Source organism: Pseudopipra pipra, chromosome Z, assembly GCF_036250125.1.
Source record: "Pseudopipra pipra isolate bDixPip1 chromosome Z, bDixPip1.hap1, whole genome shotgun sequence".
NCBI lineage: Eukaryota > Metazoa > Chordata > Aves > Passeriformes > Pipridae > Pseudopipra > Pseudopipra pipra.
The window spans coordinates 13,304,972-13,553,763 of NC_087581.1; the positions used below are offsets into that span (position 1 = coordinate 13,304,972).

Below are 248,792 nucleotides of genomic sequence, written 5' to 3' on the forward strand. Positions count from 1 at the left end.
GAGTTTCATGTCTTTCTCTTGGGGCACTGGAACTGTATGCAGCACTGCAGGTGGGGTCTCAACAGAGCAAAGCAGAGAGGCAGAATCACCCCTTGACCTGCTGACCACAGTCCTTCTGATGCAGCCCAGGATTTTGTTGGCTTTCTGGTCTGTGAACACAGACTGCTGTTGACTTTTACCTCTAAGTTTTTCTCCGCAGGGCTGCTTTAAATCACCTCTCCTCCCAACCTGCAGGTGTGTCTGGAATTGCAGAGAACTCTGTATCCTGCTTGTAAAATGACTATGGGTAACTATAGTCTCCTTTTTGAATTTTCTTTATTTGTCTTTCTTTGAGAAAATAAGAAGCATAAGTTAGAAAGATGGATAGTGAAGACTTACTGCCCCCAGGTGTCTGTGTGAGGATTCATTTGATTAGGAAGCAGCAGCATCCCTTAATGAAACACCTTTCTTTTTCCAGCCAAGGAAACAAATGCTACATTTCCATATGAGGTGTCCAAAGACTTTCATTTGGTTTAGGAGGTACAGTATCACTGCAAGAGTTAGAAATAATCAAGATCATGTCTCAAGCACTGACCAAGTACCTAAGCTGAATTTTCTCAAGAAATATTTTGTTTCTGTTTTAATTGGGAAGGGGAAAACTTCATACATATAGCATGCATATATTAGCACACAGCTAATATATTTGAACAAATTAAATTAGATCTTACCCAGTTTACTGAGGGAACAAAACTAGGAGTTACTCTCTCTTAGGTGATAGAAAGGCTGCACAAAAGGAGGAAAAAACTCCTGACGGTTTCCTGGAAAACCCCAGCACCTGGGGAGACATTCCCAGAAACTGGTAAAAGGATTAAAATGAAGAAAGGAGTAATATGGAGATAACATGACCTTTTTTCCCCCAAACATCCTGGCTGCTGGAAACTCAGGAAGTGGACCCTTAGGCTTATTTCATCTGTCTATCACCCCCAAATTAGTTTATTGACTATAGCCACTCAAACTGCCTAAAGAAAAAGGTCTAAAAAGAGATTGGATGTAAGCAAAAATGGGGGAGAAGTTCCATGAAGTCTGCAGAGGTAACTGACGAGATACCTTTTCTCCCTCCACCTTCTTGGGACACTGTGGGGTGAGTGATCGCTTTGTATTTATATATATATATACTAATTTTACTTTTGCTTCATAGTATTTTTAAGTTTTTGCTCAAAATTTGTGAGTGGTTTTGCTTTAGAGTTTCTGCTTAAGTTTTGTGGTATTAATATTCTGTGTAAGTTGTTCTGCTTTAGTGAAGTTTTTGCTTTACTTATTCTTTGTAAGTTGTTTTACTTCTGCGTAAGTTACTTTTGCTTTAGCATGTGTGCCTATGCTTTGCTTTATTATTATTACTACGTAGTTTAAGTGTGTTTTTGCAGTTAGACCCTATTCCAGACACAATGAACCCCTTAAATTTTCACAAATTTTTATTAATAAACATGTTATTTCATGAACTGTTAGAGTGAGCCCATTTTTAGGTGCTGACAGTTTTGTCAGTCATGAAATAATTCATAGGAGAAACCTGCTGAGGGGTTTTTCTATCACTGTTAAGTGTAGTGAATCTTTCACTGTTAAGTGAAGGGTCTCATTAGGTGAGACGCTAAAGACTGTTTTGGACATTAAAAAGCTTTGCTCTCCTGGGGAGGACACCGATAGACAAAAAAATAAATTAATACGGGTAGGACAGAAAATTCTTCTTTTCTGCCCCTTTTCACATGGCACTCTCGGAGGAGAAAAAGGGTGAAACATGAAAACAGCAATGAAAGAAGCATGGTTTACATCCCTAGAAGCACCATAACACCAAAACAAACAACAGCAACAAAAAAACCCCAACGACAAACACAAAAAAACCCCACCAAAACCAAATCAAAAAAAACAAACACAAAAATGAAAAAGAAGGTATTCCCATTTGATTCTCTAGAGGCTAGAGGAATAATGTTCTTTAATCTGCCTATCCACTGACTTAATTCTCTGAACACGACACTTCACATATTTCCTATGAGACACACAGGTCACTAAGCAGGGAAATACTACTGCGTGACTGAAGCAGATAGGCTTCCATTGGGACCTTTTACTCATTGGAAAGCTCATAAAAAGTTAGACTGTAATGGCAGCTTCCCTTCAATACCTTAAGGCTCTTTCCCTTTCGTCTTCCTCTGTGTGGTCTCTTGCAAGTCAGTAAGGTAAAATACCTTTGCTTACTCGCATGCTCAAACATTGCTTGAATATTCATGCCCAACTTTGTTCCCATCAGGATCCCCAGGTACTTTTCTGCAAAGCTGCTTTCCAACTGTTAGGCCCCTTACAAGTGCCTGGAGTTGTTCCCCCTCGGTTGTAGGACTTTGCACTGCATTTTGATGAATTTCTTGAGGTTTCTGTCAGTGCATTTCTCCAGCCTGTCAAGGTCCTTCTGGATGGCACCACAATGCTCTGTTGTATCCTCCACTTCTCCCGGTTTTGTATCATCAGCAGCCTTGCTGAAGGTACCCTCTGTTCCTTCATCCAAGTTATTGATGAAGATATTGAGCAGTATCAGATTCAGTGTGGACCCCTGAGGTACACTTCTAGTTACTGGCTTCCAACTAATCTTCATAACCCTCATCAAAATCCTCTGGGCTTATCTTATCCATTCAGGCAGTGTTCAGTACACCTTGCTGTCTGCGTACCTAGCCCATACTTCAGCAGCCTCTATGGTAGGATTTTACAGGAGATAGTGTTAAAAACCTTGATGAAGCCTAGGTAGTCAGGTGAGAAACATCCACCACTCTCCACATTTCTGTCAAGTCAAGGCATTTCATCATAGGTTATCAGGTTGAGAAAGTATGACTTCTTCTTTGTGAATTCATGCTGACGAGTCCTAATCAGCTTCTTGTTCTTCATTGCCTGGAATGGTTCTTCCATCACTTTCCAAAGTGTTCCCAGGAGTTATTTAAGTAAACATAATCCAAAGAGTGATTGGATGTAGATACAAAACTTGCATACAATAGTTAATTAAACTACCATAATTTAAAGGTGGGGAAGTTGTGCTGAAAACAAAAACACCTAGTCCTTAAGCAGGAGTCACAAGTGCTGTCAAACTTCTTTGTAAAGTAAAACCTCAATTGTTTCTGTCTAGCAACTTTGCTTTACTAAAATAATCACAGGCCCAAATGGGCTTGCTTCTAAGGATTCCAGCATTGCTTAAAATAGCACATGTGCTGGTTATGCCCAAGAGCAGTCATTGGGATCATGGTTTGTCAAAGACTGTAGGTGCTGACCATCTGGATGATGGTAGGGAATCACAGATGAACCATCCTTGGATGGCCTCTCATGTGTTAGTGATCGTTTCTGTGGATGAAAGGCAGTGAAGGGATCTTCTGACAGCGTATCAGCTGGCCTTTGCCTGTGCCCACTCCCCAGTGGGCTCTCCACTTTGGTTGCTTTTACAGTCCATGAGTTCTGTGGTATAGAAGTTTAATTGTGGAATGATAATAGGGATAAGTGACAGCTCTTTACGTGATGTATTACAGACACTGGAAATATCGTAACATGCTTGCAAAAAGATTTGTGATCTCTCACAAATTCTTGTTACTCTGCTCTCTGTATATTACACAGAAGAAACTGCATTGGAAGAATAAGACAGTCACCCACTCCTTGTTTTTCCTCTACATATCTGTCTGTATAGCATATAACTTCAGGATATTGGTACTTCTATGCATGCACTGAGAATTAATATCACAATATTTAATAAATTAGATTGAGTGATTTACCCTCCATATCTTTCCAACAGAAACTTTGGAAAATGCCCAGTGCACAGTGCATGCTTGGGTTTTTTGTCCTCTGTACAGACATAATGAATTTTTACATTTTGTACACGTCTTTTACATTTTCATGAGTAAATCAGCATAGTTTTGCTGACTGAATTAGAGATCTGCTGGTGATTTGTGTGTGCGTGTGTGTCTGTGTGTGTGCACTCACGTGTGATGTTTCTGTTGCTTGTACATGCAATAGTTAAAATTTATTCTTGGGATTTCGGCAATTGGTTTGAGAGGTTAAGCAATCTTGAAATCAGAATTACATAATCAATTGATTTTTTAGTGAAACGTTTAGAAGACAACCTTGTCTCCAGCAAAATGGCTGAATGGATTAGTAAAATCTTATTCTCGTGACACAGAACAACATAGATAGAGAGATTTAAATATATATCAGTTTGTCCTATGTATCAGAGCCTTATTAGTTATAAAAAGGGAGTTAGAAATGTAACAGATAAATGTACCTGTAAAAGAATTTGTGCACTTGTGAAATACGTGATTTTAACTTGTTAATTTTCTTGTTTAACACAATTATGTCTGCAATAAATGCTCCTCTTACCACGTTTGCCTCCAGTACTAATTGCTTGTTAAAATATGTAACATCTTTTTAGCATAGTTTTGGGCGATCTTTTTATTCACTTCAAACAAATTTAAAAATGTCTGTGTGGGAAGATGGCTAGGGTTAAAAATTAGAGAAGACTAAAAATTAGAGGGTAAAATGCAGCTCCACTTCCCTGAATGGAACGTGGTCGACGTACCCCACAAAGGTTACCTATTGTTGCCGTGGAATTTTGGTGCTGAAAAAATCTCCAGAGCAGTTAATTAGGGGTGAGATAAGAAAGGGTTTATTTTGCCAAGGCTAAGATGTTACAAGACGCGCCGGCGTGCCTGAGATGTTACATTTTATAATACCATCCATCCAATCCCAGATGTGTCCACCCTGTGGCCTTTACTCTGGTCCACCCCGGGTCCACCCCCTTAGAAATGGGTCTGGGGGTTTTGGGACCCCGTGTTCATCCCACCTTCCTCTTCATCAGAGCACAAAGGGTACATAGTTACCTAATTCTTGACCGTATTCTGTGGTTTAGGCCCTGATATGCTGTTCTGCCAACAATCTAGGCCTTGCCTTGACAAAAGACTAAACATTTCTGCTGTGTTCAGGGGTATGAGTGATAGAATGGGGTAAGAGGGTTAAGGAATGTGTAAACAAGGGTGCTAGAGAGAAAGGGAAAGGGACAAGGGACAAAGGAGGGAAGGTTGCTGCTTTTAAAATCTACCTATAAAACTTATGAGGCTTACCAATAAAAGGAAAATAAAAAAACATTAGGGGCTTAAGGCATCATATACAACAATAAGAACCTGCTACATAGGATGGAATGGAGGATGAAGTGGAGTAGAGATGCCACAGTTCCCCTCCATAGAAATCTCTGAAGGGAGGGGAACGTGGTGGCTCCCCTGCATAGCACCTGTCTACCTGTCAACCAAGGGAGACAGCTGAGCAACAACTATGTTGAAATCCCTCTCCTCAGATGCCAAGATACAACCACCACCACTGGGCATGCAAAGCGAAGAGAGAAAATTTTACATCAACAGAGATAAAAGTACCTAGGACTGAAGTCACTCAAGCTCCACCTAAACATAAAGAGATAGTATAAAAGTCAGTGGAGAATAGGGGGAAGATTGAGGAAGACTCCACCAAAACTGCTGGGATCTGTCAATGGACTGAACCTGCCTTCCCTGCCTGTAGAGATGCCTATTGGGTAAGAACCATATTTTATGCATGCTAAATATCGCTATAGGATCAGAGCTTGCTGTATAGTACAGTAGATTTCTTTAAACGCACTTTCGCAGTCAGATACTATCACCAACAACCTTTGAACCTTATTAACCTGTCACAATTTGTATCAATAAAGAGTGTTGTTCTGTAAACTGTTAGAGTGAGTCCTTTACAGGTGCAGCAGTTGCTAGTGGCGGATAACACACTGGGCAGATCTGTTGAGGGGCCTCCATGCTGTTGGCATTTTTTCATGGTAAGATTATAAGCATCTTTGCAAGGACATTTAACCATCAGTAATCTTCCTCCAAGATTTCTTACCTCATAATCTTATACTTCCCAATAAAAGAGTACATAATAGGAAAGGCCTATTAAAATATATAGTTCTGCAGAACTACCACACATGTTCATAGTACATTCCATCTGCTTCTCAGAAAACAATACAAAAAGTATGACTCAGTTTCTATAATTCATCAGCTTTTAAATAGATCTTTGATTTGATGTAGTTTGCTTCTGGTTTTTAGCTTGAGTCACACAGTAGTTCTAAAAGAGAGACAGAAAGAATATAAATGCCTAAACAATTTTTTTGTCCTAGTTGCAGAACTATAAGGAGGGATAAACTGAAGGCTTGCCAGTTTTTTGTTGTTTTTGCAAAGAGCTTTAAAATATTTTCTCCCCCATAAAATGTATTATTCTAGCCTTCATACTAAAATGAGTTAAAAGAAAATTTGAACAAAAAAAGATGAAAAAGAAGACTAAAGGATTATGTTTACAATCTTCATTATATACCTTCTCTACTAACTTTCAATGAGTGTAAGAACTGTGTGGTCACCTAATGACTCAGTAGGCATATATAAATTAATATCTTCTAGGGAGGTAGGATCTCCCTTCTGTTGAGATAAACTTGGTAAGAGACAATGTATACCTTAGACAAAACACAGTCTTCAGCTTATTATTATTTCAACTTTATTAATGGTTTTGCCTACCATTCTCATGAATGAGCAAGAAAATTATGATGTGTTAGGCCCGACATTTGTTGTTCTTGATAAGGTTATCAGTACTTCATGCCTGCCTTTTTTCAGCATATTTTAGTTTAGAAAAGCAAGAGAAAAACAGTCAAAATTAATCACTATTTAGTAAAATCATATGAGTCCTTCAAAATTATTTGAGGCCCCAAAAAGCCCATAATCCTGTAACACAGGCTATCGAAAGGTATTTCTTTCTCAAAAGATATATCTATTTGAAAGAGTCAGACAGACAAATAACCAGAGAAGATAAAAGTATAGCTTTCTGTCTTAGCATCTTCTTTTTACTTTGACAAAGCAATAAATCCTAAAAAATACCAAGAAAAGCAAAGGAGAAAGAGAATGAAGACTGGGTAGCAATTCCCCAGGGTATACTCCCAGTGTTCACAGCTAGAGGTCCGTCTGTTTCAGATATAGTATCTTGATATATTTTTCTTGGCCAAATATTTGTTCAGTTGTTACAGATCCTGCATAAGCTTTTAACATCTGCAGTATCTATAATCAATAAATTTGAAAGCTCAACTGCAATTGCCTACAGTGACCCTAATTTTGATACTGGAAGAGACTATGAATAGTTGTTCTATATTTGCCTTCTTCATGCCAGTCATAATTTAAGTTTCACTTACAGGTCTCCAGCAAATCCTACTACCAGTCACTACTGGATTGAGGAACCATAGTGTAAATACTTTCTACTGTTAGAAATCCAGAATGGGTATACCAGGAACAGCTAAGTAGCCTAAAACTCTCCAGCCAATGGAGAGCATATGGTGGATTTTTGAATTCATGAGAGAGAGTGAATGAGTACATTTTATTTTCCAATGTACATGCTAGAAAACATTAAGCTATTACAGAGTGTCCAAAGAAGGGCAACAAAGATGGTGAAGGGCCTTGAGGGGAAGCTGTATGAGGAGTCACTGAGGTCACTTGGTCTGTTCAGCCTGGAGAGGAGACTGAGGGGAGACCTCATTGCAGTCACAACTTTCTCCTGAGGGGAAGAGGAGGGGCAGGCACTGATCTCTTCTCTGTGGTGACCAGTAACAGAATCCGAGGGAATGGCCTGGAGTTGTGTCAGGGGAGGTTTAGATTGAGTATTAGAAATAGGGTTCTTCACCCAGAGGGTGGTTGGGCACTGGAACAGGCTCCCCAGGGAAGTGGTCACAGCACCAAGGCTGACAGAGTTCAAGAAGCATTTGGATGATGTTCTCAGGCACATGGTTTGAGTCCTGGGGACAGTCCTATTGAGGGCTAAGAGTTGGACTCGATGATCCTTGTGAGTCCCTTCCAACTCAGCATATTACGTAATTCTGTGATTCTGTGATTGATTTGTAGAAAGGCTGAAAACAAACCAAAGGAGACAGTCTTTTGCATAATGTTCAGTTAAACTATAGGACTTTACCAACCATGAGCTGCTATGGCTAAAGTGTGTGTGGATTCAAGAAGTTTATGACCAAAGCAATGGGAAGAAAACCTCCTGCAAGCTATTAGTACACAGACATTGCTGTCAGTAAGTCCTAGACCTGCATGTTTTTGAAGGTTACAAGACCATTTGGAAGAACTACTGCATGCTCATTCTATTCTAATTTTCTTCCTTAGGTGTCCACTACAGCCAGGTATTAGAGTACGTCTAGTGGGTTAGATGGATCTGTGCAGACCTCGGGATTAGCACTCTTGTGATTTTAGTTTGTCATTTTAGTTTCTCTGTCTTTACTTTATGTAAGCTATTGCCAAAATGAAGAAAACATAAAAACTGAGGTTAGCATCATAGTCTTTTATCAGGGACATCTTGGATGATGATTGCCTTCTAAAGGTTGCAGAATTTTTTTTGACTGTTGACCCATAAAGTGGACATACTCCTCTAGCTGATGCAGGAGCTGCCAGCACAATTAATTTGAGGTCTCTTAACTGAAAAATCCCTTTAGCAACATGTGCTTCTCTCTCTGCCAGGTCACTTGCCTGTGAAGCGTAGATGCTGACAGTGATGTCTTTGAAAAAAAACTGCCCTTTGGAATTACTGCAGCAAACATTGCAACTTTTATCATGAGAATTTTCCACTCTAGAACATCTCATCTGGCAAATACAGCTCAAATACAGCTTGCCATTAGACATTATTTCTTTCAAGGTTTTAAAAGTAATGGGGTGCACTTTAATTTCTCTGTAAGGCTAGCAAGAACTAGAATATGTACAAATCCAAATACAGATGCTGGTTTCCCAATATACAGAAAAATACCTTTTCTTCCTATGCAACTAATTGTATTATTTATTAGGTTTTGTTAGATATTTATGTAAATTTGAGTATTTTTTTCAGCTTTATCCACCCACAAAATTATTTGCCTAATATTTTCAAATCCAGCTCTATTGTTCAGATAGAAAATTATATTTGTAAAATGCTGTGAAGCTGTCAAGTAGAATTTTATGTTATTATGTCTTCTTAAAACTGCAGTGTGTATGGTGATTCCTTCACCAGGTATTAAATATAACTCAGGAGGATAACATCGGTAAGCATTGTAAGCATTGGTAAGCAGGTCCAGAGAAGAGCAACAAGGCTGGTGAAGGGACTGGAGCATAAGTCCTATGGGGAGAGGCTGAGGGAGCTGGGGTTGTTTAGCCTGGAGAAGAGGAGGCTCAGAGGTGACCTCATCACCGTCTATAACTACGTGAAGGGAAGTTCTAGCCAGGTGGGGGTTGGTCTCTTCTCTCAGGCACTCAGCAATAGGACAAGGGGGCACGGGCTTAAGCTGCGCCAGGGGAGATTTAAGTTGGATATCAGGAGAAAATTCTTTACAGAGAGAGTAATCAGGCATTGGAATGGGCTGCCCAGAGAGGTGGTGGATTCACCATCCCTGGAGATTTTTAAACGCAGATTGGACGTGGCACTGAGTGCCATGATCTAGTAAATGGACTGGATTTGGACCAAGGGTTGGACTTGATGATCTCGGAGGTCTTTTCCAACCCAATCGATTCTATGATTCTATGATTCTATGATTGTTTCATTGTCCATTTTAAATTAGATATCTGATCCTGTAACTAATGAAAGCTTATTTACATACAGACTATTAAAATCTTTGACTTACCTCTTGTAGGTATTTATGCTAGAACAATTTAAAAGAATGTTTTTCCCCACTTCTATTAAGCTATTCTGCTAGAAGCTATTGCCTCTGAGAAGTCCGTAATTTCAAAAGTCTTCTTTCAGAAATGATTTATTTTTTCTTTTCATTCTATTAATCTCACTAATGAGAAGAGGAAGCACTGGGTGACTATCACAACTGAGAACCAGTTTGAGTGTAGCTGAGCTGACCTCCTAACCAGCTCCTGTTTGAAGGGTGCCAAACCCTCCATGTGGGCTGATCCTCATTCCCCTGTTTTATATCAACTGATTCCCTAATGCAGTAATCTCCAAACACTGTTTTAGTCACACACTCCATCATTAAAAAAGGTTTTGAGCGCACATACCTATATATGTATATTTATTTTTAGTAAGTTATATACATTTACTGCTGTACTATTATGTACAGTATACAGCATACACAAAAATAGAGATTAAAATGGGTGAGATTAAGGTAAATTTTCAGATGAATTTTTGAAATCTCTTTTATTAACAGTACAAAAAATATTTTCCTCCCAAAGCTGGAAATCAGGACTTTCCTCGCACTTTGGAGACCAGTATCCTTCTGAGTCCGTTCATAGACAGACACTTTAGAAAACAAACCCTGCAAAAGAAACTGATTGATTATTTTTTGCTGTATGACCTCTCTGAACAGGTTTTCTAAGAGCTCACAGAAGCCCCAGTGGGTCAGGAAGTGTCACATCCGAAACAGGGAGGTATAACCATTCCATTTGCAGCAGCTAGGTCATCAGAGCAGAACATCAGCCTGTACCCTGCCTAACTGCAGGAATTATCTCAGCCCAGAGTCTCAGGCTTCCTTCCATGCTTTTCTCATTTGCAACCTAGCTGAGTTCACCCTTCCCAAAACAAATTTAACTCCCCAAGTATGGCACCCTATGTTACGATATTACAGCCTAAGTCCTTGAACCTTGTAAGAAGTCTGTACTGCAGATTTTCAGGCACTCTGAAAACTGGGATTCACACTGACAATAATATAGTATATCTTTATGTTCTGAGCTCCCTAAGAAATAAAGATGTATATTACAAACAAACTTTAAAAGCATAAAATTAACTTTTTCTGTCAAGGTAAAGGTTAATAACATCATTACTCATTGTAGGACTAGAGTATAGGCAGGCTCCTTTGAGTCGTTTCTATCATCTTTATTTTCATCTTCCTGCAGAGAAGCAGACAGCTCTATATATCATCATTCAAGCCAAAGCTCCTCTTTTCCTTCTCCCTGTACTTTTATGAGCTTTGTACCCAGCCCCAGCTACAGTGGTCAGGGACAGAGACATTATAAGCAGATAACCAGGACATGGCTTCTCCTCACAGTTGCACTTCTGTTGTGTCTCAGCGTATCTTCACTGGACAACAGCACTTGCAGGTGTCACTGCTTCTGCTGCCTTTACAAAGGTGCAATCAGCTTAGACCTACAGGAGGGCTTATTACCCATGGCATTAGATGTTGCAATGTCTCCTTTTTTTTATTACATGTCTCAAAGAAATTTACAGTAAAGTTTATCATGGTGAGTTAGAAACTACCTCCACCTCCATGGGGCACGTTAAAATTTCTACTGGGAAATACCAAAGACAGTGGTACCTGGAACATTGCTGCTGCCATATTCAAAATACATAACTGCAAGAACTTGTCAGTAAGATGAACTCAGACATCCATATAAACTAAATTAATCTGTTTAATTTGGACAGAAGCAATTAAAGAAGGAAAAAAGAACCTCTGCCTTTGTGAACTAACACTTTCCACAGTCTAATTCTGCTTCCTTACCTATAATAAGACGTATCTATTCTTACTGCCCTATCTACACTGAAATGAAATAAGGTTTCCCACGGAGATAAAACTCCATTTTTCACAGATTGGAAAAGGTAATGGTGAAATGGGAGTACAAACAGCTTGAACACAAACAACTTGATCTGGGTACTTAGAAATACTCTATCTGAACCCTTTTTAATTAAATTAATCTGTCAGCTGATCTTGCTTCTTCAATTCTGCAGTCAGAAAATAATGTCTTGTTCTGATATTTCAACTTCCTGTCACAGTTCATCCTTTTCAAATTCATCTGGACTGAGAAAGCTATCAATCCTGTGGCATAATCCATGTACACTACTCCTTGAAGCTGACAGTGATACCTGAAATGAATCTCACGCATATTAATACTGTAATGTTATTAAACCTTTTGAACAGATAATGTGATACCTGTCAGAACACTAAGGAAGAGAATAAAAGACATCAGGACTTATAAGCGAGAGTGGCGCAAATGACAGAATGATGGTGAAAGTCCTTTAATCATTGTTCAGTTTCTGTTTCTTGATTGACAAACAACAGTACAACAAAAAAAAAGCGCCCTCATGCCTGTGAGTAACTTCAGCTTCTTTTCAATAAATTATTACCAGTTTGATATTTCCCTCCTTAATTGCTGATGCATCATATAAAATATTAATTACTGTTCCTGCATATTAGGCTGGACAGCTGGGAGTCCCTGTAAGATTCAGTACTGCTGTAAGATTTGGGTCATTTTGAAAAGGGGTCTCTGGGGATGTGTAGAAGTCTTTCTGAACTGCTGGTAAATTGGAGAAGACAGCAGAAATTAGAATTATTTCAGTGGTTAGGTCAGCAGAGAGAGGTGGCTTGCAAGGCTGCACACTAATGTCTGTGCTGCCTTCAGGTCTGACAGCTAAACCAGCAAACCAGAAAGGACTGTTTTCTGTGAGCTGCTGGGGGATGAAACAGCTTTGCAAGGTCACAGTCTGTGCACACTGTGTTCCTCATTAACCTCCGCCTGGCCTAATCATCAGTGAAAAACAAAATCCTCGTGTAGACGTATGATAAAAGGCAGCAATATCTGGTTGTATTTGGGAGAGCATCAGGAGCTGAGAGAGCTTACTCTATGAAAAATGTATTTAGCTAAGTAAGACTTGGCAGAGCAAACCTGGGCTTTAGGGGAGTTAATGGAAACAAAACATGAACATACTGCATATCTTAGAATAAAGTATGGTCCTACAATATTAAATTTATAATATTAATTTCTTTTCTAAAAAAGAAATATATCATATGTATTTTAACTTGCTTTCTTAATTTTCCACTGTTCATCAGTGCTAGCTACAAAGACTTTAGATTCTTTGCCAGAAGAGAGTATCCTTTAGCCAGGATTCTCATCCTACACCAATTCAAATGTGTATTCAAAAAAAAGCACTTGTGTCTTCCTTTTTCAGAAATTTAGGCTTAGTGTTAAAGTTCTTCAGATAGGAAAGGAATTTTGTTTCTCTCAAGGAACTGAGAAGAAAGTACATAAAGCAAACTTTAAAAAAATCCATAAATGTTTTAAAATTAGATACATTGTATAGTAAATAAAAGCTCAATAAAGCTAAAACAATTAAGATTTATTCCAAATAATAACACAGGCTTAGTCAAGACAGTAGAAAATGTATATTGTTCACACGATATAGATCAACGTAATGATTATTTCAAATACTGCATTTGTAGACAACAAACCAGAAAATTCATATAGTTCACATGATATATATTGGTATAATGATGCTACACTAGTTGTCAGCAAATTAAGCCAGGAGCTGCACACACAGTAACATGCCCCATTTTCCAATGAATTCACAGACAGCTGCAAAGCGGCCACATTTTGGCAGCCCCTTGGAGCTGCCATCTTTCTCGGAAAGGAAGAAGCTCCTGAGAGCTTCTCAGGAGTGTTTGGGTGTTTGGCTTTCTCATTTTACAGCCTCCCTGGTGTGATTATGTGGGGTCAAAATACCTTTTGATTATGCTGATGGTTTTTTTTTTTATTTGGCCTATTGTGTCTTAAAAGATAGATACCCTAAACTAAGTTTGAGGTATTATGTGATTCTCTCCAGAAGAATAATGAGAATTTGTTTTTTAAGATACTGCATAAGAGCAATGCTTTCCTTTTATTTTTTCCACACTTTAAAAGGTTTCCATAAAGGGTTCTCTAAGATAGATAGTGAATCACTAGAGCTCTCTGATATTCTTTTAATATAAGCATGAACTAGAGAAAGAATTTGCCACTCTCTTTATCACATTGGAAAGGATCAAACATACTCAGTGAACTTTACTGTTGTTCCTAAATTAAAATATAGGGAGTCATTTTGTTGTTATGTATCATAACAAGTGATACATACCAAGTACTGATTTTTCTTCATATATAGGCTACATATTTCTGCTTTTCTAGAATGATTATGCTTGCCTAATGCTTTGTTAGGTTTGCTTTGTGGCGGTCTGAAAAAAAAAGCTAAACACGATTCCAGCATGGGGTAAAACTGGAATAGTTTATTGAACACGAGAATACAATTCTGAGGGCCTTGGCAGCTGGACATGTTAATGAAGGGGGCAACCTATGTTAATTAGGGAGTTACACAAGTTTTTACTGCAATCTCCAAATAGTTAATTTTTCTTCAAATATGATTACATGGGGGGTGGAGGGATTACAGGGGTTTAGACATGGTTTTAACAATTATCTCAAAAAGTCCTTTCTTAATTCTGCTTGGAGCCAGGTTTAAATCTCAGAGTTGTACATCAACAGGTCATAGGACAAAGGTCCAAATTTCTTCAGATCACCAGATGTTAGTCAGCTCTTGTTTTCCAAGGCTTATGATTCAAATTTACCAAGCTTCCTTTTGCTGAGAGTAGGTTTTTGGCCCGTTCAACTCTGGCTTTTTTATTTTCTAACTGAAAAAGAAAAGCTTGGGAAAAACTTTGATTCATCATTCGCTGAACACAAAAGAGTAAACAAGGAGCACATAACAAAATACAAAGAAAAACAAAAATTCCAAAAAATGCTACAATAAGTATTTTCTTAAACCCTGCACCAATGTTAAAGGCATCTAACCAATCAAACAAATTACTAATTTCGCTTTCATTATTTTCCTTTAGCTGATTTGCTAAAGCTTTCAACTCTTGTGAATATATTCTGAATGGTCACTCAAATTCATGCAACACAACCCTTCGAAATCTTTGCAGCCATGACCATGAGCTAGTAACAGAAAATCTATGTCTGCTCTATTTTGTAGGGTAGCTTGTCTCACAGAACTAATGTCTGTAAGCAAGTCTTCCAGGGCGGAACTGGTGGCATTAGCTTCTTTTGCTAGCCAACATCCCACCTTGTCAAGCGCACCTAACGCGTGACCAGCTCCTACGCCTGGAATTAAAAAACTTCCAAAAAACCTCTGTGCATGGTTCCAAAATTCGATTTCAGAATCACAGTCTGCCTTAAACCCATGTGTATTAAAATCTTGCTTGTTAAAGGAGTGTTTAAGGCATTTACTGAGTGAAGGGCTCTTAGAAGGCAAGGGGGTTTTTACTGGATTAAACAAAGCAAGTTTACCCAAAGTACATGGTCATCCTTCAGCTTTGCTGGGAACGCCTTTCCATACTCTTTCTCCACAAATTAGAAATAAGTCATCAGGAAGTCCAACTGGAAAAGGTTTTGATTTGATGTTTACTGCATTAAGGTGGTGCTTACACCAAAAACTTTCATTGTGGTATGCACTTGTGGGAGACACATCTAAAATCACTGGATCATGTGTGTGTGGATTTTCAGGGTGAAAATAGAAGTACCAGGGGGCCAGTTAAGCTGCCCATGACATCTAATTCTTGAGGCTCTAAATTTGTAAGATAATTCTGATATGGCCCTTTGGGCTGGTCATGGTCTGTGCTATATTTTTCGAAGCAATCATCTATTGGCACATTATGAGTTTCTGGGTGTGCACACAGGGGGTAATGCTTTCTCACAAAAGTGGTCCATTCTCCACTGGAGAGGAGAATTCCTACCAGATAGGTCTGAAATGGGTTTGTCGGGGTAGCAACTGACAGGCACAGTGTGTCAGTTCCAGTGGCTTTTGCTAAGGTAGTCCAAACATTTTTTCTGCTGGAGGTTAGCCATTTAGGTGGGACTGGAGCAGGAGGTGGCATTCTCACAGGCATTCTGGTGGTCATGAGGATGATGCAAGAGATGGCTGTATAAAACGCAAGGGGATCCATCTCGGTCCAGGATCTGTTAAAACACAACTATACCCTTTTCCCCATGTTATCAAAGGACAAGGACCTTGCCACTGGCCTGAAAATGGATCTTTAAACATTACTTGAATTTTCAGGCATGTGTGCAGGTATAAAATGTTGCAGTACTGGGGTAGAATTTTCCATCATTCTGTTTAAAAAATTAAGTACATACAAAGCTTTGTTTAAGCAATCTTGGGGAGCTAACCCTGTACTCCCCCTTTTTTGTTTCTTTAACATGTCTTTAAGAGTGCGGTGAGCTTGTTCTATTATTGCTTGGGGAGTGAGGAATATTATTGCTGTTGGGGAGTGAGGAATTCCTGTTATATATTCAATTCCCCATAATGCAAAGAAATCTTTGGTCTGTTTTGACACATAAGAAGGTGCATTGTCCATTTTCACTTGTTTTGGCACACCCATATGTGCAAATGCTGTTAAAAAATGTTTCTGGACATTTTGACTTTTCTCACCAGAGTGCACTGTGGCTGTCATAAATCCTGAAAACGTGTCAATAGAAACATGAACGTATTTTAATTTACCGAATGATGGTACCTGCGTAACATCCATTTGCCAGAGGTGGAGAGACTCTAAACCTCTGGGATTTACTCCTGAGGTCAAGGGTATGATCATCTGGCAATCTGGGCAAGAAGCTATAATCACTCAGGCTTGTTCCATTGTGAGATCAAATTGTTTTTTCAGAGCCTTGGCATTTTGGTGAAAAAAGTCATGTGATAGTGTGATGGTCTGAGACCCTCAAAAATCCAATTTTCAAGTCCGAGCCCCCCTCCCACAATTTGTTGCAGTGTGAGAGGTTTTTCCAGACATAACACAAGACTCAGTATGAGGGGAAGGGAATTATATTACAATTGTTACACAAATAAATACTATAATACATTATATACACACCCCTAACTATCTCTCCTATGGTAAAGCAATATTTACATTAGATCAAGTCCCTCCTTTCCCTCCAATAAAAGTTCAGAGGGGAAGAAGGAAAGATCCTTTCCACTTTCAGGGCAGCAGTGTCTCTCCTCTTCAAAGCAGCAGTCATAGCTGGAGTTGTTGTAGCTGGAATCTCTCTCTCTCTCTCTCCATTACACACAAGGGGATCTCCTCTCACCCCTCTCACCCGTCCTCTCACCCCTCTCACCCCTCTCAGCTCCAACCGAAGGCCTTGCCTGTGGACTGCCAGCAGGGACAAAACTCGCTTTACCACGGTCATATCACAGAATGCAAGACATCCTGTGAAAGTCCCTTCCTCGAGGCGTCGAGTTCCCTCGAGTCAGAATGTTTAGGGCAGCTCTCAGTTCAGTCTTTGCCCCAAGCATTCTACCAGAGCTCCTTTGCTCTGTCTCAGCTTGCCAGCATGGCAGCAGCAGCAGAGGGGGGATGACAAGGCCACTTCCCCCGCATTCCGTCCTGGTCCAGCTCTCAGGACATCTCTGAGCTCTCAGCTCCTCTCTCCGGTGCTGCTGCATTTCAGGACTCCCTTCAAATGGAAGTCCACCCCCTCCATTTAAGAGAGGTCTCCAAGGGTTTTTGGGAAAGTAATTCAGTCTTACCCCAAAAACAGTCTCTGCTGAGTTTTCTCTGCTCTGTTGCCAGCTCTCCCTCCTGCAGGTCATCTCTGCATCTCCCAGCCTGGCTATGTGCTATCTCGCTGCTTGCTATCTCTTTTGGCTCTCAGCCACAGTTCTCTGTTCAGTGCGGCTCCATTGCTGCTTTCAGTGTCTTCTGCTGCTGCTCATAGTGGAGAAACTCCCCCAGCCTTTGATGACGGCACCCGGTCCAGTTATAACACTACACCAGGTCTCCCATAGTCTCGGCCAGGGGCTGGGGGCCTTGGCCCCCAGCGGGGCTCGCTGGCCCCTCTCTCCTTGTGGCTCAGACCATGGCTACTTCTCCTCCAACTACGTCATCCTCCTTTTCCGGTCTGGTGTGATATGTTTTAATTTTGCAGGGGTGCTGATTGGGTCAACACCAAGAAACACCACCCCCCTGGAGTTAACCACTTTCTAACTCCAGGGGAAAAAAACTCTTTTAACCCAGGACACTTAGCTTGTTCAAAATGCTGAGAGACTATTACTGGTCCAGCTAACAGGTCAGCATGTTGTTTCCCCTCTGCTATGGGGCCTGGCAAGGAGGTGTGAGACCATATATGCATAATGAAGAATGGGGACTCCCTGTTATGAACAACATACATGAGCTGTTTAAACAAAGAAAACAAAGTTTCATTAGTAATGTCTTTCAAGTATGAGTACTCCACTCACTGCACAATTCCCACAACATACTGGGAGTCTGAAACTACATTTAAAGCTCCTGTAAACAAAGAGAGTGCCCAAACAACTGCAGACAACTCGACAATTTGTGGTGAACCCTGAATTTTATGACTGTCTTGTTGCCACTGGCCATCCTTTTGCCAAACTATTACAGCGTTACCTGTTTTCCCTGAACCATCTGTAAAAATGGTTTGGGCATCTTGAAGTGGAACTGGAGACCAATGAGTTCTCATCTTCAAGGGAATTTGGTTAAGCCTCTGTAAAAAAGCACAAGCTGGCAAATGGATATTTAATTGACCATGATAATCAATTAAAGCAATTTGAAAATCAAAACAGAGTGTCTGCAATTGTTCTAAATGCTCTGTGGTTAAAGGCAAGTACACTGTTTCGGGATCGGTGCCCGTGAGTTCCCAGCATCTAACACAACCCTTACAACATAGCTTAGAAATTATTTCTGGCAGTGTGGTAACTGTCTTTGAAAACTGGTGAGATAGAAAAACCCATCCTCATAAACAAAATGCAGTGTTGTTCTGGTACAGCTGACCTATTTGCCCATTGGGCTGTCGGGGTCCTTTTATGATGACAAGTGTCACAGGTTCGTTTTGAAGGCGTCGATGTCCCTGTTGTGAATTTAATTTCTGTTCCATGATGCGCAGAGCTGCGCTGGCTTCTGGAGTCAGCTGCCGTGGTGATGTCAGGTCTGGATCTCCCTTCAATAAGTCAATCTGTACCTTTGAGTCAAGAAGAATTACGGTCATTGCAGCTGCTAAATCAACTCCGGTGCTGTCTGAGGTATGGGGGTTGAGAAAGGAGACGGGTACCAGGTGCCAAGGTTGGCTGCAGGAACTTTTTCTGTCATCACGCTGTTCCCTTGAGCGCTGCGCTGGAAGTTTCCCGACACTCCTTTCCCATTTCCTCTTGACAGCAGCAGGTAGCCTTCCTTGGTGAACCTAGAGTGACAATCTCTTGCAAAACGTGAGCCCCTTCTGCAGCAGCGACAGACAGGTGGTTGGTCTGCCTGCCTTTTTGCTGGGCAATACTTTCTGATGTGACCGGTTTACCCACAACAAAAACAGCACTCTTGCGGGGCAAGGGACTCTCGCTTCAGCTAGGGAAGAAAATGTGTGAGCCTGCGTCCCCACATTGTTGCAAGCTTGCAACATTTCTGCTAGTGTGGGGTTCCGCGTAGCCCCTAGTATCTTCTGGCACTATGCATTTGCCTGTTCCAGAGCAAGTTTCTGAAACAGGGCATCCTGTGCAACTTTGTTATCGATCTGTTTGTTAATCGCGTCTCTGAGCCTGTCTGCAACAGGCAACTTCAAGGCTATCCTAAGTCCAAGTTGCAACTGGAAGCAGCTCTCTCTGTCTCTCCATGGAATGCAGATGGATTAGGGTAAATACATGGCTAAGCTGGGAGGCTGAGTGAAGTGCCCAATGTTAGGAATGAAAACATCAGGTCTCAGAATCGACTGCTGCTGCTGTCCTTCTCTAATATCCTGCTCCCTTCTCAGTGACATTCCTACCTTTGGACTCACGCTTCCCTATCATCCGTTAGCTGTCAGAAGCAACACTATCTCTTGTAGTTTAAAACAAAACAAAACAATTCAGAAACACAAGTAACCTAATTCTTTGTACAGAAAGCAGTCCTGTGTCCTGTGATGTGCATGATGCCAAATGCTTGCAGAAAGAAAACTGACTACTAAAATGGGTGTAGACATTTAGGATTCTCAGATAGAAAACAGTAACATCCCTTAAAAGTATCAAGAATGAGAATGATTAGCACACTTGCAGTGTGAGTGCTGTTTTGCCCTTGCTGCCGGGAGGCCCAGTTGTGTGCCTCAGGTTGATGGCTGTAACTCTGGTGCTCAGGGCATCCCCGCGCTCAGGGCATCCTGGTGGTTAGGGCATCCAAAAGGGCTGCTGCTCTCCAGTCGCTGAGCTCCAGTCCGCAGGGCTCCCCGGACAGGCACCGGTTCGTCCCTGACCTGCAAACCACGGTGAGAAAGTGACACCTTCTGGTCAAAGGAAAGACTTGCACAACCCACAAACATTCCTGTAGCTTGGTAGTGCAGGGCTGGCGAGAGATCATTATTGTCTCTCCTGCACTCTCTGTTTGCTTTTAAATATTGATAGCTAATTGCTTTCTACCGATATTATTGAACCTCCTAATGCAGGGAATCATAATGCTCTACTGCTGGTTTTTGGCCACTGATGTTTTAGAATTGGGCTGAACTAAATAAATAAATTCCTGAAAAAGCGAAAAACACCTTTTTCCCCCGACTATCTTTTAAGCCTAATGAATATTCACTTTAAAGCTAATGAATATTCATTACATGAGGGAACAGAGAGAATAAAGATCTCTAGAGATGCATGGTAATGGTATCATCGTTTCTTTGTCCTAATACTACGAGGTAGGCACAGAAGTGCTCAGTGTGATACAGACTGAACTTCTCATGCAGTGTGGAGTTCCATAGATTGTGACACAGGTGCCAAACTCGAGCACACAATTTCTCTCACAGTCTGAAAATGAATGCACGGGTTAGGCTTCTGAGTGTCTGGCATTCCAGGATTACCTAGTTAATGTAAACTTTATATTTTTCTTTCTACCAACTGAATTTGCTAGAAATTTTTAGAAAGCCACTGTAAGATATCCTTGCTGAAATGTTACTTATCATCAGTGTAGGCATTGATGAATAGAATGGGTGGTGAGACCACAGGGAACTGAGTGCCACAGGTTTTGTTGGTTGACTCAGCTCTGTCAGTTCTGTACTTCTAGATCAACTGAGAGTTTATGAACTGCTATAATGGAAAAATACTACTCTCTTAAATATAACCTGGCACTTAATAACTCAGTCAAATGTCTTTAGAATACCTGACCTAATGTGGTAATAGAAAGAGGGAAATGATATAAATTCTCTTACTCCTCTCTTTTGGAAGAACTCCAAACTTCTATCTCCCTCTGCTATTACTCTTTCTTTTCTATATGCTGACTTTTAGATGGCTATGGTACATTAAAAAAAAAAAAAAGAGAAGGATTTGGTATTACATGGAGCTTCACTCTTTCTCTTATTGCAATAACTTGTCCACCAAGTGGTCTTGTCTGCACGTGCTACATCTGCTCAGGATGTGACCATTTATTGGTAGCACTTAGCTGTAGTCTGTCATATTTTTGTCCAGACTGGTCCTTTTGTACAACAAATTCCAAGTGGCAGTGGTACCCTGTCCTCTTCCAAAGGCCTGCCTGCCTGGTAACTGTCCTGTGCTGGGGGAACCAGATGCTCACAAACATTCAAAACAACTGCCAAAAGAGGGACCAAATATACACTTGCTGCTGTGCACTTTAATTAATCTCATCTGAACTCTTCTGGCATAGAGAGCAATCAGCAAGGATGTGTTACTTAACACAGCAGAAACAACATAATATGTACTAACAAAATGTCATTGTGCCTTTATGGTCACAGAAGACAGCAACCTCATGAAATGGCCCTAGATCTTTCTTGAAATTATAAATACAAGGAATTTTCATCCAGAAAGTTATAGATCTAAGTAAAAACAGCTGGGTAATCAAGCAAATGAGCAGTGTGGGTCTAAAATAAAATATGAGGGTATGGACAAAAAAAAAAAAAAAGAGGGATTTTGTTTCTTTAAGACACCAGGCTTAACTTTACTCTTACTTTATGGTTAAATTTATTGAAATTATTTCTAAGTACAGTATTATCAATTCACACTACTTATAACTACTGTCCTCATTATCTGATATACATCAAAGATAAAGAGGCTATTTCCATTTGCTTAAACAATACAGTAAAACAGCTCAGCAAGCAGAGAATATAAAATCAGAATGTAAAATACGGCAAGTGTGAAAAAAACATTAGGCTTAGTAATCTTTCACTAGAAAAATAGATTTTGCTGTCAAGTTTCAGAGTAAACTTTTAACAACACATTGCACAAGAGAAAAAATTAACTACAGTGAACAAATTTTTTCCTTTAAGGCACTTTTACATAAATTTTAATGTCAATTTGAAAATAATTCAGCAAGTCAGTTGACAGAAATATTACACTAGTAATAAAAAAGAACAGAAATCTTTCTTTGGTTAAATGTAAGGCTGAATACAAAAATAAATCAGATGAAGTTTTTGTATTGAAGAAAATACTTTTGGCTATGAAAGAACAAACAACTACAGAAGTAAACTCAGTCACCAACAGTAAATTTTGACAAATCAAGACTTTCAGTAACAAACTCTAAAGTTCAGAACTTGGGTTATTCGTTCATAAAGAATTATAAATGAATGTTCTGGTATAATGAAGTAACAAGACTAACTGCTTTAAACTACTGGAGAAACACTTGCTAAGCATACAACTTATAATGCTCTTACAAAGACATCTCATTTGGCTTTGTGTTTTCACACATCCAAGTGCTCAGCAATGGCAGATTGCTTTCACTTACTGCACAGAACTTCCTACACAAATACTGAGAGGCACAGCTGAAAAAAGTTTTCTTACAGATTTGCACTTGGTCTTTCTTGTATGTGTATAATTGCAGGTAATCTCAGCTACTGCAGTCTGTCCCTCAGAAGCCCTATTTAGTGCTCCTATGCAGCTCCTTTCCGTGTCCCTACACCATTCTCAACCACTTTCTTCCTCACTATTTTCACTTTCCTATTTTTGGGGAGCTTCATACTAGAACTGAATCATGATGTGGCTAACTGTGGTCAGACGACATGTGCTGGGTAGCTCCACACTTAAGAGACCACTCAAACTCCCCTACTGAATACACCCATCAGTTTAATCTTCCTTGCTCAACAGTCACCACTGAAAAGTTCTGAGGCAGAATTTAAAGGCAGAATATAACCCTCACTTGCTTTGGCTGAAAAAAGAGGCATATGGATGAAGATTTTAGTAGCAACATCAATTATGATGGTGTTTCCCCTCTGTCTGCCAGGACTGCATGTGTCAAATGACCTACAGCTGATCAATTATGCTGACCTACTGCACAGTAATTCTTAGGTCTCCATACTAAAGAAATATTCATACACTTCTATCTGAACCCACAGTTTGAAAACTGCTGTAATATTTGTCCATCTTCAGTAGGAACTTGGTCTTGCAGCTGCTTGGGTCTACTTTGGATCTAAGGACAAGAAGAATTTGCAGTGAAGCAGTTTGAACCACTAGGAAACAGACCTTCAGGATTCTGTTGCAGACTTCAACCTTATCCTCTTAAGAAATGGGTAAGGCTTTTGTTGTTATGAAAAGCTGTAAGATATCTCCTCTTGCAAAAAAAGATGGATTTGATCTTGGAAGGCAAGATCTGCCAAACAAATGTAATAGCTACTCAGTCTATCCACCTAAGTCAATTATTAATGTTTGTTATTAAAAGTAATTCAATGGATCCTTATACTTAGCTCTAACTGCTTTTGAAGGAAATATCTTCAAAATTGTTTTGGCCCTCATTTGGTATCATTTGGCTTGAAGGAAGTAAAAAAAGAAAATCACCGCCTAGAGCTTTGGTTTTTTTTAAGCTGCCAAATTTTTGCTCCATTGAAGGTTATGTCTAAAAAATTCAACAGATCATAAAAAGAATGTTTTTAACATATACCATACACATTTCTCTAAAGATAAATTTCAAGACTTCCAGAGCTCCCTGAGATTTCGGGACCAAAACCAGTAGGGCTTATGCCTTTGAATTTCACCATTAATTATGCCAATTATTTAATATTTCTCAACTAGTATTATTTATTTTCCTCTGTAAGACAGCCCAAGAAAGTTTAAACCTAGGCAAACATACATGGAACGAAACCGCTCACCAAGATGAAAAAAAAATTACCTGCAAACCTAAAAATAAACACCAAACCCCTTGCAGACACGGCAAGCCGAACATGCTAGAGGCAGGTCAAGACAGAACTACTGGTTCAGTAGCCAATTTGACCAAACTTGTATCAGTCCTGATAGATCTATGACATGCTGCTTCTAAAATCCATGCTTAACCCCGGTTCTCCCTGCCTTATTTGCTAATACCAAAAACCCATCTATTCATGTGACTTCCCTATGTTAACCAGGACTTCATACCAGAATTTCAAGATCAGGTAGGAATGTTAAGTGAGGGCAGAAAGATGTTGTTACTATTTTTGATTGAGAGATGGGCTTTTTTCTAGACAGCCTCATTTGAGCCTCATTTTCAATTGCAAAATATCTTAGTGCTGTTTTATTCAGAATCTAATTCTTGGATCTGTAAGATTAATTTTTTTATTGCTGAACTTCCTATAAGAAACAACTTTCTACAAACCTAAAACGTGTCAAACAATATACAGAAGTAAACCTTTTAAAGCAGGAAACATTTACTTGCTGCAACAAAAATGCTTTTATATCAATAACAAATTCATATAAAAACTGTAAATGCATTCTTGTTTTTATAGTGCATAGAAACTCCATGGCAAAATACAATAAACACAGTATCTAAGCAAGGAAAATCTTTACCGGTGTTCATGTCTTACAATCACCTAATGCTTATATACTTCTCACTGTTGTTTATTTCAACTTTAACTTGTAGTTCTTAAAGCTGGAAAATGAAATATGAAAAGCAAAATCACATAGATCAGACTGGATTTTGTCTCCCATCTGTAACAAAACAGTCAGTGCCAGGCTTTTTTTCAAATGTGTGAAACAAAAAAAAGGAAGGTAATTAAATCTATTTTATCTCTTCATTGTGTTCCTTTATGTTCAAAGAAAAATGACCAGTACAAAGAAATGCTATTTAGATGGTTTTTTCCTTTTACTTTGAGAGTCTGCAAATGCTGCCTGTTTTTTCCTTATGTTTTCACTGGGAAATTTTCCTGAAGGCTTTACTTTTCCTCCCTCAAAATTCAAGTTTTACTTATTTTTCTTCTGGATTAACAAGCAAAAGCGACTAAAGCAGCAAACTGTTTTCCTATTAGCTGAATACTTTTCAATTGCTGGATGCATAATGTATTATGGCAACTCACTCTTCTAAAGCAATATCATAAGTCATTAACAGTAGTGGTAAAATTTTTGTGTAAGAGAACTAGTGGTATTCATGTTGCTTTATTCTACTATTCTGAAAATTTTAGCGGCTCAAGACCCTTCCTGTGCTTTGCAAGGAGTTTAAAGAACAACAGTTTGCTGAAAAAAGCAGAAGTACCAACTAGACAGGATGTATAATCAGAACCATATAAGTATATTCATGAAAATTCAGTGTTCTGTATAAACTATAATCACAATAATCTGCAGCCCCAGACAGTGCAAGCATAAGGAATTATTGCAGTTATAGTCTGAAAAGGTACTGTATCCCAGTTACTTCTTTCATCTACTCAAATATCTGATCTGTACAGTATTTAAGAGTGTAGCCTATTACGAAGTACAGTATAGCAGCATTCAGAACGAGGCTAAGAATGAAGACATCTTACTGTTCAGAGCAAATTGCAACTGTTAATGTTTCATTTAAACCACGATAAAGATATCCCTATCACCATTTCTTTGGTAAAAATGGCTGTGTCACATTTACTTCATCAGCTAGTAAAAGGCATTTTCTTTTGTGGAAACACATTTTTAGTCTTACATGTCCAGCTTTATAAAACACACTCTTATATTAACCATTCATTCAGTGAATGCAAGGTTAGTTCCAGTTTAAGACATAAAATCAAACAGATCAGTCATAAACTAACAGAAAATCTAATCACAAAAAACACCTTCTAGTAGTAAAAAGACAAACGTTACAGACAGCAAAAGTCTAAATGCAATACAGCAGATTATCATCTCTAAAAAATGAGCAGTTTCACAGCATCTTTTTTCTCATGAACATAGAGGACTTTACTTAGAAACACAGTGAATGTTTAAAATGCATAGCTGCATACATCTTCTGTAGCTTTGTAACAATTTCCACTTCTGTTGGCTTAAGTCTCCTGTAATAAAAAAGAATAAACACATCACATTATAATAGGAATTCTACTATTTTCTGCTTAGTATTTTCCCATATTTATTTGAAAATAAACTTCATTCTGCTCCTCTCCCCACCCCACCAGTGAGGAGGCTGGGGTGGATAAAAGGAGTTGGGACACAGCCAGAGTAGCTGACTCCAGCTGACCACAGGGATATTCCATCTCATATGGCATCATTTTCAGCATATAAAGCTGGGGGAGGAAGAAGGGCACATTCAGAGTGATGGTATTTGTCCTCCCAATTAACTCAAGTAGCTATTATGCATGGTGGAGCATGATGGAGCCCTGCTTACCCAGAGATAGCTGAACACCTGCCTGCTATTGGGAAATAGTGAATGAATCCTTTGTTCTGCTTGTGTGTGCAGCTTCTGCTTTCCCTATTAAGCTGTCTATATTACACAGCCCACGCAGTCACTCACGTTCACTCATCTGATTCTCTCCCCCATCCCATCAGAGAGCAAAAGTGGCTGCATGAGGCAGAGTTGCCAGCTGGGGCTAAACCTGAACACTTAGGGAACATAAGTCAGAGGAATCAAAAGTGAAATACCATGCAGGAAACCTAGGAGACAATATAATCTTGGAATGTAATTTTCTGGTTTCCTGATTCATTACTCTTTTTACATGAGCTTTACCTGACATTTCTCTTTCTGTTCTTTAAAACAAAGGGTATGGGAACAACCTTTATTCAGGTAGATGGCTTGCGATGAGGATAAACAGTATCAGCACTGATTGTGATTTTGTGAATGCAAAGTCATTCACAACTGTCATCTACAGATGAGAGTTTGAGGTGCCAGATGCAGAGGGGAAATAGAGTGTGTAGGATTGGTCCTCAACTGACAGACCATCCTTTGACAAGCATTTCCAGCTGGCATAAGTAAAAGCAGCCTATAATCAGACTGTAAACAGGGTAGAGAATCAGGAAGTTCATTACATGGCTTTCACAGGGCTACATACCCTCTGCTTCCTTATTCTACCACTAATCCTTTTGAGTCACCATCTATTAAGCTCTTTTTTCCTAGACTGCTCTAACCCTTGTTTCATCTCTCCAGTACTGTCACAAATTCCCTGCTTGCTATCACATTTGGATCCTTCCTCCATAAACTCACTCAACATCCAAAATACAGTCTGAAAGAGCAGGATTTTGAATACAGTAGCAATTCTTATGCATCTCAGCACCTATCCTGGGCATTCACAGGACTGTTTCACGATCACGAGCCAAGCAGTTAAGCTAGTTAACCTAGGTCCCATTTTAAAAACTGGATGGGTTAACAGAACTATTAAATCACAATGACAACAGAATAGAGTTAAAAGGATTTGGACTTGCTTTCTTGCTTGACTGTATGTTGTTTCACCCAAACAATGGTTCAACTACTATATTGCTACCACATAAAAAACAGATTGGGTTGGCACAGTGGACTTCTTTGTCCTAGTATTAGGCTGCTCAACAGAAAAGTAAACTCTGGTCTCTGTTTCAACTCTTACCTTTTCAGGAACTGGATTAAATTCTTCTGTGGCTAGCACTACTGCCTTCACCTGATTTACTAGAAGAAAAAGAGGTTGAATTCCAAAACTCAACTTTAAGTGTAAGATACCACAATTATTCCAGTCCCACAACCCAACCAGAATACATCTCAAATGTGTTAGATTTTCTCTTTTGGCATATGAAGAAAAAAAGAAGAAATTAAGCAACTAAAATAGTGACTCTTGAAGTCCTTCAATCAAGTAGTAAAGACTCAACTCAGTCGCTCCCAAAAATCCCAGAAAACTCTGGGCAAAAGTTAGAACAGTAATAGCACTCCCAAATGACTCCTGCACTATCACTTCATTCAATATAAAGAATTTTTACTCAAAATGAATACTCAAACAATATACAAGCAGTAAATACATAGCTCAATATTCTCAGAACATGGAATGAAACCAACATATGATTACTCCTTCCAGAGTAATTTCACCTAGTATATGGTGTGGATCACAATCTAAGACTTGAGTTAAAAATTCTCTTGCTAAAAAAATTTTGTGAATCACTAGGCTCCCACCTAAATATATAGTTGGATGTGACATTAAAATTATAGCCTCATCAACCAAGTTCAGGTGTATTAGTCATCCCACACATAACAGAAATGTTCCTCTGGAACCATTTTCCCTGGTACACAAATCTATATTCTAAACAGCCAATAGTTGAAGTAACATTCAGTTCTTGAAATCAGAGAAGAACAGAGTTAAATAAATATTCCTCATATGTTTTTGTCTAAGATAGAATTCCACAATAAAGATTAAGCAGAACCGCATCCCACAAGCATAAAAACATTATTTTAGTGCACTAGTCTATATTACAATCCTAGTTTAATACAGTTTCAGAGGGTTTACAAGAAGAAGGGCTGTGCATAAGGACAATCATTCAATTTTCAAACCAAACATGTCCCCAAACACTGAGCCAAGTAATAGCATACTGTATTCCCAGGACATACTGCCACTTTGTACTATAATTGAGTTAGAGCTTTAGATATGTTCAGATAAGGGCAAAAGCACCAAAACATATTTTCAGCTTGTGCCAGCAAAAGGAATGAGAAAGTGAAACAAAGGTCGCTGCAGACAAAAATTCAAGGAGGGAGGGAAAGACAGCTGCTCAGAAGAAAAAAAGGAGATAAACACAGGAGAGAAGCAACTGCAGGGAGAAAATCCAGAATAGACTGAACAGACCTAAAAAGAGGAACTGTTAGGAGACTCTCCTCTTGTTTTATGGTGTAACCAGGCCAGATGAGGCAACTGGGCTTCAGAAGATGGGCAGAAAGTACAGCATGTTTTAGCAAGCAAGCCTATAGGCATGCATCATCCTAAGGATGGGGGAGTCAGCATGGGAGCACAGACCCTCAAGCAGCAGAACAGCAGCCCAAGTGCCTACACCTGCTCCTTTGTTTCCAGCAGTGCAGATGGTCCTGTGCCCAGAGAGCCCAAGTTATCGGTCCCCCTGAGCAGTTGGACTTAACCACCAAAACAGCCAACAAGGGCAGCTCCCAGCACCCCAGCAACTACAAGCTTTCCTAGGGGAGTCAGGGCTTCGACCAAGTGAAAGTGAGAGAAATGTATGTTAGTATGGACAAATATACATTTTAAAAAAATTCTAAGCCTCTTCTGGAAAGTTACCACCCAAAAGTTATTTCCTTACAAGTTAAAGTCATAACGAGGACACATGGTGCTCTCAATAAAAAAAAAAGAAAAAGAGAAATAGTTTAATCTCAAAATCAAGTGCCAGGTAGAAAATAGAGCTCTGCTCTCTTTGGAACTAAGAAGTCTTGAGGAAAATAATAAACTGTACCTCCACATTCATCATCATCCCTTACCAACTAGTCAACAACAAGGTAAAACTCTCTTCATCAATAATACACGAAAGAAAAAATATTTAACTCCAGTATAGAAATTCTTTACTTACAGTTTCTCAGTTTGGTCACATGCCTTTCCACCTTCAGCAGAAGAGATAAAAAAAGGATTAAAATCTCAATTTAATAAACAATAGAAAAATTCTGATTTTGTGTATTGTTTACTCGTTTTTTAATGAAAACAAAACCTTGTTTTTTCATTTTCCTACTTTTCTTAGATTTGTAATTCAAATTATCTTGTTACTCTAGTCAAATGAAATTACCTCCAAATTTTTCAAAAAGCTTCTTTTGATAAAGTTTTATTGATCTGATTTTAATACAAAACATGTTATATACATAGATTTATACATTTCTGTATTATAAAATACTGATACATGCATGTATTCATTAAAACACATATATACAAAGACTTTACATATATACAATTTCTCTTTCATCTTGCACATCTAGTTCTGTTCACCCCTAGTTTGCCTTAGGTTCAGCAACCGGTTTTACTGTATTCTGGTTTAATGCCTTTTTCCTTCTTACTCCATTTCTCTAAACAGATTTCTCCCTTCAAAGCTCTTATGAGTTGCTTCCATTCCTAAGTGTTCCCCAAAAAAGTACAGCCTCTAAATTCCCTTGTATTCCAAGGAAAAAAAATCAGCACTAAATCAAACCCTTTATGGGAAAATGTTGCTTACTGAATGCAGTTTGCATTTGATTCAGGACTCATGGAAGAGATTTAAATATCTAAAATAATGTGGTGTTCTAGAAGAAAGTATTTTATCAGAAAGAAATTATGTAAAATTCACATTAAACTTCCTATATGAAGTGCTGTGGGGGTCATACCTCTGATTGCACTTTCAATGGAAAGCTAGAAATCGTTAAAAAAAACCCAAACAACTTACCTGTACATTTTCCTTTCCTTTTCGAATACAACTCATAAAGGATAATGGTAGTTACCAAAATAATTACTTCAGCCACAATTGCTATGAAGGGTTTGAGAGGTGCCATGAGGGACAGAACTTTAAGTTCCATCTTCCCTTCACTTTCCCCTAATTCGAAAACAGCTTCACACCAATATACACCAGCATCTTCCTTGGTGAGCTTGAGTATCCTCAGACGGGTTACATTGGCAGACAGTCTAGAAATTAGGTACTTGTCTGTCCACAAAGATTCATTAATCATAACCTGAAAATAAAAAGACATTACAAGTCTTATTAATGTAACAAGTGCTTAATCAAATTGTATCACTGACAAATAGTTCTATAAAGAGATGTAAAATGGGTGAGGAACGAGTGGCATTTGTGACACGATTACTCCACCTCCAAGGGAAGGATTTATCTTAGGTGGCCACCCTGGTTCCCTTTAGATTCAAAGGAAATATGAACTTTCAGTGGGTTAGTTGTCTGACCTTTTTTATTTCAGGTCAGCTAAAAAGGTACCTTTGGCGCTATTGACTCTCTGATGACAAAGGTATCCTCAGGTGCCAGGATCTAATGCACAGCTTTCACCACAGCACAAAGCATAAACTTTCATGGGCACTGAAATGTGAACACTGGGAAATATCCTGACAGTCTTACAAGTCAGTGCTACTCTCCAGCAGTATAATGAAAATAAATCTATTTAAATCCTCTCAAGAGCCCTCAGAAAAGGGCTAGAACACAGTGGCTATACTTCCCAGAGAGATCATAGGCCAGGAAACAGATTACTTGTCCCTGAAGGAGAAAAAGAAGGAACATATTCGTGTTCTCCCTCAGTCCTACAAGATCTTACAAGTCTTTGACAGTGTGTCCCACTATAAGATTTTTTTGTATCAAGTGGCAAGATTTGAGGAATATAGCCAGCATAAATACAGCAAAACCAACTCTCTCAAGACTCACCTTATCTGTTTTACTCTTACATGGTCTACAGGAGTATGGCAGGGACTTTTTGGAAAAGAAACAACATACAAACCAGAAAAAAAAAATCCACATCCCAGTAACAATGATTACTTCTAAATATCACATATATTTTTTCCACATACAGAGTTAACTTTAAAGTTAATGGAAATGCAATTTGTAAAGCCTCCAATCAAGAGCCATCATACTTTACGAATTGTCTGTACTTTGCCACACTGTTTTCCTTGGCCAACAGATGGAGACCTTACCGGCTTACTTCCTCTCATCATATACCAGGTCCAAGTCATGGGAGTAGAGTCACTTTTACAAACCATTACAGCTGTATCTTTTTCATAAGTGATTATAGGTTTTTCTCTTGCTTCAATTTTCGGTACTAAGAACAAGAAGGAAAAGTTCACCAAGTGAGAGATACAGGTTTGAATTAGTGTTACAAAAAGAATATACTCGGGTATGTATTTACAGTAGTCTATTCACTTCTCTTTCACTTAAACACAGATGATTCTATCATTCATGACATGATATAAATGAGGAGTCATTGCATGCTGATATTTCATACATAGAATTTGTAAAGAAGACTATCAGAACCCTTTTCTCAGTTGCTGTACAATCTTAAAAGTTCCCATTAATACCAAACACTAAGTGATAATCAGACTGTGATTTCTACCCTTGCCCATTTCCTCTTTCCCTTCCTTGATATCTGTAAGCTATATGCTTCAGTTTTAGTACACTAGAAATAAACAGAATTTTCCTGCGGTTTCACTCAATCTGCAGAAACTGATAGAAGTCTATTCCAGCCACAGTGCGACTACATAATGGTATCTGGCAAGCTGTGCATGCAGAGAACTTTTCCAAAATTAAGACAAAACTGCAAATTGTAGATCTGTAGTTCCAAATATTTACTGAGCTGAAGCAATGACTTTTGGATGCACAACAATAAATAGGATTTTTGGTCTTATCTTGCTAAGGACAGAATACAGCCAACAAGAAACAAGACATCAGTTTAACTTCAGAGCTACTTGCCCAAGCCACTTTAACTGCAGGTATCCCACAAGCTTTCAAAAGCCCAGAAAGGCTGTTGAATGTATTGAGGCTATCCAACAGATACTGTTAGAGTTTAGCAATTACATCACGCTAGAGTATGTATTTCCCCTTCCCCCTCCTTTCCCTCCCTATTAGGATGTTCACCAACATGTTTTCCTCAGATCCAATTATTTTAAATTTTTCTTAAAGTTTCACTGCTCTACTTTGTACGTACAGATCCAGTACATACTTAAAATTATACTGATTACACTAAACAGGCCAAGTACTTGCTTGCAGCAAATATGATGAACTTGATACAAACTAAGATTGTTCTTGTTCCCCCCCTTCTTGACTAGCCAAGTACAAACTACTTTTCCCAAAAAAGTTGACTTCTCATGTGTATTCAAACTTCAGAGCTTCCAATCCAGAAACATAAAACCAATTTGTTGATAAGAACAACTGCTTTCAGCCTCATTTGCTGCACCATACATCAATCCAGCCTCATTACTAATGAAGTCTTCTCACTCCATGTGCATGTATTATCATTCAACACTACCCTTAGAAGTACTGGTGGAGTATGTTCACTGCTGTGAGTAAAAGGGATGACCTCACTAATAACTGCTGCCACCTCTGAAATTTAGAGAAGACAAAAGGAGGTTGGGGTAAACAAAAAAAGGAACAAGAGGAAACAAACAAAAACCACATATACTACCCAGCACAACAAGCTTATGTGATAGTCAAAAAGATTCAGCCATGCTGATCAGTGGCAAAGCACAGCTATAGGTATTACCAGCAATACATGTGAACACATTAGCCACGATTAAGGATATGAATATCCACCATGAGTTCTGGGATCTGGCTCTGTAACAGCTGTTAATTTCTGAATGTGCAGAAAGAAATAATCTACTCTGTCCCAGGCATTTTTCCAAGCAGATCATACCAGATTTGGTGACAAAACACTTCTGCTGCACTGACAAAAATCAACTGTTGAAGAGACAGACAGCTGTTAGTTAGCACCAGCATTTACACCAGTGAGATTTCCATACTATTTTAAAGACCAGAGCTATTTCATAGTGCATGTTCCTCAACAGCTGCTTAAGGATCCCCAAACAAAGGGCAAACACAAATTAATCTATTCTACCCTTTTATAAGGTTGCAACACTTCTCAACACTAAAATACCCATGAATGTTCTCTGTGTTTAATAATTTCAACTTCCTTTAAATATCTCATTGTCTGCAGACATGAGTAAAAACCTAACGCCACAAAACCTGCAGAGTTACACCAGGCCAGGAAGCAGGGGGAAAGGAGAGGAGAGGTAACACATCCAATCATGCCAAACTGCCTAGTGGAAGAGCTATAGCACTTAGTTACAGCAGTGATGACTTTAGCCACTGAGCTTATACCAACACATTACTCATCTTTCAGTTTCAGAACTGTTCTTCCTGCATTATTGACTGGAAGATTGAAGGACTTCTCTTTCCCATTTCCTTCACTCTTGCACAATCATAGAAAGTGTCAAGCCAGTACTTTTTATGGCATCAGAAGTGGTGGCATTCAACCATTGTGAAGCAATTCTCCCATCTTCTTATAATAAATCAACCAGTCTTATGCACTGTTCTGGAAAAGACAACTTCCCTATTGAGCCATTGCTGCCCTTACTGAACTAAATATTGTATACTTTAAAAAAAAAAAGGTCTCCTTGGACTTTTTTCAATTGAAACAGACATAGTTAGCTACTCAACTACTCAACCACACCTTACCCACATACTGACAGGAAAAATACATAATCATTTTCAGACATTAAAAGGCTTGAATAAACTACAATTTTGTCTTCATTCAGTATTGCAAGCTAGTCTCCACTGGCGGAAGGTCTGAAAGCAGGTGTCAACACTAAAGATTTGAACACACATGAGGTTTGCTCAAGTCATATTACCAGATATCCCACTGAACAAAGGCAGCTTGCAGCACTAAGAATCAGTAAGCCCTGCTAGTTATTTCATCTGAGGTTAGGATATTGATTGATGAGCTGGGGTTTCTCAGAGCCTGTACTCAGGGAAAAATCTCTCAGGTACGAGCCTGTATATCCCTCACAAATTAACTGCTTCCCTTGCTCTTTCCAAAATTTGGGTAGTGGGAATAGAGAAGGGAATAACTCTCTCGTGAGAGTTATTCACCATAACAGCAGCGTGTACTAGTTTCATTTCCACATATCTTCCATTCACCTACTACTGTCAGGGATAACATTATTGGAGAAGAGAACACAAACAGAAGAAAGGGCACACATACTGCCCAATGAAGCACCTAATTGTTCGTGTGAGTGCTATTCTTAGAGAGAATAAAACATGCACTAAAACAGTAATTTAGTGTTTAAGAAATACAACTGAAATTTTAAAAAAAATCTGCCTCTATTCTACCAATCTTTGCTTCATATTTAACACCAAATCTCAGACCAAATTTTCAAGTTACTGGCTCTGCTTTTGGAAGAATTTATCTGAGACACCATCCTTTATTCCCATCCCCCAGAAAGTGAAGAGTATTCATTCAGGCTCTATGGATGGAGAGGGAAAGGGTGATCAGTTACTCATTAAGGGAAAAAAAACCAGACCTCTATGTTCTTTTGGTTGTTAGAAAATTTTTTTAAAAAGGTTTTTAGCTTTTGTCTTCCTTCCATGCTACAGAAGTGACTTTGAAAGTAATTCTCACTTAGCTTGACATTATTAGTCATTACTTATCAAATTAAGTTCCAATTTCCATACTATCTAGAAGCCATATTAATACAAGTTTGTAGTGGTCAGGTGAAACAAAAATTTAAAAATCAATACAAATTAATTAAATACAATTACCATGTAAATTAAACGTAGCACTGATTTCTTCGTCGCCTTTCAGAATACAGCTGTAACTTCCCATCTTACTGCTATCCACTACCACCAATCTTAAAAAAGAAAAAGAAACACCCATTTGCTTTTTGCATGTATTTTCTTTTGTCTTACAACTATGAGTGACTGCTAATTGACATTCTAAAGAAAACAGTAAGGATTAGTAGCAGAGAATATACATCACTGAAGCACTCGGATTCAGGTTTAGTGCAGTGCAGAAACAGCACGACATTTTTAAGAAAACAGAAGACCACAAGAACATAAATATTATTTTCACTCTTCATGGTCATAGAAGGCCAAAACATCTTTAAGCAGTATGATCTATATGTTACCAAATCAGAAACAAGTTCACCATGTCAACTATCTAGCATATCCTATGTAGGACTTTAGGAAGAACAAACCATGGAAGTAATCTACTCTGAAACCAGTCAGTTCAACACAAAAAAGGAGCTCTGAAGAGCTTCCAGCATCTTCTCCACTGGCAAACTATAGGTTTCACTGGCAATTTGAACAAGGCCTGCATGGCTGTGCTTGTGTATATGTATATCAGATAAGTGACAATCACACTGTCATATTTTCTATCACAGAAATTTTATAAAAGTATTATTGCTGTTAAGAAACCTAAGCTATACAGAAATGAACTGGAGACCACCTGGTTAAAAATGTGTAAATGATCTAATTTTAAAGAACAACAGCAAATTGTATTAATTGTAGAAAGGTTTCTATAACATTTGAGTTTCTGTAGAGGTTTGAAAGAGTTAAGAAAACCTTCAAACCATCTTTAGTGTAAAGCTGATTTCTTCTCTGTTTTGCTAATTATGAAGGAAAAGAAACTAGCCACTGATGCTTTCCAGACTTCTGCAAAGCAGCAAGGAGGTGGAAAAGCCAAATGTCAAAAGAGAAACTGCTAAAATACCTCAATCTCAGACTGATATTACTACTTTACTTACTGAACAGAACTACTCAACCTCAAAGAACTGTGTCCTTATTTATGTTCTTTTCTTGCATTATGTTCTTTTTCTTGTTTTTTTTTTTTTCCCCAGCACTAGAGGAAGAACTACCTGCACCCCTTCTCCTTTTCTGTAGCTTCAATATGATGATTAATCTTTGCATTTGGCTCTTTTCCAATATATACATGACTAGTACTGGGCAGTGTATATACACGTGATAACATTTTAGAGCCCGCAAGTCACACTGTCAAGAATGCTACTTACTTGATGCTCCAGCTGTTCTCAGTTTTACTGGTGTGACTGATTGTTTCATTCCCCCTTTTCCAAGTCATTTGAGGACTTTTAAAATGAAAATTCGGATCTAATTTGCATGAAAGTTCAACTGTACTTGCATTGGCCAAACTGATATTTGTTTCCAGCAAAGTACCAGGAGGACCTAGAAGAAGTTTAAAAATTTTTTACTGAAAAAACAGATTTCTTCATGCTTGGGGAAGAAGAGATTGGAAGATTGTGTTTGCATATGCAGGATTACATACTCATACTTTACAGGGTAAAAAAAAAAAACCCGCAATGTACCTCAGTAATGTTCTTAAGCCCTGTTACGATACACAAGCATTACAAAAATAACACACTCCATTTTGTAGGTAAAATTCCTAGTTTACCTACCAAGGGGTCTATTATAGAAACACAGATACTCATTTCACTGAAAGCAAGGTAGATTCATGCGTTTACATTATTTAATCCAAACAAAAAATATTAAGTACATAGTAAGTATATAGAAAGTGATATTAATGTCAAGAAGAGTAAGCTATAAATATCTATAACTCTCTGGATTTTAGACAGTTGCAGATTTTTATGCTATTGAGATCACAGCCATATCCTAATTCTAGGGAAGCTGTTGATAAAGTCCACATCCCTAACATTGCTGGATCACAGTTGGATCCGGTCTTTCACACTACATATACTCCAGCTGAAATCAAATCATCTTCAAACCAATCTATGGCTGCCTTTGCCTTCCTGACAAGTCAGTAGAATTACAATGTGAAAATATTCCAATACAGTAAAAAAGCATGATAGGTTTTTGCTTCTAACAAGGTTTACACATATCCAAAAAGTAGGCTTTAGACAGCAAGTATCTTCTGACCCATAGAAACAGCCTTCTATAAGAAAACATGTTAAACATTGTACCTGTTAGCAATGACATTTTATTCCATAATTGGCCTTTTCTTTCATGTCTTCTAGATACAACTGTGGTTAGTCCATCTGAATTGTTCATGAAAATTTATTCCAAGCATCACCCCAATCCTAGACAAGCCCTACAGTACTTGATAGTCTAAAAGAGTGCAGTTGTATTTCACAGCTTGCATTCTTTCCAAGAGAAAAGGAAGCTTTAAAATACAGCTCACTGTCTTAGTAACGCAAGTCATACCTAGTCAACAGCAAGGCCTGGTTGAAGTAGAAGCACCAGATACTTCCCAGTACAGAATATAAGTGAACTTGAGTGGGTCTGGCAGAGAAATTTACAACCTGAAGGACAGCATGTCCAGAACTTCAAGTCCCAGTCAAAATATTTCAGATCTGCTGAACTGGAAATAAACTTAGAAATGCAACACCTCAGCCTTTCATAGCACAGCAAAGTCAGTTATTGAAACATTTATTAGAGTGATTACACAATAAATGAGTCAAGCATAACTCTGCTTGTTGAGGTTGTTTATGATGAAATTTTACAAATGGAACTGGTTTCACAGCAGAAAAAGTCTTACAGTCAGATTACACTGGCTAAAATAGAATCTGTACCTTTTGAGATTATTTTAAAGTTAAAGCCACCCTTTAAATGAATAGAACAAGGAAATGCTATGATATTGAAGATTAACCACTAGCAAGACTGACATCTGGGGCAACCCTGTACCAAGAGTGCACGTACCATAACAGGAAACAGCCACTACCTTAAGTTTCCTGCCAGAAGAAAATACAGCATAAATGCTGCACAATTATATCCTTAAAATATCATGTCAGTACTTTGCAAACCTTTGAGAGATTCCAGTTTTCCCAGCTGCCCAAAAAATTAATTAGAAAATATTATTTGGCAACTGGAAACTTCACATCTTCTTTAGGAATGGGTTTAATATTACCTTTTCCCCATGCTTTAACTCCTGCAACGCTGCTAAGCTAACACCTGTACCCTAGCTTACATGGTCTCTCCAAGTGGATTCACTAGTGCAAAAGAACTGTTACTTCAATTGATTTGGAGGAAGAGATAGGTATGAATTGTTTTTACTTGCAGTTTTAATAATGAATGTAATTCTCTACTGCAAAACAGCTGTTAGAACACAATAGTCAATGGTAGCATAAACTTATTTTTATTTTTTTACTGAGCTCATCACATGCTCACTCTGAGCATCTTCACTCCTTCTACAGTTCTTATGAAAGGTTATCTGTAAGCACAGGCATTGGATATAAAATAACGGAAGACAAAAAATAACACACTCACCAGGTAGGAGTATCTCAAACTGCAGAAAAGAGCCATCAGACTGGTGCTCCTTGCTTGGCTTCTTGAGATTTTGTGTGGTAAGATCTGGACCTAACAAGGTTTGGGGCAAAGCAAATTAATATATTATTCTACATAAGTAATCACACAGCAGTATGTCGATAAGGTAGTGCAACCATTACTTATAGCAATCTTGGGGGGGGGAAATAATAACCTTGCCAAATGCTGACTACTACAGAGATCCTATTATATACCTTGTGTGTTAACAGTCAGAATCTTAAAGCAGCAGTGTTGTGGGGTTGCTCTTATAGCAATTATGCTATGCTAGAAGATGGTTTCCAGCTTTTATTTAATGCTCTAATTGTGAATATCAATACTCTAGAAACGTCATCACTGTTCCACAGCCTGATTCAAGAAGTCACTTATATATTCCTAGAACCATACAGGACTACATCCATGTTCAAACAGTTCCTGAAAAAGCAGTAAGCTATAGAAAAATAAAGAAACAGAGGGACAAAACACTGCCATTCCCAAAGCCACTACAATTTTATCATACAGCCAGAAAGTCTAGGCAAGAACATCACTAGAATATGTGATCCACTAGAACATAGAGATCCTCACTGCTCCACAAAACTTCTATTGTCCTGTCCAGGAAATGCACTTCCACACAAGAAGAATATCAATATCAACCATCATGTGCCAGATTAAAAACTACTCCTTTTGTGAGGAAAACCTACACTCAAAAGGTTTACTATGTTCTTCAAAATCCCTTTTCAGAAAGACTATGGATCACATACTCTGCAGAGAGTATGTGATCCTTTATAAAGCCCTACAAAGCTTAGCTTGATACAGCAACTGTAAGCACAAACAGTCTGTTCCCATCACTTGTTCACACACTCAGTGCATTTCAAGAACAGAAAAAAGCAAATTAATAAACTACAGCTCTAAGAGTTGTAGACCAACTACAATAATCTTCTTTTAATTTAGTGATGACACAAAGGAAACAGATCCCCACACCTACCCCTACTAGACACACTAAATGTTTTAAGCCACATCTTACATGCTGGAAAATAATTTCTCAGATATTTCATAATGCATTGCAGAAATACATGAATAGTAATTACTGCCTAATCATACAGCATTGTAAGAGAAAATTATTCTAGATTTTGTAGAAGGAAAGGGGCTTCATAATCTCTCCTGTCCATGGATAGAAAAGATGTCTACTCATAACTGAGAAAATAAGAGGAATTGGACTGCAGCTTAGTCTTCTTGCTGAGAGAAGCACTGGGTGGCAGAGTTGATCACTGTGCAGTAGAAATAGTACCTCTGAAAGCCTAGATCTCAGCGTAATTACTCCTTCTCCTTTCCTGAATAAAATAATGAACCTTCACGTAAAGTTCTTAAACATGTGCCTCTCAGCTCAACACTGAAGGCAGTTCCTGCTAGTAGTTTGCATCTAAAGGCCTAAACAGAGGTACCACATGCCTTTCAAGTTGTTGGCCAGTTTCAGAAGGCATCATGTCAGCTCATAGCACAAGGAACGCTCTACAATAGGCAATCAACCTTTTGCCTGGCTTGTTCCACCTGTGTTTTCATACCTTCCATCAAGGTTCAACCAGTTTAAGCAAAAATAAAGCTATAAAATACTAAGGTGGTTGGTATGGACAAACAGGGCATGTTGTTGAGAGCAGACTGTTTGTTGTGAACTTCAACTGGCAGCCCAAAATGACTTTTTAAGCAAAGGAAAGCTGTCCCTAGCACTAGTCACTAAGTCCTCTTGCTCTAGACAAGAACACAAGCAAACCTTGGTCTCTGCCCAATGGAGAAACAAACTAGTAAAGTGTTTACCCACGAATTAACATGTAAAGGCTAAAAGAGTTCTGGCAAACCTTAGCCTGTCTGTGTGCACAAACACTCTGACAATATGCCAAGGCTGTCATGGATTACCTGAGTTTCTGTCAGTCTACTACATGCATCACCTGGTTTGTTATTACAATCCCTCATGATGACATATTCAGAAGGCACCACTGCCAGTTCATATAGTAGCTGTTACCCATCCACAAAAAACCAGACAACCTTTAAAATGTCTTGCACTCCAATAGGATTTTCATACTGACCTTTCATCCTCAATTCACATATCAAATAAAAATAGCCAGGTGAGGTCATATTATATGAAATACTTCTGTATCTTAGCTCCTATGTCTATTTGTGTTTATGTATGTAGAAAGTTACTGAATCTATTAGCTATTGCACTCGTAGATCTCACAAAGCTAAAAAGCTCTGAAGATGAACAGCAGATAAATAGCATTATCTCCAACAAAAAAAACCTGCAAAGGGAGCAACTTGTCATAACTTGATTGAGTTCATGTACAAATATCACTTGCTATTTTTGATTTGCACTAATCAACATGAGTTTTGGTACACTGCTGAAATCCTCCTTCTCTGATCTTTACGGAGAAATAAGAGGCAGAATCAACAATCATTTGTTTCTTCTCCTGCCTGGAACTTATTCTCTGCTCCCTGTCAAAACCACAGTTAAGGCCCAGCAAATAAAAGCAGAAGGAACAATAGATGTTTTTGACACAGCTGTAATTAATAAAATAGATGGATGAAGGCAGCAGGCACAGTGATGCAAGGGCATTATTGCACCTTTCCCTAATACAAGACCATAAGGAGTCCTCACATGAAAAATTATCAGATCTAAGTGGTAGAACACTCCTGCAATGGTACTACTTCAGGCATTGTCCAACCTCCAGGGTCATTGCCTGCTTTAATGGCATATATGCATAAGGGCAACAGGTCACACAGCTAGCAGCTGGATAGCTTTTTCCAGTACTACAGATGCTTATAACACTTAATCTCTTAAAGCAATGGCTTTAAAAGGCCTACATGGTATATCTACTCTTGTTTCTTCTGAAAAGTGACAATTTTTTATTTTAAAAGACTTGAGTATGAAACATGGTACAAAATAAATAAGTATCACTAAGAAAAAGTACTATAAGTTTAGGTGTACTGAAATAAAACAATTACCAGATGATTCATTAAGTCCAAGTTGCATCTTAGTCAAGGAGTTGGCCTGAGACTGACTGGCATCTTGTGTTGTCATAACTGGATCTAAAAAAAAGTTTAAAGAAATTTAATTCGAGTTAGAAGCTAGTTCATGGGAAGGATTCAACCAGAAGCTTTTCACCTCAGCATTCCTTTTCAATTTCTTCCCAAGTTCTGAGCATATACATAGAAAAATGCACAAGGACTGTTTTTCAGTAGTTCTTTAGCTCACTTTAGTAAGAAAATATTGAAGAACAGAGGCAGTATCAATTTGATCTCTAATTTCTGTATACAGCTCTTTTACTGTAGTTAGTCTACAGTCAAGCAAAGCCATTCTTCAGAATATTACAGTAGACTTTATAAACTGTACTCCTGAATTTTTCCTGGGCTTAGACAACCACTGACTCTAGCTGACTACTTTTAACACGGATTAGCAGAATTGCTAATAGAATAAGGACTTCATTACAACCTTAAAAGTCTAGCGTGATCCAATGAAGAAACCTTATTTCCTCCTATTAGCACCTTGGTAAGCAAAACAAAAGACACCAGTGTCAAACACAAACTTCAACATATAATACTAATGATGATTTCCATTTTCCTTAACACCACTACAAATCTGATCCTCCATCTATAACAGGTTTCTTTCCAACAGCCAGGTAAGACTTTAGGATTTTGCTTTATGCTCTTGACTGGAGAAAGAACAGCAGGGGAAGAAGATGACTTCCTTACTTTAAGTCTTTGTTTCACACTTCTACTAAGAATTCAAGGTGTGTAGATGTTTTAGAAGAACGGAAATGTTTGATCCTTCCTTTCTGTTTCCACATTTGGGTGGCAGAGCTAGTTAGCACAAAATGAACACTATCTTCACATGCTAAGGTATTGCAGGACATATTCTACCACCACAGCACTCAGAGTAAGGGATTCTGCCTGTAGGCACAGAGGGCAAAAAGAGCACGTTTTAGAGTTGCAGTTAAAGTCTTGGGGGCATGGGGGTGATAAGCTCTTTTAGGTATCCAAGACAGCAACAAACACACATAGATGAAAAGTGAAAACCTACATCATACTCTTAAGTTCATTCAAACTTTTGAGAACTGCATGCTTTCAGCAAAGGTGAAGTCAGCACTCTGCCATTTCCTACAAATGAATGACACTACTAATGCTCCTACCCCATTTCAGCACTACAGGGACAGACAACCCACAGACGCTCCCACTGGCACTTTCAGCACACAGTTACTCAAGACTACATCAGTCATGCCTGGCTTGCACCATCTGCTCTCTCAGTCTGCACATCATACTTCAACCAGTTTGGATCAAGAGTAAAACAAAGTAATCAAAGGATATGATCTAAAAAATTAACCGTTACGGGTTCTCAACATCAGTTTGTTTAATTTGCATAGTTTTTCATAGTTGTCCACTGGTCTCACAGCTAACTCTTCCCTACCAGTCCCTCCCCTAAGAAAATAATTTAAGAAATCTGCTCTGAACATCTGCTGGCTTATGACCCAGCCAGTAAGTCTTACTCTCCGCTTTACAGAGGTGCTGAGAGCAGGAAGGGCTATTATTTTTCTGATATTCATAGTTAAGTTGGAAGAAAGCTCCACGGATTTTTATACCTGAAGCATCTTGAGGCATTCCAAGTATGTCGTGGATCACCTGCACAGTAATTAAAATCCCCAAAGATTATAAATTTAGAAGGTGCAAATGCCAAGACGTACACCAGCTCTATTATGTCTCTGCAATGAAGGCAGATCATCTGCAACATGGTCTGCATATTAACATTATTCTCATCTTGGCTTTCCTCCTTGATTCATGTACTAAGTGCAACCAGCCAAGTAGTGCTATTTCTTGTCACCACTGCTCTCACGTCTTCAGTCTTATCTGTCCATATGTCAAACTACACAGAACAGAGACAACATTCTCCTCTCATATACACCTGCTGAATAGCATCAGAGATCAAGGTTAGGCACCATTGCAAGATTAGTGTCATCCAGCCAGGCAATGATGTAAGCAAGTCAAGTAACTTCTCAAACTATTGAGTCATAGCTGCATGCCTTAGCTTTTAACTGACTTGCATTAGATTTAATCGATAGTGTGGTAGCTTGCAGAGCTCTTGTTCCAAGAGTATGATGTCATTAATTTATTTTTCCACCTTATGTCTGCTCCATACTGCAGCCAATATTCGGGGGATAAACTGTGGATGTACCATGCTCATCATCATCATCAGAGCAATGTCAGACTTAAAAATCTATTTGCTCTCTTTCAGTCAGAAAGGTGCTGAACAAGGAAAGGCTGAAATACGATTTAGTTTAATTTAATATCATTAAGGTTTGTTATCAATCATATACTCTGTGTAAGTACACAAGCACTCAGAAGCACCCCAAACCACTCACCAGAACCTCCTAATACCCCTGAGACACCAGAGAACCAATATGAAGGACTTCCAAATGCCCTGATAAACACCCCTCCCTCAGGGCAAACCAGAAAAATTCAACCTGTAAACAAAGTCTGTAAGAAGTGAGGTTTGTTCTCATTGTCCTTGATTTCTTCAGGAGCAGAAGCCGAGAGATGAGATGTGGTGGGATTGCTTTTCCTAAATCAGTCAACTACATAAGGCAACCACAATGGTAACCAAACAAAGAAGCAAGTTCTGAACAACTGTGCTGTGATGTGTTAAAAATAACCCGTAGCTCAACACAGAATAAAAGCAATGGCTTAAATTTTTCCAAAACAATTATCTAAGTTAAACAACTATACATCTATAAAAACATTTAATGCAAGTCTAAAAAAACCAGCCCTACTCTCTATAGATAAAAGGAACTAAACCTGCTACTTTAGTTCTAATAAAACCAGACCCAATATCCATCACCTTGGGAAGATGGTAGATTTGGAAATTTTGGAAACAAAACCAGGGCTTTGTTGTTTAATTTGTTTGGCTTTTTTTTTTTTTATTTTCATAAGAGCACATCGTTTCACCAAGTTTTATACATAAACTTCGAATTGCTTCAGCTACTATCAGGTTATAGTTTTTTGGCAGCAACAGACATCAGAAAAAACCACCTCATGGCAAGTTAGCCACATGGTGACTTACACGTTCCTATAAATACCAGGCAATTTACAGTCACAAAACTTCTCAATGAAGTAAGCTGTCAGAAAGGCCTTCAAGTTTTGCATGTGTACAGAAGCACACGTACATATTTCACAGACTGTTTGAGACCTACAAAGCAGATTTTCCCCTGCACATATAAATATGTACTTTAAACAAGCCTTAAGAACTGCAAAGTATGTTTCCTTTCACATTATGTGAGACCACTACAAAGTTTATGAAAGCTACCATCACACGGGAAACAGTACTGCTCCTCTCAGTATTAAGGAGGCAAGCACAAACATATAACTATTTATATATCACACACTGAAGATGTAGCTGAACTACCGATGGTTAATTCAAGTCACAGCCATGGTGTTCACACACACATCATGACAGAACTCCCGGCCTTGGCAAGACCTGTTCTAGAAAGCTCATCTTGCACAGCAAACATCAGCTATTTGGTAGTTCCTCCTGATATCATTCCATTCTACTCTGCAGTGGCTCCCAAAGCAGGGAATAACAGCAGAAATCCACTGATTTAAGAAATAAACTCGTATTTCCTGAGAATTGCCTGGCCCCATGCTAAACTGCTGAAAACCACTACAAGAAGAACAGGGCCTGGAAGGCTCAAGCCCCTCATCCTTCATGGATTTTAAATGCCACTTTTAAAACCTCAGCGTTAAATCCCAAGGAGCATTCCTCCCAACCTGCTAGGCATACTGATATTTTAGCACTGTAATCTACCAATTCGTTCTTGTTTGTTTGTTTGTTTGTTTTTCCCCCCAGGATTTAAATGTTTTTCTCAGTAAGGATAGGGCAGCAATAAAACACTATGCCTCAGTCTCCCAGTCCTGCACCTGTGAGCTAGCAAACCCTCCCGTTTCTGACAAGAGACAGTAGAGAGGCTACAGGACCGCACAAAGCAGATGGACCGCCGCCAGCTACCCCCGATGCCGGGGGACAGCGGGGAGGGGATTGATTCCCCGCTGCCCTAAAACAGCCCCGAGCGCTGGGGGAGGCAGGGGCGCCGGGGAGGGTCGGGGCCGCTGAGGAGAAGAAGCGGCTCAGCCATTTCCACAGGCACGGCCGAACAGCAGCCGCCCGGCTGGGCCAGCGTCGCGCTCCCCCGGGAGCCGGGGGGATGCTGCCGGCCAGGGAAGACCTTTGCTCCCGGGCGGTGTCCCGGCCCCCTCGCACCAGCCTGCCCGACACTAAGGGCGGAGGGGACCCGGCCCGCGGCACAAGGGAGCTTTTACCTTTACCTGCGGGGCTCCCGCCCGAGAAACTGATGCAGAGCAGCAACAGCAGCGGCGGCAGCAGCCGCCCCAGGCGCCTCCCGGCGAAGGTGGCAGGCATGGTGCCCCCGCCGCGCTTCCCAGGCTCGGCCGGGCTCGGCCCCGCACCCCTGGGCTGTGCCGGCTCAGGAAGCCTCGAGCGCACCGGAGCGGCTCTGCGGCAGAGCCGGTTGGGGCCGCAGCGACAGGGGGCAAAAACTGAAGCAAAGCGGCCCCAAATCCACCTGTGCAAGAAAAACGACAGGCAAAAGAAACGGCCGGCCAGCACCGGTTACACGGCCGATCCCCTCAGCAGAAGGACCTGCCCCGCGCTGCGCTCGCCGCCCTTTATGTGGCGGAGGAAGGGCGGGGGCGCGCACCGGTGCCTAATTGGAGCGGGGCCCTGCGCCTGAGCCTCCTGGGAGACCCCCCGGGGTCAGCGGGAGGCTTACGGGGCAGGTAGGGCGGCTGGGGCAGGTCTTATTTTTGTCCCCAAGGGCCGCGGCTGCGGGACCACCGTGGGTGGAGCGGTGCTCGGGGGCAGCCGGCGCTGGCACGGCTTGGCCGGAGAAGGTTGCCTGGGGCAGAGCCAGCTTGTCTCTCCCTTTGGCTGGTGATCTTCTGGACAGCCCCGCTTCGAGGGTCAGTGGCTCCAGGGCAGCTGGGTTATACTGTATGGGAGTTGTGGCTTTTTCACATCTGTCTTTCTGAATCCCTCAGCTTGTAGAACAGTGCCCAGGGAGCGGCATTTCTAGCAAAAGCTTCTGAGGTCTTTGATTATGGCTTGGTGGAATTGCTTACTCTCTTTTATTCTGTATTTATATGTAGTTACATGGTAAACCCACTCATGTATATGTGTATACATGCATTTCTGATTGTTCCTTGGTAAATAACTGAATTCTGATTGTGCAATGTGAAATCTGGTAAAGTGGCATTCTCCAAAAGAGAAATTTTGGGATAATTACTGCTTCTTCCTTCTTGTCAAGAATAGGGTTACTTCAGTAATGCAAAGGTTGAACCGCGTAGAAGCTTTATATCAATGATGCAAAAAGGTCACTGCAAATAAGCCTTTACATCATCTTAGCTCTGATGTTGGCAGAGCTATAGGAGTTTATGTAGAACAAATGCCCCATGCGTTGATTTTCCAGGATTATACGTGTTCATGCTGCGTTCCATATTCTTCAATACCAGTACAATGTCTTTCAGAATAAAATTTTCATTCATAAAAACTCCCAGTTTATACAACTAACAGCAAAAGACAGGAACAGGATTGCTTTGGTAAGCCATTGCTGTATGTTACAGGAGGACTCAAGATGCAATGTGCTGTAAGGAGAGATTGAACCTCCAGCATTTTGTTAATCTTCCAGCCTGCTAAAATTGCACAGAACAACAGGATTCAGAGAAAGAATCCAATTCAGATAATTTTTTTAGGAATGGTAGATATCTTCAGCTTTTAATGGGAAAAAAGGTGGCTGGCACTTGAAAGCTGTTTTATTTGAACCAGTTAGGTCTGAAGAGATTTATCTCAGGGAGGGGGAAGAAGAGGGAAAGGGAAGGGGAGGAGGAGGGGAGAGAGAGGAGGAGGGAGGGAGAGGGAGAGGAGAAATTGTCAACTGCCTTTAGATAGGAAGGGACTGATTTTTAGTTCCTGTTAGCTCTCCCTGAAATGGGTGGGAAGAAAACCTTAGATTTACCTGATTTAGCAGTTTGGTGTGCAGCACCTCTTAGTGAGAGAGTTTTTGTTCACCTAGAATCCACATGGACTGGTTAGTGGGTGGCAAGTCTGTATAGAAATTTATTACTAAACACTGCCAGCTGACGTGAATGGAGCTGCTAGGGCAGACCAGTCTAGTACTTTAGCTGTAGTTTTATCAGTTCTTGCTCAGTGGAAACTGTAGAGGTTCTGATGGAGACAATTTGTTTTTAATGATTTGATGTCATGTCTTGTATAGGGCTGGCTTTTATCCTTCTTACTGAGTTATCTTTGGTGAGCAATCTGAAGATAGGATGAATACCTCCGCAGGATAACATCTCAACTCTTCAGGGCTTCTTATCTTTTAATAGTATATCCCACACTTAATGCTGAATTGGAGGGAAACAATTATTAAACTACTCCCAAGGAAGGTATTTTTTTCTATACTCATAGTACAAGATACAGAAGCCACAACGCAATGGAAGGGAGAAAGGCAAAGAGGAAGCAGAATTTAGAGGAACCGGTCAAGCAAACCAAGCAGCCCTTTAAGGGTTTCAGTGCTCCAGAGTTTGCCATACCATAATAATGTGCTAGTATTAGATTATTCCCGAAGTAGTCTGGATGGATTTGGTAGATCATTAAAAGTGAGAGATTTCAGAAATTATAAAGTTAGTGATAATAATGGTAAAGTAGAATACTGGGGATATTAAAAAAAAAATAGCTGTCATATTTTTTTCCATTTGGAAACAGGAAATTTTCAGAAAAAGTATTTCTATTTAGATTGTACATACTAAGACTAATCTGCTTCACTTATTAACACCCAGCATATTTTCATCTTCTCTCTTGAGCTAATTCTTTTCTCTCGCTTCCATAGAGAAACTTTGACTTATTCTCACAAGGTAATTACTTGGTAGTTGTGACAGTTGTTTTGGAACAAGGACTCACATATTGAACCATACTCTGGCTTATAAGAAAACTTATGTTTAATAAAACCTCTGATACTGGGAAATTGCTGGTTTATTCAGATAGAAGGTCTTTGCCGAAATTTTTCATAACAAAACAAAAGTAAATGAAACTCTGAAAGTTGATGTGATATGCAGAAGAAAAATCTGGATGGTAATTTGTACTTTTACAGCTCCTTTACACTAACAACAAATTTTTGTGTTCTCAAAGCTTAATCCTTAGTATTCATTTATTTTTGTTAATAACTGAAACAATAAAATAACCAAAGGACATACGCGATCTAGCAGTTTCCTTGTCTGGAGGTTTACTTTTTATAAAAGCCACTCAAATTCTGAAAAGGGAATTAAATGTATGTGAGAAGAACTGAGAAAAAGAAGCAAAGAGTCAAAAGAGCCTGAAAACCTTTTGAGGTGGAAGTTTAGATACATTTCATGGATGGGGTTTAACAACTTTCAATATCTGAAGCTGAATCATCAAGACTTGCTAGATTCTAGGTAGATTTTTCCAACATTAAAGGACTTTAATGAGGAGACTTTTTTTATGGGTATGAAATTTTTAATTGTAAAAGCAGGAAAACAAATAGTGGTAAATAGGAGTCACAATTTAGAATTACTTCAGAAATAAGTCTTGCAAGGTGTCCAGGAGGTAAGTTTGCAAGGCCAGGAGATAACATGTTACTAATCTGTGGACCACTATCAAAAAGATATGCCACAAGAGATGTTATGCAACACCTCCATGTGTTCCCCATTCTGCAGTAACAGATTATAATAAAATTTAAAAAACCAATGCAGAATGCATATGTTTCTGAAAGCCAAGGAACTATGCTAAATGCCTGTACAAGACTACAAACCAGAATTTTATTTTCTTCTCCAAACATTTTTTTTTTGCTTGTTCTTAAAGGATTTAACTAAGTGGACCTCTCGACTGGATTTAAAACTACAGGCCAGATTATGCAATCCTCATACTCTTCAATTAGTTACTCTGCACTGAGTCTGCATCCTGCTGAGTGGCTGTAAATCCAAGTATCTCCTGCTACCTTCTCAAAGGCACTTTGCAAGATTAAGCATATAATCTCTATTGAGAATTCTGGCATTTATCAAATGTTTAATGTTGTATACGAAACAAAAACTGGGGCTATAATGCTTTAGGAAGATATATTTTGAAGATCTTAGGTTGCTGCCAGTATGAGCTTGTTGATATTGATCATATAAAATCATAAACTGTTACTGTGCAGGTTTGCAGATTATGCAGTATGACTCTGCTCAGAAAAGGCTTTGTTCACATGGCAAACACAACATCATATATAAGGAACTGGCATCCAAAAATTCAGCCAAGCAAGATTTTTTGGACAGAGTTCTTTCTGCCACTGGCTCCCGCTTTCTGATGTCTGAACAAAAATGACATTTTGAAAATGGAAAATATAATGTAAAAAACCAGTCTTTTGTGAAAAATACAATTTACATTGAAACCTTATGTACAGACAACTAAAAAATTGTCTACAATCTGTTAAGTGTTAAAATAAAGTTCATAATAAGAATGCGTACCATCTCATCACAAGGTTTGCTTTGCAAGCTGTTGCTTCAAAATATGCAGAAGGTATTTTAAATGTCTCAAACAGGACCAGACTTCGAGGGAGGCAGTATCTTTCATTACAATAAGGTAGCTGCAGGCTCTGATTTGAATACAATTTGAAAACAATTATTCTAAATCTGAATACAATTTGAGAACAATTGCTCTAATTGTCATTATGCTGAGGGCATGCAGTCTTACCTACTGCTTTAATATCAACAAAAAGATCACCTTTGATAAGTCTGTCTTTTTTATGAATTCTTCATTTTCCTTTCAAACTTTTGAAAATAGCTTCTGTGGCAACAATAAAAAAATCATAAGAACCCTTTTATACAGTGAACTATATAAGATGGCATACTCCATTCTGCTGCAGTACCTGCTCAATGATCAGCAATGAGCAGGAGCACTAAGTTGTCTGGTGAACCAGCCTTGCTTATGTCATTGGAATTGGGCTTCTTGGAGTAATTCATGTGTAAATGCTTTTCTGCATTTTTTGTGGGTATGGTGGCAGAGTGTAGACTTTGTTTTATCCAAATTACCTTTTTTTATGGGTTTCCTGGGCTGTGGGGTTTTGTAGGTTTGGATTTTTGTTTGGTTGGTTGGTTTTTGGGGTTCCACTCCCCCCCCCCATAGTTGACAGAAACATAGTTTCTCCAAAAATTTTTTTCTTTAATTTGGAAATATGAAATATGTTAGTAATTTTGAAGATAAGACCTGAAGATAAGGCAGCATAAAATAAGTAACAAGTAAAGTGGCCTAAGCCTTATTGATTATACTCCTGGTGGAGAGAGGTCATTCAAGTTAAACACCACTCCATTTGTTTATGAGGCAGCTTCAGTAAACTTTAGAAACTCTGACAGCATCCTTTTACTTTCATCACTGTTTTTCCTTTATGTATTATTTTTGAAAGAAAAAAATGGGGTTCAATGAAAGAAAGGGGAGAAAGCTATGTAACTAAAAGCATTATTTGTAATTCCAAAATCGTGAGATTTTAAACAATTTTTATTAATCTTTTGCTATTTAATTGTTTTCTCTCTTAAATGAAAGCTAAGAGGTTCTTTTTCTGATGACAGGACTTCTGCCACCAGTGAGGGAGCAGAAATATGAAGAAAAAGGATTGCAAAAGCCATGAGACAATCTTCAGCACTTTTACTGACTGCAGAGTCATCAGCCGAAACTGCACAACTGAAGTGTGAAGAGCTTTGATCACATTAAAACTTTGCAGAACACAGGTAAAATATGTTCCTGTCCTCATTAGTGCAGAGGCAGAGACCTCACTCCATGTGCATTTGGAGTACCTAACAGTAGAAATTTTGAATGAACGTGAGTATTCACTCCAAAAATTTAACAATCCATATACATGTTGGAAGAACCACACCATCTAAGACAGCACAACCAAATGTATCCTGGAATCTTCATACGACAGGAATATATCCATGTTTATTGTACCATACTGTTCCTATAGAGAAGAGAAAATTCCTGAAGAAATTTTCTGAAGAGAAAATTCAATTTCAAGGTTTACCAAAGTGATAATTCAAATGCAATGTTTATGTAACAGATATAGAACTATTTAAATACTCTCTGAAATGATGCATACTCAGAACTGAATGGCTTACTACTTTAATTTAAAAAAGGATGTTGGTCCAGAGAGAGGTGATCTTAGATATTTGTCTTCATGTGTGAAGGAAAACACTCTTTTAACACAAAACAGTCTGCAAACATTTTTAGTTCTCTGCGTATGGAAGAGCTGTTTTCCAGTCTGCAAATATTTTGTTTGGAGAAGTGGAAACATCAGGCAGCAAACAGAGTTCAGACAAAGGAAGGAAAGCTATCAGAACTCTAATAAAGGAAATTACTTGTCTGCTACAATAAGGATGATTATAAGGAGTTAGGCTTTGCATATAAAAAATTTGTGGAATACTTATTTGTAAAAAACTGTTTGCCCTCGTTTGCTTTTTCAGGCTGAATATGCATCATAATCGTACAGTTTCTCTGATGCCTAAAGCAATATACATGCTTTACTTCTGCATGGGAATAATTTTCATTCAGAGCTGCAAACTACTTCATTAGAAGTATCCAATGGGATCTGTGAGACAGAAGCTGTTGGGCTGTGGGACAGTCATCTCATGTATCATTTTAGTCCTATTAAAACATAAATTTTATTTGACACTAGTAGTAATACAGTTAAAATGGCTTTTTCAGCTGAGCTTATGTCACACCAGAAGAGTTCAAAGATGAACTTCTGATTGTGACTTTTTAACAGCAGATTTGCTCTGCAATGCGTTTCCATTATATTACAACTTGGACAATATTTCCAGAGACAAAACACTTACATATATTTTTAAGTTAAAGTAGCCTAAAATGTATTAGTGTGTAGAATGTGAGTTTCACAGTGAAAAAGAACAGTCATAACTAGTTTTTAATTTTAGGTCTGATTCAGCAATTGTTAATATATTTCCAAATACTTCTGTGCTCAGTAAGCTGTGGGAGGATTATGCAAAGATAACGTATCCTAATTAAGTTTTACCTTGCAATACAACAATTAATAAAAAAATTATTCATGAAGAGAAGAATGTGCACAATCAGTAGTGAAAGATCTGTAGATGTAATGTAAAATTTTTTTAACAATAACTGAGATCAACTTATCCTGGCTCTTCTACGAAACTTATTTCAGGTTTTGTAAACCTCACAAATGCCAGGAAAAAAAATAAAGCATCTTTTTGTTCTTCATTGTTCAGCTTCCCCTGTAGCATGTTTTACGTTCTTCTGGTTGTGAGAGTTACTGGAACCATCTGCAAAATATACTGTAGAATTTCAATTTCTAGTGTAAGAATTAGTTTGTTGTAATTATTGGATCTTTATTAATTCAGCCACAAATTAGAATTAGTACTGCTAAGACAGTTTTTTTAGAAGAAAAAAAATAATTTTGTTTGGTTTTTAAATAACTCAGATAAGAAGAATAATAAATCTGACAGTGGTAAGACTTAAGAAAACATACTGCTAAGGGTTGCATAATTATTTAATGGAAAATTAGGTGTCAGATAAAAATGCAAAACAGTCTACTGTGAGAATGTTGGGTCATTCTTATTAAGTTTACTTATATTCCTCAGACTAGACACAGTCATAGTGTTTGCAACAAGTCTGTCACAGGGAAATGGGATCTCTCCATGTGGACCCTGTTCCCATGCTTGACAACATTTAATGTGTTTGTCCTTACATCAGCCCTGTGGGTAGTGTTAAGTCCAGTGAGACACATCTCAGCTCACCTGAGATAACCCAGGAAAAGGTTTACAGTTGACTGTTCTTCTCCAACTTTTTCTGCCCTGTGCCAGATTCTTTTTGATTCTCAGAATAAAGCTGAGCAGTTAGAAAAGGCTACTTGGGGTGCACTGAAGAAATCAGAGGCATTCCCTGCTGACCTTTATTACTCTTTCTTTCAAGAGAGAGTAAGCCATGCCCTTTGTACAGACAGCATGTTTGGGCTTGGCTTGGGAAGAATTTGAGTTGCAGTCTCTAGCACACAGTGCAGATTGCAGGTAAGTGTGGGAGACTGCAGACAGCTGTGTGAACACAGTCATTTTGATGCAAACAAATGTTTGAGCCTTTTACACATTGGCATTATGTTGGAAATTAGATTCCAAGTATGAGCGACCTAAAAAACTGCTGTTCAACACTTTCATTATTCTCCAGGACTTCTGCAAGGTTTTTGATTGTTTTTAAATCTCCAGGGCTTAATAAACAGATTTCCTGAACCTACAGCTAGTTTATCAACTGGAAAACCACTTTTTTTTAAGCTGAAGCTTCTTACAGATGTGTCTTTTCTAGGTTTACAGATAAATGCTGTCCAGCTTTGCTGTAAAAGTGGTGTGCTCACTCCTACATTTGAACTGTCCTGGAATTTTCAATCTGGAAATAAAATTTCAAGTACAGTTTCTTATTGCTACGTACTTCTTTTAAACATACTTGAAGGTTTCGTGAAATTATTTCAAGCTGCTTATAAAGTTATAAAAACAAAACTTATTAATTCTAAATTGCATCGAGGCTTTTTCTTCTCTCAGCTTCACAATTAAAATGCATCAAGCCAGGGGCAGTGCATGTGTTAATTACATTTTTTAAAGTAATCATTAAATAGTTTTTACTTCACACAGAGACCATGAATTCCATGCAGTAAGTTAATTGAACTTAGTAGTAGGAAAATAAGAGAATAAATCTATGTTGCAGAAGGCACTGTTAGAAATCTCTGACTAGAGTGGTTAGAAAATACATGATTTTCTTTTCACACACTTTTGTTAGTCACTGTTTTATTTAATCTTGATAAGGGGTTTTGGACTAGATGTCCTTTTACAGGTCTCTTACAACTCAACCCATTCTATGATTCTGTGTGGGCACTGACAAGACTTCTGTGTCATCTAATACATCCCAGTGTATCAGTACAGCATAATTCATCACTATTTGTGTAGCTTCTCTGCAGCTTCATCCTTGAGCAGTGAAAGAGAAAACAGTCCTTAGGCAGTTCTCATGACAGTGCACTAATTTTTCCAGCTGTTGTGTGCTGCAGAAGTTTCTCTGCCCACTGAAACTCCACGAATTGCATCTTTCATTCCTAGTAGGAAAAAAATTGCCCATTCATTACCCATGAAAACCGTTGTGCTATTTAACAGACCTTTAAAGCATGCTCTGTGATGTCTCGTAGAAGCAGTATCGGTGTTATTCCTGGAGAAACACAGAACATTGCAAGGAAAGTGCATCTCTAGATGGGATTGTAACAAGGAATATAATATGGTCCATACAACACTTAATTTTATCTCACTAACAGACTGAGTGATGACTTGTGCAGGTTTTGACTGGGATAAAGTTAATTTTCTTCAAAGCAGCCTGTGTTTCGTATTTGCTGAAAACTGTGTTGATAATACAGGGATGTTATAGTTACTGCTGAGCAGCTTTTACACAATGTTAAGGCCTTTTCCGCACCTCACCCCACCCAACCAGTGAGGAGGCTGGGAGTTGCACAAGAAGGGAGGGGACACAGGCAGGACAGCTGACTGCAACTGACCACAGGGATATTCCATCCGTATGGCATCATGCTGAGCATCTAAGCTGGGGAAGAAGGAGGAATGGGGAGTGATGGCATTTGTCTAACCAAGTAAACATTATGCACGATGGAGCCCTCCTGTCCTAGGGATGGCTGAAGACCTGCTTGCCAATGGAAAGTGGTGAATAAAACCTTGTTTTGCTTTGCTTGTATGTGTGGCTTTTGCTTTCCCTATTAAACTGTCTTTACCTTGAGCCATGAGTTTTCTCACTTCTGCTCCTCTGATTCACTCCCCGCTTCTGCTGTGGGGGGGAATGAGTGAGCTGAGTTCCTGGCTGGGGTTAGACAATGACATGACCTTTCAATTACCTTATTTCACAATTTTTTTTTTCATGTACTTTTGGTGCATTTTTATTATCTATATTTTCCTAAAACATATACTACCTAACATTGTGCAACACGCAAGAAATCCAGACTTGGAGATTTTCAGAAGAGAAGTTTTTCAAAAGAGATAGGATCTTGTAATGACAACTTGAAGTCAACTGAAGCTGGAAGCATCACACTTTGCAATTCTTTTTCTGCCAAGTATGCAGCTTATCTGATTCACAGTATGACTGTCCACATTTAGCCCTAAACAGTCATTCTCTGTAGTTCAAAAAAATTAAACTTCTGGTCTTTTAAAAAAAGGAAGCAAAGTACAAAAGTGAGGTCTCTCACAAAAGGACTGAATTTCTCTGGGAACTGAGCAAGCATTTTTCCAGAAGATTTCTACTGAGAACAGCAGGGCTATCAAGTAGCTCTTTTATGTCTCTTATTCAGATAAAACCTTTGTGCAGTGTTTTCTACTTTTTCACTCTTACAACAGAAGCTAGAGAATGTTTATCAACTGCACATTTGTTTCTTGCTCTCTTGGTGTTACCTGTCTGCAATATCTTTTGCTGTTTTTTATGTATGTGCATATGAATATTAACTGAATGCAAAAATACATGCATCAGTTGTAGTTCTTATTGGAAAAAATGAGATAGGATATGTGAACATCATCTCCCTAATGCTAAGTGTATACAGTGGATTTTTTTTCTTTATCTCTATTCTTCCTTCATAGACCTAGAGGGGAAAATGCTATCTGTAGAATACTATCAGAATATGGACTACAGGCACAAAAAAAATGGCTTATTGAAAACATACACTGTTTTTCACAGTTATCTCTGAGATAGCAATTTTACTGTCAGTAGACGCTGATCAGAAAGCAGGCAGGAATGTGCTTGGGATCATAGCAATCAAACAGTGGTGTGTGATTGCTTGCCCTATCAGCAATGGTCAAATTTTGCCCAAAGTCCTTGGACTTCTGGCATGGATGAGCTTTGACTTGAGTGCAGGTTTGGGTCTGTATCTGGAAGACAGTGTAGACATATCCAAACCAGCCATGTTTATATAAAACCTGGCTAGCAATCAGTATGCAAATAAAGCTTAAATCAAAACAAAAATCCTTTCTCCAATGCATAGTTAACTTTTTGAATGATAATGACAAGATTACTGGTATAATTTCATAGATAACAGTAATCTTCCCTGGAGCACAACGCTGCAGAAAAGAAAACCTGGTACTATTTTAAACACAGATGAGAATCTGATGTCACTTCTCTATTACAATAAATAACTTCCTTGTACTGATGTCACTTCTCTATTACAATAAATAACTTCCTTTTTGTGTGTAGTTTTCAACCAGTTCTAGAATCCTAGTATGCTTTGTTATTGCATTGGACACTCACACTTTTACTCCCCAGATTCTTTCATTTTAAAACCATCTTTCTTCAAAAACAGCCCACGCTTGTTCTTCTGAGTTTACTATTTCTTCTTTTATGTAGGACATATCTAAAAGTATTCCATTTTTTTTAAATGTGCTAACATTACCCATATACAATGCACTCCATATACTGCAATAAAATTTTGGCATAAAAAGCTTAGAATGCAACACAACTTTATAATACATTATATAAAGCACTGAATACTTTCATGAAGGTAACAGCATTCACTCATTGCTGAGACAAGATAGTTTTGACTGCTGACCTCTAAGACAAAAGGAGAGGTCGTCATTCTCTGGAGACACCTAAACAACTGTGTGGTCTTAATGCAAAAAATTTCATTGATCCTTGCTGGAAGATACTGCATGTTTGGTTGTTTTGAGAGATCTTGGTTTTTTGAGTGTAGGTGACTAGAGCCAGGTAAGATTGTTTGTTGTTAATCATATATTTAGTAATATGTCATAGTCATAACATCAGAGTTCCTAGTAATTGAATTTTACTGACAGTATTGAACCACAGAATTATAAAATGGTTTGGGTTGGAAGGACCTTAGAGAGTACCTAGTTTCAACCCTGCCATTGACAGAGACACCTTGCTCTAGACCAAAGCTCCATCCAACCTGGCCTTGAACACTTCCAGGGATGGGGAATCCTCAACTTCTCTGGGCAACCTGTGCCAGTGCCTCACCCCTCCCCCCCCAGTAAACGATTTCTTCCTAATATCTAATCTAAACCTGCCCTCTTTCAGTTTGAAGAAAGTCCCCCTTGTCCAGTCACTGTATGTTCTTACTGTATGTTCTTGGGAAAAGTCCCTCTCCAACTCTCTTAGAAGACCCCTTCAGGTACTGGAAGACCATACTGAGGTCTCCCCGGAGCCTTCCCTTATCCAGGCTGAACAACCCCAACTCTCAGCCTGACTTTACAGGAGAGGTACTCCAGCCCTCTGATAACCTTGGTGGCTTTCCTCTAGTCTCACTCCAACAGGTCTTCATCCTTCCTGTGCTATAAGTCCAAGTGGGGACTCAAGGGCAGAACAGAGGGGCAGAATCACCTCCTGGCCATACTGCTCTTGGTGCAGACCAGGTTGGTTTTCTGGGCTGTGAGTGCACATTTCCTCTTGGTAGCAAGGTGCAAAATGATGAATACCATTTGTATGATTAGATCAAGAAGTGTGAATGTTTTAATATGGTCTGCATGATTTTTCCTGTTATTTCTGATTATGGTTACATTTACTCAGCTTTTGAAACCATAATTCATCTCTTATGCCTATTATAATGGTAGGTTGGGTGGTGACAGAGTGGGATCCATTTAAAACACTTAGAAATCTGAGGGGATACTGAATACTGAATGTTGGCAAAGAGTTGCAATCAACACAAAATGAGAAGACAGCCTTAGAAACAATGCCTTGGTTCTTCCTTGTGAACACTAAAGTGCATTATTTCAAACACTTGAATGCCACAATTAACTCTGGCATATCTGCCTGAATGCTACCAAGGCTGTTCCTGTAATCTGGTAATTACCAAAGCAAAATCTTAGTTATCAAATTTTAGTTTATAATTCCAGAGTTCTAGTGATGGTGATAAATACATGGTGAAAAATTGCAGCACAGCTTTTGAAAGCTTTCATTTTTTTTAAGGACAAAAAAAAATGCAAAAGTGTGGGAGAGATGTTTAAAGGTTGTTTGGCAGAATATCTTAAATATCTTAAAGTTCATGTTGTAGACCGCATCTAATAAAAAGGATCCAGTGCAAAAGCTAGGGGAAAAAGTGGTTGTTGTGTGTCTCCGTGTTTCTTGGTGTGCCTATTATTTTTTTTCCTTGCTGTGTCAACCAAAACCTACATGAATTAAATATTTTCCACATTTCCCTTCATGGTGAGAAAAGCTGGGCCTTGAGTAAGTCTTATTCCTTAAAATAAGACTCATGTCCTTTTTTTCCTGTCTTGCTTACACTAAGTTCTCTCTGTTTACAATCCACCTGTTGTTCTAGATTTTTTTCTCAATTGTTTCTTTTTTTGAAACAAGGAATTTATGTACTCGTGCACATAAAAATCTCCTCATCTATCATTATACTGAATTTTGAACAGCCTATTCAGTACTAGAGTCAGCAGTTTGCATATGTTTTTATGCCTGTAGGCTGTCATCATTTGTATCTTCTTAGGTCTCACATTCTCCCTCTCAATAAGGGATTGTCTTTTCTCTATCCCTCAGTCTTGTCCGAATACTATTCAGAGCTTTATCTTTATAATAAACTCCTTTCTGTTCCAGGTTCAAGAATGAAGACAGTGCTTTTATTTTTGTTCCTGTTTGACTTGGTGAATTTTTTTTGTTGCTTCAATAGCTATGCTTGTACAGACACTTCAGAATATTACTTAAGGAAGAAGGTAAAGCAAACCTGCCTTTGTCTCCCTAGTATGGTACTTGAAGTACGTAACCACATACTGCACACTCACTCTCAAGAGCTATTGATACTAACATTACAACTAAATTGCACTTTCTCCATTTACAGTTAGAGCAGATACAGAGTTCTGTCCTAGGGATTGACCCTGACCTAAGTTGGTTGATAAATGAGAAGCTGTGAAATGACATCCTCTCAATGTCCAAAGTGGGATAAAATCCCAAAGTGGGATGGCACTGAGATGGTACTTTTTCTTGCACCATTTCAGGCTCAAGCCCCATCCCTGTCTCTCCACCCCCGCTGCAATAGCTTTTACATTTTTTACAGCATAATTAAAGATTAATTGAACCAAAGAGGCAGACGGAAAAAGGGCATGTGGCCACGCAGTTGGAGCACTCACTGGGGAGTGACTGGAAATAGTTTAATCCCATTTATGTACCTTGTTCAGTAACTGTTCTTGAAACAGTATCAGGAATCCAATTTTTTGTTTCATTTCATATTTCAAATTTTACTTTTAGTGTGTAAGTCTTACTAATAGTAATCAAATTGTGTTTTTCTTGTAGTGATGGAAACATTTTTTAGCCCTTTCATGGGAAGCAGAAGAAGTCCCGTTAGCCAGGGCATGTGCCGAGCCCCAGCTGCAAGGTGTTTGTTGCACTCTGGGTAACTTCAGCACCTCTAAGTACCTCAATCATTACACAAGCATTTCATCTAATGATAGGTTAATTAATAACAGGCCTTGAAGCAAAGACCAGGAGAGGCCCTTGTGAAGTGAAATCCCTTTCATGTTACCACCAGCCCTGGATTGCAGTGAAGACACTGCAAGAGCAGTGGGAAGGCCTCACCTATGAGGTGAGAAAGGCAACTCTGGACATTCCCCTGGTGAGGGAATGCCTTGAAAGGGTACTTCAAGCAGCATCTCTGCCTCACAGGAGCATCCCGCCTGCTGATCTTTAACTCTGTTTCCTGGGACTTGCTGCAGGGCTATCCCCCAGCTGTCCTGCATGGAGCTAGTGTTAGGAGACTCAGGAAGGGAGCTGGTTATTAGCACTGCTAAAAGAACTACCCTGGAACACAGAGGCAGGTGTGTGGATTATAGTGTAATCTGCCTGGGGAGGAATGAATGCACGATGCACAGAGACCTTTTGAGTGATGCCTATCAAATACACAGCTCATGGCACTTCATGGCATTTGGGTGTCTGCAAGATAAGGTGCCAGCTAAATGGTGTTTTCAGGCTGAGTAGATAATTCCTCACTGAAAGACCTCTCTTTTCTCTGGATCTGGCCCAGGTTCGTACTAGCTGTGGTTTGATTGTTACCTACCTCCTAAGGGTTACATTTTCTCTAAAGGACTCACACAATAATCTATGCAAAAAAGTAATCTTCCATTGCGTCAAGACAGGCAAACTCTTTGTTATTGTCATTGTGAAACTCCTCAAAACTGAAGTACTTTTACATGGTTCAGTCTTTAAATATCCTCTTTTATTCTCATTCAAGAAAGTCTAGTTTTGATAACAGTCCAGGATTTTAGTATTTCATTTTAGCTAAAGAAAAAAAGTGTAAGGAGAAATATGGTAGTTTTTATTCCTTAATTTATGTCCTTTTTTTTCTGAAGTAGAGCAGTGAAATCTTGCTAACAACATATAATCAAAGTAAAATAATCTTTTCTGTAATTTTAGTTTTAGCAATTCTTGAAGTAAAAATACACCTCTGTATGAATTTGCTCAACCACTACTTTTAAGCCTCAGTAAGAACTGCTCAAGTTGTACAATAGTCAGCATTTTTGCTATATTTTTATGCATGCAATTTGTCATCAGTTTGTGCCTCTTTAAAGCTTAGCACTGATTTCTTAAAAAGTCTCTTTCAGTTGCAGTGCTCCTTTGTTCCTTTCAAAGATTATTTTTCCTTCCTGAGGCTCCTTGGTGGAAGACAGAAGAAAATATAGAGGCAGGAGTATTATAAACTGAAGCAGATGGCATTTTGGTTTTGGAGAATATAATGAAGCTTGCACACAATGTGAATTGTCCCATAACCGAGTGCATTTCTTGCACTGTGTTGAAAATCAACCAGACATTTCTAAGAGGAAGGATTTTCACATAATTTAAGAAGGTGTCAGTAAATAACATGGAAATAAACAGAATCATTCCAAAGTGGGAAAACTTGAAGAGGTCAATAAATTAGCTAATGCAAGGAGTTTGGCTGGCTGATGCTTTCTCATGTTTAAAATGTTTAAAAATCTCATGTAACTCAGAGACTGTTAGTAACTCCTGTTACTGAAAACATCAAGATAAAGAGAAGGATTGAATAGACTCATCCCCAATCAATTCCTTTGGGAACTGTCAATAGCATGATTAAATCAGATTTTACCAATACATCATGGTCATTTGGGGATTGAAGGTGAAATAAGCTTTGTCATGGCAAAAATTTAAATGTCTTTTCAGATCAAAAGGTAGTTTGAGTGTTTTTTTTTTAATGATCTCTAGCATAGTGTCAAGACTGTTCTATTTCACCAGAGAAAACTGGTTATAGTTCACTTTGGAGAAGAAATAAATGTGCTACTGTGATAGTAACTATTTACTTACCATAATTGACTGTATTTTTAGGGATGAACAGAATGGTATTATATCTTAGAATTCCTGGAACAGGCATCAGAGAATATTAATATAACTACAGAGGCAAAATTAGTGTCTTCAGTGTAAAACAATAAGCAAACAACATCTCCTTGCTTGTCGGGGTTTTTTTGTTTGTTTTGGTTTGGGGGTTTTTTAATGTTCTTACTAGTCTTTGAATTGTCTTATCTCTTGCAATCCTTCCCATTGTTTTTTGTCAACACATTCTTGGATTACTACTCTTTGCCATGAAGTATATTTAAAACCTATTAATTTTTTATTCATTGTTTAAGATTCTGTTCCTAAATTTTATGCAAAATATACCATCAACCTTATATAAAATACAGAAACAGTTGCCAGTCAGAAGAATTGCATGTGCAAGGGGGCAAAGTGTTTATATCTGATTATGCTGCCCTTCATCAATGTTAAGTAGAACACTTATTACAGCCCAGTGGATGAACAGTGGAGCACAGTCTGTATATACAGATGGCTGTTTATTAACCACAATAACATAAACCCTCCTACTTGATTTTGCTTAAACTACAAGGGGTCATATTTATGTTTCTAAAGATATCCAGGGGTGATTTTTCTTTTCCTCAATACAGAAAATAATACTGGGTAGTAGTGATCTAATTCAGAAAGAGGAAATCTCATCTATATGAGAAAGTAAAGTAGTTTTTGGAAGATATGTACATGAGCTGGAAGCTATACGGGCAGAAAGAAGGGAGTTATCACAGGTGCTTCCATAAATTGAGATATGTAATTTTTTTTTTGAAAGATAATATACTTTATCAAAGAAATGCTATTGAACTAGAACATCAAGGTTAAACTATGATGCTAACAGAAGAGAGTCAGACTCCATCTTCTTGTCCATACAGTGTCTGTAGGAGACTTTACTTCCTTAATCTCAAAGAACAGACTTTGACTGTAGCTGAAAAGGGTATTTGTAGGTTCTTTCTGCAACAATTCCTCCTGTTTATTTTCTACCAGCCTGGAAACTGTGCAATCGCATTGTCCATGCCCTTGTTTTACTGCATAATTCAGCTGTATGAACTTCATGCCTTTCAAAGAAAATCTGTCATTGCTTTTTGTTCTCCCTGCCCCATCCTCATTCCCAATATTGGAGGAAATCTCTGCACAGTGGAGTTTGTCTTCTGCAGGACTCCTTGCAGAACTCACAGCCTGGCAGACAACAGGAACAGTGAAGAGTGTAGGAAATGAAGGCAGCAGAAACAAGCAGTCTTTTTTTTTTCCAGCCCACAGCACAGAAAGAAGCTCTGGTTAGCTCATGACACTTGCAACTTGTCAGAAGGGGGAAATGGGTTTCAGAACATAGGCATGCACCTTAGTAGGACAGGCAGCTTGCCTCCAGCTATAGAGAGAGCAGCTGAGGGAGTGTACAGGAGCCTTATCTTCAGTTAGCTATCCCCAGCTGTGTGTTGCAGCAATTTTTGTTATGTAGTATTAGCTGTAGCAGCGATCAGCATGCTGTTGAGGAGACAAGGGGAATGTTTCTTGGAAGAAATGATCTAGAACTCCAGCTTCTTCTGTAAAAGCACAGTTGCTTAGAGAAAAAAACCCAACTATATGATGTGAGGCAACTTTTAAAACTAAGCCATCCACCTCTGCTGTGCACTTGGCTTATGTACCTAGCACACCTCCTTTCTTGTTCACCTGTTGTGTTGAACCCCCCCCATCATATTTCCCAAAGCTCTCAACTCCCTGCATCTCTTAGAAGACTCCAAGCAAAACAAAATTGCACCAATCAACCTGATGAGCAGTCCTAAAAATGAAAGAATCTGTGCAGCCAAAAAGGCAATTTTTAGCCTTCGAAACTAATGAGTACAGAAGGCCTTAGATGTCTAACTGAATAGTTCTGATTACATACAATTAAAGAGCAGTGGTATACACCTAGTACAGTTCCTTTCTCAGATGTCTGTTATTTGCTGTTACCACAGAGATATATCAAGTTGGGATTTAGCAAATCCCATCCAAATACTTTTTACATTTTGTACTATGAAGTTATGAAGATAAACTTATTTTCTGCTAGTTATTTCTGGATGTAAGTCAGACAGTAAGTACACAGAATAATTAAAGAAAGCTGCAAATGGCCACATAAAGAGCTTTATTCTTTGCACTCCCAGCATGAGATTTGATGCCAATACACTGTTTTTACAATTACAAAATATTTCAGAGTAATGTAGATAAATTGACTAAAAACTGAAACTGAATACTGCAACGGACAAAGAATGAATACAAGTATACAGGTCTCCACATTCACTTATTCCTGAAGAATTAGAAATGCTACATAACTTTCTTAAAATGTAATATGGCCATAGGACAATACATAATTTTAAAATGTGAAAGAATTTAATGGGCTATATGCTACTAAAGAAAATTAGTTTCTGAACTTGTGATCAAATGCTTGTATGGAGAGTAATTATGCCTCTTTTTTCCTGCAATATTTCTTCTGAAATATTTTCCTCACAAATGGTTTAGAAAAATTTATTGGATAGTATTGCCAGTCCTCCCTAGGAAGGAGGACAGAAGTGAGGGACAGTCTTAACAAAGACTGTTTCTATGCATCAGGCAGGCTCACGTAATCAAAAATGCTGGTGTCCATTTAGGTAAAATGGTGACATTTATTATTCCAGGCTGCAAGGAGGCTTGACTTGAAGCTCTGTGCCCTCATAAACTGGGAAATACAGATCTGTTCCCAGACTGTCTGAAATATGGAGAGTGATGTTTACATTATCATGCTGAGCATTCCTTCCTGGGTAGTTTTTGTCCTTACCCACTTGGCAGCCTCCCATCTCTGGATTTGAGCTATCCTGGTCACCTATGGGGTAAGGAAGTAACTGAGACTGACTCAAAGGAATCTCTACACAGTATGCACTGTATAGCAAAAGCACACCTTTATTCCAGCTGGGGGCCATGCTGGGGTTAAACCGCTACAAGCATTTCCAACAAGTGTCAAAACTCAAGAGGTTTTTATACACTGGAGTGAACAAGTTCCAAATTTTATCTGTCACATACATCCTCCGAGAGTCGGTACAAAGTTTGATTTGTAGCTGTCTTATCTAACTATACATTCTATACATACCTGTTCCCTATACCTATTATTATATATTTGTTACATAAAGCCTTATCATTTCAAGCAATTATACAACCACCCATCCCCCGGTCCTCTTGCAAAGTTATTGATCATTACTGTTACATGTTGAAGTGTTTTTCTTTCTGTGTTATCTTACCCCCTCAGATGTAAGGCTTACATGCCTTACATTCCCTTCCTGTGTTTATCTTTGGTCAGGTGGGCTTCTTGCAAGTGGTTATATTCTCTTCCTGTTTTATTATACTGATTCAGTGGGGTTGGCCTCCTCTTACAAGTGATTATATTTTGCAAAGTCACACTTCTGCTAAGTTTCAAAGGTTATGCTAACCTTATGCTAGGTACATAAGATTATGCTAACATAACCAAGTCAAGCTTTATTTTATTGTCTCTGTTTCAATACCATTGTATAATGTTAGATGGCCGCCTGCTTTCCAAAACTCCACTTTGTGATGAGTTATTTTATATCAAGTGTTTCTGCAGTATAGCTCAAGTGGCCTTTTTTAGGACTTCTGATGTGAAGTTACATACTCTGTACTTCAGTAGAAGGTTTATGTTTTAGACAATGATGTGTATGTTCTCACCTGTCCAAGGGGTAAGTAGACTAATTGACTGCAATCAGTGTATGCAAGGTAACATTTGGACTTGGGAAACTTCTCATAATTGCTACAACCCATCAGTGTGGTTTGCTGTGGTCCTCTCCCCTCCATTGAATCAGCATGTTGCTTAGTATTTACTTCTGCAATAAGCCACTTCAAGAGCTGATTTGTTGAGAATTGCTTTTTATGTATGCCTGCTTTTTGGTTTCATTCCCTGCACCAGCTCACTGTGGGTTTGCACAAGCTCAAAGGGTACTCTAGCAAAGGGGCTTAAAACACACAGGCAAAGATGGAAGATAAGTGGACTGCGGAAGCTTAAACTGAATCCATGAAATTTCATCATTATAGGGGAGGAAGAGGGGAGGAGAACAAAGGAACATGACGGTGTATAGTATGTTGCAGTGGCTGCTATTTACATTCACACATAAATTCATATTCAAAGTTTAGTCTGGGATGTTTTTTTAATTTTTCTTTTATCTCTTTACCCTCTCTTTATCTCTTTGATGCACTTGATGTTCTGGTTCAAGAAACATGGCCTAGAGAACACTAATGACTACGTCAATCAAAAAGTTCCTGAAAGTTAAGGATTTCCAAACTCCAGAGGTGCTCCAACTATGCCTCGTTTCCCTGGACATTCTTCTTACTTATTCCTTCCTAGGAGAATATCAGAGTGGTATATGAACAATTGCTTTTTTTATCTGGTAACACAAATGCCTTGTAAGGGAGATTTTGAATTTTTTATTCCGATTAAATGTGTGAATAGATTATCTTTTTCCCCAGCACAACATAATCTTCATTGAGTTACGTGGTTTGTACATTCAGTCCAGATATGGGAATATTGAACTGACTTCCTTCCTCTTCAGGAGATGGATTTTAGGCTTCTCAAAAGAGTGCCATAAATACCCAGCTTATCAGACAAGTGCTCTTGCTCTGTGGTTGTAAAGCTGATTCTTTGTCTAAACCAAAACATTGAGCAAGGGCCTGGGATCCTCTTGAGTAATTTCAAACAGTGGAGCTGAAGGTTCATTACTTCCAATCAAGGCAGGAACAAAACCAAACCAGGCTTCTGCCAAGTATTCTAGCAAGGAGCTGGGAGTTTTCTGGAGTGGGAGCCTCTGTTGAAGCTTCTATAAAATACTTCAGTAAATGTCAAGAGGCCGTGATATAAGACATCAACATAAGGTCTTCTCAGCCCTTGTAAGCTACAGAATAAAAGGATGTTTCTTAGCGCAGTTTTATGACTTCTTGTTTTTCCTCAAATGAGTGTCCCAAAGTGAAATTTTTTGTTTCAGGCTTAAAGATCAATTTTGTGTTAAATTGACCTGAAATTCTCTGTCTCCTATTTCAATCTCCAGAAGAGCTGACAAAAATAAGTTTAGCTTGATACAAACCAAATATGATTTTGCTTTTTTCTTTGATTCGACAGCAGAAGTTCCAGTTGAAAGGAACTCACAATGCTGAAGACCATTGCCCTGCCATTTTGATAAACATATATATCACTTCTTCATTATTTAAGCACCTTTCTGGGAACAACTATCAGGTATTGTATTGCTTGAAAACAGTTCACTCTAATATTTTCAGTAATTTATTTACAGTACATTTTGCGATTATGTTACATAATACTGTGTCTTTCTAGACCATGTAAACAGAAGAAAAAATTTCTAACTCACTGTAAATGCTTATACTTGCCACGGTCCAGTGGGTAGGAGAGTGGGACCGCGACACTGCATAAAGGAGTCTGACAAGGTAGAGGGCCGGAGTGCAATGGCCGTTTATTAAGGTAGAGCAGGGACTTATATAGGGTTTGGGTCAGGGAGGCTTGGTAACAGGAGAGGCCTATGGGATTGGCATCTCAGGGTACAACAGGACAGGGGAACACAGGAAAGGAGGAGGAATTTTGTGAGGAGCTGGGCATTAGGAACCCATGGGGATCCACCCCGCACTGCAGCACTCTTCGCCAATCAGTGCAGGGTGAGCAGGAGAGTGAGGGGGTGAACAACTTTTGGTGGGAAAACAACCCTGGGCAAGCCCAGGCAAGTCCGGGGCCATAGAAACAAATGGGATTAATACAACCAAGTGGGGAAAGTACATCAAACAGTGCTCAAAGCTAGATATAAACAAGCAAGTCCACAAGAATGGAGTTTCTTCAGGTGCTGTAAATGCCTCTCCACGCTTTGAAGCGTTCCCATTCAGATTTGGGCTCCTCAGCATATATTGGTACCAGAATAATTATGCCTGCATATTGACATCATCCAGTACAACAATCCTGCTGAATATTTTCTGAAACAAGCAAGTGTAAGGAGTAGGACTATAGACAAGGTGTTTTTTTGTAAATGTCTCCATGAAGATTTTTTCCTACTACCTACCCAGCTCTGCTCTTGTGACTGACTTTAGTGAAATGCTAAATCAGAGTGCAGTATTTTAGAAGTCTATCCCTCTATATTTCTCTTTTAGACTTCTCGTCAGTATGAAATATTGTGCCAAGAGCTACATCTGTGTAGTTTACAGAATTCAAATACTTATGTGCAAGACAAAAAATTAATTTAATAACAAAGAAAGAAAAAAAAGAGTTGATAGTATAGAAATGTCTGTAGCTGCATGAAAAAAATCACCAAGACAAGAAAACTAAGGCAAATCTCCTTAAGTAATATTTTATCACTGTTTAGCACACCAAACCTCATAGAGCATATCTATAAAACTGCAATAGTTTAAAGACAATGTTGAGCAATTTAATAATTGATTCAGGGGGATGGAAATGTATAAAGAAAAGTTTGCTGACATATTATCAACTGATTATTTTACAGGAAATTTCTTTTTACCCTTGAAATATTTTGAAAATTTATATGTTAGCCTTATGGTTTTCAAATTTTGAATAATAAAACAGGAAAACATCAAACATAAATGCTATATAAAAAAATAAAATAACTAAAGTTTACACCTAGAAATCATGAATAACAACCCAGTTTTGTGGCTCTTTTTCCATACTATTGCCACAGAGCAAAGTTAGTTGGATAATTTAGTCTGTTTACACAACTATATACTTTATGTTGTGAATATTAAAAGGAATTGGTCTCATACTATACAAGGTTTAGTAAAAACACACTGAAAGCTTTGTAAAACAACCTTATCAGTCACAAGACAGCTCATCTACATTTACAATATATTTAATTAGTGCTTATGGGTTTTAGATGGGACAAAATAAAGACAAAATTCAACCAAAACAAATGGCGCTCCAACAAAATTTGTAAAATGGGTTACTTCCCTGATGGCAACCTCAATCTCATTTCAGATAAAAAAACAAAGCAGAATTGAGGAAGCTGAGGAAAGCCAAAAAGGTCACATAGACTATCTGAAAAACACACTTAATCCAGAAATTTTTTTTTTTGCATGTTGTTCCTCAATACTTTTGTGGGTTTGTATTAATATGACATCCATCTGAGCTAAGACAGAGGAACTGCCTACAAGAGGATATCTTTATTTTACTCTTAGGATATAACCTGGGTCTTATTGCATGTTTTGTGTATCAGGAAAGTAATGGAGAAGGTAGATAGTATTGTGAATGCTCACCCCATGCACTGCTATAGGCATTGCTTCATTAGTGGTCCTACTACAGAATCACAGAATCACAGAATGGTTTGGGTTGGAAGAAACTCTAAAAATCATCTAGTTTCAATTCCCCCTGCCACAGGCAGTACATGTTTCACTAAACCAGGTTGCTCAGAGCCCCATCCAACCTGACCTTGAACACTTCCAGGGACAGTGCACCCACAACTTCTGTGGGCAACCTGTTCCAGTGCCTCATTACCCTCACAGTAAAGAGTTTCTTCCTAATATCTAATGTAAACCTACCCTCAGCTATTCCCCTTTGTCCTGTCACTACATGCTTTTGTAAATAGTCTCCCTCCACCTTTCTTGCAGGCTCCCTTCAGGTACTGGAAGGACCTGAAGGCTGAACCATCCCCATGTTCTCAGCCTTTTCTCACAGGGTAGGTGCTCCATCCCTCTGACCATCTTGGTGGCTTCCTCTGGACTTGCTCCAACAAGTCCATGTCCTTTGTGTGCTGGGGACCCCAGAGCTAGATGCAGTGCTCCAGGTGGGGTCTCATGAGAGTGGAACAGAGGGGCAGAATCACCTCCTTGACCCTTTGGCCACGCTGCTTTGGATGCAGGCCTAGGGCAGGATTGGCTTTCTGGGCTGTGAGCACACATTGCCAGGACATGTCCAGCTTCTCATCCACCAGTACCTCCAAGTACTTCATATCCCAACTTGCATCCTCACAAAGATATTGATGAATCTTTTCAACAAAGACAGCACATTATTTTGGATTCCTTTTCAAGAATATAATGTATTTATGGAGGCTTGCTTCTAGTATTTATTTTAATATATATGTACATATAAAAATATATAAATAATATTACTGGAATAGGCAAAGCTTCACTAGATTATCAGAAAATGCCCCTTTTTATATGCTACATACAAAGTTATGGTTTTTAAAAAGTATGAATATAGCATAAGATGTTAAAATTAATAATTTAATTTTAATTCATAACTTGTCTTGTTGACATCAGTGAGAGTACTCATACTGAAATCTTACATGTGATTTGCAAAAGCAATGTCTTCATTAATAATTGTTAATACCCATGGACATTATTTTTTTTAATAAGAAGCAAGAATACTGACATCTTGTGCTGGTTTAAAGGTAAACCAGCAGGGGAAATGAACTCAAAAGAGAGATTATAAATCAGAATAACAATTTAATAAAATAATACAATAAGTACGATTATACAGACAAACAATTGGTTTTAACTCACAAAACCCAAATGTATAACCCAGCACCCTGGGGCATGAACAGAGTGGTGTTCTTTGGGCCCCCTGAGTCCAAAGTAAGAGGAGAGGGGAAAACCTGTTGGTGAGAGTGCTGTTGCAGTCTGGTCAAGAGTGGTGATTGCAGTCTGGTTGAAAAGTGGTGGTTGCAGTCCAGTCGAGAGTGGTGATCTGCAGTCTTCCTCTGGATCCCACGAGTGGTTCCAAAAGTTCCAAGACTCCAAGATTATATATTCTCCAGTTCAGGTAGGAATGCTCAGTACTTCCCTCAGGGCAGGGAGTTCCACAAAAGAGTGTGAGGACAGGGAGGCACCCTCCTATCTCACAGGCCTCCTAACACTCAGTTTATAGCCTGAGGAGTCAGGCTGCTCTGGGCAGAAGGTGTAAATAGTCTATTGATACCAGTTTCTGGGAAATGGCATGGAAGGCTATAGAATACACAGTTTTGGGTTACACCCATCCAGTGATGAACTGGTCCCAGCTGTTCTAACTAGAACACATCTCCTTTAAAAAAAAGTCAATTACTTAAATATTTCCTCAAATATTAAAATTAAATATTAAAATTAAATATTAAATATTAAAAGACATCTGACTCCTTTTCTCCCAGTTATTTCTGAAATTGTTTGTTAATTCCTCTACTTTTTTCTCCCCTTTTTCCCTTTCCCTTGCCACCTTGTACATTTGCCTGGGAGAGATCTGGTTTTTTTGAATATTGCATACTTTCTTTTGAATTTGATAGATATGTTCTGGAGGGCTCTCAGGTTTTCTTTCATTGCCAGTTCTTCTGTTTCATCCATTTGCTATCTTGCAGACAACCAGGAGTCTCACAACTGCACATCTGAAGGTGATCATCTACTGAAAAGCTATCTGAAGTTAGCACATGGTTCTAAAAGGAAAGACATAGTTGGTATGTGGTAACCATGATTTTCTACAAAGTGCAGAAATGTATGGAAGAGAATGGATTTCTTTCTCCAAATTGTTCACTGGTTTGGATTTATTACTCCGCAGACTTTTGCCTAAGATTTTTTAATTGTTCCAGTCTGTTGGAACAATTAGCAGAGACTGAACATTTTTACTAGTTTAGATTATGGTGCTATTCATCTTAAGAGTGACTTCTGCATTCTGGACACTGTTGGCTCACGCTGGGCTTCAGAGTTACGATAACAGGGAAATCAGGGAATGGGTTGACTTGTGGCAATCATGAACATGGCTTGCAAACAAATTATCTGGATAACTACTAAAAGATATGAACACTGTACACATTTGGCTGTGTTTCATAGCAGCTACAGAAATAAGCAAATCCCCACACAGTGCACTCCCTTGTATGATTTTAATGTTAAATACAATGTCTTAGCTATTCTTTATAAAGGAAAAAATCCTACTCTGGCTCCTGACAGATTACACAACTGTTTTATCAGATGAGAAACAACCATGAAAGATGGCCTGTAAACAGTTAAAAAGATAAAACCCCTTTCTCAGCCATAGGGGCACTGGACAGGAGACTGTAGGAAAGTGACTAAGGAAGACATCCGTATGGAATCTGAAAGTTAGGCTGTTGTATACAAGCTAGGGATGCTTTTGGTAAGAGTTAGATGAGACAGTTGCATATGCTTATTAATTACTGTATATGTCACTTTCTTTTATTCTTAGTTCTTTAAGATTAAAGAGTATCTTGGTTTAAGACGACTGACTGAATATTGCATTAACTCGTGGTTCCAATCTTCTAAAGGGAACAAATGCAGGCACCCAAATCAGTTGCAGCAGCACAAAACTCTGCATATGCTAATCTTCCCTCTTTTTCAGGCTCTCATTTAGAGTTTGGTCAGAGATCAAAACAGTACCCCACAGACTGCAGTATAGATGTGACATGGTCTAATGATGGGATTAGTCCTCAGTTTCTAAGAATTATTTTTGCAAGATGCTGAATCTTCCCACCCTATCAATTTCAGCTAAACTGTGAGTACTTGACAATTCCTTTTAATTTGGGGTTACAAATTCTTAGTTAAGATCAAGCACGAGTTTGCTGCAATGAGGTTATTACAGCAGGAAAGCATTGGTACCTGGTAACAGATGGTGACATGGTGAATCATATTTACTAATGCAGAAAATTGACTAAGTGAATTATTTTTAGCAAGGGAAGTATTTTATAGTTTGAGTACTTTCTGTCATGATTATCTGTTATTAAGAAATTCCAATCTAGATGTAAGGAACAGAGTAGGGTTTTTTAGAGGGTTTTAAACCATGTATTTGCTCAGAAATTGAGAAATTTGCCGTGTAATAAGTTCAGCTGCGGTTAATGGCACCTCTAAACGTTATCTTCTAGGGCCAAGTGTGAACTAGGAGTAATGCTTACGTGCCATTGCAGGGCAAGAAATGCAGCTATGCCGAGAGCATAGCAAAGCCATCCAGGTTCCCTGCGCAGTGAATGAGAGCAGTAAAGCTCTTGGGAAGGTTATTTAAAATAGTTGTAAAGAGAGCACAGCCCATGGCCAAGTAAGGAATGGAGCTGAAATTCTGCCTCTCACCTAGGTTTACATGCTTATCTGCACCCCTGGAGACAGGTGTCTCAGCCTGATTGGGAAGGCATTGTTATGCTCAGGAAGGAGGGTGGATCTTCAGCACTGATCACTGCTTGGCCTTAGGGTGTAACTGATAACAGGCAGTTTTGGAGGCAGTAAGCTCAATTTACTGCCTGCCAAAGTCTATTATGCACTCACAGCTGTCTACTCTCTTATATGGATCTGAATCATGGGTCATCTACCGCCACCACCTGCGTCTCCTAGAACACTTCCATCAACGCTGTCTCTGCACAATCCTAAACATCCACTGGTCAGATTATGTGACCAATACATCTGTTCTAGAACAAGCAGCAGTCACAAGTATTGAGGCCATGTTACTGAGAACACAGCTGTGCTGGGCAGGGCACGTCTCCAGGATGAAGGACCACCGCCTCCCTAAGATCTTGCTTTATGGTGAACTTGCCACCGGCTGCCGCAAGAGAGGAGCCCCAAAGAGAAGATACAAGGAGTCCCTGAAACAACATCTCAGCCTTGGCCATATTGATCATCATAACTGGTCTACTCTGGCCTCCAATCGGGAGGCCTGGAGACACACCATCTGTAATGCTGTGGATGCTTTTGAGAACACATGCAGGATCACCCTTGAGGAGAAAAGACAATGCAGAAAGAATCGTGTCTTGCAGAACAGACCACCTAAGGAGTCTTTCTGCTGTGCCTTTTCCAACCGGACATGCCTATCACGTATTGGCCTTTTTAGCCACCAGCGTGCTTTTAACAAATGTGGGTAGAGACCTTCCCCAATCTTCGTTTGCGAAGCCTAACCATGATGATGTCAACTCCTAGAGCAGTATGCTGGCTACCGGGCTGCAGAGTAATCGAGAGTGAGGCCCCATTACTTGCCTTACTGAGCACTGCCACTGTGCAGCCAGAAATGCCCTTGATTTGTGGAAATAGCAAGGATGCAGGAAAGTGGCAACTCAATTCAGGAGCTGGCAGGAACTATACAGTTCCCCTTCTGGACTTCTTTGTGACTGACATCAGAAAGTTGTGGATACAATGGTTAGAAATATTCCTGCTTGCCTGTCTTAAAACTCCAGTTTCTGTAGAGAAAGTTCCATTTTAGCCCTACTAACTTGAGCTGCTTATGAAGTGAGACACCAAGAGTGAGGTGTAAGAGGGGAACTGGATGGGATACACAGAAGAGTTGAAAAGAGGGAATAATGAGATGCACTAGGAAAAAAAGTCTCAGTGGTGTAAGACTTAGTGAGGAAAAGAAAAAGGAGAAATAAGACAAACAAGCAGAGGCTGAAAGCTGAGATGATATTAGTGAAGGAGGAAAAACAAGTTAAAACCATCATTACAAAGCGTAATGCTAAGAGTTACAATGCACTGTGGTGTCATTTGTGACTGATTGCATGCTCTACTGAACATTGCTAGGAGCATTTATCATTCCAGCAGCCATAGTCTGAGTTACTGTGGGCCTCAGTGACATCTGGAAGGATGAGCACTCAGTCTTTAATGGAAAGTTAGAGATCACTTGTCACAGCAATCCACACATCAGTTGTGTAGCACCTGTACATGCTTATGTTTTGTTTGAAGTGAGTATTGCTGCTGTTTAATACATATAATTTTTTAATTAAAAAAATGCAGTTGCTTTTGAAATTTCAATACTGAATTGGAAAAAATAAGGGTTGGTCCTTTATCACTTCAATTATTCTTTCCCCCCCTCCATTGTTATTCAAGGAAAGAAATTATGTAATGTGAAGCCCCTAGGCTAGATGAGACGACTTAAAATAATTCAGTAATTTTTCAAAACTTCAGGAGGATTGGAGAGGTGATAGTTGAACCTATTGTTTCATTTGTAATCTAAGACATTACTTCTGTTTTAATTCCATGAAAATATTTAAAGTTTTTATGAAGAATTAAACAGTATTTTAAGTCATGTTATTAACTCCATTTTAACTGTCATTCTTTTTTTAAAAAACAAAGGATTTTTGTCAATGGAACAGTGCTGACTCACTCCAAAAATCGGTAAGGTTGTTTTACTCATAGTGAAATTCAGTCTGAAATCATGACAGGTTCACTATTAGTGTGTTTTAAGCCAAGTCAGAATCACAGACTTACAGTGATAACCCAAAGAAGTCAATGTGTCACTAAGGATTGGGGATACAAAGAGTGGCAATGACTACTTGGATGGACAACTGTAATGGCATAGACCACAGCTGACTTGGTATTTGTCTAAAACTCAGTCTTAAAGAAAACTAACCATAAACACAGAGTATTTACTTGACTATTGCATCAGAATATTAGAATGCAACTGCTAATAATAAATATCTAGTGAAAATTATATGAAAGATGTTTTTATGCCTTGTGTCACTTCTCTGTTAGTGGGAACATCTCTCACACCTTAGTGCCTGTGTTTTCAGACTAATCACAGAGTCACAGAATGGGGCAGGTTGGAAGGGACCATGGTGGGTCAGCTGGTCCATCCTCTGACAGCCTCCCTTCATATATTGATAGACATTGATGAGGTCCCCTCTCAGTCATCTTTCTTGACGCTGAACAGGCCCAGCTCTCTCAGCCTTTTCTTGTAAGAGAGATGCTCTAGTCCCTTAATCATCTTTGTTGCCCTCTGCTGGACCCACTTCAGGAGCTCCATGTCTCTCTTAAACTGGTAAGCCCAGAACTAGACACAGCACTCCAGATGTGGCCTCACTAGGGCTGAATGGAGAGGCAGGATCACCACCCTCGACCTGTTGGCACCCCAGGATACCACTGGCCTTCTTGGCCATAAGGACACACAGCTGGCTCATGGACAACTTACTTCAGAAATTACTGTGTCATTTTAAAGAAGCTTACTGGAAGGCTAGCATTGTGTTTTATGCCTTAAGACTGGAATTCTATTGATCTGCCTCCCAGAGCTCACTGTCTACAGACATCAGTGAGTTACATTGTACTGATGGCTGGCATAGTCCTGGACCTTGGACAAAAAGTAGAGGTTTACTTTGTTTTGTACTAGAGTGTCATCCGGGACATATAAAAGTGGAGACATGATTTTGTTACTGATTTGCAGTGCTGGTGGCCATTTTGAGGTTTAGAGTGTTTTGGATTATTTTCCTAACCTCTGCTCTTTTTAATGCTCTCCTGCAATAGAAATATTGGACAGATGCCATATAGCATTGCCCTAAGTTCTGTCAGTCATCACATGGTTAGGCTTCGTGAATGAAGATTTGGGAAAGGCTCTATCCACATTTGTTACAAGCATGCTGGTGCCTAATGAGGCCAATATGAGATAGACATGTCCGATTGCAAAAGGCACAGCAGAAAGACTCCTTAGGTGGTATATTCTGCAAGACACGATTCTTTCTGCGTTGTTTTTTCTCCTCAAGGGTGATCCTGTGTGCGTTCTCAAAGGCATCAGCAGCGTTATAGATGGCGTGTCTCCCGGTCTCCCGATTGGAGGCCAGAGTAGACCAGTTATGGTGATCAATATGGCCAAGGCTGAGATATTGTTTCAGGGAGTCCTTGTATCTTCTCTTTGGGGCTCCTCTCTTGCGGCAGCCGGTGGCAAGTTCACCATAGAGCAGGATCTTAGGGAGGCGGTGGTCCTTCATCCTTGAGACGTGCCCTGCCCAGCGCAGCTGTGTTCTCATCAACATGGCCTCAATACTTGTGACTGCTGCTTGTTCTAGAACAGATGTATTGGTCACATAATCTGACCAGTGGATGTTTAGGATTGTTCGGAGACAGCGTTGATGGAAGCGTTCTAGGAGACGCAGGTGGTGGTGGTAGATGACCCATGATTCAGATCCATATAAGAGAGTAGACAGCACAGTGGCTCTGTAAACACTGATCTTTGTACTTTTCTTCAGGTGTTTATTTCGCCAAACTTTTTTATGAAGCTTTCCAAAAGCACTATATGCCTTTGCTAACCTGTTGTCTATCTCTCCATCAATCTTACCATCCGAGGAGATGAGGCTGCCTAGGTAATTAAACTGCTGGACTGATTTGAGCTCTGATTTGCCAATGGTGATATGGGGATGATGGAAGACTTCTTGAGGTGCAGGTTGATAGAGAACTTCTGTCTTCTTTAAGCTGACTTCCAGCCCAAAAAGCTCAGCAGCCTCAGCAAAGCAGGATGTTAAACGCTGCAGAGCTGCTTCTGTGTGGGCCACAAGGGCAGCGTCATCAGCATAAAGCAGCTCCCAGACAAGATGGTTTAAGGTCTTGGTGTGGGCCTTCAGTCACCTTAGGTTGAATAGGCTTCCATCAGTACGATATTGAATGTAGATACCGTCCTGATCATCGAGGTCTGCCGTGGCCCTTTGGGGCATCATGCTGAAAAAGATTGTGAATAGGGCTGGAGTGAGAACGCAGCCTTGTTTCACACCATTCTTTATTAGAAAGGGTTCAGAAAGTGCATTGCCATATCTGACTTGGCCGTGCTGATCCTCATGAAGTGAGACGATCATTTTAAGGAACTTGAGGGGACATCCTAAATGTTCCAAAATCTGCCACAGACCTTTTCTGCTCACAGTATCGACAGCCTTGGTGAGGTCAACAAAGGTTACATAGAGACCTTTGTTCTGTTCCCTACACTTCTCTTGCAGTTGTCTGAGAACAAATACCATGTCTGTGGTACTTCTGTTGGCTCTGAAACCACACTGACTTTCAGGTAGAATTCCTTCTGCTATAGCGAGTATTTGTCTGTTCAAGAGTATTGTTGCCAGGATTTTACCAGCAATGGAAAGCAGAGTAATAACAGGGTAATTTGAGCTGTCTGATTTAATTCCTTTCTTCTTATACAAAGTGATGATGACTGCATCTCGAAGGTCTGATGGTAGTTCGCCCAGTTCCTAACAGTGCACCACAAACTCATGAAATTTAGCATGGAGTGCAAGGCCCCCATGTTTCCAGACTTCAGATGGAAATCTATCAACCCCAGCTGCCTTGCCGATTTTCACCTGTTGTATGGCCTTGAGGGTTTCTCCTAAAGTGGAGGCAGTATCCAATTCATACTTTACCGGTTGTTGTGTGATGGACTGAATTGCTGAGTCTTGGACTACACAGTTGGTACTGAAAAGAGTCTGAAAGTGTTCAGACCATCGATTCAGAATGGAGGTTTTATCTGTTAGAAGCGTTTGACCATCAGCGCTGAGTAGAGGGCTTTGGACTTGGTATGTAGACCCGTATGCTGTTTTCAGGGCCTCATAGAATCCTCTGTGATCACCCGTGTCTGCACATAATTGTGTTTTTTCAGCTAGATCAATCCACCGCTTGTTCTGGATGTCACAAAGTTTCTGTTGAAGCTTGCTGCATGCCAGACGAAATGGCAAATCTGCAAGTTTAGGTGTTTTTTTTTTTTTTCTTAAGACTTCTAGTATGTATTTATATGTCACAGGAACATGTTTAGAAAAATTTATATAGAACATAGTTTGGGACAGAACACAGTGTCCTGACGCTTACTGAAACATTTGTATCAGCTTTACTAATACATGGAAAGGGGGGTTATTTCTGGCATAAATTGAAAAAAATCTGCTTAGTCTAAAAGAGGCAGAATCCATCTATGAGCAGAAATTGGCTGACCTATGCATTTCCTCAATAACTTTCTCAGTCACTGTTCACACATTATTGAAACACATGCACTGTGTTGTTTCTCTCTCTTTAGATAGTTTTCTCCATTATATTTTGAGCTAATCTTCTCACATAAACTTTATAATCATGTATCTCTATGAATTTAATTTCTTTTTACCTTATTTACACCTCTGTAAATACTTTCAAGTTTCTACGAACACAAACATAAAAGTTATTTGTGTGTCTTTTTTACTTTTACTGGGATAATCAGTTCAGTACAATGTAATTGAGCTGAACTGAACTTGAGACAAAACTAGAAATTACATGAGCCAATTTTCAAGACTGAAAAGCCATGGGAAAGACATATACTGAGTTCCCTTGAGCCAAGACCATTACTTCCAAGACCAACTTTCTTATTGTTCATGAAATTACTTGTAAAACTCTTCAGGAAGTTTCTTCATGAGAATGTGTCTCTATCCCAGCCAAAACTGGCACATGGTGGTATAGTGTACATCCCCTGTAGAGGCATTACAGCATGCACACAGATGCCTTTGCAATAACACTTTGCAATAACACTTTGCAATAACCTGGATTGTTAATAACCAGCAGCTTGTCAATCTTTACAAATTTAGGGATCAACTCTATGGATTCACCTTGCTTTTCTAACACTTTATTTTCAGTATTTTAATAAACAGAACAACCTCAGGATATAACCTAGCTTTTCCTTGCTGAAATTGGCAATTCCTGCTGTAATTGTACTGCAGTCATCAAGTAAATCAAGGGCCAAAATGATTCCTAACAAACTAGGCATTTAAGAGCCACTTACAATAAATAACAATAAATAGAATAAATAACCAATCATATTTTCAGACCTCTTGTTCAATTCAGTTGATGCTGTGAAGCCAACTGTATTAACTTTCTCGAAGACAGTGTTTTTGCTTTGTGGATGACTTTTCAATTCACTGTTACCAAGCCAGTGAAAACAGTCTGAGGCTTAAAAAAACAGCCAAGAATTGTGCTAATTGACATGACACTGAGAAAAACCGTGTGGTCAGAATATGCTGTAAGCAGAATTGTCAGTATAACTATCCTGTAATAACCTCTCCCTTTCCCAATCCACATGGGATGGATAACGGAGACCTTTCTCTACAAGGTTCCGGACCAGAACCCCATGAGAATAAATCAAGTTCTGATTAAATCTTCTAACTATGATTAGGGGGAAGGCAGCAAACATGGCTGCTGATATTCTAGTGTGAATAGTTAGAAAAAAATCTCCAGAAAAGCATCACTTTTTAACCATCACTTGACAGAGTGATAGTGTCTTACCATATTATACTGTATATCAAATTACAGTGATGAGTTCTGTATCCTGCCTTGGAAGAATCTTGCTGAGTAGAATCATAGAACCGTAGAATGGTTTGGCTTGGAAGGGACCTCAAAGATCACCTAGTTCCAACACTCCTGCCATTGGTTCCACTACAACTTGCTCACATAAAACTGACATCTCCTGCTGCAAAGCAGTACCCAGGTGCTCCCTCTTAACAAAGCAGAAGGGAAAAAGTGTAAAATTTTACGGTAAAAAACTTGTTCCTAACCAGATGCAAGTTTTATCCGAGGACAGACTAGCATGAAATCAATCTTGTATAGTTTCCACACTGAAAACTCATCTAAAAATCTCTCTTCAAAGAGAAATTATTTTCTTAGAGGCAGAAGGTCATATCACATGATGGATTTTTTAAGTTCCCTTCCATTCTCTCCATCAGACATAATATCAAGACAGGAAAAATTATGGAATTTTTTAATCCTAACTTTCATAGCCAATTCCACTTAGGAACAACTAATAAAATAAAGTGTTTGTCTCCTGTGTTTGAAATCAAGAATACATGACTAATACACTAATACTTGCTTAATGAAAAAAAACACCCCCTAGAATGACTGAGCTCAAGAATGAATGGGAGCTGTTTAGAGCTGGGGGAATACATAAATAGTGAATTTGGTGAATGTTCTTTCAATGTTCTAATCAAATCTGTTTCTACTGCACTTAAACCTGCTTTTATTAATGATAAACATTGCACTACGATGAAAAAATCTCGGTTTGGTGGACTTGACGCTCCCTTCTGAATTATATTACGGTAATTCCGCTTTATGCACTAGCGCCCCAAGCCTGTAGCCTGGCACTGTACCGACCGCTCGAGCCCTCCGGTCTGAGAGACAGCTTTGCTGGACAGTGAGGGGAGAGGACAGCGATTAACACCGAGGTGGTCAGAGAGAGGCTCCAAACACGTTCATCCTCCCTTTGCTGTTTCCATGGGCACGCATCCCCGTGGACAGGTCGGAGGCGGATGCGGGCAGGCGACGGCACTCCTAAGAGTGGGCTGCCAGGCTGAGCTGCTGGGGCACGGCCGCGCACAGCCCTGCCCGCGGTCCCGGTCAGGGCTCCGTGGGACGGCATTCCCGTCGGAGGGAAAAAGGGCACGGGCTCCGCCGGCCGCAGCCGCCCTCCTCCCCCGCCCCGCCGCCGGCCTTGCGCAACACGGCGCTGCCCGCTTCCTCTTCGGTGCTGCCAGGGAGCCGCCCCGATCGCTCGCTGTCGGCATTTCCCCACCGCTCAGGAGGCGGCGGCAGACTGTGCCCGGGGCCCGGGCAGGGGGAGGCGAGCACCGGCCGGGGGGCCGGGGCCATCGCGCCCGCCGCCGCCTCCCGGGCCGCCCGCACGGCTCTGAGCATCCGCCTCTTCCTCCCCCCGCGCCGCCTCCGCCGGGGGAGCCGGCGGGGGCCGTACGTGCCGGGCCGGGAGCGAGGGGAGGGTCTGCGGCTTGCTGCAGCAGCAAGCGCCGGCCCCGCCGCGCCGCCGGGGACCCGGTGCGGTGCCGCCGCCGGCTCTCCGCCTGTGCGGCTGGTGGTCCTGCCGCTGCTGCTGCTGCGCGGCGATCGCCGCTGCCGGCGGGAGGGGCAGGGATGTGAGCGGCAGCGCGCGAGTCGGCGAGGCCCCCCCACCCTTTTTTTTTCTTTTTTTTTTTTTTTTTTTTCCCTCTTCTCGCTTCCAAAAAAAGACCAAACCAGCCAGCCAACCCCAAAAAACCCAGAGGGCGTGGGGGGGGTGGGGGGATCCCGTGTCGTCGCCGCCACCCTTCGCTGGATCCATTGTGAGGAAATTGCCATTCGCCGACAGCGGCGGCACATCTGGGCGGGCACATCTGGGCATAGAACACCGGCTCCCACCGCCTTCCACCTACGTCCTCTGAGTCGGCTTAACGGATCCCTCTGGGCCGCCGGGGAGGCTCCTGCTCGCCAGCCCCGGGGTCTTTCTTTCGGGCTGAACCTTACGAAAAAAACCTGGCAGCGCGGGGGGTGGGGTGGAAATAAAGGCTGCTATTTTTTTCCCTGGGATTTATTTCATGGGGATGTGTTCAAGACAAGAGAGGATTCAGAAGGATATTGACGTTGTGATCCAAAAGTGCAAGGCGGAGAAGGACTGCCTGTTTGCAGGTGAGTTTCTCCCCGGGCGCCAGCTTGGCGGCGCGGAAGCTCCCGGCGCCGCCGCCGCCTTGCCCGCCCCGCACCCCGCTCCCGCCGCGCCGTGCCCGTGCCCTTCGCCGCCGCTCGCGGCTGCGGGGTCCGCGCTCGGACCCCAACTCCCTCCCCTCCTTCCGAGGGCATGTGAGGGCAGATGAGAACAGCCGCCAGCCGGGAAAGGGGCGGGCGGGGTAGGGGCGGCATCCCGAGCCAGGGAGCGTGGCGGTGGCCACAGGCAGACCCGGCGGGTGTAGGAGGGGAGCCCGAGCTCCCGGCGCCTGGCGTAGCCCGCAGCCGAGCGCGGCGCAGAGGCTTTTCGCTGTTCTCTGAGCTCTGCCGCGCTCGGCGCCTGCCTCCACTCCCGGCCCCAGGGCCAGTGGCACAGCCCGCAGGGAACGGGCCCCTTCCCGTGCAAGCAGCCCCCGCCGCCCTCCTCCGGGGATCCGCGGTGCCCCGGCGGTGCTGGTGCGGGGCCGACCGGGATGGGCCGCCGCAGGAGCCCGGCTGTCGGCTGCCTGTTGCCGTGTGTGACAATGGAATTCCTCGCTGTTGCCATAGCACCGGGCACTTGTTGCGAGGGGCTGGGGGCGAGATGCTGCATTTCTTCTGGTTCACCCCTGCTCTCCCCAACCACCCCCGTGTCGGGAGCTGAATGCTGGTCCGTAAAACCTCAGCTACATCAGCCAAAATAAAGACAAGTTGTAATAAAGCAGCTCTTTGTCTTTCAGATTTCAGGTACTCAGACTCCACCTTTACCTTCACCTACATTGGAGGCTCCAAAAGGTACTTTATTTTGCAGTAATGACTAGCTTCATTTCCTTCAGACAGTGAAGTGCAAAGGTTTAATAACGTGTCAGGCTTTTTTATTTCCTTATCTTTTGCAAGGAGGATGATTAAATCATCTGCCTTGGTGCAAACGTAAACAGAGAAAGAAGCATGGAGAGAGGTGATCAGAAAGGTGATCTTAGTAGTTAGAGGCTTGTTCCTCTATGAAGCTTCACTGTCTTTTTATTTATTTTTTTAAAATTTGTGTGGACACACAGGATTTCTGCCACATGTAAACTTATCAGAAACATAGCAAAGGCATCAGCCTATGATGTAAAGTTAATTCATGTTAAAAACTAGGAAAGGTTGAGATTATCATAACAAGTAGGCCAAGTTTCATGTTAGCACCTTACTTTCTTGCATGAGAGCCATGTTTGGTCCCATGGCAGATGCAAGGCTGTCTGCAGTTGACCAAATTAAATTCTCGAGGGATTAAATGAAATGTCAGTCTAACTTAGAAGGCTAAAAAAATGTTTTATTAAATGTTAGTTGAAACACTATTTCTAAGTGCTTCCAAGCTCTTGGTTATAAATTAGATTGTGAATGCACACATTTTTAAAATATATTTTGGCATTTGTTGTGTTTGTCTATTTTCAAAAGGAAAGGAAAAATATGAAAAATCTTGAACACATCCTTTTCCTTTCCCTGATGGTTAGTTATCTTTTATTTAATAAGGTGTTAACAGTAAACGCTACATTGGTCTCTTTTAGTTGATGTTTTTTTTTAAGTAGACTTGTTAAGAAGTTTTTGGTTATTTTTTGGTTCTTTTTTTTTTTTATTTTTAATTCAGTTTGTCTTGTATCTTTGTCAGTTATTTTTCTTTCCCAGGGTACATCACATTAAAGTACTGTATTCTTTTTTATTTGCAAGTGAACTTGTCAGTGCAGGCAGCACTCCCACAGCTATTGGTGCAGCCCCTGGGCATTCTTTGGGATCTGGCTGTGTAGGACCAGGCTCCCAGATGGTCCCCAGGCTCCAGGATGGCTCAGAAAAATGTTTTCCCACCTCACTATCCCCCCTCTTCCTAGTAAAGGAAAGAACAACTTCTGTCATTTTCAGTTGAAAAGTTCACCCAATAGCTGAGAATTAATGTATGTTTAGGTTGCTTGTAGTATACGCTTGCTTTTAGCATTTTACTCCATGTTTTGTTTTGCTGTTGTTTTAAAAGACAATTTCAAAAGGATTATAGAGTAAAAACTGTCTAACAGAGATACTATTTATCCTAAAAGTAAAATGATTGAATTTGAAAGTTACTTTGGACTGTTCTCTAAACCAAATATCACAGCAAGAAACCAGGAAGTGAAACCTGTCTATTGTTCACGTTTTCTGAGCTGAATAAAGTAGAAAGCCTAAGGGCACAACTGATGGAGAACAAACTGGTTTATCAATGTTGAAACAAAGTGTTGTCACTTGTTCAATGAGAAACGGAAGAGTGCCTTCCATCCCACAGCCTTGAATTTTAATCAGGGGCAGCATATGCTTAGGAAAGTTTTGACTGGAAACCAGTCTCAGGACCTTGACAATTCAAACACAATTGAGAAAAAAATCATTATGCTTACAGAAATAGGTGAAAGTGTGTTGTTACTTAGAGCATACCCAAATTTGACTTTATTTTGCATATTTTAAGGACATTTAAAAAGCATCCTTTGAAATAAGAGCTTTGTGTTCTCTGCGTTCTTTGCTCATCTGTATTGTGATTTAGAAAGATGTTTTGCAATATTCTTGGTGTATGGTGGTGTACCGAGTGGCGGGTTTACAGCAGTAAGCTCTCTTTCGATGTACATAAAATGAAAACCCTAAACCTTGACTATTCAGTGCCAAACTTCAGCTTCTTACATCAAAGACCAGTTAATAGTTTCTTCTCAGAGAAGGTGCTGGTGGAGCAGCAGCTATACTGCACTGTATGCAGAATTCAGGCAGGTGTCCAGTAGAGGGTCGACAGCAGTGATTTGTACATAGTCACGTTTAGGAGAGCATGAGGTCATCCCAGGACCTTTATTTTGGCCTTTAAAGGCTGTGATTTTTTCCTTGCTGCCACTGCTGCAGCTGTGAGCTTCCTGAGTAGGAACATCATTTTTTGACTACTGCACTCAGGAATTGTCCCTAAATGACAAAACCTCTATTAGATCCTGGCCATGGACTCATGAGCCAACAGGCCTTGTCCAGGTACTTGAGATACTCATCCCAGTGACTTTGTTTTTCCAACCCTCGGCAACACAGGTGCTGGAGTAAAGGGCAAAGGGGTAGATGTTCACTGAGTGGATGTTCAAACGGAGGAGAGATTTAGAGAGTAGAAGTGGTGCATAAGGAAGATTATAGTACTTCAGTACTCATTAGCTATGCCTGACACACATTTTTCATGCTTTGTTTCCTTGAGATGTTTCTTAGATCAGTGTGTAATATGGCCTTGGTTTAGCTATAGTGGTTACATGGAAGAGCAGAAGCCCTTGAAAGAAGGCAGTGTGTTTGAAAAGCAGGATTCTTTGTAACCCTTATATAAGGGCAAGTGACAATACTAGCAAGTTAAACATCACTTGGGGTTTTCCTCAGTGTACTATAGTTGCCTCTAGTACCCATTAAGCCCATTTATCAGTGATCTAAATTTATAAACTCAGAACTAGGTTCTCAGTAAATCGGGGTAAGTCCATGGAAGTTAGTGTTGCCAGTATTATTTCAGTTATTATGAGGACCTAAAGTTTGTTTGTGTTTTTTTTCTTTTAACTGTTATCTGTGTGAGATTTTTCTACTCGGGACCAGCTTCTCAGACTTTATCTGATTTTTTCCCTGTTGCTTGGATTGATTGCACAGTCTCTTCCTGTACTAGTAGTATTGAAATGCTAGGCAGTACGTAACCACACTGCAGATCCATCCAGATAGATGGGCCTGATCCAGGGGACATTTATTATTGCTTCTGAGGAGTTATTTTGTAATCCCACAGCAAAGTAGTAGTAGTTCACTTAATTCTTTTAGACTGTATTTCACGTCACCTTTTTTTTAATTTATTTTAATGCATTTTGTTCGTACTTCCAAATTATTAGAACTGTTTGACACTGCAGAGATGTGACCTGGTTTGGGAAGGCTGTAGTTAGCAATTTATTAGTGAAAGTATGTTTTTGTGCATAATGTGGGCGCTAGATAGAGGGCAGATTGTTTACTAATCTAATAATGTTTAATTTCACTGTCAGAAAGCAGTAACTGGGTTGATTTCTTGTAAAGTGAGGTGTTCAGTCAGGTGCTGTGACTTTGCGAGATTTCTTCTTCTTTAACTATATCTGGCATAATTTCAAAAATGGCTAGATTTTTTTTATGCTTTTTAGTGCAGGTTCTAAAATTTGTATTAAATTGTGAACATATTGAGTTCTCCTTTTTAAAAGAATATCTGGTTTCCTTTTTCCATTTTTCTGCCCCTCTATGAAATACTGCTCCTCCAGAAACTGTGCAGACTGAACAGAACTGCTTATTTGCTTATCTGTCAAATAAAAATGCGTGGTGCCCTGAAGTTGTTTTCACTTTATATGCCATTGGACATGCTTTACATAGAAGCAGTGCTTGGTTGTCCAGAAAAAAAGATGTTTCCCCTTTTTCTTGTTTTTCTTACGCTCCACATCCCCCCCCCCCCCCTTATTTTTTTTCCCTGAGGCTCAACAAGGACATCATATGAGTCCGGAAATACCTCTTCATCAAATGCATTCTTAACTCTCATTGGCAATGAAGGACAATGGCAATAAGGCTGTGCATGAGAACAGATCTAAAACTGCAGCATATTGTTAATAAACTAAATAACACCTGAACACACAGATTAATTTTGTCCGTAAAATTTCCATCTCCTATTCACACAGTGGACTTCTGTTCTGCTTTCTGTACTTCAGCACAATGATTATACCAATGGGAGTTCTGAAGAAGCAAGGAAATTAGGTCTGAAGTATTTGTTTATTTTTGCTTAAAATAATGACTGGTTATTATTTTACACTTTGTTTGGCATTTTGTGTTTTATTCAGGAGGTCATTGTAGAGCAGAAATTCTCATGTAAACTGATGAATGAATTCCTACCACACTGTAGCAGTGAAATATTTCACAGATGGGGAGCTGTGCCACTGAAGGAGTGTCTAAATTGCTTATAACTTTCTATAGCTAGAGATGAAAACAACTATCTGAAGTTCTAGCACATTATGTCCACCAGATGTTTGAACCACTTGACAATAAATAGATACATATAACCTTTTTTTCCCTGTAGTGATTGCTCTCTTTCTGCTTACATGAATTTATAAAACTGCCTGCATGAAAGATTCTGTTTGGTGAATAATTTTGAAATTCTGGTGTAACTCTGATAATACTGAAGTCTTCACCACAAAAAGCTGTGAAGAAAAATGTTTTTTTTGGATAATTAATAGGTGTTTTAATCTTAAAATTTATGTTCAATTTATGTAAACTGTAGGAAAGAAGGAGAAAACTGAAAAACAGTTTTTAAACTGAAACATAAAATTGTGTCCATCAGAAATTATAAAAACACTTTTCTGACTTTTTTGTTTCTTTCATTTACAAAATCATCTAGTTTAAGACCAGCTTTTTTTATATTGGTTAGTTTTAACCCAGCTCCTCTATCAGGTTCATTGCATGGCAGTGTGCTTACTGGCTGGGAAGAGAAGGTTTGACTTAATGGTGGCTTACATAAGATGAAAGTGTCTGTGAAAGTATGACTTAAAAGATGAGAACATGTTTTTTTGGGATCCATTGCTCTAAATGGTTTTAGTTTAGATGAAATCAGTTTTATGCAGGGCCTAGGAAGGGCTGGTACAAGTACAGTTCATCTCCTGTTGCTGATGGCTGCATGTAACTTTGTGTTCCAAGTTATTAAAAAGGTGATTACATTCCTGAAATTTACTTCTATTACAGTAAGAAGGGGTGAAATCTAGATATGCAGCTTGTACCTAACTGTTTGCTTATTGCTATTTCTACATCATCTTTCAATTTTAACTTTCTTATCAAATATGGCTTAACATTTTTGCTGTTACTACATGATTTCTTACCATTTTCTACACTGTTTCCGTGAGAGAGAAGTCTGTGGTATGAGACAGGAGTCTAGTTTAGACATGGCAAGAATTGTGATTTTCATTTCTTCACTAAGGATTCTGTATATGAAGTAATGTTGAATACAGCCTTAGGTAATTTTAAAAAGCATTTTCGTGTTAGGTGTTACTTAGGTTTCAGTTTTAAAATCTGTGTTTAAGTCAAGCATTTTCCATTATATGACTTCCTGTTAATGTACCTATTCTAACTTCATATTACCTTCTAATATTGACCATGTGTAGTATGTACATGAAACTTATGTACATGTGTAGTATGTACATGAAACATGTATGGATATACATTCCTATAGATAGCTTTTCCATAGGTACTACCAGAAATTCAGTAGGTGTGATTTAACAAATTTTTCATCCTAAAAAGAGATGTAGTAGGACCCTATGGTGTCATTAAGTGTCATGTTGAAGGTAGTGAAAACCAAAATCACCACCATTGTACTCATGGTCTTATTGATAGTTTTGAGTCTGACAGCTCCTTCTTGCCTTGCTGTTAGAAAATCTATCTTGTCTGAAAATAGCCCAGTCCCTATCATCGCATCATGTAAAAATTGTGTATTTCAAGGAGAGGATAGTCTTGTGGAGATCTTGTACTGGTCTGGTGAAGCATATTGCTGTCCTCTGTCAGCTGCATACTGTACTGATACTAAGAACAGGACATTTAAATTGTGAACCTCTGCCTTTTAGAGTGAAAAATGTGGTTTTATGCACTTAAATGAATGGCTTAGTTTTAAGAAGTGCCGAACTCCCACACCACCTATCAGTCTTGGTGTTACTGTAGGTTGTTTAGCACTTTGTAAAAGCCTCACCATCTTTATGCAGGTGTTTTTGTCATGCAGATGTATGCACTGTTGTTTGAATGGTTCACCAGCATAGAGTTGGGAGGGGTTCTTGAATATCTTTACAGAAAACATTTACAGTAACTGCTACTTTCTCTACTTTCATCACATATTTTGACATATTAAGTACCTAAAAATAAACCTATAGGCTGTCATTGTTAAAGTGTTAATGTTTCAAATAAATTTGAAAGCAGAGCTCACACTGACAAAATTAATTTAGATAATTTTTCTCTATGTTGGGACTAATGCCATTTCTTGTTTTTCCTGTTAGTCTCTACTAATCTCCTATATTTTTCATTGCTCATAAATAAAGAGCGGAAGATACCTATTGGTATATTTTTTCCATGGATTACTTACTGTGCAGAATATGAACTCTCATTTGAATCAGAGTCTAATCACTCCAAGTCAAAATAGTTTCAGCACCAAAATAGTTTCAGCACCTAGACTGAAAGTAAATTTAAAATTGCTGGGAGAGATGGCTTAAAAAAAGAAAGGGATGAAATGTGAGTAAATCTAAAGAAAAACTCCAATATATAGTTCTGCCTTGGCATTAAATAAATTCCACGAAAGAGGACAACTCTTAAGAATTTATGCCCTCCTTGCTACAGGAAGGGTGAAGATTTTTACAGATATTTCATTGAATTTACCTCATCTGAGGCAAAGGAGCTCCTTTTACAAGGTAAAATAGTCTCATAAAGGTAAGCCTACTACCCTGTATAGCAGTAGGTAGAAAATCTCACTGAAAGAAGAGAGACTGAACAAGATACAGAAATAACATCTCCTTCGCCTGACAGCCTTCTGCATGCTCACACAAGATTGTATCCATCCTATTTCTATGGAAGGAAGAGCAAGAAAGAGCCTTGCCTGAGGACCAGGAGCAGTTGTTGCTTTTATGAGTCACTTCTCCTGGGAGGACCCATTATCTCCTGAGAGCTTTATGTCATTCCCCTGCTGCAAGGGCTAAACATGCTGTTGGCATTATGGAATCCTCTGGGAGTAAGTCATGGTCTTGCACATGCTCAGGGAAGGCAGCAGGCAGAAAAAAGTCTTGAGTTGGAGGTAAGCATCTTTCTCAAGCTTGCTTGAAGGTAGAGGACCTACATGAGCCTTATTTGTCTTCTGCTGTCTTAGAAGATGATGGCATATCCTGGCAATTAGGATGGAGCTGAATTACTTGTTCTGAGGGAAACTTCTGTAATGCTCAGTGGGAGCCTGTCTGGAGCCAGGAATGGAGGGCAAAGAGGAAGTTCAAAGAAACTAGCTAACCCTCCAGATGTTTCCTTCCAGCCTTGAGGCATTGATCAGAAATAAAAGGAGCAACACCTGCATAATGAAATGTACTGTTTGCCAAAACAGAGTGCAAAAATGGTCATATACCATTTGTAGAAATTAGTAGATAATTAAAGAATAAGTTACTCTCATGTTGGGTAGCATTGTGCATTTCATCTCACAGAGTTTGCCATTTTGAAATCTTGTTGCATTAAATGAATATACCATTTTATATTTAAGAATTTTTCATATTAAGAGCCAAGCTAGAAGGCAGGATTACTTTGCACTGTTAAACTGTCATGTTTCTACCCAGTAATGTGTAAGGTGTTTGTGACAGACAGCATTTGCTCACAAGTAGAAAAAAATAGCCTATGAGTTAGACATGATATTCCAGGTCATTAGCTTTTCTGGAAATCATAGAATTTGTATGTGTGTCTAATCAACTCATTATTGCTTATTCATTTTCCTTAATGAAAAAATCATTTTTGATTGGGAGTCCTCACCCTGGAATAATCACACATACAGCAAAATATGGAGGGGGGCTTCTGTCAGTCTGGGCTTGATAAAGGTGTTAAAACTAGGAAGCACTTCATTTTCTTAAAAGTACTTGCTGATAGTCAACTTCTTGATCTCATTTACAGCTGTGTAAGTCTGGAGTAGTTCTACTAATATGATGGGGCTAACTTTACTCCACAGCGATACTGTTGAACCTTTGATTTGGTGCTGACTACTCCTAGTGAGTGGCAGTCTGAGTGATTTTTTTCATCTGGGAAGGAGGGTTCTGAAGACCAGAGCATTGCTTTCTGTCATCTTTGCAGATGTATTGTCAATTTTGAGTACTTTTGTGGATGGTTGGAGAGCTGCACTCTATCCAAGGAAAAAAGATGGCTTTCATGCATTCTTACAAAGTTGCTAATATTGCTAAGGGCACAGATAGATGGCCAGTTGTCAAACTTGTGCTCCCTTTCTGTCTTTTTAGCCTTAGCATCTGAAAACCTGGTTGTCACAGAGTTCTATTTTAAAAATGTAATTTGCTGGGCCACATGAAAAGCCTCTTTACCTGTCACTCATTCAGAAGCAGCATGAAATCTGAAGCTAGTCCGAAAATGGTTTCAGATCTTTTCGTAGGTATAACCATTAGTTGAAATGGAAATGGTGATTTCTTCATGAGGACTATTTTGTGAAAAAACCTAAAAGGATCATATTGACTTTGTCTAGCTTTAAACTGGTGAAGTCTTGTCACTTCAGTATGTATTTGTGCAGAATACTGGAAACATAGGGGAAAAAAAGCTTTACAGTGTTTCAGACTGAAAAATGTGACCTTCAAGTATTAAAAACTTGTGGAAAACATGCTTTAGTACAGCAGTTATTGACACTATCAACAGCCTTCCCTTACAGACAGGGAATTATATGGAGTAGTTTACTGGTTTAATCTAGTCCTATGAATATTCCATGAACTCTTTCATGTGTTTGTAGCTCTGATAGAGTTACAGCTGAAAACTAAACGTACTAATTCTGTTCTTTTAAGGTGGTACAATGTTAAAGAACTGTTTTGCTGGAAGGACATTGAACCATCCAGTAGAACAAAGCTTGTTGGGCTTGGCATAAAATTTCAGATGTAGGATTTTGTTAGGCTCATATTGAAGAAGAACTAATGTTTTGTCAGTAGGTGACAAGAACAGTGAAATTGGATATTTAAGAGGCAACAAGAGGAACATAACCTCTGCAGGAATCTCCTTGGGCATACACTAGTTTTGTTAACTCAGGCCAACAGAACAAGTTTTAATAAGTTTATCATTGCCTCTAGAGTATAAAGAAAAGAGTCATAGTAATCAGTCCACCAGAGATGCAAGATCTTTTGCCTTTAGGAGACTGATGTACACAATGTCAGGTTTTTTTGAATGTCTGTATAACACTAAGAGTAGCATTGCCTTTAGTATGCAGTCCTGCTTCGTACATGTTCTCTGTGCCAGATTTAGCAGTTGATGGAATTTTTACAGCAAATTTTAGTGTTAGTTAAAGCTTTAAGCAGTATTGCATGGGTTAGCAGCTACCAGTTTGATTCTTGTTAAATTATTTTTAGTTTAGTTTAGTCTTAGTTTAGTTTATTGCTGCGTAATTTAAGGGCATTTATAATTCTGTGTTTTAGCTGTTATATTTTATTTGTTTATTTTGGTAATCTATTTTAAAATTGCAAGTTATGAGCAATTCTAGTGTTTCTTTGGTTTTATGTGTATGTAGTGAATTAGAAGAATCACATTCTCCCTGTGAACCACATTCCAAGGACAAGTGTAGGGAGACTCCAGGCTCTTTTTGTACCTGAATTTATATTTTACTTCTAAGCATTTACTTATTTTAGATTGTCCCTCTTGTAGTGAATAGTTGCTTACTATACTGTGTCTATGTTTAAATGTCAATGAATAGGTGTTAAAAAATACTACTTCAGTGAAGTGTATGCCTTTATTTAAGCCGAGAAGAAACACATTCATCCTGTAGTTCAGCTAAGAACTGACCTTTGCCAAAGACAGGAAAACACACAGAGGTATGGCAGGTAAATATCTTCTACAAGTAGCACTGTCTGACTTCAAGACAGGCATGGATATGTGGAAGATCCTGGCCTCCCAGTGTTCCACTAAGGATTAGGCATTTGCGGTCTATGAAGAGAACAGGAGTTGCAGTTAAATGAGTCAGGATAAAAATTATAGAAGCTGTTGGTTTTGCTTGTGAAGGACGTAAACCGATCACCATTTGGAGTCAAGAAAAGCTGTCTATGAAGACTCTACTTATTTTCTCTACTAGTAAGGCATAATAAGCCACTCAGCAGAGTGAGCGGCCTTTGACTGAAAGGCCACTGTGAATGCTGGCATGTCTTGTGTGACATGGCAATTTCTAAAGCATATTTCCAGCATATCTCAGTGTATATAACAGTTGCAGAACTTTTGACATAAATGCTGAGCAAAGCATCATAAACAGCTAATATTAATGACCATTTTGCCATTATTCTGGCTGCTTATAGCGTATTCTCATCTTTATTTTGTCCCAAGTTATTTCTCTGTTGTACTTTATGTGATCTAACATTATTACCATAGTCTTAGCTAATATAAATTGACAAATTGCCATGGAATTCAGTAAAGTCATGCCAACTTATAGCACTGCGGACTTGTCTATAATTACTTTCATCTTGTTAAGGAAGTTTAAATAGAGCAAAGCAAAATTTAAATGTTATCTTCCTTGACTTCTAGTAGAGCAGTTTAGTATATTTATGATTAGTTACATACCAAAGTGAAATTACACTTTTTTTTGTTGGCATTTTAAGTGACAAATGAGGACAAGTTTCTTGGAAGCTGATAAAGTCAGATAAAAATTATGTTCTTTGGGAATGGTTTGTATGAAGTGAGGGGAGGACCAAAGTGGTGCATAGATGCCTGAAGTGACAGAGGCTTGGGAAGTTACATAGCAAATGGGTGTTCTCAGCAGTTAGCACTTGAGTCTCAGGTTTGCATGTGATGCAGTGCTGTGGTCAAAGGCCAAGATACCGCCGAGGTCTCTTTTTTTGTTTTCAGTGCAAGATGAGCTTGGCAAAGTACTGACCAGCCTGTTTGTAAGGTAGATGGTCCCACAGGATACCTCTGGAACAAGGATGATCTTATCCTGAAGAAAATAGCACCTCTGCACTCCCCCTTGGGAGACAATGGTGACTTCAGTCTGCAGAAGTTAGAGAAAGGTTTCACAGTAACCCTGGCCTTGCCATTTTCATTTTGACTGTGCCACTGGGGAGCATAGGCTCCTTGTAGTTGTCTCTTATTTCTTCCCAACTTGTCATTGTCCACCCTCTTTCTTATGGCCTTTTGTTTTCCAGAGGTGGTCGGCATACTGATTTATTTCAACGAAAACTGCTGTTTGTTTGTTTCATACTGTTGAAGCAGACAGACATGAAACTGTTGGCATTACACAACTGTGCTACGCAGATTAACAACATGGAGCAGCTATAGACCATGTATGTCCCAGTTATCTTCAGTTTATGTATAGAACCTGAAATACCTGTTTTGGTTCTTTGGAAGCTTCACCACAATAACTACGGGTGCTCAGCCTGTTAATCAGAGTGATCACATGTTCATAGCTATTTATTATTCTGGTTTTGGTTTCTAATATGTGAGTGTCTAGGGGGAAAAAAAATCACTGCTAAAATAATTGCAGCTGCAGCCTGAGTTGTTTGCTGATTTAAAGTTTAAAACTTAAAATATTCTCTTTAAACTGGTGTGTTTTTGCAATTTCCGTTGTACCTAAGTAGGTCTGAACGGAGACGTTTAGAAATGGTATGTACTTCAGATCTTTAACTGTAGGTGCTGCAGAGCTGTAAGAGTGCATTTTAACTTGAACCAGTAAAAGCTGTATGCTCTTACGCATAATAGAAAACGTTTTAAATAAAACTGCAAAGCAGATAAAACCAATGTTGCTTTATACAGCTTCTCATTCTTCATGTTACAGGCTACTTTTTAAGAAGCAACCTCTATGGACCTTCGTGAGTTTCTCTCCAGTTACTGTTTTTTAGTTCTGTTCCCTGTAATAGAGGAAACCCGATATTTCCATCAGTGATGACATGCAGTTCATTAGGTGTGTGGTGGTGTTACTTGTCTGTCTGAACACCCAAGATGTGGGAATCATGACAATGGGGATCACTTTGGGGATCATGACAATGTTGTTTTCATGTGTTTGTTCAGTAATAGGACTGATTGGCGGTGACTTTTTGCTCTCTATAATGTTTGAGTTTTTCTTTGGTTGGCTTCTGCTTTGATTTGTAATGGTATAAGTGACAGAGAAATGACTTGTCCTGTTGCAAACGTGATAGTGGATTTTCACTGGTGTGAATTGGACACCTTTGTTATGTCTGTGGTTTTTCAAGGGTCAGGCTTGAAAAACAGGTTTGCCTGCTGTGCAGATCACCAGCCCTGTGGGCAGAGGATGAATGAAGTTTGCCCTCAGAACACAGGACCTGTAGTGCTAAGGAAATCTGTCGGGGTAGTGTACCAGTAAGAACAGCTGGGGGAGTGGGCCATGGACTGTGCCCTGCACAGCCATGTACATGGAGGGAATGTGAAGTTCTTGTGCGTATACCCATTCCACACCTCAGTGTGCCATGAAAGCCTGTGCTACTAAGTGGCTGCTCTCCTCCCGTATCAGGACAAGTGGGACTTGTGGCAGGCTGGCAGGTACTGTAACTCCAAAGGTCAGGCAGTTCAGTAGGAGTCAGGTCAGGTAAAATAATTAATTAACTGTGTCAATGAAATAATATAGGGGGTGGGGAGAACCTTTTGTTGCCAGCAAAAAGCTCATCAGGCAAATGCAAGGAATGCCGTAAGTTCATTATCTGTGAAATTTGGGAAAAAAAGGAGTTGAAGAAGGATTGCAGACCTTTCTTACTGCCTCTGCTTCCCAGAAGTCTTGAGTCCTTCAGTTTAAGCATAAAATATTTGCTCCTGAAGAGGAACTAAGCAGAGAATATCCCTTTGCTTTTGCTAATACCATGCAGTAATCTAGCGTGCACCCTTGTGCAGCATATGAGCCACTCCAGGCCATATCTCGTGTGTGCACACACCATTTTTGACAAGTGGTGTCAGCTTTCTCTTTAGCATTTGGTCCTTTCTCAGAGGATTTATAGATCTGAATACATCTGAGCTCTTCATAGTAAGTTTTTTTTTCTTTTCATTTTTCTCTCGTTCAAATCTGTGTGTGTTTTTTAAATGTACATGCAAATGAGTTTTGCCCTTCATTTTGTTTCATTTTCATTTGCCACAGTGGCCAGGAGGGTGGCAGAGGTTCTTAGGGGATTGTTAGTGTGTGACTGAAGGTGGAAGGTCCTTGTCACAGGAAGAGGTTCACTGTTTCCTTTTTGTTGCTGCTGCTGTTGCATGAAGGACTATAGAAGTGAGATCTGGAGGAAGTAGTGCAAGACAAGAGCATGGGTCGAGATTCAGCCTTGAATTACATCAGTGCAAAGTGGAAATCTGCCTATGTGTGGACAGGCATCTCTAATAAAGAGGTTGTGTTAAACAGCAAAGACAGAGTAAGATGTTATTTGTTGCTGTCTAGTTTCATCTGCAAATAAAATACATTAAAAGACAATAAGGACAATGAAAATACCTGTTTTCTCCTTATCTGTTTACCTCTGTATTTTCTCTCAGAGTTGTTTATCATTTATTTTTAATGGCAGTAAATAATTCTGGCAGGAGTTTGAAGCCAGTTGTGTTACATGTTATAGTAGTGTTATTTCCTTTGGCGATACAGTGCCAGGTTTTATTTTATTTTGTTTTGAAGGGATGAGTATGACCAATACCACACATTATTCTAACTAAATTAAAAAAAAATAATTTATGCATTTGACTGACATGCATTCAAGGCTCAGATAGTCGAGCTGCTCTGCCTCTGGTATTTTGAAGTTCCTTATTGGATGAAGTCCATGGCTCGACAGTGGCAGAACATTGATGGGACATTAGCTGCTACAGAGGGAGTGAGAATCCTTTACAGCTCTCACACTTCAGTGATTTCAATGTCTTATGATTGCAATATGCTCGTGATTAACTATGTGATATACTGTACTGAAAAATCCTTGGATGGTGAGGTGAAGGCTGAGTGGGCTGGTGTGATGTTGGAACTTTCCTAGCTAGATTATTTCAATTTTGAAGTGAATTGATCAGAACTACTGAGGGTTTTACTATTGTAACTATAAGTTTTAGGAGTTTATCACAGAAAGAGTTTAGTTTGCTGCTAATTGGTATGTAGACTGAAACAGAATGTATAAGATGTTTCTGCATTTAGCTTGTTCCTCTCCACCTCTTGACTGTGTAAACTGATGAGATGACATAAGCCTAACTAAAGAGAAAGCACAGTTTACGTTCTTTTATATGGTCATATTTTACCTTTATCATTCCATTTATTTCAGTTAAAGATTATTGGAGCAATAGAGGCAAATATTCAACTTTTGGCCAAATTTCATTTTGAAATAATTCTCTTCATAGTTCAAATTGCTTTGATGTGTTTTGGTGTTTCCATATCCATTGCTGCAGTCATCTGTATGAAGTTGAAGCAATGATACTCTTTTTATTTACACTCAAAGAAGTTAACCCAGTGTATCTACTTGGCCATCTCTTTAGCCAAAAACCCTCCTTATATTTATCTGTAATATATATTTACAGAGGCTCCAGATACTCAATGATTCCTTGGCTAATATTTTTTCATTAAGATTGACCGTGTCACATGGTGAATGCCATGTTCAATAGCGGTTTGAGTGATGAATAACTGATCAGAGGACTCTCTGTTAATCAAACTTGGGAGAGAGTTTCATCGGGATCCTCCAACATGTAACATGCCATATTTATGTTCTTGATACAAGCGTGTATTTGTGTTGGTGATGGGAGGCTGGATCACTGAACTTTCAGTTTGTGTTATTTCATAACCAGCTGCTTCACAGTTACTCTAGTAAAATGGCAAATGGGCCTGCAGAGGTGTCTTAAGAAACAGCAGGGTAAAAACATTCGTCTTTTAGAGTGAAATGTAAAAGAACTTCATTTTCCATTGAAAGTGAAGATGGATTAACATGCCAAGCAAGTGCCAGTGTACTAGTAAGAAGGCAGTGAGGCATTTGTGTCAAAGAAACTTACACTTGTTGGTCTTTTGAATAATTTTCCAAGTATCTGTAAAACTTATTAATGTCTTACTGCACCTGTCTCATAAGGTGTCTGGTTTCCTGTGAGCTGGAGGTGACAACATGAGGACCCAGTTCTTGGTGGGACTGTCAGGTTGCTGAGGAGAGGCTTTACAAAGGGAATAGCATGAGGTGCCCAATAGGAAAAGCTGCCAAGCTTGTGTCGGGACATGGACTTCCAGGGAATTTAGGTACTTGCCTCCTGTCTGGAGTCATGTAGCAGGTATTTATGAAGGCCCTTTTTGTTTCAAAATATGATGAAATGTTTTGTGGCAGTGGTTCCCTCCCTTTCCTTCAGTAGCGTATGAACCTGTTCTATTCCCATGGTAGAGGTGTCAGGGTCCTTGGCTGTGAGACTGCACATCACATCCAGGCGCACAATTAGGCTGCTCTGGCATGAAAGTAGAGCCTAAATGTTTCTTAAAACCTCTGCATTGTCAGGCCCTTTCTCGTTTATCATTTAGCTATGGAGGTTTCTAAAACTTGGTCTCACGACCCCTAAATCCTTTTGTAAGCCTGTGACTAATTGTGTAAGACTGCTTGGATGCTGGCAGCTTGAATGCACCCTTTGGAGCGGAAATGTAGCTGCTTGGTGGACATGGCTCATTAGGAATGGAGATGTCAAAAGACTTTTTAATGAGCATTCAGTGTTCTGTCTCCTGGGTCAACTGAAGATTCTGTTCCTGAAGTGAAACTCAACTGATGTCAGTTGACATAGGTTCATGTATTTTTCGATGGAATTTTGCTTTAAATCCATCTTTTAATACAAAGCAGTTGTAAGATTCTTGCCTCGTTTTGGTGATTGGAGTAAAATGACAGTTGCAGCTCCAGCATACTCTCTGTGTGAGATTCAGGAGCCACTGAATTGTGAAGGATACATCAAGCCTTTGACACTTAGGATATATTTAATCAGTAAAAAAAGACAACAGCTGATTCCCCCATACACACTGGTAGAGTCTGTCTGTTCTGATCCCCAAATAAGTGTATCTCATTCTTACAACTTAACCTCAGGCTGCCTTGGTGTCGCAACATGGTTCACAACCAGTTTCTGTTCTCATGTGTTCTCCTTCTCCCATGGTATGTTTTAAAAAGGTTGAAGATCATAGAGGAGAAGGTCTGGGTGAGATTATCTTTCATAGCTGGATATTACATTGATGAAATAATGTAGTCCAATCATGAGCTTACGTGAGCATCTGTACTGTATAAATGCATATACTTGCATTTAGATATTTGAAATCGTGTTTAAGTGATATTTAATGGCATGGGAAAAAGTCACATGCAGTTGCCTCAGTATGAACATCTGTGGGTCTCAATGATGAGAAATTATGTTAGGTCAGTTTTAAAGCAATATGATTATGCAAGTCTTGTTCTACTGTAGCTTTGGTCTGTCTTATGACTCAGTGAATGCTGTTGCCTCAATTCATTAGGAAGTCTACAAATGCAAAAGTTTGGTGACATCGGGGGTTGTCCCTTGCTTCACTGGAGTGCTTTGGGACATTTCAGGAATAATGCTCTTTCACTGCCCTGTGTCCAACTTCCATGTAATTTGGAAGGGGAAATGGAAAGACTGCTGTGAGAGCTTGAATCAGAGAAAAAAATGCCATCAATAAGAGCATTTGAGGAAAGATGCTATATGGAGGGGGAAAAAGTAACCCTCTTAAGAAGAAAAGGAAAGTAAGTGTTACCTTCTAAAGGAATGTAGCATTCAACACTGAAATAATTGAAATGGGCTAGGAGTAAAGGGAAAAATAATTAAATTTTGATGCTTTATGGAGAAGATAGACTACAGAACAATAAAATAGAGTAAAAATCAGAGCCATGTGTAAGTGTATATATATTCAGTGCTGCTCAGGTTTTATCAGTATGTATTATGGATAAAAGTCCATATGGACAGATACCTGAAGCATCATCTTTCTCTTGCTGTTCATCAAGTTCTTGATCTAAAGCATAAGGCCTTCAGGTCTTGCAAATATGTATATGTTTTTTTCATGTGTATAAAGAAGATAGTCTTTATTAGTCTCATTCTTAGAAATAATTGGCATTTTTTAGATTTTGCTTTTTAAAAAAAGAAAAGTCAAGATAGATAATCTGTTGGAGAAACTGCCCCTAAAACATTACAGTCTGATAAAATCGTAGAATATTTTTAATGGTGGCCATGGTCAGATTCTAAATTGTGTTTAAATTAATTTGTGTCCCTGTAACTTGTGAGTCTGCTTTGAATTGTAATAGCAATCACTTTATCTAACTCCTGGCTGTACTGGTGTTTTCATTTCAGGCAAACAAATTAAAATTGTGTTAATTATAGGAAAGCTTTTGGATGTATCTAGCCTAGGCTTCTTATTAAAATACTTTACTTTTTGGCTGCAGTCTGAAAACTAAGTGCTTGCATATTTCCATGCATAAAGTTGAGGCAGAGGTTTGTAACTGTTAGTTAGATTTTAAATATGGATTGTAATCCAGATTGACATAAAAGGGAATGACGAGATAAGGATTTTCAAGGTCTGCAGTGGTACTGTGGACTGTGGTAGGCAGTTACGAACAGGAGCCACAGTGAGGGACGGGTCTGTTGCTGGTCCTTTTATGTATATTTTAAAAGCAGCTGTCACAGTATTGCAAAGGTAAAACCTGAAACAAGACTGGTTGTTATTGAAAAGGTGTTATCCTTGATGGTTTTCAAAGCCCCTATTAAGCTGGATATGTACAGTCTTTCAGGGACCTGCACAAGTTAAAGTGGAGAAGAGAGATAAGAAGAGTGTATCTGGATGTATTTGAAGATTTACATAAATACTTAAAAGTTGGAGACATTCGTACTGCTACAAGAAGTTCCAAGTTCACGGTATGTACTGTTAGGAGCAGCCTCCTCATACTGTACCTGTTAGCACTGTCAGGCAGCTCAGTCCCACACTGCAGCACTACTTACTTGGTGGCCCCAGATGGTATCACTCGGGGTCACTTCGCGCTGTGCTCCCTCCCAGGCTCTTGCCCAACCCCAGGCTACGTGCATGCTTGATGCTGTGTAAGGATGGCACAACAATAATTAGAAGAGCCTTGTGTTATCAACCCTGGTTATCATAGAATCATAGAATGGTTTGGTTTGGAATGGACCTTAAAGATCATCTCATTCCAAGCCCACACCATGGTCAGGGACATCTTCCACTAGGCCAGGTTGCTCAAAGTCACATTCCAGCCTGGCCTCAAACACTTCTAGGGATGGGGCATCCACCGGTGCCTTACGACTCTCACAGGGAAGAATTTCTTCCTAATGTCTAATCTAAACCTACTGTTTTTTAGTTTGAAGCCATTCCCTCTTGTCATATCCCTATCTGCCCGTGTACAAAGTCGCTTTCACTTTTTTTTATAAGCTCCCTTCAGGTACTGGAAGGTTGCAATGAGGTCTCCCCAGAGCCATCTCTTCTCAAGGCTGAACAACTCCGACTCCCTCAGCCTGTACTCATAGGAGAGGTGCTCCGGTCCTGTGATGATCTTTGTGGCCTCTTCTGGACCCACTTCAGAAGGTCTACATCTCTCTTGTGCACCCAATCCTTCCACATCTTTCCGAGGAACATGAAGTCCTTTTGATATTTTGCCATCTCCTTGTTGCAGCTTCTTTCGAGCGTACATGGAAAAGTAGGACTGGTCTCTTCTGATCACATATCCAAAACACAACACCATACAAGCTATTGTGAATAAAATTAACTTGAGCCCAGCCAAAACCTGTACACTGCCATACATTCATACTGATTGTTCAAGAAATAACTAACACTAGGCTAAGAGGATTGGTGTCAGTCTGCAATGTTTTTCACCCTTCAGGAAGAAGAAAACAAGTTGCTAATTATTTCACAGCTCAGCAAGTCCCTTTCTGCCCTCACTAACGACATTTAAATTGTAAACAGTGTCTGTCGAAATCAATAAAGTCCGATGGAATTATAATGAAACAAAAATAAGAAACTTTCTCTCTTTTCATTTTATATGCTTCCCTTCACACATCTTAAACTGCAGATCATTTTGATCCTAGATTGTAACAATTTCTACCTATTTTTGCAAAAAATTCTAAAAATGTTTTAAAGTGCAATTGAAGCATGTTAAATATTTATATCTGTTCCTAGGATTGCTTGTATTTCTATACCTAATGTTTTGTATAGGTGTAGCCACTAAATCTCCATGAAACTAAACTCTTTTTTGAAGTGGAACACCAGGTGCACTTCTCTAAGTTCAGGGAAATCTCATCAGGACAACATTGTGCGTTTTATTCTTCAGAGGATTTATTCACCTGACCAAAAGCTATTTTCCTTTACTTATTCACTTTAAAATTAACCTTTGAGCACTTCTGCTGAACAGATCCAGGGGAAAATATGTCTGAGGGAGAATCTGATTTTATTCAGATCTTCTTTTTTACTTTAAGACTTCTGGTAGCAATGGGAACTCAGGGATATGTAGTAGACCTCAAAGAAAGATGATTGAGATTTTTATGCTGCCATGTATTTAATACATCAGTGCTGAGACAATTCAACATTGAAATATATGGTCCCATTAACTGTTTCTGTATCTTAAAGAGTGTCTGATGTGCAGCCTTACAGCAGTGACAGGCTGTGGATTAGAGACAGTCATCTGTGTACTCTGGAGGCAGCGTTGGGAATATCAGCCCCCTGGCTTCTATTCTTTGAAGAGTTTCCTCTTTTCTGCAAGAGGAATAAGATGAAATGGCTGCTACCAATGCCGTTTCTTAAAAGCATCTCTTCTGAAATGTTAAAAATCTGCTGCTGAAACTGTGGTGATTGAGGTCTGTAGGTACTAACATTTACAAGCAGGGCAGTAGCTTCGTGTTCCAGGTGTGCAGAAGGCTGTATCTGAAGGATGGGGTGTAATGGTCACTCTCCTAGTCTGCCCTTTGCTGGCTTGCAAAGAATCCCAGGTGTATAGTCTCTGTACCAAAGCTTAGACTCCTAACCTTCCTCCCATTTAAACCTAAGTGGGTAGTGTTATTAAAGTGGCCTCTGTCTCTCTATAGATAGATGTATATTACAATGTCTGTGGATATGTAACATCTGTAGATATTTGTCTGCTACTCCTAGGGAAGCTGAGGCTCTTCTGTACGAAGTAGCTCTTGATATTTAATGCTTCTCCTTTCATAAAAAGTGTTTCTACTGCTATACATTCAGCATAGAAGGCACTTTGTGTTGGAGATGTAGTTTTGGGTGTGTTAGAAATGGGTATTTTGACAGAAAAGGGTATTTTGTATCCTAAAGATGCTCAGAGTGTGAATTCAGCTGATCTTCCGTGAGGAATGAGATCTTCCCAAGTGATTATGTTGTCCCTGGCTTTCATATAGAGGTCTGCCTTGTCACTCGTGTGTTTTTGAAAAGCTCCATTGTCTCACCATTGACTGAGCAGTGTCTTACATGTCTCCCTAGATAGATCATGATCTGTCAGAGAACCTAAGCAGTTTTGGGCCGCGCACTTTAATTTAGTAGAGACTTGTTAGAAACAGGTCAGATGTACTAGCTACATCTCTTGACAGGTGGGAGTCCTCTTTCAAAACCAAAGTGGTTGGGTAGTCAGTGAGAAAAGGGTAAACCAGGACAGTGAGCTGGATGCAAAGGCACAACAAGGAAAGATGCAGGGCTGCTGTTACCTTTGTTCCGTCCTGTGCAGACAGTAGGAGATGAAGTTTGGGTTATATAATTGTAGCATCTGCATTTCTTTGTGTTTTGTAGAGGCTCTTTTTTTTTTTTTTTTTTCATTCCTGTGTTCCCTGAAAATAGCTGCTCTGTGTTACCTTTCCATGTGTGGGACCAGGTAGCCTACAGGTCATGGAGCTGCTGCTGATGCCTCAGAGTCTGCACTGCTCACTAGCATTTGTTTCCAGAGTTTCATCTCCAGGGAGGTTTTATGCTTTAACAAATAGCTGTAAAGTGAGAGGTAAAGGAAGCAAGTAAAAGGGTAGGTTCAACATGGATTTCTTGTCTCAGTTTTGCTTAATTTAGCCTGTATTATACACAGAGGCTGACTGGCTTTTCCTTTTGTGCTGTGAACAACCTGTGGCCTTGGGCAGGGACAGACTCTTCTGTGGTAATGTATAAAACAGCTTCCCAGAGCCTAGGCTGAGCCTCAGACTTGGATCTTGCTGGCCTGCTGGGAAAGCCCTACCTCTCAACCTGTCTTTGGCTTGGCACTTCTGATTGTGTGTCCTTCTCCTCAGTTCCCTAGAGATCTCAGAATACAGCATCGGAGCCTGGACTCCTTTTATGTTGTTATGCAAGTTATTTATTTCCAGTCTTAACACCTTTTTTCAGAAAAAACAGAAAAGCCATTTTGTGTTGAACTAACCGTACTCATTCCTTACTATCTCTTAATTAATGTGTTGGCTATTTTCTTCCCCTGAAAAATTGGTAATTGTCATTGCTCTGCTTTCAGTGGGAGGAGCACAGTTCAGTATGCTGTGAGAGTGAAAAACAGCTGTTAGACATAAAAATAGAGGCAGTTCATAAAGGCAAAACAGAATTCATATGTTTTATGTACACAGATTCACCCACATCACTACAGACAGCATTTTAAATTTTTGCTTGTGCCACCTCCTTCTTTCTGTGAAATTTTTGTCATGCTTTCAGTTGCACGTGCATTTTTAATGTGTAAAATGACAGGCTTAAGATGCCTAATGCAGATACTCTTTTTGCTCAGTCTTTCTCTCTTGCATGTACCTCTGCTGTCTTGTCCTTCTTTGGGTTTTTTATGCCTGGGTAGAGACTATAAACCAGGGGAGATGGTGCACCTAATACGGTGCAATTATTATTTCCTCTGTAGCTGCAATAACTGCCATCTTACACAGCAAACCCCACAGAATCACACAGGTCCTATGTCTGAAAGAAAGGCTGACACACTTGTTGGGAAGATGATGCCTCTGTGTTTTAGTTTGGGAAAGGAAACTATCACATTCAAGGCATGTATGGGTAAGACTGCATAGTGTGTTTCCAGAATTAGTCTGATGAGCATGTGAGATGCATAGTTGTTACACAGAGAGTTCAGAACAGAGATTTGGCAGAAAAATTAGTATGTTCTAAGCACCAAAGAGTTCCTTTTTTGTAATGTGTGGTATTCAACTGTGTTGGCAAAAATAAAAAAAAATGATTTCTTTTTTTTTGTGCCTCTCAGCTGTCCTGTTCTTAATGTTTGTGTGGTCACAGAACAAATTATCAGTGTGGTGAGTTTTGTTTGTTGCAGAAAATATTTTGTTCTCACAAAAGTAAGACTATACATGCCTGGAGGCCAGAAAATAATGTTGTAACTATCAACTCTTGTAGTATCTCAATTCCAGCAGTATTGCACAGGAGTAATTTCACTTCGTAGTAGTATTTTGAGATTAATTGGTTTATAGTGCTTTGTTGATACAAAACCAAGATGGTCAAAGCTTGTCATCATTATGATGTGTGAGGTTCACACAGCAAGGGCAGTTTCAGTTTCAGCACTAGACGATCTCTGCTTCTCCAGCTGAACTCTGTGTACTCACCTTCTGTGGCTAGCATGTAAGCTAGTTCATTTACTTGCCCAGCAAATCATTTTGTTTTCTTTTTTTCTTTCTTTTTTCCTTTTCTTGAGCAACATTTACATTTCTTTTTTCTTTGATCTACATATACAGTTGTTACTTTCAGTCTTTGTGGATATATACCTTAGGACTTGACATTTCAGGCCTTAGCTTTTCGATGACTTATAAGAAGAGAATTTCACAGGTCATGCTTGTGGCTGTGCAAGTTATTTTCTCAGGGGGTCTGACAATCCTGGATATGTGAAAGCTTTTCGTTACAGTTTTGAGACTAAATGGGGAAAACATTTCATAACCAAGAGGGTCTCTCATGTGTATAGCTTCCTAGATTGGAAAATGTAAGGCAGATCATGCAAACGCAAGGTTGAAATGAAGGAAATATTTAGAGATATGTGGGTGCAGAGACTGTACAGTTCTAGAGTTTGTAATCCAACCTAGGTGCAGACTGCTGCCCAAACGCAGCTCTTTAACTGCTCCCTGGTAAAGAGGAGTATGTAGCTATGTTAATATACCTTCCTTTCCACTAGGGTGTTGATTTGTTAGAGAACTGGTGATTATGGATACACAGTTGTTAGATGTAGCAAGGGAGAGATTAAATAGATTGTTGGTTCTTGCGAACAGGGAGAGCAATGAGAGGATGGGAGAGAAGGGGGTGTCTCTTGTTGGTGACAGCCCACTGTTTAGATCAAATTAACCACAGGGATCTAATATTTAGTCAACTCGAGATCTTTTAGTACCACTGTAACTCACTGTCCTTGCTTGCACATCTCCCTCTGTCAGTCAGAACATTTCTCCCTTGGTTTTAGCTTGTTTTGCTTCATCCCCTATATTCATGCATTTTTCATCCCAGACACTGTGATAGAGAAAGCCATGAGAGTCTTGCCTTGTTCCCCTGTGGTCTGGTTTGGATTTCATTAGGCATACACCTTCTGGTTCCTCTGATGCCCAAGAAGATGGGGTGCATGCTGTAACATTTGCTCCTTCAGACTCATGTTTTTATGCAGAGAGCACATTGAGACAATCTCTTGCTGTCTTGCTGCAGCGGCAGGAGCAGGCACATCCTTGCTGCACTCAAACCATTTAAGGATTCAGGAGCAGTTTTCCCACTAGGCTCTGGTTATAGCTGTCAGCGTGAGAATTAGCTATCAGAAAATTTTCTTAGCCCTAATACTAATCACTGTAGGGCAGCGCTGATGGCATTATGACTTCCAACTATTTGTGTTTGCTAGCGCAGGTAATTGTGATAACTAGGCAGCCACTCGAAGATAGAAGAACTGGGAAAGGAGTGGGTGTGTGTTGTTAGACGTGCTTTGGTGTTTGCCTGCCTATAATACTGCTGAGAATGAGATGGATTTTCTGAAGATAATGTAGAAATGGTGAGAGACCTGGCTGGAGCTTTGAATACAGGATTGGATAGATTCTGTAGCACTGAATCCAAGCTATACCTGGGAAACCTTCTGGTGGTAATCACTTGATAGATGTATAAATCTCAATACAGAAATTTTGAGAGACAGTTTCAGACACCTTCCTTTTGATTACTGGGCATTTTTCACGTTTCTGACCTAACTATAGGTAGCGAACCAGCATCTCTCCATCTTGTGCTTGCAAAAATATTTTCCTTTACATTAAATAGTTGTTTTTCCTTTTGGAATTTTGTCAGAGACAAGATACACTCATCACAGCTTTTGTTTTCATTTGGCCTTCCCAGTTGCGTCCCTCTACCTCATGGTTCAGTTTGGGAACAACTGTGAAGAGCCTAGTACATGACATCTTATTTCAGAATGAAAAATAGATTCTGATCTTTGTGCTTTAGATTATTGTGGTTTGTGTTTTGGATTATTGTGTTAGATAGGGCTTGTTAAATCAGTAGAAAATGTTTGTTAACTGCACCTTTGACAAGTGTATATGATTAAAAGGAAGAGACTTCTAAATTAGAGGTTTGTAACTGACGGCTGTAGCTTCTTGTTCATGCTTGTCATTTATTCTGCTCAGTTTGAAAGAATTCAGTTTTTTAAAAAGTGGCAGCAATTAATGTGGCATCTTAGAAGGGGGTGTTTGTGTTTTCTCTTGAACCATCCATTCTTAGTATAATGGTGTAAATGAAGGAATTCAATGTTCCCTAGTATTGTGCAACAGTCTCAGTTGTTGGACCTGACTGCTCCATTGTAGTGGCTGATTTATAATGCAGTTTGATATATTGTAGATTCACATATAGGAGAGGTGGAAGGAAGAGCCTGTGGAGTGAAGCAGTTTTTCTGTACTTTAATGCAAGCTTATGGTGCACTGTGTTCTGCTAGTAAAAATTGTACCTGGAAAAATCTATCCTGATGATTAAGGGGATGGCTGTCCCTTTATTTAAAAAATGAAAATGTTTGGCTAAAATTAAGCAAGTGCAAATATATAGGAATACTTTGTAATCCACATAGTTGGTTTTCTGACCTTGGCGGACAGTCTAAATACATAGCATGTAGACACAGCTCCAAAAAGGCTGTAGAAGTGCTTCCTTTTCTCACAAGGCTGAAAAATAAAAGCTGCATCTCCATCTTATTGGTGTGTATTTTGTAGTCACAGCTCTGTACTTGCAGCAGTGTACTACTATATGCTATGCGTGGTAAACCTATACTTGGATTTATGTTTACAGGTTAACAGCTTCTACTTTGCATAATAAAAGACTGGCATAAGCCCTAATGAGGTACTAGCTGCAGGCTGGGCCCTCAGCCAAGACTCATTTCACATGTGTATGTCTTTGTGCAAGGGCGTGCCTTCCTTTCTCAATGCACGTCTTCAGATTTAGTAAGGTTTCTCGATGTGACACAGATGTATTCTGTCTAACTTTAGCTACTTACCTAGAACTGATGCTCCAATGAATGGAATCAACTGAAAAGTATGTTATTTAGTATAACTCTCTAATTTTCTTGAATTAATATAACATGTTATTCTGTCTTGTATTTTCTGTCTCATTTTTTTGCCTTTTGGCTTTGGTAATTTGATTCTGTGATGTTTGATTATGTGAAGGATGAATGATCAAAATAATCTGTTTTTCTCCATGAATTCTCTTCTCAGCTGTTCTGTTTTCCTCAGGGAAAAAAATCATTTTCCCTTCTCTCTGCATTTTAGAGAAGGCAAGGAGTTACAAATCTCTCTTTTGTGTGAGCTTTTCAGATTCCTTTATTAAATCAATAGGTGCTTGTCTCTTTGAAATCCATTTCTAGACAGTTTATTGAAGTGGGACCATTTAGCCTGGCATGCCATATCACATGCTGCGGTGTTGTAGCTTTTGTTTCAGTTCTGCAGTGCTGTGTAATGAAGATAATTTAGCATTGCTGACATAGTATATACTTCTGTTTGAGTTGAGTCAATAATACATTTCCATGTGTAAAAAGATTCATTAAGAAAGGAATTTTAATAATGCATGGAGAAGGTAGGGTTCTGCTAATGAACTCACTCCAAATAACAAACCCAGTTATTTAGATAGGATCCATTTTAATGTGTTTGTAAGTAGGCAAAATGTAAAAGTTGTTTGGAACTCTAGGACAATGATATCAAATAGCCATAATAGCTTTGCTCTAGTATTATCATTTAGTTATCATGGGGAGAGTGGGATTTGGGGTTTGTGCTTTATTTCCTTACTTGACCAATATAGCTGTTGTGGCAAGTCTTAGGGGAACAATAAATATACCTTCTATATCCTTAGGTTGTGGTGAGTTTCTTCTGCTTGCACTAGCGTTATTATTTTTATTATTTGTTATCACTGGCACTTAAATGGGAGTTGTTAATTCTGTGTCCTAATATGAATGAGGAAAAGAGGGAGAACATTAATTTAATACAGAAATCTGTGTATTCTCTAGTGAGGCTCATGCATCTCATCCCCTGTAAGTGCTTTTGAGTAAAGACTCTATAGTACTTGTAAGTATAGCCCAGGGAGGATTTTAATTGTGAAGTGCAGTTTTCAGCCGAAGTTTGTTTTTCTCTTGCATGAAGAGGCAAAAAAGTCCCTGTTGAAAGTGAGAGTGAGATGAATTTTAGAAGGATTGAGTAAACTGTGAGGATGGAGCAGTACTAGGCCTCTCTAACAACTTGTGTCAATCCTGCTTTGCCATATCATTGTTTCTCAGTCATTGACGTTGACTGAAAACTCGAGGAGAGCTGGTCCTACTTGCATTGCAGTTTTTGTTGTACAGAAATATTCAGACAAAGCTGTTACACTTCTTTCACTGTTTAGTTTCCAGTGGTATTAGTTACTTGTGGTGAGGATTTATCAGTGGTAATCTGCAGGAGTTTGAAAAGATTGTCTTAGTGCCTCCTACCAGAGTACAGGATCACTGCTGAGTTTTATTGCTGTCACCTTTAGGTGACCTATCCTAGCAGGATGGAAAATAATTGGAAGGTCTAGATCAGTTATCTGTCCAATGTACGTAGGTGAATGTACACTGAAGTCAGAAAAGCCATGTCATATGCATTATGTATTTGCAAAGTCCTGTTATGACCATTCCCTCCCTGCTTACCTTCAGGATCTCACATCTAAATGCATGACTTTTAGTGCAGTTTTGCTGCATATTTGTGTGTTCCTATAGTAAGAGACCTTGATTGAATGAGATTGTAGCTTTGTTTGGGTAGGTAGTCTTGTAATATATACCTGTGCAAGGCGCAGGGAGCCCCATTCTTGCCTGAATTAATGTTGTAGAAGTAATTAATGTAAGCTGTTCATAATTAAAATCAGTTAAATTGATTTTTGATAGCAAATTGTCTAATTATAGAAGTTTGTAAACATCTCAGCTTAGATACTGGACTAATATTATTCCTTATCTTACTGTGTTGTTGGCAAGGAAATGGCAAAGCAAACGAACATCACTGTTCCGAGTGACCCCTGGACTGTTACTCCTATGCCCTTTCTGCTTGCTCTATCTGGCAGCTCAAGGCAGCTTAAATTTCTTATTTTAGCCCATTTTTTTGCACTTTATCTCCTGCTTCTGTATCTATTTTCTCTATAGAGTTCCTTTTATTATGCCCTTTGCAATGAAATGTGTGGTCGAGTCATTTTGTTATTTGGATCATGTGCATGAGAGCCTGCTACTGTGTTAAATATGGGATGCTTAGTCCACTCAGGCCACAGAGTACATCAGATTCCTCAACTACAATTTCCAGGGTTCACTAAGTCCACACAAAAATATTTCAGCTGGAAGATATTTACCATTTTGATTAAAAACTCATCTGCATGAAATGTTTCTCATGGAACTTTTTGGTTTAATGGAGACATGATTTTCAGTGGTTAAATAAATTATGGGGAATTTTTAAACCCATTCCATTTTGCATAATTAAGTATAGCCCTTTTAGAGCGCTATGCAGACCAAGAAAAAAGGAATGGATGCAAAGAGAAGGTGAAAAAATAAAATGCAGAAGAAAATTGGGAAGAAGGAGAGAATCTGATATGCAAATCAGGAAGAGAGACTTCTTAGAGGAGAGAGGGAATGGACAATTTGACAGTCTTGCCACATTAGAATGAAATGAAGTTTGTCTGAATATTAGTAAGTGATTAAAAGATCATAACAAAAGACAAATTTTAAAGCAATGTAATTTGAAGTACAGGAATCCTTACCAAAAGTGATTTTAATATTTCTTTCATAAATAAATTTATACTTCAATATTGTAAACGTAAACTATTAAAAAATGCTTTGGAAATCTTAGCTTTCCACAAAATCTGTAGACTTCTATTTTCATGGCCGACAGTAGTTTCCTAATGTCATTTGGTATTTGAAATTTAGATTTAGAAACTGTCAAATTAATGCCACCAGATTTTACTTTTATTGTAAAAATATAATAACTTACACATTTGTAAGTTAAAAATAGTCCTGAATTTATTGTCACCGTGGGGGTTTTTTTACAAGATAGGGAAGCAAGCTGGCACGGAATATGAATAGTACTTTTTCAGGCGGCTCAGTCCTGAGAATTAAATTGGTAGGGGATGTGAAAAGAGTGTTTTTCTCTCTGCTGGCTGAGAGTTACCTGGGCAGAACTCTACCAGAATTCTTTTCATCAAACCAAGTGTTGCACTTCGTCTGAACATCCTACTTTAGCTGGGGAGAGGTACGCTGATTTTTTTCTTTTAATCATAAAAATAATCTCCAAGACCCCTTCAGAATTGCGTGCCATGTTTGCCATTGGGTTTCTTCTATTATTATTCCAATGCTTTTTGTTTCGTTTCTTTTCCTCTTATTGATTAGTGTGAAATATATATCAGCAAAGATGTTTCTGCCAGACTTCTGACCTCACCATATCTAAATGAAGTGTCAAGGGTGAAACGTTTATCTCTCTGCAAAGGAAATAACAAGCTATCACTAACAGTACAGGTTTGTCATCACGATCAGTTTGAAATTGAGGGTAAGAGAAATAAACCTTTGTCCATCCTTTTTTGCGTTAGGGCATAGGGCATGAAAAAAACCCTCTGAGACAAGAATTTGCAGATCTTTCATACTCTGCCTGAGGGTTCTGTTCTGACCTGCACTTAAAAAAAATAAAGTTTAATACAATACCTTGAAAGAATGTTAAAACTTTAAGCCCCGTGTGGACAAATCTTGTGTTCTTCAGTGATAGATTGTTTTGGAAGTTCTCAGCTAAGGAGAGATTTGATATGCCTGCAAATATTTTAGATGAGTTATGACTACTCATGACTAGTATGAAATCTGAATCTGAATAAGACATTGTAGATGGACAGTGGTGCAGTGAAACCTGGGTTCTCTGAAGTTCTGCAGATCTTCCAAAACTAGTTGTCTTACATCTCTCGTTTAGCAGAGGATCTGTGTTTAGGTAGTATTTCTCTACTAGAGGCTCAGACAGATATGGACAGTGTGTGTTCCAGGTTTATAACTGCAGACTTACATGGTGAATGTATTCTATTTATTGTGGCTATGTCCCTAATCCTAGGAGATGTATTGAGGGTAATTTCTTTGTGAGATCAATATAGAATAGCAACTAATAGTAGATTTTCTTGGCTTAGCACCTGCATTTGTCAAGGTTTTAGAAATGAAAAGGTTTACCAAGAGAAATAACCCTCCATACATGACAGCTTTCAGTGCTTTGACTGTGTCAGCAGTTTCAAGATATTTGAGTTGGAAATGAAGTGAACAGAAAACCTTAGTGCCTCTTCTAATGTGCTGTTTTGTTGGAGTGCTCGTGCCTCTAGAGTTTCTTTGGTGGTTTTTGTTTGTTTTGGTTGTTGTTGTTCCTTCCTTATATCCCACACATATTAGTCAGACTATTTGGTGTCACCCACCTTTAGGTCTGCAGTCAGTCAGAAGTGCCCTTAAGGTCTGCGGTCGGTAAGAAGTGCCTGGGTTACTTTCATATTGGGAAATCTGGGAAATAAAGCTGTAGATATGTTTTGGTAATGACTTGAGAGATAAAGAGTATGAAAAGGCATCTTCAGATCTGTGCTCAGATCAGCAGCCTCTGGGTTGAGGAGTTTATACACACACTGATTATTCTGTCTGTATCTTTAGGGCTGCTCGCACAAGTGCTCTCTGAAAGCACCACTCTTTTGGGTATACCTGTGGTTGCTTGCGAACATTTTGGCCTCTGCCTGAAAGCACCTGTCCTCTCTTTGTATGAGCAAACCTTGATCCTTTTCCCTTATAAGTGTAAAATCAAAGTCAGTCTGCAAGACTGTACTATCTCAGAGATTTATGAACCATGTCAAATATTTGTTATTGGACAGGTTTAACTGAACACCTGTGTTTTCAATGTTTCTAACAAAGAATGGACTTGGTGCTATGTAATGTTTAAACCTGAATAAATAAATAAGTTTATCTAGTAAGGAGAGAGCACAGGAAGGAATTCCTGAGTTGTCACAGGCAACCTTATAAAGTAATGACTTTTGCAACACCGCAAAGCATTACAGAAAATTGTCTCAAAGTAAAAAGAGGCACTTGAGTTTAAATTAATATATATTCGTGTTTCACTTAAAATGAACATAAATGACTTCCCTCTTAAGCTAAGAACATCCAAAGGGTAGGAATAATCTGCGTTTGGATGGCCTTCTGTATGGCCAGACTAACTCTACCTCCTTCTGTGTCCAGAAATGTTTGTTCTTTTTAATGCTTGCTTTTTCTGTGGTGGCAAAGAACAAAGTGTACTGGCCTCCCCCTCACCCGGCCTTGTCCTCTCCCCTTTGAGTCAGGCAGGGAGGGACGCACGGATGAGGGTCGAACGGGTGCTCGGAGTGCAGGATGCAGTGTGGCTCTTCAGGTTCTGCTGGAGGGATACTGGAAACCGGAGGTGTATGGTAACAGTGTAGGACACTGGAGAGCAAGAGGTGCCCAGTACTTCTTACCACCTGATGAGAGCTTTCTGATTCCCCTTGAAATGAGCTCCCCCTAGACCCCAACCTTTCAAAAAACCTCCATTTTTCTGTCACCCATTTCAACTCACCAGTGTTTCATTACAGTTGCTCTAGGGTGAATGCTTTACCATTACTGGGAAAGACTCTGTGCCTATGCTGCTGAGAAACCATGAGTCAGCTTGCTCAAGGGAAGGAGGAGGATGTGAGGAAATCTCCTTTTATGATGAATCTTCCCACACTTCCTGCTGTTTCTGTTTTGGGCATACTAGTTCAGAAGCTGTGGGCTGTTTTCTGCCTGGCTCTCAGTGTGTGAAAATTGTTCTTTTCCTAAGAGGGATCACCTACTTGTCCTGATACCAAGCGTCAATATCCCACACCTTTTGCTGTCTAGAACAAAAGGGATAAACTTTCATCTCCACTCAAAACTGGTGTCATGGGGGGGATACTGGGACAGGAGAAAGCTTTGCTGAGCTCTGTAGAGTTTCAGAGTCCAGCAATGTTGCAGAGGTTTTCTGAGTCACTCCTTACTCTGAGAAGCTGCTGTTTAGTCTAATCCTGTGGGATAAATATATTCTCATTAAATTCATAGGAACTCTCATTCTAACTTAACTAAAGCGTGACTGGACTCACAACACTAAGAGCAAAGAATTTTTTGTAAATAACTTACCATCCATTTGAGTAGGTTGTGCAATAAAAAAGCCCCACATCTGTTTCTGTGTTTGGAAGGTCAGATTCTGAGGGTGACCATAACAGTGCGGAAATGATTTTAATATTAATATGACTGGATAAAACTGATGACAAAAAGATAACAATACTGTTCAGTTCACTTGCTGGAAACATCTTGCAAGTGCTTCAGTTCTGTTTCATGCTGGAGTTGAGAGCTGCTACAATAGTGACAGGAGGAGAAAAATAGACTTGCTTCGTCTCTGTTCTTCCACCCACAGACGTTCCTTAGTGTGGAAAATGAGTCATCAAGAAGAGATATTTTTACTTTGCAACAGACATTAGAGAAACGTTAATCTTCAGACAAACTGCATGCCAATTGATTTACCAGTCAAAAGGTCTGATCCTGCTTGCACAGATCTTATTTCCTTTGGAACTGCTGGGACATCACAGGAAGAGGTGACCGACACAAGCTCCCCAGAATTCACAGTCAGCTCAGATGTGGCTCCCACTTTGGCAGCTGTATGACATGGCTGACCTTAGGGCTATGCCAAGTTCCTGGGGAATTTGAGTCTTATTTGGAAGAAATTAGGGTAGATCCTCAGCAGAGATTGGTGGTTCTAGGCTCCTCTGCAAGCACTGCCTGCTGTGGCATCTGGGTCTGCCAGGTCAGGGCTTGCTTGCCAGCTCAACCTCAGCTCTGTTAGGTATGGCCAGGGACACTGGTTGCTTTTGGAGATGGAGACAGCTTTCAAGCAGTTTTTGAGAAGTGTCCTGTTGTAAAGTTAGCATGAACTGATCATGAGCTGGCCCTTGGTTTGAGAACATAGCCATGCAGGGGGAGGTCATTGGATGCAGAGGGAGGCTGCTCTTTACCATTTGAGAACTGGAGCAGTAACTTAATTTGTATCTTATTTCGAAGTATAAAGCTTCAGTATAATGAGTAATAAACATAGGCTTTTCATCTGTAATTTTCAAAGCATTTTGCAGAAGGGCAGGAGGGACCATAAGGCTCAAAGCCATGTAAAGGAGTTAATCAGTTGCCAGGTGCAAAGCTCAGACCTCCTCCTCATTTGTTTTCACTGACCCACACTTTTATCCCTCTCAGCTCTTCAAAGGCACTGATGGCTCAGATGTATGTAAAGCTACAAACCTGCAAGTGCAAACTACTATTTATCACCCCAGACTTGTTTTCTGGCAAGCCAATATGACTTTTGATTTAATATTTTTTTCTCCAGTAAAAGCATAGATAATTTTACAGTTTATAAGTTTATATGTCATTATTGCACCTTTTACTTCCTTTTACTTTTGTTAGTATTTACTCTCAGCTATCGAGTTTGCACACTTAGAAAGCTTTCTATATTCTATATTGGGTTTGCATGACCAGGCTTTGGTAGCGGGGAGGCTATTAGGGTTGGCTTCTGTGAGAAGTTGCCAGAAGCTTCCTTCATGTCTAATGAAGCCAGTGCCAGCTGTCTCCAAGATGGACATGCCACTGGCCAAACTTGGCCTATCAGAAATTATGATAACACCTCTGTGATGTTTAACAAGGGAAAGTAAAAGTACTGCATAGATGTAATTGCAGCCAGATAAGAGAGGAGTGAGAGGAACAACGATGCAAATACCCAGGTCAGTGAAGGAGGAGGAGGAGGTGCTGCAGGTTCCAGAGCAGAGATTCCCCTGCCTGGTGCAGACCATGGTGAAGTGAGGCAGCTGTGCCCCTGCAGCCCATGGAGGTCAGCAGGAGTGTAAAGATCCACCTGCAGCCTGTGGAGGAGACCCACCCCAGAGCAAGTGGATGCCTGAAAGAGGACTGTGAACCTGTGGGAAGCCCATACGGGAGCAGCTCCTGGCAGACCTGTGGAGAGAGGAGTCTGCACTGGAGCAGGTTTGCTGGTAGCACTTATGGCCCTGTGAGGGGCCCATGCTGAAGCAGCCTGTGCCTGAAGGACTTCACCCCATGTAAATAGACCCACGTTGGAACAGTTCTTGAAGAACTGCTGACCGTGGGATAGATGCATGTTGGAGAAGTTTGTGGAGAAGTGTCTCCCGTGGGAGGGACCAACCCCACGCTGTAGCAGGGGAAACACTCCTTTCACCGAGCAGCAGCAGCAGCAGCAGCAGCAGCATGTGATGAACTGACTGTAACTCCCATGCCCTGTCTCCCTGCGCTGCTGGGAGGGATGAAAAAGGAGGGAGGGGTTGGGGGGAAGGTGCTTTTAAAATTTGTCTTACTTCTAATTATCCTGCTCTGATTTTGATTAGTAATAAAATTCATTTAATTTCCCCAAGTTGAGTCTGTTTTGCCTGTGATGGTATTCAATGAGTTATCTCTCCCAGTCCTTATCTCAAGGACTCCTTAACTCATGAACCTTTTGTTTTATTTTCTCTCCCCTGTCCACTTGTGGAAGGGACTGATAGAGCGGCTTTTGTGGGTACCAGGCATGCAGCCAGGGCTAACGCACTATGATAACTGATCTTTGGAGGTTTGTGAGCTGTGAGGATTATAATTAGGATATCCTTAACCTTACTTTGGTGGGTATATAGTTCTTTCTTTATGGATATCACAGGAGGAGTTGATGCTTACTTGTGTAAATCCAGGACAAAGACTCTGTCTGCCAGTAGTTGCCAACTGTGGTAGCCTGCCACAGTTGAGGCAGGTGAGGCTGACACAGCTCCATGTCCCTAAGTCCAGCTGGTAGTGAGGTGGATCATGTATTCTCAGTAGGCATGATGTACATCTATATTTATAAATGCCCCACCCCGCCTCCTGTCCTGTTCACCAGCTAGTCCAGCTTGCTGTTCATGAGAGGCCAGCCCATACCTACCCAGTGCATGGCAAGAAAACAAGAGTCCTGTTGACACAGGACCAGCCTCTTTAATTCCCCTTTCCGTCTCTTTTCTCATGATTGTTGCCCTCCAGACCACCTTTGCCCACCTTTTGGCCTTCCCATTACAAGTCTTTAGCATATCCCGAGTGCTATTCCCAGGAACCTCATGAAGAACCTCATGAAGTGTCCCATGCCCTGGCAGTAACCTCTCAGTCTGCAAGAGGCTGCAGGAAACATCTCCCATTGACACTCTGTGTTGGGTGTCAGCCCCAGGAGCCCATAACTCCCAGGGTCAGCTGTAGCCTCCCTGGTGCTCCCTCGGACAGGCCAGGCTGTTGGTGTTTCTTTGCTGACTGGTGTCACTGTGTGACATGACTGGTGTCACTGTGGAGATGATCACTTGCCAGCAGCCGGAGTGAAGTGCCAAGTGCCCCCCTTTCCAGTACATCTGTTCAGTGCTTCCCACTACCAGCTTCAGGAGCCTGCTGCTGCCAGTGGCTTCAGCTGTAGACCTTGTTGTCATAGGTGTCCATGGTGTGTGAAAACTGTGAGATCTCCCTCAGCTGCTGAGTCGTACTGACTCATCAGGCTGTTTCCGGATGGCTTTATGTGTCTATTAATAAACCGGTGTGCATTACTTTCAGTTGTGCCTAGGCAGGGCTGAACTCCTTGAACCCTTGTGTCTGTTTATTTAAATTAAGTGTGATTTGAGTGCCAGCTAATCTGGGCAAATAATAATTTTTTCTCCCTTTTTTTTTTTTGTCTTCTGCAGTAGCTAGATCTCTTAATGGATCATAAGCATATGTTCACTTGCACGTCTCAAGTGAAACATCTTCTGAAACATCTCCTTACCTGATCCTCTATGGAGCTTTGTAACCACATAAAAGTAGTTTTTCCCTGTGGAAATGGATGTCAGGGCTCCCACTGAGTTTAGGAGCAGTGTAGTGTAATTGCTAGGCATTCCCAGTTCATGTCACTCTCCATTTCTTTTCAGTCCCACACATTCTTTGGGTTAAAGCATCTCCTTGCCCCTCTCTTCCTCTGCTCTCTTCTGTAGAAGAAGGACTGGCATGTTGTTTTCAGTTTTTGCTTAAGGAAAGGAGGTTCATTTATGCCTGTGGATTTGAAAGAAGAGGTGCAAAAAGACAAAACAACCTTTGCCTTAGAATTCTGTTCTTCTGAGGGCATAAGGTCACTGAGGAGACAGTGGCTTCTATCTGGGCTTTGTGGGTTAAAACCAATTGTTTGTCTGTATAATTGTACTTATTGTATTGTTTTATTAAATTGTTATTCTGACTTATAATCTCTCTTTTGAGTTGAGTTCATTTCCCCTGCTGGTTTACCTTTAAACCAGAACATTTTTGGCCGCCCAACATGGGGCAGAGAGAGAAGTCAGAATCACAAGTTCATTTTAAGCATTTGTCTATTTGGATACAGAAACTCCCTGATCACCATGTTGTTTGATGCATTCATGTGGATGTTGTATTTGAGCCTGTTCATATTTCCACAGATGGGGAACTATTTGCCTGTTTTGATGCTCTCTTTAAGACCAGGGAGAGGGATCCAAATTGCTTTATTAGTATACTATATTTATGTCATCATAACATCAGAAGCAATGAGTTTCATTGTAAATGTGTATTCAGTCTTGTTTGCCTGTCCTGGTTTGGGTTGAAACCTCTGGGGCCTCATTAAAAATCGCACCCAGCCCTTTGGGGGAACGGGGGGGATGGTTGTTTCCAGCCTCTCACCTCCTTCTTCCCCTTCAGACCTGCTACAACAGTCTTTGAAAATAATGAGTTCCCTTTTGATGTTAAAGACAGCATAATGTTATTGTTAGTGTTGCTTTGTTTGCTCTGTACTGTCTACATCATGTTTAGGGTCAGAACAGGGCCTTCTAGGGGGATTGTTTGGACGCCTGCCCTGGGAGTGGATAATGTTGAGTGGCACGGGAAGTGGGAGGACATCGGCCAGTATTTGGAGAAGTTTTCTCCTCCAATGATCTGGAAATTCACCCCTGAACAACTGCAGGATCCTGTTAGCATGATAAGACTGGTGAAGGAAAAATGCTCTGGCAGCTCCAGAGATGGCCAACTCACAGCAACCTGCTGGGCCCTGGCCACTGCCTACCACACTACTTGACATGGTACAGCACTGTCAGGGGGAGGAGAGAAGGAGCAAATCCACAGGCACCACATCCACCCAAACCACAGCTGAGTCAGAGGGAAAAAGAAATAAACCAACCGGCACCGTGTCCACACAAACCATCAAGGAGCCAGAAGAACAACCAAAACCAATAGCAGTCGCCCCTGTCCAGAAAAGGAAATCAAAGACTGAATCAGTTCTCATAGCAAATGATGACGAAGAGGCAGGACCTTCACATCCACTGGAGAAGACAGAGCCAGAAATAATCACTCGGTCCCTATCCCTGGGTGAGCTACGTGAGCTCCGGAGAGAGTTCACACGACAGGCAAATGAGTCCATTCTGACCTGGCTGCTCCGAATCTGGGATACCGCAGCTAATGATACAGTTCTAGACGGGAGTGAAGCAAGACAAGTGGGATCCCTGTCTCGAGATGTAGTCATTGATCAGGGGACTGGAAGGAGGCAAGAAATTCTCAACCTCTGGCGGTGACTGTTGTGCAGTGTGAGGGAGAGATACCTTTGCAAGGAGGACCTCCACGTACAGCAAGGACAGTGGAACACGATGGAACAAGGTATCCGGTGCTTAAGAGAATTAGCTGTATTGGAAATAATCTTCAGAGGACGAAAGATTCCCTAAAAGTCCAGATGTTGTATAGTGCACCTCTCAGATGTGGTTAAAGTTTGCACGACTCGGGTCAGAAATGTATTCCCGCTACTTAGCAACGCTGCAATGGAGGGAGGGAGAGGACAAGGTGGGTGCGTTGGTCAGTAAACTCAGGATTTATGAAGACACTGTCACCGCCCCATTACGAGCCCACATCTCATCTGTGGAAACCAAACTGGCTGAACATGTCCGAAGCCTGGAAGAGAAGATTGAGGAGGGACACCAGAAGCTAAGAGAAGAAATTAAGGAAGGGATCTTCCATATCTCGCCAGGACAAACAAGAGTCTCTGCTATCAGGAGCCAGCGTCCCCCAGCTAAGGAGAGAGGGTACACTCCATGTGGCAATCTATGGTTTTGCCTCCATGAGCACGGAGAAGATATGAGGAAGTGGGATGGGAAACCCACCTCTTCCTTAGCAGCCCGGGTACGCGAATTGAAAAGAGGAACAAGTACCACAAGGAACTCTTCAAGGATAAATGCTGCTCCAGTTTCTCGTGAGCAAGACTCCAGATGGTACAGGAATGATGATATGTCAGATCCTCTTGAAGGGACCTCCAGGTCATACTTACAAGAAGAGCACAATGAGTACCATGACCAGGACTAGGGGTGCCCTGCCTCTAGCCAGGTAGAGGAGAGGGACAATTGGGTCTATTGGACAGTGTGGATTCGGTGGCCTGGCACACCAGAGCCACAAAAATATAAGGCCTTAGTGGGCACCAGTGCACAATGTACTTTAATGCCATCAAGATATGTTGGGGCAGAATCCATCTCCATTTCTGGGGTAACAGGGGGATCCCAACAGCTGACTGTACTGGAAGCTGAAGTGAGCCTGACTGGGAAGGAATGGCACAGACACCCCATCGTGACTAGCCCAGAGGCCCTGTGCATCCTTGTCATAGATTACCTGAGGAGTGGGTATTTCAAAGACCCAAAAGGACTTTGTTGGGCTTTTGGCATAACTACTGTAGAGACAGAGGAAATTAGACAGTTGAACACCTTGCCTGGTCTCTCAGAGGACCCCTCTGCTGTGGGACTGCTGAAGGTTGAAGAACAATTGGTACCGATAACCACAGCAACAGTGCACCGTCAGCAATACCACACCGACCGAGACTCTGTGACCCCTATACATAAGATGATCCGTGACCTGGAGACCCAGGGGGTGGTCAGCAAGACTCACTCACCCTTTAATAGCCCTATATGGCCAGTGCGTAAGTCCAGTGGAGAGTGGAGGCTGACGGTGGATTACCATGGACTCAATGAAGTCACACCACCCCTGAGTGCTGCTGTCCCGGACATGCTGGAGCTCCAGTACGAGCTGGAGTCCAAGGCAGCCAAGTGGTATGCCACCATTGACATTGCCAATGCCTTTTTCTCCATGCCTTCGGCAGCGGAGTACAGGCCACAATTTGCTTGCACTTGGAGAGGTGTGCAGTACACCTGGAATTGACTGCCTCAGGGGTGGAAACACAGTCCCAGCATTTGCCATGGACTGATCCAGACTGCACTGGAAAAGGGCGAGGCTCCAGAACATCTACAGTACATTGATGACATCATTGTATGGGGGAACACAGCGGGCAAAGTCTTCGAGAAAGGAGAGAAGATAATCCAGATTCTCCTAAGAGATGGTTTTGACATTAAACGAAATAAGGTAAAGGGACCTGCTCAGGAAATTCAGTTCCTAGGAGTAAAGTGGCAAGATGGACGCCGCCTAATTCCAGCGGAGGTGATTAACAAAATAGCAGCCATGTCCGCACCAACCAGCAAGAAGGAAACACTAGGCGCTGTGGGCTTTTGGAGGATGCATATCCCCGAGTACAGTCAGATTGTAAGCCCTCTCTACCTTGTGACACGGAAGAAAAATGATTTCCAGTGGGGCCCTGAACAACAAGCCTTTGAACAAATTAAACAAGAGATTGCCCATGCAGTAGCCCTTGGGCCAATAAGGACAGGACAGGATGTGAAGAACGTGCTCTACACTGCAGCCAGGGAGAATGGCCTTTCCTGGAGCCTCTGGCAGAAGGTGCCTGGGGAGACCCGAGGATGACCGCTGGGATTCTGGAGCCGGGAATACAAGGGATCTGAAGCCAGCTATACATCAACTGAGAAAGAGATCCTGACTGCTTATGAAGGAGTTCGAGCTGCCTCAGAAGTGATCGACACCAAAGCGCAGCTCCTCTTGGCACCCCGACTACCAGTGCTGGGCTGGATGTTCAAGGGAAGAGTTCCTTTACACATCACGCCACCGATGCCACATGAAGTGATCAGATCGCTCTGATCACACAGCAAACCCGGACAGGGAATCCTAATCGCCCTGGGATTCTGGAAATTATCACCAATTGGCCCGAAGGTGAGAGTTTTGGACTATCCTCTGAAGAAGAAGAGGAGCAGGTGACATGGGCTGAGGAGGCCCCACCGTATGACAAGCTACCAAAAGATGAACAGCAATATGCTCTCTTCACAGATGGCTCCTGTCGCATTGTAGGGACAAACCGAAAATGGAAGGCAGCCATGTGGAGTCCCACATGACGAGTTGCAGAAGCGACTGAAAGACAAGGTGGGTCAAGTCAGGTTGCAGAGCTTAAACCGTTCAGTTGGCTTTGGATATAGCTGAACGAGAGAAGTGACCAAGACTCTATCTCTACACTGACTCATGGATGGTGGCCAATGCTCTGTGGGGGTGGCTAGAGCGATGGAGAAAGGCCAACTGGCAGCGCCAAGGGAAACCCATCTGGGCGGCGGAGATGTGGCAGGACATCGCTGGCCAGGTAGAGAAGCTGAGTATGAAGGTCCATCATGTAGATGCTCATGTACGCAAGAAACAGGCTAATGAGGAGCATCGTAACAACAAGCAGGCAGACCGAGCTGCCAGGATTAAAGTCTCTCAGGTAGATCTGGATTGGCAGCTCAAAGGAGAATTAGTTCTGGCTCGATGGGCCCATGATGCCTCCGGTCACCAGGGGAGAGATGCAACATACAGATGGGCTCATGACTGAGGGGTGGACTTAACCAAGGGCATTGTCTCACAGGTCATCTATGACTGTGAGACATGTACTGCCATCAAGCAGACCAAGCGGGTGAAACCTTTATGATATGGTGGACAATGGTCGAAATACAAGTATGGGGAAGCCTGGCAAGTTGACTACATCACGCTCCCCAAAACCCGCCAAGGCAAGCACTACGTGCTGACCATGGTAGAAGGAAGTACTGGATGGCTGGAGACATACCCCGTGCCTCGTGCCACTGCCCAGAATACCATCCTGGACCTTGAAAAACAAGTCCTGTGGCGACACGGCACCCTGGAGAGAATTGAGTCTAATATTGGGACCCATTTAAAGAATGGCCTCGTAGACACGTGGGCCAAAGAGCACGGCATTAAGTGGGTGTATCATATCCCCTACCATGCACCAGCTGCTGGAAAAGTTGAGCGGTGCAATGGACTGCTGAAAACCACCCTGAAGGCACTGTGTGGGGAGACTCTCAAACACTGGGAGCTGCATTTAGCAAAGGCCACCTGGTTGGTCAACACCTGAGGCTCCATCAGTCAAGCTGACCCTGCCCAATCCGAACCTTTGCATACTGTAGATGGAGATAAAGTCCCTGTGGTGCATATGAGAGGTATGTTAGGGGAAGACTGTTTGGATTAGTCCCACCTCAAGCAAAGGTAAACCCATCCAAGGGATTGTTTTTGCCCAAGGGCCGGGTTTCACTGGGTAATTCAAAAAGATGGGGAGACATGTTGTGTACCACAAGGGGACCTAATTTTGAGTGAGAATGGTCTGTAATGTTTCATTGTATATATATATTGATGTATATATTTTTAAAGGGATATAGTTTTTAAAGAGTGTTAATTTGGGCATGACATGGATGGCATAGAATAAGGGGTGGATAATGTCCTAGTTAGAACAACTGGGCCCAGTTCATCACTGACTCATGACGCTACAAACTAGGTGTTAAGAGGCCTGCGAGATTAGAAGGGTGTTTTTGTCCTCACGCCCATTGAGGAACCCTGCGCCCTGAAGGAAGTACTGAGCATTCCTGCCTGAACTGGAGGATATATAATCTTCGAGTCTTGGGACTTTTTTAACCACTCGTGGGATCCAGAGGGAGACTGCAGATCACCGCTCTCAACCAGACTGCAACCATCACTCTCGACTGGACTGCAGCCACCACTCTTGACCAGACTGCAACAGCACTCTCACCAACAGGTTTTTTCCCTCTCCTATTACTTTGGACTCAGGGGGGCCAAAGAACACCGCTCTGTTCATGCCCCAGGGTGCTAGGTTATATATCTGGGCTTTGTGGGTTAAAACCAATTGTTTGTCTGTATAATCATACTTACTGTATTATTTTATTAAATTGTTATTCTGACTTACAATCTCTCTTTTGAGTTGAGTTCATTTCCCCTGCTGGTTTACCTTTAAACCAGCACAATATAGTACATCAAATTAGATTAGCTTCATTTTACACTTACTCAGTAGCGGATCTAGTGTCCTACAGGATCTGCTTTTTATTTTTAAAACAAACCGAACAAATGAAACGTAGTTATTTCTCTGTAATTTAATTTCTTTCTAATTATAATTTTGGAAAGCAAGTGGTTTTGATGTCAGAAAGATGTAGTATGCATTACACTGATGTTCATTAGGTTAGAATGACCTGGCGAATTCACAGAAGGTGAGGGACCTCTTGTTTAAGAGATTGAATTTGAATTACTGTAATTTCTCATGAAAGCTAGGATTCATTAGAGAAGTATATCAAACAAGAGCAGTTTTCTTTCTCATATTTCACTGTGATCTGTATTGCAAAGAACATTTTCAAAAGAAACAGAAGAAAATCTATAAGCAGAGGATTTGTTTGTCAGCAAATTAAAGTAATTTAACTGTCTCTCTATGATTTTTTCTTCCAATTTTGCTTGTCAGTTTTCTGTAGCATAGCTGTATTTGCAAGCTCCATATTGGCCTTGTCACTGCTGTAAAGCTTTTGGCAATGATAGGATCGGTGGCTGTGCAACTGTGCTCATGCTCAGTAAAGTCTGCATTGTCCCAATTTTAAGAGGTATAGCTATACCTCTTATTCCTAGTGGGATTACCTCTTGTTCCTATGATCTCTTATACTACTTACAGACATAACATTAGTAAAATCCCAAGCTTTTAAAAAAATTGAACTGTTTACTGCTCATCTAATTCTCTTCGCAGACAGTTTAGCAAATGTGAGGTCAGTAAAATCCCCTTGCTCTGAGAACCAGTTGCAATTGGATGGTCAGCTGCTGTGACTATGTTTAGTGAAAGTTTGGTAAAAATGGATAGTCAGTTTACTTTCAAAAGTAAAGCTAAAAATCTTTATTTTATTAAAAATGCATAGCAATCACTTTTATGTGAGCCTTTTAACTTTGTTATGTAGGCAAATAGAAGTGGCAGGTTTTGCAGTTTGTGGAGGAGCAAAGCAGTGTTGGATTTTCGTTGCATAATGTACTCACTGTTGGATATACATAGCTAAATTAGGCAGGTAGTAGATGTAACATTTGATTATATATCTGGTGACTTGAGAAACTGTAGCAAAAATTCAGACAACCCTAAACCACCTTTTGGAATTGAAAATATCTGTATTTCGCAGGAGACAATCACTGTGAAAGACTCATATCCTGTAGATAACAATAGTTTTGCCATCATTGAAGAACTTGTTGTGAGAAAAGATGATTTCCATCTGGTACCTGTGATAGAATAGATCTCTAATTATCTATCACTGACTGACTGTGGAGCTGACAAAGTTTAGTGTCATTCCTGGATATTTGTCTCCCACCTAAAAAGCAGAATCATCCAGATTGGAAAAGACCTCCAAGATATCAGGCCCAACTACCAATACAGTGCTGCCAAGCCTACCACCAGACCACATCCCCAAGTGCCACATACATGTGTACTCTAAATTCCCCCCAAGAGATGGAGAACCAACCTCCCCACTGCCAACCCTAGGGCAGCCATGGATTTCCCACTAAGGCATTGTCCTGGAACTTTGATGGTGTTTCCACAAGGGCAGGGACCCAGAGAGAATGCAGTTGAGAACAAGAGCAGTAGGTATGTTCTATGTTAGTCCACCAGCTATAGAAGCTGGGAGGGGGGAAGGAAATGCTTATTTCTCTTCCCTTCCACTCAACTGAGTTTTGCATCTGAATAACAGGTAAGGTGAAGTAGTCAATGATAAGTTGTTGTGTGGTGTTGGATTTTTGGTTGTGAGTTGTTTGTTTGTTTTTTTTTTAAAGCTTGAATTATTTTTGCTTTCATTACTAACCCCATTGTCGTTAAATGTTGTAATTAAAGCTGTTTGATCTGATGGAGTCATTTAAGCTAAATTTAGTTTGGATTTTCCTTTGAGCACTGAGGATCCTATCTGGCAAAGTGCTAAGCATACTATGCTCCCACAACCTTCTCAGTAGGAGCTGAGAACACTGCATGCCCTAGAAGGTGACTGTCATCATAAGGCCAGGTAACACATACTCTAGCATAATTTAAAAATAGAATGAAGCTTTTCAAATGTGCTTTGATTAATACGTCATCAGCTTTTCTACAGTAATAACCTCTGTGGCTTAATATATCACTGTAAGTATTTTGTTAAACAGTAAAACCTTGCTATATTTTTCAGGCCCCTTGCTATATGTGTCCGAGTGCAAAAGGAGACTGCTATTTTTCCTTTTAATTTCACTAGTGCAAATGAGTGGTACAGCTTTACTGTTCCATTTCACCCCACGCAGTAATTTCAAATAGTTATCCCACTTCTCTTGAGCTTAATGACGCTATCAGATGATGGACGGTGAGTGACCTTTCAAAACAGAGGGAACTATAATCTCCCTGCAACCAAGCTCCTGGTTTTCTGTTCTAGAAGGAACAGCCTCCACAGTAACCCTGGAGCATCCGAGGAGGCTTTGAAAGAAATGGGGGTGTTGGCTGATCAAGGTGTACACATGACTCACATCACTACTGCTTCTGATGATAAACAGTTGTGTAAGTAGGTGAGCAGTTTAACCCATGTTTGCTTGTAAGTTTTCCAGGGGAATTCTTTTGAGATTAAAGTGCAGCGTACCCACCCACTTGGGGCAGTATTAGCTGAAAGTTTTCTTTTATGAACTCTCTTCCCTCAAGAAGAACTCAAAACCCCAAGCCTCAGACTTAAAAAATAATCCTCTCAAATGCACATATTTATGTTCTTCTGACTTTGCCTGCTTGTAACTACTTGCAGTTTGGTGTTGTGTATGTTTTGTGTATCCCAACATGCCTGAAATGACACTTTGGATTTTGGTAAAACTGGCCCAGATTTTAAGATGTAGATGTCTGAAACAGATTTTTTAATATCTGTAATTAGGTTTCTCTGTACAATAGCCTCAGTAAACAGGATGACAAGCATTTACAGCTGTGTTACTGCTTCCAGTGATGCTTTCCCTGGACTCTGAGCAGTGCTTCAAGTTATTGGAAGTGCATGTGATGTTGGTGAGACATCAAGAAGGGGTGGGTTATTCTTTGGTGTTTGATCCTTTTTTCTTTCATTCATGTAGGTTAGTTGGTTTTGTTCTCTTCGTGCCATCTAATTGTTCTTTACATTAAATTTTCATAGCTCTGTCTTTATGAAAGGCTCTAAGGAAGTCTTTAGGTTAAGAGCTCTGTATTGTGAAAGACTTACTTGTTTTAATCTCACATTAGTGTAAGTTTTCTGGCCACGTTTAATTCTCTTCATTTACTAGAAATGCTTAATAGTAGAATGCCTGGTTACAAAACTTAAGCCTTACAGGTTGTTTCCCATCTTCAGGATGATTTCCAAATTTTGGTGATCATTTCCAAATTTTGGTGATCATTGTGGTGGGTGGGCGTGCTAAACTGTACAATCAGAGCAAGGAGTAAGGAAAGGATGAAGGGAGCACATTGTGTCTGACATTTTTTAATTCCATATTTGCTGATGAAGAACCTGACAAAAGGATAAACCTTCACTTTTTTTTTCTGAATGAGAGTTTTGCCTATGGAATTTCATGGAGCCAAGATTTCATTCAGTGGTTTGAAAAGCATGTACCAATTTTGAGTACCGTAGCATGAGTCACATTTTAGTAGTTTCTTGGCGGTATTTACATGCTGACTTTATAAGAGGTGCTTAGGTAGTCAAATCACTTTTAAGATATATAAATTTTATTGAAATACACGACAAAATGAAAATTTTCATACCTTCTTGAGTACACTGCCTTATCTACAATGGTGGATATATACTGAAGGTATTTTCAAGGGAATATAAACAGTTTAGTTTTCTAACTGCCATTTCTGCACAATTATTGTTGCCTAATTATTTTTAAAATGTGGACTATAACCCCTTATTTTTCAAAACTGCCAATGGTTCCTGCTGATTTCTCTTGGAGATGTGGTGGTTCAGCACACATGAAAGGTAAATCAGTGTCTCTAAAGCTTTGTAGTTACTGATTGCTTTTTGAAAAAGTGTGCATTTATTCTTGCTGGGAGGCATATAGCAAGATTAGGAATAGAAGTAACTCTGCCTTTGCCAGAATACGCAGGCTTCCTAAGCCAGTGCTTCATCTGACATGTAATTAGTTTTCTGAAAAAAACAGGGATCTAATTAAGGCTGGTGGAGAGGTTTTTTAAGATCTTTACAAATTGAAATAGTATTTAAAATCTTTACTACGTGTTGGGGTAGGGTGCTAAAATCATCTGTTGTTATTTGTTCTATAATTTGCTTAGCAACCTGATTTTAATACAGATTAAATCAGATTGCTCAAACTACCGTGGTATTAATCTGCTCTCCATTGCTGGCAAAATCTTGGCAAGAATACTCTTGAAAAGACTAATACCCGCTATAGCAGAAGAAATTCTACCTGAAAGTCAGTGTGGTTTCAGAGCCAACAGAAGTACCACAGACATGGTATTTGTTCTCAGACAACTGCAAGAGAAGTGTAGGGAACAGAACAAAGGCCTTTATGTAACCTTTGTCGACCTCACCAAGGCTTTCGATACTGTGAGCAGAAAAGGTCTGTGGCAGATTTTGGAATGTTTAGGTTGTCCCCCCAAGTTCCTTAAAATGATCATCTCACTTCATGAGGATCAGCACAGCCAAGTCAGACATGGCAACACACTTTCTGAACCCTTTTTAATTAAGAATGGTGTGAAACAGGGTTGTCTTCTCGCTCCTACCCTATTCACAGTCTTTCAGCATGATGCTCCAAAGGGCCACAGCAGACCTCGATGATCAGGACGGTATCTACATTCGATATCGTACTGATGGAAGCCTATTCAACCTAAGGTGACTGAAGGCCCACACCAAGACCTTAAACCATCTTGTCTGGGAGCTGCTTTATGCTGATGATGCCGCCCTTGTTGCCCACACAGAAGCAGCTCTGCAGCGTTTAACATCCTGCTTTGCAGACGCTGCTGAGCTCTTTGGGCTGGAAGTCAGCTTAAAGAAGACAGAAGTTCTCTATCAATCTGCACCTCAGGAAATCCCCCATCATCCCCACATCACCATTGGCCAATTAGAACTCAAATCAGTCCAGCAGTTTAATTACCTAGGTAGCCTCATCTCCTCGGATGGTAAGATTGACGGAGAGATAGACAACAGGTTAGCAAAGGCATATAGTGCGTTTGGAAAACTCCACAAAAAAGTATGGCTGAATAAACACTTGAAGAAAAGTACCAAGATCAGTGTTTACAGAGCCATTGTGCTGTCTACTCTCTTGTATGGTTCCGAATCATGGGTCATCTACCACCACCACCACCTGCGACTCTTGGAACGCTTCCATCAACGCTGCCTCCACACAATCCTTAGCATCCACTGGTCAGATTATGTGACCAATACATCTGTTCTAGAACAAGCAGCAGTCACAAGTATTGAGGCCATGTTGATGAGAACACAGCTGCACTGGGCAGGGCACGTCTCAAGGATGAAGGACCACCGCCTCCCTAAGATCCTGCTTTATGGTGAACTTGCCACCAGCTGCCGCAAGAGAGGAGCCCTGAAAAGATACAAGGACTCCCTGAAACAACATCTCAGACTTGGCCATATTGATCACCATAACTGGTCTACTCTGGCCTCCAATCGGGAGGCCTGGAGACACACCATCTATAACGCTGCTGCCTTTGAGAACGCACGCAGGATCACTCTCGAGGAGAAAAGGCAACGCAGAAAGAATCGTGCCTTGCAGAATACACCATCTAAGGAGTCTTTCTGCTGTGCCTTTTGCAATCAGATATGTCTATCTCGTATTAGCCTCTTTAGCCACCAGCGTGTCTGTAACAAATGTGGATAGAGCCTTTCCCAAATCTTCGTTCACGAAGCCTAGCCATGATGATGATGAATTTACTTAGCATTTTCTGTATGAGCATCTGCCAGACGATCAGATATGGTTGTTTGGGTATAGTATAAAATAATATTCTGTGAACAGTCATTCATCTTAAAGCATTCTTTGGCTCAATAACAGCCCATGATTTATAAATTATTCTTTTTATATGAACTGTTACTAAATATTCCTAAATGCAAAAAAAAAAAAAAAAAAGTTCAGTATGCTTTCTATTGCATTTTGTCATGAGGATGAAACCAGATTATGTAATATTCAGAATTAGCTAAAATTCATGAGAACTTGGTGGAAGACCTGTTTCAGATCTTAGCCAATGCTGCCACTTCAAATGCATAAAAACCACTTGATCTGAAAATCCCTGCTGTCCCCTATTATTCTGCACACTATTGAAATCCAGTACAGGGGTGTGCTTTTAAATTTTTCTCCCTGAGTTACATTGAGAGTCATCAATGTAACTGCTCAGGAAGAGCAGTTATTGCCTTGAATTAAAAGGCGTGCAGGATATGGGTCAGTGGTAATCATAATCTAGCCATTTTCATAGATACTGGACTCCATATTAATGACTCTAAGAGGAGATTGTGTGTACATGTAAGCAGTAGATAAGTAATTGGCTGTAGGTATGCCAGTGGTCCTGAATTATATGAATGGATTATACTGGCATAAGTAAACTGTGTTGGGCAATTTCATAGATAACATCTATTAAAAATCTTGCCCTGTGGGATTTTGTTATGTTGAATGTGTGCACTTTTAGTTTTAGTTTAGAGTATTTCTAAAAGCACATATAAATCATGTATTTGGAAGTTATATATTGAATTAGCACTGATGTTAATGGAAGCTGTGAGTATGGAACTTGGAGAAAAAAATTAGTTTTAGTCCATATATACAGTATTTCAGATGTACCAAGAAGTATTGGGGGCTGACTTTGGGGGAAGGGGGAAAGTGAAAAATTTGAATTCTGTGACATATCTTGAAAAACGGAAGAGAAAGAGTATTTAAATTTTTTATCTTTTCCCTGTGCAGCAATGGCTGTTGCACACCAAAATACCAAAAAATTAATGAATGTGTGGAGTGATCAAATGTTATAGGTTATAAATTTAAGAGTGGAATTTTTCTTCCACTGCCCCCCCACTGTAGGAAGGGCGGAGTTTGAATGGAAAGGGGAAAGGGGTCAATTAGCTTTACAAAGGGTCTAGCTGGCCAGACCGCATTCCTAGCTGATGGCCCTTCAGAGACTGGGGGGAGAGGGGAGGAGTTTTGGGAGGGGGGAGCTGACTCTGCTTGGAGGGGAGAGGGGCAGACTGCTGAGTTCTCTCTCTTGAATGGAGACAGAGTCTGTGTGTGCGCATTTTTTGAGAAAAAGCCTGGAAGCTGGGCTTTTCTGGCTTCTCTTCCTGGTGAAGCCGGATCACTGGTCTCGGCTGGCTTCGCACACTGCCTTGTGACTCCAGCGGGAGCCTACTGTGTTTTCATCAGAGAGCTCTGTGCTCACTGAGGGAGAGAGGAGCCTTGAGACACCATCATCTGGGAACAACAGTGAGTTCTGTTGGGGGTGGACTGCTTTCCTTTCCCCCTTTCTTTTATTAGGGGAAGGGTCCCCCATTTTCTTTTTCGGCTTCTCCCGCAACCCAAGACCACCCCCCCAGACCCTCTTCCTGCGTGGTGACCGCCAGGGCCCGACAGCGCCTCCTGCAGGTCAACACAGAGAACTGCAGGCTCTACATCTCCAGCGATCCAACAGTGTCCCCCACCAACCGTGATTAGAACTGCGCTAGAAGACAGAGGAGTATTCAGACTTTTTTTTTGTTTGAAGAGAACTTCTGGGCACAGGACCATTCATTATTCAGTTTTTTTTATGTTCTGTTACTGTTCTTGCCAATATACATATATCTTTTAATAAAGGGTTGTTATTTTTTTTTTTTTCCACACTTCCTCAATTAAAGCCCCTTAATTTTTGAATTTACAATTGCTGAGAGAGAGGAGTTTGGTCTGTCTCATGACTTGTCCTCTTTAGCAAACATTCCATTCTCTTCAGACTGAGACATCAAAGAACAATGCCTAGGACTTTCCTCCTTTGCTGAGCACTCCATGCAAAGGAAAGGAGTTATTCTACTTGTTAGGGACATGGTGAAGTAAAACAGTGAATGTCTCCAGGTATTTATATGAGTTTTATACGAGATTTTGTTTTTGATGACTGTCAAGATTCTAAAATTCTATGCTAAAATGATCAGGTAAAATTTCCTATGACAAGACTCTCTCTTGTTGGGTCACTGTAATTGTTCATTTTGCAGTTTGCCTTGTGTCTCTGCCCTGGTCAAACAGTGGTGACTGCAAGAAAAGGAGGCTTTTATAGTTCTGGGTGAAAAGGTCAGATTCTCATATAACCTGATTGCAGGCAACCTGGTTTTGCACGAATAGGTATATTTGGATTTAACTCTTTCCAGAATGACACAGGACATGCTTTTTCACCCCCCCAAGTGTCCTTGATTTCCTAATTTTGTTTTTAGAAGTGCCCTCATGTTTGCTGGAGTGATGATTAATCCTGTCGACTTTGATGTATTTACTAGAAGTTGTCGTGTGTGTTTCATTGGAATCTTTGGAAAAGGGAAAGTGTTGAGCTGCAGTTTTCTCTGTCCCCTTTGTTTGAATGACATGCTAAATCCAGCAGGGCTTGATGAGTAACTGTAGTGGGTTTGCAGCTCAGATATAAAGAGACAAGAAGGAAACAACTTCCTTCATCTCTTCTGGGGCGGTTGCATGGGATAGATGGCTGTTTTCGGAGGAGAAAAACACCTTTTGTGGGGAAGTAACCTTTATTGTTAGTTTTCTCTGTGTGTATAGTGCTTATAGATTTTTTCTTCTCAATGTAAATATAAAACTGCCTTTCTTAGCAACCTCGGTTTTGCAAGTTTTTTTTTCTTTCCCTCCCCTTCCCTCCTCCTTCTCCCTCTATGGGGGTTGGGCGGAGTCTCAGTGGACAAAGTGCCAATAACAAAATCTGATGCTGAAACCCAGGAATGGTGCCTAGAAAGTTTGTTTATATAAATACTGCCTTGCTTATCATTTTATTTTGCTAACTTGGGACCATACTAATATAAAACATGGCCTTACACCCAGCTTTAGTATTTATACTTGTACTATTACTAACAGTCTTTCTGGAATGTGAAACTTACCCTTTGAAAGACCTCCAAGGGGACAGAAACAACTTTCTTTCCCTTTTTAATTTTGACATAGATGGCTTTGCAATGAAAGTACCGATGATCTTAACTAACCCTTACTTGAGCTGTCTGGCCATGGGACTGCTTATAACCAACACTAAGAGAACGTTATGGGATTGGGGACTGTAGTATTGTCTTTGATGCCTTGTTGCAGGACAAAACAACCTTCGAGTGAGAATTTCCTGGGATGTGCCTTACGGGGCCCAGTTCCTGGGTGGCAGGGAATGTGGATGAATTTAGGCAGGTTCTTAGGGTGTTTAACACCCCCCATTGCCTGGGACTTCACATCAGAACAAGTATTCAACCCTAACAAACTGACACATCATTTAATGGAAGGATGCCCTGCTTACCCTGATCAAAACCAGCAACTTCTTGGCCTGTACTGGGGCCTGGCCTGTGCTTATTGAGCTGCTGTTCAGTACTGTAAAAAGACTATGACTGAGACACGGACCGAAACTACAACATCTGAAGTCATTATTGGCCCTGTAGTGAAAAGGAAGACATGGGTAAGGAGATCTACAGGACCTACAGGCCTACCTCCATGATTAGTAAGGGAGGAAGAAGGAGAAGGATCTACCCTGCCCACGGCTCCAAGAGAAGAAGGGGAGGCAGGACAAACAGCCAGTGATTCACTAGAGGAAGCGGAAACGGTTCCACGTGAGAGAAGCAGAGAGGAAATCAGACAGGAAAGCAAAGTTACCCAGTCCCTGAGCCCATCAGAACTTCGGAACTTGCGGAGAGATTACAGCTGCCAGCCTGGTGAATGAATTCTTACCTGGTTGCTCCGCTGCTGGGATAACAGGGCTAGTAGTCACCTATTAGAGGGTCATGAAGCACAGCAACTAGGATCTATTGCCAGAGATCGTGAAATTGAAAAAGAAATTGGAAAGGAGAGAGGCATTTGCACTCTTTGGGTTCGACTCCTCTCAAGTGTGAGAGAAAGGTACCAGTTAAAGGTAAATCTAATGAGCTCCCCAGGAAAGTGGACTACTGCAGATGGAGGCATCCAGTACCTGCGGGAATTGGCAATGCTGGAAATCCTTTACAGTGGCACATATGATCCCCTCTTCAGCAATCCAGAGGATGTCCCTTGCATGCTGCCATGTGGAGAAAGGTAATTCAAAGTGCCCCTGCATCATATGTTAACTGCCTGGTAACAATATACCATCCAAAGATGGATGAACCAACTCTGGACACAATATCTGCCTGGATATGGAGTATAGAAGCCTCCTCACTCCCACGGGCCAACAAATTAGATTCCAGAGACAGCTCCAACACCTGCACTGAGGAGAGGCCTTACAAGTGCCCTGAATGTGAGAACTGCCACAGAGAGAGCCTGAGAGATCGGTCTCGGTCTCCTGTCCCTCTCAGAAGGGAAGGAAACCCCAGGAGTAGACAACATGGTGAACTGTGGTTTTTTCTGCGTGACCAAGGGGAAGACATGAAGAAGCGGGATGATGAACCTACCTGTAAACTTGAAGCCTGAGTACGAGAATTGAGAGGGAAGAAAGCTAGTAAGAAGGCTGTCCATGTAGTTGATGCAGAGGCCCCGGAAAGAACTCAGCGACCTTTGAGATGTAAAAAGACTGAGATCAACTCCTGTGATCCCAATGGGGAGACCTCTGATTGGGCAATGCAAAGGTCAGGCAGTGAATACTCTGACCAGGAAAAATAGAGGGGCCCTGCCTTCAGCCAGGAGAAGGAAAGGGACGATAGGGTTTACTGGACTGTGTGGATTCGATGGCCAGGCACATTGGATCCGCAGAGATACAGAGCTTTAGAAGACACTGGTGCACAGTGCACTTTGATGCTATCGAGGCATAAAAGCACAGAGCCCACTGGGATTTCTGGAGTAACTGAAGGAAGTCAAGAATTATCAGTGCTAGGGGCTGAAGTAAGTTTAATGGGGGATAAATTGGCGTTGATTATCTCAGGAGAGGATACTTCAAAGACCCAAAGGGGTATTGATGGGCTTTTAGTGTAGCCACAGTGGCTGCAGAGAAATTTAAACAATTATCTACCCTGCCTGGCCTCTCAGAAGATCCTTCCATTGTGGGATTGTTGCAAGTCAAGGATCAACAAGTACCCACAGCCACTACAACAGTACATAGACAACAATACCGAACAAACTGAGATTCTGTGATTCCCATCCATAAGCTGATCCAAGAGCTGGAGAGCCAAGGGGTGGTCAGCAAGACCCACTCACCCTTCAACAGCCCCGTCTGGCCTGTACATAAATCTGATGGAGTATGGAGACTGACTGTGGACTATCGTGGCTTGAGTGAAGTTATCCTGCTGTTGAGTGCCTCTGTGCCAGACATGTTGGAGCTCCAGTACGAGCTGGAGTCCAAGGCAGCAAAGTGGTATGCCACTGTCGATATTGCAAATGCATTCTTCTCCATCCCCTCAGCAGCAGAGTGCCGGTCACAGTTTGCTTTTACATGGAGGGGCACGCAGTACACCTGGAACTGACTGCCCCAGGGGTGGAAACACAGTCCCACCATCTGCCCTGGACTGATTCAGCCTACACTAGAGAAGGGTAAGGCTCCAGAACACATACAATATATTGATGATCTTATTGTATGGGGTGACATAGCAGAGGAAGTTTTTGAAAAAGGAAAGGAAATCATCCAAATTCTTCTCAAAGCCGGTTTTGCCATCAAAAACAGTAAGGTCAGGGGACCTGCCAAAGAGATTCAATTCCTAGAGGTGAAATGGCAAGATGGACGTTGTCAGATTCCAGCAGAAATCATCAGTAAGATCATAGGCTCCACTGACTAACAAGAAGGAAACACAAGCTTTCCTAAGGGCCATAGGTGTTTGGAGAATGCATATTCCTGAGTACAGCCAAATTGTGAGCCCTCTTTACTCAGTGACCCATAAGAAGAATGATTTCCAATGGGCTCCTGAACAACAGCAAGCCTTTAAACAGATTAAGCAGGAGATTGCACACGCCATGGCCCTTGGACCAGTCAGGACAGAACCAAACGTGAAAAATGTACTTTATTCTGCAGCCAGGGATAATGGTCCCTCCTGGAGCCTCTGGCAAAAGGTGCCTGGTGAGACCCAAGGCCGATCACTTGGTTTATGGAGCCAAAGCTACAGAGGATCTGAAGCCAACTACACTCCCATGGAGAAGGAAATCCTAGTGCCTTATGAAGGAATACAAGCAGCTTCAGAGGTGATTGGCACAGAAACACAGCTTCTCCTGGCACCCCGACTACCGATGCTGAGCTGAATGTTCAAGGGAAAAGTGCCTTCTACACATCATGCCACTGATGTTACATGGAGTAAGTGGGTTGCTTTGATTACGCAGCATGCCCAAATCGGAAACCCGAATCACCCTGGAATTCTAGAGATCATAATAAATTGGCCTGAAAGTGGAAACTTCAGTCTGGCAGATGAGGAAGAAGAAGAAAAAGTGGATCGGGCTGAGGAAGCTCCACCATACAATCAATTACCCAAAGGAGAAACACATTATGCCCTCTTTACTGATGGTTCTTACTGTATTGTAGGGAAGAACTGGAAGTGGAAAGCAGCTGTCTGAAGTCCCACCCGACAAGTGGCAGAAGCTACTGAAGGAGAAGGTGAATCGAGTCAACTCATGGAACTCAAAGCTGTTCAATTGGCCCTGGACACTGCTGAAAAAGAAGGATGGCCAAGGCTTTACGTCTTTACTGACTCATGGATGATAGCCAGTGCTCTGTGGGAGTGGCTGGATTGATGGAAGAAGACCCATCTGGGCTGCTGATCAAGACATTGCCGCTCGAGTTGAGAAGCTGGCTGTGAGAGTCCACTATATAGATGCCCATGCACCCAAAAATCAAGCTACTCAGGAACATCACAACAACAAACAAGCAGACTAAGCTCCACAAGTCAAGGTGTCACAGGTAGATCTGGACTGGCAGCACAAGGGAGAGTTGTTCCTAGCTCAGTGGGCCCATGATGCTTCAGGCCGTCAAGGCAGAGATGCCACATATAGATGGATGCAAGACCGAGGGGTGGATCTAACCATGGACACTATCTCCCAGGTTATCCATGATTGTGAGACATGCACTGCCATTAAACAAGCAAAGAGAGTGAAACCCCTGTGGTATGGTGGACGTTGGGACAAGTAGAGATATGGGGGGCTTGGCAGACTGACTATGTCACACTGCCACAGACTCACCAAGGTAAGCACTATGTGCTCACCATGGTGGAAGCAACCACTGGATGGCTAGAGACTTATCCAGTGCCTCACGCAACTGCCCAAAATACCATTCTGGGTCTTGAAAAGCAAGTGATATCCAACATACCACCCCAGAGCGAATTGAGTCAGACAATGGGACTCGTTTCAAAAACAGTTTAGTTACTACTTGAGCAAGGGAACATGGCCTTGAGTGAGTATATCACATCCCATATCATACACCAGCCACTGGAAAAGTTGAGTGGTGTAATGGACTGTTGAAAACTACTCTGAAGGCATTGGGTGAGGGGACTTTCAAGAATTGCCATCAGCACCTGGCAAAGGCTACATAACTGGTCAACACTAGAGGCTCCATCAGTCGAGCCGGCCCTGCCCAATCAGAGTGCCTTCACACTGTGGATGGAGACAAAGTCCCAGTAATTCACTTGAGAGATATGTTAGGTAAAGCAGTTTGGGTTAACCTTCCCTCGAGCAAAGGCAAACTCATTCATGGGATTGTCTTTGCACTTGGTGGATAATGAGAGAGGATGGAGAAACCCAGTGTATGCCTCGAGGAGTTTTAACCTTGGGAAAAAAACTAGTTCATATTCTGAGTTGTATGTTGCAGGAAATAAGTCGCCAGATGAGAAAGAATCGAACTAAGCTGATGCTGGTTCTCAGCAATAAGACAACTGTAGAAGACAAGACCTGTATAAGTGCAGGATATAGGCGAATATGGGATATGAGTGTGATGTAAAATGGTATGGAATAAGGGGTGGAGATTGTAGTGGGTTTGTAACCCTCCTTGGGAGGGAAATGAAACTAGGATAGGTCACTTGATGTATATTTTACCAATAAGCTATTCCATACCATGTTACATCAACTCAGATATAGACAAGAAGGAAACAACTTCCTTCTTCTCTTCTGTGATGGTTGAACAGGATAGACGGCTGTTTTCGGAGGAGGAAAACACCTTTTGTGGGGAAGTAGTCTTTATTGTTAGTTTTCCCTGTGTGTATAGTGCTTATAGTTTGGGTTTTTTTCTCTGTGTAAATATAAAACTGCCTTTCTTAGCAGCCTCGGTTTTGCAAGTTTTTTTCTTTCCGCCCTTCCCTCCTTCTCCCTCTGTGGGGGTTGGGCGGAGTCTCGGTGGACACCAGGCCTTCAGCTGAAGTGCCGATAACAGTAACATTCTCCATTTGATTCAGATGCACATTGGTTGCATGAGAGGACCAGTAGTTCAATTATTCTTAGTGACAAATGCAAACTATAGTAATTTTGATTCAGTGCTTCTGTACCCCTAGGTTATGTCAAGAAACGAAAGCAGTGCCATTTTTGACGCACTGACACTGCTCATCTCTCTTTGGAATAGTTCTAATCTGTCATCGGTGAATGTGCCTGGGACTTTTCGTATGTCATCACACACGCACATTCTCCAACCTCCAGAGGAAAAGATTACTCAGAGTCACTTGTTACTCTTTTTTGTGTAATTCCTGGTGCATAATGAAGACTTTTGATGTATAGTCAAAGGGGCATGTGCATATATTTCAATTCTTTGCAAATATCTGGCTCTAGAAGCAAAAAATAGCTGTGACTGATGCTGGGCCATCAGTTGTCAGATAACAAGGATTACAGAAACTCATTGAGCTAAGGTGTTTCAGACGGACATTTGAAACAGCCTGTATATCTAAAAAGAAATTCCTGAGATGCAGACATGCACATTCAAAGCATTTGAAAGGGTACTTGAAAAGCTGTTTAGAAATCCATTGGATTGTTTTAATCAAGAATCCAGAAAATAGTAAGCTATGATATGGTTCGCAATCCAGTAGAGTAGCAAGCTGCAGATATTTAAAATAAAAAAAGAAAATAGTGCTCACCAAAATTTGCACCCTTTGGAATACATATTGAAATTTTTAGGAAAGGATGAAGTACTTGTTTCCAGAAATAACAGACGTGTGATCTGGGGTCAGAACAAAATCTATAAGATAGGAAAATTCAGAATACTGCCTTAGTTCTGTCTATGTTTCTGAATATGAGCTTTGGTGGAGCATTTCCTCATCTGATATGTGCTGGGTGGGATGGAATCCTTCAAAAGCTCTGGAGTGGAAAAGCAAGATTATTTTTTCTGTAATGTAATTGTATTGTTTTTTTAAGAGCTGCATTGAAATGTAATGAAGTGTTTCATGGCACAGCAGTCGTATAAACTTAAGTGATGAAGTAGTTATTTCATTTCTTCATACAGTGTCAAAACCCCTAACATTTATCATTCACTCGGAGTTGTGGCAGTTGAACACCAAATGGAGAGTTTGATTTAAGTTTCTTTGTCCTGCCTATAAGTAACACAGGAGTAATTTTTGCTTATTTTTCAATTGCTGTTATTTTGTTTGTTCTGTTTTCAACATAGAATGAAATGGTTGTCTCCAGGCTGTGACTTTATATAAGACTAGTCTTTTGGTGGTGTCTGTTAAACAGAAGATATCTTTTTGCTATAGAAAATTACTGCTAATGACTGCTGAGTCTCTTCTGCTGTTATTTGCATGCATGCAATCTATATACAAAATGGAAGAAAGACTTGACAGTGAAGCCTTTTGAAGTGTGTTTAAATGTTAGTTTTGAATTGTAATTCTCTAATTTACATCATCTAATTCACATAAAGTCAATTAAAAAAAACAAGTGTTTTTTGTTTGTTTGTTTTTGTTAAGTAATCCAATTTTTTTGTGTAGATAGTGCACCTAGTTTTTCATCTGGCCAATGCCTAAATGCCTTCATTTCCTATAAATTCTAAAGGCCCTTGTTCAAAGGTCAGCTATTTCAGAAATGCAGTTTGAAAGTTTTGTTTGGGTGGAATCTCACAATATGCGTTCTGAAGATCATAATTTCCACCCTGTATTTGTGATGGGATTTATTGTCAAGCTATTAAATTTCAAACTGGATCTCAGAATAGTTAGTAGGAAAGATAGTGGCTTGTGTTCATGGTGGAATGCTTTTTTGGAAACAATTTTGTTTGAAGAAGAAGGCTGGTCAGGAGTAAAGCAATATGAATGGTCTGGTTTCAGGATCAAATGGTGATCTTATTGAAGTAGAAGAGGAGGCTAAAGGCTGTGGCAATAATAGGAATCCACTGAAGAATTTGAGAGCATTTCCAAAGATAAGAAAACAAAGGCTTGAAGATGGGAATGGAAACATTTTCTGTATAATTAGTGGACATTCGTGAAATGTTAATCTACTGTGGCATGTTATGTGTAGATACTGAAGATGAGTATGAATTTTAGGAGCTGATAGCTAGAAACTTGTAAAAGAATGCAATTTCAGTTGCATCTCCTCAACTGGACTTTATTCCTTTTCACTGCTTCACTAGAAGAGAATGAAAAGATAGTTTCTGTGTTGTATTGTACTTTCAGAAGTATTATGTAGGTCATTAAAAAGGCCCTTTAGTCCAAAGTCGTAACCAATATAATTTTATTTTTTGTATGAAAGTTTCAGTAATATTTTTTTCATCTCACCGTCTTGAATGGGTTAGATCTGAGATTTTGGAATATTGTAAACAAAAAATAACATCTTCTGAATTCTGTAGCTCCAGATGCATTAAGATTAAGGAAATCCTATTTACTCTTTTCTGGTATCCTGTTACGGATTGGTGTTAGACTAATGTAAGACTCCACATGACAAAAAATCTTATTTCCTTTCTTCAGCAAGTTTGCAAGCTTGCATTAGGACGTGGAGCTCTAGCTCTACTAGAGACAACTAATACTGGAATAGAAACTAGATCACAGTTTCCACACTTGATAAGGCAGTAAGTCAGTTGTTGCCGCGCAACAGAGCTGGTTGAATTGTCATAACTATTACATAGACATAAATCTTAGATTTGTGCCAGATGCTTCACGCTGTTCCTGCTGTGCAAAACAGCTGGAAATTCAGCTAAAAGGATTTCTTTCCTAGAGAGAAACTATATCTAAAATCCATAAAAGTTAAAAAATCCAAAAAAAGCTCTGAGGCATCAGTGGTATAGAGCTGAGATAACATAGAGTTGATGGGAAGCTACATCCACAAGCTACAGCATTACTGTTGTGGCTTTAGATGCATGTTTGATCCTAGGTCGTATCATGATAGGTAAAACTGCAGTTCAAAGCTCAGGAAGCAGTCTTCCAAATTGATGTAAGGAGGTGAAGCTGGTTCTTTTCCTTTTTATGAATGTGCTTTATCAAAGTATCTTTTGCTTTGCTGTCTTTTTCAGTTTTCACAGATATTTTTCTTTGCCCTAGAGATGCAATTTGGGAGTAACATTTTGTCTGGTAGTATAATCACTTTGGACTCTCCACTTCTTAACTAGCTTTCATAAATTATAGTAATGTCAAATGCAGGCAAATCTACTTTTTTCATATTCATTTGTGACAGATTAATGTGAAAAATAGCAATTACATGGTGCATCCCTATCTAGCTGGTGAATTATTTCTCCAGTGGAGATGAACCATTGGAGAATAATCTTTCTGAAGAAGGAACAGATATGGTTAAAACACATTGGAAAATGCTTACAGTGAGACCCCTGTGATTAGAAGTGTTTCTAAGCCAAGGCTGTGGATGTTAACATTATTTCAAGCAATAAGAAATTTACATTAAAAACACATAAGCAGTGAAACTTGACAGTTCCCACTAATTTCTCACATGGTGCTTTACTGTTTGTTAAATAAGAAAAATTTTACTAGGCCATTTCTGGTATGAAGCTTGTTCTGAGCTTGCGGGTTGAGCAACATATGTACTGCAGGATGTCTTCTGCAGTGGGTCTGGGTTGATAAAACAGGAATAGCACCGTCATTAAGGCTTTGTTTACACTCAAAAGTTTAGCTGTGTTCGTGTAGCTAAAGCAATATAACTGAACGAGCAATGGTGATGGTTAGAATGTGTTTATGGGAATAGAAATAGATTATAGTGCTATAAGCTGTATTTAATAACTGCAATAAGGTTGTACAGAGGAACTGCATTGCCAGAGGGGAAAAACCACATCTCTCACTGGAACAATCATGTTGTACTTCTATGTGAGGGCCAGGCCTAAATTAATTCCAGTTGCATTTCTGAGTACTTAAATGAGAAAACTGCTTCAGTAAAGGCTTTCTCTGGATTTGAGAGGATTTAACACTGAGAGGTGTTGAACTTCTGCATCTTTACTGAAGTCTGTGCACGTTAAGGTGCTGTAAGCCATCACAGTCCTGTGCTTCTGTCTGGGCTCTAAATCTCATTGAAGTCAGTGAGAGAATGCCTGGGTGGCTACAAGACAGGAGTCCCTTAAGAGACCTTTAATAGCCTTGTAATATCTTGTTCTCTGGCAAATCATGTGCACAGTCAGTAGGAAGCAGTTTATCCTGAATGCAGAAAAATGTGCCCAAGTATGATCATATGTGACAATCACAGAGGTGAGCTGAGACACAAATCCAAGTTTTGTTTTGTTCATTAGTTTTATTTCTGCTTTTTGCTTCCATAGTCCACACATAACTAACACAAGATGACAAGCCCAAGCAAAGCACCACCACCTCTCTTTGGTGCTCAAGCCATTTATTCTTCCTACTGCTGGATTTACTGGGTACTGGATCAGACCTTGGATTTGAATAGTACCCACAGGGTCTGGTTTGAGACTATTTCTGACTTGCGTTTTCACGAACCTTTTTATTTATTCCATCTCACAAGACGTACAGTATATTTTTTGGTTACTAGTTTCCATTTAGCATTACCACAGAACTTGCTGCCTCGGTAGTGGAAGGAAGAAGTCATGATAACAAAAGCAACATCTAGAACATGGGTTTTGATGAGAACAGGCCCTCAGTTGACAGCCTGGGGTGGGGTTTTTTTTGGTTGTTTTTCTACACCACAGAGCAAAATTCTCCTTATGTGACCACAGTGAGATCAAACATTTCCTTATTTTGGAATATTTCCCCATTTAAAATAGTGATATTTTACACCATGACAGAATAATTAGATTTAAATAATCCAGTCCTTAGGGAAAATACTCCAAGATGAGGGGATACAGATGCTGCCTATTCCAAATGTCTAAAATAATAATTAAAAGAAAAAAAATAATAAAATGTTGAATGTGTACAATGATGAGATTTTAGCTGGCTTGACAGAGACTGTCAAGAGTTGTGTGACGAAGTCTGTGCTCAGCTGTAATAAACACTCCTTCTGCTTCAATTTATGTGAACATTTGCAGATGTTGAAGAAACAGGCATCTTTGCCTCTTAATCAAACAATACATAAAATAATCTAGAATAGATGACATGCAAAAACAAGTGACAGAGCTGTGTGTTAATAGATTGACTTAAGGAAGCAAGTGGGAGGGACCTACTTTTTCATATTGATTGCCTCTTACAGTCACTGGATTGTGAAAGTGGAGCTTGTTTAACACAAGCCTATGAGAGAGAAAAGTTAAAAATCATACCTGGCTTCAGTTTCTTGTCTACATGGAAGCTGTATTCGTGTCCCTTAGAAAGATCCCCTGAACCAATTTTCAGCACTTTTTCATCAAGTACAAGAGACACCAAAATTTAGTAAGAGGACTGTGCCATCCTGCCTTTGTCTGCTTAACTCACTACAGACATGAACCTGTACTATGTATTATTTATATGAGTAAGTTGACACAATTTATAGGATTTAGAATTGGAAATAGCATGAATTATGCAACAGAAAGCTTTCAATGTGGTACAGAGTTGAATGTGTTTAATGCAAAAATGAAGATGCACACTTAAAACCAGAAAGACTTGATGGGTAGTTAGATAACTGAGCAGCCTATTTGTCCTACTCTCAGAAGCGAGTTTAGTGAAGGTCTCCCTGGGTGGTAGGGAAAACAGACGTGGACTGAGCTGGAGGATCAGGATGGTGTGTTTGAGTGACTCTTTTCTGATGAGGTTGATTCGGGTAATCCACGTAGTGAAGCTACCCTTTAGTGTGACTGTGGTTCTTTCAAATTTGATTTGAACGCAGGTTGACCCAAAGGTACAGATATGACATAAAATGTGGAATTTTGATAAGAGAATGGAGACCAAGCTATCCAGAGCCTTTGCTGAGACTCACAGGAATGTACAAAAGTGCCTCAGACAATCAGAAAGGCCTCCTGCTGAGTCTTGAGTCAAACCCAAAAGCCAGGTGCAGGGGAAACTGGGCTTTACTAGTTTTGGTCTTCAAAGAGTCAGTGACCTTTTTTTTTAATCATACATACAGATATTGTGAAATGTTACTGTAAAGGGAATTTAGTGCCGCTTTGATACTCCTTTTAAGAAGGTTGAAATCAGGGTGTGCCAATTTAGTGAAGTAAGCTTTCACAATGATGCTCTTTATTTTCAGCTGAGCACTTCGGAAGCCATGAAAATAGCTCTTACCTTCTGTTCTGGAAACTGTCAAGAACCTATAAATAGGCATAAAATAATACAGGAGCAGGAAAAAATGTTATGCCAGCAGTTAATGTTGTTGTTTCTAATTTTGTTGTCGTTTCTTTTTCTTTTCTTTTTACAGTGTATCCTATTCAGTGCATGTCTCTGAGGATTACCCAGGTACAGTGCAACATTCTTGTACATGAGACATGTATATGTGTTACCACAATTTGCTATATTCAGATGGAAATATCTGAAAGGGTGTTAATGTCTTCCAGCTGCATCTTATGTTAATAATTTTCCATTAGTTATAATATTGTCACAGTCGTTTCTCCTTTTCAGGCATCATTTATCAGATGGGTCAGGGTGAGAACACAGGTTCACAACTTTAGAGAGACTGAGGCTTGTAATGCTTTCCGTGTCTGGAGCCAGCAGTGATAGGAGTGAGAAAGTGCCCTGCCTCTCTTTGGCATGGTAGATAAAACTTGATCTTCAAGAATCTGAGCAGCCTGGCACAGGGCCAGCAAAGAACTTCTGCATTAGACCTTGATGAGACTACTCATGTTCTCCAAGATAAGCCTGTGAACTGTGCACTGATGCCTCTCAGGGTTAGTTGGAGCCAAGAATCCATGCAAGGACCTTCAGTAATGTTAATTTGCAAAGCTGGGTTGGCAAAAGCATTTGTGTGACCATGCGGCCAGTCTCAACAAGGGGAATTATTCTTAGGAAAGACAACCAGGTAGTAGCAAAAGCTAGTTTTCAGGAAGCTTATTTCCCCAATTTCCTTCACAAAGAGACTGCACAGGTACTTCAGGCAGCACAGGCTGGCAGAAACAGAAGAGGGAATCAGGGATGACATGTGCTGTGCAATTAATAGTACATGGTAGTACTGTCAGGTTGCACCACACTATGCACCTGTGATTGTTGAATAGTGCAAGTACCATGAATGATATTAAACCCTCTGTACTTTTTTTGATCTTTGTCCATAACATCTTTGTACTTTTTCTCAAAGAAATATTTCTTGTTTCTTTTAGAAGCTCTAAAGAAGTATGACTTTGATCTTCTTCACTGATGAGCAGCAGACTATGTCTGATCAAAACACCAGTGTTTGAAGCATATGTATAAAAAAATCAACAGTGGTGCTAAAAACAATGAATTATGGGAAAGAATGCTAACCACCTTTATTAGATATATTTTTTAACCAATAAAAAATAGAAAGAAAAATGATACTAATATTAGTCTATTCAATATGTAGAAAGGGGAGAAAGTGAGATTCAAAAAATGCACAGTCATAAATTGATTTACTGATTACTCCATTGGGCTGACAATGAATGGAGAGAAAAATGGTTGGAAAAAATCTTCACCATGTGTTATTAACAGTTTCTTCTACTAAACATCACAAAATTTTACCTCTGGGAACCCCTAACTAAATGGCAAGCTGGAGCACTGAACCAGCAGCAGTTACTCCCACAGCATATGAGATCTCATTTCCTGGCAAACACTTCTGTCTGACAGACCTCAAATTTCCCTTTTGAGTGTTATTTGCAGCATGTCCCAATGGTCTACAAGCCTAAGTGACTTTGTTGACCTTAAAACCTGATGAATATTCTCTGCCATCACCCATTATATTTTAAAGGCAGATAGCATTTGAACGTTTCACACTATAGCTAGCTTGGAGCACAGAGTAAACCTGCATGTCTACAAATTAAAACCCAACCCTTCAAGGCTTTGGGAGGCCTGATTTCATTCACATCTCAAGGTTTTGCAGGATGTATGTGTGCTTCATGATGAAGAGGTTCGTTAGGATGCTAATAACTTTTTGCCATTTTACGACTTTGATCATAAAATACTTATTTTGACTTGGTGAACCAGATTCTTTGTCTCCTGTCTTTGTCCTAAATTTCTAGCTTAACATTACTGCTGACCATGGCTCTCTTCTCTGGCATGTGTTTTAAGGGATGTTTCAGGGACATGTCAGGGTGCGATGGTGTCAAGTCTGGGAAGCTGTGTCCTGTTGTCCTCCTCAGCTGGAAGGTGTTCTTCAAGTGCTGCTGCTAGTTGATAGAGTTCAGAGCAGCAGGTGCTCATCAATAAAAATTTATGGTCCAAGGTTTAAGTCCGTTATCGCATAGCTATACCAGACTTGTATCCTGTGTAGTTTAAGAGTGTGTAATACAGAGTGGATTGAATTTGTAAATCCAGGACAAGGCTGTCATAGTCGATCATCAGATAAATTGCTAATGCATGCAATACATATATGAAAATAAAAGTCATGAAGTCACTGTACAAATGATGTTGATTCAGCTAAAGTGATACCACCAGAAGTAAGAAGAGCTTTGAGTAATATGAGTAATATGCATATGCACTGTCTTCATTGCTGTTGTGTATGCAGCATCACCACCTTGGTACTGATAACTGTGTGTAGCTGTTGCTGAATTACTTCTTAAAGCATCAAATACAAACAGCTGAGCATTAAATTGTACCTATGGAAACTGTAATGTGACATGACAACTTTAAATAGTGGAAAGTGTTTGAAAGTTTCATAATTGTGAATGAAAGCTAAAAATGTACTTACAAAAGCACACTGCAAACTTAACAGGAATAGTGCTGAGACAGTAATGTCTGAAAGTTACATATCCATTGCTGAAATTGTGAAAATAGAACTGAAAAGTTTAGTGGCAGGTAATAACAATTCCAACAAAATACCTCTGTAACAATTTTCTTATAACATTGGCACAACTGTTGAAAATAATACTCCTAAGTAGCACTTATAGAATATAACATCAATGAGTAGACTGAAGTCTTATTAATATGAGAATATCATGACTCCTGTGAGAGCTTTTACAGCAGCAAGCATTTTGCTAATGAATATATGTTCAGAATTATTTGTGTTGGCTGACATAAACTTGTAGAACTGCTGTAGTCTTTTATCCCACTGATTTGTGGGTTACATACCTGTTAGCAGAAACATTCTTTTCTTAGACCTCATTAGACTGCAGCAGAGATGGAGAGAACCAGTTTGGCAGCAAGTAGTTTGCTGCATCCCTCCACTAGGTCCAGGTACTAGATCCTCCTCTTAAGAGGAGAGGTGTTCCTGAGTGTAGTGTGTTAGGAACTGGAGGTTGAAGAAAACAAACCAAAGCCAATATCTTAATTTCAAGTTTCATCAGATTGATGGAAGATAAAAAAAACCCCTAATAACTGCCAAATAGAAAAGGAAAAAAAACCCGCCAACTTGGCTGTGAAAATCATTATCCAGCTGCCGAGAAAGAATGACAATGGACATAAAAACATAATAAAAATCTATAAAACCTATTACTAAGCAGTCTTTTTTTCCATATATGTATGTGTATTCGTTACAGAACATACTGCTTTTCCTAGTTTTTTTGTACAGCAATAAGCTGTAGCACAAGGATTTCCTTTCTCCCATCCTTATATATGGTGTTAGATATATCTAGAGCCAAATGGTGTCCTCACTTATCCCAGCTTATTAGACTCTATAGCAGTAACTTGCACTCTCCAGCCTGGAAAGGGATGGGCCTCTGTTGTTTATGCCCAAAAACTATCCAGCATGGTGAGGCTGACACTGAAATGATGCCAACAAGGTGGACTATGCAAATAGAGGCAAGACAGGTCTTTTTGGAGAGTGTAAGATGCAGCTGTTCTGGAGGCATAGCTCAATACCTCTCCTGCCAGCAGACAAAAGTAGGAGAAGGAGTGAATGCTGGCAGAAGGGACCCCACTTAATTTGCATGATGCCGTGGCTCTAAAACATGTCCCTGTGCCCAGCGTGCAGCTGAGCAGACACCAACTCAGCTGATGGAGGAGGTTGCTGTGCCCACTGGAGCGCCTAGGAATTGATGTTGGCCTCCTGCAGCACTGCCTGCACACAGTCTGTGTGTGTTGAGCCAACCACAGATCACTCACAGTGCTCTCATGGGACAGCATAGGAGTGGAAGCAGGCAAAGGTGCAGGACAGTGTCAAACTCGGCAGATGCATGTGAACGTGGTAGAAAGACTGTTTCCCAGGTGGCCAGGAAAACCCCAGGACCTATTTGTTTGTGGCAGTGTGGCTGCTGTTCTGCCCAGGCAGTGTGGCACACCATGCAAGGAATGGCTGGCAGCCCAGGCTCCCTCTTGATAAAGGTGACTAAGAACTGCTGTGATACAAAGGATGGTATTACTGAATTTTCCTCTCAATTAATTTTAATGTCTTTAACATTTTACTGGAAGCACCTGGGTCAAAGGCTTTGAGGTTGCAGCAGTATGTTTGAAATTACTTGTGAGTTCATGAACTTTGCTGATGTGGAACTGGGTTGTTCAGAATTGTAATAGATAAGTCCTTCTTTCAGTTCTTTTATTTGTCTCTTTATCTGTATTGTCTTAATTGTCAGCCTTTCTGCTCTAGAGCACAAGTTTCAATTCAGCCCAGATCATTAGAAAACAAAATACCATTACTGTCATAGGCGGTTCAGCAATACATGCAAAATTAGCTTGTGCAGATAGTACACAAAATCTTGCTGCTTCTTGTTTGTTGTTGGCAAACGTTTGGTTGGAAAGCAAAAAAAACAACCAAACAAAAAAAAACAAACAGAACACAACCCTCAGCCTAATCCTTATGTTTTCAAAGAAAATTTGGAATAGACTTATCATATTCATATCCATACCTAATGTTTTTGTTAAGTGGGATGACTTTTTTTTCCCGAATCAGGCACAGGAAAGGTTATCCACTGATTAGAAGACACTTCAAACAACTTTTGTGTGACTAGACAAAATGAGGCATGGGTATTTTGCATAATTGGCTGTTAATACCCAGCTCTCAGTGCAGCCTTCGCTCTGCACAGCAGATCTAGCTTGAGTTTTAGTATCAGGCATAGCAAAAAAACAGAGAACAAGTATTAATTTTGGAAAAGGTTGGCCACAGTAAGCCTTGTGGTTTGGTTCAGAGCACCGCTAGGTGTGAGTCATAAAAGCCATGACATTGAACTCCAGGGGTTTGCTTTATAAAGGTTGGGTCTGAATCTTCCATCTTTTCTTTTCGTTAACAATCTTAAAAGAAAAAAGCCAAACGCACCAGTAAGATAGTGCTTAGCTCCCCTAACCATCTTCAAAGTGGTTCCTTGTGGTACAAGGGTGGGACAAGAAACATGGGAAAGGGTTGGCAGAGCACAATGGGACTTCACCATGCGAAATGTTTTTCTTTCATAGATAACACTTATGTTTCCAGTTCTGATAACGATGAAGATGTGTTAGTCACAACAGAACCAATTCCAGTAATTTTCCATCAAATTGCTACAGGTAATCTTATGTCTGGATAGTTTTATCAAGTTCATACTTTGTGAGGAAAGACAAGTCCACACTTAAAGGGAGATGTGTTAATGTGTACAGCTGTACAGTCTGCTATTTTCTCACAGTCTTGCCATAGTAAACTGTCCTACTTTCGGAATAGAAGAAATTAAAATACCTCCTTTAAGGATCACCACATTTGTGTAAGCAAATGTATTTTATTCTTTTAATGTCTTGCAGCCTGTGCTAGAGAAATTCCTCTTGAATAGTTGGAGGTGCTTAATACTTCTCAATTAAAAGGTTTTGTGTTCACATGCTTAAAACTTCACTAAATCTTCACCATTGTAGATGAAATAGTCTGTAACTACCATTGCCTCTGGTGAATTATTTCAGGAAGTTTCAAACAAAATGCTTCAGCTGTTTCACTAAATTAGACTATAGCAAAACGATATATTTTTTCCGAATGATTTTGGAAACCTCTCATTTTAAATTATTTCCTTATTTTTAAAAACTATTTGATACACAGAAAGGTATGCTTGTCAGGCATACAGGCATTTATACTGTATATAATAAAGGTTTGTGCATATTCCACAGAGACATTTTATATTTTAGCAGATAAGTTCTCAGATTGTTTCAGGTTACTGAAGAAACTGCACAGACAGTCTTAATTCTGGCAGTTCTTCAGATAGGGACACTTGACTTTGTAACTTTTTTATTATTACTATTGTGAGTCTGTAGGGCTTTTTTTTGCATAACACAGAATTACTTTGACTTCCACTGGAAGACCAGTATGATCTCTGATCACCTGTCTCTGATCTCATTTTACAGATGTAAATCAAGAGTAATTTTATTGAAGTGGGTACAGTGGCACACAAACAAAATCTTGGTATTATAGTCAGAAATTTGAAATTAATTTTACTTGCAAATACTTCTTTAATTTGAAAAGAAATGAAACCCATCATTTAAAATAGAGTGAAACCCCATGTTTTATATGGAAGATGATCTGATTTAAGTTTCATGAGGGGTTTTGATTTTTCATTCTTTTATAAATTATACAAAATTAATAAATGATGCTAAATTGTAAATCACAAATTGGCTAAAACAGATCTCCTGGGAGTTTCAATTCACATTTAAAAACATGGGAGGTAGGGGCTTCCTAATTTTAGACTGTTGCATTGTAAACTCTTTGATGCATTTCATATCTGTAACTTTTTGTTCCTTATTTGCTCTCCTGCTGCAACTAAGAATTCCAAGTCTGCTTATGCAAAATTATTTCACATTTTTTCACATATATTCCCTATTTTCTTTTTTTTTAAAGAATTAATAAGAAAAAACAGTGATGTCAACTATTGCTTATCCATAAAATCAAAGTTACAGAGGGAGAATGGAGAGGTATGTATTTCTTGTATGCATATTTTTACAGAAATTATTTTAAGAAACAGCAGTAAATAATAAAATATGAATGGTTACCACAGACTTCCTATCAAAGTGTGCTTATGCAATCTGTGCATGTTTACACATTTTAAAACCTGAGCATGTTTCATGTGTGGATGAACCAGCGATTCACTTAATTGTGATAGAAATTCTCCTCCTGTCCTAGGAAATGTGGTTTTGACTTTTATCTCATTTTTTTGTTTGACAGTGGTGTAGACCCTATCTCCCCTAAAAATACAGCTCTCCTGGAGAAGTAGATTGTGATCACATTACCTTTAGCCTGCTCTTGCACATAAGACCACATCCCGATTATTTAGCTCACTGCTTCTTCATGCAGCCTGCAGCAGTCCCACTGGAAGCTCCAGACCTCTGCTTGACTCTCCTCATCATAAGTAGGGTCTTGAGTATTAAGGTCTTCCAGTCATGGTTGTATTTATGCTGTACCTGGTGCTAATCACTCCCTGACCAGTCTCATTGAGACATTAAGAAAGCAGTGGCACTAATGTGAAGTCTGCAAGGCTTGACATTGTTATGGGCTCAAAGAAAGTACCACATAGGCTCCTACTTCAAGCATTGTCAGGAACTCAGGTGCTTGAGTTAAGATTTCCTTTGATAAGATGGATGCTGTTTCTTGACGACTGCGTTTAAGGCTATGATCTGTATTTGAGCTTGGAAGGGGAGGATAAGCGTGTCTAGATGCTGTATGCATTGTTAGTTTTTTTAGTAAATGAAACCTGATTTGATGTAAAAAACTGCATTGAAAATACTTTGCTTCTACTGGCTCATCATTGTATTCAGTGCTCTGTGAACATGGGAAAAATTCGAGTATGGGAAGAATTCACCCATTTGATTAAAAGCCTGAGATATAGTTAGCTTCTGTGGGACAGGATTTGAGCTTTTGTTTTGTTTTTAATTGAACAAGGTATTTAAATGTGAAAGTACTGAAAATAAAAACCCTTTATAGAAAGTCTCTAATTTCTGTTGGCTATGCAGTTGAAGGTTTGGTTAGGATATGATTAGTTTTTCACTGTTCTAATGTGAGAGTTTGGAATTTTTGTTCAGTTGAGTCCTGTTCTAAAACAGATTTCCCTTTGAGCTAAGGTTGTTCTAAAACAAAGAAGAATAAAACAATTTTATTTCTTTTCAGTGAAGTAGAAGCAGAAATTATTTTTATACCTTGTTGTACAAAATTGCAACAAGATTGGTCAAAATACAATTTTTATGCTGTATATATACATACAGTGAATAGAGCAGAATTTTAAAGGCAGAGATAGGGAAATGGGATTACAATGTCTGACCATAGAAATTGTTGATATGGGTATATTTTGACATTCATGACTATGGAATTTAGGGGTAATGTCTGTTATTTGATTCATACGTCTGATTTCTGTTCCATTACAGCAGTTCTGTGCAGGACATAAATAAAAAGGAAGCAGCTCGTACATCATGTTCAGATTAAAGTGAAGAATTGCAATTTTAACAGGTGGTCTTTAGGGGTTCCTAGTCAGCATAGGCCATAAAAATAATGTATGCATTGTGGGAAACAAGAATTAATATCTCAAGCAATTGCATAATTATAAGAAAAGGTTCCATTCTTGGGAAACAGAATATAACATTTCATCTCATGCTGAGTTGCAGTCTGTACCATGATCAGTTCTATTTACTTGATGCAATTATTCACAGGGCAGCTTATTTAGAGCAGGTTTTACTTAGGTAAGCATATGACTTTCTAATCCTTAACTTTTCACTGTCTCAGAGCACAGCTAGTCAGAAAATTAAGTTTGACCTTTTCTGGCATCAGCGTGGACTTTCTGTTAAGAAGAGTAATTAGCCAATGGTGTGTCAGTTTTTCACAGAAGGAAATGTTAGATATTCTGTGTTTGGAATCAAATTATTTCCTTAAAGTGTTTGAGTTCATTTACAAGACTAAAGTAAAATAAAATTGCTAGGTCGCTGAAACAGCAAAAGAACTAAGTCCAGAACCAGTCTTGGTGGGTAAGTTATGCTTTGTTTAGCAAAAGCACAGAGTGAAGTATCCCTGCATAGTCTGCTGAATTATCCAGTTCTTTAAAATGTCACATTGTCTCTGTAGCCAGACAAGAATTACTGCTCCAACATATATTCAGGTATTTTCATATACCCTGTATTAGGTGCTTGTTTTCTCTCATATTTCACTATTCTTAAAATCAGCCCTCTGGAAAAATTATAATTAAAGATCTCTTAAGAAAGGATGCTATGAGCTTACTTGTAAAAAAGTAATTCTTGTAGTTATATTTAGAGCTATAAATGCAAGATCAGCATATTACTTTTATCATTGTTAACTTTCCTTTTTCATTAAGGAGTCACGGCACAACAGCACAGTTGAAGAAGACTCTGAAGGAGATAACGATTCTGAGGAATTTTATTATGGAGGGCAGGTAATGCAGAAAACTTTGCACGATTTTCAAAAAAAGTAGTATTTGAAAGTTCTTTTGGTTTTTCCATTAAAAATTTATGATATTTCATTATGTTATGGATAGAGTGCCATGAGTATATGTACGTAGTGTTTTGTAGCAAAAATATTATGTTATACTTTATCACAAATTCAAAATAAGATTACATCATTTACATCTGCAAAGCTGTTAGAATGGAAAAAGCACATATTCTCCAAGAAGCTTGAAAATAGAAGCTAGTTGCTTACTTCCAGGAAATAGCTTATCCCATTATTGATACAAATCTGGCTGGGAAGGCCAGCTGGATCCAAATCTGTTTCCTTCTGGAGAACTGCCATTTTTTAAAGTCAAGACCCCTGCATTTTAATGGTAAAAATGGTTATTACAAAACAGTTTTGGTCTAGGCAGTTCTTCTTCTGAGCTCTACGGTAACATTCACCTTGAAAAATGCAGCATATTTTGGATGAAAGTACTGCTCTATGTCTTTCCTTCTTGTTCCCTCAGCAAAATTAATTATTACATTCTCTTATGTGTTGGGAAATAAAATCTTTTCATACCTTTTCCTTTCACAATGTGCTTCACACTGCTAGGCTCTTCATGCAGATTTCTTACTTTTTAGCCTAAATGTTTCCCCAAGGAATCATTCCTCACTTAATGTTATTAGAACTGTTTATTTCGATGAACATTTTAACAAATTACTGTAGCTGGTTATGAAAGTTGTCGCTGCCTTAGCCTTGAGTCTGAAGCCATCCGTGCCCTGGATGCAGAGCCAAGGCTGCAGGAGCATGCCAGCAGTGCCAGCAGGGTGGGTCGGTGCAGAGAGCGTGGGATGCTGATGAGCAGGACATCGCTGAGCCTCTTCTCTTGCAGAGCCAACCACCTTGCTCTTGCAGAGCAACCCACCCCCAGTGCGGTGGGATTTGAACACAAAATACATGTCAAGGTTCTTTACAGTTAAAAAAAAAAAAAAAAAAGGCATGCCCCTGAAAAGCTGCTAAGTTATATTGAAAGTGGAACTGAAAAAATGTATTTTCAGTGTCAGAAATAACATGGGGTATTGACTCATGTTCACTTTAGAAACAACTGCAGGAATTGCCTCCCTTCAGCTGCTGACTCCTACAGCCCCATGCTGGCGAGTGCTGGGGAGGACCATACACATAATTCAGTGCAAAGAGCAATGTCTTATTTTAATCTGCCTGAGAGGAGAAAGCTTCTGATCTTGCCCTGTAGTGATGAGTTGTGTGTGCTGGCTTTATTTTTCAACTCTGAAGAAAGGGCAGTAACCTCAAGGTGAAGGAAAAGGCAGAAAACAGCTGGGAGTACTTGTTTCTTGAACCACAGCTAATAGATTTGGTAAAGGATGCCTGCCAGTGCCCAAATGAATGAATAAATATTAACACTGCCTATGAGACATGAACACAGCGAGCAAGCAGTACATCATTTTGCAAGGTGTAAAAGAGCTGTGTAATAGGCAAGACTAGTTAGAATTTAGTTGCTTTATATTAAAGTCGAAACTGCATTATAGTGCCTTGTCTTCTTTTTAAGGTAATACATTTAACTGAAGGAATTGTAACTGGCAAAAAAAAATTAGGTCTGCGATAAAAGTAAAATATCAGATGATTGTTAATGTCTTGAATATAGAATATCCAAAGCACAAAATATGGAGAACAAGAGGTGGGGGGAAGCATCACAGAAAGTGTATTTAACAAGAAAAAAAGAGGAAATTTTGAATTTAAAATTTCATAGTCAAACAGACAAAATTCTAAAGAAGACCTGTAGAATTGAAGAAAATACTGAGGGCTCAGAAAATAAATAGCAAATCAGGTAATGAACAAAGTCCCTCAAAAGATAAAAGGAACAATCCTTTTTCAAAGTGTTTGTAAAATGTTAAGTGAGCACCAGGTGTATTGGAAAGACAGAAGAGTTGACTGTATGTGTGGGGAACAAGCAAGGCAAGCTCCTTCATTTGAGACTAGTGTGTGCTGTGTCCACAGAGAAAGGGGACAAAAATAGTGACTTTAGCAACTAGTGGGAAGAGATGCCAGTGTAATTGTGTGCAGTACAGCTGGGAAAGATGGAGGGCTTAATTCTTAGCATTTCTGAATGGTTATAGCTTGAAAGACATGAGAGCTGCTGATGATTAAACAAGGACCATGGAAGATGGGAAATGGCATTTGATGGGCAGTGAAAAGAGCAACCTTTTGCTTGTAAATTAAATGTTTGTATTCACTTCCTAGGCACCTGCTTGTAATCCTCCCTAAGTATTTAATGGATAAATACTTTAAAGTAGCTAAGTGGTTCAATGGCCTAAGACCTATTGATTTTGAAAAGGATTTACATTTGTAAATCACTTAATCTTCTTTTAAAAAGAAACGTTTTGTCATTATGTGGGGCAAAATAATCTGAATAAGGTTTTATATTAAAAACTGAGACTTTCTAGACACAGATCTTTCAGTCAGAGCAAAGTTACCATATTTTTTAGCCTTTATATTCACTTTCTCTGCAACTCGTTGTTAATTCTTGCTTTGAATCTCTATATTCTACATTTGCAAATGAGAACCAGAGATGAAAACAGTCATACTATTGCCTTTGGCTCTCTCTCTGCCTCCCTGTTGTTCTTCAGTTACAGGACATACTTGAAAATGCAGAAATACAAAACTCTGACAGTCTCCTCTGCGTACATCAGCGTGTCTGTGGCACTAATTCAGGAGTGAAAAGTACCATACTGTGGTCTTAAAATATGCCAGAACACTGCTTTGTTTCCTTTTTGAGTTTATAGCCTCTTAGCATCAGAAAATAGATAACAAAAAGCATTATGTTGAGCGGTTCAGTGTTCTGCATAGTATTCCTTTTGGATTTTACTGTTACTGATGCATAAGACTGATTTAAAAATCTTGTTTAGGACCAACAAAGTTGGCAAGTGCACCCCAGCTGTGATTTGTGAAATGATTGCTGTACTGTCTTTGGAAGTAGGACAGCAATTATTTATGCATCTTTAAAGAATTCTTCTTTGAGTAATGAGCATGTTAAAAGGATTGTTTCCCCCTACTTAAAGTGAAAAAAAATTACAAGGTTTTCTTCCCATACTCTTCTACTTGGAAAATTGTTCTAACATGCCTACCCAAACTAAGGAAGGATATTTTATAAACCTTCTGATATGAATATCATTGATACCTCTGATAAATACATGTCTATGGTATGCTGATGAATTCTGTGCCTTGTATTTGATGAAGTCTAATCAAATTATTCTTTACTCGTTTTCACATGTAAAAAAGTGATCATCTGATTATTATTTTAAAACTATTGAAATTTAATTAGACTGAAATGCACATCTCTAAATATCGGAGCTCAAAGTGTCACAGCACTGGTTTTCTACAGATTGGGATGTACAAATGGAAGAAGCAATAGTGCAGTTGGATGCAGCTTTGCAATAGCAAGAATTGTCTGCCGGAGTTCGTCTATAAGGATATAGATATGTGTATGTCTAAAGGGATAAATTAAACTCTAGTGCTTTGCTCTCTGAATTTGTCAAAGGTACAGAGCAAATCCTGCACTCATTTTTGAATTTGTCCAAATCTAGGGAGTTCATTGACTTCTATGGAATTACTGTCATTCTAATAGTTATAAAGAAGTAGATTTAGGATCGCACAATCAGGATTATATTTCTTGAGAAGAAGGTAATAATGGACATATTTTTAATAGATTGTTATGTGCCTAACGAGGTATTTTTGATTTTGTAGAAGAGAGGAGGATATTAATTATTTTTACTTCATATATTCCAACCAAGCCAGCTCACAAGTTTTGCTTTATATTGTAAGCACAAACATAACTTTTTCCATTTTTCATGTAGAGTTTGAAAAAAAAAAGAGTGGAGGTGTTGGTGTCTAAATAGGTGTTTCGTTACACCTAGTGTATGTGAGAGTGAGGCAACAAGAAAGAGTGAGCAAACCTTTGTCCTGTAGTGGTTGGACTGGGATGATAGGACTGGGAGATTTGGTTCTTATCCTGCTTAACATTTTTTAAATACAGAAATGTCCCAGAACAGAACAAACTGTGGGACAGAATAGGACAGATAGATGAGACTCCACAAACAGCAGAACCCTCAAAACTTTTCAAGGCAGAGGTGCCTGCTTGAAAAATCTCATTACTTAGCAGAATAGATGGCCTCAGTGCTTCAGCTAATCAACACTGTGTCTTTTCTGAGCATGGTATTAAGGAATCTTAATGCAATATATTTTGCAGGGGGAACTTTCAAGAGCCTAGATACATGCCAGTAATGAAATAAATAAGAACTCCCAAGATATTTTTCTTTCCCCAATAGGTTAGCTATGATGGAGAACTTCACAAGCACCCACAGCTGGAGGCTGATTTGACAGCTGTGAGAGAGATCTATGGACCTAATGCAGTATCTCTCAGGTACGTCACTGACCTTACTGTGTTGTGGAGCCTTTAATATTTTGGATATTGAGTTCCATGTGGACCTTCCCTGACTGCTGAAGCACTAGTCTCTTCTGGTGAAGAAATGCAGAAAGCACATTGTGTCACAAAAGAAAGGAGCGCTGCAAACAGGCAATAATGCTGGGTTTTCATTTTTTTGTTTAGGTTTCGTTTTTGTTGTTGTTGTTGTTCAGTATAGGTACAAGTGGCTGTGCTGAGAACAAGCCCTGGAAGCCTGTTCTGAAACATCATTGTCTTTTGCAGTTCTGGTGGTATTTGATCAGGCTGTTGTATTTTGTTGAAAATTACTAATCAACATTTCTCTAAACCCTTGTTAAACTCCTTTTCTGTCATGCTCTGTGTATTGCCCTGGAGGTGAACAAGAGGAATGATAAGCGATTTAATAAATATTTTCCTCAGGGAAGGACTGAAGGAATTGGATTTGTCTAGTCTAGAAAAAAGAGAAGGAAAAAACACAGTAACAGTTTTTCTTCTTCAAAACAGCTGTTCGTAGGTAGAAGGAATGATCAAATATTCTGTGTTGTCATCATGAGAGACAATAAAAAACTAGGATGTCATTAGAGGTTAGGGAAGCTTTCTAACTGTGAGTATCTAAAGTATCCTACACAGGGAAGTGATGGAACCTCAGTCAGATATGGATTGCTAAGAGTAATTACACAAAAATTCTGTTGGACATAGATGAGCATGCATGATTCTGCCATAGGGCATATCTATATGATATTTCAAATATGCTTCAGGTATTTATAACTTTATTTTCCATCTATGTAATCTTAATAATTTCATAAAAATAACAGATAGGCAAGATGTAACAGACCTGTCAGAAGTATTGCAAGGAAAATATCGAAGTTGTCATACAAACCAAGTAATAAAATGGAGATAAGATAATAATCTTAGGCATACATACTACAAGTAATTATTTCCATTACTCTCTAAACAGTAAGCTGTGTTATTTTGTCATAAGAAGAGAGAACATGCCTACAACTATGGTGTACTACAACTGTTCAAATTAAGTAGGAATTTACTACATTTCGAGGACCTGGGGAGTTGTGTGTGGGTTTAGAAAGTGGATAAGTTATCAGTTGCCAAACTGATAACTATGAAATTGAGAATACCTTGATTATAAGTTTCCTCACACTCCTAAAATTGAAATATTGTATGTAACCTTTCAGAAACTTTAATGCATCTAATTTATTGAATCAACTGTTTCCCTGGAAGCATTGTGATCCCCTCGAGCTCAGTGTAGTAGAAATTGGCTTCTGTGACTGCTTTTGGCGTGTGTAAAACTTGAATGCTTCATCCACTTTATTGAGGTTGAAAATACTTACAAATTCTTGGAAATAAAAACCACAGCATTAGGCATTCAGTTTCATCACTCTGCTGCAGCTCCACTTCTATGAGGAGAGAGAAGTTTGCATGACAGGGTCTACTAAGATGCATATTTCCCAGAAAGTTGACCCTCTTTTGCATAGTCTCTTGCTGTCACAGATACAGCTGTACATATAAAAGTTAGGTTCCTATACCAACGTGCTTTTCACCACTGCTCTTAGAAATCTGACCACAAAAGCCATGAGAAGATGATCCATCCAACTGATCCAAACTCTTCTGTATCTCTTTACACTGTTTCTGCATTGATGGACAGAGGACCTCTGGGAGCTTCAAAAGCAAGTTTCGTTCATGAAGCCATTTTAGGCAGCAGATCATAAGCTGCAGGTGTTGGAATAAAACATAATTTCTTCCTTACTTTCAGTTTGGGAAATTTAAACTAGAGTCAGCATCATGTGTCTAAAATCCATCTTCTAAGATGGTGGTGTATTGGGGGCAAAGGGATTTCAGTGAATATGGAAGTTTCACGGTTAGAAGTAATTATTATCTTACTCTTTCTTCCACTAATACTTCTGTTACATTAGTTCAACTGTGCTTCTGTTTAATTTATGAAACTATCCTTGTTAACAGCCTTTTGAATCTCAGTCATGTAGGTAGCACCAGCCCACATTCGTAAATATTACTTAAGAGTGCATAACAATCTTTGGATCTTCTGGAAAATGAACAAAAAAACCTCATGGCACTGTTGTGTAGGGTAGAGGCTAAGCCATTCAGTAAGTGGAGAGCTCCCTCACTGTTTCAAAGACAGGTTTTCAGTGAATTGTAGGAGCTCAACAAGTGCCTGTACAGTTCTGGGTGAGGTGACACTGGAGGAGCTGTAAGCGTGGCTGGGAAGCCTCGTGTAATACAGCCCTGTCCAACCATTCACCTGCCCTGTGTGTGCCATGTGTGGACACATCAGATCTAGAGAGAGAACTTGAGTTTGCCCTGACCAGAAAGAGCCATTGGATTGCCAGGGTTTGGTGGACGGGGCTGTCTTGGCCAAACTTAACAAGACGCCAAGCAACTTCCAGTGCAAACTCAGTCCTACTATGGCTGAGAGGCCACTTAGGTAGGAGAGTGTTATATTCAGAAAAAATTTTAGTATTTCAAAATTGTCTTACGAGCTTACTTATGCTCAAATAGTGCTATGTACTTCAGTCTAATTTAATAGAAAAGCATGGAAGTCACCATGAGAACAAGCATATGAATGCAGTGTAAAGAAAAAAAAATTAGTGACTAGAAGCTAATCTGTAAAAAATTAAGACTGATTGCATTTTTACAGTATTGACCACTTAAGCAATTTAAATGAAAAGGAAAGCAGTTTTTTTATTCAGGTACATGAATGAGTATTTTCTAGGCCTGTTTTTCAGAAGTCTTTAAGTATGTAGGGGAGGGCAATCCAAGTGAGTCAGAAAATTAGAGGCAGAAAAGTCACAGTTTAAATGTAGGATTTCAGATGGCAATGAAATACCTGTTAAGTATTTCATTAAGTATAAGTTATGTATAAGTTAAATCTGAACCTTGGGAATTCCAGCAATACTACACATAAGAAAGAAAAAAGGCAACTATTGCCTTGAGCACATTACAGGGCAGTCTTCAATTTTGACAAACAAATGCTTGAATGTATGAAGCAATCTCCCCCAGTATAATATGTTCTCTAGGCTATGTTTTATTTGTCTATAATGATTTATCTCTAGCCTCTTGTCAGGTTACTGGCTGTTAATACTAGCTGAAATACTTTTGAAAATTACAGGCGCAGCATGCGACTATTAATTTTCTTTGTTTATTTGTGGAATACATGAGACAAAAATACATAGCAGTAATAGAGAGATTTGGGGGGAAGTAGAAGAAAAGATTTATCCTGTTTAAGCAAGATTCTCTGAAAAAAACTTACAGTGCAGCAGGCAGTCACCCACTGGCTATATTAATCCAATCTATGTAAATGTGTATTTGATAACCATTCTGATTTTACAGACAGGATTATCCTTTATAAAATCTTCCCTGTTGTAAGTATTCCTGGGTTGAGGAGTATCTTAAAGAGCTCTAATGTAATGTAATTCTTTCTTTTCAGGGAATATGGAGCCATTGATGATGTAGATATTGATCTACATATTGATGTTAGCTTTCTTGATGTAAGTGATCTAATCACAGAATTACATAATGAACATTAATACCCGTTTAATTTTGGGGTAATACACATCAGACTCTCTAGACAACCACTGAGACTTTCCTTTTGTGACTTGGTCTTCACAAGTGGCTGTCACATTACTGATTGATACTCAGTGGAAAGATTTTGTTTTCCTTTTATGATCACATTGTTAAAATGCTTTGTAGGTTTTTATTTGCTGCATGTGTATTTCCTTTCAAACGTGCTTTGTGAATGATAAATGTTTTAACAAATATAAATGAAATACTTTTTTTTTTTTTTAATGTTATCCTAGACATTAGTCAGGTAAAAGCATTTAAGCATTTCTTACAGCCCTGAAGGGAAGAGGGCCTTGGCTGGAGTGCTTCTTTACAATGATTAGGGAGAGGCACTGGTGCTGTCGATGGGCAGCATGGCTTCTGTAACAGTTTGCTGTCATTAAATTCACACTTCCTCACTGCATCTGTGCGGTAGCTTCCTGGACTCTAGATAAAAATTAGAACTTTTAAGGGCATCATTAGCTTCTGCACAGATATGCCATATTTTTAGGTTAGCACAGCATATAAGACAGTTACTCTTGGGCTTTACTTATTTAAGAAATTTTTTTCTTAAAAATTAAGAATATAAGAAAATTGTTGAATTATTTAGATCAGTCTTAAAGAACAAAAGTTTCATTTGCCCTCTGTTATGGTGTTAGTTTCTATTCTGTGTTTGTTTGCTCCTTTGCCTCTCAGCTTTGAAGCAGTGTCTGTTGATAGATAGGAATGTATCTGCCTGCACTGTACATGCAGTGTTGTGTATAAACCTGTGCTTGGTTTAAATGAGTTCACTCAAGAACTGGAAGTAGACTGACACCGCTCTTGGGGGCATTAACAGGCAATAATTTGTCCTAAGTCTCAAGTGTAATGCTGGAGTAGATATTACACAACTGGGTAGATGTATGGATGGTGTTTATAGCTACCCTGAGGTAGACTGACAAAGTGCAGCAGTTCCTCAAGATGGCTAATTGTGTCTGTTTTTTTCTTTTTATCTTAAACTAGGAAGAGATTGCTGTGGCTTGGGATGTGATTCGCACAGAGCCTATAATAGTGCGGTTGCACTGTTCACTTACGCAGTACTTAAATGGTCCAGGTTGGTCAACTGTGTTTTCTTCTTTTGCCTTGTATGGTGTCCTGGTCTGACCAAATCTTTGACCCTGCATGTACCTACTTCTACTGCTGGTAGGAGTCCGATTGATTTGAAATTAAGCTGGCTTATGTTTGCATGGCTATGCACTCTATAATGACACATGCATCTAATTTAAACTTGCATAGGTGGAGTTTTGGAACTTGTTTTCCTGATGTCCTTTGAGATGCAACTGCTTTACCGAGGGTTAAGGAATAAACATCTACAGTTTCTAATATGTGATTTCCTGATTTTGGAAATCAAGCATGATCTGCACAGATGAGATAAGACTGATAATGAAGATGTACACAGACCTTTGCAGCACATTAACATGCCGTTTCTCACACATCTTTGAAGAATCAGCCACAATAATTATCCTTGCAGCTTCTGATTTCTATATGAGCATGTGAACTCTGGAAATCTTTGTTATTTGAGTGAGTTGTTAAGTGAATAAAGTTTCCTCATGAGAGGAAAATGGTCATGCTCATGAAGAATCAACTGATTTTGAATATTTGGAAACATTCATATGCAAGAGTCAACTTCAGATATATTTTTACAGTGAGAAGTCAGACTAAGTTTGGATGATAACTTGCCCAGCTTTGGAAACTTGCAGTACAATCTGTCAGTTCAGGCTTTTATCTGTGGGAGAATTCTGCCTCTGGAAAATTAATAGATATTTCCAGTTATGTTTAGCAAAATCTGTCCCAGTGAGCTATTTTTACAGGATATGTTGCCTGATGATTCTAACTATAAGCTATATTCTGTTCATTCAAATAAGCATTTCATTATATCTATCTTTTTTTTTTCCCTTGACTTTGGTATTTTTGTCTGTAGTTTATTACTTCAATGATTTTTGTAAGTATTGAGATCTTAAAATATGTATTTGCCATGGCAGGAAGCAGTGTTAATATTCAGAACATTTCTATCAAAACGTAATTTAAAAAATAAAAAAGTGCAGCAAATGAGAGAAGGTGAAGCGTGAAGAGCAGTGTGCAGTAAGAAATGATCTGGTGAAATGAGAAGTAACAACAAAATATCTTTGGCACTGTTGACAAGGTTAAGATGGAGAGCTTAGTTCTCAGTGCTGCAGCTGAATGGTTGTGCAAGTGCCTGAGTACTGAGAAAGGTAAGGTCAAGGCCGGAGGCAAGTGCTTTGCTGACACTGGTTTTATAAACTCAGCTGCTGTTGCAGCCATGTCTCTTTACTAGCAGAGCACAGTGAGATCCACCATCTTTTGTGTTAATTCTGTGAATTCCTCTTCTGCCTTAAACATGGGTGTTTTTGAGACTACTGAGCCAGAATGTTATGCTGTGCCTTTTCTCCTAGAGTACATTCTGTTGATTCATAAACAGAAATACAGCACACTCCAAAGCACAGCGGGAGATATTAGTACCACCTTGATGCTGAGTAATATCCTGATTTTAGATAGTCATTCGTCTAGTTAATAGCTTGTCTCAGTAGTGTCCATGTGGGCATTTTTTCCCTTGTGCCTTAGAAACCTTTTTTAGAGAGGATGAATCATCCATTGAAGCTATCGGGATCTCTCCTCTGACTCTAGAGCCTAGACAAAAATTTTGGTCTAGATGTCAGATTTTAAGATTGCTGGTGTAGGTATGATGATTCTTACTGAAAGTATTCCCCATCCCAGCACAGTGTGTCTGAAATTTGACAATCCAGAGATATTACTACTGCTAATGAGATCATCCATCCCTTTTGAAAAAATCAGTTTGTATTTAAAAGATGAGTTTATGTTTTATGTTATTTGAATAATAATATTAGAGAAGGGGTATATACAGTGCTTTGAACTAAGTGAAATTGCATGGCCAGTTTAGATATATTGTATTTTATTTTAAAATTTAATTTATTAAAGCAAAATTAAAGGATAAACTTTGACATTCTGAATAAAATCTGGCATTGTGAGTGGTCAGAATAACATCAAAATACTGATTTACTGTTTCTAACAAAATTTGGACAGACCCCAGATTTTTTTGTTTTCATTCCTTTTTTTATTCTACTGCAGTCATTACCACCTTACACAAATTATAGAGTCTACTCATGCTTGTAATATGCATTGGCTGTTGTTCTGCCTTGAGGACCTGAGGCTCTCTCAACAAATACTGGATTACATCTGCCACTTCTTTCTAGCAAATGTTATTAAAGGATTTTAGTAATGCCACTAGCTAATTTTTGTCCTTTGCCCTGTACATTTTCAATTTCAGACAGATGAATGTGGGTACACCAATGCTTGGATGGGCCTTGAGGAAATGTCAGGGTATTCTTTGGCCACTGGAATTCACATACTAAGCACTTAGATTATGTTTTTGGATCTTGAACTAAAACACCCTCTGAAAGAAAACCCAGATACTAAATAATTCAGTTCCAGTCTGGGCTTTCTTTGTAGCCATAGAAACTCTACTGTGTTTAGATAATTTACTTGCAAAAATGTTTCAGAATTTAGGCGAGATGAATTGCTCGTCCAGATATATTTTAATCTGATGCTGCTTGCTGTTTGCACTATATATATATATATATATATATATATATATATAAAAGATACATTTTTGTAAATAAAGTTAGTGAGAAGAGATACATTTTGGAGAATTTCATTTGTAGAATTGTAAATTGTATAGGCTGATATTCCAGAAAGTACCATTCATTTCTTTATATGTTTAGATGACATATCCACTTTTGCTATTGCTTCAATTTCATTGTCCATAGTCAAGGTCCAGGTAGAACAGAGTCCCTAAATGCCACTTACATGGTCATCATGAGTTCTTCACTGCTGTTGTGAGTTTTTATAACAGCGATATTTTCTTATTCCCTAGTGCCAACTGTGGATGTATTTCAGATCTCTACTAAGGAAAGATTTGGGCTGGGACATCAGCTGAAAAAGTAAGTCTTCAAAAGTGTAAACCCCTGTTTCTAGGCAAATACTACTTTCTTTTTAGTTCTTGGACTATGTCAAGTAGCATAAAATTCATATGCTGTCAGTTTGGTTGCTGGATCAAGGTGTTTTGACAGTTGTTGAGGAGAACATGATCTGTGCTACTTGCCAGGTTTTTCTGTCCCTTTACTGACTTTTAGGGAGTAAGCTGCAAAAGTTCTAAAGAGTGCAGCTAGGAGTCATTTTCATGTTTCTGCTTAGATGGTGAAGCCTCTGAAGTAGGCATCTTTTTGAGCTTCATGCATCCCTAAGGGGGCTGTGCTTTTATAGTGGCCTCTAGGATATATTGCAGTAATTAAGTCATCCATGTTTTGAGTACAAGACAGAAGAATAGTCAAAAAAATAGCACTCATATGGTCATGGTACAATTCATTTTAATACAGTTTTGCTGAGTCATCTTTTCACGTGCATGTGTACTTGTAATAAAATTATAAGTATATAGGCTTTAATATTTAACCATTACAACGTTAAGAAACCCTTAAAGCAAAAAAAATGCTATTGGTATTAAAATGTCACTGCAACATTTTTTATAATCTTACAAATGAAGCAAGTTATTAAAATCTCTGTGATACATGACTTTGAAGGAAAAAAAAAAAGAAACACTCCTCTGACATGAACAATCTCTTAGAACGTTTCAGTGTTTACACTGTCTCTGATTTGTGCACCAGGTAATTACTAAAGGTTCATGTCAGACATTTTCAAGAACATAGCTGCCTACTGCACAATTGAGCAGGAGTCAGAATACCCATGAACCCAATGGTCCCTCTTAGCTGTGGCAATGGAATAGTAATCTCTTTTGATAAAGTCCATACCAAATTCAGCTTTGACTTTTCACTCAAAGACCCCCCCCACTGCTAGATTAGATTCAGAGAATAAGCTCCTACTTAGCTGTGCAGATGCAATAGCCTATCCCTGTAGTCACATGGGAGACAGATCCTTGTAGTTGGATGTGATGCCCTTGAATCAGTTAGTCTCTGGATCTCCATGAGAGGTATAGTCTGCATGTCTCGCAGTTGCCGTGGTTGTACTCACACTGTATTTTCATTAAGAGTTCCGTGTTAAATTAGTTCTATGTGGAAAAAAGGTGTTTTTGAGGAGCTGAGGCACCCAAGTCATCAGTCCACATACATGACAGAAAATTTGCCTGTAGCTTGAGAACACTGCATTATGTCAGCTACTTGCTGAGCACTGAGAGCCTAGTATTAAAATGATTATGTCTTGGCTAGGATAAGAAAATCTTTTTTTTTCTTTCTTAATTTCCAGGATCATGCAGACATTTGTTACACAACAGTGGAAGAACAGTAAAGAGAAATCTAATTGTACGCACAATAAGAAGGTGTCTGACAAAAAGGTGAAATCCCCTCTGCACATCTTTTCTACATTGCGCAGGTAATAGCAAGAAAAATGAGCTATTACCACCATAAGCTGTTCAAAATCTACAGCACACTTCACAAGGTGAAATCTTGACTTTTCTCCACAGAGAAGTGCTCTATTTATATCTTACCTCATGGGTTTCCAGTCCTTGTGTTGCATGACATCAAGAGTGAACTGGGTACCGCTGCAGCTTCTAAGAATATTTGAAGGCAGAGCATTTCAGTGCCCTGCTATCTGAAGTAACCAGATTTCATCTAGAACTGGAAATTTTAACTTGTGTTTATATATTTATTATTTTGGTAGCATTTGACTGTTACTTGAATAGCAAGAATAAAAATATAAGTTATATATATACAAGTAATATATATGTATAGCATATATTATGTGTATTTAAAAAACCTGTGGTTTTCTAGCTCTTATTTCTACAGGAGTGTGTATTTTTGATTTTTTAAAACTAGAATGGTCTTTAATGAAAGACTGATTTTTAAAGATGCTGAGCACTCTTCCCTCTCCACTATTGGATTACATTAATGTTTACCACTTGTGAAAGGCAGGCAAATTCAAAGAACAAAGGCATTGAAAGCACAAGAAGTAGTTTGTGAATAGTTAATTTCAATTCACTATGCTTTCTGTCAGTTACTCATACTCTTAAGTGTATATAAAATCAGGCTCTAATTTTACCTCTTTCAGGATTGTGACTCTTTACTCTAGTGTGTTTTCCTGCTCATGCAAGGTTGACAGATCACCCCTTTGATTCAATTAATGAACTTGAATTGAATGCTTCTTTGAATATTCCTTCTTTTTGATTAATTTTACCATTCTAAATTCAATGTATAAGAAAAAGAATACAGCAATCACTCATGTTGAAAATGAGAGCAGTGTCAAAGATGACAAAAGGTTGGTTGTTTATTCAAAGGTAGAGGAGGAAAGGTGGTGTTTTGAGTAGAAAGCTTATCCATTCCCTACCATGCCATACACCATTGGTAAGCACAGGCACAAGCCTGGGGTTTGGTTTTATTCAGAAATGGCACACAAAACCAGCCTACTCTTTTTCCTCTGGATTTGGCTGCTGATGCAGTGCCTGTCTGAAGATGGCTCAGCCCAAATACAAGGACCCTCTCTGTCCCTACGGTGCCATTCTAAACTCCCTTCTGCAGGAGGGTGATAGTGATCCTGCTGCTGCAGTGAATCAGCAGCCTCCACATGCATCTTCCACTGTCACCACTTGCTAATGCGTTGGGGAAACCTGCCAGCCTCTCCCTTTGGGTTTTCAATTCTTTACTTGATGCAAAACAAAAAAATACTCCAAAGATTGGGCTTGCTTATAAAACATAGGAAAATGATTCAGCATACCTGTTACATGTTCTTGCTTTGCAAGGACAGGCAAATCTGAACCTTACAGAAATGTGTCAGTACATGTGAATGTTGTTTTGTAAAAATCTCTTGTTATTTACTTTCTGCATTTATAATTTAGGTGCTTCACATTCTCATTTCCAGTGTTACAGAGTTAGAATTTGTCTAAAACCAGAAAGAGTGGCATCAAATTGTCTTCCACAAAGCGCCCAGATTATTATGAGGTTTTTAAAAATCTTGTCCTTTTCAGCTGAATTAAATTCAATTTACTGTCTGCAAGTTTCACTGCTCATTTTATCTTCCATTGGATCAGAACATAGAATTTGTTATGCTGTGTCCAGAAGACAGTAACTTTCATGGGATCATGCCATGCTGATTACATAGAAAAGATATATTTTGTTAAGGAAAATGTGTTATAATCTCATGTGAAATATGTTTTCATTGCAAAGATGATTTCTTGAATAATTGGTTTGTTTAGAGACATAGAGAACCTTACAAAAAGCTGTAAGGTCATAGCTATGACTTCTACTTGAGTTGTCTTTTTGATCCATGAGCTGGTGTGTAAAAAGGAGTAAGATGTCTATTTTGGTATTGGAAAATGTCTTACAGTTGTTTATTTTTTAAAAGTTTGCATCGTGTTTATCACTAGTGAAAAACATGAAGATAGGTGATACTTAAAAGTGGTTACATCTGTATGATCTTGCTTGATTTGCACAGAATTTTGATCATTCTCCAACTTTGCCATCTTCTTTATTTTAAGGTCGCCGAGTTATCCTCCTCCTGGCTGTGGTAAAAATAAATCAAAACTGAAGTCAGAACAGGATGGCATCTCCAAAACTCACAAACTACTGAGAAGGACTTGCTCTAGCACAGTGAAGGCGGAGGATGTGTGTGCCACAAAATCTCACAGAACCTTTGGCCGCTCGTTGTCGAGTGACCCTCGTGCTGAACAGACAATGGCTATTAAATCGCACAAACTGCTGAATCGTTCCTGCTCTGCAGCTGTCAAGCAGGAGGAGTGCATCACTTTAAAGCCTCATAAGCTGTTAAGTAGGTCGTGCTCTGGGGATCCTCGATGTGAGCACAACAGCGCCTTGAAGCCCCACAGACTTTTAAGCAGGTCCTACTCCAGTAATCTTAGAATGGAAGAATTGGATGGATTGAAGAATCACAAGTTGCTCACCAAGACTTACTCCAATGCCCCTAAATCATCCAAAATGGAGCCTTTCAAGGAGTCCACCATGGCAGAGAGCAGGAGGCTCTCTCTTACCTCAGGGCTTATTGGTATCTTAACGCCATCTTCATCATCGCCTTCACAAGCTGCTGTGCGTAATATTTTTTTTTTATTCTGCTCATTTTCCTCCTGTTAATTTTCAAACGTGCTGTTATGTTTTTTATGCAAAGATATTAGACTTAGGACATATGTTAGTGACTATATTGGGTATACAGGCAGACGAGCAATGAAGTCAGCTTTTTAAGGAGGATTCAAACAGCTGTGCATGCACATATATTTTAAAATCAGAATTTGCTGAGGTCAGGACAGAGATGTTATATGTTATGTTGAATGCAGCTCAATGTATAGCTGCTGGCCATGGGAAAAGTTCAGTCATCCAATTTCTTCCCTGCATCCTGCAGGAAAAAGGGAGACTGTGCACTTCTCTGCTGAAAAATTAGTTTAGTTGCAAGGGCTTTTCTCATTTCCCTGTTTGCTTCATACGGGAAGCAACTGTCCATTAGCTCTTCTGAGTGCCAAATTACCTCTGCTTCTGGTCTTTTCATCTGCCATCATCATCGTACTGGAAGGAACACACTCAGAGTTCAGCTCACCTCTTGCACATTTTTGATTTCTGAGAGGTTAAACCTTCAAATGCGTTGGCAGAAGTCAGAGGCCGGGGAACAAATTAGGCCCACAGTGGCCTCTTACTTTCCCCAGAGACATAACTGATTGGGAAAAAAAAGGGTAGCTCTGAAAATTAATTCTTCTGCCTATGCTTCTTAAAGCATGGCTTTTATACTTTAGAATGAAGAATGGATTTGTTTGCACTCTTTCAAGGCATTAGTCTGTTTTCCGTATTAGATCTTGGGAGAGGCATTTAGAAAATAGTCCTCTCCACTCTCTTTGCCTGGGGGTATCTTGGAAGCTGATGCTTTCTTTGGATGCCATACATATATTCATAATAATCCATTCTGAATAATGAAATTACATTGAGTGCACTATGTCTCATTTTAATTTAGTTCAGTAAGCTGTAAGCTATACTCAATCAAATCTAAAAGCAGTGGTACACTATCATAGGATCATTTATATACATGCTGTGTGGTTGGTGTATGTGATGGGCACAGCAAAATTAAGATGAGCTGTCAGAGTTTTTACTTGCAGTTTAGAGACACACTTTTTTCTGAATCAGCAGAGGATGTCCTAAAATAGCAAGACTTTTCTCTCCTGATGTTAATAGGAAAAGTCCCATTGGTTTTTATAAGATAATGAAGAGCTGACTAAGTTCATTACTGATGTTATCATTAGTGATGTTATCAGCTGACAGGGAAGAAAGGCAAGCCCTGCTTGGCAGCCTGTAAATACTACCCTTAATTTATTGCTGGAATGCATTTACTTTGAGGGAAGATCATCACATATGTGATCAGATGCAGTTTGACTGATGTTAGTGGAAGGACACTGAGAGTCTATTTCACATTTTAAATGCATGCACCAGATATATGGGTAGCCTGGGTCCCTAACTGTAATTTGAAGTCAGTGGAATGTGGAAGTGATGAATCAGGACCCTAAGTTCTCTTCAATTCTCAGGTGAAATATTAGGGTATCATATATGAACACAAGTAGGACTGTTTTCCAGGAGAAAAATGGAAAAGCAGTTAAGCAATTAAGCAGTTAGAGAAATGAAAGGACATAAGCCTATAAACAAAACCCCCAAAACACTGTAAATGGAGCTGATCTGACTTGTTCAAAACAAGCTGTGATTGAAATAGATGTCAACCTAGAATTCTGTACCTTACTGAATCTTGTAACAGAAGTTCCTTCTAATTTATGTTGCTATGTGTTGAAAAAAAAGAACTTGAGTGGTATCTGAACATAGAGAGATCTGTTTCTGTAGTGCTTACAGAAGTGAGATCTTAGTAAATATGAAAGAAAAAGGTTTTCAGCCTTTCTGAGAATTACACTAGGCTTTCAAGCCTAAATGTATAGCCCATATTTGGATAGCAGTTAAAATATAATGGAAGTCACCAAATGCCAGTTTATTAGGCTCGAGTGAAGGCACTGGTGTTTCCATTTGAGATTCAAGTTTTTGGGATGGTGAGATACAAAACTTCATCCGATTTAAGAACTAAAAAGAGATACTAAAAACCTACCACACACTCAGTAAACAGCAAAAGAATTGATTATTTGTAATGGCTGGTTCATGCAAGTGAAAGATCTTTTTAGATGCAAATACTGCTTAATTAATGTGTTTACATGCAAAAAATACAAGTGCTTTACCACTTCCCTATAATTAGCATACCAACGCTGAAGTTGCCTCAACTTTTTCCTTGCAGCAAAATTATGGTGCAAAATGTGTTCCCGAGCGACACCGTGGCTTTCTTGTGCAGGTAGGATATCATATCTTACCCACTTACGAAACACTGTGGAGCATGAGCTAACTGTTAATTATTTTTAAGCAGATGTTACTATCATTTTCATTGTTCTCAGACTATCGAATTTGCTGAGCAACGGATACCAGTATTGAATGAATACTGTGTAGTTTGTGATGAACCCCATGTGTTCCAGAACGGCCCTATGCTGAGGGTAAGTGGTGTGCTGGAAAACAATGCATTTTATAGTGCCTTAAATAGCAGAGGACCATACAAACCTGTTGAAAAACTGATTTATGTGACATGTGTTTCATTCTGGTATCCTTTTAAGATGCAAAAATGTAAAGCATATTAATTAGATTTTGCTGTAAATTTGAAAAAAAAAGTCTTACAAACAAGGAAGATGGAAATCAGACTTGTATAATACCACAGAAATGTAAACAGGGACTGTATTTCACTGAACACTGTTGTACTGCAGTAGTCTCAACCAGATAAGATAGAGAAGTGTATTAGAATGCTTTCACGATCCTCTGGCATTCTTCTAACAGCTCAGGGCACCTCATTCTTGAGCTTTTATCAAGCCAAGACCTCTGTATTTACGTACACTGGTGTTAGTGCCACCACTCTTCTTTTGACCCTGTTTTGCTCACAAGCTGCTGGAATGAGCCATCCTCAAATGTGATAAGAAAGGCAGTAGAAGGACATGCTCTGTGAAGTGTCTGATCTAGCAGTGACCTAGTGCAGGGACACTGTCATAGTTCAGTATGCCCAAAGTCTGTCCAGTTAGACAGCTCTTCCTTTCATTCCTGTGTGACTGGGAACAGAATTTTCCTTGATGAACATTTTACCCTCTCATACTGTTGGTGCATACAGTGAAAAAGAGTAAGGTGGACCATGAGAGACACAATCTGCCTGGAGCTACTGGATCAGTGCAGCTTTGTGAAAGAGTATATTAAAATAAAATTCTTAGCTCTAGGACTAGTCTGGCAGTTTAGAATCCTCTTGTTTCACCTGCCCTGCATCCTATGGAAACATGAATAACCTTGAAAGAGTAAAGCTACGGAAAACTGTCTAACTACAGTGTATGCATGGTTGAATACCTGATAATTTGTCCACAGTGTAGCAAGTAACTACACATAAGCTGAAGCAGATGTCATCTATGATGGTTACATAGAACTAAATTGAGGAGAGTTATTGCTCTACCTGGCAGCAGAAGTCATCTCAGTGTCATTCCCTATGACACTGAATGGCTCCAGGGTCAAGCATCCTGACTGCAGGCAGAGTATGCAGATAGGTTGCTGATGGGGTTTGAAAAAGCATGTACATATTCAGTTAACACTATTTTAAGTCATTGTTAAACTCCTATAGTTTTGGATATCCAATTAGGTGTTATTTTTGCCTCTTCAAGCTCATATCTACCTTTTAAAAGCAAGGTTTTCTGACAGAGCTATTAACGACCAAACACTGGCACCAACAAAACAAAAAAGACATCGTTTCCTTATTCCAGTTCCAAGTTCATCTTGGAATGCACTGCTATGAATATTACCTGTGACAGGATAAGATAAAGTGAGTAATGTTTGGATAGTGAGTAAAATTTGAATAACGTAATTATTTATGTTATTGGGGTTTATCGTTTTTCCATAGGTTGAAGCAAATTGCAGGATTTATTTCTGTTCACATGATGAAGTATTAAAAGAAAACAAAATGGGAAGTCATCTGCTCTAAATAAAAAAATCTTAATTCTTCTTACTTTCCCGCTGTAAAGATTACAATCTCTCAGAATTGACTTCTTCTGTGACTTCAGTTTAAAGAGATGTCATTTTATAGGTATTAGTTGAAGAGTTTGTCAGCATTTCAAAACAAAAGAAACCACAAACAACATGCTTGCCCTTGAACATATATTCATCAGTGCCTTTGCAAGGAGCATAACCTGGCAAGCTTTGCAAAAATGAAAGGGTGTCATTATATAACCCAGGAAAAATGAGATGCCAGGAAGAAATCTATCATGTTCTGTGTATACTTGAATGACTCAGTAAGCAATATAGAGCCACTAGTGAGTTTGCAGTTCTATAGAAGGTGAGAAAGGATCTCAGTCTGAATCAAGCATGAGCTTGCCAGAGTATGTTAAGGAAATTTATGCTTCACTAGTGAGAGTTCTGGCAGGGGCAGCTGAAGTGGTCAGCTGTGGGGTTTATTTACATGCTTCAGCTAGGCACACATACATACGTGCATACATACATACATACATATATGCATATATACAGAGAGAGAGAGAGAATGTATGTAAAGAGAAAAGAGCATGTAACGTTTAACACTGCTGCAAGAACAGATCTCAGAAATAGAGTATTTTTATTACGAGAATGCAGCAGGCTTTCATTTAAGGCAAAGCTACGTGCGGTTTAGCCTTATTGAGAATCCCTGGCCTTCGTAAAGAGCTCTTCCTTTTGATAGCACTGTAACTTGACCAGGTTTCATAATGATCAATACCTTGCTATGGTGTTCTTGGCAAAAGTGTTTAGATCTCCTTTTCTGCAGATGACTGTCTCGAAGGCATTACTTCCATAGGCTCTCTCCGTAGCAGGTTGTGTTACCAGAGGTGCCACAGACTAAATAGTTCTAGATGGTTCATCAGTTTCTAATTTTAAAGTTTAGTGGCTCCACACAGATGCACACAGGATCATGTCTGGGTGTGTGTAGCCTTAATGATGAGTTCTCTTCTACCCTTTGGACCTTTTTTTTCAACAGCAAAGAAGGCATATTAATTTATAAAAGCATAGCAAAGTTATTGCTTGAAAGGATATTTTAATATGTATTTAGGCTAGATTTTGTAGTATTTTATGGAGTTTTATACAGTTATAAAGAAACCACTGAGAAATTTGATTGTCTAATCCTTCAGCATGTCAACCTGCTGCCTTTCCTGACTTATAGTGTAGTTCAGTTAATTGTCTCAAAACGCAGTTTAAAAATTCAACAATTGCCACTACACAATAGTTACATTCTTTTCATACTGCCATACCTGCTTATAAACTCTCAAGCCATACATAGTTTTTTGTGCTGGTTGTTACTGATATGCTCAATTCAGATGTCTCATCCTCAGGACAACTGGAGATAAATGTAAAACTGAGAGATAAAGTTTTTTCCTTCTGCAGACTTACTCTACAGGCTATCTTTTTATCTTCATTTTTAAGTATTTTTAAATGAATCTCTTTCAGCAAGCTTTCTTCTCACTATTGTTTCATTTTCCTAAATAAATTTTTCTGGTGGAGTGTTCTATTTTTAATACCTATTTCAATTTAAGTTACTTTCTTAAAATCTTGAAATCTTTTTTCCCATAAGAGCCACTTGATGACAACAAGATGTGTCATTTTGTATAGCTTAATTTCAACACAAGATCCCTATGTCAGAATGTCGTTGTATGGCAGACGTCTGTTGCAGAACAGCCACATAACACAATTGCATTTATTTGACTTAATGCTTTTACAGTGGACATCTATCTTGCTCCAGAGTCCACAATACTAATCTAATCATCCAAATATTGCCTACTGATTCAGGGATCCTGTTATACACAGAAGTCTTGAGATGTTGTTAGGCTGTCTTAGTCCCTTATTGAGGATAAATAAAGGGGCTACTTTACTGACCTACTGAAGATGAATAAGTACAAAATTCTTAGATTTCTCTTGGGAATTTCTTTACAGAGCAAAGTATGGCTCTTTCAGAATTTTCTTTTGAGTTCCAAAAGCTCCCTGAAATATAGAAGATCAGAATTAAAGAAAAACATACAAGGTAGACGGGGTGAGTTTAGAATATACCCAAACCTAATGCCCTCACAAGGAACTGCAGCTCTATTATTGTGAAGGGGAAGCACAAAGGTTCTCTGGAATGGAAAGTACCATAATGTATCATAAAGTTGTAAGACTCTTCTTTATGAAGGCCCGTGGTCCATTGCTTCATTCCCTTTAAAAAAAACCCCAACAGTAAAGCAGTCAATGTTTTCCTATAAGTTTTCACACCTTTCCCATATGAGAGGAGGATGAATGAAAGTTCTCATCATATCATGTATCTTCTGTATTTACTTCAAGAGCACAGTCAGATCTAATGATTATTTGCAGTGTACCAGAAGTTATAAAAACTAAATTGAATGTTCAGTTACTCTACACTTATGTAGAGTGCCACCAAAAATGGCAAATTCCCTGAAATCACTGCATGGCATGATTTGCAGTCATTCTGCAAAACACAGGGAAAATTCAATGAATATGTGGATCCTAAGAATAAAAAGTATTCTTTAGCTCTTGCGTAACATGGACCATACTATTTCATGCAGTCATTCTTTAAAATAATCGGAATCCTACCTATTTTGCTCTTCATAGAAGGATTAAGAAACAGCTTTGAAATCATTAGCAAGGGTTGGGACTGAAGCCTAAACATCTAAACATCTCCCTTAACTCATAGGCAGGGCCAGGAGCTGGATTTGGTGATCGTTGTGTGTCCCCTCCAACTCAGCATATTCTGTGATGCAATCACACTGCATCCTCCTGCAAGGTGACCTGTGCTACGCAGCTCTCAGGAGCTCTGTCATCTTCTGAAGTAGCTCTTTCCTCCATTTTGAAAAACAGTGGGAAGTACAAGGTCAAACTTTATGCTGAGGAGAGATAGAGAAGGCAGACATGATAAATATACTGAAAATCTCCAAGGATGGAGATCTGTACAGCCTCTCTGGGCAACCTGTTACAGTCGTTGATAAAGCTTTAGGAAAAATCAATTTTAGCTTTATCTAAAACTTTGTATAAAGTTTAGATAAAGCTAATCCTATGTGAGAGAATAAAAGCACTAACTGACCTGCAAAGGTACTTTTCAACCATCTGATTTGGTTCATCTAGCTAAAATAGGTATTTTTCAAAGCAGATATAAAAATGTAATAAAGAAACTTAAGCATTACTTGGTTCCATATTAGAAGGCTATTAACTTTTTTTAATGCCCTATAAAATTCTTTCTTTTATTATTACAATAATAATATTAGGGAAGGACTAAATTACATTTTAATAATGCAACAGTTTTGCTGCTGTAATAGAAGAGAAATCTCTTGTTTTAGGAATTCAGCATGTACTTTTACTACAGACATTCTATGTAATGAGATCGTGAGTCATTAACAATAGTGGTTATTATATTTAAGGATCCGATTAAAAGAAGTGTAATAAAAATGTATTATTGTATTCAAAGACTGGAGGAAAGAAAATGTCAGTCCTCTCTTAAAGAAGGGCAAGAAGGGGAGGACCCATAGGCTGGTCACTCTTACTTTGATGCATGGAAAGATAATGAAGCAGCTAAGCCTCAAAACCATTTCCAGGCACATTAAGGACTAGAAAATCATCAGGACTAGTCAGCATGGCTTCACCAATGGGAAGTTGTACTTGACTAACTTAGTAAACTTCTGTGATGAAGTGAGTGGTCTGGTAGATGAGGGAGAGCAGTGGATATTGGCAACTTGGACTTCAGTAAGGCCTTTGGCAGTATCTTGTCATTAGATCGTCGTAGACAAACTGTTGATGCATAGGTTGAATGAGGAGATAGTGAAATAGTCTGAAAACTCACTGAATGTCTGGGCCCAGAGTGGCTTAAAGTTGAGTTGGAGATCAGTGACTAGTGGTGTGCCCCAGGGATCAATAATGGGTCCAATCCTGTTTTGGAGCTTCATTAATCACCTAGATGATGGTGCAAGAGAGTTTGTAGATGATGAAAACTTGACAAAAATGAGAGAAGTGTGTGATACTCCAGACTGATGGGTGCCAGTCAAAGGGACCTCAGCAGGCTGGAGAAATGGGCTGCCAGGAACTTCTTTCAGTTCAACAAGAATTGCCAAGTCCAGCACCTAGGGAGGAACAAACCCAGGCACCAGTGTATGCTGGGGGCCATCCAGCTGGAAAACAACTTGGCTTGAGCAGAAAAGGACACCAACTTGAGCATGAGTGAGCAGTGTGCACTTGCAATATGAAAGGTTAATGGTATCTTGAACTACATGAAACAACAGAATTGCCCACATGTGGAGAGAGGTGGTCCTGCCCCTCTATGCAGCCTTGGTGAGGCCACACTATATCCATTTCTGGGCTCCTCAGTACAAGAAGGAGATGAGGCTGCTGGAGAAAGTCCACTAAAGGGTCACTAAGATGATTAAAGGGACTAGAGCACCTCCCATATGAGGAAAGACGGAGAAAGCTGGGAATGTTCAGCCTGGTAAAAAAGAATGTCTGTAAATACCTGAACGAAAGGTGCAAAAAGGATGGGGTCAGCCTCTTTTCAGTGGTGTCCTGTGACAGGACAAGAGGCAGAGAGCACAAACTGCAACACAGGAAGTTCCTGAACAACAGGAAACACTTTTCTACCTTTTTCACCTTTTCTGAAGGTGACTGAGCATCGGAAAAAGTTGCCCAGAGAGGCTGTGGAGTTCATATTAATGGAGAAATTCAAAAGCTGTGGGTCCAGGGCAGCTGGCTTTAGGTGACCCTGTTTTAGCAGGGATGTTGGACCAGATGCCCTCCAGAGATTCCTGCCAACCTCAATCTTTCTGTAATTCTTTGATCTTACTCAGATTTTACATAGTAAGCTGTGTGTGAAGCTAATGCTTATCTTGCTGTCTATGTCTTCCTGAATCCCTCACAAATTAGTATTTATAAATACTGAATCTTTTGGTAAAACAGAATGATTGAACAGATTTTACAGCCCTGTGAGACAATTATACAGGACAAAAAAATCTCAGAATGCATTCAATAACATAATTCAAAAACCCCCTGTGTATCGTTTTTCAGTCAAGACGTCTCATTAGAGTGCCATCTTGTGTTGAAACCTCAGACTGAGGCCTCTTTAGAACAAAGCAGGAATTAGCAAAAAACTCAGCAATATGAAATATTAAAGCTAGTTTATTTGAAGTATGGATTTGTACTTTGAAGTAGGTTGGGTTCCTGTTAACTTGAAGAGGTCTTGGATTTCTCTGTCATTTGAATATGAAATTCTTGGGCACCACTGAAAACACAGAAGCACTGATGTTTCAGAAACAGTAGGCCACTTAGGGCTAGGAAATTTTTGGAATAGAATAAACATTATTGAACTATGGAGAAAAGGCTAGGGGTAAAACATGTTTAGTCAGACTGGAGTTTAGCCAAGATGTTTGTGGAATTCCAAGATTCTTGTGAAATAATGCTGTGGTCCTTCTAATCCTTACTTCACAATGTAGGCTGGTTTTATCTCTTTTTATGAAAAAAGCCTCTCCAGTTACAACCTATGCTTTAATAGAATGGATTTCAATTACTTTATTTTTTTCTGACAGAGTAAAATTACTGTAGTGCTGCTTTTCGTGTAGCACAACTTACCAAAGTGCACTTTGCCCAGCTAGAAATTCTATAATGCTTGTTTGTTCACCATCTATTTATATTTTGTGGAAGTAAAAACACCAGAAAATGAATCCAAAGCCAAAACAAAGCCAAACAGAACAAGTGACATTTCTTATTCCTTCACAGTCTACTCTCATCTTTTTTCAGGTTATCTCTGTTTACAGCTGTGGTATTTCCCATATCTTTGAGCAGCATGTTCCACATACCACATGAATATTGTGAGACTGTTCAGAGAGTTTACTTTGCAATAAAACTAAGAGTTTCTGTGATTGAAAGTGGGAAACAGAACTGAGATTTGAAGTTACATTTCATCTCCATGTCTGTTGCTTTCAGTAGAAGTGAGACGATTGCTAATGGTTTCACCTTTACCATTTATTACATTTGCTGAAAGTCAGGCAGTGAGCCTTCCCTGAAGCATCTCCTATTATATCAGTGGTTTTTAGGTGTGTCAGTCATGCTGCAGCCTCATTAGTGTCTGTGTGATATCCCTTAGGTTAAGGAAAGTGTGGCACATTGCCACACTTCTGAACACAGCTTCAGCCCACAGTAGAACGTAGCAAGACAGATAAATACACACTATGAAAGTTTCACCTTTTTGGAAATGAGGGAATGCCTGGAAAATATTTTAAATAGTGTATGAGTCCATGAACCAGAGTATGTAATAGCACCTGGGTTGTTTGCATGTCTGCCACTCTCAGTCACTGAAGGAAGCAGCAACACTTGCATTGTAACACAGGGGAACTCTGAGCCCTTTTTCATCACAGCAGCAGTTGGGTGGTAGCTACTGATCGTGCAAATGGGGGTGGCTAAAGGAAAAGTCTGAAAACCTCAAATGTTTAGAAAATGCTTTCTGCTTCTGTCATTACCTTCTGCTTCCAAGCATCTGCACTCTCAGGTTAACTGCCCACCTCTTATTTTCTTCTGGCTTTTCACTACTGAAATAATGATCCTTCTAAATATAGCACTAATGATCTCCACTTAAGTAGTAGTGTTGTGAAAGCCAATGGCTTTATGTTAATTTTCTTTTTTCAAGTGAAAAAATAAAGTGTATGTGAGACCCTGTGCAGCTGCTGTTGCTGAAAGGAGTTAGAGTTGCCCTCTTCAGGTAGTGGAGAGCAAAGTCTCCCAGCCAGTCAGCTCTGTGTGTCTTCAAGGTGATGGTTGTAATCTGTGCCTGCACCTAAGATGAAGTTCAAGTTGGGAAATACATATTTGAGTGTATAAGCCTTATTTTGCTGTGTATTTTCCCTTTGAAAACAATGGGAACTAGTAATCTAATAAAAGGTGGTTATTCTGTACATTTGTGGATATGGATCCACATCAGTAAGAAAAAGTCTGTATATTTCATATACATACACAAAAATTCTTAGAAAGTTCAGCTTGCTTAATATAGTACATGCACATAAGATGATGTAGCTTTTTATAAATGTGTTAGTGTTGTTCTTGTTTGTTTACTTTGGCTAGGGACATTTCTTATATTTATGATCTGAAGTCAGAACAATCCTGTCCCAAGGGCTTACATCCTGTGACAAAGAAAAAAGGGACACCATAAAGGGAAACACACTAGCAATATGCAAAACAAAAGCAGCAGAGTAAGAGCAGCCTTGAATCTCAGTTTCCCCATAAAGCTTGTGTTTTTCTTTAAACTCTGTCTTCTGGAATTGATTTATCAACTTAGTTTTCATGTGTTTTCATTGGTTCTAGCATGCATTATTGCAGGAAAAAAAAACCAAAAATAAGGAAATGTAATACTGAATAGGCATGTCACAGTGTGTGACAAACAAAATCCCTCCAGATGTTTGCTTCTCAATTGCAAGCTAATATTTTAGTTTTGGAGGGATTTAAAACATTTAAGTGGTTGAACCTGACTAATGACTGGAGAAGAGGACACTGAAATGGCCATACCAAAATCTCTTGGAATACACTACTAACAGTATGGGAAATGAAAGTTAAAAACATCTGATTTTACTAAATAGAGACAAATTTCAGAAACTATTCAGAAGTGCTCTCAAAATGGCTGGAGTTTGGGTTAAAAGGCATCCAGGGTGGATATATGAAGACAGGGTTCTGTACTACGGCATTGAGATTATTCTCCCCATTATACTGCAATGGAAAAATATTCAGTGGACAGAAAGGTTCATCAAATACATAAAATCACAAGAATTGTATAGGTGCTAATAGTGTCTGTTCCACTTCAGAGCTGAGATTTTGCTGTCTCACTTATCTTCATACATAGCGTTCTCTAGTGTCTATCTAAGACAAAAAAAGGGCTTTTCAAATGTCATGCATAAGTACAATGACCATTTTCCTAACTTCCCTCTTCAAGATGCTCAGACATTTCTGGAATCATAACACAGGTGCAGTAGAAAGAAAAAGAGCAACAGTGACAAATCGTGTGTTCCCTTTGCCATCATTAAGTCTCGGGATAATTTACTTTGCTGAGACTGTAACCAAAATACCAAAAATAAGTATTTACTTAAAACTTTTCTTCATGGCAAGCATGGCTTAAGTTAGATTGCTCTGCTATTCCAGAGCTATTCCTTGCTCTGGAATAAAGGAAGTTGGTGTATACTGTTGATAATGATAGTCAAGGTGGTAGTGCCAACATGCTTCCCCAACTAAGCAAATGATTTAACCATCTTCTAAATGTGGAAAACCTGAGAATAATGACAGAAGTATATATCTCTTGTTTAGTGTGCCATGGCACAGTGAATTAGATCATGTTAGGCTTTGTCTGCTGCCTAATGCAATGTAACATGGCAGATAAAGTAAATCAAATGGGTAACACTATTAGATTTGAAGGATGATGGCTCTTGTAAAGCAACTGATGTGAAACTATGACTATGCAGAAGATTTCAGATGTTTATTGAGATAAAGTCTTGAATCTTTGAAACTCAGCAAACATATATTTTCAGAGCAAGTGACTACAAGTACAGCAGTATGCCTGTTACTGACCAAGCTGTTGTCTGAAACAGAAAACAGCTAAATTTTTGTGTGCTTGATTAATTTTTTCATTTCTGCAAGTGCTTTCTAGAGGCATTGGCTTGAACTTCATAGCGTGCCACTACAAATGCTTTAGTGATTGTTAAGTGAGAAGTTTACTATTGCCTACCAAAGATAATTGTAAGTTTCAGTGGATTTGGATTTAAGAATATGTGTTCAAAGAAATAGTATCCAAGAAATATTTTTAATTGTTTTCAACACTGTCATAAAACACTGTGTTCACTGGGTTATTTTAAGGAATGTTTTAATTTGTGCTTCCTTCTTCTATTTCTTTCAACTGTTTTCTCATTTTGGATACTGATAATAATTCAGTATGTGATTCATTACTTTAAAAAGTTGATCTGCTAATTATATTTCGGTAAATAAGATGGAGTTGCTGTAAGGGTTGTAGAAACTAGGAAGCCCATGAAGTCATGCCTATTCTCTCTACCTAAAGCTGTGTTCTTTTTTGTTAGTGCTTTGTTTGCTTTATGAAGGCAGAATGTTCAATTCTCACTCCATATGCAGTTTAGATAAAGTTTTTTTATTTGTGATGATGTTGTGAATTATTTTTTAACAGGCAAAAACTGGTTCAACAGCAAGGGGGTTTTATTATTTTTTTAATACCTACAAAAGAGTGGAAACATCTTTATTTATTAAAATATCAAGTGGCCTTCCCAAATTCAATGTTTTTGCTGTAAAAATATAATGCATTTTCTTACATGACATGGTTTGAAGCTGGCTCTCTGCCAAGTCTCCAAACCTTACCACAAGAAGCCCTGCCACCTCAAACCTCAGGGAGAAGAGGAAAAAAAAAACAACCAAGAAAAACCGAAACGAAAGAGAGACAGCTAAAGCAATATATATAAATATATTTACACTTATGTTACAGTTATATACAATTGAAATATATATACAATTTCACAAGGAAAAAGGGAAAGGGAAGGGGGAAGGGAAAAAAAGGAACAAAACCAAAATAGAATATATATATATATATCCCAATCAGTAGCCCAAGATCTAGCAACTAAAAGAATTAGCAAAAGAATATCTCACTACTCTCCTTGGGACAACCGAGAGTTGCTCCGGAAGGATCACCGGCAACCTCTGTCTTCCAAGGTCGACAAGGCCTTACCAGGCCTCGCTCCCCAACACGACAGACTCAACAGCAGGGAACCTGCACCTCAAAGCCGCCGGAAGGAAAGAGAGCGAAGGCCTCTCCTCCTTTCTTCTTATAGCCCGGCTTACGTAAAAATCATAGGGAATACTGGGTAAATCTGGGCACTTCCTTGGCTACAAACTGGTCACCAAGGTACCACATTACAGTTTACCAATAATTTGTTAAATTGTCAAAAATTAAGAATAGTTTTTCCAATAAATTTTTCTTCCAGATCAAATTTTTATGTGTGTTCTCAACAGCAGAGTAACAAGCTGTGAAGAATAAACCTGCTCTGCTTAGTTTCTGGATTTGTTCTCCATTAATTTTAATTAGCTAGGAAGTTTTCAGATAGGGTAGTGTTAGGAACATTTGGGTACTATGCCTATAATTTTGATTTTGTAATCATGTTTGGATTTCTTTTAAGTTTAGCCTCTGTGAGTACTTATGAGTTTTAGAGTTCTTCACTCTTGCTCTTGAGGTTATTAAAACGCTTCTCTAATGTATCTTCCTCAATAATGGATATGTATTAATTATTTAAAATTAATGTTGCAGTTAAAATATGAAGGAAAGAATTAGCATTAAATGTGTTCAGGGTTTGTTGTAGGTATGACAAAGAACTCAAAAGTAGAACAAAAATAAAATTAACTTTCTTTCTCTGTGTAGCCCACTGTTTGTGAACGGGAGCTCTGTGTATTTGCTTTCCAAACATTAGGAGTGATGAACGAAGCTGCTGATGAAATTGCAACTGGAGCTCAGGTAGAACTATCTAATGCTTAATACATGTCTGATCTTCTGTAGTATACTGAGTCTTCTCAGTCTCTTCTAGTATGTATTTGACTTTTATTCCCCATATGAGTGCTATTTGGTAAGTATACTATTTATTTGTCCACTGTTATAGCTGGAAATACACTGGTTTATGCATGGCGTATTCAGATAGTGCTAATGAGGTGTTTCCATTGTTGTGCTTCCATGTAATTAGACTAACTGTGTTTTTATGTTCTGTTATATTCAATTAGGTCACCTAGGTTGTAAATAAAGGCAGCCATTGTCATTTGGAGATAATTCGCATTTATTTTCACCTAATGAGCCATTGTTACTCTCATGCAATTAATAAGTTATTTCCTGCTCGTGGCCTTGGGATGCAGCTATCTACTGAGAATGTGTTTTCTTCTGGTCATTAAACAGCAGTGGGAAAGTCCATACTGATGTTGCTACATAGGATTCTTTTTTTTCTTCTCAAAGAAAGGAATTTAACATAAGCTTGCTTCCTGACTTCAGGAAGTTATTGATATAGTTATAACGGTATCATTTTCTTAAAGTATTGAAAATGTGTTTCCGAATCACCATTTAACACTTACAATAAATTAACTAGCAGTTAAAAGATCTTATGTTTAAAATCCTCTTAAGATCTTAAGCTAAAAATTTACACATCTTAAGGAAAAAGGCACTCCTCTCTGATTTTCCAGTCACTGTACTTTTACATAGTAAGCAGCCTGGGTTTTTTTAAAGAATAAATGTTCAGTTTATTTAACTATAACTAGTACTAGTGGGTCTAGCCACTGAAAAGAAACTATTCAGCTAGGTGCCTGAATACCACCTCTGGGCATATCCTCAAAGGAAGAAACTTACAATAGTGTACACAGAATATGACTCTGGAATCTGAACACCAGCTCTTCATCTGATGACTGTAGACCATTACGTGGCTATTTTTGCGACATCTGGGTGCCAGACAATTGTCTAACTGTTTAAGCTTGTAAGAAATAGAGATCTGCTGACGAAGCCCCACGTCTTCCTCAGCCTGAAGTCCTGTGAAGACCTCAACTATGTGTTTCTGGGAGCTAGAGTTTTGGTTCTTTTTAATTCAGGCAAATACGTGGTATATTATATGTACATTTGGAATCAGAGAATCACAGAACAGTTTGAGTTGGAAGGGACCTATGAAGGTCATGTAATCCAACCCCTGCCATGAACCTGGACATCTTCAGCTAGATCAGGTTGCTCAGAGCCACATCTGACCTGACCTTGAATGGTTCCAGGGATGGGCCATCTACCATCTTTCTGGGCAACCTGTGCCGGTGTTTCAGCACCTTCATTGTAAAAAACTTCTTTATATCTAGTCTAAATCTCCCTCCCTTTGCTTAAAACCTTTACACCTGGTCCTATCACTACACTCCTAAAAAGATTTTCCCCATCTTTCTTATCAGCCCCCTTTAAGTACTGAAAGGCTGCTGTAAGGTCTCCCAAGAGCCTTATCTTCTCTAGGCTCTTCTTCCCAGATCTCTCAGCCTTCCTTCATCATTCCAGCCCTCTGATCATTTTTGTGGCCCTCCTCTGGACTTGCTTCAACAGGTCTGTGTCTTTCTTATGCTGGGGCCCTAGAGCTGAGTGCAGTACTCAGGTCAGGTCTCATTAGGGCAGAAGGGCAGAATCACCTCCCTCAACCCACTGGTCATTCTGGGCTTTCTGGGCTGTGAGTGCACATTGAGAGACATGTCCAGTCTCTCATCCACCAGCACACCCACATCCTTCTTGGCAGGGCTGCTCTCAATCCCTTCCCCCCCCAGCCTGCATTGGTTTCAGGGGTTACCATGACCCAGGTGTAGCACCTTATACTTTGCTTTGTTGAGCCTCACAAGATTCCCACAGGCCCACTTCTCCAGCTTGTCCAAGTCCCTCTGGATGGCATCCTGTCCTTCAGGCATGTCAGCTGCACCACTGAGCTTGTGTAATCTGCAAATGTGTTGAGGGTGCACTCAATCTCATTGTCTATATCATTGATGAAGATATGAAATAACACTGGTCCCGGTACAGGCCCTGAGGGACACCAGTTATCACCAGGATCCATCAGGACACTGGGATATTGATCCCTACCATCTGGATGCGACCATCCAACCAATTCCTTATCCACAGAACAGTCCATCCATCAAATTAATTTCTCTCCAATTTAGAGAGAAGGATATTGTGAGGAACCTTGTCAAAGGCTTTACAGAAGTCCAGATAAATGACATCTGTAGCCCTTCCCTTGACCACTGATGTAGTCATTCCATCATAGAAGGCAACTGGTTTTGTCAGGCAGGACTTGTCCTTGGTGAAGCTGTGCTGGCTGTCTCAAATCACCTCCCTGTCCTCCAGGGACATCTTAGCATCTTCTAGGGGGATTTGTTCCATGATCTTCCCTCGCACAGAGATGAGGCTGCTAGATTGGTAGTTTGAAGGATTCTCCTTTCTGCCCTTTAAAAATTGATGCAATGTTGCCCTTTTTCCAGTTATTTGGTACTTCACCTGACTGTCATGCCTTTTGCAGTATCACGAAGAGTGGCTTGGCAAGTCCACCAGCCAGTTGCCTCAGGACTCTGAATTGCATATCATCAGGTCCCATGGACTTCTGTATGTTCAGATTCCTCAGGGGTTCTCAAATCTAATGTTCTCTGACAGGGGGAAACACTTTGCTTCCCCACTCCCTGACTTGAGTTTCATCCACTCAATAATGTGGGAAGGGGAGACACACTGAAGACAGGCAAAAAGCTGTCAAGTTCCTCAGCCTTCTCATCCTCTGTTACCAGTTTGCCAGTCATGTTCAGAGGTGAGTACACTTTGACGTTGCTCTTCTGGCTCCCATGCCTACAGAAGCCCTTGTTATTATTATTTGCATCCCATGTCAAGTTCAGCTCCAGTTTCACCTTGGCCTCCCTCACCCCATCCTGACACAAGCAGGCAGTGTCCCTATATTCATCCCAGAATATCTGTGCCTGCATTCACTGCCTGTGCTTTTTCTTCTTGCCTTGTAGTCTGACCAGCAGGTCTGGACATCTGTGCTGGCCTTTTGTCTTCCTTTCCTGATCTCTTAAACATGGGGATTGAGAGAACTCTTGTGGTCTAGGGAAGGCATCCTTAAAGATCTGCAAGCTCTGTTCTGCTCCCTCATCCCTGAGAGCAGTTTCCCAGGGGGTCCTATTGACTAACTCCTTGAACAGCTGGAAGCTTGTTTTCCTGAAATAGGAAAAACTTTTTAAAATAGAGCTGACAGGAGAGGTGGCTGTGGTTAGCTCTCACTCAGTGTGTTGTGGAGGTGTCACTGTTGCAGGCATATGCGGAGCTTGCTCTAGATCTCTGGAGTACCACTACATTTACAGAGCTTTGCTGCAGAGTGATTACAACCTTAAGAATGCTTTAAAAAGTTAGATAAGGCTTTTTGTCTATTGTCCCATTGGAACTCGGTGGCTAAATTCTGTTAAGTTTCACTTTAGTGATAGCATTGAAGCCAGCTCACTACATTGGATCTGGTTGACCATCCCATTCCTGTTTGCCGAAAGAATTGATCACTTCTACGTTTTGATTCATCTGAGTCCTTAGTTTAGGATAGTGTGATTCACAGCATAGACTATTGGCACAAGGGTTGTTTCTCCAAAAAGGCTCCCCTAGTGAGCCTAGGCAAGTAAGAGGCTTCTGAGAAGCAGAGTGTATGAATTCATGCTCAATTTCACAGTAATACATTTACATAGTGTCAGGTCTGTTGCCTGACCCAGCTGCATATGCAGACTCCTGGTCTCCTTTGCAAATGCTAATGCATATGCCCTATTTTGAAACATTCATCACATTTACAGGTATTATAAAATGGAAAGTAACCAGAGCAGCATTGAGGAGGGGATCATTATTTCAATAACTTCATTTTTAAATATATGTGAGATATTTAGTGACTGGAACTAACAATATTTAAACTGATGGAGAAAATTGTCCATTCGTGCTGAAGGAGCAGAGAAGGAGAATTACAGCTGTATGACTCACCATAGCACAGTCCCTTTTCCCTTTCATCAGTATTCTTATTCATTGTGCTTCTCTGAAGGATCATAATTTTTTTCCCTCCAAATGATCAGATACAATGGCAGATATATAAAAACTTCTAGAACAGCTTGAGTTGTAAGATGAGATCTGATGTGCGTAGAGTTGTAGGAGGAACCAGGATGCCTACTAAGTACAGCTCGTCTCAGCTTTTTCTTTCTTTCCTGGAAAAGTCTGTTTTCATACACAAATGTTTTCAGAAGGCACAGAAAAAATGGGGAAATGAGCTGATTTGCAGCTACTTTTTAATGTAGCAACTGTGGATCTCATTATGAGCTGAATTTATGTTTTACAGGTGCCAGAAAGCTGCATTCTCTCATGTTTGTTATTGCTGTGTTCTTTTTAACCTCTGAATTATATATTTTGAAACAATTACATGGGAATCTGTTGCTAAGTTGTATATGTACGTATGTGTACACGTGTGACTACATTAGATGACGTCTGTGTACACATTTACATGCACGATCCTGCAGGATAATCTTGCAAATCATGGATATTCAAAGCTGTGTTGTAATTTTGTACAACAGGATGGAAGGAAAAAGATCCCCCAGTGTGAACTTTGCAAATGACTGTTAAATCATTGCACTGTTCTGGCCTTACCAGAAGCAATGTTTACAAGTGTTTCTATGAACACAGTCTTCAGGAGAACAGCAGGAAGTCGTACAAATTTCACAGACCATTCTTTGTTCTTGAGCAACATTTTCACTGGCATGTACTATACAGAGATACACAGATCGAGCACAACTTCATCTCCTTAGAGAATGAATTTAATACAGGAATTAGTGTATGTGCACAAGAAAAAAGCAGAAATGAAAGCAATGTGTTTGACATTATAATACATTTAGGGCCAGGTAGTGATCCTACTTATGCACCTGGAATAATATGCCGGGTTAACCTCAACCCTGTTGAGGTTAATGGAAAAATCTGAGTCCTAAACTATGTCCTGTGGATAACATGGTTTGGGCAATATAGGTAACAATGAAATATGGTATCACTATAATGTGTAAAAAAAGCAAGTTGGAAAATACAATATAAAAGTACATATGTCAAATAAATGTCCTTCTTTATCCTTAGGTGGTTGATCTCCTGGTATCCATGTGTCGGTCTGCATTAGAGTCACCTAGGAAAGTTGTCATTTTTGAGCCATATCCTTCTGTAGTTGATCCTAATGACCCTCAGATGCTAGCCTTTAACCCCAGGGTAAGTAGTTATCTGTAATTACGTCATTGCTTGATTTTAGTCCTGCATGAGATTTCAAAGCAAAGACTTCTTATGGAGTCTCCTTGTTTTCAAAACTTTGTAGCTTTTTTTTAATTGTCTCTGACGAGGTATTTGACTATAAACTTGTCCTGGTTCCAGCCAGGACAGGGTTAATTTTTACAGTAGCCATGTGGGGCCATGGCTAGGACTCAGAAGTTATCCTATACCCTGTCACATCATTGCCAGGGGCAGGGGGAAGAGAGTCTCTTCCAGGAAGGAGTCCCTTGGCAGAGGGACCAATCAGCTATTGCTGTTTCTGTGTGAATTGTTCACCTCTTTCTTGTAGCTTCTGTCTTCAGTATTGTTGCTGTTACTATCTGTTTTCTTATCTCCTTGCTGTTTCTAGCATATTGCTCTCATCTCAACCCACGATCTTTACCTTTTGTGCCTTTGATTCTCCTCTCTAGCCCCTGGCAGTGGGAAGGGGGAGAGGGAGGGGTGAGGGGCAGAGTGAGCAAGAGGTGCTTGATTTCAGTGTGAGCATTAAAATGGAGAATACCATTCCTAAACCACATGAAAACTGTAAGTTGTGTTCCAAGTTATGTTAAAGACAAGGAACTCTTTCAGGGGGCGAATTCTAGATCCAAAATTGTTTATTCTAAGTGGCTTTCTCTCAGTGTACACGTTGGACACAAAGAGAAAGATGGCCTTTGAGAGGTGAAGGCCATGTAAAATGAGAGATTTATCAGATGTTGACATAATAGTCAGGTTTTGTACAAGGTAAATTTTGAAATAAAGAATTGTACTTGCACCACCTGCTGCTTGCACTCCAAATGCTGCCTCTCACTCCGTGTCCCTTAAGCCATCTCCCCAAAGGCATAAATGAGAATTTAGCATGTCCTGCATTGGAATGCCTTTCACTTTTTCTGAACAAAGGCCAGTTCTTTTTCAGGGTGTGTTCTGTAATATGTGGGAATAAAGACTTGTCAGGAGATGTTTGGAAGGAGGCTGAGGAGCAGACAGCTGTACGGTGGCTGGGCAAAGCAGGTGTTTGAAGTAGATGAGGATTCATGAGAGAGGGTCACACTGAGAGAGGAGTGGACAGAATCCCTGGGCTGCCAGTGCCTCCATCTCCTCCCAGCTTATTGTCAGCTTGGCAAGGTGAGAGAGGAGTGGACAGAATCCCTGGGCTGCCAGTGCCTCCATCTCCTCCCAGCTTATTGTCAGCTTGGCAAGGTGAAAGACCATGGGCAGAAATTGGCAAGACTCGATGGCAAACAGTGAAGCTCCTGAAGGTGACGTGTCATGTGGAGTGGACGAAGCAGGAACTGTTAAGCTCACTCAGAATAGATGGAGCCTTCTGGTAGTGGTTCCCAAGCAGTAGGTAGGTGAGGATCAGGGTGAGGCAGAGGGACAGCTGAAGGCCCTATGATGTTTTTTAGAGCTGTTAGCAAAGTAAACACGTGTTCATCCACATTTTGTTTAAAATCGATCTGGAGTCACTGCATTATTTATCTTAAGAACATGTTATCCAACCATCAGAACCTGTGTTTAGTTACAAATATTTGTTTAAAAAGTGAGCTGTTTTTCTGAGGGTGTTGGAGATTCCAGTGAAATTCAAAGAAAAACCATCATAACAATATTTTTCCGGGTTAGAAATGTTTGAAAGGATTGGTTTGCTCAACATTCATCCTAGCTTTGGTTTTATGCACACTCAAAGAATTCAGGTTTTTATAGAGCCAAAGACTAAAATTCTTTGAATTTATTTGCATATTTTATGCTACATCAGAAGAAGAATTATGACCGAGTCATGAAAGCATTGGACAGTATCACTTCCATTAGAGAAATGACACAGGTGAGTTTAAAAATATTTATCTTACTTAATCATTATTTCTAGAACTTGAAAAATGTTTATATTGGCTGCCTCTGGTGGGTCAAAAAATCAATAGTATCATCTCTTTCATATAGAGCTGTAGTAATATTAAAATATGTGTTCAAAATAACTAACTTAGAGTATCTATAATGGCAGTCAAGTAAAAGTGGTGGAGTAGAACTCGGATCTTTTGAAGTTTAAATTAGAGATAATAACAGGAAAATGGAACATTGTAATGAGATAATCACCAACTGCTGCATTTCTGGAAATATTAAAGCCAGAGTTCTTTACTGCCAAAGCAAAAGAAATTGATTTTGTGACAGTGTTCTGAATGATACCTTTATTTCTATTACAGCAAAACACTTGATCAGCTAAGTATAGTTGGATTCTTGGAAGGTTGGGTCTCTTGGGATTACTGCCATTTATTTCAATAGCATATCTGATAGTTGTATTTCTGTTTATTGTTACGCTCCTTTGCCAAACAACCCAGATGATTATAGCTGGTTGTTGAAATCTCTTCTGTATATCTTGCTTTTCCAACTGCTATATAAATGTATCCTCACAGCAGTTTTTAGATCTTGCTCTAAATGTATTCACAAAATACTTTGGGATTCTGGATAAAAAAATATAGAGAGATGAATAAAATAAATAGAAAATTAAAATTTGTATATTTTTGTTAATTTTTATAACATCTTGCAAAAAATTTAAAAATCAGGTGATTCTATTACTTCATATGTCTTTTAAAAATAAAAAATAATCACCATTTTGTGCTTTTTTAATGTTAAAATAATTCTTGGACTGATGAGTTTTAAAAGGATGCTTTGGACTGTAATTGAAATCAAGAAAGGTTTTCAAAGGAATTATATGACATGGTATTTACCAGTTTATACTGTAAAAGAGTTAAAAAACCCAAAGTGGATTATTTTTGGGGTATTTTGAGAGACTTAATTTTGTGAAATTCCAGTCCAATTTCTTAATACAAGAGCTGAACAAAAATAGGCATCTTCTGCTGTTCTCCCTGAGATCACCAATGTTTGCTATAATGTAGTCATTTTGATGCTAATTAAATGCTTATTATTTTACTCCAGGGAAAATAATTGCTATATTAATTCTTGTTGTTGTCAAAACACATTTATAACTCTAGTATGCTATATATGAGTAAAATTGTGATTTAAACCTAATAATGAGTCCCATGTATTCATTTTAATTGATTAAATCATGGGCACTGTAATGTCCAAAATTCATCCTAGAAATAAAGAACTTATTTACTCTTTTCTAGGCACCTTACTTGGAAATAAAGAAGCAGATGGATAAACAAGACCCGCTTGCACATCCTCTTCTACAATGGTATAAAGTTGATTCACATGAGATAAAAATTATTGCAGTATCAACTGTAATGAATAATTTACACTGCTGTAATGAATAAATTACACTGCTCAATTACACTTGACCAGTGTAATTTGGTATAAGGTCACCCTAAGAATTAACATCAGTATTTGCAACTGCAGTTGTTCTGGACTGTTTCTGGATCTCATCTGGGTCCTCTGATCTCACTTTCTAGTTGAGGTTTGGTCTGCTTCCATCTGATAGGTTTAAAGGCCTGCAGCTGGGTGCATTATGGTGGCCATTCATTACACATTTTTAAGAAAAAAAGGTTTGTTTTGGTTACCATGTCTAATTGAACTGTTTCTTATTTTAGGGTTATTTCTAGTAACAGATCACATATTGTGAAGCTACCAGTGAATAGGGTAAGTGTCTGTGGGTTCTCTGTTATTTTCTTATTTGTCATGGCTTTTATTAGCATTTTAGGTGAGAGTCTCTTAGCGAAACATAGGTGTGTGCTTCTAACTGGTTAACCCCATTAACAGACAAGGCAGTGAAAGAGGCAGTTTCAGGTCATGATTTTTGGAATATCTGAAATAGGTCAAGGGAATAATGCTCATAAAAAGCCTATTTGAGGTAACTAGCTCAAATACAAGTGCCTACCTTGTAGTCATCTGGCATTGAGTGAGAAGAACATCACTATTTGTTTTGTTGCCATATAGAATATTAGATACAGAATTGTACGGAAAGCAGTGCACAGAAACACGATATACCAGGAAATTCATATATAAGTACACCTTTAAAAAAGTATGGCACTTGAATTTTAGAGTGATGTGTGCCTCCGATCCTCTGATTAAGGGCATAGTAATCTGCAGCCTTCTAAACAACCTTAATTCAAAGCCTGCTCTGATCAGAATACCATAATGAAATTGTTCACTTTAATTACTAGAGCCATATATGACTGAAATGTGTTTCAAAAATTTCCCCATGTTTCATAAACTGAAAGATATTTTTACTGTTTGATTTCAGCTGAAACTGAATTATTTCTGCTAAGGGGACCAATTTCATCTTAGTTCATATAGTTATTTAGATGCAGTTATGTATTGTGTGAAACAGCATGATATCTTAAGGTCTATTATCAGGGAAATACAGTAGTTTCATTTTTAACTTTTCTTCATATGTGCACTCCTATTTTACAGCAACTAAAGTTTATGCACACTCCCCACCAGTTCCTACTTCTCAGCAGTCCACCAGCCAAAGAATCCAATTTCCGAGCTGCTAAAAATCTCTATGGAAGTACCTTTGCATTTCAGTGAGTACACATATATTAATCAAAAGTTATCAAAATGCCATGCAATTTTTTGTTCTGGTATTTGAGATTTGCAGATGTGAATCAACTGTTTTAAAGGATTTCTGATTTCATTTTGCATTTTACCCTTTGAGCTTTAACGCTTTCTTTTTCGTTTTATTCAGTGGTTCACACATTGAAAATTGGCATTCCATCCTGAGGAACGGCTTAGTTGTTGCTTCCAATACGAGGCTGCAGGTAAATAGTAGACAAAATAGATTTTAATTGACCTGTGCTTGATTATGTACTAGCTTTGGCAGCTTTTCAAGAGGTTTAGTTATAGTAGTCATACAGGTGGAAAAAGAGATGATTTCAAATACCCTCTTGTTTCCTGGAAAAAGTACTTTTCTGATAAAATTAAGATAACATAATGTGTCTGCTAAAATGTCTAGAAAATCCCTCTGCTGGAATCAGTGTTTCAGTCTTACATTGCTGAGCAGCACCTCCCGGAGGCTTCACTCGGTACTGCTTAAAACCAGTGACAAAATGTAGAGCTGCCTAAACTATCTCCATGTTACAGGATCCAGGAACATGCTAGATTTACAGGAACTGTGTTGACAGCACCTTCTCTGCTCTTCTGATTTCTTTGGGAATGGAAGCATGGAGGTCAGAAGGGATCAGTTGCAAACCAGTTCTCAGACTGAATTGTCAGGAGACCACTATTACAGAGCAAAGAAGGCACTACAAGAGGGACTGGGGAGCTCTAATGGAGAGTATTTTAGCATTGTGGTTTTGAAAACTCTTCTCCAGTGCTGAGTCCATGTACCTTGGAGGAGGATCCCAGGGTGCTGACTAAGGATTGGGATATAGAAGACACTGAAAAAAAGGAAATGGGTGTTCGTCATAGTGGTTTGGTTGTTTTTATTAGTATCTTTGGAAGATAATTCCCCAAGAAAGCAGGATTTACACACTAAAATTCACCAAAGTAAACCCCTTTGTTTATACCTCTATTGTTAGTATTGCTCAGGGTTGAGATACTGGGAATAGTAAAGCCCTGTTTTATGTAAGTCATCATTTTTATCTCTCTCACACACCTGAGACACATCCTGAGATGAGTTCATCCTGTCTACTGTGGTACCAACCAGTCAGGAAAACTATCTACTCACCAAGGATTCTGTACAACATTGTAAGATCTGGAGGAGTGAAAACACATGTGCATACTCCTAAGAGAGCTCTGCCACATTGTGGAGACTGTGTAAATATCATTTGGTCAGAGGAAAGAAATAAGGGTGAGCATGACTGAAGCCCCATGGTCATCTACGTAGGACATCTACCTAGGTAGGAGATACTGGGTTCTCAAAAATGAGAAGCTGCTTGGTGTGTTTTCATTAAAGGCATTTCTGTATAAAGCAGTCAGATCCTGGTGAAGTGAAACCCATACTTCTCTCTTCCCAGACAAGAAAATGACTGCAGGGCTAATAAAAAAGTCCTCGCTTTTGTTGCTTAGCCAAAGCTTCATGACATGGAACAGTGATGCTGATACAGAATAGTTTTCCCTTTCCTCTGTTCTTTTCAGACATCTGGTAGCTTCATGGCTAAAGCACAGTCCTGCACTGATGGGAGATATGCATGCCTGAATTGGCCCAGGCAAAAGCTAGATTGAACCCATTCCACCAGTACTCATGCTGAACTAGTGACTAAATTTCTCTATAGCATATGGCTAGTATCATCACTGTCTCTTAATTTCTTACCTTAAAGAAAACAGAAGCAGCTGTTGCTGCTGTTGATTCACAGAGGCTGGCCTAGGCTGTGCTTCCTGACAAGGTTTTGATGTGAGACACATGCCAAGGTGTATTTGGCAATGCACAGAAGCACCCTCTGTAGGCATCCTCCATAGTAATGTTAGATTTAAAAACAGGAAACACAATTTTAACACAATATAGAAATCTGATGTATAATTATGGTTGTGCATCTGGCCATACTATACTATATATAGTATTATAATTTTATACTCAGGACATTTTTTTTAAATATTTCTTTGAACACCATTACTTATCTGGCAATAAATTAGTACAGTCGGGCAGATGTTTATCTACACTAGGACTGGGACAGAGACAAGGCAGAGGTGTTTAATGCTTTTCTTGCCTCTGTCTTCAACACGGATAATGAACAAAGTTCCCTTGAACTGGAGGACCATGACTGTGGGAATTATCAACTCCCAGTTGATCCTGAAATTGTGTGGGATTTGCTGCTTCAGCTGGGTCCCTACAAACTATGGGGCCTGACAAGATTCATTCCAGAATCCTCAAATTGCTGCTGATGTCATCATAAAACCTCTCTAGGTGGTTTTTGAGCGGTCTTGGGAATCCAGAGAGGTCCCAGCTGACTGGAAGCTGGTGAACATTGTCCTGATTTTCAAGAAAGGCAAGAAGGAGGACTCTGGAAACTACAGGCTTGTCAGTCTCACTTCAGTGCCTGGTAAAGTTATGGAGAAGATTATTCTGGGAGGTATTGAAAAACACCTGGAGGACAATGCAGTCACTGGTCACAGACAGCACAGCTCCATGAGAGGACAGTCTTGCTTATCAAACCTGATTTCCTTTTATGACAAGGTAGCCCACACAATTGATCAAGGGAAGCCAGCTGATGTAATCTTTTTGCATTTCAATAAAAGCTTTTGATACTGTCTCTCCCAGGATCCTTCTGGACAAAATGTCCAGTACACAGCCGGATAAACACATCATGTGGTGGGTGAGCAATGGACTCACAGGGAGCACAGAGAGTTCTAGTGAATGGGGTGACATCAGATTGGCAACCTGTCACCAGTGGGGTTCCACAGGGCTCCATCTTAGGCCCTGTGCTCTTCAACATCTTCATAAATGACTTGGACACAGGACTTGAAGGGACACTAAGCAAGTTTGCAGATGACACAAAACTGGGAGGAACTGTTGAGTCCCTCAAAGGCAGGGGGGCCCTGCAGAGAGACCTCAACAAATTAAAGCACTGGGCAATCACCAGTCATATGAAGTTGAACAAGGGAAAGTGCCGGATTCTGCACCTAGGACAGGGCAACCCTGGATATTTGTACAGACTAGGCAATGAGATGCTGGAAAGCAGTGCCAGGAAAGAGACCTGGGGGTCCAGGTGCCCTGGCAGCCAGGAGGACCAACCGTGTCCTGAGGACCATCAGGCAAAGTATCGCCAGCGTGTCAGAGGGAGTGATTGTCCTGCTCTGCTCTGCACCAGTGCCGCCTCACCTTGAATATTGTGGCAGTTTTGGTCACTGCAATATAGGAAAGATATTAAGCTACTAGAGAGTGTCCAAAGGAGGGAAACAAAGATGGTGAAGGGCCTTGAGTGGAAGCCATATGAAGAGCGGTTGAGGTCACTTGGTTTGTTCAGCCTGGAGAAGAGGAGACTGAGGGGACACCTCATTGAAGTCTACAACTTCCTCCTGAAGTTATATTAGGGGAGGTTTAGGTTGGATATTAGAAAAAGGTTCTTCACCCAGAAGGTGGTTGGGTGCTGGAACAGGCTTCTAGGAAACTGATCACAGCACCAAGCCTGACAGAGTTCAAGAAACATTTGGATGATACTCTTGGGCACATGGTGTGACTGTTGGGAATGGTCCTGTGCAGGGCCAGAAGTTGGACTCGATGATCCTTGTGGGTCCCTTCCAAATCAGCGTATTCTGTGATTATGTGACCTGTTCCTATAATTATTATTTTGTCCAGGTAACCAAATTAATGCCATATAACCACTCTGCTCTTTTTCAGCTCCATGGTGCAATGTTTGGAAGTGGAATCTACCTTAGTCCATTGTCAAGCATATCATTTGGTTACTCAGGTGATATTTATAAATCATCTAAAGTTGGAGAAATATAGGGGGGTATCTTATTCTACTGCTTTTCTTACCAGCTTCACTGTTTACAATACTGTATTCAATTTTATCTTTGTTGACCATGGTTTAATTTATTCAAAAAAGAGAAAATCTAAATTCACTTATTAAAAACTGTCCTTATTTTCTAGGGGACTGAGTATCATGAAACTGTGTTTGAAGTAAATATTAGCTAATACCGAATGCTTTGTGTAGTGGAGCAGGTCTTGATTATGTTGTGGAAATCCAGCTTTGTGATTTTTGTCAGTATCTGCCTAAGTCCATCTAACTTTACCTATGGATTCATGGTCTTTTATGACCTGATCTGACAAAACAAATATTCATCAATAAACATGTTCAACCTTGTATATTTAAGAGTATTCCCAAGTATCACCATGTCAGGATTACATAGAAAGTCCCAGACAGTGTGTTTGTTTTAGCCTCAGGAGGGGAGAAAACATAGTTTGTCTCACTAGTGAATCCAAAAGGGAGTTGTGCAGAGTTTTCTATATAAAAATTAAATTATAAATAGAAACAAGATACATGGAATGTGTCTATAAGAAATTAAAGAGTTTTTAAAATATGCTGAATTTTATTTTGGGTATGTGGTATTTACCATTTCCTCACATATGAAAGTGAAGGTATAGAGCTGAGTGTGTGTTTGTGTGCATCTAGGTAATTTTGACTGGTTTAGTTATGCTTTCTGACACTCAGTATTTTGAGGTAATGTCACAATTCATTTTAAGAGCTCAACATGTTTGAGCTACTATTTGTGGAACTTCAACATCAATTATTTTTAACTACACTTTTAGCTTTTCAGAGATTACACGGGTATGGGGGCTCACTAAAAGTGCTGGTTACAGCATCATTATCTAATAAAATGCCTTTCTTTTTGTACAATGCTGTTTTGTCAACTTCAACATGTTATTGCTCCTCTCTCTGCCTATCTTGATTCCTTCCATCCTGTGTCCTCCAGAAAGGAGGCCTGTGTTCCCATCAAGTGTGTAGTCCTTGATGCTAATAAAAACTATGGAAGAGTCCTACATGTCCTGTTCCTTCAAAGAATTAGTCTTCCCCCATAATTCAATCTGTGTTTGAAAACTGCCAAGAAATGGAAGTCTTCAAGACCAGGCTGGATAGAGCTCTGAGCAACCAGGTCTAGTGGAAGATGTCCCTTCCCATGGCAGGAGGGCCAGAACTAGATGATCTTTAAGGTCCCTTCCAATACAAACGATTCCACGATTCTATGATTCTGTGAAATGTGGGATACTGGAAAGGCAAGGACATCCATAGTAGCATATAACACAGGAATTTTAGATAAACCAATATGAATGAGATCTAAAGCACAAAGATTTTTGAGATGGATATTGGATCCAATGTTTACAAATGACTGACAAATTATCTAATATTTTTGAATGTAGATAAAGGAATCAAACCAAGGTAGATTTCAAGATTTAAGTGACCTACTCATAAAAATTAATGAGACTGTTCATGTAAGTCTATGTAGAGTGCTAAAGATTAATATCTAAAGTTCTTCTCTTGTGATTTTGCTGTCCCATCCACAGTAAATCAGACTTACTTCATCCCAAAGGTCAGTTAGACTCAGGACATGCTGACCTGTAAAGCAGCCATGTAAGAACATTCCTGATCTGAATTCAGTGACATTGAAATTCATGTTTATCTCCTTTTGCACCTACTTAATGCTAACTGGACTTTGCTAAGGTCTTTGCAATACATGCAGAGGTACTGGTAATTTGTAGGATTACACTGTGATTTTCTATGACAAAGTTAAGTAGCTTATTGGGTGCCATGCAAAGGACTGTGATTCCCACTGTGGTTCTTGTTTCTTTCTTGCACTTAACTTTTCTTATTACAGTGTTTATATGCCAGGGTATCTTACATGATTTTAATATTCCTAGGGATGAACAAGAAGCAGCAGAAGGTGTTAGCTAAAGATGAACCAGCTTCAGGCAGTAAGGGCAGTAATACATCACAGGTATGATACATCAACCATCTCTGGAAGATTTGTGGGTTTTTGAGAACTTAGCAGCTGAGAAGGAGGTAATATTTCCTTTGTGCAAACTAACAGTTTTATTTCATTGAATTGAAATCAACAACTTCAGAGACTGCAAACATCAAACACAGCCCAACTGCTTTAGTAAAAATTTACAGAGTATATTGCAGGTCTTGTGCCCTTCAAGAATTTAGGAAGAGAATGAAAATGAAATACAAATTGCATTATGATCCTTAGCAAGTCCTTACTTTCTGAGTTTTAGACTTCCAGAAGAATGATGCAAAAGAACTTGAGAGTGCTTCTTGCTTGAAAATTAGTAGCATTTAATTTATAGCATGTCATTTTTTCTTTTTCATGTTTTTTACATATGAAACCATTACAATTCTGCTTTATCTAAAGCAAACTCAGCATCTGTGTGTAAGGCTAAATTTTGAGAAAGTAATCATATGTCTGTCTCCCTGGTTAACACATAGAAACTACAGAATAATCTGGCTTTGAAGAGAGATTGGTATGTCACAGCAGAAGCCCTCAGAAGTAGGAAGGCCAGTAAAATATCAGGGTGGTGGCCAAAGAATCGATGATCAAATTCACCTTTTTTATATTTTTCTGCTACCAATTTTTTTATCAATAGCATTCTGATGTTTCTGATAGCATTATTCATTCTGTAAGAATTAGAAACTTTTGAATGTTATTTTTCTGGATAAAGGAGTTCAAATCCCTCCTACAAAAATCCAAATTAATAATAGAATCATTTTTATAAATTCTATTACAATTAGAAATAAAACAACAAAATTTTAGGAAGACTGCCTCTGTTCATTTATAAACCACTGAAAACAACAGTCATCTACTTTGTTACTTTTTCACTCAGTTTGTTTTGCTGCACTAACTATGTTTTCTTACTTTTATATCTCAGTCACAGAAGAAAGGACAGCAGTCACAATTTTTGCAAAGCCGTAACCTAAAATGCATAGCCTTATGTGAAGGTAAGCTGAAGGCCCTGGTGAAACTTTTAGTCATGGTCACAGGATGCACAGGTTACTGGATGCAAATCAATGAGACCTTTAGTTCCATTATTGGTTGTTCAGGTAAGAGACTACTTATAGGCCTATGAGTACTTGCTCAACAGCAGACCTTTATATTTCAGTTCAGAATGTTTCCCCTCTTTAAACAAAACCTGTAGCACATACTGAATTTTCATGGAATAATTATATGCATTTGGAGTTGTTAAATTTCATGCCATTAATGATTGCCCAATGCTCCAATCTGTCTAGATCCTTCTAAAAGGCCTCTTGTCTCTCCAGAGAACACCACCTCCAAGTATGGCATCAGCACACTCAGTAATGGTGCATTCACCTCCTGCATCCAGGTAGTTTATAAGTCCATTGAACAGAACTGGCCCTGGAATGGAGCCCTGAGGACCACCACTGGTGTGTCTAGTCACCAGCCAGTCTTCACTACAACCCTTTGGGCTCAGTCCCTCAGTCAGTTCTTCACCCAGTGCACCATGAACCTGCTCATCCCACAGTTGGACTACTTGTCCAGAAGGATGCTGTTTAAATGAGTTTTGAAATCTTTTCAAATACAGATTGATGGTATAGCTTCTAGTTAGCAATAAGAAGCTTTCTTGCCTGTGTTGTCCTCATTCTGCTGGTAAACAACCTATCGTCAAATACATTGCTGTTTTCTAAACATTGAGCAAGTTTTGGCAAGCTTTTTGAACCCCTTGAGTCATAATTGCTATGGTTAATTGTTTTAAATGTTTGGTAGTATTGCAAATCCAAAATTTACCATATAGCAGTTTCAGGCGTTGTCTTAAACGTCTTGGTTTTGAATCAACCATCATTATACACAAATATCTGTTCCAAAGGCTGATTAGTTGTCTTAATAGCCCTAGAACTATTTAAAATTATAAATATATTTTTTAATCTTTCATTCCATTTAAGAACTTGCTCCCATACATCAAGCATCTGTGTTTTCTAAAAGATATATTTTGGACACAAGAATCAAATTCATCTTTCTGTTTGTACTAGCAGCCATCTCAAAATCTGCGCCACACCCCAGACATGCAGTGGAAAACTACACATTCCCAGAAGCCTATTTAAAGTGTATAAAACCCCAAACCTTTTAAAGCAATATTTTTCAGGCATATTTTCATCACTATGAAATTTATTCTTTCCCTGATAGTGATAACCTCACCCGATCTGCACAAACATGGAGAGATATGGGTGGTTCCCAATACGGATCATGTGTGTACAAGATTTTTCTTTGTGTGAGTAAAATCTTCATTTAACATTCAGCTTCATACTATACCTTTTTCCCATGTTACCTTCAATGGTTGTAGTTAAAGTAGATAAAAGACGTTTCTTCCTAATTCTGTTCAGCGTCACTTTATTTTTTATCTTCCACTGTACTTACGTGTGTTAGGAAATGCATGGATAAGCTAGTAACAAAGGTTTAGTAGATGTTTTGTTACAAAATAAATGAACAGAGAGTCACTAATTTTTCCCATTCTATGGAACTACTTCATGTTACAGTAAGCCTATCCATGTATTGTAAAGCATAATTTTTATTTGGCTGTGTGTATTTAAGCTGAAGAATTCATTAGCTTCCTGTCTGTGATGTGAGCATTTCCCCTTTCACCTAAGAGTTGTCCCCTTTGGATCCTACTGGCTTATTCAGCCTCAGGGTTCTAATGACAATGGTAGCCTTCTCACCCTCTGCTCTCCGTGGTTTAGGATCTTAATATAGTGACCGTATAATGATGAAGCGCAGCAGAGTTTTTAATAGAAACATGTTAACATATGGAGTAAGAACTCTTGATTAGTGAAAGAAGGAGAGTTTGGGATGTTTTCCAGTAGATTAATAAAACACTAATTTGCTTTTATTTTCTGTACTTTTTTTTTTTTTAGTTATGAAGATGGTCAAGTGGGTGATACGAGTATAAACACACAGGAACCAAGCATTCATAAAGAGATTCTTCGAGTCATTGGCAATCAAACTGCTACTGGTTAAAAGGACCACTCTTATTTAATTGATGTGAAGCCTTCCTCAGTGTCAAAGCTGGATTTTGAACTGAAGAAGATGCAAAAAAATGAGTTTATTATTATTATTCTAAACAAATTAACCATTTGAATACTTACTGTTTTCTTACTTAGTATTTCTTATCTCATCAAAATACCTGAGATGGTATCAATTAGCAACTGTAGGGGTGCAAAATCTATTATTATTATACTAAAACAATGAATAATTAAACAGGCATTTGGGTCACAATAAACAGACTTCAAAAAGGACTTTTGTGCTGATATTTTTATATTAAACTTCAATTGGAGGTTTTAGTACTGTATACTGGTATTTTAAATTTAGAATGACTGAATTATAAGTGAGAGAGAAGATTTTATAGCGGAGCACCTGTATTATGCAGGATACTTTGCAATAAGTAAAATATTCTCATGTTAAAACACAATAAAAGGTTGTCTGGAACATGTAAAACGAAAGGGATTGGTTACCTGCAGCTATCTTTGATTCTTTTTGTTTTACATAAATGCAGCTAGCATTTAGACTCAAAGGGGAAAGCAACAATACATTTTTTATTTACTGAGCAAAACAAAGCAAAAAGTAATGAATGTGTTAGTGTATGTTCAGCTTTCTTTGTCTTCTCTGGAAACACTGTCTAATCCATTACACAGATCAGTTGCATTTTTTAATTATACAAGCCTAGCAAACACCTGGAAATCCTGAAGCTGTTAACTTCCTTTTTACAAATTTGTTTTTTATATACTAGATTTTACAGTTTCATTAGATCAACAAGGTTTTTTAATGTTTGCATCTTAACTTCAGTGAAACTGCTTTGTGGTTAACTTTATTCACATATTTTAAAGTATGTGCTGAATTAAGGCTTTTACATGGTTGAGTTGATTGTTGGTACATCAGAAAATATAAACAAATGCAAAATTTTACTCATTTTGTCTTGGTGAAATATTTTTGTTAATTTATTCCTTGGGGATAACAAATCCATTCAAATCACTCTGTCTTTTAAACTAACAACTGTTTTCTTCAAAGTGAGCATGATGGCAACACAGATAGAGAAGGGCCTGATCTCCAAGGCATAAAGCATACCCTGTGCCCTGATGAGTGCCCTTGGCAGCCCTTGTAGTAGCTGTCCTGAAGAACCAGTCACACCTTTGAATACGGAGAGCAGTTCAACTTACCCATCTGTGCAACAACTACAAGCCACTTCAGAAAGCAAAAATAGACTGAATGCTCTATTATGTTATTTTCATAATAAAGATACTAAAGTGCCAAATAACAGCACAACAGAGCTCAAGTGTGTTTGTTTTTTTTTAAACAGAACTGCATGAGATATGCTGAAATGGGTGATTCCTTCTTTCTAGGTCAAGCTACACTGCTGTATTACTTGCTGCAGTTGAAGTGTCCTACGAGTAAAATAGTGATATTTGACCTAGGAGCGTATACTTGATGTATTTTAGCATTCTAGACTTATTTGTTGGGGAGTTCAGTTTTTCAGGGTTCATGTCCAGACTTGTAAACCCAATTGTGTTTGCATATGCCTATTTTGCTATTATTTCTGTTGACTTCCCCCCAACATTTGGTGGACCCCTAACTTGAGAATCACTACTCTAATTGTTATCTTTTGTGTTAGGATACAGGTTAATTTCTTGAAACAAAGAGGTTTCCTGAAATCTGTATATCTCTGTAAAGACTGCCTTAGGTTGTGTTACTGCACAAAATCAGCATAATTCAGAAGTGGAGGTGAAACCCTGGCATGTCCATCTTTCTGTAATTGGCATAACAATTCTTTGCATAACAAAGAAACTGGGAAGCAAGTCCACAAAGGTGTCCTATGATTATTTGTGGGGCTGATAGTTCACCACCCTGGGATGCCTGGCCAAAAAACTAGGAGAAAAGAAAGATGACCATGAGTGAACTGCAGAAGCCAAGCAAGCAGTCATCTTCTCTGTCCCATCAAGCTGCAGCAGGGTCATAAGTGAAACCCCTAGAAGAAGAAACCTTAAAAGTAGCTAGTGAGTCAACTAGCAGTGAGGCAGCCGCAGTTTGCATTGTGGGATCACAATACTGGTCATGCTTGGTGCCATCGTAAGTACAACCTCTGGAAGGAGTTGGGAAAAATACATCGCTGCCAAACTTTAGGACTGCTCAGAACTTGTGTTTTAAATTATGAGCCACAGTAAGGGACAGTGTAGAGGAAAGCAGGGCTCCAAGGAGTATGGAAGCCTTGCTGTTTTAAGGTGCCTGCTTCAGGGAGTACTGTGGCGACTGACTTACCCATGGAGGAGAAGGATGATGGCCAAGAGTAAAAGACAGAATGTGATAAGCACAGATGTTACAAACCAGTGGAAGAGGGCAAAACCTTTCAGGGACACAGGTGGTTCTGAAGGGATGAGGTGTGATCAGCAGCTCAGGTCCCATGCAGTGCACAGCAGGAAAAAGGGATTGGGAGAACAAAGAATCATGGGGATATGCAGCCCATGGCAGTATGAGGCAGCACCATGCCCAGGGAAGCTTGGCTACCTGGAAAGGTGTCGCGCTATAGTGTGACAAGGACACAAGCCCAGTGTCACACATAAACAGCATTGAAGTAAAAAAAATTTCTCTTGCTACACAGAAACTCAGTCCCTTTTTTCTTTAGCCAATATATTAATGAGAAACTTCTAAGGTATTTTCTTATCTGCAGGTGGATATGAATCTTCTGATTATTTAAAAAAGGATTAGTTATTATTAATTTTAAAAGGTGAGGGGAAGGACTGAGTTTCATTTGGGGTCTGTTACTAAAAATTGTCCTTATTTAAATGTTTTATAAAACTTATATAAACTTACATAAACTTCAAAGCTAAAACAAAAATTTTTATCACCAAGAACTGGAATGAAAAAGCCTGAGGATGAGATTTGCTTTGAAGGATTTGTCCCTCCAAGGGTGAAAGTTACATATTGCCAAACGTTTCCAAATAACTTACATTAACATGGATTCCAGGGTATGAAAAACAAAAACTCAGGGTCATCTGAGCAAAACTGTGTGTTATCCTCAAAGCCCTTGCATTTCCCTTCCTCTGTTACCATGCACACATATTGGTGATAGAGCAATCATTATAACTTCTGCTGTGAAGATGTAGGCTTTCCACAGATAGCTTTTAATCAAAGAAAGTAGAGCCCCAGGCTCTGCCATCCCTCTTGGTAGAAATTTCCATGAAGCCATAGCTATCTAGCTGTCACCATATCCAGCATGGAGCAACCAAGGGAATTCCTGGTAAGAACTTTCTAACTTCTTACTATATCCCACAACAAAATACAAACCCTCATGTGGGAAAGATTTTACAGAAGAATTATGTTAGTACCTTAATGTTTCTCCCTAATTATGAATTGCCATATATTGCTAAATATTTTAAACATTGAGAAAGAAACCCAAAAAGATGCTTTTAAATATTTCTTGAGAGTTAGGCAAGTATTTAGCATTCAAGGGCTAAATTAAGCTGACTTACCTTTTCCTGTGATATGAATCAGCATAGCCCTGTTTTCTTCAACGGTGCTACAATGTTTTGAAAACCCAATTCTTTGGCTTCTTATTACTTACTGTAAAGTGGCCAGGTTGTGTGATATTTTGGTTAATATTCTACAGGAACTGGTCAATGACACTGGAACTTTTTAGGCTTATATTTTCCCTCTCTAGCCCTTGAAAAACTGTTAATGATGCTGTATGATTTTAAGATTATAGCTATTGGTACTAAAAATGTATCCGATGAATCTAAGATTGTGCTTTTGTTAATACAAATATAAAATCAATCCAAATTAAGACTTTTTGCGTAGATCAATTATACTTTGCTTATAAATCATTTACTACTGTGGAAGCAATTAGAATACTTTGAGCAAAGATGAATGAAAAGTAGAAAAAAAAAACCTTAAAAGGGACAATGAATGAAGGGATTCATGGTTTGAAAAGATACACTAAAAAACCCCCAAACCCTAAGCAAATACAAAAACAGTATCTAGTTACTTAAGCATTATGTTAATTTAGACAGATTTTTTTTTCCTTGGCTCTGGAAAATGAGATACAAAAAGTACGAGCCATGACTGACATGACTCACCACACACCAAATCTTTGCTGGCAGCAGTATGGCAGCTGGAATGTCCCTGGCCACGCATCTCTTCCCTGCTATGGTATGCAGCAGCCTGCAGTATTTTGTTTGCAAAACTGAGGTGTTAATCTGGGTTCCATGAAATTTCTTCATTGCAAACACTATCTCGAAGTGAAGGATGAGTCTGCTGACTAAACTGAGCAAGGTCTGTTGTTTGTAGAGAAGTTAAGATTATTTGGAGCATTGGGAGTTGGTCAGAAAGGATCTTGAGTCCAGTCAGCTGATTTTTTTCCTCAAAGTGCTCAGGAGTGGAGGAACACATGTGCTTCAGAAGGGGATACATAAAAATGGGAAGATATGCTCCAAGCAGAGTGTCATTCTGTGTGTATGGTGTCGTGTGAAATGCACAAGGATGTTGTCATTAGTTTGAATTTCCTGATTTGGCTTTGGAAATGTCAGATCTGAAAGCAGTGACCTCTGTCTTTCTTGGGATATCAGTGTTGTTCTGCTCTCCAACTGCAGCAACATGAAGGAATAAGACACCTTGAGTTGCTGTTTTGTAGCATTTGGATTACATGCTCCTGCTGCGTTTTAATGTGCCACAAAACAGCTGCAATGTAAAGTACTGCCCATTACACTTCACATTGTGATTTTGTATATGTACTAGGTAAAAGATTTTTGTAAAGAAAAAAAAATTAAGTAGATTTTAGATGAATATATCTACTGTGTCGAAAATCTGTTGAGATTGCATTGAACTTTTGCCAGAAAGTCAGTAAAAATAGTCCTTACACAGACATTTAATTAATATTCTAAAAATAAATTTTGAGCTTACATAGTATGTATTGTATCTTTAACTTTTTACAAGCAGCCATTCCTTTATGTAAGCATAAAATATGCCTATGTTTCTTATAACTCTATAGCCTTTTTGTCTCCAAATAAATTTATTAAATTCTATGCACAAAATCATACTGCAGCCTTCTATTTAGCCTATGGTGCCTTAGAGTTTCTACAAATATTTAACAAAATGTACATAATGTAAATACTGCCAGAAGATCACTAAGGCCAAATATTTTCTCTATTCACTTTTTACTGCACTTGCTTTCTATTGCTATGTAAGCCTCTTTTACTGAGCTTTGTAACAGCTATAGCATTGTAGCCAATGTAAATGTTTACCTTCAATAAATCAGAATTTGTTCAACAAGCACTGTGTTGGGCATTTGGGCACTATTTTGAGAACCCTGTTTGAAGTTAAAACAGCCATCTAAGAGTTAAACTGCATCTGAAGCAGTTTCTTAACTTTGCTACTCTCAATGACATCTGAAAGTTATGGCATGCTTTTACACATATTATTGTCGTGAATTTTTTTGCAGTGATCTTTTTAAAAACACTTAGACAAACAGTAAAACCAGCTCTCCTTGGTATGTTTGTCTGAATGGGTTACACAACTGTTTTGAAACAGAGATACTGGAATTAAAGCAGTATTTTGCATGTACAGTATGCTATAAAATGCATAAGGATGTCTCAAGATGCATTTTATAATTGCTTTTAAAAAATAAATCCTCTGTTTTTCTGTAGAGCTGTTTTTGTAATGAAAACCCGGCAAATATATGACAAATCATGTCATACTTCAATGTGGCACTGTTTAAAGTATAAATGCACATCTGCAACTCATAAAATATGCAGACATTTGTGGGACTGGTTATTAATTCAGTGAGTGTAGTGGTTTTTTCACTGTGAGCTCATTTTAATTATATGGGTGGATATAACCTGTATCTTTTGAAAGTTTTACCTGTTGTTTTTTAAATTTATTATTTTGTTACTGCAGATTTTCAATTGAAAGAGTCAAAGTGGTACTATTATTTTGACTGCTGTGAAGTGTGTTATGCAAATGTGACTATCAGAGAAATGAAAAGATACATCATTGCTACCCTAAATAACTGATAATATGCCTTTGATTTAAGTTTACAGGCTGGAACTTGAATTCTCTAATGGAAGAGATATTCCAGATTTTGAGGATTTTAAATCTGGAAGAAGCAGTGTCTTCTAAACTCAAAACAAGAGTTGAATTGGAGGGGAAATCTCAGATCTTCAGGAGGGACAGGATTTATACCCACTTTGGCTTAACTGTTACTTCATTTCCAAGTGGCTACAATCACAAGTTCTCTCAATATGCAGGAATAGTCTGTTTTCCCTTGAGAAAATATGTGGCATATTGTATTCGCCTGTTGAACAGTTCCATGTGGGACCCAAGAGATTAGTAATCCAAACATTAATTGACAGCATTAAAAATTTATTGCAATGGACAAGGGCTACTTTCAAACACACACATGGCGTTTTTGACAGGAGGAAGAGCAGAAAATCTACTAAGAAAACATGGCCATTGCTAAAAGTATGTGCTGTATTCACTAAACCAAGTTTGCACACTTGAACAACTTCTCTTTTTTGAAATTAGTGTGCAGTGCAGATTCAGCAAATAATTTTGCACAGGTCTCATGGCCTGGGCCCCCTCCAAGAGGGGTTTGTCCTCCTGATATACTGGGAGGCAACTTAAATAGAGCTGCATCAGATGAATGAAGCCAATAGTAGCTGAGGGCCACAACTTTGCTATGCCCTAGCTCTCAGCACAGTGCAAACACCTTAAGAGGAGAAAACTTAAGGAATGTAACAAAGGGCTACTTCAGGGCTCTATGCCTTGCAAAAGCCTAGTGTCGAAACAGGTGAAAAACAGGAACAGCACTTGGAAAAAAAATAGCATTTTTATTAGAACACTTAATAGATCTCTCGGGTTAATTTTCTTGAATGTGAGAAATATTCATGTTTAAGGGAGAGAAGTGTGATTCAATACACAGAAATTGAAGCCTCTGATCAGTGCATAAGACGTTTTTGGTATCAGCATTGTATGTAGCAAACCCATGTGTGAGGCATCAGCCTTTGGATTTCAGCCAGCTCCAGAAGACTGCCATTTTGCAAAATACTGAAGCCGTGGGAATTACACTAGCAGCAGGAACAGTGACTGCTGCAGAAGCAAAAGCAGCACAAGTCTCCAGAGATCATGTCTGGAAAAAATACAGGAACTCCTGGCTTAAGGTTTGCTCAACAAAAGCCAGAGCTTATCATCAGAAAAGCAATTCTAATTTGTGACTTTTAAAGAGAAAGTTTTCCATTGTTTGAGAGAAATGAGGAAAAAAAAAAAAAACTTAGTTTTTTTCAACCTGCTGTCCTGTAGCTGTGCAGCTCAGTCTAATAGCGTGCCTGGAGCAATGTCCTACTGTACTTGCATGTGGCAGGTTTACTTACAGCAGTAGTTAGCAACTTTCCAACGGATCTCAGGCAGAGTGAAGAATGGTTCAATTAGCTGACAGTTCCTTGGAGTCTATCTGATATTTTCTATGTATATTCTGATGGAGTTTGTATGGGTAAAATATTCCAGAAAGGGAATAGGTAGCTGATACTTGCTGATTTTCGACTCTGATCAGACTATTCTTCTCATGTGAGCTGTTGAACAAACAATTTTGCTGACTATTTAAGAAAAAATTTTGATCCCTCCATCTCTCCTGATCCCTCCATCTCTCCTAGAAAAATAGCTTGGAGTTCAGGGGTATTTCTGCTCACAACCATCTACAAGGTTAATTCAGTATGAAGAAATTCAAGGATGAGAAGAGTAAGAGCCTGAACTAATTTGAATATATATATAAATATAAACATGTAAATATTTGCTTCTAAGTATAGAAGTGTAAGTTAAAACAGTTCTTTTGGCTCAAAACTAATGATAAGGTTATCACAGTTTACAACACTTTTGACAAATGCTGTGTGTTACAAACAGTTTTTGACTGCCCTAATGTGGTACCTTTTGGTAGATCTAACTTGCTGGCTTTTTATCAGTGACATGTTTTGCTAGAGGCTTTTGAAATTTTGCCTGTGGGCAATTTCAAGGATCCAGTAACACTTCTTCTGTATGTTATCATGTAGCTGGCATGTTGTGCTTCATGCAATATTCCATCTGTGTGAAATTGTATTATTCTACTGTTTGGCTTTTTCTTATCCCATGCAAACTTTGATTTCATGTTTGCCATGCTAATTAATAGGACATGAATATTGAAAATATCAGAATCTTTTACTATCAATCTTTCTTCAGATTCCTTCAGATACTGTATGCTTTTGAACTTTACATCTTTTTTTTTCAGCTGCAATTCTTGACAATTACCAATAGCATTCAGTCCATTTTACACCCTGGTTGCAAAGATCTTTAAGTGGTTGCTAAACTACTTGATAAACCTGAGAGGTGACACTTCTCTCTCTCTGAGAGTTGATTTATCTTTTTTTTCCTTTTAAAGTCTCCAGTAGTCTCTTCCCCTACCAAAAAATTATATAAAAGATAGAGGATGTGTTGATGTTTGTTATGTTGTTCAATGACTTCATATTCTGTATAGCTATGCTAATGTGACCTGGATTTCTGGTCCATTGCAGTTCTTTTTCCTGTCACTCTTTTGCTCACACAGCTAGCCTTTAGAAAAGCATCAGATATAAGCATTAAAATACAATATTGAGTATATTTTAGGTAGTATATTTCAGTTAAAATGCAAAAATATGTGGCCACAAATAGTAAAAAAAGTATTGAAATTACAGTTCTTCAATATGAAAAGCATGTGTGCAAACTATTAACTTATACATGAGAACAAGAATGTGTGACCAGAAAGATATGCCACGAAGGATGCTGTTATAAGTTAAAGAGTTTTATGAACACAATTTTCTCTCATATTTTTCTTTCATCTAAGAAAAATTGGCAGTGTAAGTTTAAAATACTCATCCCTACCTGTAGTTCTAACTCTGACTTTAAATAGGGTTCAGGTTGGATTGCTGGTCTTTCCTTCACAGTTTCTTCTTTTCCTATGTTTTTATTGTGAGGAAAACTTAATGGGGTCTTAGTTCCTTGAAAGAATGTTATTGATCTTGTAGACTAATCTGCTAGAACAATTTCTATGTATTGGCTGAAGTGGGCTTTTTCATCAATTGGCTACCATATGTATTTGCTTCCTTTCCATGGAGATTGTTTATATTTGTAAACCTCAACTCTATTTACTTGAACCAAAGTTTTCTGTAGAGGATTGAAAGATTTGATGGTGTATATGTGTGAGGTTTATTATGATAATTTTTAACTTCTTTCTTTGTAAGTGGAGTTTCAGTGGCCTGGACAGCAGATGCTTTGGTGTAGTGCAACAATTTAGGAATTGGTCCCAGTGAGGACTGATTTTCATTTTTGATTTTGAAAAAAAAAAACAAAACTACAATAAAGATGTGGTTCATGGTCCATGATGACTGAAAATTTTGTAGGGATTTATGTAGGTTAAAACTGTGCAAGTTTTGTGAGCTGAACAGTTGCCTCTTGTGCCCAGCAATGTTCTTGAGCATGTTCATTTTGCTTGTGTTGGTGCAGCCATCCTGGTCAGACTTGGATGGTTTGTTTGTCTAGAGCAAGATCTTTGCTCTGTAGTGACAAAGGTATTCCTTGGTGGAAGATTACATTTCTTAAAGCACTGCTGTTCTTGCTTTTCTTTGTACAGTTTCCTATGGCAAAAGCAAATGCAAAGTGGATGAAGGATACTATTATTTTGATTTGTAGCATTATTCCTACATCATGAGTAAGTACAAGTGATTCCACAGCATTTAAGTCAGGCCTGTACATAGACTTCAGTATCCATAATAATTAACTTTGGTTTTCTCTGACTATACATTGATATATACAGATGCATATGTACTTTTAATTGTGCAATTTTGATTGCCAACTAGGTGTTTAAATAGAGTAAAGTGGGGACCACTGTTTTGTATACACAGAGATTGTCTAAACTTGCAAAGAAAGCTGAGCAAGTAGAGCTCAGTCATGAAGAACAATTTATTCCAGTGCTCTGCTAAGCAGAGACTACTGAATCCTGTGGGTGGTTTTATAAAAAAATGTGAGCAAACATCTACTGAAAAGTTAAGTCTCTGTGATCAGAAGAGATTCAGAACCAAGCTTCTTGAGGTACAAGGCTTGTAGTTTTACATATTCCATCCCTCCAGCCCCAAAACAAGGATTTGATTAAATACTTGTACTTTTTTTTCTCCTCGTCCCCCTCTCCCACCAGAAATTTTCTCTGGGCAAATAACTATATCCAAAAACTTTTTTAACTGTAAAAACCATTGCCAGTTAATCACAGCTATGTCAGTTTAAGGATGTGATTTCCACAACTTAGTCCCTTAGATTTATGGTGCTCTCTATGATTTTTATTTTTCCCCCACATTATGAATGCCTCATTTCTCTTGAGGGTCATAAAAACTTGAAAGGTATAGTAGCAAAATACAATGCAGACTTCCTTGCACCCTCTTGCTGGTCTGCATAAAACCTGAATTGAGGTACTCATTTCCTGCAGTGATTAGTCAACATAATGTGATCACTTGATGAAAATCATGCTATAGTAGTTAGATATTTTGGAGAGGAATGTTGGAGTTGAGTTTTTCTGTTTCACAGAGCTCTTTCAGCAGCAAGTGAAATCTTTCCTTTCCTGGTTTGAGCTCATCTCTGTATCTTAAATTTTTTTTGCTTTCTTTAGGTCAGGATGTTGGGTCAACCACCTAAGGGCTACTTAACTGAGGAACCAATTTTACTTACAAAATTCTTCCTGCAGTGTCCATACTGGACCAAACTGCAGGTATGAGAAAGCCTTGGCAAGAACTGCCTTTCCAAGATGTTTTTTAGTGGGCAGGGTTTGCTTTCTGCAGGGAGCACCAGGCAGGATGCCTGAAAATTTGGCCACTCCTGCAGATTCCTTCTGAGCTGAATGCTATCTACAGTAACACCTGAGCCAGGGGGCCTTTCACCTTCTCCATCTTGCTGCATTTCAGTTGTCTCCTGGAGGTTCAAACTGAGCTATTTTTTTTTAATTCAAGTCCAGCAGCTCCAAAGGCTTACTTACAGTAGAACATGCATTCTTGCTCAACAAAACACTTAGTTCTGTGCTCAAATTTGCATAAAAGTTATTTTTCCAATGCTGTCTTGGAACTATGCTCTGTTGTTGCCACAAAAAGTACCAGAGGGCTGGAGGACCTCTCCAATGAGGACAGGCTGAGAGGGCTGGGGCTGTTCAGCCTCGAGAAGAGAAGGGTTGAGGGAGGTATTATTGCAGACTTCCAGTACCTATAGGAGGCTTATAAGGAAGAGAGGGAAAAGCTTTTTAGCAGGGCCTGTTGTGACAGGACAAGGGATAATGGTTTTAAAATAAAAGAGGGTCAATTCAGATTAGATATATAGAAGAGATTGTTTACAATGAGGATGTCGAAGTGCTGAAACAGGATGCCCAAAGAGGTGAGGGGTGTCCCATCCCTGGAAATATTCAAGGCCAGATGGAGATCTGAACAACCTGATCTAGCTGAGGCTGTCCTGGCTGATTATATTGGGGATTGCAGATGACGTTTACAGATCCCTTCCAATGCAAACCATATTATGATTCTATGGAGAACATCTACGAGACGTGATCACCTTGCTATTCCCTGGGCCAATCTGTGTGGGCTGGAAAACCATCCTCTCTTTTCTCAGTACTGCCTAGACAGTACTGCTTCTTTCTCTTCTTATGTACACTTACAGGAGTTTCATATGAAAAGTGGCCATGGCACTGGGGCACAGGCCCTTGCCAGCATCAGAAGACCTGGCTTTTCTACCAGCTGAGTTTGCCACATTACTAAAGAGGTCACCAAACACATGCTTTTGTTCAAATTATTCTTCTCCTGTGTAAAAGACATCAGCTGGTAGAAAAATAAACAAAATGTGTAAACTCCCTGCTGGACTTAGGAAGTAATACTTTTGAAATCTAACACTAGTATTGCAGTATCAGAAATATAACAGCCCATGCTTTCAAACACTTGTCAAACTCTCCACTCACTTCAGCATAATCAGATTTGGATTCTCATCAATGCTTTGTGAAATGAATGCACTATACCCTTTTCTCCATAGTGCTGTGAAATATGGGTATGCATGCTAAACTCAAGTCAGAGCCTGTCTTCTGCACAGCAGTCCTGAGATCAGCCTCAAAACTACAGGCATGCATACAGTGTGTCATCCATAAGGGCAAATAGTGCTAAGGATCTGTGCTTGTGAGGGTAAGAAGTTCTGGACAGGAAAGACAAAGGCTTGTGTCAAAGATGCAGGAGCAGATGGTAGTGATTTGTCCTGAGTAGGATGTAGGATTTGTGTTCTTTCCTCTGTTCCAAGAACCTCTTTTCTATTAGCCTCCTTGTGGTACAGGACAATGGTTCTCAACTCATAACCCATGGAAAACCACAGCACATCAACACACAACTCTAAAAGCAGATGAGGACAGTGGCATAAAGCCACACACATAATATATGCCAAGAAGAACTCAAAGCACAGAGAGTGCAGCTTTTACAATATGCAAAGTGTTCTTCAGCTTGCAAAAGTAAAGCTAGCACAGTAAAAGCAAGTATTTTCTGGGTTATGTTGGTTTCAGGACAGAGAGGGGAAAGCTTTTCCTCAGCAATGCTGGCAGTGCAGTCCCTGAGGAAAGCTGGCTCAAGCACAGTGCTGAGGACCCATCCATTCAATCCCTCACTGGGGACTCAGGACTGAAAGTTTCAGCCAACACCAGCTGTCAGTAGAAAAGTCCAAGAGAGAACAAGCTAATCTGTGAAAGATAAAACTATGATTTTGTAGAACAAGACCTGCAGAAAAGTGAGTATGGGGGCAATGTGTTTTCTACCAGCAATACCAGTAAATGAGTGGGTTCTGGGTAGTGTTTGGGATGTGGAGAAATGTGTGTGCAATGTTATGTTCCCGCTTGTTTTCCACATATATGATGGTGCTATCTTCATTGTTACTCCTTTCTCATAGAACTAATTCAAATGAATCATTCTCATAAGACTTTCTTTAGCCCTGCATCTAAACTTTGTAAATATCCCAAATTGAGAATAAACCTACCTGGCTGCTGGAAATTTTATAGAAAACTGGGCTATCAAGGCATTTCCCAAAACCAGAGTAAGAGACAAGTCATGTCAAAAAAAGGGTGATTCATCAGTGTGTATCCCCTGCCACCTAGTCTGTTCTTCCCTGTGGAGCAGATATGAAATATAATTACCTCAGTCTAAGGAAGGAAATCATAGATCTGAATTTTCAACTAGTTATAAACTCTAGTAATAAGCTCTTTCCTAAAAGCCAATGCCATCTTTGTCAGTCATCAATAAAGAAAATTAGATGTGCTCCATTTTTCTAAGAGAATAGACATAATACACCTACTTTCTGTGCTCTATCTTATAGAAAAATTTGTCTGCAGCTGCCCAGCAGGTATCTAATATCTGAAAAAGTACCATCTAGTTCATGTTTTCTGACTTTTTGTTCTGAATAGAGATTTAGGGTGTCTTTTTACTGGGTACATCTGCCTCTACACATTATACATAGTCACTCTTGTTTGACTATTAAGATCCAGCTATCATAGTAATTTTCATGCTTTCTAATTCCAGTTTTTCCAGGTAGACTTTGTTAGATTTCTGAATTTTTATGGGACATGAACATTAGTCAACAGAGAGGGGAATAATGATGGATTCTAAAGTCAAAGATCCAGTTTTTAAGTAATTTATTTCCTTCTCTCAGAATTGACTCATTTATACCTTTAAAAGCAACTCAGCAAAATATTTGTTACTGTCATCTGAGTATTGTATTTTGCTTTCTTCCATAAAAAATGACATATTAAAAACATATTTTTAATTTTGATCTCTTCCATAGTTGTAATGTTTTTTAACCCTGCAGGAGTTAAAAAATTTTAAAAAGGCTGTCAAATGAATATTTCTAGGTTTTATTAGATATTTTTATCTAAGAGAAATGGTGAGATATGCAACTGTAGTGTTTGTCTTTCAAATTTGTTGAGCTGCAGGAATATATTTGATACTATTTCCTTTACTTAACACTTTTGGACTTGGGATTTTGGACTCCCATTGACCTCCAAGCACTGCAGGGGCACAGCTGCCTCACCATGGTCTTCACTGCACAGGAATCTCTTCTCTGGCACTGGGAGCACCTCCTCCCCCTCCTTCTTCAAGGATGTTAGTGTCTGCAGGGTTGTTTCTCTCACATATTTTCAGTCCACTCTTCTCTGAGTGCATTTAATCTGCTCTATAACTTTTTTCTCCTTCTTAAATACTCATATCCACCTTCACAGAGGTGTTGCTACCATCTCTGATGGACTCAGTCTTGACCAGTGGCGGGTTCATCTTGGTGCCAGCTGGCACTGGCTCTGTTGGACATGGGGGAAGCTTCTGGCAGCTTCTCCCAGAAGCCACCCCTGCAGCTCTACTCTCGCTACCAAAGCTTGGCTACACGAACCCAGTACATCAATACATCTTCTTGACTGGAGGAGGATACAATATCTTATCTGTATGAATAGCTGAATATTTACTTTTTGTGTCTGTGAAACCTGCAGTTTAAAAACATATAATGTTTCTACAGCTTCCTTCAGCACGAAACTTGAGAGAATTGATTCTATTGGAATATGACATGGTTCATTTTCTCTATTTTTTTTGGTGTGATGATAAGAGTTGTCTTTTCACTGAGGTGTTATCTAAAGTAGGGCTGCAAAACAATACCAGTTAAAGTTCACAACATGGCATATAACCAGGACATTTGTATTTGATATGGTTTACACTTTAGGAGCATGCTTATTTCACAAGATTTTTATTTGATTTTACTTGGAAAGAACACTAGCAATAGTCTCTTAAAAATAAAGAAAATATGCTAGATATATATTAGCATGCCAGCAATTGTTAATTGACTACACATTTGTATATATTAAATCCGGGCAAAGAAGAAAAAGGCTTTTGCCATGAAAAGACTGGCCCTGATATCAGTATGAGAAGTACACAGAGATGCATTCAGCAAATCTGTCTTGCCAAAATATACTACCATCTCACAACGTAACTAAAAAAATAATAATATACAAGACAGCCAATCCTAAGCACTCTCTGGATGGTCTTAGTCTCTATGTTTCCCCTGATTTACCCTTTTTTCTCTTTACAGATACATAGATGAAATATATATATATATATATATAATGATAGATGAAATGATATATATACAAATATATATTTGTCTGGAGCTATCGCAGAGACCACATACATCAGCATATTTCTGAGAACACTAATTTAGCCGAGTGCTCTAGATGGATTGGTGGTAATAAAACCAAAATATTTCCAAACACAATGACTGTGGTGTTTTAAATAGGTGGGTAAAATCCACAACATATATTTGTCTCTCGTTTCCCTTAATTAGAAATGCTTGCTGCCTCCTAGGATGCCTTTGTTGTGGCAGTGCTTTTATTGATTGTAATATCGTGTTCATTAATAGATATTTCATAGAATCATAGAATCATCCAGGTTGGAAAAGACCTCTGATATCATCAAGTCTAACCCTCGATCCAACACTGCCGTGGTTACAGACCATGGCACTAAGTGCCACATCCAGTCTCATCTTAAAATCCTACAGGGAGGGAGAATCCTCTACTTCCCTGGGAAGCCCATTCCAATGCCTGATTACCCTCTCTGTAAAAAATTTCTTCCTACTATCCAACCTAAACCTCCCCTGGCAGAGCTTAAGACCGTGCCCTCTTGTCTTGCTGATAGTTGCCTGGGAGAAGAGACTGATGCCCACTTGGCTACAACCTCCTTTCAGGGAGTTGTAGAGAGGGATGAGGTCTCCCCTGAGCCTCCTCTTCTCCAGGCTTCTTTTACTTACATCTCACAGCTATGAATATATCAACTACATTAAAATTTGGTTACAGTACTTCTAAGGGAACTATTATTGTTGTCTTCCAAAATGGGAAATTGAGGCAGTGAGCAATAAAATTTCCTCTGACATGAAGTACTACATGCTGTTCTACTGAAAGCAGTACAACCAGGCAAAAAATGTGATTAATGCAAAGGTGGGGGTAGCAGTAGGCTGGTAGAAGTGACACAGAGCATGAAGTGCCACGCTTGTGATTCTGGACATCTGGGTGTCTGACACAATGAGGTTACATTTGTGGCAGCAATTTATGGATGCTGGCATTGGGCAATTAAAATACGTAGTTATGTAGCCTAACAAAAATTCCGGTGTGTTCTCTTACCTCCAGACTTCATTGGAACTTCAAGAGTTCCCTGATGGGGCATAGGCATTTGGGCCAGAGATGTACTGAGCTCCTTAGCCTTTATGAAGAAAAGGTACCACCCAGGTTTATGCAGCAGAACAGACGTTTCTGGCACATCATAGCAAATGAATGTCCTTCACTAAAACCTGTATTTAAATAATGTCTGAAATTACAGTAAGGTCATCAGTTCTCATTTTTGACTTTGTGCCTAAATTATCTAGATACTTAATTTAAAGAAAAGTAAGGGAAAGAAACAGAAAAAGCAATGAAGTTCTGGTCTTGTTCTTACCTTCTTTCATTCTGATAATGGCTGAAAGGAACCATTTACTCAGAAAAACAGAGCCAAAATATCAGTGTCTGTCACACACAGTAGTTAGGCACTGCCACCCTGGGAGCTAGCTTAGCTGCCTAGCAATTGTCTGTGTGGGAGCGATGAATAATGGCAGTGTATCACATTACTTCAAAGCCCTTGCAAAACACTTTTTCAGGTTATGCAGATAGAGGGAAACAGAGGTGACAAAATTTCATATTGAAAATTGTGCTGAAAAGTAGCAGGACACCGAAATGAAAGCCCTGCAAACACGGTAAGAGGCCATTTCTTAGACTTGTTTTTCAGATTCACTTATACAGCACAGCAAGATATGAGACTACCTGAACATCATGCTCAGGGTTAGACTGCCTCCAACTATTTCTGTAGCAAGAAAAATTCTGCAGTCTGTCCAAAGATCAAGAGTGAAGTTTTCAAAAGCATTTGACGTCTATGAACCTTAAATTCCATCTTAAAAACTATTTTATTTCTTCAGTTTGTTGGATTTCAGCAGAACTGGATTTGTACACATTTTATTACTTCTGGACATGAACATGGAGAGCTGCAGCCGGTTAGGTGCTGGTGTACATCATGATATCTGATTTCTTACTGTCCCAGAACTAAGACTGCACAGGAATGTTTAGAAGAAAAAGCAATTTTATTGGGAAGAGGCAATTCAATAAAGTTTAAGAATGCTTTATGGATGTACCATCCATGGAAGTGTTCAAGGCTGAGTCAAGTGAAAGGTCAATGGCAGGGAGTTCAGAACCAGATGACCTTCCAGCCCAATTCAATGATTTTATGTTTCTATGTATTGCCACCTGTGATTTAATATTAAATAGAGAGAAGCAGAAACACTGGCAATGCACAGCTGAGGAGACTGTGTTCTGAAGTTTCAGTCTCCTAGGCAATCAGCCAGCCCCCAGCAGTGCTAAGGATCTCTGCTTCCAGAGTGCTACTCTGTAGTAAAGAAGTCCCAAGGGTGCTATGGGATCCCTGGAACTCTGTCAGGGCACTAGGAAAATGGAAACTGGGGAGGATCTCAGGACACAGAGGCTCAGTGCCCTGGAATTGTACTCTTGGAGCCCCATGATACAGCATGTTGAAATATCCATTGAGAATCACTGAAACATGCCCACATATAATGCTTTATTTCAGAATTTTTTGTGTTAGATTTTCCACTCCAGTGGAAGCTTATATTTCACTCTAGGAAAGAAAACTTATCCTCCAAGATCCTAGTGCTGAGTGTAAATTCAGGCTTTAAACCAGAAGCTACTCTTTAGTTTGGTAGGTGCCCATAAAAATGTTGGACAAAATTGGACCATCTACAATGCAGCTCAGAGCTTTGTGAGAAGGACATCCAAGCACTGTATTAGCTCTGTTACTGACACTTGTATAGCCAGTACTTACGTAATGTAAACTTGTGCCTCTGTGATTCGTACCTGATGAACATTGCACTCAGAGTGTTTGTTTTATTTCCCTCCCTACACTGCTCAGGTCATCTAAGAATCAGTTATACCACGATCCTCATAAAAACAGTTCATATACCATCTTTTCATGCCCCCAGAAGTCACCTTTTCTTTGCTTTTTCTGCCCCAATTAGTAGTGTTAGTTGATCTAATGTACCACCTCCAAACTCTTTGGAGAGTAATAAATCTAGTTGACAGTCTATTAATTTGTAAGCAGTTTTTAAGCCTGCACAAAATACATTTATTTTCCTACTTCCAACCTCTTGTTTATTTTACAGAGATTTTGTTGTTCTGCAAAAAAAAAACAAACCCCAAATGTTCTGAGTTTACAGCTGTTTTTTTCACTGCAGGTTATGTCAACTCTTATTAAAAAATAAAAAAGAAAAGAAAAATAAAAAGAAAAGTGTCTGACGGCTCGGATGGGAAGAACGGGTCGGCACACTTCTGGGTCCAGAGTGAAATGGCCTCTTTATTAAAATGCCTCTCACCTTATATAGAGGAGGGCGAGAACTCGCTAGAAAGAGGGCGTAACTGGGGAGGAGCAAGGGCAGAGCATGCAAAAGAGAGGGATGGCACAACCATATAAGGAAAGGTAGCAATGTAGCAAAATTCAACCAATGAGAGGACAGGGTTAAGGGCCACAAGGGACAAGGGTTTAAGGTACAGCATATAGGGAATAATACAATGAACTAGGAAACAAAATATAAAAACTGAAATGCTTCTTTTTAGAACAGTCCATATTCTCTTATATAGAGTTTTCATCTTTGTTAACAAATATCTGGCTCCGTGCTTCTTTTCCAACTTTCATAGCTTTTGTTTTTCTCTCCTCCAACATGTCTTGGGATCTGAGTCTCTGTTATCTCCTCTCCTTCAGGCATTCAGGTGTTGTTTTGTATTCCACCTTCTGTCCTGTACCTGGTCTGTTTGTGAGAGCATGAAAAGTATATGGTATTGGTAAAAACTTTTTTTAAAAAAAAATCAATTCAGAGCCACTATTGTTGGGCAAAATTTTTGCAGGTGTAATTCAGAGAGAGGCCAATTCTATTTACAGAATTACGTAAATGAGTTAGGAGATAAATCGCAGTGAGACAAAGCTGTTTATGTAAATTTCTTGGGAACAAAAATAGCTACTCTTGTAATAGCCTTTAAAGCCTGGTCCCTTTTCTTCCTCTAGACATAGTTACCACTGTTTCCTGCGTGGCTCCATTTTGATATCTGGGCTGATTTTTAAAGTCTTTTTTAATACAAAGTTGCTAACTCTGCATGGTTCCATAACATCAGCTGCAACGTGTTTGAAATCTGTAATTGGACAAGAAATCCTTCCATGGAAAATCAAAACATGTCTGTTTGTAATGGTCTGAACAGATTTTATCTCCTGTTCTGTGTAGTGTTTGTGATACTTTGGTGGAGAGAGGAAAGTAGATCTGCTAAAAGGCAACTCCAGAATCTGCCAGAGAAAGATCAAGATGATTTTACTGCGAATAGATGAACAGGATACAAAATCACACTCAGCTTTCTAACACATGTAACTAATAGGAATGGGGTGAAGTTATCTGCAGTTTTAATTCAAAGAACATATGCCTTTCTAAAAGACATCCATAAGGCTTGCTATAAGACTTACAGGCTAAAGCAAAATGATTCATGCTGTGCGGGATCTGAGATGACATGGATATGCCTGTTTTTCACAGTGTTAAATACATAAAACTCTGCATTATTCTTTCACTCTTCTTGTTGTCTAAGTACATGATCTCAGAAATTTACTACCACAGGCAATGGCCTAGAAGTGATTGATGTGCAACAACCCGCACTCTAGGGCCATTCCAAGTCCATTGACAGTGAGTGAAGCAGAATCTTTAGGAGGACTGCAAGTACGGGGATACCAAAATGAATGAAAATATTCCCATGTGTAACAAATTGTATAAAATTAACTTAAATTGTTTTTCACGAGAGAATTTGGTCTTAAAGAGAGAAGATTTTCCTCAAAGATGAATAATGAGGCGGGAAAACTAGCCATTATTTGCAAATTATTTCCAACAAGAAAGAAACTGCAGGGTAAGTGGACAGTCCATTGAGAATATGAGCTCTGTGTTCAGGTGAAATCTAGAAGACAAATTAAATTATAGGAGTTAATAGGAAGGAATTTCATAGTGAAACATCAATTATAATGCTAGAGGCACCTGTGATCTGTGTACTGTTCAGATACTGAGCTCTATACATTTTAAAAATATAAAAATATAACTATATGTAATGATAATTAAATAATGCAGGAGGGTGAATCTATGGGTAGATGCTCCATATGATAAACAGGCTTTGACTCTTCAGCTTGTGGAAAAGGTGTCTTTAAGGGCAAAAGCTATGTAAAGTTATCAGCACCATAGAGAAGGTGAATAGAAATGATGAATCATTATTATAACACAAGGACTGCAAGGTACACAACGAAATATACAAAATCAAACACAAAAAGTGACATGCTTTCCACATGACTCAAAATGACATTAAGAAATGCATTGCCACCGGATGTTGTGGAGGCTAAAAAAATTAATAGGAATAGATAAATTAAGAGAGGGTGAATCCATCAAATGATTTAATGATCCTGCTTCAATCTGTAGTTCATCAGCTCACTGTCATTATAGCTGGAAGCCAAGAGGGTAAATCAGGAAAGAATCTCAAACCTCTATATTTACCTTGTTTCTAATACTCTTTTCTATGTAGCTCTAGTGGGTTTCTGTGGCTGGGTTTTGGTAAGGGGGGGCTACAGGGGTGCCTTCTGTTAGAAGCTGCTAGAAGCTTCGCCTCTCCCATGGTGTCAATGCCAGCTGGCTCCAGGACAGACTTCCTGACGCTGGCCAAGGCCGAGCCAATCAGGAGTGACAGTAACACCTCTGTGATAACATATTTAAGAACAAAAGACTGTCGCACAGAAGGAATTCCAGCCAGGGAAGAGCGGAGAACATGGGAACAATGTAGACACCAAGGTCAGTACAGAAGGAGGAGCAGGAGGTGCTCCAGGTGCCGGAGCTGAAGCCCCTGCAGCCCGTGGCGCAGACCATGGTGGAGCAGCTGTGCCCCTGGAGCCCATGGAGGACCATCAGGGTGCAGGGACCCACCTGCAGCCCATGGAGGAGCCCATGCTGGAGCAGGTGGATGCATGAAGGAGACCCCGTGAGAGACCCAGGACAGAGCAGGGTCCTGCCAGCGACCTGCAGCCCGTGCAGAGCGGAGGCCCTGCTGGAGCAGATTTTTCCCAGGTGGGACTTGTGGCCCCTGTGAGGGGCCCACGTCGGTACAGCTCATTCATGAAGGACTGCACCCCATGGAGGAGTGACCCATGTTTGGGAAGAACTGCTGCCTGAGGGATGGACTCATGCCAGAGAGGTCCACCAAGGACTGCCTCCTGTGGGAGGGACCTCACGGGAGCAGAGGAAGGACTCCTCTCCCTGAGAAGTGGTGGAAACAACAACTGACCGTAACCCCCATTCCTGTCCCCCTGCACCTCTGGAGGGAGAACAGGGAAGGAAGGAGGGGTGGGGGGAAGGTGTTTTTAAGATTGTTTTATTTCTCACTCTTTGGCTTTTATCCTGTTAGTAATAAATTTTAGTACTATCCCCACTTTGAGTCTGTTATGCCCATGAAGGTAATCAGTCACTGACCTCTCCCAGCTGTTATCTCAACTCTGGTTTTTTTCCTCTATCCAGTTGCAGAGGGAGAGTGAGAGAGTGGCTTTAGTGGGTGCCTGGCACCTGGCCAGGGTCAACTCACTACAATAGCTGCTACCAGGCATTGCTATAGACAGTCTACTGAGAAAAACAAGGACTTCTGTCAGGTCACATTCTTCTTCCCAAATTATACATCTGCTTTGAAATTCATCTAACAATCTCTGACGGTATCAGTCTTTGCAATTATTTTCCTTTCATATTCGACTGATAGCAGATAACAAGTATAGATTTAAGCTTTTCTGTTGAGTCTAAGAAAGAAAAAGCTTCATAGTTGTAAATGTATTTATAAATCTATGTTTTAATTGTTACATTGTTTTTTAATGGACTGTAGAAAGGGGAATCTGAAAGATAAATGAAGAAAACAGGTAGTTGCTGCTTCAATAAATTGGCCTGCCTTTAGTAGAAATGTAGGGTCAGACTGCATTCTTTTGGAATGTGTGCATGTGCACACATTGAAAACAATTATTTTATATGTTGGTTCAAAGATTGGTTTGGGTTTAGATTGTAAATAAAAAGAAATCAGTATATTTCAGAGAGAATGAGTTTCTGAAGCAAGATGTAGATATATCATGTGTGTATCCATTAGGAGTAAGTTTCTTGGCACCCATATGAATGCAATTCCTTTACTTACGTTTTTTATATAACCTTTTTACAAAAAAAACAACCAGTCACTTTTCAGTTTCTGCCCGTTAATTCACCTTCCAGGTCTAATGTTGCTAAGAGAAAGCAAGATCCTGACTGATTCGCATTCCAACTTTGATGTCTTCCTGCATCCTTTCATCCACTCTGGTTCACCCCTTTCTCTTTATTTTATTTCTCTTTCCCTCTCCTCCCTGCCCCATTCTTTCCTCAATCTCAGGATATAACTTGATCAAGTAAAGATACCATCATGGTATGCATAAGGAAGCTGCAACTAAGGAAGAGTACACAAACCTGCAGGATTCATGGCTGATAAATTTCCAGTCCTGCTCAGGCACAAAGAGCCTGCTACTTGTTTTCAGTATTATGTAAAAATAAAACAGACTTTACAATGTCTCATCAAGTAATTATTTTGAAAGGGTAAGCTCGCACATCTTCTAAAGACACTAATCCCACATTCATATTAAATAGTGAGATGAGAAAGGGAAATACAAAGACTGTAATTTAATATCAATTAAATAAATTAATTTATCTAAAGTATGTTGCAGTTGCACTTGAAGATAAGAACATAAATGGAGAAATAGTTTGCAAATGAGCAGGAAAATGGTTCAGGATTTTAAGTCAATATTAGAAGAATGAAAATCCCTTTTTTAAAAAACAGAAAATATGATACATGAATCATTATAAATTGAAAAAACCTCCGATTCTAAATCTCAGGATGAATGCTCAAAAACTGAATCTCAACAGATCAAAACGAAAAATCTCAATCAGCAGTGTGCTCCTGGATTTTCATAATACATACACCGAGAGAGCATAAAACAGCAGGGCAATTTCACAACTCTGTTCAGTCAAAACAATGGAAAATATTGTGAGTGCTCCTCAGCAGCTGTTGCTCAGCTACTGCAAAACACCTGAGACACATTGCAAAAAGAACTAGACATTCCCTGTTAAAATATGGAAAAGATTAATGATTAAGATGACAGAGTGCATTTGATCTCTCTGTTGAAGAGCCCCATGCACTGCCTGGGGTTTTACATGGCAGGAACTGTGGTATGTTGGTAGCTGCCAAGTCCCTGCCTTTGCAGAAGGAGTTTGGTGATGACTGTTGAATTGCTTGTACAGTACCTAGTTGTGGAGGGGTGAAACAGTAGGAATAATAACATTATTAATAATAAAATAACTATAATGCACTTGCATTTCAAAAGTAGGTCTTAAAGCTAGGAACACAAATATTTGCAGTTGGTAGCAAATAATAGCAATGGTAGTACAAGTAGTATCACCTCTTCTGGATTCTTCCCAGAACACATTTCTGCCTTGAGGATTAAAAAAAAAAAAAACAACAAAGCACACAGTGACAAAATAGCAAATGTCTGATAACCCAGAATGAAAATGGTGATCTCTAATGAGTATATGTCTTCTTTCGCTTTTGTAAGGGACAATTGCTTAAAGGATTGCTCTAATGACAGCTATCAAATTCAGCTCACATAAGGCAGACCCTGAATAGTTTCCAATAAACAGTTAAGTATTACCTTAGCAATTTCTTACTAGACCAGTGGAATTCTAAGACAATAAGCTTTGTAGTTGGCGATGACTTCAGTAGTGATACTGGATTTACCCATGAAATTCCAAGCAGTTGCCCTGAGTACCACTATATCAGCTAGCACTTTAATTACTAAATTGCTCAACAGTATAGAGTCCTTGACAATGCTTGTATTAGTCTCATTTCAATGTTTGTTGAAAACAGTTGAATTTTCTGTAGAGAAAAGTAGATAATCCTGATCATAACACCAGAAAATCTCATATGTTAGAGATATTTTTCCATTTTTTTTTGTTTCTACATCAGTACTTAATAGCTGCACTAATATCCAGGATACCTGGATATGTTTCAGTAGTCAAAATACTTTGCTTGTATAACTACTGTAGCATTTCTTTTTCTCCTTTTTTTTTTTTTTTTTAATTTTTCTATTTCAATTTAGCTGGGACCCTTGAAGATCTTCTGGAAAGAACCAAAGCAACATTTCTGAGGTAAAATTGACAGTAGAGGGGATAATAATGTCTCAGCATTGACTATGCTCTGTAATTCGTGTGTGGATCTCAGCTGCAAATACTATAATCTCTTTCCTCTTTGTGGCCCACCAAATCCGCACACATTGACTGCCCTTGCTTTTAGTCCCTTAGGGAAGGAAAAACTAAACCACCCAAACCAGAAGGTTGTCCTATCTTCTCTGTCATTCCTATGTGGCAGTTTACATCTGTATATTTAATATACATCTAAAGAAAGCAATCATAATTCTGCCAACATAAACAGCTGCTAGTACATTGTGATTCATTGTTATGATGAGTCACTATAAAATATCCCCTTTCTTCAGAAATCATCAAATTCTACCATCAAAGACAATATGATCTGGTTTTGTATTTATATATACATCCTTTGACTAAACATTTACAGAACATCCTACTTCTGGTTCTGCTCACTTACCTTTGTAGCAGAGTCCATGCTCTATAAATCACATTTCTCATTATTATTTTCTGTCAACACCACTCACATAACAAATCTGGATGTGTCTATAGTGACCTCCATATTCTCATTGGCATTTTAGCCACTTTGCTTCCACAGGCCTGTAATGGGTGAGTGCCACATGCCAATAGTGTTATCTGGTACACAGGTTTTAAAATGGGCTGTTCTGAAGTCTGTAACAGAATTTATTTTATTTTTCTTTTTACAGATGCTTTTGTCACAATGTTTTTTTATTAAAACAAGCACTGCTATTGTCTACCAACCCTGACACGTTGTTCCAAGGTGGGTTGTTACACCTGATGTTTAGATGCAGTTTATTCTCTGCTTAATTCATTTAGTACTATGATCTCCGTAATACAGGTTATCATGTTTGGTCTGCTTTGTCACCTCTCTTCTATGTGTCACTCTCTCTTCAGTGCTGTTCTGACACTACTGATGTTTTGCCATGAACTTTGGGTGAGCAGTAAGTTACATGCAACTTGGAAAGGAACCTGTCTTTAATGCTGTCCATTTGCATCTTGGATTTTCTCACGTGGGGAGACCTGCAGCTTTCTGGGGCCTATTTCTCAATGACAGAAATGTCCAGAGGCAATATTTTTATTAACAGGCCTGAAAAACATTGTATGAGCAAAGAAAGTTTAGGCCACATGCAGGAGTCAAAGACCTAACTTCTTAGATGTTAAAGCCTGTGTGCACTGTCTTCATCATACTTTCAGATCTGTTACTTGGAACATACTAATTAGCAAGTTGGTTCATATGCTAATATGATTGGCTGTACTTTTAGGCCTAGAATAATTAGTGCATTAGTAGTCTTGCATAAAGGATTCTGCACAAATATGTATCCTTCATAAATACTAGTATAACAGCAACATAAAAGATCTTAGAATGCTAGAATGGTTCCGGTTGGAAGGGGCCCTATAAATCCCTTAAAGATCTAATTCTAAATAATTGCACAAAACATTCATTTTGGGACATTTTTAACAGCTCAACTATTTCAACTCTTTTAAATAAATTGCTAAAAAAGTGGAGATCTTGAAGAATAAATTTTGTTATCTCTGTCAATACCAGCCAAACTAATGCTTACCGAACATGTGCCTGTTGATGTAGAGAATAGGAAGCCAGTTTAACTATTCTGATATGTGAGATGTTGCTTCTGTCATTTTCTTGTGTGCTTTAACAATTTGGAAATTTGCTCTGCTTTGAATGGTCACATGATGGTGTTCAAGCATCACAGAACTGGAACCTGACCAAAATTGCAGTGAACTACTGCTGACAGAAATTATCTATTACCCCATTGCATGGGGATTTAATAAGGCACGTTTCTGCATCACTGAACGCAGGTCATGCAAATAGAAACTCTGCTGGCTGAGGCCAGTCAGGACTTTCTGGATTTGACCATGTTCACAGTGTGCCCTGTTTGACTATTCATGTTGGCAAGACTTTGGGTAATAGTATGTCACTCCCTTCTGCTGAACACTGGCAAAATCTGACGTTGTGGGCTACTTTGAAATGTTGACAATGTTCATGGCATTTATTTTTAGACCTCCCATATATCAAGCTCTGAAAATCTCTACCTAGAGTTTGTTGGTTTTCATAAAGCTATCACTGAGATTTCGTGAGATTGTGTCTTGGAAACTCAGCACCATAGTAATAGCGTGACAACAAATCCTTATGTTACTCTGTAATATTTCAGCTACTCAAGTTAGCAGTCACACGTCTGTGATCCTCTCAAACACTGTATTCTATGCAGCAAATGTGCTGTCAAAGTTATTCTGATGTCATGATATCCCTTCAATGCTCACAGTCAGAAAGAGAAGTTTCCAGAAACTTATTGAGAAAATCAATTTCTGTGATTATGCAACGTAGTTTACTACAGTCAGAGAGACTTTAGTGAAGTTATTTATGACCCTGATACGCCAGTAGATAAACTAGGAAGTCCTCTGAACTGAAAATTGACCCAATTCCTTCCTCTTTTGCCGTGATTTATCCTTCCCAAATGAAACCAGTTATGGAAACCATTGTTTTTGACAAGTGATTTCAGAAAAAAATGTTCATTTATTTTGCTTGTACTTCTGGGTATTGAGTGTCTGTCATCAAAACTCATTAGCAATTTAGAGTAAGGGAAGTTAAAAAAAAGTGGTAGTTTAGGCTCTTTGCAAGTTGTTACACCACTGCAAATGTATGTGTCTTTTTCACCCTTAATGTGGATAATGTTGGAGACATAACATTTACAGTATTTGTGAAGATAGCACCCACCATGCCCAAATATCCCTCACTTCATAGTGGTGGCATCAATGATTTTCAAAGTCATTCCAAAGGTTGCCAATGACAAAAGTGCTAACTGAGAGTCTCCAGAGGGATATAAGAATATTTTCTGAAAAAGTTGGAGAAAACCAGCCAAGAAATCAGGCCTTAAGCTGCTCCTTCTTGCACTAGAGAATATGGTTATACTTGGTTGTGAAGTTGTTTGTTCATTCTGGGGGATGAAGGAAATGTTGACATGTTCCTGTGGTGTAGGAAAACTGAATTATGGCTAGTGTTATCAAAATCAGAGAATTCTAAGAGCAAGGATGAAAGATTTTCCTACAAATTGAGCAATCCCTTTAAGAGGCAGTAAAGAGTGAGACAGTGTGGTGCCATTTGATGTCTCTGGAGGCTGCATTTAAATCTTTTATTTCAGTTTTAATTGTATTATTTCATGCATAATTTGCCTCTAAGAGCCTAGGACATCTCTAGAATGAATACTAAAATTTAGATTGTTTTGTGACAGGAAGGAAAAAAATATTCTTATAGCTGGTTATTTATTTCTTTATTTAGTGCTTCACATAATACATCACTATCCATCTGCATCTGCAGTATATTATAAAGTAAAAGCTTTTTTTTTAGAAAATGCCCCTAGTAGATGGTCCCATGTCATAAGAGATCTCCTTAAATAACAAAGATGTTGTCATCTGTCAGCTGCTCTGACTACTCACAATATTATTGATCGAGATAAAAGTGTAAGACAGTTACCAGAAAGTGGAAAACTGAATCAGACGATGCGGGAAAAGTGAGAATTAATTTAAAATTTTTAAAGTGAATCATTAGGCCTTTGCAATAAAGTATTAGTCTGGGTAACTGTAACCTATTCAAGGTTATTCCTAGTGTCAGCTATGAAAATAGCAGAACTGATTAATGGCACCTGGTGCTGTGCTGTAATCTAGATTAGGTCTGAGGAGTAATATTTTCAAGTGTCTTTTTAAAAATAGTGCATTGATGTATACATTGACTTGTTATTCTGCTCTGCTAAAATTTTAACAGAAATTAGGCCAAATTTTCAACATTTTTTAATCTTCTTTGTCCCAACAGGCAGAAGAAAACCCCTGCCTGCCACTCCTACTCTTTACCTGCATGGGAGATGAGCCTGAAGACTGAGGCTCTACAGAGCCGTGCACCAGACTCCTAGCTCTGTAGCGATCACAGAATTTTAAAATTTTTATGACAACAAAATCCAAGTCAATTTATACGATTTTCTGTTCTTGTCTTTTGCATTTGGATCTGTTCTGCTTTTTCAGAAGAATATCTCTCAGAAGAAAATTCTTTCTTAGGGTCTATTAAGCTCTTTATAACACCCGAGGACATCTAGGAAATAAATCATCTAATTCAAGAATCTCTCTTCTTATAGTGAATAATCTGACTAATTTTTAGGTTAGTATGATTCCTGAGGCAATTTTGGGGGAGTTGGCATTGGTTATATAAGGTCCTTTAACGTGAGTGGCATGTAAGAGTCTAATTACCTACTCTCTGCTGTCAGTGAAAAAGGGTAAGAACCTCTATAGAATAATTTAGCCCATCCTAAGATTCATACATTTAAAGGAATGAGTCAGCATCAGGAGGTGCTGTTTCCAGGTAAGAATCGCACTGAATTCCAGGTGGGAGTTGTATGCTTAGCTCCCTAATCAAGAACGAAAAGTTTTCAACTATATCTAGGCACCCTAATATCATAAATAAAAAACAATTAAAATCTTCAGAAGCAGTTAGGATCCAAGTCTGAATTTCCTCTCTTGAACCCACTGTGTACCTTGGTGTGCCTAAAGGCTTTTTAAGCTCTGTCTTTTACTTTGCAAATTTTATCTTACAGTTTATTTTTAGAATTGAGATGGACGTTTTGCCCTAAATTTTTTAACACATTTGAGTATCTTTCTACTGATGGCATGAAAGAGCAGCATTTTCAAAATCTCCACCTGGGTTCGTGTAGCTTCACTGAAATCCAATGCATAATATTCCTGCTTAGCTAGTTCTAGATCTTCATGCAGTGGAGATGCATATGGGTCAGGCAGAGCCTAGGACCAATTCCTTCGGGTCGTAGAATCACAGTATCTTTAAGGTTGAAAAAGACATCCGAGACCATTGAGTCCAACCTTTGACTGATCACTACCTGGTGAATTAAATATGGCCTTAAGTTCCACATACAGTCTTCTCTTAAGGCATAGTGACTCCACAACTTCCCTGGGCAGTCCATTCCAATGCTTGACAACCCTTTCAGTGAAGAAGTTCTTCCTGTTGTCCAACTTAAACCTCCCCTGGCATAGCTTGAGACTTTGTCCTCTTGACCTATCACAAGTTGACTGGGAGAAGAGACCGACCTCCATCTTGCTACAACCTCCTTTCAGGTACTTGTAGAGAGTGATAAGGTCTTTCCTGTGTCCCCTTTTCTCCAGACTAAACAACCTCAGCTCTCTCAGCCACTCCTCATATGACTTGCTTTCTAGACCCCAAGGTCTGGGAACTCCCCGGGTTACTCTGGCTCATTGAGTCACAGATGTCAACAGCTTATATGCAGACTGAAATAAACTTTTCGTTGTTGTTGATTTTGATGGGGTTTTTTGGGGGTTTTGGTTTTTTTTTTTTAATTACAAATTAGAAGTGCGTTTAGCTTGGAAGTTCCTCATGATAAAATCTGAAATTGTTATAAACCATTCAGTACTGATGTACAGTTTACCTGAGAGATATTTGCTGGCTCAGAAGGTACGAAAAAAATGTTCCAAGAAAATGGAATATTTACATCAATTCCTAAGAGAGCTGTCTTTCTGGAAAGCAGCTCTGGGCTGTGCAGGTGCTGCCTCTGAGCCACAGCACACAGTAGGTGTCAGGGTCGCACCACCGTGGAGCAGCAGAGTGTGCCCGATTCTCTGCTGAGACATAACACTGTGTCACCTGCCAGAGATGGCCACCAGCATGATGGTACTCAGCTGCACCGCAGGGGTGGACTTTGTCTACCTGGAGGTAAGGTAATCTCTGGGGAAAGAGACTGGCAAGATGATCTGTTGTTTTCTCTTTCCAAGTTCTTTCCAAGTTCAGTCATTCCTCCCTTGACTGGTTCACGTATTATGCTGTCAGACTTGCTCTGGCTTCACAATACACCAACAGTTCACTGTCATTTCTTTTTAATTAAAAAATCATTCTTACAAGGCATGTCCAATACACAAAAAGATGGTGGAAAATGTGCAGACTCATGCCATGATTTTAATTTTTTTCTAAATATAGTAAATTAGTAGAACACACCTCTCATCTCACTTTCAATTTGCAGACAACCCCCCTTCCTTAAAATTCCTTTTGCTGAGTCCTAGACCATCAGCTTCCCTCATTCTCTTCATCTTTCTACACCTTCTTAAACAGAAATAGTGGAGGTTTGGGAAGATCCTATAGAATACTCCTGACTGTGTCCAGCTCTAGCCACAAAAGACCTCAGTGATTCTATTTGCATTGGTACAGTTAAATATATACCTATGTGTTTACTAGTTCCTGAGTGTAGAATGAATTCAGTGATCAGGCTGGACCCAGGAATATAATTGCTTGAGAAACCTTTTTTTTAAAATCAGTTAACAGATACCACTGCAGACATTAAGAAAGAAATTATAAATGTAATGGAGCTAAATGTTGAAAACTAGGAAGCCTTAAAGCTTTTAAGCCAGAGCTCTGTATGAATGCTCTATACCAGGCAAATGTAGAAATACATTTATTTTGGTGAATATTTAATATTATTCTTATCTGTAAGTTAGACAGCCATATTGGAAGATACCCTGTGTATACATATTTTGTTTATGAAATAGCAAGGCATTGCAGAGTTTATTTCAAATTTTCACATTATTTTCAGAACTAATACAGTAAAACAGAGTCTATACTTGACAAGGGCTTAAATAAGATTTTAATTTTTTACAATGCTGTATTTTAAATTAACTTCGACTTCCCCTTGTCTTTGTGCTCATTTGGTGAAGCTCACACTGTCATGACAGTGGTTGACAATAACAGATAAAGTGCTGTAGATAAGAACAAGTTTGATACATTTTACATGAAAGCCCTAAAGCAACTGGGTTTTTAAATCAACTATCTAGCTGGAACTGGTTTCATTTTGCTTTTTAGCACCTCATTAGGCTTACTGCAATTTTCCTGCAGTACTAAACTGCTGCCCCAGTCACAGTTCATTTTCCTCCTCTAATGTCCAATTACTCCGTTGTCTATTGAAAAGTATAATATTTTAATTTCACAATAATTCAATTAAAATATTTATTCCTAGAATATAAATCAGAAACACAGAGCAGCATGCTGCTGCATCCTTGTGTTACAGCTCTGTGGCATCCTGGAAAACAGCACAGCTGCAACAGATTGTGGGGGAAGCTAGAAGAATTTGTGCCATCAGAGAGCACCACTGGGCTAAAGATGTTACACTCTTTATCCCTTTCTTGCTTTTAAATGTCACTGAATGCCCTACAACACATTTAGCTTTCTAATGTCTCAGAGCAGTAGCAGCACCTCTGCAATGTGCCCAGAAATCCTGAACGAACATCCAGGTTCCTCTGACTAAAGCACAGGACACCCCTTTTGTACTAGGCTCACTTTAGGCTTAGAAATGTGGTGTTTCTTTTGGGCACAGTCCCTCAGTGTGCCTATTACTACCTGTGTCCTCCAACTCCAGGCACCAAGGCAGAAGGAGTTTTGGCAATCTTCAGTACCTGGGCTTTGCAAATTTACCACACACTTAGATGGAGAAAGATGTGAAGTCACTTTACAGTTGATAACTACCTTACAAAAGGTAGTGGAATTCCTTGTGTTGCAATTTAAGCATAGTAATATTTGCAGAATGAGGATAGGTATCACATTTTTTTTCTTCCCGAAGGAGGAATATAATTATTCCTGTTTGGAACACTTTTCCTTGACATTAAAAATTGTTTTTGTTGATTCTTACTCTTTGGGATAATGAACTATTTAAAAACTGGGATGAGTTACCAGCCTAAGGCCAGGGGTTACACACTCTAATGATGAGATAGAATGTGCAGTCAGTCATAACTCAAAATGAACAGCTTACATTTGTGAGGCCTCTGAAGTAATACTCAAATGAGAGCTTTTTTAAAACAAAACAACAAACCACTTAGAAGAAGCTCAATGACAAAATATTTCAATAAATACTTTTTTTTTAATGAGATGAAAGAAAAAGTGAACTAGAAAGGTGAGTGCCTCATAAGAATCTCCATCCATGAAGAGCTTCAGTACTTGGATGGACAAGATCCTAAAAAACCTCACTGCACTTTCAAGTTACTCCAGCCTCAGGCCAGATGTGTGAACTATCACATCCAAACATTCCTTTCAAGCTAGACGTGTATTATGATTTGGTGAGTGGGGCACAATATTTTATGTTTCACGGCAAAAGTAGGCCTGACTAGGTGATGCTCTGATTTTTATCCTTTGATTTTCTTCATTAAGGTAATTGTCTTTCTTTTCCTGTATTTTTCAATTAAATATTGAACATAAATCCACCACAAAGGATATACTTTCATTTGGGAATTGTCCTTATTCATTTAAAATATGAAATTTTCCTTACTCAAATGGACATTTTCCCATGGGACAGTATTCTTGACACTAACTTTGACTTGGGCAGACTCACGCTCAGACTGCTAAGAATGCTCAGTCAGGTCCGGGATATACTCCAGCTACTGCCAAAGATCCCAAAAAAGGATCTGCATACCATGACAAGTATTTTTGTCAGGAATGAGCAAATTCTTTGAAATCTCATCAACTATATTTTGTGTTGGAATCCAATCAACTTTTTTTCCCCATCAAGTGTGGCTAGGATGTAGAAGCCATTTACTGATAGCAATCCATTAGAGAAGAAAATACCTGTCACTGGGTGCTCCCAATAATCATTATATAGTCTGACAAGACAGAACAAAATTGTGGCACTCAGGAAGGGAATGTCTTTCTATGTGGCATGCACATCAGATCTACTCAGTGCAGCTAGGAAACCAAGGTTAACTGGGGAAAAATGATACTTTGTGGGAGGTTGTAACTATGCAGAAATGGATAGGAACAGTTTCTGAATCTGTAGTCTTCTTACATACACTTTATACATCTATATATCTCACTGGCTGGAGGGCCGGGCCCAGAGAGTGGTGGTGAACGGTGCTGCATCCAGTTGGCAGCTGGTCAGTAGTGGTGTCCCCCAGGGATCAGTGTTGGGCCCAGTCCTGTTTAATATCTTTATTGATGATTTAGATGAGGGGATTGTGTCCATCATCAGCAAATTTGCAGATGACACTAACCTGGGTGGGAGTGTTGATCAGCTGGAAGGCAGGAGAGCTCTACAGAGGGACCTGGATAGGTTGGAGAGTTGGGCTGATTCCAATGGGATGAGGTTCAACAAGGCCAAGTGCCGGATCCTGCACTTTGGGCACAACAACCCCATGCAGTGCTACAGGCTGGAGAAAGAGTGACTGGAGAGCAGCCAGGCAGAAAGGGACCTGGGAGTTTGGATTGACAGGAAGCTGAACATGAGCCAGCAGTGTGCCCAGGTGGCCAAGAAAGCCAATGGCATCCTGGCCTGGATCAGGAACAGTGTGGCCAGCAGGACCAGGGAAGTGATTCTTGCCCTGTACTCAGCACTGGTGAGGCCACACCTGGAGTACTGTGTCCAGCTCTGGGCCCCTCAGTTCAGGAAGGATATTGAGGTGCTGGAGCAGGTCCAGAGAAGAGCAACAAGGCTGGTGAAGGGACTCGAGCACAAGTCCTATGAGGAGAGGCTGAGAGAGCTGGGGCTGTTCAGCCTGGAGAAAAGGAGGCTCAGGGGAGACCTCATCACTCTCTACAACTTCCTGAAAGGAGGTTGTAGCCAGGTGGGTGTTGGTCTCTTTTCCCAGGCAACCAGCAGCAAGACAAGAGGGCATGGTCTCAAGCTGTGCCAGGGGAGGTTTAGGTTAGATATTAGAAAGAATTTCTTTACAGAGAGAGTAATCAGACATTGGAATGGGCTGCCCAGGGAAGTAGTGGATTCTCCATCCCTGGAGATTTTTAAAAAGAGACTGAATGTGGCACTTAGTGCCACAGTCTAGTAACCGCAGTAGTAGTGGATCAAGGCTTGGACTTGATGATCTCAGAGGTCCCTTCCAACCCAGCTGATTCTATGATTCTATGATGATTCTATGATATATTCTTGCCTGATACGTACTTATTTATTAAGTGTACTTATTTGTACTTGTCAAAACTAGGTGAGATATTAATAAAAGAATATTAGTGTACCAGAATTTCAATGCTTTTGTCCAACATATTTATAAGGTTTTTTTTATAACATGAGTAGGTGTTCTTTGACAGTGGCAGTAACTTAAGCTATAATCACAGTAACTCTGCTGGTTGAGTAGGGGTAAGAAATAAAGTTCTTTATCCAAAATCCATTTCTGTACAGGATGTCAATACATAGAAAATATTACTTTTCCATCCATGAATGCCTTTGAAGAAAGAAAATAATTCTTCTAATAAGTAGGTACTTTTATTTTAGAAACAACCCTTCTATTTGAAAAAATCAGATTTCATCATCTGTTCATAGTATATATTTTCTCATAGTCTAGATGGGATTTTTCAGGGGGAATGTGTGTTCTCCTTTAACATAGCTTATTTTCTGCTTTTATTAGTTCAGGTTATGCTGAATACTTTTCACTGGAGACAGAAATTTTGATTATTTTTGTTGTCTTTTCCCTTTTTTCTTTTTAATCTAGGTGGCCATGATGGAAACAAACCCATAAGAATAGTTGATGAATAGAACTGCCCAGTGCTTGACCAGGGCAGTGGTCAAAATTCAGAGTACCAAATCAACACACTGTGGTGATGATTAGCACGCTATAAAAATGTTGTCTGATGAGCACCTTCTATTCTTAGACTCCAACACAACATGACATTTCCTCAAACCAGTGTAACTGAAATATGAGACTGTAGAGTGAACTTGACATGTGGGGGAAGGTGCTTGCTGGAAAGAAAGGAAAAGAAAGAAGTAACAAGAAGTTAGGCTCATGAGAACTATAGTGCATGATACATTAGTTATTTTTGAGTACTCAGAACTGAAGTTAATTGGATGCAATCTGAACCTTAGCAGCTGCTAAAACCTCCAGTTGCAAACATAAGAGAAAAAGATCTCTATATGAAATACTGATGTCTGTAGTCTCCTCTGGTATAAATAATATTTTAAGTCCTCCAAATACCTAAACTCATGAAAGACATGATTTCATAACTGATTTTTCAAAGGATTTTTTTGCACAGTACCAAGCAGCTCAGCTATGCTTTAGCCTTGAACTGCATGTTAGCAGTCCCAAGAGGGCAAGTCTGGCAGCTGTTTCTCCCTTTTGGAAGATAAACCCTGTGCCACCAGCAAATCTTGCACCTTGCCACCATTTTACTTTACCTGCTATGTTTTTATGGCCTCCAATATCACCTCAAAAAACAATTACAGCTGCTGAAAAAAAATACAGTGAATTTCATTATGTAGTTAGTTGTTTTCAGGTTAAATAACATTATTAACAAGTGGACAGAATTACAGGTTCGCTGTGACTCTGGTATTGGCAATAATGCAGAAACCAAAGAGAAATTACTTTAGTAAGCTACATAAGAACCTGTCAGAAGACAGATCTTTCCAGTGCTACCAAGCTGGCAATCTCATTCATGCCTGTAAGCTTGTTGCTGCATGTTGAATTGACATTAAATTAAATAATATCCCACATGCAATGAGTTGCAGGCCTCTGCGACAAGGTATGGCAGAGGTAGTAATTCATAGCATAAATTATTGCTTGAATGTTTAATGTAGTCTTTCTAGCACTCTTATCCTTTCTCTTCATTTTGGCACATAAGCCTAGCCTAAAAAGTAAACTGTTTTGATTAAACAGCATGTGTATTTCCTTTCATGCTGTTTTGCCAAAGAAGAGGTGCATGAGGGAAAACAAAAGTACTTACAGAAAAGCTCTTGCAAAGAGAAAGATCTGTGTTCTGTATCTTTCAACAGAGGTCAAGGGCTCCTTCAAATACATCAGTAACAAAAAGAATACTGCTACTGAAAGGAACAGGAACACCTGCATCAGAGGTTCCAGAGAAGACAGAGTTACTGAACATTTTTTTTTCTTCAGTCTTCATTGATGTGGCCTCAGGAATCCCTGACCCAGAAGACCAGGGAGAAGATCTGGAGAAAGGTAGACTCCCTCTAAGGGTTGATACTGGATCCAGTATTGCTTAACTTCGTGACTCGAATGAAGCAATTAAGTGCCTCCTTAACAAGTTCACTGAAAATAAAACACTGAGAGGAGTGGCTGACATTCCAGAGTGCTGTGCAGCCCTTCAGAAGGACCTTGAGAGGCTGGAAAGATGGGCGGAGTGGAAACATTCTGAAATTCTACAAAGGTAAGTGCAGGATCCTGGGAAGAATAACCCCAGGCACCAGTACAGGCTGACCTGCTGGAAAACAGCTCTGTGGAGAAGGACTTGGGGGTCCTGGTGAACAATAGGCTGTCCATGAGCCAGCAGTGTGTCCTGGTGGCCAAAAAGGCCAATGATATCCAGAAATGCATTAGGAAGAAGACTGACACCCAGTCCAGGGAGATAATCCTGCCCCTTTACTCAGCCCCGGTGAGGACTCACCTGGAGTGTCTGGCTTTGGGCCCCTCAGGACAAGAGAGATATGGAGCTCTGGGAGCAGGTCCATCAGAGGTCAATGAATGTAATTAGGGAACTGGAGCACCTCATTTACAAGGAAAGGCTGAGAGAGCTGGGTCTGTTCTGCCTCAAGACAAGATGACTGAGAGGGGACCTCATCAATATCTGTAAGTATCAGAAGAAAAGGTGCCAAGAGGATAGATCCAGGCTCTTCCTGGTGATGCCAAACCAATAAGACAAGAAATAATGTGCAGAAACTGACGCACAGGAAGTTCCACCTGAACACGAGGAAGAACTTCTTTACTGTGCAGGTGACTGAGCACTGGAACAGAGTGAACAGGTTGCCCAGAAATGTTGTGGAGTCTCCCTCACTGGAGATATTCAAGAATGTTTTGGACACATTCCTGAGTAACATGCTCTAGAGTAACATACTTGAGCAGGAAGGTTGGGTCAGGTGACCTGCAGTGCTCCTGTCCTACTTTACCATTCTGTGATTCTGTGAAGTCCTAGTGAGCTCTGCTCATATTGGACATGATAGAAACTTTCCAACTATATAAATAGTGACACACTTGAGCCCATGAAGTTTTCATCCTTAGAGGCTGTTAAAAATGAGTTAGCTAAATGTCTATCAAAAATAATGTGGTTATAATTAATTTCACTGTGAGGCATATAGGTGACTAGATGACTTTCAAGGCCTTTTCTTCCCTATGACTCCCTAGTTCTATGAAGGTACTTTTTTGAAAAAAACCAACAAAACAAAAAACCCTAAACATATCTTATTGTTCCATTTTATCTTAACAAGGAAAGCAATAATTTTGTTATACATACTTTATCTAATATTAGATCATATATAAGACCTACAGGGAATGAAACTGATTTCTGTGCTGGAGCTTATGAGACAGTTGCAAGTTAATTGCAAAAATAAATTAAACCCAAGTTATTGGTGCCACAGGAACAAGATGGTTATAAATGAATTACCAAAAAAGCATCAGGACCCTTACATGTGGCAACACTTCCAAATTCAAGAGAGGTGTAGAATATTCTTTGTGGTCTGGGCTCAAACCCCTTGGGGTACAGCCATGAAGAAAAAGGTTGTGATTAGCTGCAATGTTTGAGCTCCTGCAGATCTGGCCAGATGGTTTACTGTTTCATCAAACTGTCCCACCTGTCCCTTTGTGTCAAGGTACCACTCCTCTTGCTGTTCAGTAGTTTTTCAGATTGCTATCTACCCTGTAATTTTTAATTGTTTATACAAGGTGAAACTATACCTTCTAATATTCCTAAAAGAGGGGATGAAGGTGGTCCATGTATGACATTTTTCTGTGTCAAAGAAGAGAACTCAATTTTTTCACTTCCAAAGTGTGACATCAGTACTTAAGTCACAACTTTTAGATTATATAGTTGCATTAACATCTGCAGCTGTTAAACTGAAGAGGCAGATGTACATATAATAGTCAAACATTACAAAACCAAATATGTCTCCTTTAAAACTCTAATCCAGTAGGAATTGATTTCCAGGCCTTCGCTAGGCAAAAATTCTCTTGCTATACTTTGATTTATGTTTAAACTCTCAAGAGAAAGCATTTGAAATTATGATACAGAGAATGCAACATTAAAAGTGTTTTACAAAATCTTTACCACTTGGAGAGAAAAAGTCTTTTCTGAGCCAAGATGGCTCGCAAGAAGAAACAAATTATAGTCTGCACTTGACTTGTTTTCTGTGAAGTGTCATCCAGGCACACACACTTGGTACAATAATCTACAATGTAACGTACTGTTTTGTTTAGCAGCAAATAAAATGTGACCTCTTCATTTAAATAAAGAGACACCTGGAAAATTTCCCACAAATGCATCTTTTCTTGTAGACAAAAGTGAGGAGAATACAGTACCTAGCTAATCAAGAACCTTAAGCAATAACTCAAAGCTCCTGGCTTTTAAATCATTACTACTGCTCTTCTAGTGACATTACAAGAAAGTGCTGCCAACATCACTCCTTAGCAGATAATAAAAAACTGTTAGCTGTGGAAAATTTTGGACACAGTGGATGTAAGCAACATCTCCTAAGGCAGGTGCTATATGACTTGTGGAGATTACTCTCAACGAGAGGTTAGAAGATGCTGCTGCTTTGATCGGCCTCAAGAAAGTTACTCCACAGAAAGCTCTTAGGTTGGTCAAGAAGAAATTAAAAAATTTGAGAAATGGTGGAGCACATTGGCAATAACATTATTCACAATTCTCACACAGGGAAACTCTAAACAAGGCAATCACGCTGTGGTGGTGGGAAACCATGACACACGCAAAGTACTCAGATTTTTCAGTCAACTTCAGATTGACTTAAAAAGAATTATTTTCGGAAAGTTACTGTCAATAGGAATAACAGATAAATAGTCAGGAATATATTGTTTTAGATCATTATTACTTGTGTGAGGACTTGTGACACAGTTTTCTGATACTGTGTCATTACACCTTTGGATTTTGTGCAATTATTTTAATCCACACTTCCACGTAATAGGTAATAATGTTTATGGGTGTAGAAAAATACCAGACATTTTTCCAGAAATTTGGACCAGCATCTGTGAAAACTATCAGAAAGTGCAGATGCTTATCCTAATGAATGTATGCAAAAATATACCAACCCTTTCCCCCTCACCTTCTTAGATTAGAGAGATATTCCTTTCCTTCTTTCCCTTCAAAATCCTGCAGGAATAAGACTTCTGTCCCAAGACAGACCTTTGAGCTCAAACTGCTTTTGGAAGAAAACGCACTTATAAAACTTAGACAAAAGTAAACTCAACCTATTCTGTAGTTAAAACCCCAAATAAAAATGCCTTTCCATGTTAAAAAACATTAAAACTCATCCATCTCTTTTATCATCTGTACCATACAAGAATATTATGAAAGAGAAAACTAGTGCCAAAAAGGTTGGAGATGCCAGAATTTTTATGAGAAACACATAAAGTGTCAGTGTTAAAAGCCCATGGCTTTTAACAGAGGATAATGTCTCCATAGGTGTTTCATTCTCACAAATGTATATTATAGATGAGTTGTAGAATTTATGAATTATGCAGTCTAGTATTTACAATACATTCTGACAATGATATGCGTTAGCAAACTGTCAGATTTTAGTCTAATACAACCACTATTCTATTAGTGCTGGGATACTTCTGCCTCACAAAAAGGTGGAGAAGAAATTAGGACAGGAATTCACTGCCTGGATCTCATCTGCCAAGTGCCTATGCAGGCAAGTTACGTGTCATTCAGAATTTAGAAACTGCTTAGGGGCAACCAGGCAGGAGAAGGCATTTCAGCTGGTCCCAATGCCCAAAGAAGGTGGATCAGAAGTGGAGGGATGGGATGGAGCAGAGATTGGATATACAGGATGAGGACTTGAAGACTGGAGCCACGAAGCAAGGGAAAGAGAAACCAGGTTCTGCTTACAGCCAAACCCTGGCATTCCTCCTGACTGTTACTGACTTATTTCCAGGTCCTCATGTGCTCTGCCTTTAGCAGTGGCACAAGATAAAACGTCTTCCCACAGTCCCCACAGGCTGCTTGTTTCCGCATTTTACACACAGCTGACCAGAGCTGTGCTGCCAGGGCTCAATTCCCCGTTTTCTCACCTGCCTCCTTTGTAACCTTGGGAAAGTCACAAAGAAAAGTAATCCTGTTCCTCAGATCTAGGAGGCTAATTCTCACTCTCTCTGTTTCTTTACATGTCCTAAATTCTGTCAGCCTTGCCAGTACAGACCAGCTTGGTCTCATGCCAAAGCCAAGAACACTGGGTGCCTTGTAACAAGCCTTACACATGCCAAGGGGGTGGGTAGAGGATCAATGGGAAATGCTGATGTCAGAGGTGTTTTATGTCTAACTCAAAGGCTTCAGCACTCAACTCTAGGATGGTTGCAAGCTAAAACTCTAACCCACACATTATTCATTCTACAGTTTCTCAGAACACCACTTTGTACAACGTCCCTTTTGTACTTCAAATGGAACAGAAGAAAATAATTGTCATTAAAGAAAATGTCTTAGCATTCTCATTAGTGAGACAGATTCTCAAAACAAGGTAACTAAATTCAATTACGTTTCAATCATGGCTGTTTGTACAGAGAAGTTAATGTTGATGCTAATGAAGCCTTAACATGTAAGGGAGACTGAGTTGACTATTAGACTGAGTTAGAATGAACGCTTCTAGGAAAGCAGAAGGAAAGCACTATAACTGTTTATATTTCTATTAGTGGTAAAAATGATGATAGGGTTGTCTGTGCTTCCAGATGTTATGGAGGTTGTCCAGGATACATCACTTCCAAATACAGTTTATTGGCTGCCTCCCACTCACAGCTAAACTTAGTTTGATCCTGTGGTCAAATTTTAGCAATAATCTTTTTTTCTTTTTAATTCATAAAAGCCTTTTATCTGGGATATATATGGTACTTCACAGTCTTTGAATATTTTAACATGCTGACGTTAAAGACGTTGCTTGGTCTCAAGGTTCCCCTTAGCCCAAACTGTGTTTGGAGACTGCTGTTCAACAGAACCACCTTTTTGTGTTGTTGCTTTTTTATGTCTTACCTAGACTTTGACTTGAATTGATACTGTACAACACTACAGTAAAGTTTTACACTCAGATATACCACAGTGCATCCCTTTTAGTTACTTTCTTTGATGATTCATTTACTTTGCAATGCATATTTAGTGATTTGATGCAAAGGAACAGCTCTTTTTCTTACTCTCAGAAAAACAGTTGCTTGCAAATGCAACATACAGAATTAATTTGTACTAGCTGGCATGGCTACTAAGAAGAAACTGTGAGGGTGTTTTTTACACCATGACCACTCTGCACTAAACAGTTTTAACAGGTCCTTGTAATGATTACCCCACATTTAGGGTTGATGGATAAAATTTAGCATTAGTTTATTGCATTTTGTGGGCATTTCACTAAGTCTGCCATTTTTGTATACCTCTTGTGAGGGAAGGACTTGCCTGGCCTTAAATTAGCTAACTATAAGATATTGTAGTGCTGTGAAATTCAGCACAGCACAAGATGAAGAATCTCTTGTGGACAAACACTAGGACAGTCAGAGTGTCCTGTGCAATTTTAGCTACCAGCCTGTCTGTAACTGGGACCAAAGCATAAACATTACCTAGTGACTCAGCAGCAATGCTGTCAGCTCCATTCTGTCTTCCTTCCTTAGGATGAATTTGCAGTAATTGAATTTTACTATTGGGTTTCACAAGCTCGCAGTTACATATGCCTAAGACATAAGAAGCCTAACCTCACAGTGCTAACATGGTCTGCGAATAAGCTGCAGACAGGGGAGGTACCATAGGCTTCCTTCTTCTCACAGCTGCTGTTTTTATACAGCAGTAATCTCCATTACATGCATTTGCAGTTTTCAGGGTTTAATTTATATGTGAATTTAGAGATACATAATTGATTCTCTTCCACATGGAAACATTTAGTAACAAACTGTTAAACTTACTAGTGTTTTTCTCATTTTATTTTGTGTCTCACTTATCCTGCTGGTTGAGAAGTATGTCACTGGGCATGCAATAACAGAGCAGGAATATTTAGACTTTTCAAGAAGACTGCAAACTTCTCATTTTGTTTTGCTTTGCTTTGCTTTATTTTGGTTTTTTTATTCATATAGACAATGAATGGATTTTGTTTAGGTCTATCTAAATTCCATAAGGAAGCTAAAAGAAGTGTTTTTCTGATGTAATCATTGTGCCTGTAAAAACACTCTACCTGAGCAAATGTCAAATTACAAGGATCCCTATTATCTTCTGGATCTCCCCACTTCACAATTCTCCTTAGTTATTGACTCTAGATTTGCCCAAAATAGCCCAGAACTGCCCCAACACTACTGCAAAGAGAAAGCACAAAAAAGCCTGAAGAGCGGAATTTCCCGTAAAGATACAAGAGATTTCATATTTCAATTGCAAGAATCAATGACAGCAGTTCTCAATAAAGCTATTATTCATGTAGTGTGATGACACTCACAAGGGATTTTCACAGTTTTGTGGAATATTATGTCTTTGTCCTGAATTTCTGCCTTGCCTGTGGCACCTCCTACAGTCCCCAGTCACTCCCAGGACTGCACAAATACAGGTGGTACTTGCCTTAGGAAATTTATAATGTATCAAAACATATCTTCATAGTATTGTCTGTAGATAGAAATGTAGACATGGACATGTATTAGGCTTAGATTTGATATTTTATCCTGTATAGCTTTGCTTCTTCTTAAAGGAAGTCTTTTTCTTTTTTCTCAACTTTGCATATTTCATTGAGAGCAAGTGCTCTGGGCTTTCCTCCATTCTCCCTCTTTCTAACTGGCCTGATCCCAAGCACTCTTGATTTTTATGAAACCACATCCTTCTCAGTCTCTCCATTATGAGAGTGCTCTTGTTACTTCTTCCCTGTTCAACACTGGTTAGCCTGCTGCACTTAGCTCCTGCCCTCACCTGTGGAAAGGCTGCCTCTTCACTATCTGCACTCTCTCCGTTTTGCCCAGGGAATTGTCTCAGCAGCAGAACTGATGAGGTAGTGATGGAAAGGGGGTAGGAACCCCTATGATGATCCTCCCACAACCCTCTTTGCCAGGAAAAAAAAAGAGCATGGATAAAAGTAAATGATGTAATAGCCTTTTCTGCCACAGAGCAGAAGGTGTAACTAAACCCTGAGGGACATAGAGGTAATGTTGAAAAGATCCTTAGTGGATCTTTAATACATCTTGATAAAAATTAGTGGCTGAAAGAAAAATATTGCAGCGTGGAAATAGTGATATGGGGCAGTGTAAAGAGAGCAGGTGGGGCACAAGCTTGGACTTGAAGTAAGCAGGCATATGGGTCAAATTAATTTCTGGTGTAATTGTGTATTAATGGTTATGTTAGCATACATATGACATATTGAGAGATTCTTAATTAATATTTAATTTCTGAATTAATGAATAAATCAAATATATATAATCTAAAGCACATGAGAAAGTGTTTGTTATTTCTATTGTACTTGTGCTAGACATGGTACCAATAGCTTTTACTGTGGATAATATTCATCATTTCTCAATTATGAATACCAGTAGCTAATAATCTGCTCACCTTAATAAATATCTTACCATAGCCTAAATGGATTAATATATTATATAACTTCTATAAATTTGCACCCAAGTTATATATAGACACTTATATGTATATGGGCATATATGTGTGATAGGTTTGGTTTTTTTTCTACTAAGGAGCTGATGAAATGTTCATATAATTATTTTCATAGTCTAATTTTTTCACAATGGTTTTAACCGAAGGAAAAAAAGAATTAGTGATGGAAAGAAAAGAAGAAAGGGTCTGGTTTACATTTTATTTGATTGCTGGGAAATGACAAGTGAACTTTCTGTAGCTAATTAATTTTGTTACAGACGTTTCTAGTTCATACAGCCACATTCTAAGCAGGGGCAACTGCCCCAGTGCCGTTGACTTCCAGGTTTCTAGTCCTCAATGAGCGTAATAAATGACTCCCAAGTTACATGTGATTAGAAGTGATTCCTGCAGTAATACATTCTGAGAATCAAGGAACACACTCAGGAATTCTGCTATAGAACAAAATCCTCTCATAACTGATTATGCCAAGCTAATGATAACTAACTATATCAAACTAGTAATAATGCAAAACAATCATTAACTTATGCTGCAAATGTACTTAGAAAACCTATTGTGATCTGGGACCCACGGAGATCTGGTTGCCCTCAAGATCTATACATTTGCACAGCAACATATTTGGCAGGTGAGCTGTAGTTGAACTGCAGTTACCCATCTTGGCCCCTGCTGGAAATGACCAATGTCTCCTTATCAGCTTAAATAGTTCATAAAATGGGCTTGTGTTCGGGTCCTGGATTTTAAATTGCTGAGGCATTCTATTCTGGTGCTCATTTGTCAGGACAGTGTGGGAAGAGCTTATACACAGCTAGATCCCTGGCCTGGCTGGAGACTACAACTGGATCTTCTGAAACAGCCAGCTCGGGGAAAGAGATAAGAAGCAGAATTAACTAATCTCAGACCAGTAAAAATACAAATACTGAAGATACAAAGAACGTTGTTACTTTAAAAGTAAAATCATATTTTGTACATTCTAGGTATTAGCAACACTGAATTCATTCAACTCAAGACTTAAGCAGAACTTCCTGACGAAGGACTATTCTACTGAAAATTCAGGTCTTTTTAGTCCTCTTACTCTGCAATCATCATACATCAGATTCCTCAAGGGATAATTATATGGGTACTGAGGAAGTGAGGATGATGTTTCCCCTGCCCTTGTCTCTCTCCCTATCTCTG

General features: G+C 39.4%; 2 protein-coding genes and 1 long non-coding RNA gene across 4 annotated transcripts; 2 read left to right on the forward strand and 1 right to left on the reverse strand.

Moving 5' to 3' along the window:
• Nucleotides 1–21,696: 21,696 nt before the first annotated feature.
• On the reverse strand, nucleotides 21,697–46,314 carry EMB (embigin). Of its 2 annotated transcripts, none has more exons than XM_064642907.1 (10): nucleotides 45,970–46,314; nucleotides 41,611–41,694; nucleotides 38,584–38,673; nucleotides 36,357–36,528; nucleotides 35,110–35,198; nucleotides 31,494–31,618; nucleotides 30,253–30,535; nucleotides 29,416–29,446; nucleotides 27,468–27,526; nucleotides 21,697–25,949 (listed from the first exon to the last, which is right to left on the reverse strand). In XM_064642907.1, the coding sequence occupies exons 1-9, from the start codon at nucleotides 46,067–46,069 to the stop codon at nucleotides 27,484–27,486; spliced, it is 1,017 nt and encodes a 338-aa protein (XP_064498977.1). In that variant the 5' UTR covers nucleotides 46,070–46,314; the 3' UTR covers nucleotides 21,697–25,949; nucleotides 27,468–27,483. The 2 variants fall into 2 exon arrangements, with proteins under 2 accessions (XP_064498977.1, XP_064498978.1); XM_064642908.1 differs by having other exon boundaries at nucleotides 45,976–46,312.
• Nucleotides 46,315–82,054: 35,740 nt separating this feature from the next.
• Nucleotides 82,055–204,932, forward strand: PARP8 (poly(ADP-ribose) polymerase family member 8). Its single transcript, XM_064642376.1, has 26 exons — nucleotides 82,055–82,162; nucleotides 82,918–82,972; nucleotides 145,285–145,322; nucleotides 150,351–150,440; nucleotides 151,747–151,820; nucleotides 154,202–154,279; nucleotides 158,616–158,710; nucleotides 162,189–162,249; nucleotides 163,304–163,394; nucleotides 166,254–166,320; nucleotides 167,636–167,761; nucleotides 169,860–170,424; nucleotides 172,646–172,699; nucleotides 172,800–172,895; nucleotides 184,865–184,957; nucleotides 190,115–190,240; nucleotides 192,030–192,095; nucleotides 193,393–193,460; nucleotides 193,813–193,861; nucleotides 194,636–194,748; nucleotides 194,910–194,982; nucleotides 198,501–198,570; nucleotides 200,520–200,596; nucleotides 201,528–201,597; nucleotides 202,799–202,883; nucleotides 203,524–204,932. The coding sequence occupies exons 1-26, from the start codon at nucleotides 82,072–82,074 to the stop codon at nucleotides 203,624–203,626; spliced, it is 2,574 nt and encodes an 857-aa protein (XP_064498446.1). The 5' UTR covers nucleotides 82,055–82,071; the 3' UTR covers nucleotides 203,627–204,932.
• A 19,544-nt stretch (nucleotides 204,933–224,476) lies between these two features.
• LOC135407238 (uncharacterized) lies at nucleotides 224,477–233,386 on the forward strand. Its single transcript, XR_010426778.1, has 4 exons — nucleotides 224,477–224,905; nucleotides 227,989–228,037; nucleotides 228,739–228,812; nucleotides 231,879–233,386. It is a non-coding gene; the product is annotated as an uncharacterized LOC135407238 (long non-coding RNA).
• Nucleotides 233,387–248,792: the final 15,406 nt, after the last annotated feature.

Bases quoted from the DNA above. Each gene is read 5' to 3' on its own strand.
- EMB (XM_064642907.1), bottom strand. From the start codon at position 46,069: ATGCCTGCCACCTTCGCCGGGAGGCGCCTGGGGCGGCTGCTGCCGCCG. The intron at 41,695-45,969 runs GTAAAAGCTCCC...ACTTTTTTTTAG, and splicing joins CGGGAGCCCCGCAGGTAAAG to ATCCAGTTATGACAACACAA. The intron at 36,529-38,583 runs GTGAGTGTGTTA...AACTTCTTCTAG, and splicing joins GTTTGAGATACTCCTACCTG to GTCCTCCTGGTACTTTGCTG.
- PARP8 (XM_064642376.1), top strand. From the start codon at position 82,072: ATGGGGATGTGTTCAAGACAAGAGAGGATTCAGAAGGATATTGACGTT. The intron at 151,821-154,201 runs GTATGTATTTCT...TTTTTCATTAAG, and splicing joins TACAGAGGGAGAATGGAGAG to GAGTCACGGCACAACAGCAC. The intron at 167,762-169,859 runs GTAATAGCAAGA...CTTTATTTTAAG, and splicing joins ATCTTTTCTACATTGCGCAG to GTCGCCGAGTTATCCTCCTC.